The following is a 283,079-nucleotide window of genomic DNA, read 5'->3' on the forward strand; positions in this document are numbered from 1 at the left end:
GGAGGTAAGAAATGAAAAACAAGCAGCCTTGATGGTTATAGACCCTGAAAAGGCATTTGATAATGTTTCTTGGTCCTTTATGCATAAGGTTTTAGAAGAGATGAATTTCGGGGAAAGGTTCAGAAGACTGAGAAGTGCAAAATTTTGAAAGAGGCAAGGATGCCCCTTGTCACCATTATTGTTTATCTTGGTATTAGAGGTTCTGGTGAGAAATATAAGAGTAGAAGAAACCATCAGAAGAATAAAAGTAGGAAATAAAGCATATTAATTTAAAGCATTCGCGGATGACCTTGAATAAAAACAAGACTAAGCTTTTAGTGAAGAATGTTTCTGAACAAGATAAAAAGGAGATACAGCAGAAGAGATATGAATGCATAAAAAAGTTAAATATTTGGGAATATGGTTGACAGTCAAGAATATTAATACATTTAAAGATAATTATGAAAAAATATGGAAATAAATAAAAAGGAATTTATAAATTTGGGGAAGGGTAAGTTTGTCATTATTAGGTAGAATTTCAGTAATTAAGATGAACATATTGCCAAAAAAAGTTGGTTTTATTTCAGTCAGGCAGTGTGAGCTGTTTCAAATAATGGCAAAAAGACACCAGTAGATTTTTCTGGAGAGGGCGAAAACCAATAATTAAACATAAATTATTAATAGATGTTAAAGACAGAAGAGGTTTCTCTCTACTGGATTTAAGATTATATTATAAAGCATCATGCATTTGCTGAATCCGGGATCGTATAAATTTAACAAATGCTGATTTGTTTAAAAACCAGAAGTAGGTACTAGCTGTACCCGGCCACGCGTTGCTATGGCTCAGTCTGTTAAATGGGGGCGGAAGCAGAGAAGTTATCGATATTATGCCATCCAAGGGGCCTTGGCTGCGGGCGCCGTCACAGGGAAGCCGGCGGACAGCCTCCCATTGGCGCGGCAGCCAGAACCCCTTGAATGGCAGCACCATGTAGCCGCTTCTGCCGAACAGGCAGAGGCGGAGGCAAACCACAGCTGGCAGCATTCCTGGCCATCAGGCCGTCCCCTTCAGCGGCCTGCCACGCCTGGCCCTGCCCAGTGGAGCGCGAGTCCAGCGGTGTCAGCATCGGCCTTGGGGGTATATTAAGTATAGTGTATGTTCCTTTTTCATCCACCAGAGGGCGCTGTTTTTGGATAAAATCATGTTTTTACCTTTGACAGGTGTGACATCTATATAATATAGGTATATAAAAACACACGCGTATTCGAATGCAACGTTGTGTCAAAATTGCAAAACAATCGGTGAAGAACAGTGCACGGACAGCGCATGAAAACACCGTTTATTATGTGGGAGCCAAAGTCAGCTTGGCCCCATAGAGTCAGTGCCCCTGGTGATTGGGCATCTTGACCATGAGACTAATAGTTCCTTCCAATTTAAGCAAATGATAAAGTGCCGGCATATCCTGTTTTCCCAAAATCTTTCTTTGTGGATGGTAGATTTTTCTCCACTATAATGCAGTCCACTTTTTCTAATCCCAAGCCCGTTTTGTTGGATCATTGGTGAGTTTTTGAAAACAGGTTTTGCTCCACCCAACCACCTGCGCAGGGAGCCACACAGAGAGTTTGTGATCTACGGCAGACGCAATTCTTCCCCTTATCGTTGTGTAAATAATGGTGATTTAAGTTCTCTAATTCTGTCAAAGCTCAAGGGACTTCCCTGAATATCACATCTGAGACCATGAGCAGAAATTGCCAGAACTGGGAGTAACATGACGCAATTTCTTGCATCAAGCCTGAAAAAGGTCGGGGTATAAATATGTTGCACTCCACTGAGATCTTGGGTTGGGGGTTTCAAAGTAGCAGGGGTGCTGCCAGTGTGATACCACCCTCTTTGAATGAGAAGTCCTGGTGGGATTCCCATCTGTGTTAGCAAAGTCACAGATTGTAGCTTTGTTCAGTTTTCTGTACTTCTTTGCAGCAAACAGGCAAGAGGGAAGTGAGTGACAGTCTCAGGCATGCCCATGATAATACTACTGCTGTTCTACAATGTCTATGGACAGCTTAAGGGGAAATGTCCCTTGAATTTAGTGAGAGATCAGTATCACCCCTGGAACTATTATAGAGCAGGAGACCATCTCATCGGTGGGATTATACCCACACTAAATGGCTATTCCCACGCAAGCTCTTTCTCCCAGGTTCCTTTTATCAAGATAGATCCGTAAGTAAATTATGTGGGGATGAGTTTAATGGTAGTAAATCATAAATCTAATTATCATTGTTGTTTTGTCGTTTAGTCGTTTAGTCGTGTCCAACTCTTCATGACCCTATGGACCAGAGCACGCCAGGCACTCCTGTCTTGAACTGCCTCCCGCAGTTTGCTCAGACTCATGTTCGTAGCTTCGATAACATTGTCCAACCATCTCGTCCTCTGTCGTCCCCTTCTCCTTGTGCCCTCAATCTTTCCCAACATCAGGGTCTTTTCCAGGGAGTCTTCTCTTCTCATGAGGTGGCCAAAGTATTGGAGCCTCAGCTTCACGATCTGTCCTTCCAGGGAGCACTCAGGGCTGATTTCCTTCAGAATGGATAGGTTTGATCTTCTTGCAGTCCATGGGACTCTCAAGAGTCTCCTCCAGCAGCATAATTCAAAAGCATCAATTCTTCGGCGATCAGCCTTCTTGATGGTCCAGCTCTCACTTCCATACATCACTACTGGGAAAACCATAGCTTTAACTATACGGACCTTTGTTGGCAAGGTGATGTCTCTGCTTTTTAAGATGCTGTCTAGGTTTGTCATTGCTTTTCTCTCAAGAAGCAGGCGTCTTTTAATTTTGTGACTGCTGTCACCATCTGCAGTGATCAAACTTCTTTAAAAGAGATGGTGGGTCCTTTTTTGCATCGGTCCCTGCTAAATCCCAGTGTCTCCGTAAGTCTCTGTTTTGCAATGTGATTCTGGAATGGAGCAATATGTACCCTCCAGCTATTATTATTATTATTATTATTATTATTATTATTATTATTATTATTATTATTATTTTAAATATTCTCTATTGGTTTTAAGTTGCATTTTGGTTTTAGTGGATTTTCTTGTTGCACTGTTTACCGTGTGCACAGCTTGGAGATTTAAAGGAAAGGTAAGTGGCAGATCCCAGCTCCTGCCCACCTAGCTGTTCGAAAGCATGTCAAAGTAGATAAATAGGTACCACTCCGGCGGGAAGATAAATGGTGTTTCCGTGCGCTGCTCTGGTGTCGCCAGAAGCGGCTTAGTCATGCTGGCCACATGACCTGGAAAAACTGTCTGCAGACAAATGTCGGCTCCCTCGGCCAGTAAAGCGAGATGAGCTCTGCAACCCCAGAGTTGTCTGCGACTGGATTTAACTGTCAGGGGTCCTTTACCTTTTTAAAGTGGCAGATAAGTTCTCTGGAATAAACAAATACGTATCAGGATTATTTTTTCCTAGTGTGCTTTTAAGAACAATAAGTGAACTCATTCTTGTTTATAAGCAAATCAAACAGGGGAGTTAGTTTCCTTCTCTTTACCACCTCCAATACACACAAACACAGATGCACAATTGCCTCGGGTTGCAGCTGCTTAATAAGGAAAGGGGAGGTATCCTGCTACAGTCTACTCTGACTGGCAGCCACTCACCAGGGACTTCCATGGCAGAGGTAGTTTATGTCTCCTCCTTGATTCTTTTTAAGTGGAATTCCTGTCAACAAGACTTGGAACCCTCTGTATAGAGAGGGCATGTGTTCTGTCACTGAGCTTGCATTAACTACTGCAGTTTAAAAGTCAGCATTTTTTTATTATCATTAGCATTATTATTACTAATTGTTTTTTGCATAATCTTAGAAGGTTGTACATAACAAACACTGCCACTTCTGAATATACCACAACATTACTGGATAGACACATCTGCCTTGCCTTTGTGGTGAGGATTGTCCCAACATTTGAAGGTGGGTTAGCTACTAAAAGCCTGTATATCACTGAGCGTATCACTCTAAAACTAAGTTTGTATTGCTTGGAAATGCCCTTCATGTTGCACAATGTGGAACGTTACATGTGTTGTTAAATTGAGGGTGATGGTGCAAAATATATGCTACCTTGCAGAAGACTAGACATATTTTTACTCCACAATATTGCCTTCCTGCTCGCCATCGACGAGATCAACCAGAATCCCAGGCTCTTACCCAACATCACCCTCGGCTACAATATCTTTGAGAACTATTACAATACAAGGATCACATACGACATCATGGTAGAGCTGCTCTATACCAGTCAAGCAAGTATTCCAAACTTCAGGTGTGGGAGGAAGAATGAACTGCTGGCTGTCCTAGAAGGTGCTGATTCTGAAATTGCTGTCCATATTTCAAACATGTTGGGGATCTACAAAATCCCACAGGTGTGAAATGGGATGCACTTTAATTTCACTTTGCTTTGAATGGCCTTTTTCTCTGTCTGAGAGACAAAGCTACTGTTCTGTCAGTTTCAAGTTTTACTATTTGTCCTTTCAACAGCCTTCCTTCTTTCTAAATTCTTCTAGATTAGAGGGTGCGGAATTTCACTCCAATCCACAGAGATTGAATGCAACAGAGAGTATATTGACATAATGTTAGTATGACTAGGGTTTGGTCACCTAGTGTAGCCCAAGGCTGCAACTGAATCCAACTTACCTGGAGCTAATTCCCAAGAAATTCTATAAGACTTGCTTCTTAGCAGACCTGGTTAGGATTGTTCCTGGCACAATTTCACTATTAATAAATTACTGGATTACTGCAATGTGCTCTACGTGGGGCTACCTTTGAAGGTGACCCGGAAACTGCAACTAATCCAAAATGCGGCAACTAGACTGGTGACTTGGAATGGCCGCCGGAACCACATAACACCGGTCCTGAGAGATCTACACTGGCTCCCAGTACGTTTCCAAGCACAATTCAAAGTGTTGGTGTTGACCTTTAAAGCCCAAAACGGCCTTGGTCCTGTATACCTGAAGGAGCGTCTCCACCCACAGCATTCATCCCGGACACTGAGATCCAGTGCCGAGGGCCTTCTGGCAGTTCCCTCATTGCGAGAAGTGAGGTTACAGGGAACCAGACAGAGGGCCTTTTTGGTAGTGGCACCCAACCTGTGGAATGCCCTTCCATCAGATGTCAAGGAAATAAGCAGTTATCCTAATTTTAAAAGACATCTGAAGGCAGCCCTGTTTAGGGAAGCTTTTAATATTTAATGCTGTATTGTTTTAATATTCATTTGGGAGCCGCCCAGAGTGGCTGGGGAGACTCATCCAGATGGGTGTGGTATTAATAATAATAATAATAATAATAATAATAATAATAATAATAATAAATTATTATTATTATTATTATTATTATTATTATTATTATTATTATTATATACTTGATATGGACATTCTGTGATATGGAGATGAGAGATGCATACAAGGGGATTCAAAGGAAGCCAAGCAAAACACTTTTCTCTTCCATTCCCATGCAGGTCAGTTATGGGTTTGTCTCCCATGACCTCAGTGACAAAACTCGGTTCCCTTTTTCCTACCGGATGATCCCCAAAGATGATCACCAATACAGAGGGATTGTCAAGTTGCTCCTGCATTTCAGATGGACGTGGATTGGTCTCTTTGCTCCAGACAATGACAATGGAGAAAGGTTCCTGAGGTCCTTGACCCCTATGCTCACCTCGAATGGGATTTGTGTTGCCGTCTCATACAGAATCCCAGAAATGACTCAGTCTGAAGTGACAATTCCGGTTGATTCATTTCTCAAAAGGAGAGAAGTCAATGTATTTGTTCACTATGCAGAGACTCGTTCTTTCTTCAGTGGAATATTCTTTGTAAATCAAATACTCACATTGTGGCAAGTGTCCACTGAGGGCAAAGTCTGGATCACAACAGCTTTGTGGGATATCACCCCAACGTTGTCTCACTGGGAGTTACATTTCCAGCACCGCCACTGGTTTTTTTCCTTCTTAATTCAGACAGAGATTGCCCTAAAACATGACAATTTTAACTTCAGTCACATAGTTCATCACTTGCTGACAACATTTGATTGTTTCTTTTCAAAGCACTTGTTTTCTGCAAAAGAACGTCGGAGATGTGAACAAAAAGGGGAATTGCCCCTGGATGTCCTCAAGCAGAGTCTTTTCCCAGACAACTACAACATCTACAGCAGTGTGTATGTTGTGGCACATGCCTTACATGCTGCTTACTCATCCAGATCCAAGCAGGTGGCAATGATGGGTGGAGGAGATGGGCGGAGGCTTCAGAGGCTACAGCCATGGCAGGTATTCCCTTTGCCATCACAGATAGTACTAATGAAATGTGCAAAAGTGCTCTATCATTATTTAGAGCAGTCTTTGTGGAGATCCCACAACCACCCTTCACTTCTTCAATATTTATGCATTTTGGAAGGGTTTCTCACCTGTAAGGGGGAAGGCTTATAGGGAACAGCCTCCACTCATCAGATCGAGTTCCTCTCAGAGCAGTAAGTCCAGCAGTGGATCAGATTACAGGAGGTAGGAAGCAGATAGTGAGGGAAAAGGCTCCAGCAGCGTCAAAGAGCCTCCATTCCGAGTAGAGAGGGAGGCAGAGGGGCAGGAAATTAAGGGAAAGCAGTCAGGAGGACGGCCCTCCCAGCCCGACGCCTGAAGTGAGGCGATCAGCAACCCATAGGACTGTAAATAGAATGCACCATAATAAACACCTTAAGACAAGTAGGCGTGGTGTGTTGTTACTCAAGAGTAGCCGCAAAAACCTGTGACATCACCAATTAGGATTTGTTTGATTTTGCGGGTTGGAGATGACATTGCCAAAGACAATGCAACAACCTTTTCTTATATTTCTAACCCATGGTGGAGGAACTTCTGAGGCGGTCAAATTTAGCGTGTGTATGTGTAATAATAATACCTTTATTGTCAATGTACAACCTGTGTACAATGAAATTAACTGATCCTCCCCCACAAACAGTCAATCCCAGTGCACTCTGTGTGCTTGTCGCACAACACACCAACTCCTAAAGTCAGTTGCACTATTTCCTCGCAAGCTCGATGTTTACCAGCTCTCTGGTGAAGTCTGCTCCTCGGACCACATTGTGCAAACACACCCATACACATATTGTTCCAAATAGCACACACCCTTCTCAGGAGCTCAAAGCCGCAGCGTGTCAATGTGCCGTCATATTGATCGATTTTCCTGGAATTTGGACACAACGGTCCATGCCACTACCCGAGTGTTTTAACAACCTTGGATTCCTCACATCTCATACCTGCGCAGGTAAAAACCTGCTTTTCCACAAACTAAAACAGCACCCTCAAGTGGCGTTATTCCCACAGCTCCTCCTCCACCTCCTCCTCCCTCCCCATGGAGTCTAGCCCACACCCACAAACCCCACCCTCACCACGTGATCCTGTAAAACAGGGGGACTCTGAGACTCCGAGACCCTCCATTTGACAGACTAACGCACAGTAACGCATGCAGGGCCAGCTAGTTTCCAATAAAAGAACTTCACATTTTGCCCCATCCCCAAATGGGAAGCACTGAAGTAATGTTCTTTTTATCCATGTGTCGTTCTAGTTCCACTCATTTCTGAGGAACTTTGGATCTCACAATGCCTCCATGGATGGGAATGGGGAGTTGGCAGCCAACTTTGATATTTTTGCCAGGGTGGTGTGGCCCAACACTTCTGTGGCTTCTGTGAAAATTGGGAGCCTCAAGCAGCAAGCACCTCCAGACAAAAGGTTCAGCATTGACCAGGATGCCATTGTGTGGCTTGGGCAGCTCACTCAGGTGAGGAAAACCAAGGGTTAAGAATCCAAGTTCTTCAGTGCCTTCAGAACTCTAGATGGGTGTTATTTGCAGAAACCCCCGGTGAGCCCCTCACCCTACTGCAGTAAATATTAAGGCTCTTCTCATCCTAAGGCATTTCATAGAATCATAGTATTGTAGAGCTGGAAGGGATCTTAAGGGTCATCTAGTCCAACCCCCTGCAATGCAGGAATCTCAGCTAAAGCATCCATGACAGATGGCCATGAAATGTCTGCTTTAAAACTGCCAGGGAAATAGTCCACAGCCTCCCAAGGGAGACCAGAAAGTTCTTTCTGATGTTTCCTTGGAATCTCCTTCCTTGTAACTTGAAGGCATTGGTTCAGGTCCTACCCTCCGGAGCAGGAGAAAACAAGCTTGCTCCATCTTCCATGTGGCAGTGAAGCTTTGCATCCATCTCATCTGCTTAATTTGCCCCAGATGGGACTAGATGCTGATATCAGTTTAGAGCAGGCATCCCCAAACTTCAGCCCTCCAGATGTTTTGGACTACAATTCCCATCTTCCCCAAACCACTGGTCCTGTTAGCTACAGATCATGGGAGTTGTAGGCCAAAACATCAGGAGGGCCACAGTTTGGGGGTGCCTGGTTTAGAGAATGCATTTACAACATTTCAAGGATAGGTGGTTTCCCATTCTGAGAAAATAATGCTGGACCATAGGGGCCTCTAGTCTAACCTACAAGGACCCTTCTTCTGTGGGGGAGACGCTAGAGCAATTTTCTATTAAAACGAGGATTGTGTATTTTCTTTGCCTGTTACTCAGTTCTGTGGCTTATTCACCCACCCCTAACACTTTTAATTTGATATTCATTCATTTTATGGTTAGACACTTCCACATTCAAGGTGCAGCAAAAGCTGCTCTTCTGGATACGTCAAAGTGATTCAAGAAGGAAAGCCGCTTTGCTGCTATGCTTGTGCTCAATGTCCCAATGGGACCATCTCCACTCAGGAAGGTAAGGAATTCCAAGGAATGTCCCACCAACTAGAAGAAGCTGCCGCAAAAGGGTAGACAGAATGAAGCCGGGAGTCTGAAGAGCATGATTTGGGTGAAGAGCCACCCAATATATTATTGAAGAATCGAGACTAATACAGAGACCTGTATGATACATGGGGGGGGGGGGAACCATAGGACAATGAAGTCACTCTTTCTCATTGCAGATGCAGAGCATTGCCACAAATGTCCAGAAGATGAGCATCCGAGCAAGGACCAAGATCAATGTGTCCCCAAGATTATCACCTTCCTGTCCTATGATGAATATCTGGGGATCCTCTTGGTTTCCATTGCCCTGTTTTTGTCCTTAATCACAGGCCTTGTTTTAGGAATATTCATTAAATATCTTGACACTCCCATAGTCAAAGCCAACAACAGGGACCTTTCCTACATCCTCCTTGTCTCCCTCCTCCTTTCCTTTTTGTCCTCCTTTCTGTTTATAGGCCGGCCAAGGAAAGTGACCTGCCTTCTCAGGCAGACGGCCTTTGGCATGATCTTCTCAGTTGCTGTCTCTTCTTTGTTGGCAAAAACTATTACCGTTGTGCTGGCCTTCCTGGCCACTAAGCCAGGAAACAGGGTGAGGAGATGGCTGGGAAAGAGTCTGGCTAATTCCATTGTCATTTCCTGTTCCAGTATCCAAATTCTCATCTGTGTCATCTGGCTGGGTACCTCTCCTCCTTTCCCAGACTCTGACATGCACTCCCAGGCTGGAGAGATCATCCTGCAATGCAATGAAGGATCTGTTGCCATGTTCTACACTGTCCTTGGCTACATGGGCTTCCTGGCTGCCATCTGCTTCATGGTGGCTTTCCTAGCCAGGAAGCTTCCGGGATCCTTCAATGAAGCCAAGCTGATCACCTTCAGCATGCTGGTCTTCTGCAGTGTTTGGGTGTCCTTTGTGCCTACCTACCTGAGCACCAAGGGGAAGTATATGGTGGCTGTGCAGGTCTTCTCTATGTTGGCCTCCAGTGCTGGGCTTCTGGGCTGCATCTTCATCCCCAAATGCTACATTATCATATTCAGGCCTGATCTGAATACAAAGGAGCATCTCACAACAAAAACTCAAGGCAGCCCTTGACTCTTAAAATATTAATTTATAGTTGAATTGCAGTGAAGCAGTAATAGAACTGCAATACTTCTCATTTAAATGTAGCTTCAAACATGGTAAATCCTATTTATTTATTTATTTATTTATAGTATTTAATTTCATAAAATTTATGCTCCACTTCATTGTAGAAAAAACCTCAAAGTACCGGTAGTTTCCAAAAGGATAAAGCAATAAAATTATCATTTTAATTAAGAAATGGTAAAACCACAATAGAATAAACTAAAACAAATTAAAACTCTTACAAGCTTTATAAACATCTCAGTAAGGTACAGCTAAAGGGCCCCCTGACCATCAGGTCCAGTCGTGTCCGACTCTGGGGTTGCGGCGCTCACCTCGCTCTAAAGGCCGAGGGAGCCGGCGTTTGTCCACAGACAGCCACCGGGTCATGTGGCCAGCATGACAAAGCTGCTTCTGGTGAACCAGAGCAGCACACGGAAACGTCGTTTACCTTCCTGCTTGGAGGGGTACCTATTTATCTACTTGCACTTTAACGTGAACTGCTAGGTGGGCAGGAGCTGGGACCGAGCAACAGGAGCTCACCCCATCGCGGGGATTCGAACCGCCAACCTTCTGATCAGCAAGTCCTAGGCTCTGTGGTTTAACCCATAGCGCCACCTGGGTCCCCAAACATCACAGTAGGCCTGTCTAAATAAGAAGGTTGGTTAATCATAAAAAATTAATGCATAATAACTCCCCACTAGCCACAGACCTTTTGGACTTAATGTTTTAGAAGTGCTTGTTTATTGCAGTGTGATCCATCAAACTGGCCATTGGCAACTGCTGGTCTTTACTTCTTGGCTGCGGTTGCTTTTGTAAAGGGCAGGCACACCAAACTGGGACTAATGGGGGGGGGCTGTCATGCATTTCTGACATCACATGTGCAATGCCCTCCCCTCCCAGTCCGGCCAGGCTTGTCTTCCATGCCTCCCACCCCCATTCAGCCGCCAGCCCAGGCTAGAGAGGAGCCCTCAGGGCGCCTTCTTGCAGCTCAATTTTCTCACATGTTGCTTGGCTTGTCTGTGGAGGGGGAAGGCAGGAGGCAAGGAGCTGCACTTGTCGCTGTTCTTGGTGCTGAAAGAAAGAAGTAGCCAGCCCTTCCCAAGCCTCTTACATGTGAATCACAAAATACTCCCACTAGCAGCAGCTATTGCTCTGTCTCTCAACTCCCCTCCTAATTCACTTCTTATCAGACATTCAGCCTGGCCATCTGGGTGCCATGCAGGCCTGGTAGCACCTCTCTTTGGTTCAGAGACCATGAGGTTGGAAGGATTGGGCAAGAGGTAATCGTATGTAGAAAAATGCCTTGAAGTGCATACAAGAGGGCTAGCTTTTAGAGATATCCTCTGGGCCGCTCTCTCATAAAATGGAATCCTTTCCACACACTGTTTATCTTCTTTTCACTTAAAGAACCAGAGGAATTAAGACCCCCTTTGCAGGGTAACAATACGCAGGTGAGATAACCAGGTTTAGTGAGCAGGAAGAGTCGGAGGCGGAGGACAGTTCAGGCTCTGAGGCAGGAAGTGAGGTTGGAGAAGTGTGGAACTAGGAGACAAAGAGGTAAGCTGCTTCAAGCCATGGAGTCTCCCCCTCCTGATGTACCCAGGTACATGCCCTCAGGTATCAAGCCTATGTCTCAGGTACATATCTGCAAGGCCTGAGCCATATTTGTCACTTTTGCCTAAAAGCAGAAAGTTCATATTCTTTTAGAAATCATTTCTTTGTCTGTGTCCTTTGGTCCACTGGAGGAAGGATGCTGGAATTATGTTATGACAAGAGCATCCTTATTTGAGATTCCAACCACCTGGTTTTAGTCTGTGTTCTTCTCTAAGAAGAATATGTCCAAGGTTCCTAAAGGAACTGGCAAGCAGCCTGGAACTCTTGATAGGAAAGGCATTCTTGTGAAATCAGGCAGAGGGTCATGTGTGGATTCTAAGCAAGAGAATATATATCTAATAATCATTTTTCCTTTCTGTATTGTTTTCTTAGATATCAATGATATTGAATGTATTTGTAATGGAAATAAGGATGTTGGAATGTACCTGTCTTGGAAACCTAGCTCTTCCCTCTAATGGGACTAGACGTTGGCGTGAGTCCAAAAGAAAGGGAGGGGTTTGGTTTGGAGGAAGGCTGCTCAAGGATACTGGGCTAGAGGTTTCCAGCATCATGCAAACTGGGTGAAAGTTACATCCTTTGCAAACCACAAGGTCATCTTAACCCCAAGTTTTGCCCGGACATGCCTTTATAAGGAAAATGGGTACGCCATCCTTGTGAGGTAACTGGAGATGTACAATTTTTGTCAAAGGTGAGCTTTCCTAGAATGGGGTTGTCAATTCCTAGAATGAGGTTGGGTTTGCTCATATTTGGTGAATCGGAACTGGGCCTTGTCCGAAATGATTGGCTTCTCTTTGTTCTCTTATGGCAGAACAGAATTTAATTGGTTGTACTGTGTCGCAATGTATGGTCCAAGGTATAAAATGAATTGACGATCTATGTCCTGAGCCAGCATTTTGGGAAACCTATGCTGAGTCACTTTCTTGCATGCTGAGTCACTTTCTTGCAATAAAGTATTGTTTTACTTTCAAGTTTTCTTCACCTTTGCAGCAGCTTCACAGTTTTGAATCCCGAGTTCTGTTGTCAGGATACAACACTCCCACTGGCTGAACCCAGCTCTCCTTTCGCTTGGTCTCCAACAACATGCAGAGGAATGAAGAAGGCTGAACAAAAGGCGCAGTTTCAAACTGCTTGGGATAGACCCTGGAGAGGAGTAGCATTAGTGGGCATTGGGGTGGTGGGGGCCTTCAGTCCTTACAACTACCACATCAGGGCAAGAGCTGCAGAGAAGGGTTGCTGGGACCATTAGGCCAGACTGCTTCTGTTTCACTTGGAATAAAGAGTTAACTTTACTGACTTCTCTGTTGTTTTAATTGCAAAACTATAGGTCAATTTCATTATTAAATAACAATTATTTGCAAACATATTAGGCAATAGAATGAAATGAATATTGTTAGATATTGTTAGATATAATACATTATGAGTAAGCAGGATTTCTTCCAGGTCATGAGATGAAAGATAATATAAGGAACATAATTGATGTTATAGAGTATGTGGAGGTAATCAATGAAAAACAAGCCACCTTGATGTTTATTGACACTGAAAAGGCATTTGGTAATATTTCTTGGTCATTTATGCATAAGGTTTTAGAAGAGATTAATTTCAGGGAAAGATTCAGAAGAGGAATAGATGCAATTTATTCAAAGCAAGAAGTAGGATTACTTGTGAATAGTGTTATTACTATGTGCAAAATTTTGAAAGAGGCAAGACAAGCATGCCCCTTGTCACCATTGTTGTTTATCTTAGTATTAGAGGTTCTGGTGAGAAATATAAGAGTAGAAGAAACCACCAGAAGAATAAAAGTAGGAAATAAAGCATATAAATTTAAAGCATTCGCGGATGACCTTGTGATAACACATGAAGATCCTATAAACTCATTACCAAAAGAGTTTAATGTAGAGTATAATGAGATAAGAATCCAGTGACTGTCGTATTACAAAAGAATTTCAGAAATAGACTGGAAAGAGAAGTTGCTGAACTGCAACTTATTACCAAGCTTAAAACCATAGAGAAACCTGGTCTGAACAAAGACACTAGATTCTTATCTCATTATACATGATAAAGCAATGTTTAGCCCCATCTCACCCCTTGCCTTTTCCTAGAAGACCATTTGCAGTCATTAACAGTCGTCAACAGCTATCAGTCAGTGAATCACCCATTCCCACCACGCTTCTGAGTCATACCCCTCCCCACCCTCTGACTATACATAAGGGTCTGGTGACTTCTGTTTCAGTATATCTGAAGAAGCTTTCATGCACATGAAAGCTCATACCAATGACAAACTTAGTTGGTCTCTAAGGTGCTGCTGGAAGGAATTTTTTTATTAATAGATGTTAAAGATAGAAGATATTTCCCCCTACCGGATTTAAGATTATATTATAAAGCATCATGCATTTGCTGAATCTGGGATTGGATAAATTTAACAAATGCTGATTTGTTAGATTTGGAAGGTCATGATAATAGATTTGGTTGGCATGCATATCTGTGGTATCATAAGGCAAAAGTTCACAAAAGATTCTAAAATCATATAAAAAGAAACTCGATTCTTAAAGACTGGGAGAAAGACAAAGATCTGTTAGAACAGAAAAACCATGGTGGCGTTCCCCATTAGAAACAAGATCTTTGAAAACAGTGAACATGATGACAAACTGACCGACATATAGAGAGCTGTTAACAGAAACAGACTACCAATTAAAATTAAAAGATTTTGAAGAAGTTAGAGAAAAAGAAATAGACTGGTTCCAATATTTTCAATTAAATGAAACTTTAAAAAATGATAAAAAGAAATGATTTAGTTATCAAGTGTCAGGATTTCAGAGGGAAATAGTAGAAGGTAGGACAAAATTGCTGTCAAAAATGTACAATCTGCTCTTGGAGTGGGATGCCAAAGAGGAACGGGTCAAATGTGTTATGATAAAATGGGCGAAAGATGTGGGACATAATATACTAATGATGGATTGGGAAAGGCTTTGGAAGTCATATATGAAATTTACTGCATGTACTCTACTGAAAGAGAACTACATGAAAATGATGTATCGGTGGTATCTAACCCTAGTTAAATTAGCAAAAAAATGTATAGAAAAAGATCTAATGTGTTGGAAATGTAGAGAAACAGCAGATACATTTTATCATATGTGGTGGAAATGTAGGAAGGTTTTAAAAAAGGGAAATGATTTGTAATGAAATGAAAATAAAACCTTTGTTAAAAAACCATGAAATGAAAATAAAACCTTTCTTAAAAAACCATGAAATGAAAATAAAACCAGAATCCTTTTTATTAGGTATTGTATGAGCGGAGATTCCAAAAGACCAGAAAAAATTGTTTATGTATGCTATGACAGCCGCCCGGATACTGTTAGCCCAAAGATGGAAAGGGGAAGCAGTCCCAACCAAAGAAGATTGGCAAACCAAATTAATAGACTATGCTGAAAAGGCGAAATTAACTGGAAAGCTCAGAAATCAAGATGACAAGGAATTTTGAGAAGAATGGGAAATGTTTATTACTGTATGTATTTGCAAGAGTATTGTAAACCGATTAATACATTGGCAGGATTTTAAGAACACTTGTAATTTCAGAAATAGTACAGGAAATCTGAGGTAAAAAATAATTTGGAGTAGAAATGATATGCAGATGAAAAGGAACTTTAGTGAACCGGGGGTGGGGGGTGGGGAGTCATGGGATTCGGAGAATCAAATTTTATGGATTTAATTTTTTTGTGTGTATAAATTTCTTTGTGGTTGTTATTGTATTTGTTATTGTTTGCTTTATTTTTGCTATTTTTGTTGAAAATTTAATGAAAATATTGTTTAAAAAACGAAAGAAAAAACAGATGAAAAAGGAATTGGAGGGTGGGAGATACAAGGGGGAAACCAAGGTGTGCTGGGCTGGCCTCAATTTATTCCCCTTGGGCAGACCCAAGTGGTGCGCAATGGTTGGTTGGGCCTGCCCCTTGAGGAATCCTCGGATCCAGCCAGCCACTGGATCTCTGACGTGGGGCTGTGGCCAGACTGCAATGTCATCTGACCGTTTAAGGTAAGCAGACTTGTCCCTATTGAAATTATTATTATTTATTTGGACTTGGTTTTTCAATCTCATTTGATCATCCTAAATCCTAATTCTGTCCACCTCTGGCAGCATTAGTTACCCTTCCCAGTTTAGATTCATCTGCCAAAATGGATTATTATTATCTCAATTCGTTCATCCAAGTCATTCATAAACATGTTGAAATAAATAAATAAATAAAAATCTTGAAAAATATTTAAAAACTCTTCCCCAAAAAATTTCTTTAAAAAAATCAAGTCCTTTTTTAAAAAGTACTTTAAAAATCCTTTAAAAGAATCCTTCCCCAAAAAAATTAACAAAATTGTCCAGTAGCACCTTAGAGACCAATTAAGTTTGTTCTGGGTATGAGCTTTTGTGTGCCTGCACACTTCTTCAGATACTCTGAAACATAAGTCACCAGACCCTTATATATAGTGAGAGGGTGTAAAGGTAAAGGGACCCCTGACCATTATGTTCAGTCGTGACCGACTCTGGGGTTGCGCGCTCATCTCACATTATTGGCCGAGGGAGCCGGCATATAGCTTCCAGGTCATGTGGCCAGCATGACAAAGCCGCTTCTGGCAAACCAGAGCAGCACATGGAAATGCCATTTACCTTCCCGCTATAGTGGTTCCTATTCATCTACTTGCATTTTGATGTGCTTTCGAACTGCTAGGTTGGCAGGAGCTGGGACCAAGCAATGGGAGCTCACCCTGTCACAGGGATTCGAACCACCGACCTTCTGATCAGCAAGCCCTAGGCTCAGTGGTTTAGCCCACAGCGCCACCTGGGTCCCCCTAAGGTAAAGGTAAAGGGACCCCTGACCATTAGGTCCAGTCGTGACCGACTCTGGGGTTGTGTGCTCATCTCGCATTATTGGCCAAGGGAGCCGGCGTATAGCTTCCAGGTCATGTGGCCAGCATGACAAAGCCACTTCTGGCGAACCAGAGCAGCTTCTGGCAAACCAGAGGGGTATTTATCAGAAGGGTAGTGGGAATGTGTGATTTCCAAGATTGAGGGAGACCATCATGCATCACACGGGAGTGATGTCACATATGTGTGATGTCGTTTCGTCAGGAGGATGCCGAGCAGGAAGCCCAGCAGCTTTAATGCGTGCCGGCTCCTCTTGTCTCTGCTCCGGAAGAACCAGCCACTGAAGTCGAGCCACACTCAGCTTCCTCCACCCCCTCAACATTGTGGGGCCCTGCCCCCTGTCAACACATATTGTGGGAGCCAAAGTCAGCTTGGCCCCATAGAGTCAGTGCCCCTGGTGATTGGGCATCTTGACCATGAGACTAATAGTTCCTTCCCATTTAAGCAAACGATAAAGTGCCAGTATATCCTGTTTTCCCAAAATCTTTCTTTGTGGATGGTAGATTTTTCTCCACTGTAATGCAACCCACTTTTTCTAATCCCAAGCCCGTTTTATTGGCTCATTGGTGAGTTTTTGCAAACAGGTTTTGCCCCACCCAACCACCTGCGGAAGGAGCCACGCAGAGAGTTTGTGATCTACGGCAGACGCAATTCTTCCCCTTATCGTTGTGTGAATAATGGTGATTTAGTTCTCTAATTCTGTCAATGCTCAAGGGACTTCCCTGAATATCACACCTGAGACCATGAGCAGAAATTGCCAGAACTGGGAGTAACAGGATGCAATTTCTTGCATCAAGCCTGAAAAAGGTCGGGGTATAAATATGGTGCACTCCACTGAGATCTTGGGTTGGGGGTTTCAAAGTAGCAGGGATGCTGCCAGTGTGATATCACCCTCTTTGAATGAGAAGCCCTGGTGGGATTCCCATCTGTGTTAGCAAAGTCACAGACTGTAGCTTTGTTCAGTTTTCTGCAGTTCTTTGCAGGAAACAGGCAAGAAGGAAGTGAGTGACAGCCTCAGGCATGCCCGTGATAATACTGCTTCTGCTCTACAACGTCTATGGGCAGCTGAAGCGGAAATGTCCCTTGAATTTAGTGAGAGATCAGTATGATCCCTGGGACTATTATAGAGAAGGAGACCATCTCATCGGTGGGATTATACCCACACTAAGTGGAGCATCCCAGCCAGGCTCTTTCTCCCAGGTTCCATTTATCCACATATCTCCGTAAGTAAATTATGTGGGGATGAGTTTAATGGTAGTAAATCATAAATCTAATTCATTAAACCTCTTTAAAAGAGATGGTGGGTATTTTATTTTCATTTTTCGCATCGATCCCTGCTAAATCCCAGTCTCTTCATAAGTCTCTGTTTTGTAATGTGATTCCAACTATTTTTATGACAACAGATTAAAGCCTTTACCTGACCCTTAAGATTAGACTGTGATGCATGTCAACAACAGTGCTGCTTTATTGGTTTTAAGTTGCGTTTTTGTTCTAGTGGATTTTATTGTTGCATTGTACACCGTGTGCACAGCTTAGAGATTTAAAGGGAAGGTAAATGGCAGGTCCCAGCTCCTGCCAACCTAGCAGTTCGAAAGCACTTCAAAATGCAAGTAGATAAATAGGTACCATTCCGGTGGGAAGATAAATGGTGTTTCTGTGCGCTGCTCTGGTTTCGCTAGAAGCGGCTTAGTCATGCTGGCCACATGACCTGGAAAAACTGTCTGCAGACAAACGTCGGCTCCCTCGGCCAGTAGAGGGAGATGAGCGATGCAACCCCAGAGTCATCTGCAACTGGACTTCAATCAATCAATCAATCAATCAATCAATCAAGCTTTATTACGGTCGTATACCAGCTATTAAAATAAAAATGCTTTACAGAGCTATGGGGGTTGTCATTCGGGGTGGATATAAGAGTCTATAAGTTTGAAGCAGCTATGTTTCCAGAAGGCGGGTCCAGCTGGCCTTTCCCCTGGTGCTGCTCAAAGTTCTCAGTTTCGTGCCCGAGCGAAGGAACTACTTCCCACAGTCCAATCCCGCGTTTACTATTCCAATGGCTGTCTTGTTCGGGGGGGGGGGGGCAACTGGACTTAACTGTCAGGGGTCCTTTACCTTTTTAAAGTGGCAGATAAATTCTCTGGAATAAACAAATACATATCAGGATTATTTTTTCCTAACGTGCTTTTAAGCACAATAAGTGAACTCATTATTGTTTTTAACCAAATCAGACAGCGAAATAGGTTTCCTTCTGTTTGCCACCTCCAATACACACAAACACAAATGCACAACTGCCTCGGGTTGCAGCTGCTTAATAAGGAAAGGGGAGTTAAGCTGCTACAGTCTACTCTGACCGGCAGCCACTCACCGGGGTCTTCCATGGCAGAGGTAGTTTATGTCTCCTCCTTGATTCTTTTTAAGTGGGCTTGCATCAACTACTGCAGTTTAAAAGTCAGCATTTTTTAATTATCATTAGCATTATTATTGCATCATGAAATAGTATGAAAAATCTCCTCTCCCCCCAAGAATCTTAGACGGTTGTATAATCCTAGAAGGTGGCATGGCTGTGACTGTCATAACAAACACTGTCATTTCTGAATATACCACAACATTACTGGATAGACACGTCTGCCTTGCCTTTGTGGCGAGGATTGTCCGAACATTTGAAGGTGGGTTGGCTATTAAAAGCCTGCTTATCACCGAGCGTGAGTATCACTCTAAAACTAAATTTGTATTGGACTTCCGCTTGAGGCGTGACGGAAGATGGCTGAACACTCCATCACTCTGACTATCAAGGGCTAATTAGAGGGTGTTATGGGAGTGAAACAGCCTCCCAAAGTCTTTCCGGAGAAGGGAAGTTGCAGTCTCATCCGCAGATGCCCACTCAACCTGGTCCCAAATTCAGAAGGAAGGAGGGGCTGCGGGGGGGGGGCGCACTGGATAGAAAGCGCCTGAGATTGCCAATCTCCTGGACGCCATCTTCGCAGTGCATCAGGTTCCGTTACTGAAGATGAATAATTGGATTTAAGTTTTGGACATGCTTCGGACAAGGAGGGGGATTTAATATGCTAAATAGCCCAGCCACTGAGGAAAGACAATCAAGGAGATTACCAAAACATCAAAGACATTAAAGACAGTGGTATGTGAACGGAACCGATGGGGGGAGGGGGGCGAGACCTTCTTTATTACCATCCCTTAATATCTACTTAACAAAACCTCCCCAGAAGAACCGTTTTAACATCTATTAAAGCAAGCGAGAAGGAAAAGTTGGAATTTTTGGCATCCACTGATATAATATTGCTTTAAAAATATAAACTTTGTGGAAATGTTAATGGAAATACAATATACGGTAATTAAGACTGATTCGCGGTTTGCTTGGGATTAAAGGTTTCCCCAGTTTGTTAACAACAGACAGAAACAGTTATCTCTAACTACTGGATTTCAGATAAAACTTTGGACTCTTGGATGGATTCCCAGAAACTGTATCTTTATCAACATGACCCAGTGAAAAATTGGAAGTCCGTCATATTGGAAACCAACCGAGTTGCAGAAATGAAAAGTTATGTGGGGACCTTTAATATGCTTTAATATTTGCACCTCCAGTCTAATTTGGTAACCCCTCCCCCCAGAAAAACTATTTTGATGCAACAGGTTTGGAAAATAATCAAGCAGACATTTAGACTCATCGGTGTGAAGATGGCGTTAGACGGCAGGAACGTCTGCTTGTTATGAAAAGACCTTTGGAAAGACTTGGCAGAATACCAGCGTGTGATTAGATACTGTGAACTAATTGGGGAACCAAATTCCAAAAATTTGGTTCCCCAAAATCCACACAGAAGCATATTATTTTGCTTGTGGAAAAACTCAGAGTCTGTAAATGAATGAAGGATAACAATAGAAGGAATAAGAATTATGAGAAATATGAATTGCAGTATGATTATGATGTTGATCAGAGCTCTCCAGAGACTCGAAGCATGGGGAGTCCCACCAAACGTATAATTTGGAAGAATATTTGGACTATTTGATATGTATATGTATAATGTGGAATATTTGATGTGATCTGTTTGGATTGTTAAAATGGGAAAATTAATAAAAATGATTATTAAAAACAACAACTAAATTTGCATTGCTTGGAAATGCCCTTCATGTTGCAGAATGTGGAACGTTACATGTGTTGTTAAATTGAGGGTGATGGTGCAACATTTATCATACCTTGCAGAAGACAAGACATAATTTTACTCCACAATCTGGCCTTCCTGCTCGCCGTCCACGAGATCAACCAGAATCCCAGGCTCTTACCCAACATCACCCTCGGCTACAATATCTTTGAGAACTATTACAATACAAGAATCACATACGACGCCATGGTAGAGCTGCTCTATACCGGTCAAGCAAGTATTCCAAACTTCAGGTGTGGGAGGCAGAATGAACTGCTGGCTGTCCTAGAAGGTGCTGATTCTGAAATCGCTGTCCATATTTCAAACATGTTGGGGATCTACAAAATCCCACAGGTACTGTACTGTCAGTCTCAAGCTTTATTTGTCCTTTCAACAGCCTTTTAGATTACAGATTTCTAAATCCTTCTAGATTACAGGGTGTTGAATTTCGCTCCAATCCACACAGAATGAATGCAACAGAGAGTCTATTGACATAATGTTAGTATGACTAGGGTTTGGTCACCTAGTGTAGCCCAAGGCTGCAACAGAATCCAATTTACCTGGGGCTAATTCCCAAAAAATTCTATAAGACTTGCTTCTTAGCAAACCTGGTTAGGATTGTTCCTGGCACAATTTCACTATTAATAAAGATATATATATACTTGATATGGAAATTCTGTGATATGGAGATGAGAGATGCATACAAGGGGATTCAAAGAAAGCCAAGCAAGACACTTTTCTCTTCCATCCCCATGCAGGTGAGTTATGGATTTGTCTCCCATGACATCAATGACAAAACTCGGCTCCCTTTTTTCTACCGAATGCTACCCAAAGATGATCACCAATACACAGGGATTGTCAAGTTGCTCCTGCATTTCAGATGGACGTGGATCGGTCTCTTTGCTCCAGACAATGACAATGGAGAAAGGTTCCTGAGGTCCTTGACCCCTATGCTCACCTCAAATGGGATTTGTGTTGCCGTCTCATACAGAATCCCAGAAATGACTCAGTATGAAGTGAAAATTCAGGTTGATTCATTTCTCACATGGAAAAAAGTCAGTTTATTTGTTCATTATGCAGAGACTCGTTCTTTCTTCAGTGGAATATTCTTTGTAAATCAAATACTCACATTGTGGCTACAGTCCATTGAGGGCAAAGTCTGGATCACAACAGCTTTGTGGGACATCACCCCAATGTTGTCTGACTGGAAGTTACATTTCCAGCACCGCCACTGGGTTTTTTCCTTCTTAATTCAGACAGAGATTGCCCTAAAACATGACCATTTTGACTTCAGTCGCTTAGTTCCTTACTGGAGGGAAGTGTTTGATTGTTTCTTTTCAAAGCACATGTTGTCTGCAAAAGAACGTCGGAGATGTGAACAAAAAGGGGAATTGCCCCCGGATGTCCTCAAGCAGAGTCTTTCTCCAAACAACTACAACATCTACAGCAGTGTGTATGCTGTGGCACATGCCTTAAATGCTGCTTACTCATCCAGATCCAAGCAGGTGGCAATGATGGGTGGAGGAGACGGGCAGAGGCTACAGAGGCTACAGCCATGGCAGGTATTCCCTTTTCCATCACTGATTGCTCCACTGAAATATATGTATTATATGCATAAAGATACCAGTCTCCACTGTGCCTCCTTCCAAAACCTAGAACCTAGATCTTGAACTCCGGGAGCAGGTTCTCTCTCTCTCTCTCTCTCTCTCTCTCTGTGTGTGTGTGTGTGTGTTGTTGTTGTTGTTGTTTAGTCGTTTAGTCGTGTCCGACTCTTCGTGACCCCATGGACCATAGCATGCCAGGCACTCCTGTCTTGCACTGCCTCCCGCAGTTTGGTCAAACTCATGTTCGTAGCTTCGAGAACTGATTTCCTTAAGAATGGATAGGTTTGATCTTCTAGCAGTCCATGGGACTCTCAAGAGTCTCCTCCAGCACCATAATTCAAAAGCATCAATTCTTCGACGATCAGCCTTCTTTATGGTCCAGCTCTCACTTCCATACATCACTACTGGGAAAACCATAGCTTTAACTATACGGACCTTTGTTGGCAAGGTGATGTCTCTGCTTTTTAAGATGCTGTCTAGGTTTGTCATTGCTTTTCTCCCAAGAAGCAGGCGTCTTTTAATTTCCTGACTGCTGTCACCATCTGCAGTGATCAAGGAGCCCAAGAAAGTAAAATCTCTCACTGCCTCCATTTCTTCCCCTTCTATTTGCCAGGAGGTGATGGGACCAGTGGCCATGATCTTGGTTTTTTTGATGTTGAGCTTCAGACCATATTTTGCGCTCTCCTCTTTCACCCTCATTAAAAGGTTCTTTAATTCCTCCTCGCTTTCTGCCATCAAGGTTGTGTCATCTGCATATCTGAGGTTGTTGATATTTCTTCCGGCAATCTTAATTCCGGCTTGGGATTCATCTAGTCCGGCCTTTCGCATGATGAATTCTGCATATAAGTTAAATAAGCAGGGAGACAATATACAGCCTTGTCGTACTCCTTTCCCAATTTTGAACCAATCAGTTGTTCCATATCCAGTTCTAACTGTAGCTTCTTGTCCCACATAGAGATTTCTCAGGAGACAGATGAGGTGATCAGGCACTCCCATTTCTTTAAGAACTTGCCATAGTTTGCTGTGGTCGACACAGTCAAAGGCTTTTGCATAGTCAATGAAGAAGAAGTAGACGTTTTTCTGGAACTCTCTAGCTTTCTCCATAATCCAGCGCATGTTTGCTATTTGGTCTCTGGTTCCTCTGCCCTTTCGAAATCCAGCTTGCACTTCTGGGAGTTCTCGATCCACATACTGCTTAAGCCTGCCTTGTAGAATTTTAAGCATAACCTTGCTAGCATGTGAAATGAGCGCAATTGTGCGGTAGTTGGAGCATTCTTTGGCACTGCCCTTCTTTGGAATTGGGATGTAGACTGATCTTCTCCAATCCTCTGGCCATTGCTGAGTTTTCCAAACTTGCTGGCATATTGGGTGTAGCACCTTAACAGCATCATCTTTTAAAATTTTAAATAGTTCAGCTGGAATATCATCACTTCCACTGGCCTTGTTATTAGCAGTGCTTTCTAAGACCCATTTGACTTCACTCTCCAAGATGTCTGGCTCAAGGTCAGCAACCACACTACCTGGGGTGTACGAGACCTCCATATCTTTCTGGTATAATTCCTCTGTGTATTCCTGCCACCTCTTCTTGATGTCTTCTGCTTCTGTTAGGTCCTTACCACTTTTGTCCTTGATTATGGTAATCTTTGTACGAAATGTTCCTTTCATATCTCCAATTTTCTTGAACAGATCTCTGGTTTTCCCCATTCTATTGTTTTCCTCTATTTCTTTGCATTGCTCATTTAAGAAGACCCTCTTGTCTCTCCTTGCTGTTTTTTGGAAATCTGCATTCAGTTTCCTGTATCTTTCCCTATCTCCCTTGCATTTTGCTTGCCTCCTCTCCTCCGCTATTTGTAAGGCCTCGTTGGATAGCCATTTTGCTTTCTTGCATTTCCTTTTCCTTGGGATGGTTTTCGTTGCTGCCTCCTGTATAATGTTACGAGCCTCCATCCATAGTTCTTCAGGCACTCTGTCCACCAAATCTAAATCCTTAAACCTGTTCCTCACTTCCACTGTGTATTCATAAGGGATTTGATTCAGATTGTATCTTACTGGCCCAGTGGTTTTTCCTACTTTCTTCAGTTTAAGCTGGAATTTTGCTATAAGAAGCTGATGATCTGAGTTACAGTCAGCTCCAGGTCTTGTTTTTGCTGACTGTATAGAGCTTCTCCATCTTTGGCTGCAGAGAATATAATCAATCTGATTTCGATGCTGCCCATTTGGTGATATCCATGTGTAGAGTCGTCTCTTGTGTTGTTGGAAGAGAGTGTTTGTGATGACCAGCTTGTTCTCTTGACAGAACTCTATTAGCCTTTGCCCTGCTTCATTTTGAACTCCAAGGCCAAACTTGCCAGTTGTTCCTTTTATCTCTTGATTCCCTACTTTAGCATTCCAATCCCCTGTAATGAGAAGAACATCCTTCTTTGGTGTCATTTCTAGAAGGTGTTGTAGGTCTTCATAGAATTGGTCAATTTCACTTTCTTCAGCAGCGGTAGTTGGTGCATAAACTTGGATTACCGTGATGTTAAAAGGTCTGCCTTGGATTCGTATCGAGATCATTCTGTCATTTTTGAGATTGCATCCCATTACAGATTTTGCCACTCTTTTTTGACTATGAGGGCCACTCCATTTCTGCTACAGGATTCTTGCCCACAGTAGTAGATATGATAGTCACCCGAACTGAATTCGCCCATTCCCTTCCATTTTAGTTCACTGATGCCCAGGATGTCAATATTTATTCTTGTCATCTCATTTTTTACCACATCCAGCTTACCTCCACTCATGGTTCTTACATTCCAGGTTCCTATGCAATATTTTTCTTTACAGCATCGGACTTTCCTTTCGCTTCGAGGCATATCCGCAACTGAGCGTCCTTTCGGCTTTGGCCCAGCCGCTTCATCAGCTCTGAATCTACTTGTACTTGTCCTCCGCTCTTCCTCAGTAGCATGTTGGACGCCTTCCGACCTGAGGGGCTCATCTTCCAGCGTCATAACTTTTATATGCCTGTTGTCTTTGTCCATGGAGTTTTCTTGGCAGGGATACTGGAGTGGCTTGCCAGTTCCTTCTCCAGGTGGATCACGTTTAGTCAAAACTCTCCACTATGACCTGTCCATCTTGGGTGGCCCTGTATGGCATAGCTCATAGCTTCTCTGACTTATTCAAGCCCCTTCGCCATGACAAGGCATTGATCCATGAAGGGGTTACGTTTATATATATATAGATAATGTTTTGTTGCTCTGATTGTAACCAAATCTTGCACAACGGTTCCCGAGATCAAGCTTTTAGCACTGCATTCCAACCGCCCCTGGTTATTGCTGGTGTTGTCAGAGAAACAGAACTCTTCTGACTCTGGGGAGGCAGCCATGGAGGCTTTTCAGCACTGGATCACCAGTTATACCAATACTGCCTCGAAAGCTCCCTCCACTCTTCCTGCTGCTTGAATGGACAGCCCCTTCCCTTCCGCTCTCTTCTCTTTATCTCCCTTTTGCTTGCTTGCTTTTTGGGCTTAATGGGGAAAGCACCTGCTGGTTGGAAGGCACCTGAGCGATTCCCCCACTGTTACCCTGTGCTTCTTGCTTCATTTCCCAACTATTATTTTTTCATCATTTTTCCAAATTATTACAAATCTTGCCGAATTGTTTCCAATTAATACAATGTAATACAACGTAATTTAATTCCAAAACTGTCTTCCTGTTCTCCTTATAAGATATGTCTGTGATGATCCCCTGTTCCCATTCATAATTTTCTGCCACAAGATGACGGCACATTCACACGCTGCGGCTTTGAGCTCCTGAGAAGGGTGTGTGCTATTTGGAACTATATGTGTATGGATGTGTTTGCACAATGTGGTGCGAGGAGCAGACTACACCAACTCACGCAGAGAGCTGGTAAACATCGAGCTTGCAACTGACTTTAGGAGTTAGTGTGTTGTGTGACAAGCACACAGAGTGCACTGGGATTGACTGTTTGTGGTGGTGGTGGGGAGGATCAGTTAATTTCATTGTACACAAGTTGTACATTGACAATAAAGGTATTATTATTACATATACAAACACTAAATTTGGCAGCCTCAGAAGTTCCTCCACCATGGGGTAGAAAAATAAGAAAAGGTTGTTGCTTTTTCTATGGTAATGTCATCCGCAACCCGCAAAAAACAAACAAATCCTGATTGGTGATGTCACAGGTTTTTGCGGCTACTTTTGAGTAACGACGTTCCACGCCTACTTGTCTTAAGGTGTTTATTATGGTGCATTCTATTTACAGTGCAAAGTCTATGGAAAATATGTCTGCTTAGTCTGAATCAGAACCTCGCAATGGCTTCTTTCTCTTTCACGCCCAACATAACAGCTTGGGAACGCCAAAGCGCCTCCCCCTTGTACTACGGGGTGCTGTTCGGCTCACTTCAGGCATGGGGGGGGGGGCAGAGGGCCGTCCTCCTGACTGCTTTCCCTTCATTTCCTGCCCCTCTGCCTCCCTCTCCACTCGGAGTGGAGGCTCTTTGACGCTGCTGTAGCCTTTTCCCTCACTATCTGCTTCCTGCCTCCTGTAATCTGATCCGCTGCTGGACTTACTGCTCTGAGAGGAACTCGATCTGATGAGTGGAGGCTGTTCCCTATAAGCCTTCCCCCTTACAGGTGAGAAACCCTTCCAAAATCTTTGGGCATCTTTGTGTCTACTGTTCCTCAAGCTCCAGGACAATGACATAGGTACTATCCACCTAGCCAAGGGAAGTCTCAGGGGGTCCATTCCTGCCCCCAGATAGATCTCCTGATGCGAGGATTCCTGTCTGTGCTATGGCTACTCTGTTCTCTGTGTTGTCTGAATGAAGAAGGGAAATTTATCCCCAAATGGGCAGCACTGGAATAACCTTTATTTATTTTCTCTATGTCCCATTTTAGTTCCACCCTTTCCTAAGTAACTTTGAGTGTTACAATACTTCCATGGATGGCATGTATTTGGACAAGGATGGGGAACTGGCAGCCAGCCTTGATATTTTGACCTGGATTGTGTGGCCCAACACTTCAGTGGCTTTAGTGAAAATTGGGAGTCTAGAGCGGCAGGCATCCTCAGAAACCAGGTTCCACATTGACCGGGATGCCATTGTGCGGCTCGAGGGATTTACCCAGGTGAGGAAAGCCATGGATGGAGAATTTAAGAATGTTGATCACTCTGTAAGACCTATTACATGTTGCAATGTTTTTAAGCATATGCCAAATACCAATAAAATCCAAAAGGTTTCCTAATAGGAAGCTATTTGAATACAAGACATATATAAAAGGACATGTGTATGTGTTTATAAATAGGTACATGTAGGCTTGAGAACATAGCATGTCTATACAACATCCTGATCTTTTGTGAGACAGTGGTATATAAACATTTCATAAATAAAAGGAAATTCATGAGGGGAGGTGGAAAGCCATGCACTCAAGCGATTTGTTGGGTAATAAAAGAGAGGTAAAGGGTTGCCATATCTTGAAGAGAAAAGAAGAGGACAACCCCAGCAGCTGCTAGCCCAAGCCTGCAAAAGAGGCACCCAGGTGGGGGGTGCCTACACACCTCTTTCCCTGGCTTGGGCTGGCAGCGGCTGCAGCTCAAACCCATGCCCAGGCTTCCCAGGGCCAAGCAACTGCCAGCAACCGCCAGGCATGGGACTGAAACTGCCCTGCTCGCGCTGGTTGATGATCTTCTGGCGGGCTAGGGACAAAGGTGAGAGCTGTTTCCTGGTCCTGCTGGATCTCTCAGCAGCTTTTGACACCATCGACCATAACATCCTTCTGGACCGTCTAGAGGGCTTGGGAGCTGGGGGCACTGTCATACAGTGGTTCCGCTCCTTCCTCCTGGGCCGTGTCCAGAAAGTGGTGGTGGGGGATGAGTGTTCAGACCCCTGGGCTTTCACTTGTGGGGTGCCTCAGGGTTCCGTCCTCTCCCCCATGCTTTTTAACATCTATATGAAGCTGCTGGGAGAGATCATCAGGGGGTTTAGGTTGGGTGTTCATCAGTATGCGGATGATACCCAGCTCTACCTCTCTTTTTAATCAGAACCAGTGAAGGCAGTGAAGGTCCTGTGTGAGTGTCTGGAGGCGGTTGGAGGATGGATGGCGGTTAACAGATTGAGGTTGAATCCTGACAAGACATAAGTACTGTTTTGGGGGGACAGTGGGTGGGCGGGGGCGGGGGACTCCCTGGTCCTGAATGGGATAACTGTGCCCTTGAAGGACCAGGTGCACAGCCTGGGAGTCATTTTGGACTCACAGCTGTCCATTGAGGCACAGGTTAATTCTGTGTCCAGGGCAGCTGTCTACCAGCTCCATCTGGTATGCAGGATGAGACCCTACCTGCCTGCAGACTGTCTCGCCAGAGTGGTGCATGCTCTAGTTATCTCCTGCTTGGACTACTGCAATGCACTCTACGTGGGGCTACCTTTGAAGGTGACCCGGAAACTGCAATTAATCCAGAATGCGGCAGCTAGACTAGTGACTGGGAGCGGCCGCCGAGACCACATAACACCGGTCTTGAAAGACCTGCATTGGCTCCCAGTACGTTTCCGAGCACAATTCAAAGTGTTGGTGCTGACCTTTAAAGCCCTAAACGGCCTTGGTCCTATATACCTGAAGGAGCATCTCCACCCCCATCGTTCAGCCCAGACACTTAGATCCAGTGCCATGGGCCTTCTGGCGGTTCCCTCACTGCGAGAAGCAAAGCTACAGGGAACCAGGCAGAGGGCCTTTTTGGTAGTGGCGCCCACCCTGTGGAACACCCTCCCATCGGAGGTCATGGAGATAAACAACTACCTGACATTTAGAAAACACCTAAAGGCAGCCCTGTTTAGGGAAGTTTTTAATCTGTGATATTTTCATGTATTTTGGTATTTGTTGGAAGCCGCCCAGAGTGGCGGGGGAAACCCAGCCAGATGGGCGGGGTATAAATAAATAAAATAATAATAATAATAATAAGCCTGAGCAGAAACAGGACCCAAGCTCCTACTTGATCTTCACTGCGACAGCCTCGCTCTGATAAAGCATTTTTAACTCCAGAGCACAGTGCCCCACCCCCAATAATAATAATAATAATAATAATAATAATAATAATAATAATAATAATTTCTTATAAAAACCCCAAACCTGAACATTTCTTGTAAAATGCATACAGGGCCCCCAAAAGAGGAGATGTGTAGGGAAACTCAGACAGATGCTAACACTAGGTAATTAATTAGATATGACCAAAGGCTGAAATCAGTTAAGAAAATTTATTCACTAACTAAAAGTGGGAAACTAGTGAATGCAGCTTCTGAAGGACAACTGGCCATTCTGAGAATCGTGACGGGCACACCTAAGAAACTGAAGTCATTTGCTCGTGAAATAAGGCGATGCCTTTTCTATGTCTTTGACTCAGTTCGGTAGCTTTACTGATACACTTCTAACACTTTTCCTTCTCTTTATGGTTAGACCTTGCCACAGTCACAGTGCACCAAAAGCTGTCACCCAGGATACGTCAGAGTGATTCAGGAAGGAAAGCCATTGTGCTGCTATGCTTGTGCACCATGTGCGGAAGGCACATTCTCCACTCGGGAAGGTAAGGGATGCCAGGGAGAAAGGAAGCCCTTTCAGGGGAGCACAGACCTCACCTGGGATGTTTTCTGTATGTTTGTTTAATTTCCAGAAAGTGTGAGGTGTGATGCTTCCTTATTTCTGGAGATTAGAAAAACAAATGCTAGCTTCAGGATTAATTAGCTGGATCGATGATCTTGGGGGAGGAGGTGGGCATGAAAAGCAATGTGTGGCATGCATAGCTGCCAAGTCTCCCGTTTTCCCCGGGAAATCCCTGTTTTTCCAGCTGTTCCTAGCTGAAAAAACGGATTTTTTTGTTTGTTTTTCCTCGGTTTATTCTGGCGTGGCGGCCATTTTGGAACTGGGCGGAGCATGCTCAGCAGCAATTTTTGATGCTGCTCTGCCCAGTTCCAAAATGGCTGCAGTGCAACTTCTGGCACGGCGGCCATTTTGGAACTGGGCAAAGCAGCATCAAAAGTCACTTCTGAGCATGCTCCGCCCAGTTCCAAAATGGCGGCAGCGCTACTTCCGGTCTGCTATTTCTGACCCAGTCCCTTATTTCTCTGACAGCAACTTGGCAGGTATGGTGGCATGACAGTTGGTGGCATGTCCCACCAACCATAAAAGTCTGGACCAAAAGGTGCATCTTCAGTAGAAGTAAGCACAGGGAGGGTGAAAACCCAATGTGCACCTTGGAGTCTCATTTGCATAATTCGGAAAATTCTATGCTTTGGGTCTAAGCTGCCACCCAGAATGATGTTCCATGGAATCTTGAAGAATATAGATCAATATTATAGATGGAACACAGATACCATGATGGTGGTCACTCTTGCTCATTGCAGATGCAGACCATTGCAACAAATGTCCAGAAGATGAGCATCCGAGCAAGGACCAAGATCAATGTGTCCCCAAGATCATCACGTTCCTAGCCTATGAAGACACACTGGGGATCCTCTTGGTTTCAATTGCCCTCCTCTTATTTTTAATCACAAGCTTTGTCTTAGGAATCTTCATTAGATTCCTGGAAACTCCCATTGTCAAAGCCAACAATCGGGATCTCTCCTACATCCTCCTTGTCTCTCTCTTGCTCTCCTTTTTGTCCTCCTTCCTCTTCATTGGCTGGCCAAGGAAGCTGACCTGCCTTCTCCGACAAACAGCCTTCAGCATCATCTTCTCATTTGCTGTGTCTTCTCTACTGGCTAAAACCATCACTGTGGTGCTGGCCTTCTTGGCCACAAAACCAGGAAACAAAGTGAGGAGATGGCTGGGGAAGACTCTGGCCAACTCCATTGTCGTTTCCTGCTCCAGTGTCCAAGTTGTGATCTGCACCATCTGGCTGGCCATCTCTCCCCCTTTCCCGGAGTCTGACATGCAGTCTCAGCCTGGAGAGATCATCCTGCAATGCAACGAAGGGTCTATTGCCATGTTTTATGGTTCCCTCGGCTACATGGGCTTCCTGGCTGCCATCTGCTTCACGGTGGCTTTCCTAGCCAGGAATCTGCCTGGGGCCTTCAATGAAGCCAAGCTGATCACCTTCAGCATGCTGGTCTTCTGCAGTGTTTGGGTGTCCTTTGTTCCCACCTACCTGAGCACCAAGGGGAAGTACATGGTGGCTGTGCAGGTCTTCTGCATCTTGGCCTCCAGTGCTGGGCTTCTGGGCTGCATCTTCCTTCCCAAGTGCTACATTATCATATTGAGGCCTGATCTGAATACAAAGGAGCACCTGACAACAAAAACTAAAGACAGCACTTGACTCTAAAAATATTATTTTATAGCTGAACTGCAGTGCAGCAGTAATGGAACCACAGTACTTCTCATTTAAATGTAGCTTCACACATGATAAATAACACTTGTTGGAATTTATTGAATTTGATTATTTCATAAAATTTACATTCCACTTTGTTTGTAGAAAAAACCTCAAAGCAGTTTCCGAAACGATAAAGCAATAAAATTATCATTTTATTTAAAACCACAATGAAAACAAATTAAAACTCCCACAAGCTTTATAAACATCTGAGTAGGGCTTTCTAAATAAGAATGTCTTCAGTAGATGCCGAAAAGTCTACCATGAATGTGTCTGCCTGGTATCAATAAAAATCAATGCATAATAGCTCAGCACTAGTCACAGACCTTTTCTGCTTAATATCAAACTGGCCATTGACAGCTGCTGGTCTTTTCTCATTGGCTACGGTTGTTTCTGTGTAACAACAACAACAACAACAATTTATTATTTATACCCCACCCATCTGGCTGGGTTTCCCCTGCCACTCTGGGCGGCTTCCAACAGAAAAATAAAATACAGTAATCTATTAAACATTAAAAGCCTCCCTAAACAGGGCTGCCTTCAGATGTCTTCTAAAAGTCTGGTAGTTGTTTTTCTCTTTGACATCTGATGGGAGGGCATTCCACAGGGCGGGTGCCACTACTGAGAAGGCCCTCTGCCTGGTTCCCTGCAAATTGGTTTCTTGCAACGAGGGAACCGCCAGAAGGCCCTCGGTGCTGGACCTCAGTGTCTGGGCTGAACAATGGGGGTGGAGACGCTCCTTCAGGTATACTGGACCGAGGCCATTTAGGGCTTTAAAGGTCAGCACCAACACTTTGAATTGTGCTTGGAAACGTACTGGGAGCCAATGTAGATCTTTCAAGACCAGTGTTATGTGGTCTCGGCGGCCCCTCCCAGTCACCAATCTAGCTGCCGCATTCTGGATTAGTTGTAGTTTCCGGGTCACCTTCAAAAGTAGCCCCACGTAGAGCACATTGCAGTAGTCCAAGCAGGAGATAACTAGAGCATGAACCACTCTGGTGAGACAGTCTGCGGGCAGGTAGGGTCTCATCCTGCGTACCTGTGTAAGGCAGGCACCCTGAGTTGGCTGCCCATGGGGTTGCTCAAAGAAAGGTCTGGGGGCACTCTGGGACCACAGTTTTGAGGGGGCCCACGCTCTGATTTTTAAAAAGTATTCCAATATGCAAGTACCCAATGTATTTCATCCCATGAATATCAAATGCAACATGTGAAAACTTTGCAAAGAAACTTAGCCATGAATTCTGTTTTCCGGGGGCTAAAAACCAGACATTCATCAAGTATTCACTTACAGTACAATGCAGGCCAGTGCAGAGCCAGTCTAAGGCCCAGGTCTTGTTAGAAAAAAGTTATAAACTCAAATTAAAAAGCAGTTGGTCCAGTTACATATGGCACTCTTGTCTCCCGGCCAGGTGCACCTGGGTTCCGACCCACATTGCGGTGCCCAGTGTGTATGTGTTTGATGTCATGCCTGCCGTATGCATGATATCACACGGTGCAATGCAGCCCGACACGGCGCACGCAGCATGGTGTCAAACGGTGCACCTGGCCCCATCAGACCCTCCTGCGGCCTCTCTGGCGGGCATTTCAGAGGTTGTGACAGGCCTTGTTGGGGTTTTGGTGCACTGTGTGATATCTCATGCAGTTCCTACAGAGAATATTGGGGGAGGGTGAGTTTTCTCACAGCCCTTGTACTCAGAATCAGACATCATATTTAGTTCTCATTGTTGAGTGCTGTCAGACGTCAGAGGATCCCTGTGTGAGGTCCATAGCTGTCAAGTTCAGCATTGAAAAATAAGGGATCACAGACTCACCCAGCGGCATGGCACTGGAAGTCGTTTCTGCGCATGTCTGGACATGCGCAGAAGTGGCTTCCGGTGCCGGCTCTGCCCTGTTAGCAAAACCGCAGAAATCCTAACATGCCCATATCTGGGCACCGAAAATTGCATGTCTAGACATGCACAGAAGCAATTTTCTTTCGGTGCCCAGACATGGGCAGAGCCGCGCGGCACCAGAAATCGGTTCTGCGCATGCCCAGATTTTCTTTTGGTGCCCAGACATGGGCAGAGCCGGCACCTGAAGTCTCAGAGGCCAGCAGGTAGGGAGAGGAGCTGCTTCCTTGAATCTGGTAAATTTCCTTCAGAATTGATAGGTTTGATCTTCTTGTAGTCCATGGGACTCTCAAGAGTGACCTGAGTCATGCCACTCCCCAAAGAGAGGTGCTGCCAGGCCTGCATGGTGGAAAGCTCCCCTTCGGCACCCAACACTCAGCTCCCAGCAGGTCTTGCACACAGCAAGCACAAGAAAGGCCACCACAGAGCCTGCCTGCCTGGCTTCCCACTGGTCTGTCCATTCCCAACTAGCACCCCCTGGCCAGCTCCAGAGGCACCATTCGCCTGGGGAGCTTGTAGCTCAGGCTGCTGCAACAAACAATCATACAAGCCTTAGGGAGGCAGAGACATGAGAGAGAGCTTCATTGCTGAATGGGGATTTGAACCCTAGCCTCCCAGGTCCTATTCCATCACTCTAACCATAACTTCACATTGTGAAGACACAAAATCATATGTCATGCTGAAGGCACAATACACAGCTACAGTGGTTCCTCTGGTTGCGAACGGGATCCATTCTGGAGGCCCGTTCGCAACCTGAAATGGCTGCATCCTGAAACGCTGCATCTCCGCACGCACGCACGCAACGCAAATCGGCATTTCTGCGCATGCGCAAAGCGCGATTTAGCAGGTTACGGATGCGCCAAACCCGGAAGTAACCTATTCCTGGACTTCCAGGTTCGGCACGTCAGTAACCCGAAAAGACGCAACCTGCAGCAGACACAACATGAGGTATGACTGTATATGGAAATTCCCCAACCCATTGTGGTAAACCAGAATCATTTGCTGTAAGTGAGGGGGAAGAAATCCTGTTTTTCTATGTCAAGCCTCCTCTTGATCCTTTTTCCTGGGCCTGGGGGTAGGGAGGAGCGGGGCGAGATTTGCTATAAAAGAACTAAAATACTAACATAAGTAGGCAACAGGCCTCTGTCGGAGGTCATGCAAATACCCATGATAGTTCAGGTAAATCCTAAAAGGAAATATTGTTGTTGTTGTTGTTTAGTCATTTAGTCGTGTCCGACTCTTCGTGACCCCATGGACCAAGGAAACATTAAACTCCTATGAATGTCTTATTTCACCAAAGTTTGGCATGTTCATGTCAGAACTTCAGGTGTCAACTTTTTTTTACAAACATGTTTTTCTCCAGCGCCACACCTGCAGGTGTCACAGAAGTGATGCTTCTTCCCTTTATAATTATCCAAATAATAGTGATTTATTGGGGGGAGGCTGATACTTTTCACTAAAGCCCAAGGGATTTGTCCAAAGATCAACTTCGAGTCTGCTAAAAGATACACTGGAAATTAGAACAACATGAGGCGATGTCTTGCATCTGAGCCAGAAAGGACTGCCACACAAATATCTCCTGCGCCATCGAAAGCCTGGGCTGAGATTGAGGACAGGCCATAATAGCTCCAGCAGTATCAAGAAAGCTACTGAATTACCACAGTCACCACAACAAAAGCTTTGGCTTCTTCAAACGATTCTTCTAATTCTTCATAGGGGAGCGGTCATAAAGGAGGCAGCTCTTCCAGGAAGACCCAGGATGGCCCTGGTTCTGCTGCTGCTACTGCCTTATGCAGACTGTGCGATGCAAAAGACAAGGTGCCCTCTTACTTTGGAAAGGGATGGAATAGACTCAGCTAATTATTACAAGCCAGGAGACCACCTCATTAGCGGGGTCATCTCTGCCACAAATACTTTATTTCGAGCTCATGTCTTCAACAGCCCTCCCTCTACCAGCTTTCTTTGGTAAGTCGTTTTGTGGAGATGGAATTATGGGTCCTTTGCTTCCTATCATTTGGCCGTGAGTTCTGGAAGACATGCTCCCTTCCTTGCTATCTCCCTCACACCTGGCCAGGTGGTTGGGTGTTGAAGCTAAGGATGCTGAACAGACTCCTGGGTTGCAGTGTTGTTTGGCGGGGTTGTTGTGGGAGGGGTGTGTGTGTTGCTGTTGGTTTGTTTTTGTTTTTTTACATCTTGATTTTAGATATTGTGATTTATGCAGAAATGGTTCTGCTTGGTTGCAAATTTTTAATGTTTTCTTCATTGTTTTGTTATGTTGCAGCTATTCATATTTCACATTGTAAGCAGGGGTGCCAACTTGAATAAAATATTGGGGAGCAAGTAAGCCCCACCCTGCATTGTCACATGATGTGGCACAAGGGCATCATTTGAATAGCAATACCCATCAATGGGGGGCAGCTCCCTCAAATATTTTATTGGGGGAGGTGAAGGGACCTCAGTCCCTAGGAGTTGGCTCCTATGGTTGTAAGTACCTTAAGCATGGTTTGAATTACGGAAGGGTGGCATGCAAATAATGTGTGTGTGTGTGTGTGTGTGTGTGTGTGTGTGTGTGTGTGTGTGTGTGTGTGTGTAACATTTCCATGAGCTCCAAATGTCCCCGCTTACCAGGATTTCTCTCATTATCTAGTAAAGGTAAAGGGTAAAGGGACCCCTGACCATTAGGTCCAGTCGCAGACAACTCTGGGGTTGCGGCACTCATCTCGCTTTACTGGCCGAGGGAGCCGGTGTACAGCTTCCGGGTCATGTGACCAGCATGACTAAGCCACTTCTGGCGAACCAGAGCAGTGCACAGAAACACCGTTTACCTTCCCGCTTTTTATCTACTTGCACTTTGACATGCTTTCGAACTGCTAGGTTGGCAGGAGCTGGGGCCAAACGACGGGAGCTCACCCCGTCGCAGGGTTTCGAACCGCCGACCTTCTGATCAGCAAGCCCTAGGCTCAGTGGTTTAACCCACAGTGTCAACCATGTCCCATTATCTAGTACCTCCCTCTAAGAACATAAAAGCCCACTGAATCAGGCAAAATGCATCCTTTTCTCACTCCGATGCCTATGGGAATATTCCTGGAATATTAGGTTAGCAAGGGATATTAGTCATCATGTTCTACATTCACAGAGGCAGCATGCCTCTCAATGCCTGTAGCTGAGAATTGCAAGTGGGGAGATACTCTTGCGCTTGGGTCTTGCTTCTTGGCCCAAGTACAACATCCTCATTCAGCATCTTCTTGGCTGTTCTTAAGATTTTAAAGAAGGCAACTGTTTCTAGGTCACGGCCATATCACCCATTCTGATTCACTTGTAGGGAGGTCATGCAACATCCCATCGAGGAATTGTTATCCCACACTTTCCAGTATATTTTCTGTCACTTTCTTTACCCCCAAAAAATGTCTCTGGGCTTGGAGGGATTTTTTGTAATTGAGCCTAAATCCATCACATTAATGGTGCCACTGGAATTTGCTGGCGTGCCATTGGATTCCCACCCACAAGATAGCCACAGTCTGGAAGCAGCCATCATTAGCTTATCCACAGTCCTCTGCAGCTGGGGGAAGTGAGGTGTTTGCAGAGCAAACACGGGGCAATGAGCAGCCATCAAAGCAGAGTAATGTTCTGCCGGGGAGAAGAACATGAAAGGGGTCCTCAAAAAGAGGTAGTGAGGTTTGATGGGACAACTGGGGGAAGGGTGGATACTTTCAACTATTAGAAACGGGAGGTTGTGTTTAGCCTCTGTGTGTGTTTGCAGCTGAACTGCAGCTGCATGTGAATGTATGTGTGTTTTTGTGTGCATGAGTGTGCACTAGCTATGACTTCGCTTGATCTGCGCTATAGAGTACACTAGACTCCATTGCATGCGTTGTATATTATGGTGTTTCCTGCTCGGCAGGGGGTTGGACTGGATGGCCCTTGTGGTCTCTTCCAACTCTACGATTCTATGATTCTATGAGAACAAATGTAGGAGGCAATGGTCAGGAAAATAGGAAAAGTTACGAAAATAAAATGTTGGCAAAAGGGTGAACCATCAAGAGGGTGAGTTATCTGTAAAAGCTTGTAAAACAGCCACTTAAATCTGTTATATTCACTGAATGTTCAAGGATGATCTGATATGTACATTTTTGTAGGAAAGGAACCACAAAATACTGGCAGTTCTTGTCCTTTGCATTTGCCATCCAAGAGATCAATCGGAATCCCAAGCTCTTACCCAACATCACCCTGGGCTACAGCATCCATGAGAACTTTTTTGATGGAAGGGTGACCTATGATGCCTTGCTGGACCTGCTGTCTCCTGGGCAGGCAAATATTCCAAACTACAACTGTGGAAGACAGACTAATGCATTCACTGTTTTGGAAGGGGCTAACTCTCAAAACTCCATCTGGATTTCAAGCTTGCTGGGCACCTATAAAATCCCACAGGTAGGAATGGAGATAGGTGGGGGAATTTGCTGGCTGAGTCTAAATCCGGGGAATGCACAAATGGGTTGGATGTATATCCAAAGCGATGCTGGAAAGAGACAGTTTTTAAAATAAAATAAAAAAATATTTTTTATTTGTTTTTCAAATATACATCTTTATCTCATACAAACATTACATTGCAATAAATTCTAATACATTAAATATTCACAAAAGAAAGACCACAATATTAACATGTTGAAAATAAACTTTCATTCGAGTTCATTTTTAGTCTCTCCTTCAAGAAAAATTATAGGAAAAGAACTTTTTTATTTATGATCATTGACCTCCCTAATCCAACTCTCCCTTGGTTCACTATAAAGAACCAAAAAACAAAACAAACAAACAAACAACAACAAGAGACACTTTTTTAAACAGAGAATTGCCAGTGAATTGAAATAAATTTCACTGCTCTTGGAGGACAGAAACCTCTGTCTTTCCTCACACAGTCATCTCTACTCATATATATTTTTGCGCAGTTTCAAAACAAGACTATGAATGCTTCCACACAACATTTTATGGTGGGTGTGATGTTGCTCCTACTGTACATGTTTTTCAACATCCACATGGCATTTTCCTCATCAAAATGCCATCACACATTATTTTTCAATTTGAACCAGCTTTAGTGTTTCTGGAAAGAAAGAAAAAACATTAAGCAAAGAGCCAAGCTTGCTCCATTATCCATGTAACAACCCTTGAGATATTTGAAGATGTCTATCATATCTCCTCTCAGTCTCTTCTTTTCCAGACTTAACATATGCTGCTCCTTCAACCATTCCTCATAAGGCTTGGTCTCCAGACCCTTAGTCATCTTGGCCGCCCTCCTCTGCACATATTCCAGCTTGTCAACATCCTTCTTAATTTGTGGTGCCCAGAATTGGACACAATATTCCAGACACTATACTTCTGTTGGTGCAGCCTAGAATAGCATGAGCTTTTTTTGCTGCTGCATCATACTGTTGATTTGTGTTAAGCTTGTGGTCTACTAGGATCACAAGCTACCCCAGATCCTTTCCACATGTGCTATTAGTTCTCCTATCTACAAATTGGATGAGCACCTCATCAATTCCTTCATCCAAGTCATTTATAAAGATGTTGAACAACAACAGGCCCAGGACAAAACCCTGCAGCACCCTACTTGTCACTTTTTCGCAAGATGATGGGTTTGGTCAACAAACCAGCTACAAATTCACCTAACAGTTACCTCATTCAACCCACATTTTACCAGCCTCTTTACAAGAATATCACAAGGGGCTTTGTCAAAAGCCTTACTGAAATCAAGATAGACCATGTCCACAGCATTTTCCTGATCCACCCAGTTTGTAATTCCATTTAAATAAGAAATCAGATTGGTCTGGCATGACTTGTTTTTGAGAAACCCATGCCGGGTCTTAGTAACCACAGCATCCTTTTATAAATGCTCACAGACAGATTGTTGAATTATCTGTTCTAGGACTTTCCCTGGCATAGATGTCAAGCCTACTGGTTGGTAGTTACCGGTACCTCCTTTTTAAAGATGGGGACAACATTTGCCCACCTCTAGTCTGCAGGGACCTCACCTGTTCTCCAGGAATTCTCAAATATTATAGACAGAGGCTCTGAGATTACCATCTTCCAATATCTAAAGGATTGTCACATGGAAGATGGACATAGCTGCCAAGTTTTCCCTTTTCTCACGAGGAAGCCTATTCAGCATAAGGGAAAATCCCTTTAAAAAAGGGATAACTTGGCAGCTATGAAGATGGAGCAAGCTTGTTTTCTGCTGCTCCAGGTGGCAGGACCCGAACCAATGAGTTCAAGTTAGAAGAAGGGAGATTCCACCTGAACATTAGGAATAACTTTCTGAAAGTAGGAGCTGTTTGACAGTGGAATGGACTCCCTTGGAAAATGGTGGACTCTCCTTCTTTGGAGGTTTTTAAGATGAGGTTGGATGGCCATCTGTCAAGGATGCATGTTAAGATTCCTTCATTGCAGGGGTTGGACTAGATGACCTTCAAGATCCCATACAATACTACAATTCCATGTTTCTAATATTATTCCAGTGCTGGGGTTGGAAACATTTGGGCTTTGATTTGAACTCAGGTGAGTCACAAATTTTCCATTCCTTTGCAGGTCAGTTATGCTTTTGTCTCTAATGTTCTAAGTGATAAGAAGCAGTTTCCTTTTTTCTACCGGATGGTCCCCAAAGAAGAAGCCCAGTACCCAGGAATTGTCAAGCTGCTCCTTCACTTCAGATGGACATTGATTGGTCTCATTGCTCCAGACACTGACGATGGAGAGAGGTTCATGAAGACCTTGACACCTGTGCTCACCCGAAGTGATGTTTGTGTTGTTATCTCACTAAGCATACAAGGACTGAATACAAATACGATAGGGCTGAATATGTTTCCATTCTTCAAGTGGAGACAAGTCCATGTATTTGTTTACTATGCAGAGTTGACATATTTCTTAGATGGAATGCTAACCATACAAAATACTGTTGACAGAGAGATGAAATCCATTATTGGGAAAATCTGGATCACAACAGCTATGTGGGATGTCTCCATTGAGCTGATGTACAGTGGCTTATCTTTCCAACAAATCCATGGTATTTTTTCCTTCTTTATTGAGACAAATAAAAGGACCAAATATGATGACTTTGAGCCCATGTTCTTTGCTATCGAGCAGTTTTGGGACAAAGCTTTTAGTTGTTCCTATTTAAAAGGTGCATTGTCAGTGAAAGGCTGGAGAAGATGCAGAGAGAGAGAGAAAACAGAATTGCTGCTGCCCCGAGATGATCTGCAAAGAAGCCTTTCTCTGGACTGCCACAGAATCTACAATGCTGTCCATTCCATGGCACGTGCCTTACATGCTGCATATTCATCTAGATCTAAGCCAAGGGTGAGGGAGAGACTGGAAGCTCAAAGGCTACAACCATGGCAGGTATTTTCCATCACTTGTTGTTGTTGTTGTTTAGTCGTTTAGTCGTGTCCAACTCTTCGTGACCCCATGGACCAGAGCACGCCAGGCACTCCTGTCTTCCACTGCCTCCCGCAGTTTGGTCAAACTCACGTTCGTAGCTTCGAGAACACTGTCCAACCATCTCGTCCTCTGTCGTCCCCTTCTCCCTGTGCCCTCAGTCTTTCCCAACATCAGGGTCTTTTCCAGTGAGTCTTCTCTTCTCATGAGGTGGTCAAAGTATTGGAGCCTCAGCTTCACGATCTGTCCTTCGAGTGAGCACTCAGGGCTGATTTCCTTCAGAATGGATAGGTTTGATCTTCTTGCAGTCCATGGGACTCTCAAGAGTCTCCTCCAGCACCATAATTCAAAAGCATTAATCCTTCGGCGATCAGCCTTCTTGATGTTCCAGCTCTCACTTCCATACATCACTACTGGGAAAACCATAGCTTTAACTATACGGACCTTTGTAGGCAAGGTGATGTCTCTGCTTTTTAAGATGTTGTCTAGGTTTGTCATTGCTTTTCTCCCAAGAAGCAGGCGTCTTTTAATTTCGTGACTGCTGTCACCATTTGCAGTGATCGTGGAACCCAAGAAAGTAAAATTTCTCACTGCCTCCATTTCTTCCCCTTCTATTTGCCAGGAGGTGATGGGATCAGTGGCCATGATCTTAGTTTTTTCGATGTTGAGCTTCAGACCATATTGTGCGCTCTCCTCCACTTTCACCCTTTTCCATCATAGACATCTCTAATGAACATGGCCATTGACAGTAGAATTCTGGGATCATCATCTTGGAATTAGAGTCTGAAAAAGTCTGAGAATCCCTGGTTTAGGGCATAGAAAGCTCCTCATCGCCAGAGAATGTGGAGTGGAGTGGTAAGGTGAGAATTTGCAAACTCACTTCCTGATCCAATTTTTGCCTCATTACACTGGCCTCAGAGAACACAACCCTTCTGGTAACAAGTCCCAATCACATGTGTAGCTCCCTTTTACCTGGAATTCTTTTGGGCAGGGAAGATAACATTCCTCAGGCTCTCTCCAAGTCTTCCTTCCTTCTCCATACCAGGCAATATCCACCTGGCTATGTTCTGGCACCCCACTACCTCCACCAAGCACTCAACTTTGAGGGAAAGTGTGTGTTGTGAGTCCGTATTAGAAATTTGTTTTAGTTTGATTTAGGTGGCGCTGTGGGTTAAACCACAGAGTCTAGGGCTTGCTGATCAGAAGATCGGCGGTTCGAATCCCTGCAACGGGGTGAGCTCCCGTTGCTCGGTCCCAGCTCCTGCCCACCTAGCAGTTCGAAAGCACGTCAAAGTGCAAGTAGATAAATAGGGACCGCTCCGGCGGGAAGGTAAACGGCGTTTCCGTGCGCTGCTCTGGTTCGCCAGAAGTGGCTTAGTCATGCTGGCCACATGACGCGGAAGCTGTCTGCAGACAAATGCCGGCTCCCTCGGCCTATAGAGCGAGATTAGCACCGCAACCCCAGAGTCGGACACGACTGGACATGATGGTCAGGGGCCCCTTTACCTTTACCTTTTTACCTAATCCATACTTTCAGAAACAATTCAAGAAGGGAAGCACAGCCATCCTTTGAAATTCCCACTTTCATTAGCCAGACGGGCGGGGTATAAATAACAAAGTATTATTATTATTATTATTATTATTATTATTATTATTATTATTATTTCTGATCACTTCCGGAACGGCGCTCTGGAGATCGGGTGGGGATCTGCGCTCCTGCTATCTCGAGGCAGACCCAATGCTGGGGTAGGAAACAACGGGGAACTAGGCATAAGTTACCCCGACCTAAGGGGTGGATCCTGAGGGCAAGAGCCCAAGGCGGTGCGGAAAAAGGGTCTCTCTGAACACCCCTAAGCCTTAAAATGAAGGGGAAGCGGAGAACTCTGACACTAAAGGGCAAACAACTTCTCCCAGCAGTAACGCCCCAGAATCATAGGTCGAAAAATTCGTAAGTCGAAAAGCGCCATTGAAAACACGATTTCCCATAGGAATGCATTGGAAACGGAAAAATTCGTAAGTCAAAGCAGCACCATCTAAAAATTCATAAGTCAAAAAAACCCTATCTAAAACCACCACAGTTTCCGTTCGGATGTCGAGGAATTCGTAAGCGCGCAGCCATTTGCCCCATTCGTAAGTCAAAAAATTCGGTTGTTGAGTCGTTCATAAGTCGAGGTACCACTGTATCATACTGTGTATATACTAGCCAAACCCACATACAAAGAAGTGTCCATTAAAAGAAATGGGCACTAAGATGCTGATGAAGCTGAATGAAGGACATGGAGAACAGAATTCAAGATTGGAGAAAATGAGAGAACCATAATTGACTGAGCTATTTGAGTCTGCAGCTAGCCCCAAGTCAGAGCTGCTCCAAGCTTGAAATGGGCAGAAATGGATAGTCAGTGTCCTTTCCCATGTTCTAAATGCTGCTCTTTTCTCTACCATTCTAGCTCCACCCTTTCCTAGGAAATTCCCAGTTCTACAACTCTTCCATCGACTCTATGTATTTGGACGAGAACGGGGAGCTGGTAGCTGACCTGGACATTGTGAACTGGGTGGTGTTCCCCAATAAGTCCATCCTCAGAGTGAAGTTTGGGAGTATCGACAGACAGGGATTGCCAGACCTGAAGTGCACCATCGACCAGGATGCCATTGTGTGGCCTGAGTGGCTCAATCAGGTGCGGTGGGGCAATCATGTATTTCTTTTCATTGTATGTTCCTCAAGCTTTCATAAGTGTTCCTGTCAACTCCAGCACTGGACTGTTGTTCAAGGTCTCAGACAAAGGTCATTTCCCAGCTCTCCTACCTAGCAGGTACACCCAAGGTGGGCCCCTTGTGTATGGGGAGAAGGGGTATCACTGTTTTTGGGGGGAGGTACTTCCTTACATGTAAGAGTCTCACATATTTCAATAACTAGATATGGTGGTCAAGGATTCCGCAAACTCAAGGCTGGCAGGGACAGCGTACCCAGTCTCCAAGGAATGCATTATTATCGACTGTGGCTGCTGCCACGTGATCATTGGAGGCTAAATATGACGTCTCCTCAGAAGCCCCCTCTGGGAGAATTGGAGGTGCTGTTGGTTTCCTCCCACGCTTGCTCCTGATGTAGATCTTCACTCACCCCTTATTCCATGATGGAGAGGACCATAGCTGCCAAGTACCCCGTATTCCCCGGGAAACCCCCTGTTTTTCCTTACCATTTCCCGGCGGTCTCCCGTTTGAGCTCCCTTAAATCTGCTCCTGCCGACAGCCATTTTTCTGGTGCCGGTTTGCCCATCTATGGGCACCAGAAAATGGCCACCGCTGGCGCCGGAAATAGCTTCTACGCATGCCTGGCGGCCATCTTAGGGGTAGCCACATGGCGGCTGCCATCTTGGAGGTGGCCACATGGCCACCCCTAAGATGGCCATCGCCATGTGGCCACCCCCAAGATGGCCGCCGGACAACTTCCAGTGCAACTTCTGGTGCTGCTGCTGCTGCTAATCCCGTATTTTCTGCGGGAGACTTGGCAGGCATGGAGAGGACACACCTTCTTGCGGTTCACCTCAGGTGCCAAAATGTATTGGCCCAGCACTGCTCAAATGCCTGGTGTTTTTAAATGTGGGTGGGATTGACAATCCCCCCAAAATTTTGAGAATACAGTGGTACCTTGGGTTAAGAACTTAATTCGTTCTGGAGGTCCCTTTCTTAACCTGAAACTGTTCTTAACCTGAGGTACCACTTTAGCTAATGGGGCCTCCTGCTACCACCGCACCACCACCACACACTTTCTGTTCTCATCCTGAAGGAAAGTTCTTAACCCGAGGTAGTATTTCTGGGTTAGCGGAGTCTGTAACCTGAAGCGTCTGTAACCCGAGGTACCACTGTGTGTACTTCAAACCCAGGGCAGGGGCAGATGGTTGTTATATTCATATCAGGGATGGCTAGCCCATCATCTGTGTGCAGACCCTTTTAAAGCAAATGAAAAGGTTGCGTTTTTTATTGAATTTAATAATTTGTTTAAGAATAAACCATAAACAAGTATTTAAAAGAGTTCAAGGTAGTTGAAGGGAAATTCTTAGTTGCAAGAAACTGTCATGGAATTCTGCTCTTATTGATCCAGAGCAGAATTCCAGTGCATAGTTAGCAGAGCAAAAACTCAAACACATTGCAGGATTTCCCCCCAAAATAGACCAGAGGCAAGTGTATTTCATCTAGCAGAGCTTTACTGCTGCTGAAGGCAAATGAGCATAATGGTCACAAATCCAATACGTTCAGGATTGGCACTGTCCATAAGAAATCCAGCTGCACCAGACTTAACTTAAACTTACCGTAACTTATAGGGACACGGGTGGCACTATGGGTTAAACCACAGAGCCTAGGGCTTGCCGATCAAGCAAGTCGGCGGTTCGAATCCCCACGACAGGGTGAGCTCCTGTTGCTCGGTCCCAGCTCCTGCCAACCTAGCAGTTCGAAAGCACATCAAAGTGCAAGTAGATAAATAGGTACCGCTCCAGCGGGAAGGTAAACAGCATTTCCATGCACTGCTCTGGTTCACCAGAAGCGACTTTGTAATGCTGGCCACATGACCTGAAAGCTGTACGCCGGCTCCTGTGGCCAATAATGCGAGATGAGCACCGCAACCCCAGAGTCGGTCATGACTGGACCTAATGGTCAGGGGTCCCTTTACCTTTACAGTAACTTATAATAAGTCTAAAGCTAAATTTAATACTATACACAGAACACCACACCAGAAGGAAAAAGAGATGGAAAGAGAAAGTGAAACCCAGGCTCCTTCTGGCCCTACTTTTATAGTCAACGTGGCCATGACAGAAAGAGATAACAGAACCAGTTTAAGCCAGCTGTACTCAGCTTCTCTGAAGGAATAACCCAAACATCAGGAACCTTCTGATTGTTTCTTTCACCCAGAACCCTCTTGAATTAAAGAGGAAAGATCTCTACACATCAGATCAATACTTTCTGTACTAAGAAAGGCAAACTGACAGAAACATCTATTCCATGTGTAGGTAAACTGAGGCCCGGGGGCCGGATCTGGCCCAATCACCTTCTTAATCCTGCCTGCGGACGGTCCAGGAATCAGCATGTTTTTACATGAATAGAATGTGTCCTTTCATTTAAAATGCCTCTCTGGGTTATTTGTGGGGCATAGGAATTTGCCCTCCCCCCAAATATATATATATAGTCCAGCCCCCCACAAGGTCTGAGGGACAGTGGACTGGCCCCCTGCTGAAAAAGTTTGCTGATCCCTGATCCCACATCCCTGTAGCTGGGGTGTGCAACAGAGAAGACCCACAACATATTGTGGTTGTATCAGCCTTGCGGGATTCGATTTAACTGCAAGCTTCTCGTTAAACTTTTGTTGTTGTTTAGTCGTTTAGTCGTGTCCGACTCTTCGTGACCCCATGGACCATAGCACGCCAGGCACTCCTGTCTTGCACTGCCTCCCGCAGTTTGGTCAAACTCATGTTCGTAGCTTCGAGAACACTATCCAACCATCTTGTCCTCTGTCGTCCCCTTCTCCTAGTGCCCTCAATCTTTCCCAACATCAGGGTCTTTTCCAAGGATTCTTCTCTTCTCATGAGGTTAAACTTACTTTACTGTAAAAATGCATGGCTCAAGTTGAACCTGGGGCTAATGGTCCAGTTAGGCCCTTCCCAACCCTATGTCTTATTTACATAGTTACATTACCCTGAACACATTTTCATTGACCCGCCTTGTCTTTTTGCTTAGACTCTTCCTACTTCCAGGTGTGTGGGAAGTTGTGAGCCTGGATTTGTCAAAGTGATTCAGGAAGGAAAGCCAATCTGTTGCTATGACTGCATCCCCTGTGCAAAAGGGACGATCTCTACTCAGGAAGGTGGGTGACACCAGCAGAAAAGGGAAGCCCTTGGGGAAGAATCCAGTCAGGCATCTTCTAAAAGCATTTCGAGGCAGGATGGGCTAGTATGCTTCAAGTTGAATTCTTGATTTAGGCAGGAGGTGAAATGGATGACCCATGAGGTCACTTTTGACTGGGAGCTTTAGTGTTGGACTTCCTGTTTCCTAAGTTTCATATATTTCACTGGAATTTTGTATGTGAAATTGTGTTCATGATATTGTTTTAATATATACTTTCAAATATATACTCCTGGGAGCCAAAACACTGTGGGGCCCCAATCTTTTTTTGAGGGGGCCACCCCCCCAATGTTGCCCTCAATCCTCTGGAGAAGGTGGTGCCGCTATATACTTGTGCAGTCATACCTCAGGTTACAGACGCTTCAGGTTGCGTATTTTTGGGTTGCGCACCATGCCGAACCCAGAAGTACCAGAACGGGTTACTTCTGGGTTTCGGCACTCACCCATGTGCAGAAGCGCTAAATCACACTTTGCGCATGCGCAGAAGCGCAGAATTGCAACCCGTGTGTGCGCAGATGCGGGGTTGCGGGTTGCAAACGCTGCGGGTTGCAAATGTCCCTCCCGCACGGATCACATTCGCAACCCGAGCGTCCACTGTACAGTGGAACCTCGGTTCTCGAACGGCTTAGTTGACAAACAATTTGGCTCCCAAATGCCAAAACCCTGGAAGTAAGTGTTCCGGTTTTTTAATGTTTTTCGGAACGACAAGCAAGGTTCCACTGTATTTCTCTCGCACATTGTGTGTGTGTGTGTGTGTGTGTGTGTGTGTGTGTGTGTGAGAATTACGCTTCTTTGAAAAGTCTGATAGAAATACCTAAATCACTAAACGCCTCCCAGCCCCCCCTGCTCCTCAGGCTTAGTACATGTTGTCAACTCACAGCCAATGGCCTTTTCAGGCTCTTTGGTATAAATTCTCAATCCAGAAATGCATGTTTTACAGAAGTCTGTTATGGATCTATGGTAGATTATTAGGCCTCAGCATAGCTCCCTGATCCACTCCATAGCCTTAAAACATGCCCCCCAATTGGCCTGATAAGCTAGGGGCCAACCTGGGGAACCCACCCACCCCCACCTCAGATCCAATCTTGAATTAGTTCACAGATGGAGCTAACATTTATGAACTTTTTAGAATTAAAAAAAAACATTCTAATTAAAAACAGTATACGGATCATTGGAGGTGAGGAAGACACAGTTTGCCTCCTTCTGCCCTACCCAACCAAAAGCAGCAGGGTCTGTTTTGCAGGGTGCCCCTTCATATGTGACTTTTCTGCAGGGAATGAGCCCCTATACGCTATATCAGTGTTTCCCAACCTTGTGCCTCCAGATGTTTTGGGACTACAACTCTCATCATCCCTAGCTAGCAAGACCAGTGGTCAGGAATGATGGGAATTGTAGTCCGAAAACAGCTGGAGGGACAAGGTTGGGAAACACTGCGCTATATGATTGATGCATATGTTCAACAGCTGTTGAGAGGTATCATAGATCGGACCAATGTTGCTTTGCAAAGTGGCTTTCTCCACAGAAACAGCCAGATTACTCTGGGCCACCCAACCTGACCCACAGTGATATGTGACTGTCTCAACCCAACCTGAATGCCAACATAATCCCTTCAAATAGGGCAGATATGGCTCAAGGCCTTGGCTGAACCCACTGAAAAGCTCTATTAAACATTACTCTTCTTCCTTGCAGATGCAGAGTTTTGCACCAAGTGTCTAGAAGATCACCATCCCAACAAGGCACAGTATAAATGTGTACCCAAGATAATCATCTTCCTCGACTATGGAGAATATTTAGGGATCCTCCTAACTTCCCTTGCCCTCTTACTGTCCTTAACCACAGGGATTGTGCTAGGAATCTTCATCAAATACCTTGATACTCCCATAGTCAAAGCCAACAACAGGGACCTCTCCTACATCCTCCTTGTATCCCTCCTGCTTTCCTTTTTGTCCTCTTTCCTCTTCATAGGCCAGCCAAGGAAAATGACTTGCTTTCTCCGACAAACAGCCTTCAGCAGCATCTTCTCAGTCGCAGTCTCTTCTGTGTTGGCTAAAACCATCACTGTAGTGCTGGCCTTCCTGGCCACTAAGCCAGGGAACAGTATGAGGAGATGGCTGGGGAAACGTCTGGCCAACACTGTAGTCATTTCTTGTTCCACTGTCCAAGTTGCTATCTGCACCTTATGGCTGGGACTTTCTCCACCGTTCCCAGAGTCTGACCTGCACTCCCACGCTGGAGAGATTGTCTTGCAGTGCAATGAAGGATCCATTGCCCTGTTCTATAGTTCCCTCGGTTACATGGGTTTCTTGGCTGCCATCTGCTTTGTGGTGGCTTTCCTAGCTAGGAAGCTGCCTGGGGCTTTCAATGAAGCCAAGCTGATCACCTTCAGCATGCTGGTCTTCTGCAGTGTTTGGGTGTCCTTTGTGCCCACCTACCTGAGCACCAAGGGGAAATACATGGTAGCCGTGCAGGTCTTCTCTATGTTGGCCTCCAGTGCTGGGCTCCTGGGCTGTATCTTCCTTCCCAAGTGCTACATTATTCTACGCAGGCCTGATCTGAATACAAAGGAGCACCTCACAACGAAAACTAAAGAAGGCATCTGATATTTAACATACTTTTACATCAAAACTAAAATTAAAAAATCCTTCCAGTAGCACCTTAGAGACCAACTACGTTTGTCATAGGTATGAGCTTTCGTGTGCATGCACACTTCTTCAGGTACACTGAAACAGAAGTCACCAGACCCTTATGTATAGTCAGAGTGTGGGGAGGGGTATTACTCAGAAGCGTGGTGGGAATGGGTGATTGGCTGATAGGAATGGTAAACCTGTTGATGACACTGGATTCTTATCTCATTATACATGATGAAGCTTTCTTTAGCACCTCAGCCCTTGCTTTTTCCTGCAAGACCAATTGCAATTGTTAACAGTCGTTAACAGTCATCAACAAGTTTACCACTCTTATCAGCCAATCACCCATTCCCGCCACTCTTCTGAGTAATACCCCTCCCCATAGTTAAAGCTATGGTTTTCCCAGTAGTGATATATGGAAGTGAGAGCTGGACCATAAAGAAGGCAGATCGCTGAAGAATTGATACTTTTGAATTATGGTGCTGGAGGAGACTCTTGAGAGTCCCATGGACTGCAAGAAGATCAAACCTATCCATTCTTAAGGAAATCAGCCCTGAGTGCTCCCTGGAAGGACAGATCGTGAAGCTCAGGCTCCAATACTTTGGCCACCTCATGAGAAGAGAAGACTCCCTGGAAAAGACCCTGATGTTGGGAAAGATGGAGGGCACAAGGAGAAGGGGACGACAGAGGATGAGATGGTTGGACAGTGTTCTCGAAGCTACGAATATGAGTTTGACCAAGGTGCGGGAGGCAGTGGAAGACAGGAGTGCCTGACGTGCTCTGGTCCATGGGGTCACGAAGAGTCGGACACGACTAAACGACTAAACAACAACAAAGGTGCTACTGGAAGGATTTTTTTATTTTGTTTTGACTGCATCAGACCAACACGGCTACCTACCCGTAACTAATACTTTTACATTGTAACAAAAGTCAGGAAGCCCACCTACAGAAATGTTTCTTCCTTTCAAATAAATCCTGAATGATGAAAAATAATTCATAATGACTCCGCAATAGCCATGGGTCCTTTGGGGCATAATGTTTGAGATATACTGTGGTACCGCTGGCTCATTCCAGTATGTATCTGATCAACAAGACTAGTCTTTATGCAGTTTTCATCTGGGGTCACCCTGACTCATTTTGCACAGTTTTATTTTCTATTATCAATTTTCTTTTTTATTTCAGTCTGATACTTGGATTTGTTAGGGTACTTTATTTCCTATACTGATGGCTGTGCCATTTTTTAAAAAAAAGAATGTAATTTTCCGTTTTCATTGTGAAGATTGATTAGGAGTGCTAAAATAAATTCAGTAAAGGCACAGACCTCTTGGGTGTCAAGCAACCTCTCCACGATCCCATGTTCTCAACCCCAATTGAAACCCTCTGAGTTTCAGTACTATTGGTCTTAATATTTTAAGATTATAAACTTCTTTGGGTGCCTTGGATAAAAGGCAGTATAATAAGCAGAGAAATCATGTGCTGGAGAACAGAGTGCCATTCACTCACACATAATGAAAGTTAATAAATTGTTTCACAAAAAGTTATTAGTATTCTTATTTATTGAATTTATATACCATCCTATACTCTCAGGTCTCAGGGCGGTTCACAAAATAAAATCAGAATATAAAACCTCAAAATACATAATCAAAATAAAAACAACAACCAAAAGTTGTTTGTGCTGGTTTCCAAACTCCCTTTCCAGAGATCAAATATGGAGCGTGGTTTTCCAAATGTTTCCACACTGTTCCTAAAGTCTTCACGAACAGTCCTATTGATATGACTGATGTCTTTACTATGAGACAAGGCCATACACTTTTCAGTCATCCAATTTATCCCCACTGCCTCTTCCGTGTAGAATAGATCACTGTTACAATTGTTTAGTCTTCCTGTACCCAATATAACGTCATCATGGTTACATTGGGTGTCCAATTCATGCTAGCACTTAACATGCCAAATCCTAGCAAATGCACCACCGCTAACTGGATCCCTCGGGTTCAAAGATACACAGGAAATAAAGCATAACCAATGACAGACCCAGGTTCAACATTGTCACTGAAATGTGTCAATTGATGCAGGAAGTTTAATGGTATTACAACATTTGGAGGAAATAAAGCAGCTTGCAGAATGTTACAAATCATTACCGTGTTTTGCCTTGTTTTTTCTTTAAAAAAACAAATATTCTAAATTTGGGGGTCTTCTTATACACTTAATGTGAATGCACAGTGGGTTTAAAAAAAACCACCCTTACTTTCCCGCAGTTGCTGTGAAGAAGCTGCCGGAACCGCCAGAGCCACTGTCCCTAGCGGCACGGCAAGCACACCCTGCTCCTCGGCCCCAGTTGCACCCTCATGGACGGAGACAGTGGCAGCATGGGCATACTGCTGTACCCACCCCTGGGCTGCCCTGAGACGGAGGAGAAGGCACTCAACAGCAACGAGGACGACAATGAGCCAGGTTGAGGCGGGTGTGGATGCGGAGGCAGCAAGCTGGGCAGCAGTAAGAGCACCAGCAGTGGGCTTCCCTTGTTGGGTGGTGGCGGCAGTGCTGCAAGGCCATACAAGCAACTCAACAACTTTGGGTGATCTCTTTGGATTTTTTTAAAAGAAAAACGTGTTGTTTTTTTATACCTGAAGGATCGTCTCCATCCCCTTCATTCAGCCCCGACACTGAGGTTCAGCTCCAAGGGTCTTCTAGCCATAGCTGCCAAGTCTCCCGTTTTCCCCGGGAAATCCCCATTTTTCCAGCTGTTCCTAGCTGAAAAAACAGATTTTTTTGTTGTTTCCCGTTTATTCTGGCGCGGCGGCCATTTTGGAACTGGGCGGAGCATGCTCAGAAGCGACTTTTGATGTTGCTCTGCCCAGTTCCAAAATGGCGGCAGCGCTACTTCCGGTCTGCTATTTCCAGCCCAGTCCCTTATTTCTCTGACAGCAACTTGGCAGGTATGCTTCTAGCGGTTCCGTCAATGCAAGAAGTGAGGTTACAGGGAACCAGGCAGAGGGCCTATTCGGTAGTGGTGCCCACCCTGTTAATTATTATTACATGGGGGGCATCTTATATGCGAGAAAATATGGTACATTTAAAGAAAAGAAAGTGACATAAACCAATGAGATGTAACTTGCAAAAACTTATTCATGATATTCACACTGATTTAATAATGTATTCATGTTTTGAATGTGAAAGTTGAATGTGAAAGTTGTTTATATATAGTGCCAGGGCTTGTGGTTTTTGATGGCTACGATTCTTGGATGAGTCAAGAAGCAACTTTCACATTCAAAACATGAATACATTGTTAAATCAGTGTGACTATCATGAATAGGTTTTTGCAAGTTACATATCATTGGTTTGAATGTACCATATTTTCTTTAAATGTACCATACATATAGTGCCAGGCCTTGCGGTTTTTGATGGCTACGATTCTTGGATGAGTCAAGATGCAATGCAATATAGCCACCCAAGGACCCACCCATATGTATATGTATATATATTGCGATATATATTCTCTTTGTCATTCTGGTCACTTCTCAAAGAGGATTTGATGAAACCAGGAAACAATGGTAGAGAGTCCGAAGCATGTTTGTGGATGGAGCATGTTCACTGTGAAGAGAGGCTGATGTGCTTGTGGTCTTTGCATTAGTGCTAGGGGAATGGGGAATCTAGACGTTCACATAGAATTGTAGAGCTGGAAGGGACTTTGAGGGTCATCTAGTCCAGGCATCCCCAAACTTTGGCCCTCCAGATGTTTTGGACTACAATTCCCATCATCCCTGACCACTGGTCCTCTTAGCTAGGGAACATGGGAGCTGTAGGCCAAAAACTAGAAAAACTAGAAAAACTAGAAATCAACATCACATGTTGGAAATAAATGGATAAAAGGAAGGACGGATATCCTCACATTCTCGTTTTTTCTTCTTCTTACCTGCCCTTCACCATACGATACAGTGGTACCTCGACTTACAAATTTAATCCGTTCCGAACAGACCTTCATAAGTCGAAAAATTCGTAAGTCGAAGCCAATGGGGGGAAATTTTCTATCTAAATTTCCTATCTAAAATCCTATCTAAACCACATCCAAAATGTTGGGCGGAACTCCGTTCGTAACTCGAAACATTCGTAAGTCGAGGTACCACTGTACTAGGATTGGTTACAATGAGGGGGGGGAGAGAGAGAACTTATTCCTGGCAAAAAAAGAAAAGGATAAAGGCTATGTAAAAGTATGGCGTGCTCTCTGGTCCATGGGGTCACAAAGAGTCGGGCACGACTAAATGACTAAACAACAACAAAAAAGTATGCAAGTATCTACTGTAGAATAATAATAGGGAGCCTGAAGCCCACTAGAACTTATCACACTTAACAACACATGTTCGTAGCTTCGAGAACACTTAATGCCAAAAGAAATGGAGAAAACAAAGGTAACATTACTTATGTATGGAACAACAGCGGGTAGAGTATTAATAGCGAGAAATTGGAAGAATAAGGTAGTACCCAATATAACAGACTGGCAAGCCCTAATGATAGAATATATGCAATTGGCAAAAACAACTGGTAGAATAAAAGGTCAAACCAAACAAAAAGTCAATAAGGAATGGGAAATCTTTGAAGAGTATTTGAAAAAGAATAAATTAAAAGAAACCCCGTTGGCAGAAATAGACTGTACCTTGTAAAATAAATTATTAGACACTAGTTGGAATGAAAATAAACAACATATATATCACTGTGCAAAATATAAAGGAAATAACTTAAAAACCAGCAAGTTTAATTGGAAGCCTGTTCAGAATCTGCTGAAGAAAGTGTGAAGATGAAAGTAATAGAATAACGTGATTTTTAAGATTAGTGTGGGTTTATGTGTATGTTTTTGTGACGAGTCGTATGTTTGGGTGCGGGAATTATGTAGGTATGAGTTAGTCGTGTAGGTACCGGTATGTATGAATTAGTTAAGTGTTAGTATGGTGAGTTTTTATGTCCGTAAATGTGAAGTTGTGAAGTTGTTTGTTTCAATCTGTTTGCTTTGTTTTTTTGTTTTAAATAATAAAGATTTATTTTTTTAAAAAAAGAACTTATCACACCTGAATTAAGTTCACACCAACTGTTTCTGATTAACATTCTGTTTTAAGCAAAACCCATCCCTTTATATAGCCTGGAGAATCAGATGCCATCTTTAGGTTTTTGTTGTCAAGTGCTCCTTTGTGTTCAGATCAGGTCTCAGTATAATGATGTAGCACTTTGGGATGAAGATGCAGCCCAGAAGCCCAGCACTGGAGGCCAACATAGAGAAGACCTGCACAGCTACCATGTATTTCCCCTTTGTGCTCAGGTAAGTGGGCACAAAGGACACCCAAACACTGCAGAAGACCAGCATGCTGAAGGTGATCAGCTTGGCTTCATTGAAGGCACCAGGCAGCTTCCTGGCTAAGAAAGCCACCATGAAGCAGATAGCAGCCAGGAAGCCCATGTAGCTGAGGGCACCATAAAACATAGCCACAGAGCCTTCATTGCATTGCAGGATGATCTCTTTAGGCTGGGAGTGCATGTCAGAGTCAGGGAATGGGGGAGAGATACCCAGCCAGGTGGTGCAGATGAGAACTTGGACACTGGAACAGGAAATGACTACAGCGTTGGCCAGACTCTTCCCCAGCCATCTCCTCACCTGGTTTCCTGGCTTTGTGGCCATGAAGGCCAGCACCACAGTGGTGGTTTTAGCCAACAAAGAAGAGACAGCAACTGAGAAGATGATGCTGAACACCATTTGTCGGAGAAGGCAGGTCTCTTTCCTTGGCCGGCCAATGAATAGGAAGGAGGACAAAAAAGAGAGCAGGAGGGATACAAGGAGGATGTAGGAAAGGTCCCGGTTATTGGCTTTGACTATGGAAGTTTCTTTGTATTTAAGGAAGATTCCTAAAGCAATGCTTGTCATTAATAGCAGGAAGATAGCAATGGAAGCTAGAAGGCTCCCCAAAGTTTCTTCATAGGTCAGGAAGGCGATACTTTTGGGAACACATTGAATTTGACCCTTGTTTGGATGCTGATCTTCTGGACATTTGGTGCAAAGTTTTGCATCTAAGGAGGAAAAAGGAGTGCTTTAGCATCATTTAAATCCATAATCATCTATGTTCTATTACATTTTAGGGGGAAAGAGGTCAATATAAGGGAGTGCCAGGAAAAAAAGAATTTCATAAAAAGGAGTGGACAAAATTGGTTTGTTCATTTGCTTATTTAATATTTATGCTTATGCGGTTGCCTTCCTCCATAATGATAGAGGTGGTTTTCAAATGTTTATCAGTTTTATCACCAAAACAACCTTCCTTCCCACAGATGTGCTTCTAGAGCAGCTTTTGCTGAATTGATACTGTCCTGTTCCATGTGACATGGTTGTACTTTATATAAATAATATATTTGACCACTGAGGACAAGGTTTAAAGATGTCCTTTCCATGATAATTAATTTGTAGTCCACAAATTGCTTCCTTTTCATTATTTGTTTCAACCCCCTTCCTAGAATTAACGTACATGATTAAAAATAGAGAAGCCAAAAAAGGAGCCATATTCAAAAATGTCTTTTGACTCTTCACAGAAAGTGTCTCCAAGTGAGTGTTTCCTCATTTTATATTCTCCCAAGGGCTGTCCTTTCCTCTGGGGTCACCCACCTTCCTGAGTGGAGATGGTCCCTTCTGCACATGGGGCACAAGCATAGCAGCAAACAGGCTCTCCTTCTTGAACCACTTTGGCATATCCAGGTTGACAGCTTTTGGTACACCTGGAGCTAGGCACAGTCTAAATATAAAGAACATGCATCAAACAGAAAGGGTCAGGGCTATTTGTGTCTATGTAATTCATTTGTGGAGTTTGGAAAGGACCTTACAGGGTCCCTATTCCCACTGACCCTAGGCACTTTTCCAGGGAAGCATTTTGATGCAGGACAATATGGCAGGGAAACCTCTTTGGTGTGTTTCCTTTTGGTTCAGACAATTATATATGATTATTCTAAGCAAAAGTATATATTACTAGCTGTACCCGGCCACGCGTTGCTGTGGCTCAGAGAAAGAACAGAAGATATAGATATGTATCTATATAGATACAGATATAGATATTTTTAGGTGCACTTCCAGGCAGAGATAATTTGCAAGTGTCACATTACAGAATCAGCTTTGGCCGAGCAGGCAGAAGCGGAGGCGGACCACAGGGGCCAGAGTTTCCGGCCATGAGACCGGCCCCTCCAACTTTCCGGCCTTGCCTGGCCCTGCCCGGTGCAAGTCCATCATCATCATGGTGAGCCCTGCATGTGTTCCTTTTACGTCCAACAGAGGGCACTGTTTTTGGAATCGTATAATATTTACTATAGCGTGTTACTTTTTCGTCCAACAGGTGACACTGTTTTGCAACAGATGGCGCTGCTTTTCAGAAAAACATTCCCCCCCCCAAAAAAAACCATGTTTTTACCTGTCACAGGTGTGACACCCATATAATATCGATATATAAAAACACTCGCGTATTCGGATGCAACGTTGTGTCAAAATTTCAAAGCAATCAGTCAATAACTTTTAGAGATTAGTGCTTAGTAACAGAAACGACCATTTACATTTTTATTTATATAGATAAAAGCAAATGACAAACCCAAGAATGACAGTGGTAACAAAACAGCAAGAATAAAACATACGTGTGAAGGTAAAGGACCCATAGATGGTTAAGTCCATCATAACGTGAATATGGATTGGGGCACTCATCTCCGCTGTCAGGCCAAGGGAGCCAGCGTTCATCCTCAGACAGCTTTCCAGGTCACGTGGCCAGCATGACTAAACAGCTTCTGGTGCTATAGGACACTGTGATGAGTGCCAGAGTGCACAGAAACACCATTTACATTCCTGCTGCAACGGTACTTAATTTTCTACTTGCACTGGTATGCTTTTGAACTGCTAGGTTGGCAGCAGCTGGGACAGACTAACAGGAGAAGCACTTAAACATACCCAGGGCCATCTTAAGCTCATCGGGCGCCCTGGTGCAGGGATCCCTGCCCCCACCACTTTAAAAAAAACGCCGGGGACCGGCCTGCCATCACCTCTACGCTGTGTTTCATTGGTAGAGCTGCTGCCATGTGGCATCACCTCTACCAATGAAATGCAACGCCGGGGTGAGGGATGACCCCAGCACTGCAGAGCGGAACAGGGTCCTAATGCCCCTGCTCCGCTTGTTTACCTCTCTCCCCCCAGTGGTGTGGCTGGCGGGCGTCCAGGAGGAAGGAAAGGGAGGCCGCCACGCAGCTCCCCCACTTGCTGGGGCGCCCCTCAGCACCCCAGCGCCCTGGCGTCCCACGCCACTAGGGCCAATGGGCGAGCCGCGCCTGAACATACCACCACTTGAAGACTCCAACTTCAAAAACTGCCTCCTGAATTATGGTTACATCTTTTTCCAAAGTGGGAGATGAGCTTCTCAGGGCAGCCTCTTCCACTTAGCCCCTCTCTCTCCCATCCCTCTATAATTGCCACTGCTGCAGCTAATAATGCTAATTGCTTAAGGTGGCATCCCTGGAATCAATACTATGGCATTCGGTTTCCAGTCGACCCCTCCCCGCACCACAGTAAGCTGGCACCACGCTTGATAAGCGTCAAAGCACTCAGGCCAGGAGATGGCATCAATATTCCAGAGAGCAAGAGCTCTCCTTTCCAGTCTTTGATTCCTGAAGTCTGGACAGGAATCTCATTCACCCCCTGGGCTGACTTTTGAAAACTCTGCACTACACTGATTAGGGCTCACCCACACTTCCTTTTGTGCCACATTTCTAGTCAAAGGTCAATGTTTTAAAGCTCCATGTCAAAGCAGTCCTTCCTGCCTGCCTGCCTACCGCTTGGACTACTGCAATGCGCTCTCCGTGGGGCTACCTTTGAAGGTGACCCGGAAACTGCAATTTAACCAGAATGTGGCAGCTAGACTAGTGACTGGGAGTGGCTGTGGGACCACATAACACCGGTCCTGAGAGATCTACACTGGCTCCCAGTACGTTTCCGAGCACAATTCAAAGTGTTGGTACTGACCTTTAAAGCCCTAAACGGCCTCGGTCCTGTATACCTGAAGGAGCATCTCCACCCCCACCATTCAGCCTGGACACTGAGATCCAGCGCCGAGGGCCTTCTGGCGGTTCCCTCATTGCGAGAGGTGAGGTTGCAGGGAACCAGACAGAAGGCCTTCTCAATAGTGGCACCCGCTCTGTGGAATGCCCTCCCAGCAGATGTCAAGACAATAAGCAATTATTTTGCTTTTAGAAGACAACTTTAGGGAAGTTTTTAATGTTTGATGCTGTACTGTTTTTAATATTCGGTTGGAAGCCGAATTAGTTTTATTATTATGCCTGCCTGCCTGCCTGCCTGCCTGCCTGTCTCAGTGCTTTCCATGAGAAAACCCACTTTTTACCACTGAATCAAAGCAAATGGCAGTCAGGTTTTCCCCAGGAAAGTGCTGGGAGAAAAAACAAAAACAAAACCCTGCTCTGACACAGAATGGGATCTGTAAGTCAAATTGTGGCACAAATGGAAGTGTCAATGAGCCCTTACTCCCCAACAGGTGTGCATAGGACTGTAGCCAAAGTGCCCTTGGAATTATTCAGTAAGCTTACCTTCCAAGTCCCGGACTGCAGAATCGGGGACCGGCAGCCGTGTGACACCGAAAGTTGCGTCGATGTAACTTCCGGTGCCATTTTGCCCTTCTATGGGCACCAAAAATGGCCGCTGGCGGCTTCAAAAGTCGCTTCTACGCATGTCAGGAAGTGCGTCAGCGCAACTTCCGGTGTCGCTCTGCCCATCTATGGGCACCAAAAATGGCCGCCGCCAACACCGGAAGTCGTGTCTATGCACTTCCGGACATGCGTAGATGCGACTTTTGAAACCGGCGGCAGCCATTTTTTGTGCCCATAGAAGGGCAAATCAGGGGGGAAATGGCCACCGGCAGGAGAAAATAATGGAGAAAAACGGGAGACGAAGTGATACGGGGGACCACCGGGAAAAGGTAAGTAAAAACGGGGGGTTTCCCAGGGAAAACGGGGTACTTGGCAGCTATGTCTGTAAGTGATTAGACCATTACAGATGTCATGTGGGATAAACTATGTCATACCTTCTCAAACCACTTGGGCCACACAATGGCTTGTGAGTTGATTGTGAACTTCATGTCAGTGGATCCGTCTCTCCCTATACTCCCAACCGGCACTCTTACACGAGACCTATTGGGAAACATCACCCAGTTTTCAATGTCATAGTAGAATGGTATCTCCCCATTCTCATCCAATCTGAGGCTGCCCATGGAAGTATTCAAAAACTGGAGTCCTCTTAAGGAAGGGTGAAGCTGGAACGGGAGGAAAAAACACCAGCATTTACGAAATAGAAAAGTTGAACATCAGACCTCTACACTTTGTGCTCTAATCTCCTAGGAATTGGGATCTGTGCACATTTCATCATGAGCCTTTTGCAGCCATTCCATTTTCTTTATTAGAACATTTGTAGGCAACTCATTGTATAAAAAAACAAGGTTTCTGCAGAATCAGACTCTGGAGAAAAAGACAATTTAAAAAACTTCTTAAAAAATAAAAACAGCACAAATACCAAAGTTTTTAAGTAGAGGTGGTCCTAAAAATCAGTTCACAGCATAGATGCCAACTCCCTAGGGCCCTGGATGCCCAAGCACCTACAAAATTCCCCATGAAGGGGCCGGGCATCCACAAATTTTGGTGCCAGAGTGATGCATGCTGCATGACACCTACAGGCCCGGGCACCAAAGTTGGCACTCCACAGCTGCTCACTGTATCACATGGGAAGGTTATTTGTCAATAGGGTCCGCATAGGTCTGGTCACAGCAAAGAGCATATGAGTGACTATTCAGAGTAGTCCCCCTGCCTGGTAGAATTATCTGAAAGTAGGGGGAATTTGCACATACATACTCCCATGTGAATGAAACCTTGGATGCTAAAGTCTCTACATAGTGAAAGTCTGCAAATGATAATAATAATCAATAAAATAATAATAATAATAATAATAATAATACCCCGCCCTTCCCAGTCAAGACCGGGCTCAGGGCGGCTAACAGCAAGAATATCAAAGCAAGCATAAAAGAATCAATTCAATTAAAATGCACATTAAATACAATGTTAAAATTCATTTTTAAAATTAGGAATCTACAAGTGCAATCTCATTTAAATGTCTGTAGGATAATGTGAAGTCTCTCCTTTCCCTTCTAAGTGTAGCCGCTTTCAGTAGAACTTGCACATGCCACAAAGGAGGACATTGTCTTCCATTATCATTAAAGGTAAAGGTACCCCTGCCCTTTAGGTCCAGTCGTGAACAACTCTGCGGCTGCAGCGCTCATCTCGCGTTATTGGCCGAGGGAGCCGGCGTACAGCTTCCGGGTCATGTGGCCAGCATGACAAAGCCGCTTCTGGCGAACCAGAGCAGCGCATGGAAACGCTGTTTACCTTCCCGCCAGAGCAGTAGCTATTTATCTACTTGCTTTTAATGTTTAATAGATTACTGTGTTTTATTTTTCTGTTGGAAGCCACCCAGAGTGGCTGGGGAAACCCAGCCAGATGGGTGGGGTATAAATAAATTATTATTATTATTATTACCAGAATAGGCACAAAGGTTTACTTCCGCCACAAGACTCATGAGACTAATGAGATTTTCCGCCAAAATGAGCAAAAGGGGGAAAAAATCCTCAGCCCTAAATTTGATTCCAGTGGTGGGGAAATGAGTTGCAATTTGCAACAAGGAAAACCAAATACCTGCCATGGCTGTAGCCTTTGATGTTCCAGCCTATCTCCTCCACGCACCATCAGCATGAACTTTGATCTGGATGAATATGCAGCATTTAAGGCATGTGCCACAGCTTGGACACTGAAGTAAGTGATGTAGCTGTCTTGAGACAGGGCTCTCTCCAGCTCCTCTTCAGGCACCATCTCCAGTTTCTCATTCTCTGTGCATCTTGTCCGACCTTTTACAGCCAACGTGTGCTTTTTATATAAACAATGAAATGCTTTATCCCAAAACTGTCTAAGAAGTTTAGAAGATGGCTCATAGAGCTGGTATCTTTTCCTTAGTTGGGGCTTCATTATGAAGGACAAAGATCCATGGATGTACTGGAAACGATCAGGATCGCTATTCAAATTGATGTTAATGTCTTGAAGACCTGTTGAGATCCAGACCTTCCCCCCAATTTGTTCCTCAAGAAATTGTTGTATTACCATGAGCTCAATCCATGCCACTTGACTGCTTTTATAGTAAACAAATATTTTGACTTTGTCCCATATGATAAACGGTTCACTTGGGATGTCATATGGATCTAGGTTATGTTCCGGTATTCTTTTTAATAAGGCAATGCAAATTCCATTGTTGATCATCAGAGGTGTCAAGGCACTCAAGAACCTTTCTCCATTATCATTGTCTGAAACCAAGAGGCCAATCCATGTCCACCCAAAATTCAGGAGCAACTTAACAATCCCCCAATATTGACTTTCTCCCTTGGGGACCATTTGGTAGACAAATGGGACTTCAGTTTTCTTATCCAGTGTCTTAGTCATAAAGCCATAACTGAGCTAGTGAAGAAAGGAATAGATTAGTGATATGTTTGACTTCCAGGAAAAGGTATAGATACTGTATTTATTGTCTGTTATTACTAATTCTCTGTTCTTATCTGGGGGGGGGGGAGTGTTGGTTCGAGTTGATTGGAGTTTTAGTCTGAAATATTTGGAGAGTGCCAGGTTGGTGGATGCTGGAAGAAAGATAACTATCCAGTCTTTTACTATAGCTAAGGATTTTCTCACTTTTTGATTGACCCTTCTTTTCCCTTCCCTTCATACCTGAGGGATTTTGTAGATGCCCGACATGACTGAAATCATTTTTGAGATGACAGAATTGCCCCCTTCAAGAACAGACAGCAGGTTATTCCATTCTCCACAGTTATAGTTTGGAATATTGCTTTGCCCCCCTGCAAGTAGGTCTAGCATGGCATCAGAAGTAATCCTTTCATCAAGAAAGTTCTCAAAGAGGTTGTAGCCCAAGGAGATGTTTGCTAAGAACCTGGGATTCTGATTGATCTCCTGAACGGAGAACAAGAAGGACAAGATGTGCCAGTAGAGCCTAGGTATAAAACTGCAATGAAACATCAAATTAAAAATGTCAGAAACCTATTCACCATGTAAAGAAAACAAATGTTATTTCTAATCGATATCAATCTCAAAGTATCTCATCCCCAAACAATGATATGTATGTTTGTAGTTTGGGGTGAGACAAGACATATTTTATTTTAATTTTTATTTAATAAAGTTATATACCGCTCTTCATCTGATGGTCACTTTGTTACAAGGTGAAAATTTATTGGCCATTTAAAAATTAAAACTGAGAGATTGCAAATTCCATTGCAAAAAGAGAGGGGGGAAACAGAGGAACAGAGCCTTCAAAGTGGAAAATTGCTTTTATTATTATGAATTAAACAGACACTATTGGAGTGGTGTTGCAGAAGCATGACATCCAGCGGCATCTAATTACTTACCATGCAAGCCTCTTTGAGGGAGTCTGGGAAAAAACGTATGGGTCTTTTTCAGTCAATGAACTTGGAGATATTATCCCCGTAATTAGGAAGTCCCCGGGCTGGTAGTAATTGAGTGTTTGATTTTCTTCCCAGATCAGATTCAAGGGACAACTTTTCCCATGATTTTCGCCGTCTCCATGTGGCATTAGCAGGAGAAACAGGAGGGAAATCATTTTGCCTGTACTTGCTATACTTCCCTTGTGGCTGCTCCTCTCTCCTCCCCAGCTAGATAATCAGAAGTCAAAAACTCATGCAAGAGCAAACCTGCAGTGGCTTTTCTTGGAAAAAATATATATTTAATAAGAATAATATTGGAGAAAACTGGGTATTGAAACTTGTTTAACCTAAATCATATATCCCAGTTTCCAGCGGCCCTTTAAAGCACGCTTCACACAGGGTATACACAGTCAGAAGTTGACCTGGCCTAGAAAGCACCACCAAGAGCGTAGGGGATTATCTTCCTTATATGAAACCCCTTACTAGTTGTACGCTTGTAAAAGAATACAGAAGAAAATACAAACGGTTGGGTTTCTTTAACTGAAAAACAAACTGACTCAAGAGACTTTAAACTAAAGATAAATGCTTTCTCTCTTAGCAACTTTATCTACCCACATTCCAACCCTTCAATCCAATCCAAACCTCCCGCAATATTCCCATTAAACTACCCAAGAATTAAACAGTAAACTAGCATTATAAATAAGCAACTGTCATACTAAGATTCAACTAGGAATCTCTTAAACTGAGAGTCTCTCATACTAAGATTCAACTGGGAATCTCTTAAACTGAGAGTTAAATCACACTGAGAGATAGTTCTCCTAAAAGTGAGATCTACTGAGAGATAAATCAAACTGAAAGATACAGAAGGCTTTCTGGCAGAGCCTTATATACAAGGAACAGAGCCCACGCCTGTGAGCAATTAACAGAAATCACCGGCACCTGTTTCTCTTAAACAGACAGTATTTACATTAGACCGGCTCTAAAGTAACTTGACTATTCAAAAAATCCAACAACTTTCCCACTATGGCTACCATTCAGGGATGCCTCAATTGTTCACTCAGACTGTCTCTGGCATGCCAGCTATTCTGTGCATCAAATTTTCTTCCCAGGCACAGAGCTAGGAATATCCTCATGATACCCTTTGATTGTGATGTCTAGGCCACCTCCAGAAATATCTCTCGACCTTGGCAAGAATGAATAGCTATGATTTCAATAATTATAAGGACACAACTTGAGTGGCAGGTGCAGAGCTGAACAAAAACATGTTTACAAGAAACCACAGGTGAATTGCCACAGTTTGACACATACGTGTGTGTGCAAGTTTGGCCTCAACAGCATTAGGAAAGCTCTGCAGCCAGATCAGACAAAGTCCCATCTAGTCCAGCATCCCGTATATTGCAGTGGCTGATCAGACACCTTTGGGAAGTTCACAAGCAGGACATGGGGGCAATAGACCTTTGGTGGTCTTGTTCCCCAACAAATGGCATTCAGAAATGTGCAAACCTCTGATCCTCACAGGAACCCACCCACCATTAGTGTTGAGAATTCCATTCTTCCCGAGCTGCAGAAGTGTGGGATTGTTACATGTCACATATCTGTTTACATTCCAGCACTGGTTATTGGAGTCATAGAATCATAAAGTTAGAAGAGACCACAAGGGCCATCCAGTCCAACCCCCTGCCAAGCAGGAAACACCATCAAAGCATTCCTGACAGATGGCCATCCGCTTAAAGACCTCCAAAGAAGGAGATTCCTCCACACTCCTTGGCAGCAAATTTCACTGCCGAACAGCTCTTACTCTCAGGAAGTTAAATTAAAAAAATCCTTCAGTAGCACCTTAAAGACCAACTAAGTTTTTATTTTGGTATGAGCTTTCGTGTGCATGCACACTTCTTCAGATACAGTGAAATAGAAGTCCCCAGGCACTTATGTAGAGAAGGGGTGGGGAGGGGTGGGGATGGGGAGGGGAGGGGGGATCACTCAGAAGGGTGGTGGAAGTGGGTGATTGACTGACTGATAGCTGTTGATGACCGAAAACGACTGCAAATGGTTTTGCATGAAAAAGCAAGGGTTGAGATGGCTGAAGATCGCTTATCATGTATAATGAGATAAGAATCCGATATCTCTGTTCAAACCAGGTCAGGAAGTTCTTCCTAATGTTTAGGTGGAATCTTCTTTCTTGTAAGAAGAAGAGAGTCTTGTGAGAGGAAATTGAGACATGCTGTTTCCACTCCATATAGCTTTTGCTTTTGCAGTTCTCTCTCCGAGGAAGAAAGACAGAGAGAGAAGCCATGTTTTCTTTGTTCTATTGTTGTTGTTGTTGTTTAGTCGTTTAGTCGTGTCCGACTCTTCGTGACCCCATGGACCATAGCACGCCAGGCACTCCTGTCTTGCACTGCCTCCCATAGTTTGGTCAAACTCATGTTCGTAGCTTCGAGAACACTGTCTAACCATCTTGTCCTCTGTCGTCCCCTTCTCCTAGTGCCCTCAATCTTTCCCAACATCAGGGTCTTTTCCAAGGATTCTTCTCTTCTTATGAGGTGGCCAAAGTATTGGAGCCTCAGCTTCACGATCTGTCCTTCCAGGGAGCACTCAGGGCTGATTTCCTTAAGAATTGATAGGTTTGATCTTCTAGCAGTCCATGGGACTCTCAAGAGTCTCCTCCAGCACCATAATTCAAAAGCATCAATTCTTCGGCGATCAGCCTTCTTTATGGTCCAGCTCTCACTTCCATACATCACTACTGGGAAAACCATAGCTTTAACTATACGGACCTTTGTCGGCAAGGTGATGTCTCTGCTTTTTAAGATGCTGTCTAGGTTTGTCATTGCTTTTCTCCCAAGAAGCAGGCGTCTTTTAATTTCGTGACTGCTGTCACCATCTGCAGTGATCAAGGAGCCCAAGAAAGTAAAATCTCTCACTGCCTCCATTTCTTCCCCTTCTATTTGCCAGGAGGTGATGGGACCAGTGGCCATGATCTTGGTTTTTTTGATGTTGAGCTTCAGACCATATTTTGCGCTCTCCTCTTTCACCCTCATTAAAAGGTTCTTTAATTCCTCCTCACTTTCTGCCATCAAGGTTGTGTCATCTGCATATCTGAGGTTGTTGATATTTCTTCCGGCAATCTTAATTCCTGCTTGGGATTCATCTAGTCCAGCCTTTCGCATGATGAATTCTGCATATAAGTTAAATAAGCAGGGAGACAATATACAACCTTGTCGTACTCCTTTCCCAATTTTGAACCAATCAGTTGTTCCATATCCAGTTCTAACTGTAGCTTCTTGTCCCACATAGAGATTTCTCAGGAGACAGATGAGGAGATCAGGCACTCCCATTTCTTTAAGAACTTGCCATAGTTTGCTGTGGTCGACACAGTCAAAGGCTTTTGCATAGTCAATGAAGCAGAAGTAGACGTTTTTCTGGAACTCTCTAGCTTTCTCAATAATCCAGCGCATGTTTGCTATTTGGTCTCTGGTTCCTCTGCCCTTTCAAAATCCAGCTTGTACTTCTGGGAGTTCTCGGTCCACATACTGCCTAAGCCTGCCTTGTAGAATTTTAAGCATAACCTTGCTAGCGTGTGAAATGAGCGCAATTGTGCGGTAGTTGGAGCATTCTTTGGCACTGCCCTTCTTTGGAATTGGGATGTAGACTGATCTTCTCCAATCCTCTGGCTATTGCTGAGTTTTCCAAACTTGCTGGCATATTGGGTGTAGCACCTTAACAGCATCATCTTTTAAAATTTTAAATAGTTCAGCTGGAATATCATCACTTCCACTGGCTTTGTTATTAGCAGTGCTTTCTAAGGCAGTGCTTTGCTCTATTACATATGATTTATTTTGCAATAAATTAGGCTTAGATGTTACTCCTCAAGGCTGAGCTTCTGTATTGAACTCTGCTAACCATGTGCTCATGTCCCTGGATATGGACCACATCAGTGTGACAGGAGACCGGAATGATGAATCCCAGGTGACGCTGAGTTGCGGGGAGGCACCAGGCCTTGTGGTTATCACCCAACAATTAGATCATTAAGAATTATGAACTGCTTGTTTCATTGAGACTTATGGCCCATGGGGCTTACTCCCAGGCAAGTAAGTCCAGGTTCTCATTCAGTGCATTGTAGCCGTGTGTCCCATTGAACTTAAAGGGAATTCTGGCTAACGAGGCGAAGAAGAAGAAGAAGAAGAAGAAGAAGAAGAAGAAGAAGAAGAAGAAGAAGAAGAAGAAGAAGAAGAGGAGGAGGAGGAGGAGGAGGAGGAGGGGGAGGAGGAGGGGTAGTTTGGATTTGATATCCCACTTTATCACTACCCTAAGGAGTCTCAAAGTGGCTAACATTCTCCTTTTCCCTTCCTCCCCTTTCAGCTACAGTACTGAATGTGAATAACTGAATAAGCTACTGACCTTCCTTGAGCTCTAGAACTGTGTTGTACATAGTTGTTCTACTACGTGCCAGTACAATATTCTACTGCTGACCTCAGTTAACTGTCTGACATATTTTCTTCTACAAGCAATGTTGCGGCTTCAATTACGCAATCCACTGGCGGGCTGACTGCACAATCCACACACCCCAACGTTATAAATACATTTTCATCAGGCATTATTTATGTGAAGGAAGAGAAAATTACATTGAAGAAGCTACAGTCACATGACAAATATGTAGGTTTCATAACTGTTGTGCTGGACATCAAACATCAAAATGGCAGGGCTGTGGAGGTGGTCCTGAAAGCCTCTCTATCTGGTCCTCTGTAGGCCACATACCCCTCCCTAGCCATGCCCCTTACTGGTTCTGCTTTGTGACATTCTTGTGTGTTTTTGCATAGCTGCCTTAAACTTTTATATTGCTCCTTGCTTGTCTGGACAGATAGAGGATAGGCAGGGATGTGCATATGTATGTAGGAACTAGGCTGCAGCAGTGGGGTGCCACAGGGTTCTGTCTTGGGCCCAGTCTTACTCAACATCTTGATCAATGACTTGGATGATGGGCTTGAGGGCATCCTGAGCAAGTTTGCAGACGACACCAAATTGGGAGCGGTGGCTAATACCCCAGAGGACAGGATCACACTTCAAAATGACCTTAACAGGTTAGACAACTGGGCCAAAGCAAACAAGATGGATTTTAACAAGGAGAAATGTAAAGTACTACACTTGGGCAAAAAAATGAAAGCCACAAATACAGGATGGGTGACACCTGGCTTGAGAGCAGTACATGTGAAAAGGATCTAGGAGTCTTGGTAGACTACAAACTTGACATGAGTCAACAGTGTGATGCAGCAGCTAAAAAAGCCAATGCAATTCTGGGCTGCATCAATAGGAGTATAGCATCTAGATCAAGGGAAGTAATAGTACCACTGTATTCTGCTCTGGTCAGACCTCACCTGGAGTACTGTGTCCAGTTCTGGGCACCACAGTTCAAGAAGGATACTGACAAGCTGGAACGTGCCCAGAGGAGGGCAACCAACATGGTCAAAGGCCTGGAAACAATGCCTTATGAGGAACAGCTTAGGGAGCTGGGTATGTTTAGCCTGGAGAAGAGAAGGTTAAGGGGGGATATGATAGCCATGTTCAAATATATAAAAGGATGTCATATAGAGGAGGGTGAAAGGTTGTTTTCTGCTGCTCCAGAGAAGCGGACATGGAGCAATGGATTCAAACTACAAGAAAGAAGATTCCACCTAAACATTAGGAAGAACTTCCTGACAGTAAGAGCTGTTTGGCAGTGGAATTTGCTACCAAGGAGTTTGGTGGAGTCTCCTTCTTTGGAGGTCTTTAAGCGGAGGTCTTGTATTGACAGACATCTGTCAGGAATGCTTTGTGGGGGTTTTTGTAATATATTTATGAAGATTTTTTCAAACAATTAAAAAAACATTTAAAAAACATACAAAACACAAAAAACACCAAACAAAAAATACAAAAAATGTAAAAACAAAAATTCAAGCTTATAACCCTTGTTGCTAATCTATTGACTTCCTCATTCCTCCTCCTTCTGCGATTCTTTACATTTTTTCAGTAGTAAACTCTAAATCTTATATAATTCTAGTTATTACTTAATATTACCTTGTTTCTATATCTTTTACATCTTAACCTTTTATATTCTCTCCACATCTTTCTTCTTACTTACCGTAATTTATCATCAACTTCTAACAATACTTATTTTACACCATTGTATTATCTACAACCTCTATTTTGTCAGGAATGCTTTGATGGTTTTCCTGCTTGGCAGGGGGTTGGACTGGATGGCCCTTGTGGTCTCTTCCAACTCTATGATTCTATGAAAAGGGCAAAGGGGGGTATTCATTGTGCTTTCCACTTTTGCCTCTAGCAATACCCGCCATTGGCATATGCCCCCCTGAAGGTTTCCCAGAAGGGACTGTGGCCTGGTTTCATGAGCTCATAGTAACTACTCCATGTTGTGTGTGTCTGTGTGTTCACTTACATACTAAAAGAATATCTTGGCCCTGACACTTATGAAGGTACTTGGTTAGTTAAAGGCCATGCTGACCTTTTCCCCACACTGACCCATGTCAAAACCAGGGAACTACTTCTGTGAATTCTCATAAACATGTTTTCCTTCACCTCTGCACCTGCGTCTCAAGCCACATAGAAAATCTATGGTGCTGCCAAGGTGATGCTTCCTCTTGTATAATTATCCTTACTCTAACCAAAGCTCTAGGGGTTGAGCCAAAGATTGCCTATGAGACAAAGCAGCCCAGTATCAGAATCCAAGGCACATTGCATTGTGTCTGAAACCCTTGGTGTGTTAAATAGCCCCTATGCTGCTGAGAGTCTGTCTTGTCCATTCCCCAGTGCCACAAATGATCATGTTTGAGCACCCGAGGTCTAGACTTTGATTTTTGATATTTCTTTTCAGGTGCATTGGGATGAGAAGTTTTCTTTATTTCCGAATTTTGTCCCATCATATCCTAAGCTGTTTGGCTGGTAAGAAAAATAAGATACGTGCTCTGTATCACAAACAAAAAGCAACCAGTGTTCCTCACTGCAAGTCTCAACCCTTGTTAGGATTGTGCTTGTCTTTAGGAATCCTCAAATGGGCTATTTTAGGGTGTCAACACAAACATTTTTGTGGGGATCCATTAAGAAGGGGAGCTGGGTCATTCGAATTGTCAGATCACCCACATCCACAGAGGGAAACACCAACAGGAATCCTGCACTGCCCCTATTGCCAGAGTTCCAGAACATGCACTCAGAAAACTGTGTCTGCCTAATAGGTCACTTGGTGAAAACTTTATTGTTGTTGTTGTTGTTTCGGTGTGTAGTCATGTCCGACTCTTCGTGACCCCATGGACCAGAGCACGCCAGGCACTCCTGTCTTCCGCAGTTTGGTCAAACTCATGTTCGTAGCTTCGAGAACACTGTCAAACCATCTCGTCCTCTGTCGTCCCCTTCTCCTAGTGCCCTCAATCTTTCCCAACATCAAGGTCTTTTCCAGGGAGTCTTCTCTTCTCATGAGGTGGCCAAAGTATTGGAAACTTAAGACTTCATAAAAAATCACTGCAACCCCACTCCTCGCCAACATGACCTGAGTTGCTGTGCATAAGAGAAACCTGACGGACAAGCAGTGGCAAGAACAGGCCAGGGTGCCATGTCCAACCAAATCTGTGTTATGCATGCCAGGTCGATTCCCCATGATCAAGTCATATATGGCACTGGTCTTATTGGCCATTGACCTGGCAGTTAAAAGTTAATTTATTACTTTAAGTTGCCACTAGTTATGTTCTAAGACCAATTCAAGTTGCTGCTGATGACCACTGAAGCCTTATGCAACAGGAACACACCCTCACCATTCAGCCCGGACACTGCGATCCAGTGCCGAGGGCCTTCTGGCGGTTCCCTCATTGCGAGAAGTGAGGTTACAGGGAACCAGACAGAGGGCCTTCTCGGTAGTGGCACCTGCCCTGTGGAACGCCCTCCCAGCAGATGTCAAGGCAATAAGTAACTATTCTAGTTTTAGAAGACAGCTGAAGGTGGCCCTGTTTAGGAAAGTTTTTAATGTTTGATGCTGTACTGTTTTTAATATTCGGTTGGAAGCTGCCCAGAGTGGCCTCAGCTTCACGATCTGTCCTTCCAGTGAGCACTCGGGGCTGATTTCCTTCAGAATGGATCGGTTTGATCTTCTTGCAGTCCATGGGACTCTCAAGAGTCTCCTGCAGCACCATAGTGAAAAGTAGAAGTGGCAAATATGTCCTCTTTTTTTGCTCTTCAAAATATGGCAACCCAACCCTGAATGCAACTCACTGACCTGTACCCAAGTTAAGGGATGTATTGAGTAAAAGGCGAGGGGGTATTACCTCTGGTGGTGAACATGTTATGCTCCTACTGGGGTAGTTTGTCCACCTTTGGTCCCTACACTGCACTCAGGTCTCACCTGTGGCTCCTGGAAGTTGTCAGCATGAAACAGCAGTGCCACCCCAGGAAATGGCTTCAACTGGCTGGCTAAACCAGGTGAAGGTAGCTAATGGGTCTCAAACCCAGGCTCTGGTGGATTGAGTGGATGAGACCAATAGTGGGTCTGACGGTCAAGAAGGTGATTACTGTACATGCTGCAGAAGGAAAGGAAAGGTAAATGTGATTTGTCAGCCTGAGAAGCTAGCCACCTAGGAGAAGGGAAACTCTGACCACAAACATCTGCTGCCTTGCAGCCATACTCATTTGTGAGAAAGGCTTCGGGAGTAAACCTTGAGGAACAATCTGTAATCACTGCTTTGCAGCATTTCCACCCTTTTCATCCAGCCCGGACACTAAGATCCTGCTCCAATGGCCTTCTAGTAGTTCCCTCACTGCAAGATGTGAGGTTACAGGCAAACAGGCAGAGGGCCTTTTTGGTAGTGGCACCTGCCCTGTGGAATGCCCTCGCAGCAGAGGTCAGACAGATAAAGAGCTATATGATTTTTTAAAAGACATCTGAAGGCAGGCCTCTTCAGGGGAGTTTTTAGTGTGTAATGTTGAATTGTGTTTTATTTCAAGTTCAAAGTTTATTGTGGCTATAAGCCCATACATACCTGCCAAGTCTCTCGCGGCGAAATCCAGGATCGGCAGCCGCACAACACCAGAAGTTGCGTAGACGCAACTTCTGGTGTCGCTTTGCCCATCTATGGGCACCAGAAAATGGCCAGTGTCAGAAGTCATGTCTACGCATGTCCGGAAGTAGGCGCAACTTCCGGTGTCGCTTCGCCCATCTATGGGCACCGAAAATGGCCGGCACCGGAAGTTGCATCTACCGGCACTGGCCATTTTCGGTGCCCATAGATGGGCAAAGCGACACCAGAAGTTGCGCCTACTTCCGGACATGCATAGACACGACTTCCAGCGCCAGCCATTTTCTGGTGCCCATAGATGGGCAAAGCGACACCAGAAAAATGGCCGCTGACAGGAGCCAAAATAAGGGAGATTAACGGGAGAGGAGCTCAAACGGGAGACCAGCGGGAAAGGGTAAGAAAAAAGGGGGTTTCCTGGGAAATACAGGGTACTTGGCAGCTATGATCCCATATAAACATAAAAACATAGAACATAAATGTTTTATTTGTTTTTGGGAGCTGCCCAGAGTGGCTGAGGCATTATTATTATTATTATTATTATTATTATTATTATTATTATTCCAACAACAATCGGTACCCACCTCCCTGCTTTTGCTAGGTTCAAAGGGAGCTACCGTATAAGCATAAATATGCAATCTTGTTTGCACACACTGGCAGCCAAAACTCTTCTTCACATTCCAATAGGTGGGTGAGGAAACACTGCCCCTGCCCTTCTGCCCTTTTCCCAAGTCTTGAGGAAGTGCTTCTTGACTGGGGTCTACATGAAGCAGAGCTTCTCAATGTGGCTGAGAGTAAGACAGACAAGGGAGAAAGACCTGCACATCACTATAACAGAGTTGGTGACTTGCCACATGCCAGCACCTCTTCCAACATAAAACAATATGGAAGAGTTGGAAAGGGTTCAGAAAAGGGAAACGAGAGATGGAATGACTCCCCCATGAAGAAAGAGTAGAAGCTGCCATGATGGAAATTTATAAAACTATCCATGAAATGGAAAAAATGGGTGAAGCCGTTTTCTCCCTCTCTCGTGAAACTAGAACTTGTGTATGTCTAACGAAGCTGAAAGTTGGAAGGTTTGGGACTGATAAAAGGCAGTCCTTCGCACAGTGCATAGACACTCGGCGGGGTGGAGGTCAGTGAGTTCAACAGATATTCTTTTTGTTTGTTACTTTACTATGAACTTTGTTTTTTACTTTACTAGAAACCCAGCCAGATGGGTGGGGTAGAAATATTACTATTATTATTATTATTATTATTATTATTATTATTATTATTATTATTCTAGTTTCAGGTAGGTAGCCATGTTGGTTTGATGTAGTTGAAACAAAATTTAAAAAATTCCTTCCAGCAGCACCTTAGAGCGCATACCTATGACAAACTTAGTTGGTCTCTAAGGTGCTGCTGGAAGGAATTTTATTATTATTATTATTATTATGCATTGTAAACTGCCCTGTGTTTCTCTGAGAAAGGGCAGTACAGAAATTTACTGAGTGAATGAATCTCTCTCTCTCTCTCTCTCTCTCTCTCTATATATATATATATATATATATGTAAAAATCATGAAACTGCGTTCTACACTTTTCTCCGTAACCGCTTGACCGATCGTCCTGAAATTTTGACACAACTCTCCACTCTGACCTGTCCATCTTGGGTGGCCCTGCATGGCATAGCTCATAGCTTCTCTGAGTTATTCAAGCCCCTTCGCCACGACAAGGCATTGATCCATGAAGGGGATGCTATATGTCATAGAGTTGTTTATTTGTTTTTCCTGCTAGTAAATAAAAGGTCCTGTCTGAGTGGTATGTCAGTGGTGATCTGCTTGAGGCATGCACTGAATCCCAACTCCTACAGTACAAGAGATTTTTGGGGTTTTCACCATACCTGCCAAGTTCCTGCCTGAAAAATAAGGGATCGGACCGGAAGTAGCAGACCGGAAGTAGCGCTGTCGCCATTTTGGAACTGGGCGGAGCATGCTCAGAAGTGACTTTTGATGCTGCTCTGCCCAGTTCCAAAATGGCCACCACACCAGAAGTCACGCTGCAGCCATTTTGGAAGTGGGCAGAGCAGCATCAAAAGTCGCTTCTGAGCATGCTCCGCCCAGTTCCAAAATGGCCGCCGCACCAAAATAAACCGGGGGGAAACAAAAAAGTCCGTTTTTTCAGCTGGGAACAGCTGGGAAAACGGGGGTTTCTCAGGGAATACGGGTGACTTGGCAGCTATGGTTTTCACAAACCCTGTAGTCCTAAATTGTTCCCTAATTATATAAGTTAAACAGGACAATCAGCCTCTATAAATTTCAGATAGGCTAACTTTTGTCACAGAGCACCTGGTTGTTCTTTGATGATTATCTGACAAGATCAGAAAGATTCCCCACCAGAGATTCATAATGATGATGATGATGATCATAACTGTGAGACTGTGTTTTTTCCACAAATGTTTGGATGTGACCAGCTTCCTGCTCCATTGTCCTGCTCAGAATTTAAAGCCGCAGCTGGGAGCTTTTGCAAAGATGTTTTTCTCCAGCCCTGCACCTGTGCATGAAGAGTTCAGGATGCTGTGAAGGCAATGTGTCTTTCTTTCCCTTATAATTTTCAAAATCATAGTTATTATTTTCATCTTCTTCTCAACCAAACTCCAGGTGTTTGTCCAAAGATCACCTTTGAGTCCATTAAAATAAACCTCAAAATTGAGAGCAATAATTGCATCTGAGCTGGAAATGCCTTCTGCACCTCTGGGAGTTTGGGATGAGATTTAGGTAAGTTGGACTACGTGGGGTGTGAAGTCTTGGTTCGGCTCCATCAACATTAAGAATGCTACTGATCTTTGAAGAAAGCGTTTGGCTTCATCTAATGATTCTTTGAGAGGATTCTTTGTGATTCTCACAAGGGAAAGGGCTGTGTCCAGGAAGACACAGAATGGTACTGCTCATGTGGCTGCTGCTGTTGCTGCCTTTTGCAGATTGTGGGATGGAGATGAAATGCCCCTTAACTTTGGAGAGAGATTGGATAGACAGATTCAATTATTACAGGCCAGGAGACCACCTCATTGGTGGGGTCATCTCTGCCACAAGGGCTTTATTCAATCCACACATATTCAATGAGCCTCCCTCAACCAGCTTTTATCAGTAAGTCGTTTTATGGGCATGGGTTTGCTGCTGCTGCACTAGCCACCAATTTCGTGAGCCCCAAATACCAGGCTCTCTCCAGCTTCCCTCTACTCATTTGGTGGATGCTGCTACGACCCCATCAGCTGCCAGCCTTTTCAGAAACTGCTGCTAGTAAGGTCCCTTTTCAACTGTAAAGCAAAGTAGCATAGGACAATGACATAAATTTCATCTGCAGAACAAACACCCAATTCGTTTTTTCAGCCCGGCGAGACAGAGCCATGTGTCTAAATCCATTTCATCTTGGTTTTGCGAGTGGAAAAGTTCAGGGCACCCTAGCCTTTTTCTGCTCTCCCTCCCTACCCCATATGCAATCCTTCCATGTACTGCCTATGTAAGCAGTAAACTTTGCTCAATTCCAGCTTTCCTGTAGCAAAATAGGACCAGATTCACTATGAACCTCGGCTGCTGGTACATTTTCAAAGAAACACTTGTAAGTCACTTTTAGATTACATATTTATTGCACATGCATTCTGTTTTGTTTCCACGGAGCTTGAAGGGAAGGTATATGATACCTGCTGTTTATTGAGCATTCTTACTTATCTGTTTGCCTAATATGACATTGCATCAAGCAATTGTCTTCCTACACTTTGCAGTGCATTTTCCCTTCATCCTTTTTTACTTTTCTTGGAACCTGTTAGGCTCCTATCATAGGGATGAACTGGCCTCCAGCAAAGCAATAGTGAGGAGTAATCCCTTCCTTCTGGAGGCATCACTAGCTTGATATACATTTTTTAGCAACACACTTGTACTTGGTCAACTCTTTAGACATGTAAAAAAGGATGCTTAAGAGGCTGGGATAAGGGACCCAGGTGGCGCTGTGGGTTAAACCACTGAGCCTAGGGCTTGCTGATCAGAAGGTCAGCGGTTTGAATCCCTGTGACGGGGTGAGCTCCCGTTGCTCGGTCCCAGCTCCTGCCAACCTAGCAGTTCAAAAGCACGTCAAAATGCAAGTAGATAAATAGGAACCACTACAGTGGGAAGGTAAACGGCGTTTCTGTGTGCTGCTCTGGTTTGCCAGAAGCAGCTTTGTCATGCTGGCCACATGACCTGGAAGCTGTACGCCGACTCCCTCGGCCAATAATGCGAGATGAGCATGCAACCCCAGAGCCGGTCACGACTGGACCTAATGGTCAAGGGTCCCTTTACCTTTACCTTTTAAGAGGCTGGGATAGGATCACCAACTTAGCAAAGATACTGTTTTGACATCTGCAGGAGAACTTCCGGACAGTAAGAGCTGTTCGGCAGTGGAATTTGCTGCCAAGAAGTGTGGTGGAGTCTCCTTCTTTGGAGGTCTTTAAGCGGAGGCTTGACAGCCATATGTCAAGAATGCTTTGATGGTGTTTCCTGCTTAGCAGGGGGTTGGACTGGATGACCCTTGTGGTCTCTTCCAACTCTATGATTCTATGATTCTATCTATCTTCAGCACTGTCTTCTACTACAGTTTTCCTTCTTACAGAAAAGAAACACAGGTTGGAGGGACCAAAAGATACCTTACAAACCAACCAACCTCCTGTCCCTGCCATCTCATGACAATGCAAAACAAAAATATAAAATAATTAAAATAGGAAAACTAGAGAAATACTATCCTGAATGATCATCTGCATTAGCTTTGTTTTCCAATGGATAATGGCTATTGATTAGCAAAGGCTACCCGGCTACCCAAACATTAAGTGAGGATTGGCTGTCGTCAAGTTTACAGCTTCGTCTCTGGATCAGTAATATTCTTGAACTTGAATCCAGAAATTTATATTATCCGTAAAAGCTTGTTAAAAACGAAGGAAGGGAAAAGCCAGAGTAGAAACTTACCTGTTCATTGAATGTTGGATGCTTCTAATGTTGGAATATGTATCCTTTTGCAGGAAAGCATCCAGAAAATATTGGCAACTCCTGTCCTTCTTGTTTGCCATTCAAGATATCAACCAGAGCCCCAGGCTTTTACCCAACATCACTCTGGGGTACAGCATCCACGAGAACTTCTTTGATGGGAGGGTAACGTGTGAATCTTTGCTAGACCTGCTCTCCACTGGGCAGGCAAATGTTCCAAACTACAACTTTGGAGGACAGAATAATCTGCTTGCTGTTCTTGAAGGGGCTGACACTCAAAACTCCATCCAGATTTCGAACATGTTGGGCACCTATAAAATCCCTCAGGTAGGGATGGAGAGGGTGTGGCGTCTTCTGGCTGAGTGTGTGGTGTTGGCGTTAAATGATAACGGAGGCAGACACTTGTTTCTAAAACAGTATTGCAAAAGTAAATAAATTTATTTACCTACTTGTATTGCAAAAAATGATTTGAGAGAGCTTTCACTGCTCCTGGAGGACAGGCATACATCTTTCTTTTATCACATACTCATCGTTACTCAAATGGGATACTCAGAATTTGAAAACAACAGAAGGAAGCCTTCCACATACCAGTTTACTGTGGACTTAGAATCATAGAATCATAGAGTTGGAAGAGACCACAAGGGCCATCCAGTCCAACCCCCTGCCAAGCAGGAAACACCATCAAAGCATTCCTGACAGATGGCTGTCAAGCCTCTGCTTAAAGACCTCCAAAGAAGGATTCCTTGGCAGCAAATTCCACTGCCGAACAGCTCTTACTCTCAGGATTCCTCCTAATGTTTAGGTGGAATCTTCTTTCTTGTAGCTTGAATGTCTAGTAGTATAAAAGTATGTAAAGAATAAATAAGAATAGGGATTTGGGGAACATGGTTCTGCTGAAGAAAAGCCTAGGCAAAAGAATTTGTCTTTACAAGGTAAATATCGTGTTTCTCTGAAAATAAGCCATACCCCAAAAATAAGCCATAGTGATAGACATTTTAACCTTGTAGGTTAAACTGTACCATACTTAATTTTTTTAAAAAAGACATCCCCTGAAAATAAGCCACCGTGTTTTTTTGTTTGTTTTTTTGAGGAAAAATAAATATAAGACGGTGTCTTATTTTTGGAGAAACACTGTATTTGTCACTTGGGATAAGAAATCAACTTGGATCCGATATGTAACAAGCCAACAATCTTCCTTCTCTTCCCAGGTCACTTATGCTTTTGTCTCTCATGTTCTGAATGAGAAGAGGCAGTTTCCTTTTTTCTACCGGATGGTCCCCAAAGAAGAAGCCCTGTACCCAGGGATTGTCAAGCTGCTCCAGCACTTCCGATGGACCTTGATTGGCCTCCTTGCACCAGACACTGACAACGGAGTGAGGTTCATGACGACCTTGACGCCTGTGCTCATTGAGAGTGGGATTTGTGTTCCCATCTCACAAATCGTCCAAGGAGGACTGAATTTTGCAACGATAAATTTTCATTCGTTCTCTAAGTGGAAACAAGTTAATCTCTTTGTTTACTATGCAGACACTATTTATGTCTTAAATGGAATTTTATTTATAGAACTGATGTACAAGTTGATAAAACCTGTTGGGGGGAAAGTCTTGATCACAACAGCAATGTGGGACATCTCATTGGAGTTGATGTATGGAGGCTTATCTTTCCAACCTATCCATGGTATTTTTTCTTTCTTGATTGAGACAAACAAACAGACAAACTACGGTGATTTCCTGCCCCTATTGCTTGCTATCAATGAGTTTGTGGAGGAAGGTTTTAATTGTTCATATTTAAAGCATGCACTGACAGTGAAAGGCTGGACAAGATGCAGAGAGAGAGATAATCTGGATTTGCTGCCACAAGATGACTGGGGGGGAATCCTGTCTCTCGACAACCACAGGATTTACAACACGGTCCAAGCTGTGGCACACACCTTAAATGCTGCAGATTCATCAAGATCTAGGCAAAGAGTGGCAGGCAGTCTGAACATTCAAAAGCTACAGCCATGGCAGGTACTTCCTTTCCCATCACAGATATCTCTGCAAATTGACTGCAAAGTTCCAGAATCATTATATTTGAATTGTCTGAGTAAATCTGAAATGCTGTGGGGAGGTGAGATTTTGGAAACCCCTTTGTGAAGTGCCCTGAATTGGTCCCCCTTTATGCCCCCTTACACTGGCCTCTAAGGATGAGACCCCTCTGGTATCAATCCCAAACACCCTCTTTGTCTGCTGTGACTCATTTTAATTAAGACCCTTGCCTTTTACATATACAGTGGTACCTCAGGTTGCCGACCCGATCCGTTCCGGGGTGCCGTTCGCACCCCGAAAAGTCCGCAACCTGAGCAGCGCTTCTGCGCATGCGCAAAGTGCGCAGAACACTTCTGCGCATGCACGGGGTGAAACCCGGAAGTAGACACTTCTGGGTCTGCCGCATTTGTAACCTGAAAAAACGCAACCAGCGGGTGCAAAATGAGGTATGACTGTATGTTCCTTTGTGAATGGGATATCATATCCTCCGACATTTCTCTGAGGAAAATAGGGAGGCCCTAAATAATCATCATCATCATCATCTTACCGGGTTCTCCCAGCAGCTGTGAACAGTTTCCAACATATATGAAAACATAAGAAAACATTAAAAAAAATTTAAAAACCCTCCCCTATACTTGGGTGCCTTCAGATGTCTTCTAAAGGTTGTATAGTTGTATAATTACTTAGCTCCTTGGCTCAGGGGTTACATTAATCCATACTCTCCAACATTTCTCTGATGAAAATAAGTACGTTCTAATGGAAAGCAGGACAGCTTCTGTAAATCCGGGACTGTGCCTGGAAAACAGGGACACTTGGAGGGTCTAGGATATATCATTTACACAGGCTCTCCCTGAGCCTTCTACCCTCCTCACTGATGTGCTACTTGGGCACCTACCAAGCTCCACTAAGCTCCAGCCTTTCTCCTAAGGGACTGTGTGTTGCTGGAGCCTGAATCCAGCAAGTGTCTGGTTAGCTTAGGTTCTCATTATGTTAGTGTCTGAAATATATGGATATATGTAATATTTCATGTGTCTTTACATTGTTGACCCATTAATATGCATTGAACTAACCCATCCCTCCTTTCATGTATCAAAATTTGTTGTATTTGGTTTCATTATTTGTTGTTGTTTAGTCGTTTAGTTGTGTCCAACTCTTCGTGACCCCATGGACCATAGCACGCGAGGCACTCCTGTCTTGCACTGCCTCCCGCAGTTTGGTCAGACTCATGTTCATAGCTTCGAGAACACTGTCCAACCATCTCGTCCTCTGTCATCCCCTTCTCCTTGTGCCCGCCATCTTTCCCAACATCAGGGTCTTTTCCAGGGAGTCTTCTCTTCTCAAAGCAGATAATAGCTACGTGCAGGGAATATGTTTCGATCAAGGAGCACAATTTAATGTTGAAACAAGAATATCTGTCCCAACTACATAATGACATTACCGTAAGACTTGCTTGCCAGAAGTCCCATTAAGTTCAATGGGTTATATTCTCAGATAAGCCCCATTGGGTGAAAACAGTGAAAAAGACACACAGCTACTTGAGTCTGCACAGTGCTGTTCCGCATATTCTAAACATTGCCTTTTTCTTGGCTGTTCTAGCTCCACCATTTCCTGGGAAACGGTCAGTTTTACAATTCTTCCATGGAGGGAGTATATTTGGATGAGAATGGGGAATTGGCAGGCGATTTGGACATTTTGCATTGGGTGAGGTTTCCCAATAAGTCCATCCTGGGAGTCAAGTTTGGGAATATCAAGAGACAGGGATCCCCACTCCTACAGGTGACCATCGACCAGGATGTGATTATGTGGCCCAAATGGTTCAACCAGGTAGGTGAAATAATCTCTGTAATTTTATTGCATCTCCCATCTCATAAGCTTTTATAATGACGCCATGTTTTTTGTGGGGCTACCTTCAAAGGCTTATCAACATCAGAATGCCATATTTCTTAATTATCTAATGGTGGGTCCCTGTGAAACTCAATATAGGCCCCCGAATTTGGGGTGCAATTTTAAGGGGGCTGTTTAATTTAGTAACTAGATGAGGTGTCCCAAAGCTTCCACACACCCTTTCCTATTTATAAATATATCCCTCACAAAAGTGAGGCTTTTAGCAACCTCACTTTCTGAAATTCTCCTGCAAACACACATTGGATGAAACTGTTTCCTAGTGACTTCCAGGAAAGGGTGCAATAGGTTTGTGTTCAGGAATAAGATAGGACCTCATCTGAATGCTTCTGCAGCTTGCAAAGGTATTTAATCACCCCACCTCCACCAGTGAATAAGAGTACGTTGGCAAACAAAAAACAAAAAAACCCAATCCTTTCCCCTTTTCTACCTCAAACACAGGTTGTGGGGGAAGTGGAACCATTTCACTTTATAATATTTATTCTTATTAAGGGTGGCTAGCCCAATCCCCTTATCCAGACCTTTAGAAAGTTTCATGTGCCTCCCAAGAGCCCCCTCCTCCTTTTTTAAATAGCATTTATTGAAAAAGTCTTTATTGACTTCTCCAGTAGAACTACTGTTGTCATACTGCCCAAATGTTTTGTGATCCACGCTCAGCAAATAAAATTCCCTGGGTGAGTGATACAGTCTTTGTTTCATTGGGTTCAGTTCTCCCCATTTATCCATCACCTTGACATTTTTTGTTTGCTCACTTGTTTGCCTGTTTGCTTTTAGAAAACTCATCTTCACCATCATTTTGGCACAACTTCCTCTTAACTTGCATATTTTTATAGGCGATCCTAAAATCTATTGGAGGATTGATGATGTGTAATCCCATTTGGGTGCTCCCTCATTGAACAGCTGCATTTTGTACTAGCTGTGCAGTTTCCAAGCTGTCTTCAAAGGTACCCTGATTATAGGACAGCCAGACAGTTGTCAGCGCTTGGATAACAGAGACTGGACCTGCCAGGCCCAGAAAGAGCCATTGTTTCCCATTGATACCACCTGGGTCTCAAGCAACTATGCAGCATAGGTGCCATTTCACACCGAAGATTGTGGGTGCCCACAACAAAGGGCTTCAGCTTTGCCCATTGACTTTGTGGTGGCCCAGCCCCACAAATATATTATTGTGGGTGCTGAAGTGTCAGGAATGCGCCAGCTCCTAGTGGAACGTTACAGCTGGATGCAAAACAGAGAGGATTAGTTCTGACTCAGGCTAAACAGCGGTCAGTGCCCAGTGCTACTCCCCCTGCCCCTTGGAAGGCCGGTTGCCAAGGGAACGGCTGAGAGCATCAAAGCTCTCAGGAAGCTCAAACAGGCGGGAATAGACACATAGATAGTCTGTCAGAACAGGAAGAGGCTGAAGCTAATCCAATAAGTCTGAAGAGTTGGCGAATGGGAGGGCTGCCAGATAGGAAGCAAAACAAGAGAAACAAGGGGCGATGGTTCAATATATTCTGTAGACACTGGAAGGAGTCTTCAGAAGAGTCATCTTGAGTGATAATACCAGTGGCTGTGTTAGAGCCGTCCGGAGCTATCTGTTTGTTTTTGCAACATATCCTCCTTTTTAATTACCTATGCTTACTGTGTTATCAAGCTGGGAACCTGGACTCCTGACACGAAGCAGCCATGGCCCCCTGGAGTTGGCTCCAGTGCTAAGGAGTTGTAGTTTTTAGTAACAAGCTTCAAATTAAAATTGTGCCCTTTCCAACCCTGTGCCTCATTTCCATAGGAAAAAAAATAGACCTAACACATTTTCTTTGCCGCCCCTTGTTTTTATGTTCAGACCCTGCCTCCTTCCAGGTGTGTGGAAAGTTGCCGCCCTGGATTTGTCAAGATGGTTCAGGAAGGAAAGCCACTCTGCTGCTACGACTGCATTCCCTGCCCAGAAGGAACCATCTCCTCTCAAGATGGTGGGTGACTCCAGTGGCTTTTTTGGGGGGAAATTTAGAACTGGCTATAATCCGTGCACAGAGTGTGACCCTCTACAACACACCTGTGCATTTTCCACCTGTGTGTGTGCATACATGCTTTCTTATTTAGAGTCACATTCCATGACCTTTAGAAATCTACACAGAGTTGGAGAGAATCATCAGAACTGGGAAATTGATAGCACAGCTGCAGAAGACTGATGGTGTTTCCTGCTTGGAAGGGGGTTGGACTGGATGGCCCTTGTGGTCTCTTCCAACTCTATGATTCTATTATTCTATGACTGTTCATCATGAACTCCGACATGTGGCGTTATTTTCTTGCACAAATATTCCATATAGTTCTGCCCCTTCTAGAATGTCATATTGGATATTTTTGGATCAGGAGCCTATTTATAATATGGACATATTCTCAAGAAAGCTGTCTTTCTTGTTATATAATTAAATCTTTCATTTTAGAAACATTGGTGAATGCTATGTGGAGAGTGGCAGTGGAGTCCACAGAAACTCAAGTTGTGCTCTTCAACTTGGGAAACCTGAGTTCTGCCCAAAGTTTCATGAGTTTCATAACTGTTCCATACGTTAAATTGTTGTCACAATGATGATTTATGGTATTTCTTTGAAAATTGCTTGGAATGACAAGATAGAAATGCATCAATATATAAATACCTGCAAAGCAAGGAACAGGAATGACTAGAAGACTAGTCCATTTTCCTTCCCTGAAACCACATGACAGTGTTACTGTGACATTAAAGGAGGGCCTTCGGCCTAGCAGGTGCCTAGCAGGTGGAATGTTCTCCCTGTTGACTTCACAACTAATGCAAAACACACCTGTTGCCTGAGGTTTTACCTGACACGTGATATTCGTAATACTGTTTCCTGATCCCATTCATCACATATGATTGTATTGGATTTTATAATGCTTTCTAATAGTGTGAACCAGTTTGGAATTAATTTCTGAAAATGAAAAGCAATTTAGGAGGATATAAGATCAATAATCCTCTTGTTTTCGCAGATGCAGAGCATTGCGCCAAGTGTCCAGAGAATCAGCATCAAAACAAGGACAAAGATCAATGTGACCCTAAGGTTATCACCTTCCTGACTTATGAAGAAGACATGGGGATTGTCCTATCTTCCTTTGCTCTATTCTTATCAATAACCACAAGTTTTGTGTTAGGCATCTTCATTACATACAAGAAAACTCCCATTGTCAAAGCCAACAACAGAGATCTCTCGTACATCCTCCTTTTCTCACTCCTGCTATCATTTTTGTCTTCCTTCCTCTTCATTGGCCAGCCAAGGAAAGTGACCTGTCTTCTCCAGCAATCTGCCTTCAGCATCATCTTCTCAGTTGCCGTCTCTTCTGTGCTGGCAAAAACCATCACTGTGGTGCTGGCCTTCCTGGCTACAAAGCCAGGGAACAAGGTGAGGAGATGGCTGGGAAAATGTCTGGCCAACTCCATTGTCATTTCCTGTTCCAGTGTTCAAGTTCTCATCTGCAGCATCTGGTTGGGAATCTTTCCCCCATTCCCAGACTCTGACATGAAGTCCCAACCTGGGCAGATCATCCTGCAATGCAACGAAGGGTCTGTTGCCATGTTTTATGGCACCCTGGGCTACATGGGCTTCCTGTCTGCCATCTGCTTCATGGTGGCTTTCCTAGCCAGGAATCTTCCTGGGGCCTTCAATGAAGCCAAGCTGATCACCTTCAGCATGCTGGTCTTCTGCAGTGTGTGGGTGTCCTTTGTTCCCACCTACCTGAGCACCAAGGGGAAGTACATGGTGGCCGTGCAGATCTTCTCTATTTTGGCCTCCAGTGCTGGGCTTCTGGGCTGCATCTTCCTTCCCAAGTGCTACATTATTTTATTGAGGTCTGATCTGAATACAAAGGCATATATAACAACAACTAAATTAGAAATCTGATTATTCCAAGACTTTTTTCCAAAGGTGTCATTTCGTAAATTTAATGCCAAACCTCAGTGTTGTTGTTGCTGTTGTTTTACGTTAGACAAATATCCTCCATCTTTCCACTGTGTTCATACACTATTCTAGGGCCTTTCCCGGAATTCATGGTTATCCCGAGAAATAAGAGCTGAGTACCTTCAGCATACTGATGGCACCAGGTTCCAAAATTCTTCTTTTTTTACATAAATCTTTTATTAAATCTTTGTTTATGACAAACAAAATAAAAAAGATATATAAAAACAAAAATAGAAAAAGAAACAGAAACAGAAACAGAAAGAGAAATATGTACATGTTTAGGGGGAGAAGGGGAGAAGGAAAAAGAGTAAGAGAAGTAAAGCAAAATAATTTCTTGTTCTCTGCCCGCCAGTTACATAAAAATAATTATTCAAAACATTTGCTCCACAATAACATCCCACTACAAACCAGTATTTTTCAAACTTTAATCCCAAATACCACAATTTCATTTTCCTTTTCACACAAAAGGTCCAAAGGGGGTTTCCTTTAACAAATGTCAACAATAGTTTTTCTCTAATTAAATGTATCAACTTTGTCTCCAATGATTTTAGCAACCATGCCTCAATATTAAATAATGGTGATTCTTCCCCTCTTTGGACATATAAGTCTCTCCGCTGTGATCATATATTGAGACAATTTTCCATAATCCTTTTCTTATTATGTATCTATTGGTCCTCACCCAGAAAGGATATTCAATTTCCACTTCCTGTTGTATTTGGGTGGTGAAAAAACTACCATTCTGTATCCAAGCCTTTTTGTATAAATACTGGTCTCTGATCTGGGCCTAATGGCCCCCATTTGAATGAAGTGTCATGCATCACAAGAACCAAATGTCTTTACACTGTTAGCCTTCCTCGACTGTCTTTTATTGGTGTAAGATTCTTATTCTACATCACAATCTCCTTAATAAAGTGTTGCATGTATTCCTTGTGCAGTTTCTTTAAGTACAATTGGCTTTGAATCTGGTTCCTGAATACTTGGATATAGGCTACTAAGTAATCTATGAACTGGGGACTTGAAAAACAGGGAGTGGGCTGTTTTGCCCTTGTCTTTGCAAATTGCGTAATGGGACGCTGTGGATTAAACCACAGAGCCTAGGGCTTGCTGATCAGAAGGTCGGCGGTTCGAATCCCCACGACAGGGTGAGCTCCCGTTGCTCGGTCCCAGCTCCTGCCAACCTAGCAGTTCAAAAGCACATCAAAGTGCAGGTAGATAAATAGGTACTGCTCCGGCGGGAAGGTAAACGGCATTTCCGTGCACTGCTCTGGTTCGCCAGAAGTGGCTTAGTCATGCTGACCACATGACCCAGAAGGTGTATGCTGGCTCCCTCAGCCAATAAAGCGAGAGGAACGCTGCAACCTCAGAATCATCCGTGACTGGACCTAATGGTCAGGGGTCCCTTTACCTTTACCTTTGAAAATTGCAAGGATGTCAGGAAAATATCTGAAATTCTTCTTTCTCGGGACTCAAGGACTATAGAGGTGGTAGCAGTACTGCTGGGTAGAGTTGGCTTTTCTTGGGTTGTTTTATGACATCTGCAGGAAAAGGAAATTCTTCACATTGACAAACTTTTAATGCTGCTTAATTGGGACATAACAGATATCAGTTCTATTATACAACAAACCGCAAAATATTAAAGTGATACAGTGGTGTGGAAGAATTGAGCTTATATCCCACTCTCCAGGTCACACAGACACATACATTTATTATAGATATAATATGTTTTAATATTTTAATTATTTCATGGGATTTATATATCATGGTTGTAATAAAATCAAAGTGGGTTTCCAAAGAATAAAATAGTCGAATCAAATAGTTGAAACAGTTGAAACCAGCTATTTCACACATCCAAAAATTATTTAAATCAAGGACCAGCTAAAAACCAGATGAAAACAACACTGAGAAACAACATGTCAACATTCTGCATGTCTGGATGGGCAATTGAATAAGAGATACCATCTGGGTTGTCTCTTCACTGGGATAAATGTTTTTATCAGGCACAAAAAGAGTACACATTAAGAGCTGTTCAGCAGTGGAACAGATTCCCACAAGAGGTGGTAGACTCTCCGTCCATGGAGGTTTCCAAGCAAAGGTTGGAAGGTCATGGATGCATTGCAGGGGGTTGGACTAGATTACCCTCGGGTCCCTTCCAATTCTATGATTCTATGTTGAACACATTCTTACATTTCAATTATTTCCAAGTTCATATGTTGTTGTTTAGTCGTTTAGTTGTGTCCGACTCTTCGTGACCCCATGGATCTGAGCACGCCATTCACTCCTGTCTTCCACTGCCTCCTGCAGCTTGGTCAAACTCATGTTGGTAGCTTCAAGAACACTGTCCAAACATCTCGTCCTCTGTCGTCCCCTTCTCCTTGTGCCCTCAATCTTTCCCAACATCAGGGTCTTTTCCAGGGAGTCTTCTCTTCTCATGATGTGGCCAAAATATTGGAGCCTCAGCTTCAGGATCTGTCCTTCCAGTGAGCACTCAGGGCTGATTTCCTTAAGAATGGATAGGGTTGATCTTCTTGCAGTCCATGGGACTCTCAAGAGTCTCCTCCAGCACCATAATTCAAAAGCGTCAATTCTTTGGCGATCAGCCTTCTTTATGGTCCAGCTCTCACTTCCATACATCACTACTGGGAAAACCATAGCTTTAACTATATGGACCTTTGTAGGCAAGGTGATGTCTCTGATTTTTAAGATGCTGTCTAGGTTTGTCATTGCTTTTCTCCCAAGAAGCAGGTGTCTTTTAATTTCGTGACTGCTTCGAGAACACTGTCCAAACATCTCGTCCTCTGTCGTCCCCTTCTCCTTGTGCCCTCAATCTTTCCCAACATCAGGGTCTTTTCCAGGGAGTCTTCTCTTCTCATGATGTGGCCAAAATATTGGAGCCTCAGCTTCAGGATCTGTCCTTCCAGTGAGCACTCAGGGCTGATTTCCGTAAGAATGGATAGGGTTGATCTTCTTGCAGTCCATGGGACTCTCAAGAGTCTCCTCCAGCACCATAATTCAAAAGCGTCAATTCTTCGGCAATCAGCCTTCTTCATGGTCCAGCTCTCACTTCCATACATCTCTAGTTTAATTAATTCTGTGTTTTAATTTAAATGAATATTTCCAATTTATTTTATCTTTTGTCTGACTCTGGACGAGTATATGAGCTTTATTACTACTATGCTGAACATAAAGGCTTAAAACTGAATACTTTAAGACTCAGTTGCCATCTTTAAATATTCTTGTCAGGTAATCTTTTGTATTCAGATAAGGCCTCAATACAATAATATAGCATTTTGGCATGAAGATACAGCCCAGAAGCCCAGCACTGGAGGCCAAGATAGAGAAGATCTGCACAGCCACCATGTACTTCCCCTTGGTGCTCAGGTAGGTGGGAACAAAGGACACCCAAACACTGCAGAAAACCAGCATGCTGAAGGTGATCAGCTTGGCTTCATTGAAGGACCCAGGCAGTTTCCTGGCTAGGAAAGCTACCATGAAGCAGAGGGCAGACAGGAAGCCCATATAGCCAAGGGCACCATAAAACATGGCAGCAGACCCTTCATTACATTGCAGGATGATCTGCCCAGGTTGGGAGTTCATGTCAGAGTCTGGGAATGGGGGAGACGTTCCCAACCAGATAGCGCAGATGACAACTTGGACACTGGAACAGGAAATGACAATGGAGTTCGCCAGACTTTTCCCTAGCCATCTCCTCACCTTGTTCCCTGGCTTTGTGGCCAGGAAGGCCAGAACCACAGTGATGGTTTTAGCCAACACAGAAGAGACGGCAACTGAGAAGATGATGCTGAAGGCAGATTGCTGGAGAAGGCAGGTGGCTTTATTTGGCAGGCCAATGAAGAGTAAGGAGGACAAAAATGAAAGCAGGAGTGAGAGAAGGAGGATGTAGGAGAGGTCCCGGTTGTTAGCTTTCACTATAGGAGTTTCCTGGTATTTTATGAAGATCCCTAACACAAAGCCTATGGTTAAGGATAAGAAGAGGGCAAAGAAAGATAGGACGATCCCCATGTTTTCTTCATAAGTCAAGAAGGTGATAATCTTGGGGACACATTGATCTCGGGCCTTGTTTGGATGTTGATCATTTGGACATTTGACACAACGCTCTGCATCTGCAAAAAAACAAGACTAATAACAGCCTTATATCTAACAGGACAGTTTTTACTTTAAAGAAGGAAATCTTGGGGTGGGGCATGGAACATGATATCACAATTGAGAGGGTTCTTCTGCACGCCTCACAATACAGTGGTACCTCGCAAGACGAATGCCCTGCAAGACGAATTTTTCGCAAGACGAATGCATCTTGCGATCTGATGGTGACTCGCAAGATGAATTCGTTTTGCGAAAAATTTGTCTTGCAAATCGCAGTTTCCCATAGGAATGCATTAAAAATTAATTCATGCGTTCCTATGGGCAAAAAAAAGAAATTTCAATGCATTCCTATGGGAAACCGCGATTCGCAATACGAATTTTTCACAAAATGAATTGACTCACGGAACAAATTAAATTCATCTTGCGAGGAACCACTGTAACTCCATCAGGTGATTTACAGTGAGAAACATAGGCTTTTGTGAATTTATGCATTCATTCCTGCTCCTCGATGGACAGGCATTTATTGATTTATGTGTTTCTATCCTGCCTTTTCAAGCAGACTACAATATTAGCAAACAAATAAAATACTAATCTGTATAGAAGTGGCCTGCAACCCAAGCCCATGAGGCCATTTTAGAAATTGAGAAAACTCTTCAGGTAGGTTGTGGTTATCTAGTGTTAATCCTACTCAGAAGAGACCATGGAAATAGACATACGGTAAGTAACTTCAGACCTATGCCCTCTTCCTGAAGGGTGGACCTTTCCACTGAAGTCACCCACCTTCTTGAGTGGAGATGGTCCCTTCTGGGCAGGGAATGCAGTCATAGCAGCAAAGTGGCTTTCCTTCCTGAACCATCCTGAGGAACCCAGGGTGACATCTTTCCACACACCTGGAAGGCGGCAGCGGCTAGAAATAAAGACACAGAGAGCCAAGGGAAATGTGCTAGAGCTAATTTATCTATTGAAATAAGGTAAGACACAGGTTTGGGAGGGATTCAATGGGGCCTCTGCAACCATGGTTTACCTATAAGCTTGTAAGTGCGCAAAACCATAACAGCTACATTGCCACTTCAGGTCTGTTCAGTGCTGGGCAGCCAGATGGGATCACATGGCCCCAGTACTCCGAGAGATGCATTGGCTGCCTGTTTGGTATGGTGTTGGGACTTGTATGAAAAGTCCTTAAATGTTCAGGTCCCAATTACTTAAAGGAGATGTATAGGAGAAGCCTATGTGGTGTAGTGGTTAAGAGCAGTAGACTCGTAATCTGGGGAACCTGCACAATTTGATACTGAGCCACAAAGCTATCTCCTAACTCCATAAGAAAGATATATTTTCCTGCAGTGTAGTGTAGTGGTTAAGAGCGGTAGACTCATAATCTGGGGAACCGGGTTCATGTCTCCGCTCCTCCACATGCAGCTGCTGGGTGACCTTGGGCTAGTCACACTTCTTTGAAGTCTCTCAGCCCCACCCACCTCACAGAGTGTTTGTTGTGGGGGAGGAGGGGAAAGGAGATTGTTAGCCGCTTTGAGACTCCTTCGGGTAGTGATAAAGCGGGATATCAAATCCAAACTCTTCTTATAGTCCAAAAGACTAGCAGAACAATCTGCATGCTAACACACGGCAAGGCCTTGTCTGCTGTGGCATCCTGGATGTGTGACTTCTAAGGAAGGGCAAGCTAAAAGTATAATAAATAATAATATTGCTTCCCTGTTCATTCCTGTGTCCACATCATTTCTTCTGTTGATTCTCCTGGGTCCAATTTTATAATGCACACCTATCCGCTTATGTCAAAATATATGTGGTCAAGGGGAACACAGTAGAAACTACTATTTTCAAGTTTCCGATTCAATAGAATTTTTCATTACCTACTTTACACACACACACACACACACACACACACACACACACACACACACCCAAAAAACCAGATACCCTGCCCCAAGCCTCACTGTTAGATCTTGAATCATAGAATCATAGAATCATAGAATCATAGAGTTGGAAGAGACCACAAGGGCCATCCAGTCCAACCCCCTGCCAAGCAGGAAACACCATCAAAGCATTCCTGACAGATGGCTGTCAAGCCTCTGCTTAAAGACCTCCAAAGAAGGAGACTCCACCACACTCCTTGGCAGCAAATTCCACTGCCGAACAGCTCTTACTGTCAGGAAGTTCTTCCTAATGTTTAGGTGGAATTTTCTTTCTTGTAGTTTGAATCCGTTGCTCCGTGTCCGCTTCTCTGGAGCAGCAGAAAACAACCTTTCTCCCTCCTCTATATGACATCCTTTTATATATTTGAACATGGTTATCATATCACCCCTTAACCTTCTCTTCTCCAGGCTAAACATACCCAGCTCCCTAAGCCGTTCCTCATAAGGCATCGTTTCCAGGCCTTTGACCATTTTGGTTGCCCTCTTCTGGACACGTTCCAGCTTATCAGTATCCTTCTTGAACTGTGGTGCCCAGAACTGGACACAGTACTCCAGGTGAGGTCTGACCAGAGCAGAATACAGTGGTACTATTACTTCCCTTGATCTAGATGCTATACTCCTATTGATGCAGCCCAGAATTGCATTGGCTTTTTTAGCTGCTGCATCACACTGCTGACTCATGTCAAGTTTGTGGTCTACCAAGACTCCTAGATCCTTTTCACATGTACTGCTCTCAAGCCAGGTGTCTCCCATCCTGTATTTGTGCCTTTCATTTTTTTTGCCCAAGTGTAGTACTTTACATTTCTCTTTGTTAAAATTCATCTTGTTTGCTTTGGCCCAGTTGTCTAATCTGTTAAGGTCATTCTGAAGTGTGATCCTGTCCTCTGGGGTGTTAGCCACCCCTCCCAATTTGGTGTCATCTGCAAACTTGCTCAGGATGCCCTCAAGCCCATCATCCAAGTCATTGATAAAGATGTTGAACAGGACTGGGCCCAAGACAGAACCCTGTGGCACCCCACTAGTCACTACTCTCCAGGATGAGGAGGAGCCATTGATGAGCACCCTTTGGGTTCGGTCAGTAAGCCAGTTACAAATCCACTGAATGGTAGCATTGTCTAGCCCACATTTTACCAGCTTCTTTACAAGAATATCATGGGGCACCTTGTCAAAGGCCTTGCTGAAATCAAGATAGGCTACATCCACAACGTTCCCTTCATCTACCAGGCTTGTAATTCTGTCAAAAAATGAGATCAGATTAGTCTGACATGACTTATTTTTCAGGAACCCATGCTGACTTTTAGTGATCACAGAGTTTCTTTCTAGGTGCTCACAGACTGTTTGCTTAATGATCTGCTCTAGAATCTTTCCTGGTATTGATGTCAGGCTGACTGGGCGGTAATTGTTTGGGTCCTCTCTTTTCCCCTTTTTGGAAATAGGGACAACATTTGCCCTCCTCCAGTCTGCTGGAACTTCGCCTGTTCTCCAGGAATTTTCAAAGATTATTGCCAGTGGTTCTGAAATCACCTCTGCCAGTTCTTTTAATACTCTTGGATGTAGTTCATCTGGCCCTGGAGACTTGAATACATCTAAACTAGCCAAGTATTCTTGTACTACCTCCTTACTTATTCTGGGCTGTGTTTCCCCTGCTGAATCATCTGCTCCATATTCTTCAGGTCGGGCGTTGTTTTCTTTCTTGGAGAAGACTGAGGCAAAGAAGGCATTGAGGAGTTCTGCCCTTTCTCTGTCCCCTGTTTGCATTTCACCATCTTCTCCTCTGAGTGACCCCACTGTTTCCTTGTTTTTCCTTTTGCTACGGACATACCCATAAAAGCCCTTTTTGTTGCTTTTAACCTCTCTAGCGAGCCTGAGTTCATTCTGTGCTTTAGCTTTTCTGACTTTGTCTCTACACGTGCTGGCTATATGTTTGAATTCCTCTCTGGAGATTTCCCCCCTTTTCCATTTTTTGTACATATCCCTTTTAAATCTTAACTCAGTCAAAAGTTCTTTAGATAGCCAGCCTGGCTTCTTTAGGCACCTTCCATGTTTCCGTCTCATTGGTATTGCCTGAAGTTGTGCTTTTAATATCTCCCTTTTAACAAACTCCCAACCATCATGAACTCCCTTCCCTTTTAGTATTACTGTCCATGGGATTTCACCCAGCGTTTCCCTAAGTTTTCTGAAGTCGGCTTTCTTAAAGTCTAGAATTTGGACCTTAGTATGCTTGGTTGCTCCTTTCCGCTGGATAATAAACTCCAGAAGAGCATGGTCACTCCCACCTAATGATCCTGCCACTTCTACCCCACTAACCAAGTCATCACTATTGGTTAGGACCAGATCTAAAATGGCTGATCCTCTTGTTGCTTCTCCCACTTTCTGAACAATGAAGTTGTCTGCAAGGCCAGTGAGGAATCTGTTCGACCTTATGCTCTTGGCTGAGTTTGACATCCAACAAATATCAGGATAGTTGAAATCCCCCATTACTACTATCTCACTTCCTTTGGAATGCTTGGCCATCTGTTCCAGGAAGGCATCATCTGTGTCCTCAGTTTGGCTTGGGGATCTATAGTAAACTCCCACAATGAGATCACTGTTGTTTTTCTCTCCCTTAATATTGACCCAGATACTCTCAATTTGGCTTTGAAGTTTTAAATCCTGGATCTCTTCACAGGTATACATATCCCTAACATATAAAGCTACTCCTCCTCCTTTCCTGTTTGGTCTATTTCTCTTAAATAGATTGTATCCCTCTATTACTACATTCCAGTCATGAGACTCATCCCACCAGGTTTCAGTGATGCCTATTATGTCATATTTAGTTTGCTGTACCAAGAGCTCAAGTTCATCTTGTTTATTTCCCATGCTCTGTGCATTAGTATACAGACATTGAAGACCGTTGATCATTCCCCCATGTCTCTTATTTAAGGATATTTTTGTCCCACCACTAGGTCTGCATGCTGCTTGCTCCATTTGGTCCTTGACATTTGGATGATCATCTTCAGCATTTGAATGTTGAATGTTGAATGTTGGCATTGGAATGCCTTTGAAGAAAGCCCCCCCACACACACACACACACAAAACTTGGTACACTTATTAGACCTTGAGGGACAGGAAATACTGTGAAATGAAAGAGATGGTTTATCCCACCTTATTTTTCCATTTGAGCCATGCAATGACACTCTGGTCGATGGTGAACTGTACACCTGTGGATCCCTGTCTGCTGATACTCCCAAGCTTCAGTTTAGAAATGGACCTATTGATAGACTTCATCCAGTTCACAATGTCCAAGTCAGCTGCCAACTCTCCATTCTCATCCAAGTACACTCTGTCCATGGAAGAATTGTAGAACTGGGAGTTTCCCATGAAAGGGTGGAGCTAGAATGGCAAAGAGAACAGCAGCATTTTGAAGACAGGAACCCACCATGGCTACTCCATTTCGCTCATTTCTTGCTTGGTTCTCCTTTGACCAGCAGCTGATAGTTATGTGTCCTTAAAAAGTTGGCTACATTAATTCAAGGTAACATGCAGGTAAGAAAGACTAAGGCTGCCATCCTGTATATGCGTGTCAGGGAACATGTTTCACTGAACCTAAAATGAAGGTTCAGAAGGGAGCTGGGTATGTTTAGCCTGGGGGAGAGAAGGTTAAGGGGTGATATGATAGCCATGTTCAAACATATAAAAGGATGTCATATAGAGGAGGGAGAAAGGTTGTTTTCTGCTGCTCCAGAGAAGCGGACATGGAGCAATGGATTCAAGCTACAAGAAAGAAGATTCCACCTAAACATTAGGAAGAACTTCCTGACAGTAAGAGCTGTTCGGCAGTGGAATTTGCTGCCAAGGAGTGTGGTGGAGTCTCCTTCTTTGGAGGTCTTTAAGCGGAGGCTTGACAGCCATCTGTCAGGAATGCTTTGATGGTGTTTCCTGCTTGACAGGGGGTTGGACTGGATGGCCCTTGTGGTCTCTTCCAACTCTATGATTCCATGTTTTGCTAGACCTACGTAAGTAGTGAGGGAAAACATGTAATTTTATTACACAGCAAGAGACAACTGTCTTCCTTCCTTCAGCATCAATGTGGGCTGGCTGAGCTAACTGTTAGGTGTGATTGGAGCTGGTTGACTGACTGTAGCAAAAGAGAGGTCACTAATGGCTCATTGTCATCTTGAAAAAGGTGACAAGTGTCCATGTTGGAAAAGGGAATACCTGCCATGGCTGTAGCCTTTGAGCTTCCAGCTTCATCACCCTCTGTTGAGAATACGCAGCATTTAAGGCACGTGCCACAGTTTGGACAGTATTGTAAATCTTGTCGCTGTCTAGAGAGAGGATTCTTCGCAAAAAATCTTGTGGCAACATTTCCAGTTTCTTTCTCTCTCTACACCTGGTCCAGCCTTTCACTGACGATGCATGCCTTAAATAGAAACAATTATAATCTGCCTCCACAATCTTTTTCATAACAGGGAAAAGGTGAGGGGAAATATCATAGTTTCTCCATTCCTTTACCATAATAGGGAAGGAAAGAAAACCATGGATATGTTGGAAAGTTATGCTACTGTGCATTAAATCCAAAGTGAGTTCCCCCATAGCCGTTGTGATCAAGACTTTCCCTGCAAGAGGTTTTATTAACATGCCAAATACATATTGTATCATTTGTATTCCAATTAAGATATAATTTGTGTCCACATAGTAAACAAATACATGGACTTGTCTCCACTTGAAGAAGGAACGAAAACTGATCACTGCATCATTCTTATTCCCCAGTGGGATATTTTGTAAGATGGCAACACAAATCCCCCTCTCAATGAGAACAGGCATCAAGGTCTTCTTGAAACTCTCTCCATTGTCAGTTTCTGGCACAAGGAGACCGATGAAGGTCCATCGGAAGTGCCGGAGCAGCTTGACAATCCCTGGGTACAGGGCTTCTTCGTTGGGGACCATCCGGTAGAAAAAAGGAAACTGCCTCTTATCATTCACACCATGAGAGACAAAAGCACAGCTGACCTGGCAAGAAAAGAAAGATGGTTGGCTTGTTTTGGCTCAAAGCTCACATATTTCTTACCCCAGATAACAAACACTTCCAATGTAGAGATAAATCTTCCCAGGCCCAGAATACAGAAGCCTGCTTTTATCTGTATGGTTTCTTGAATTTCTGTTTTTATATGCTTTTATAGTACTTTCATCTTGCATTTTTTTATTTAATGACTATCTGCCCCTGCCACACGTTGCTGTGGCTTAGTCTGTGAAATGGGGCCTCGGAGTTTCCCTTCAGACCCCCCTGTAGGCCCTAAATGGGCCCTCAGAGTTTCCCTTCAGACCCCCCTGTAGGCCCTAAATGGGCCCTCAGAGTCCCTCTTCCGACTCCCCTGTAGGCCCTAAATGGGTCCTCAGAGTCCCCCTTCAGACCCCCTGTAGGCCCCACTGTGGTTTAGTCTGTGAAATGGGTCCTCAGAGTCCCCCTTCTGACTCCCCTGTAGGCCCTAAATGGGCCCTCAGAGTCCCCCTTCCAACTCCCCTGTAGGCCCTAAATGGTCCCTCAGAGTCCCCCTTCAGACCTGGTGAGCTGTCAGGAACGTGGGTCCCCCGAGCACACCGGGAGAGTCAGCCTCGGAAGTTAAGCTGAGTGAGGAAGCTGTCTGTCTGACTTCTGAGACAGCAGCCTGGGGGCCCTCCTCATTTCCAGGGAAGGAGCATTTAGTTCCCAGGAGGAGGAGGAGTTGCACCAGCCAAGACGTTGCCAGGCAATCATCAGATAAGACTTCTCGATCATCGGAGGGGGGCTGCATTGTTGGGATATCACCATTGGGAGGTCCAGCCGGCAGCCCCCTCTTCTCTTCAGTCCCGGTGATTCCCATGGAACACAACTCAGGGTCTCAGTGACCTGAGCACGCAATCAGCAGAGATGCCCACGCAGTTTCAGCGGAGATGATAAGGCAGCAGAGAGGCATTTTAAAGTGGTTTATTTACAACATGCATGAAGAGAGAGCCAAACGATGCTCTCTCTCTTCCATCAGTTCAAACAGTACAGTAAAAGTACAAATGGAAATGCCTAGACATGTGACATATATCAGCAGCAACATGCCTAAGCCTTAAGGTGGAACTGAATCTCCTGACATGCATTCAACCTGAGAGTCCGAAAACCTGGTTAGAAAAGGTTGGAGAACAAAGGAGGGGGAAGGAAGGTGGGGTTTTGGCATACCTCCTGTTAGGAGAGAGCGGAACAATGACTCAGACTGGAGCAACTAATCAGAACATGGCAGTCTGCCATGCTCTGAATGTGTTTCTTTCTTTGTTTTTAATAAACTTGTAACAAACTGACAGGAGAGTCTTCTCTGCTTTATCAGACTGCTCACCTACAGAGATCATTATATGCACCATTTGTAAAGTTATGAATGAGATCTCAGAAAATCCTTTTGTCCAGAACTCTTTTACTTTGGAGCAGTCCTGCCACGTATGCCACTAGGTTTCAATGTTTTGACAGACCCTCCAGCATAAGGGGGGATGCACCCCTTTGTGCAAAAGATATTAATTGTGGTGTGAAGTACCAGCCATGGAGAGTTTCCTGGTTTGAACCAAAGAATGCCTTGAAGCAGAGCTTACTCCAAATTTCTTCTTCCACATTGTAAGGCTCGTCAAGTACAGAGAGCACCAGTGGTTCTGAAGCAGCCAGACGGGGAGGAAGAGACTCGGAGGGGGAGAGAAATCAGAGTGAGGAACAATGGGAAAGCTTGGGGGGAGGAGTGGCACAAGAAGTAAGGAGAGTGCCACAATGCAGGTCAAGGGGGGGCGTTTTGGGGTGCCCCGACTACTTTGCAGGCATAGGAACAGACGTACGCCATTGCCTGATTCTGATTTGGGATGAGAGGTCATGTTTTAAGCTGTCTCTACACTGTAAATAATTAGCACAATAAACATCTTTAAAGACAAACTGGACTCAAGCGAAGTTACTCTAGAGTAGCCACAATGACCCTCTGACACACATGAACTCCTCTGTTGTGTCCCCTGTGTTCCTACTACTATTTGAATTCTCCATCTTTTCCCCTGACAAGAACTCAAGTTGGTTTCCAGATAAAATACGAACAGCTAAAAACATAGGGGAAATAAATAGGCAGAGAGGAAATGAATGTAGCAGGAACTTCAAAGCCAGTGAAGGGGTTTGTCTCCAAAGGAGTCTGCAGAACAACTATCATCAATGGGATATCATCTTGTTCCTTTTAATAAAGGCAGCATTGTGATGCTGCTACAAATTCTGGGGAAAGCTCCTTTGAGAAGCGATGATCATCCGAGAGAATCAAGATATGTGTCTGTCCACTGAGAGAAATCCCTCTTCTGTCTCACTTTGCACATCTCTTTTACCCCCTCTTTTAGTTCTCTGCAATGAGGCTCAGCCAAAAAATGCCATATATCCCTCTCCTTTCCTACCTGTGGAATTTTATAGATGCCCAATGTGCCTGAAAGCAAGATGGAGTTTTGAGAGTCAGCCATTTCCAGAACCGTCAGTAAATCATTCCGTCTTCCACATTTGTAGTTGGGAATATTTGCCTTCCCTGTAGACAGCAGGTCTAGCAAAGCATCATAGGTCACCTTTCCATCAAAAAAGTTCTCATGGACGCTGTAGCCCAGGGTGATGTTGGGTAAGAGCCTGGCGTTCCGGTTGAACTCTTGAATGGCAAGCAAGAAGGAGAGCACTTCCCAGAACTTTGTGTGTCCTTTCCTGCAAAAATATACAGATTGTGTCATCATCCTGCAGTGAAGTAGCAAATTTATCTGAGAGATTTTTTAAGACAAGCAGGTGATATAAAAACGTGGATTTTATTTCCAGAACTTTACTTGTGCTTACTCTGATTCAGAACTAAAGCCACGAGCTCAAAAGCTCACCTAATTATATCTCATTGGGAGAGGATAGCCTTTGTGAAGGAACTGCACAGCTAAAAATGAATAAACATATTATATTTATTTTGGTTTGGGACATTTGGGGTTAATTTGTTTTCTAGAACAAATTTTGGCTGGCAGTCTTCTTTGTTTTTTACTATGTTTATGGACCTACAGTCTATAATCAAATGTAGCTTGAAGGTATGATTGCGGGGAGAAGCAATAACTCCATCCCCACAAAATGTCTTACCATTTAAAGCTGGCAGAGGGAGTCCTCTTGAAGGTTTGTTCATGAAATGTAGCTTTTGTGGGAGAGATGATTCCACTAAGGAGGTGGTCTCCTGGCCTGTAATAATTGAATGGGTCTATCTGACTCCTCTCCAGAGTTAAGGAGCATTTTGCCTTCTGCATCTCACAGTCTGCATAAGGCAATAGCACCAGCAAAAGAAGAACAACAACAAGAAGAATCAGCATCATTCTGGGACTGCCTGGAACAGCCCTCTCTGTTGTGAATACTCCCATCAGTTTTTTAAATGAAGCCAAACCCTTCTTGTAAAGCTGATGAAGTCCAAGCAGGACTTCACATCTGAAGGTATAGAAGACAAGCTCATGACCACATATTCTGACTCGCCTGCCCTAAATCTCTTTCCAAGCTGTTGATAACGTTTATGTCCCTGTCCTTTCCGCCTTGAATGCACAATGTCACCTCATGTAGCTCTTGTTTTTGGTGTTTATTTTAATGGCATCAAATATGATCTTTGGGGGGGGGGGAATCCCAGGAGTTTTGGTGTGTAGAAAAGAGGAGGGTCACTATGATTTTGATAACCATAAGGGAGATAAGCATTGGCTCTGCAACATCCTGCACTCTTTACATGGCTCCATGCTCAGGTGCAGGGCTGGAGAAAAACATGTTTTGCAAAAGCCCTCAGATGTCACTCTAGACTCTAAGATGGCAAAGGGAAGTGGCAGCTGAACATATCTAAACTTTGTGGAAAAACATATTCACAAGAGTCAAGATCAGGCATCCCAAAACTTCGGCCCTCCAGATGTTTTGGACTACAATTCCCATCTTCCCCGACCACTGGTCCTGTTAGCTAGGGATCATGGGAGTTGTAGGCCAAAACATCTAGAGGGCCACAGTTTGGGGATGCCTGGTCAAGATCAGCATTTGCTTTTCAGGCAGTGGGGAGGAAACCCTGTTCTATAGGTCAGATCCCCCTCCTCTTTTGACCTGTATGGCTGTTATGGTCGATCTGTGTCGCCCCTACAACCCTTCACTTGACATTTCTTTTCAAGCAGTGCTCAAGAAAGAAATGCAGGTGATTCTTACTCAATATGTCTTCTGAGAAGACCTACCAAGGCTTGCATAACTTCACTCTCTTATTCTCACTCACGGAGAATAGCAGCTCTCTGCCATGTATACCTTGGTCAAGAAGCCAGTCCTGAAGCTCACCCAAGTTCTAGTTGGTGCCAGGAGTGCGCAGGGTCTCCTCATCCACCCTATAGTAAAGTGAGCAATGGTCCTGCTGTCTTTTTTTTATTATTATTAAAAGACTTTATTGAATTCTTCATTAAAAAACATACATAAAAAATGAAAGAAAAAGATGACAAAAGAAAAACATACATAAACACATACATAAATAATATAAATGATATGAATAACCTGATATAACTGAAAACTTAACACAACATAACATAACTGAGGTTAAAAGTGATGAAAATATTAAATCATAATATTAAATAATAATAAAATAAACAACAACTTAAAATAAGACAAACATTTAAGACGAGATTAATGACATACCCCCTTTTCCCACACACCCCTTCACCATTTGTGACTTCCAGCCTCTCCTATATGCAGATCTATATTACCTTGTTCAATTGCATGCTTATATTTTCACCCCTTCCTTTTGGTCTTTTTTGTGCCCTTCATACTTCTGCTAAAAGATTCGCTTTTTCTATCTTTTTCCTTAGATATAATTTGAGTGGTTCCCAGTCTTTTCCAACTTTATCTTCAGTTAACCCTTTCATTCTTCCAACGTTAATTGATAAATTTTGATAATTTGTTAATTTTATTAGCCAATCTTCCATTCTCGGTACTCTTTCACTTTTCCAATTTTTTGCAATTAAGAGTCTGCCAGCTACAGTAGCGTGCATTACTATGCATCTATCCTTTGCCTTAATTTCTTCCGTTAACATGCCTAACAGAAATATCTCAAGTTCTTTCCTGAATGAATATCTGACTATCTTTTTTAGTTCTTTGTACATTTCCTCCCAAAAGGCTTTGATCTTTCTGCAATGCCACCATATGTGTATAAAGGTTCCAGCTTCCTCTTTACACCTCCAGCAAATATTGTTATTCCCTTTGTACATTTTGGCCAGTCTTAGATACCACCTATATCGCATCTTATATACATTTTCTTTTAAATCAAAATTTGAAATATACTTTAAGTCTCGAATCCATAAATTTTCCCAACTTTCGATCAGAATATTTTTTCCCAAATCTTGGGCCCATTTTATCATAACTACTTAAGTAGTTAAGTAATGGTCCTGCTGTCAATGGGAGCAGCAAAGGGTAGCAAATGATGCTTGCAGGCCATCTTTGCCAAAGAAGAGTTTTCTGGGTCTTGCCCCTGACTCATCTAGTCCAGCATCCTGTTCTCACGTTGGCCAAGCAAACACATATGGGAACCCCACAGTCAGGGGTCTTAGCCAGCCCTAAAGAACTCACTACTTCAAGTCCTGGATTCAAGCTTTATATATATATATATATATATATTTTAAAAAATAATTTTTATTAGATTTTACAATAATTAACATACATAAATCCATCCATCATTGTCCCAACATAATTCTCTTCACAACACAAAAAAGAAAAGGTATCAAAAAAGACACTAAAAATAAAAACACAACACAACACCAAAAATTTAAAACCTTATCATTTTTCCTAAACATTATCCCATGGGCTTCCCCTTATTGATTTTCATTTGCCAAATCACCTTTTACAGTTTTCATTTTTCACAAACCATTCCAATCTCATTAAACTTATATTTATCTATTTAGCCATTTAATCAAATTATCTATTAATTTTTATATTTATTTATCTCCTTCCATTCCCTCCTTCCCCCCGCACCCCAGAACTCTCCCTGCCACCGAGAGTTTCCAGAATGCTGGAGAAAAGCAGGAGATGGTTATTTTCCAGCTGGATCCCCCCCCCTGCCCCCGTCCCCCCCACTCCGGAAGCCCCTCCTGCCACCAAGGGATCCCAGAATGGAGACGACTCACAGGGGCGGGTGAAACACCCAGCTATCCCTTCCGATTCAATTCTCTACAAGCTATACTAATATTCCCATTTCTAATTTTAAAAAAACACTTTAACCTTCACTATCATCTACTTTTCCTCCCTTGCCTGAATTTTTCTCCAAGAACTCTCATACTTTTATAAATTCCAAAACTGCTTCTTCTTCATGGAGCAATGGAAAATGATAATATAAGAGGCACCCATCCTGCCCTTGTCGTCCGAAGGTCTGGATTGCAGGACAAGATGAGGAAAGGCAGGAAATTATAGGAAGAGGAGTCAGTCCCTTCCCCACTCTCTTCCACTGTGGTGCCTGTGACAGCCCAGACCCCTCCTCTACCTCAATTGCAGTCCCAGTTTTAAAAAGTCCCCAATGCAATATGGTCTCCCCGGCCCTTCAGCCCACCCACCCGCCTTGGGTCTCCACTGAAGCACATTAGGAAATCCAATGGATCTGGCACTGAATGCAGAAAAGGGGAGAATCAGAAGTGTTCTGGTGTGGCTAGGAGGATGCAGCCATCCTATTGTCCAGACTGTGGCCAGGATTTGATACAGAATATGCCAGTATCCACAGCAACTGCATCAGTGGTTCATAATGTACCAGAATTGATGGTTAGCTCTCAGCAAGCCGAACCATTTGGAAGAGAAGACCAGGAGCAACTATGGTGTTGATGGTAGATTTGGATTGCAGCAGTCATCAACCACAGCCAGTATTATGATTTTTATTATTTATTAAATTTGTTAGCCGCTTTATCTTGCTCAGGACAACCCAAAACGACTTACAATCAAACAAAAGAGGAGAGGAAAGCCCACATAAATACATTAAAACCAAGAGGGAAAAGAAATACATTAAAACATCCCACTGACATCTAAAAGGCTGCAGATAGTTAAAAACAAGAGGCCTAGTTATAGAAGAAAGTTTTTGCCTGGGACGTAAATATATATAATGATGGCACCAGGGAAGCCTCCCTGAGGACAGCATTCCATAAATGGGGAGCCACTGCAGAAAAGACCCCTTCTCATGCTGCCAACCACCAGATCTCTCGCAGAGGGAGCACACAAAGAAGGGCCTCAGATGACGAACACAGTGTTTGGGTCAGTAATATGAGACATTGCAATGAAATTGAGAAGAGAACAGTTCACACAGGTGGGATAATTAATGACAAGTAACTCCTTGTCTCTGCTTTATAACTGGATGCAATTTTAGTTTGAGAGAACACTTTGTCCAACTGGAAATACACAAACAATCCCCACCTACCCCCCAGATCCCAGATCCCCAGCTGCTATTGGCAATTGGATGGTTAGGCAGGCGTAATGTATCTGGGTGATCAATTAGGTTCTGGGGACTTCTCTCACCTGCAGCTAGAGTTGCCAGACTCAATAGAGGACAGGACTTCTGTGCCTTTAATTGCCCTGCTCTGTTTTGAGTGTGGAAACCTTAAAGAGAAACCAGCAGACTCTTTGTTTAATTTCCAAGCAAAGGGTCTGCTGGTTTCTCTTTAAGGTTTCCAGGCTCAAAAGAGAGCAGGGCAATTAAAGGCACAGAAGTCCTGTCCTCTATTGAGTCTGGCAACCCTACCTGCAGCGACAACCCAGTTTCCCAAGATATCCTCTATCCTCCTGCACTGTGTCACTTGCAAAAGAGTGGCTGAATGAAATAAAAGCTCCTGGCGTTTTGTTTCACTGTTTGGTTTTTGTTGTCAGGTGCTCCTTTGTGTTCAGATCAGATCTCAGCACAATAATGTAGCACTTGGGGAGAAAGATGCAGCCCAGGAGCCCAGCACTGGAGGCCAAGATGGAGAAGACCTGGACGGCTACCATGTACTTCCCCTTGGTGCTCAGGTAGGTAGGAACAAAGGACACCCAAACACTGCAGAAGACCAGCATGCTGAAGGTGATCAACTTGGCTTCATTGAAGGCCCCAGGCAGCTTCCTGGCTAGGAAAGCCACCGTGAAGCAGATGGCAGACAGGAAGCCCATGTAGCCCAGGGCACCATAAAACATGGCAGCAGACCCTTCGTTGCATTGCAGGATGATCTGCCCAGGTTGGGACCTCATGTCTGAGTCTGGGAATGGGGGAGAGATTCCCAACCAGATGCTGCAGATGAGAACTTGGACACTGGAACAGGAAATGACAATGGAGTTGGCCAGACGTTTCCCCAGCCATCTCCTCACCTTGTTCCCTGGCTTTGTAGTCAGGAAGGCCAGCACCACAGTGATGGTTTTGGCCAACACAGAAGAGACGGCAACTGAGAAAATGATGCTGAAGGCTGTTTGTTGGAGAAAGCAGGTCACTTTCCTTGGCTGGCCAATGAACAGGAAGGAGGACAAAAAAGAAAGCAGGAGGGAGAAGAGGAGGATGAAAGAGAGGTCCCGGTTGTTGGCTTTGACTATCGGAGTTTCTAGGAATTTAAGGAAGATTCCTAACACACAGCCTGTGGTTATGGAAAAGAAGAAGGCAAAGGAAGCCAGGAGGATCCCCAAAGATTCTTCATAGGCCAGGAAAGCGATAACTTTGGGAACACATTGAACTTGACCCTTGTTTGGATGCTGTTCTTCTGGACATTTGGTGCAATGTTTTGCATCTGAGGGGGAGAAAAAGGGTGCCTTAGCATCATTTACATCCATTACGATCTTTGTTCTATTGCATTTTGAAAAAAATATGCTGGTCAGGAGGTAAGAATGTGTAATAAGGAATGAACAACATGGGCTTCTTAATTTACGTATTTACTGTTTACCCTTGTACCATTCCTTTTCCCTCAGGTGACAGAGGTGGCGCATAATTTTCCCCTCAAATTTTATTGCCAGAAATTCCTTGTGATGTAGATCAAGATGAAAGGCAGTGACTGTCCCCCAGAGATGCTTCTGGTGTCTTGATTGTTTGGCTTTTGCAAATGCTCGACACACCTCTTTACCTTGACCCTTGGCATTTATGGTGTTTTGTTTTGTGGGGCGGAAATGTTCTACTGAAGTTATACTGCCCTGTTCCACCTGAAACAGATTTATTTAATACTAGCTGGCCCAGCCACGCGTTGCTGTGGGTTTTCATGTTAAATGGACCCTTTTCTGTTAAATGGACCTTCAGAGTCTCCCTTTAGAGTCCTCTCACCTGCCCTGTCCCAATCCTGACACCCCTACTGTAAGTTTCAAAAATAAGGCTCCCCCCATGCGTGTTCCTGAAAATGTCCCCACCCTCCACTGCTTTGGCTGACTCAGGGTCCTACCTCCCCCCCCCATGGCTATGTGTTCTCCCCCTCCCTTTGTTATGCCTCATCCCTGTGATTCCCCCACCCTGTGAAAGGCCCATATTCTGTTTTTGCCTGTGGCCTACTGGGCAATGGTGAGGCCTACCCATTTTTGCCTGCTGGGCAATGCTGCGGCCTATTGAAAAAGCTAGGCCTTGTTGCTGCAAAAAGACTGTTTTCAGTTGGTTGCTGTGGAATTTTGTGATGTCATCTGGCTGCGCAGCTTTGGAGGCGGCAGGGTGCGATCTGCCTTTCTATTGGAGGCTGCTGGAGTTTTCAGGGCTTCTGGTGGTGACATCTAATTTGGGCGCCACTTTTTGTGTTTAATCATTCTTTTAGGTGTGAAAGGTGTGGTTTTCTGGAAAAAAATTTAATGCCAGATCCCTCCCTGGTGGGCATGGAACGTAGTGGCCAAATTTGTTACATTATGGTTCAGCAGTTACGGAGAAAGGCTGTGACCTCTGCGCGCGCAATGCCTATATTTTTATATATATAGATAAATTATATATCTGGCCACTGAGTTTTAAAACAGGAGAAGAAATGCCCTCTCTATGATCATCAGTTTGTAGCCCACAGTTCGCTTCCTTGAGGTCATTTGTTTCAACCTACTTCCTGTAATTTATGAAGGTGATTAAAAATAGAGAAGTCAAGAGAGGATCCGCATTCAAAAATATCTCCATCAGAAAATGCCTCTGAATTAATCACTGACCTCTTTCTAGTTCTCCCTTGGAGTCACCCACCTTCCCAAGTGGAGACGGTCCCTTCCACACATGGAGCACAACCATAGCAGCAAACTGCCTCTCCTTCTTGAACTACCTTGGCGTATCCCGGGCGACAGCTTTCGGTGCACCTGGAGCGAGGCCTGGTCTAATCATAAAGAGAAGATGCTGCATTAAAGGACAGTAACGGGAGTATTTGTGTCTACAGAGTTAGAATCATAGAATCATAGAGTTGGAAGAGACCACAAGGGCCATCCAGTCTAACCACCTGCCAAGCAGGAAACACAATCAAAGCATTCTTGACATATGCCTGTCAAGCCTCTGATTAAAGACCTCCAAAGAAGGAGACTCCACCACACTCCTTGGTAGCAAATTCCACTGCCGAACAGCTCTTACTGTCAGGAAGTTCTTTCTAATGTTTAGGTGGAATCTTCTTTCTTGTAGTTTGAATCCATTGCTCCGTGTCCGCTTCTCTGGAGCAGCAGAAAACAACCTTTCTCCCTCCTCTATATGACATCCTTTTATATATTTGAACATGGCTATCATATCACCCCTTAACCTTCTCTTCTACAGGCTAAACATACCCAGCTCCCTAAGCCGTTCCTCATAAGGCATCGTTTCCAGGCCTTTGACCATTTTGGCTGCCCTCTTCTGGACACGTTCCAGCTTGTCAGTATCCTTCACTTACAGAGTTTGGAAATGACCCAACAGGATCTCGTGTTCTTATCACATGCACATTTTTCAGGGAAGCACTTTTGATGCAGAATAACAGGTAGGGAAACCTCCTGGCTGTGTTTGCTTGCCTGTTCCAAAATTATATATCTGACCTTTCTATCACAACCTCCAAGTGTCCCGATTTTCCAGGGACAGTCCCAAAACTGTGAAAGCCATCCTGGCTTCTGATTTAATCCTGGAATGTCCTAATTGCCCCTGCCAGTGCCACCGCTGCCACTCTCGGGGAAGAGGATTAGTCGGTGCTTGTTCTGAGTGCCGGTGGCAGTGAGGGAGCATCCTGCTGCCTCTCCGTGGCCTTTCCATGGCCCCCTCTGCCAGCCTGCTGGAGAGCAGGCAAGGAGGAGGAGAGGCAGAGGGCAGAGATGCCCTGGAAAGGAAGGAAGGGGAAGTGGAGAGGAGCACAAATAGTCTAGATTAAAATTGTTGTTGTTGTTGTTAATTTATTTGTACCCCAGCCATTGTTGTTGTTGTTGCTGTTAATGTTGTTGCTATTGTTAATTTATTTGTACCCCACCCATCTGGCTGGGTGGCTCCCAACAGAGCTGGACCTCAGTGTCCGGGCTGGATGACAGGGGTGGAGACGCTCTTTCAGGTATACTGGGCTGAGGCCATTTAGGGCTTTAAAGGTCAGCACCAACACTTTGAATTGTGCTCGATAACATCCTGGGTTCTGAAGCTCAACATCAAAAAAACCAAGATCATGGCCACTGGTCCCATCACCTCCTGGCAAATAGAAGGGGAAGAAATGGAGGCAGTGAGAGATTTTACTTTCTTGGGCTTCTTGATCACTGCAGATGGTGACAGCAGTCGCGAAATTAAAAGACGCCTGCTTCTTGGGAGAAAAGCAAGGGCAAACCTAGACAGCATCTTAAAAAGCAGAGACATCACCTTGCCTACAAAGGCCCATATAGTTAAAGCTATGCTTTTCCCAGTAGTGATGTGTGGAAGTGAGAGCTGGACCATAAAGAAGGCTGATCGCTGAAGAATTGATGCTTTTGAATTATGGTGCTGGAGGAGACTCTTGAGAGTCCCATGGACTACAAGAAGATCAAACCTATCCATTCTTCAGGAAATCAGCCCTGAGTGCTCACTGGAAGGACAGATCCTGAAGCTGAGGCTCCAATACTTTGGCTGCCTCATGAGAAGAGAAGACTCCCTGGAAAAGACCCTGATGTTGGGAAAGATTGAGGGCACTAGGAGAAGGGGACAACAGAGGACGAGATGGTTGGACAGTGTTCTCAAAGCTACCAACATGAGTCTGACCAAACTGTGGGAGGCAATGAAAGACAGGAGTGCCTGGCGTGCTCTGGTCCATGGGGTCACGAAGAGCCGGACACGACTAAACGACTAAACAACAACAACAATGCCAGGATAAGTGTGCCACGGGTTACGGTTGAAGTTCCCTTGGAACTATTCAACAGGTTATTCGAGCTCAACACTTACCATGTAGCTTAAATTGTCTCCTACCTTGTTACTACCCTTGGGCCACACAATGGCTTCTGAATTAATTGTGAACTTGAAATAAGTAGATGTCTCTTTTTCTATACTCCCAACTTTCACTCTAAAACGAGACTTATTGGGAAGCATCACCCAGTTCTCAATATCATAGTTGCCCGGCAGCTCCCCATTCTCGTCCAGTCTGAGGCTGCCCATGGAAGTGTTCAAAAACTGCATTTCTCTTAAGAAAGGATGAAGCTGAAATGCATTTTAAATAAAAGCACACATTCTACTCATGTAAAAACACCAGGCAGGCACCACAAATAACCCAGAGATGCATTTATACATATGTAAACTGGGCATGTGGGTATGTTTCCACTTTTCACCAAAACCACTTGACCGATTGAGGTGAAATCTTGACACATCACATGCAAATGTCCGAAGGCTATAGGAAAGTTTGCTAAGACAGATGTCACACCTGGGTCATGTAAAAAACCCAAAAAAACCTGTTCCAGAAAGCACCACTCAGACAAAAATGCATGCTGGGAAAAGAATCAGGTTGCAAACCAGCGCCCTCTAGCAGCGACTACACTGGTACTGCACCTATAAAAACTTCCCTCTCAACACCACCTCAGCTCCAGTTTACATACTAGGCCGAAGCTCTTACAGATTAGGCCAAATGGAGGTACTGGGTGGGGGTTGGGGGAGGAGGGGACGGAATAGGTCAGAACACAGTGGGGCCAGTCACAGGGATGACCCGTGGGGGGGAGAGGGGGCGTGATACGTCATGGGTCGGGACAGGGTGGGGGGAATCACAGGGATAAGTCGGGGGTGGGGGAGGATGGGGCGGGATTCGTCATGGATTGGCACAGGGTGGGGGCAGTCACATGGATTAGCCACAGCAACGCGTGGCAGGGCCAACTAGTTTTAAATAAAATGACACATTCTACTCATGTAAAAACACGCTGATTCCCAGACCATCCACAGGCCAGATTGAGAAGGTGATTGGGTTGCATCCAGCCCCCGGGCCTTAGGCTGCCTGCCCATGAACTAGGTGGTAGGGGAGTGTTCTGTCATAACCAGAATAGGCAGAAAGGTTTCCCTCTACCATGAGTGTCACTAATTAGATTTTTCTTCAAAATGGGCAAAACAAAAGAATATCTCACTACCAAATCTGATTCCAGAGATGGGAAAACGGATTGCAATGGGCAACGAAGGAAACAACGAAGGAAAGGAAATACCTGCCATGGCTGCAGCCTTTGGCGTTCCATCCTGTCTCCTCCACCCACCATCAGCATGAACTTTGATCTGGCTGAATATGCAGCATTTAAGGCCTGAGCCACAGCTTGGATACTGAAGTAAGTGATGTTGCTGTCTTGAGACAGGGCTCTCTCCAGCTCCTCTTGGGGCAGCGTCTCCAGTTTCCCATTCTCTGTGCATCTTGTCCGACCTTTTACAGCCAACAAATGCTTTGAATAGAAACAATGGAATGCTTCACTCCAAAACTGTTTAAGAAGGACAGAATCTGGTTTATAGTATTGATATTCTTTCCTTATTGGGGGCTTCATGACAAAGGCGAAAGAGCCATGGATGTACTGGAAGAGATCAGGAGGAAGAGAAAAATTCAAATTAATGTCCTGAAAATTTGTTGAGATCCAGACTTTTGCCCCAATTCGTTCCTCCAGATTTCTTTGTAGTATCATGATGGTTAGCCATGCCAAGTGGGTGTTTTCATAGTAAACAATTACATTAACTTGTCTCCATTTGGCAAAGGGTTCACTCTGGATGAGCATGTCTGATGTATACTTTTCTGGTAGTCTTTTTAGTAAGGCAATGCAAATTTCATGGCTGATCATCAGAGGTGTCAAGGCACTCAAGAACCTTTCTCCGTTATCATTGTCTGAAACAAAGAGGCCAATCCACGTCCATCCGAAATAGAGGAGGAACTTGACAACCCCCCAGTACTGAGTTTCTTCCTTGGGGAGCATCTGGTAGAGAAACAGGAACTCTTTTTTATCATCAAGAAGTTGAGTAACCAAGCCAAAACTGATCTAGTGAGGAAAGGAAGAGATTGGCGTTTTGTATTGCTTCCAGGATAATGAACAGATTATCACAATAATACCACCACCAGACTTAACATGGACACTGGTACCAGAGCCTGCAATAAACCCAGATGCCAACTTTGCTGCCACATACACCTGGACAACACCATCACTGGCCCCAACAACATCCAACATACCACCTCAGGACTATTTAATTGCTCATCTCCTAACATTGTGTACGCCATCAAATGCTAACGGTGCCCTTCATCTCTCTATATTGGACAAACAGGCCAAAGCCTATGCCAAAGGATAAATGGACATAAATCTGACATCAGGAATCACAAGACAGAGAAACCAGTAGGAGAACACTTCAATCTCCCAGGACATTCTATACAAGATCCCAAAGTAGCTGTTTAATTACAGAAAAAATTCAGAAACAGACTGGAAAGAGAAGTTGCTGAATTGCAACTCATTACCAAGCTTAAAACCATGGAGAGACCTGGTATGAATAAGGACACTGGATTCTTATCTCATTATACATGATAAAGCTTTATTTAGCACCTCAGCCCTTGCTTTTTCCTGCAAGACCAATTGCAGTTGTTAACAGTCGTTAACAGTCATCAACAGGTTTACCACTCCTATCAGCCAATCACCCATTCCCACCACCCTTCTGAGTAATACCCCTCCCCACCCTCTGACTATACATAAGGGCCTGGCGACTTCTGTTTCAGTGTACCTGAAGAAGTGTGCATGTACACGAAAGCTCATACCTATGACAAACTTAGCTGGTCTCTAAGGTGCTACTGGAAGGATTTTTAAATTTTGCCTTTGACTGTGTCAGACCAACACGGCTACCTACCTGTAACTAGATTATTATTGTCATTGTAATACATAATTTGTCCAGGTTGGGCTGGCTGGAGTTGTAGGCTGAAAGATTTGGACGTGCAGAATAACAAAAGCATTCTGGGAGATGATATATAATGAGTTGGGGAGGTGTTTAAAATAACATTTGTGGAAAAAACAGAAGCTTTCTTACTAGGAATGTTAAATGCAGAGATACCAAAGGAGCAAAAATGATTATTTATGTATGAGACAACAGCAGCACAGATACTATTGGCCCAGAGATGGAAAGAAAATAAAGTCCCACGCAGAGACGAATGGTTGATGAAGATGATAGACTATGCCGATATGGTGAAAATGACCAGGAAAATCAGAAACCAGGAAGATAGAAACTTTAATAAGGAATGGAGGGGGGTATAAGTTACTTAAGAGAATACTGTAAACAACTAAAAACTTTGACAGTAAAGTATAGTGGTACCTCCATGAAAACCATGAAGGGGTAGAAGGACAAGTACTCTTATTGGGGGATAGGAGGCGGGCAGGCGTGGAGGACTCCCTGGTCCTGAATGGGGTAACTGTGCCCCTGAAGGACCAGGTGCGCAGCCTGGGGGTCATTTGGACTCACAGCTGTCCATGGAGGTGCAGGTCAATTCTGTGTCCAGGGCAGCTATTTACCAGCTCCATCTGGTACACAGGCTGAGACCCTACCTGCCCATGGACTTTCTCGCCAGATTGGTGTATGATATAGTTATCTCTCATTTGGACTACTGCAATGCACTCTACGTGGGGCTACCTTTGAAGGTGACCCGGAAACTACAACTAATCCAGAATGCGGCAGCTAGACTGGTGACTGGGAGCGGCCACCAAGACCACATAACACCGGTCTTGAAAGACCTACATTGGCTCCCGGTACATTTCCGAGCACAAAGTGTTGGTGCTGACCTTTAAAGCTGGCCTCGGTCCAGGATACCTGAAGGAGCGTCTCCACCCCCATCATTCTGCCCAAACACTGAAGTTCACTGCCAAGGGCCTTCTGGCAGTTCCGTCCCTGCGAGAAGCCAAGTTACAGGAACCAGGCGGAGGGCCTTCTCGGTAGTGGCACCCGCCCTTTGACACCAGATGTCAAAGAGAAAAACAACTACCAGAATTTTAGAAGACGTCTGAAGGCAGCCCTGTTTAGGGAAGCTTTTAATGTTTAACAGACTATTGTATTTTAATATTTTGTTGGAAGCCGCCCAGAGTGGCTAGCAAATATTGATTTGAATTCAAATATCTAGTGTAAAATGAATTTTAAAAATTATATTAAAAAAAAGAAGTCTGGAGGGCACCAGGTGGGTGAAGGTTGAAAGTAAGATCCCTGGATCCAGTCTTATGCTATAGCCTGTGCTTCCTTCCCCACCCCCCCAAGCCAGAACTCATCAGAGCTCAGCTCCAGCACCTCTCAGGTGGGTGCCATTGCCATTCTAAGAGAACAAGGGAGAAGTTCATGGTGAGCTCCAGCACCTCTTTTTCTAGAAGAATAGCACTGGCTATAGCTAAGCATTATCTAATTGGGGGGGGGGGGTCTGTCTCAACTTCACTGGAAAGAAAGTGGAATTTTCTGCAGCTGAACTTCTCCTCTGCCCCTCCAGGCCCCACCCTTCATACCTGTGGGATTTTGTAGACGCTTGACAAGGCTGAAATCTGTTTTGAGTTTACAGAATTGCCCCCTTCAAGAACAGCCAAAAGGTTATAATGTCTTCCACAGTGATAGTTGGGAATATTGCTTTCCCTGCCTCCAACCAGGTCTAGCATGGCATCAGAAGTGATCCTTGCATCAAAATAGTTATCATAGAGGTTGTAGCCCAGGGTGATGTTGGGTAAGAGCCTGGGATCGCTGTTGATCTCCTGGATGGTGAACAAGAAGGACAGGATGTTCCAGTAGAACCTTTTCGTCGCACTGTAATAAAAAGATACGTTAAAAAGTGTAAAGCTGCTATTTGCCAGTACATGAAAACAAAATGTCACATCCTTTCTTTTTTCAATCTAATGACTTTTCTGGGCAATATATAACTCTGAACAATGTGGGCACAAAAATGCCCCTTTGAGTGCTCAGTTTGTGTTCTAGAAAGGGGATAATGATGCAATCCCAAACCCACTTGCCTGGCAGGAAACCTTGTTCAATCATTCAATTATTCAATTATTTTTCATGGGTTGGATTGCACTGTAATTCAGTAAATATCACTTTCAGCCCAGCAAATTGTGGGCAGTTGAGTCCTTCAGTTTAAAAATAAAAAGATGATAAGAAGATAGATAAGATAAGATATCTTTATTGTCATTGTCCCCTTGTGGGAACAACGAAATTACTCGGTTGCTACATCCTCTCAGATAAAAATATCATGAGGCCAGAAGGACTTCTTTTGCTCTTTCTTTGATTATTATTATTATTATTATTATTATTATTATTTGTTATTTATACCCCGCCCATCTGGCTGGGTTTCCCCAGCCACTCTGGGCGGCTTCCAACAGAAATATTAGAATACACTAATTTATTAAAGATTAAAAGCTTCCCTAAACAGGGCTGCCTTCAGATGTCCTCTAAAAGTCTGGTAGTTATTTTTCTTTTTGACATCTGGTGGGAGGGCGTTCCACAGGGCGGGTGCCACTACCGAGAAGGCCCTCTGCCTGGTTCCCTGCAACTTGGCTTCTCGCAGCGAGGGAACCGCCAGAAGGCCCTCAGCACTGGACCTCAGTGTCCGGGCTGAACAATGGAGGTGGAGACGCTCCTTCAGGTATACTGGACCAAGTTTCCCTTGTGCAAGTGAAGTCAGCAGTAAGCAGAAAGTGGGTTGATACTCAGACCCAAATATATTCACCAGGTGCATTGCTCTTGCCTAAGCATGCAATGGGGGGGGGGGAATGTTCTCTCAAACTGACATTGCACCCAGCTATAATGGAGAGATCCACTGAAGGAGAAAACTTTACGCAACACACATAGTTAAGCTATGGAACTCACACCAACCTGGATGGCCTTAAAAGGGAATTAGACAAATTCATGGAGGAAAAGGGAACTTCTGCCCAAATTCTGCTTTCTGGTTGCTCACATCTGGTTGGCCATTATGAGAGCAGGATACTGGAATATATGGGCCCCCATTGGCTGATCCAGGACTTTATTTCAGACTGAGGATCATTTTTCTTAAAAAAACAACAACCCACATCCCCGCCTATACTTTGTAACTAACACATCAGTGAGAACTGGCTGAGCTCTCACACTCCCTTCCCCTCGCCAAATGTTCAGTTGTACAATGCATGCAGGTCTTCTTGCTATAGAATACATTCAATCCACACACACATACCGCCCAACATTTCTCCAATGAAAATAGGGGTGACTATTATTATTATTATTATTATTATTATTATTATTATTATTATATTTATATTTATATTTATAAAATGACTGGGTTGCCCCAGCTATTCTGGGCAGCTTTCAACCTATATAAAAACATGACAAAAGTTTAAAAACTTCCCTATACAGGGCTGCCTTCAGTTGTCTTCTAAAGGCTGTATAGTTACTTATCTCCTTGGCTCGGGGGTCGGATGATTCCATACCCTCTAGCATTTCTCCAATGAAAATTGGGACATCCTAAGGGAAAGTGGTGACAGCAGTCATGAAATTAAAAGACTCCTGCTTCTTGGGAGAAAAGCAATGACATACCTAGACAGCATCTTAAAAAGCAGAGACATCACCATGCCAACAAAGGTCCGTATAGTTAAAGCTATGGTTTTCCCAGTAGTGATGTATGGAAGTGAGAGCTGGACCATAAAGAAGGCTGATCGCCGAAGAATTGATGCTTTTGAATTATGGTGCTGGAGGAGACTCTTGAGAGTCCCATGGACTGCAAGAAGATCAAACCTCTCCATTCTGAAGGAAATCAGCCCTGAGTGCTCACTGGAAGGACAGATCCTGAAGCTGAGGCCACCTCATGAGAAGAGAAGACTCCCTGGAAAAGACCCTGATGTTGGGAAAGATTGAGGGCACTAGGAGAAGGGGACAACAGAGGACGAAATGGTTGGACAGTGTTCTCGAAGTTCCCAACTGTGGGAGGCAGTGGAAGACAGGAGTGCCTGGCGTGCTCTGGTCCATGGGGTCACAAAGAGTCGGACACGACTAAATGACACCAGAAGAAGAAGAAGAAGAAGAAGAAGAAGAAGAAGAAGAAGAAGAAGAAGAAGAAGAAGAAGAAGAAGAAGAAGAACATGGGGTCACAAGGAGGAGGAGGAGGAGGAGGAGGAGGAGGAGGAGGAGGAGGAGGAGGAGGAGGAAGAGGAGGAGGAGGAGGAGGAAAAGTGGGACACTCCTAGATCAAAACAGAAACTGAGACGTCTTCTGTAAATCCAGGACTTTCCCTGGAAAATAGGGACACTTGGAGGGTCTGCACACATTCGAGCAACCTTTGTTGTTGTTTAGTCGTTTAGTCGTGTCCGACTCTTCATGAATCAATGCCTTGTCGTGGCGAAGGGGCTTGAATAACTCAGAGAAGCTATGAGCTATGCCATGCAGGGCCACCCAAGATGGACAGGTCACAGTGGAGAGTTTTGACTAAACGTGATCCACCTGGAGCAGGAACTGGCAAGCCACTCCAGTATCCCTGCCAAGAAAACTCCATGGACAAAGACAACAGGCAACCTTTGTATTGGGTAGTAATGCTGGTGATAGCGGAGAAAGCTGAAATAGGGACTGTTTCCCTTATAAACAGGAACAACTGGAGCAGAGGGTGCAGAAACAAAGACACCCACCTGCGCCTACTGTACTAACTTACCGCTTAACCTCCATTAATGGGGGTTGGGAAAAGTTGCATGGACGTAGAAGAATTTTATTTGGAGATGTGTTTCCACCAATGAGGAAGTCTCCAGGCCGGTAGTAACTGCTTACATTATTTTGATCCCTGATCAGATTCAAGGGGCATTTTGTCTTCAGGTGCCCACAGATTCCATGAGGCATTAGCAGCAAAAGTAGAAACAGAAACACCAGGGAGATCATTCTGCCTTCTGCACCTTTCTTGTGAGCGCTCCTCTCTCCTCCTCAGCAAAAGCTATTGGAAGACCAAAGCTGCAGTGGCAATAAATTTATGCAAGCATTCCCCACCCACCCCCCTTTCACCTGCTCTAAATCTTGACTCAGTCTGTCTCTGATGCAAGAGATATTCCGGGTTCCAACTTTTTCCCTCCCAAGGCGCAGTGCAAATATTAACCTCAGGCTGCCTTTGCTCCTAATGTGTAGGAAACTTCCAGCAATGTCTCCCGAGCTTCAGAAATAATAATTACTATGACTGTAATAATTATAAAGGTAAGGCAACTCGTCCCTTCAATATCCTGGAGACTCTGTGTGGCTTGAGGAGCAGGTGTAGAGCTGGAGAAAAATATATTTGTGAGAAATCACAGGTGTGGCTTCAAAGTATGATGTAAGCCGGGGTGAGGGGGCGAGTTTGACCTGAACTTTGCTGACAGAAAACTGACAGCCCTGGTTGCAAAAGAGCAACAGCTCCCTTCTAGTGTTTATTCCACAGCAATTGACAGTCAGGAGCCTCTGATCCTAGGATTCTTCTTCAAAACCATCTAAGTTGGTAGCCATCACCATAAAAGTGATTCATCTTCTCAATACAATCACACCGCATGGGCTGAACACATCTTTTGACGGGATGTTTATTGTAGTACCTCTTTAAGAAACACTCAGTGTTCTTCTTAATAATTATCTACATATTCTATCACTTACTAACTTATCAATCTTATAATCTCTTATACTTATCTCATAATACAGTTCTATTCTTATTAAATCTTAAAACTCAATACAATAACACTTAACTAAATCTTAATATATAAGAATAACTCAACTAATACTCTTCCACAACCTCTTTATACTTCCAAATCTTTTAATAAAAACTACTAATCTTACAATTCTTTTCTAAATAAACTTTAAATTTCTTCCAATCTTCTTCCACCAATTCTTCCCTCTGGTCCCGGAGTCTCCCAGTCAGCTCGGACAGTTCCATAAATTCTATCAGCTTCATCTGCCAATCCTCCACCGTAGATACATCTTCAGTTTTCCAATTCTTTGCTAATACTATTCTAGCTGCTGTTGTGGCATACAGAAAAAACGTAATATCTTTCTTAGGTAATTCCTCTCTAATTATCCCAAGTGAAAAAAGCTTCTGGTTTCTTAACAAACGTGTTTTTCAACACTTTCTTCAATTCATTATAAATCTTATCCCAGAAGCTCTTTACTTGGGGGCAAGTCCACCACATATGGTAAAAGGTTCCTTCTACATTCTTACATTTCCAGCATTTATTGTCTTGTTTATGATAAATCTTAGCTAGTTTTACCGGTGTAAGATACCATCTATACATCATCTTCATCATATTTTCTTTCAACACATTACATGTGGTAAACTTCATATTCTTATTCCACAACCTTTCCCAATCTTCCATCATTATATTATGCCCAACATCTTTTGCCCAATCAATCATTACCAATTTTGTTTGTTTATCTTTGGTGAGCCACTCCGGCAATAGATTATACATCTGAAACACTTGTTGTTGTTGTTGTTGTTTTATCTAGATGGGTTTCCCCACTCTGGGTGGCATTTAAAAACATAGTAAAATGTCATTTAAAAAAAAAAACTTTCAGCAAGTAGAACTAATGAAGGAACCTTTACATTCTCTACACCACAGGTGTAACTGCAGCGGAGATTTAAAATAATAAATATAAAAAGGGCAGGAGGATATTCATGTACACTACCTCGAGCCTTTTGGAGGAAAGGTAGTGGATAAATGTAAAAACAAACAATCAAATAATAATAAACTGTGACAGGTCAATGTAAATAGGTGTGTCTTTATTCTTAGGCAAAAAAAAAAGTATGGTGAAGTTGCTGGACAGACACACCTCTGTGGGGAAGTCACTGCATCAAAGCTTTGTCCTACAGCACAAGGTTGTTTTGGTAATAAAAACTGAGGAAAACCACTATCTCCTCAGAAGAAAGGCAGGATACAAATGTAAATCTTCAATAAGCAATTGAACAAGCTTCCCCCTCCCCACATACTTTCCTTATTCAACTGTCTTACTCCTTGACCTCAACCACTTCAACATCTTTTTGAAAACCAAATAATACCCTGATACTCTTTTTCTCTTCCTTAGATGCAGAATGTTGCCCAGAAGATCAGCATCCAAGCAAAAAGAGAGATTGATGTGTCCCCAAGTTTATCACTTTCCTAGCTTTATAAAGAACATTTGGGTATCATCTTAGTTTCCACTGCCCTTTCTTTATCTTTAACAACAGGCATTGTGTTAGTAAAAGTAAAGGGTAAAGGGACCCCTGACCATTAGGTCCAGTTGTGACCGACTCTGGGGTTGCGGCGCTCATCTCGCATTATTGGCCAAGGGAGCCGGCGTACAGCTTCCAAGTCATGTGGCCAGCATGACAAAGCCGCTTCTGGTGAACCAGAGCAGCACATGGAAACGCCGTTTACCTTCCCGCTGTAGTGGTACCTATTTATCTACTTGCACTTTGAGGTGCTTTCGAACTGCTAGGTTGGCAGGAGCTAGGACCGAGCAACAGGAGCTCACCCCGTCACGGATTCAAACCGCCAACCTTCTGATCAGCAAGCCCTAGCCTCTATGGTTTAACCCACAGCGCCACCCATACAAGGAAACTCCCATAGTGAAAGCCAACAACCGGAACCTCTCCTACATCCTCCTCCTCTCCCTCCTGCTTTCTTTTTTGTCCTCCTTCCTGTTCATCGGCTGGCCAAGGAAAGGGACCTGCCTTCTCCAACAAACAGCCTTCAGCATCATATTTTCATTTGCTGTCTCTTCTGTGCTGGCCAAAGCCATCACTGTGAGGAGATGGCTGGGGTAGAGTCTGGCCAATTTCATTGTCATTGCCTGCTCCAGTGTCCAAGTTGTCATCTGTACTATCTGGCTGGGCATCGCTCCCCCATTCCCAGTCTCTGAAATGCACTTCCAGCCTGGAGAGATAACCTTGAAATGTAATGCAGGAACTGTTGCCGTGTTTTACATTGCCCTCGGATACATGGGCTTCCTGGCTGCCATCTCCTTCATGGTGGCTTTCCTGGCCAAGAAGCTACCTGGGTCCTTCAACAAAGCCAAGCTGATCACCTTCAGCATGCTGGTCTTCTGCAGTGTTTGGGTGTCTTTCGGCCCACCTACCTGAGCACCAAGGGGAAGTACATGGTAGCTGTGCAGGTTTTCTCTATCTTGGCCTCCAGTGCTGGGCTTCTGGACTGCTTCTTTGTTCCCAAGTGCTACATTATTGGACTTAGGCCTGATCTGAATACAAAGCAGCATCTGACAAGAGAAATTTAAGATGACATCTAAAGCTTGAAACATTCCAGGTTGACAATGAGTAGCACTGTGAACCTGTAGTCTTCAGATTATAGCTCCATATAGCTCTCTTTGTTTTGCATGAATTATGAATTATGAAAATGAATGTATAATAACTGTTTTGTCACTCCCTGATTCCCACTAGATACCTGATTAGCCACGTTGGCTTTTATGCTGCTAATCCTCATCTGAGGCAGATTATCCTTTTACGCTGTATGACTCAGGGAAATTGTAGCAAAAGCTTTCTTCCAGCAGATTAAGCTTTAGAATTTGACTTTGGCCCATTTTGACGCCTTTCCATGTGCTCTTTGGATGGGAGATGTTCACACACACTCTTTAACCAACATGCCAGATCTTGTTAATTGGGTGTGGAAATGGTTGAGCACATAGTACAACAGTATACTATTCATACTATGAAGGAATTCACTCCTTATATATTACACCCATCTGAACAAAATTCCTAGACAGATATGATAATTTTTATTCCTCCCTCCTTTTGTCAGACTTCACCCACGAGTGGCTAAATTACATGCATCATAATGGATAACTGGGAATTGAATGGTTAAATCTCTTTACAACCATACTAGCAATCAGTAATCTGTTCTAACTATAAATTGAATGTGAAGGTGTAACAATGCCCACCTATATCCTTGTCTTTTGCTCTGATTTTAATTCCTTATGTTCTTCTCCTGGCCTGAAAATTGCAAATTATATTGTAACTTAGTGGCTGATCTGTGATGGTAATAATAAAGATTGGTTAATACTTGTACGCAAGGAAGAATTCATTTTTCTGCAAATTATTGGTAGAACCTCATCTGCAGACCCAAGACACAGGAGATATGATCCAGGAATTTAAGAGTAGGGCAAGGGTAGCTAATGCCGCAGAAGACAGAATTGGGATTCAAGATGACCTTAACAGATTGGAGAACTAGGCCCAAACTAGCAAAATGAATTTCAATAGGGACAAATGTAAGGTTACAAATATAAGATGGGGGACACCTGGCTTGCCAGGTGTATGTGTAATAATAATAATAATAATAATAATAATAATAATAATTATTTATACCCCACCCATCTGGCTGGGTTTCCCCAGCCCCTCCGGGCGGCTTCCAACAGAAATATTAGAATATACTAATTTCTTAAAGATTAAAAGCTTCCCTAAACAGGGCTGCCTTCAGATGCCCTCTAAAAGTCTGGTAGTTATTTTTATTTTTATTTTGACATCTGGTGGGAGGGCGTTCCACAGGGTGGGTGCCACTACCGAGAAGGATCTAGTAAAAAGGATCTGTGTAAAAAGGATCTAGGAGTCTGGGCTACTGTGGGAAGCCGAATACCAAATTAGGTGGACCTTTGGTATCCTCCATCAGAATGTCCAGATTCCCATCATCAAAGTCCAGGCCAACTCCCCCCAGCCTTCAACTCATGTCAAATTTTGGATAAACATCTGTGCTTTCTTGCAGACATGTTTTTCTACACCTCTGCACCTGCTCCTCAAGCCAGTGTATTACAGAGGTGAACCTTATTCCCCTTATCATTATGAAATCATAGTGATCTATCCTCATTCTTGCCAAAGCTCAAGAGACATTTTGGGAAACTGTCTAAACATTAGAATCAAGATCAGTGTGATGTTACTTACTGTGCCTTGGAAATACGATATACAGAACATCTCCTGTGTCAGAGACACACTGAGTGAGAACGGACAGAAGGGATGTGGGATATGGGATATGGCTCTGAAGCCATAGCTGAACACCCTTATTGGTGGTGCAGCTTTGGTCTTGCAAGACGTTCTGTCTTCTTCTGATTAGCTGGTTCAGGAGGTGAGAGGATCCACTCACAAGAAACGTGTAGGAAGCAGAGCCAGAATGAGATCCCTGCTTCTGCTGCTGCTGTTGCTACTTCTTCTGCTAATGCCCCATGGAGTCTTTGGGGACCTAAGGACAAAATGCCCCTTGAATCTGATCAGGGAAGAAAATGAAGCACACAATTATTACCGGCCTGGAGACTTCCTCATCAGTGGGATCATATCTCCAAAATATTTCTCTGAACAGCATCCATACAATTTTTCCCAGCCTCCATTCGCCAGGTTTGATGTGTAAGTAATTATGTGCAGGTGGGTGTTATGCTTCTCTGCCTCCCATGTTTCCTGTTTACCAAGAAAATAGCCTGGAAAGGGGAAGCTGTAGCAATCCAGATATTGTTGGAGGATAATATCTTATTATCCTTGAACATTGGCCATGCTGCAGAGGCAGATTTAGGGGAATCATAGAATTATAGAGTTGGAAGATGCCACAAGGGTCATACAGTCCAGCCCCCTGCCAAGCAGGAAACACCATCCCTGACAGATGGCTGTCAAGCCTCCACTTAAAGACCTCCAAAGAAGGAGACTCCACCACACTCCTTGGCAGCAAATTCCAGTGCCGAACAGTTCTTACTTTCAGGAAGTTCTTCCTAATGTTCAGGTGGAATCTTCTTTCTTGTAGTTTCAATCCATTGCTCTGTGTCTGCTTCTCTGGAGCAGCAGAAAACAACCTTTCTCCCTCCTCTATATGACATCCTTTTATATATATGAACATGGCTATCATATCACCCCTTAACCTTCTCTTCTCCAGCTAAACATACCCAGCTCCCTAAGCCGTTCCTCATAAGAATTCACACATTTGTTTGGCCACTCTGGGAACAGGATTCTGGGCTGCACAGCTCCCTTGACCTTATCAAGGAAGCTCTTATTTTGTTCTTATTTTCTAAGGACAGACCTGGGACTAACAGATGAGAGAACAGTTCCCTCAGAATAAAAATGACTGGCAGGGTAGCTCCCCTTCTTCAGGTCTCTCCTTTATAGCTGGATGCAATGTTAGTTTGAAGAAATATTTTTTCCCCAACTAGGTTCTATACAAGAATTCCCAATCCCCAGGTCCAAAATAAGATACACAATCACAAGCTTAAGCAAATGCAATGCATCTAAGGACCTAGACTGGCTTTGGGCATCAACCCACATCCAGGGCCGGCGCGTCCATTTAGGCGAACTAGGCAGCTGCCTAGGGCATCAAAATGGAGGGAGCGCTGGCCAGCCTGCCTGACGCCGCCCCCGCCCCCACCCCCACCCCGGTGCTGCCTGGGGCCACCTCCACTGCACCTGTCACCTGTTGAGCGGCTCAGGTGCTCCAGAGGTGCGCGGGGAGCGCGAGCCTGGGGCCACCTCGCTGCGCCTCTCAGCTGTTTTTTATTTTATTTTATTTTCTACTTTTTTAATTTTTTCTATTTTTTATTTTTATTTTTCCTATTTTTTATTTTATCTTATTTTTATTTTTATTTTAATTTTTAATTAATGGGGGGGCGCTAGAAGGTTATCTTGCCTAGGGCACAAAAAACCCTAGCACCGGCCCTGCCCACATGCCTAAAACTTCCCCTCGCTGCTCTGCCCCTCAGCTAATTTCAGTCATACAAGGGAGACTGAAGGAAGGGGCACAAGAAGTCTTTCTAGCCTCCTGGTGGTTTGTTTCACTGAAGGGCTCGACTGCCAAGCTGACTTACAGCACAATGCTGACTATGTCTACTGAAAAGCAAGGGCTTGTCCACCTTTATCCAGTGCTATTTTTCCAAGAATTCACCAAGAATGCCTTTCTCTTCCTCTTAGAATGGCAGAGGTGAGAGGTGCCAGAAGTGAGTTCTAGCAAGTTCCTCCTGGAAAAAAGACCGCACTTCACCATCTACTTCCCCCCAGGAACGCCTACTGTTTACTGTTGGATCAGAACAAACATCAATTGGTGTTTGTTTGTTTGTTTGTTTGTTTGTTTTGCAGATTGACGTTCGTTGTGATTCAGCGGTAAACAGAGGGCTTTCCTGAGGAAAGCAGTGGGATAAACCATAAACAGCTCAAAGTAAAACACGGGTCAGCAGAAAATCTCTTAGACCCATGCTTTCTAGACAGGGGATAAACAGAAGTATGAATGAGTCCTAAGTCCAATTGATTGAATAGAGCTTCCTACCAAGTATATGGATTTGGGGTTGCAGCCTTATTCCCCTTCTAGAGTATGGACAAAGTTATCTGTTTTAACAAAGTGGAACTTATGAAACAGCCCTTTGAAACAACGAAGACCAAGGAATAAACTGCAGCCTCTGTATAAATTTCATGATTTAAAGTTATTAATTTTCTTTTTTCAAGACGTGTACTTTTCCTCTGCTGCAAGGAAGCATGAATTTCTCCATTTTTATTCTAAAGTGGTCCATGAGTTTTCATCTTACAAAAAGGATATGTCCCTCTCACACCAACATGAAGACAATTATTTTGGGGACAGCAATTACGAGATCCATGTTGCCTAAAAAGCCCCTTAGATGTGAAATTTTCTTTTCATTAAATGCTGATAAGCTGCTTGACAGTTTTTAATTGCTTTAATTTTTGCAGTCCATCATCTCGGTTTCACTGGCACATCTTGTCGTTCTTGTTCACCATCCAGGAGATAAACCACAACCCCCAGTTCTTACCCAACATCACCCTGGGCTACAATCTCTATGAGAACTATTTTGATGCAAGGATTACTTCTGATGCCATGCTAGACCTGGTTGCAAGTGGCGGGAGGAACATTCCCAACTATAATTGCAGGAATTGGAATAACCTTCTAGCTGTTCTGGAGGGGGCCAATTCTGTACTCTCAAAAGAGATTTCTGCCATGTCAGGCATCTACAAAATCCCACAGGTATGAAGGGAATGGGAAGAAAGAACATCAAAAAGTGAGAAAAGTATGGAAAAATTCAGGGCTCTTTTCCCCCCCAAAAAAAAAATCCAGCCTTCACCAACCTAGCATCATCCAGATTTTGTGGAATAACTCCAGTTAGTCACAGCCAGCAGAAATGTTGTTAGATATTAATCATTTCAGGTTAATAAATATCTTGTCCTTATCCTGGAAGCAAAACAAAACACCAATCTTTTCCTTTCCTTGCTAGATCAGTTATGGGTTGGTTCCTCAAGTTCTTGATGATAAAACTCAGTTCCCTTTTCTGTACCGAATGGTCCCCAAAGAAGAAAGTCAATACTTGGGTATTATCAAGTTGCTCCTGCATTTCAGATGGACATGGATTGGCCTCTTAGCTCCAGAGAATGATGACGCAGAAAGATTTATAAGTGGCTTGACACCTCCGATGATCAGCAATGGGATTTGCATTGCTCTATCAAAAAGAATTCCAGAAAAGAATCCGTATCGAATGTTCAGTTTGAATGAACCATTTGTCCTATGGAGACAACTGGGCGTATTTGTTTACTATGAAAATACTCGCATGGGGTGGGTTCCAATCATGGCACTACAAGAAGCACTTGGGGGACAAATTGGGCCAAAAATCTGGATCACAATAGGTTTAAAGGACATCAATGTGTTTTTATCTTATCCTCCTAATTTATTCCAGCACATCCATGGGTCTTTGTCCTTCATAATGAAGATGGGGGAAAGGACTAAGCGTGACTACTATAAGCCATCTTCCTATATTCTTCATCACTTCTGGCAGAAAGCATTTCATTGTTCATATTCGAAACATGTGATGTCTGTGAAAGGTTGGAGAAGATGCACAGAGAACAAGAAACTGGAGACGCTGCCCCAAGAGGAGCTGGAGAGAGCCCTGTCTCAAGACAGCTACATCACTTATTTCAATGTCCAAGCTGTGGCACATGCCTTAAATGCTGCCTATTCAGCTACATCAAAGTGGATGTTGGTGGCTGGTGGAGGAGACAGGTTGGAACATCAAAGGCTACAGCCATGGCAGGTATTTTCTCTCCCTTTCTGCAAATGGCACTACATTGACCCAAATGTGATATCAAATTTATGGTACAAATGAGACCCATTTCTGAGGCAAATCCAATTCTTGAGGCTCTTGGTAGAGGTAAAAAATAATAATTGCTCATTATGCTTATATGGGAACTCTTTTCCCAGTGTAATGCTTTCTCCACCATGCCCAAGGAAATTTATATTGCACGGACAGGCGGAGTGCCCCAAACCCTGGGCGGCCCCCGAGTGGAATAATGACTCAAGGCAACGTGCTATGGGATTAAAATTGGCCACATCTTTATTATGTTTCAGATGTAGGGAGACTTTGGCTCAGGCACTGGGTGTTTATCCCTCACAGTCCCCCGCTGGGGATCTGGAGAACATCAGGGTTATCCAGAGTGTGTGGGGGATGGGCTGGCTCTGGAGAACATATGTTCAAGCAGATACAAAAAATACAAAATATATCTAAATGCTAAATGTATTATATAAAGATCTAACCTTTCTTTTGTGTAATGAACTTACTGCGTAAAAAGATTTGTGATTTTATATAAAATGTGGTCTATAAATGGGTTTTTTAAGTTAGGAAGTAAGTAAGTAAGGTAAAGGTAAAGGGGCCCCTGACCATCAGGTCCAGTCATGTCTGACTCTGGGGTTGCGGCGCTCATCTCACTCTGTAGGCCGAGGGAGCCAGCATTTGTCCGCAGACAGCTTCCGGGTCATGTGGCCAGCATGACTAAGCTGCTTCTGGCGAACCAGAGCAGCGCACGGAAACGCTGTTTGCCTTCCCGCTGGAGCAGTCCCTATTTATCTACTTGCACTTTGATGTGCTTTCGAACTGCTAGGTGGGCAGGAGCTGGGACCGAGCAACGGGAGCTCACCCCGTTGCAGGGATTCGAACTGCCGACCTTCTGATCAGCAAGCCCTAGACTCTGTGGTTTAACCCACAGCGCCACCTGGGTACCGGTAAGTAAATAGAATGCCTGAAAAAGGCATGCAGTTTAGTTGAGCTATCAGAGGCAGATTTGGGGGCAATGTAACTGGTTCGCCCTGTGCTGGGCACTGAGCCAAGGAGTGTGCTATAGGCCATCACAACTAAACTGCACATGCAGAATGGAAGGTGAGAAGTGAGGGGCACCAAATTTTGGGCTTGCACAGGGTGCTACTGAAATTGGGAAGACCAAAGTCCACCCCTGGCCCCAATTCGTAACAGCTCAAAGTGAGCAATGCTGAGGTAGTCAGTATAGTTTTATATTTCCTTAATGCTGCTATATCCTTTCCATTTCAGCTCCACCTTTTTTTAAGAGAAATCCCATTTCTGAATACTTCAATGGGCAGGCTATATTTGGATGAGAATGGAGAGCTGCCAGGCAACTACAATATTGAGAACTGGATTATGTTCCCCAATAAGTCTCGTGTTAGAGGGAAAATTGGGAGCATAGAGAGGGGAGCCTCCCCTGACATAAAGTTTATCATTAATGCAGAAGCCATTGTCTGGCCCCAACAGTTTAACAAGGTATGAGACTCCTTATGTCACATGACAAATATTAAAATCCAATTAGTACTTAGTACTTTATATGGACGCGGGAGGGGACACGGGTGGCGCTGTGGTCTAAACCACTGAGCCTAGGGCTTGCCAATCAGAAAGTCGGCGGTTCAAATCCCTGCAACGGGGTGAGCTCCTGTTGCTCGGTCCCAGCTCCTGCCCACCTAGCAGTTTGAAAGCACGTCAAAGTGCAAGCAGATAAATAGGTACTGCTCCGGTGGGAAGGTAAACGGCGTTTCCATGTGCTGTTCTGGTTTGCCAGAAGCGGCTTAGTCATGCTGGCCACATGACCCGGGAAAACTGTCTGCAGACAAACGCCAGCTCCCTCAGCCAGTAAAGCGAGATGAGCGCCGCAACCCCACAGTCATTCGCGACTGGACTTAACTGTCAGGGGTCCTTTACCTTTTACTTTATATGGAACTTCAACTAAAATCCTTTTCAAAAATATTCCATTGAATAATGTGCTGTGCTGGGAACAGCTCTTCATATTTTGTGATGCACCAGAATCTCTTAAGTTTATTTAGAAACCGTGTTTATAGGTAAAGGTAAAGGGACCCCTGACCATGAGGTACAGTCATGGCTGACTCTGGGGTTGCGGCGCTCATCTCGTGTTATTGGCCGAAAGAGCCAGCCTACAACTTCCGGGTCATGTGGCCAGCATGACAAAGCCGCTTCTGGCAAACCAGAGCAGCACACGGAAACGCTGTTTACCTTCCTGCTTTAGTGGTACCTATTTATCTACTTGAACTTTGATGTGCTTTCAAACTGCTAGGTTGGCATGTTTATACTTGTCTTTAAATACTTTACACTTTGAACTGAACTATATGGGCAATGAATTTTCTTAACCATGCACTCTGAAAAAGGCTGACAACTGGAGAGCAAGCATACTCTGTTGTTCTGCTGGAATATGCTGCTCATACCTGCCAAGTTGCTGTCAGAGAAATAAGGGACCGGGCCGGAAATAGCAGACCAGAATAGCGCTGCCGCCATTTTGGAACTGGGTGGAGCATGCTCAGAAGTGACTTTTGATGCTGCTTTGCCCAGTTCCAAAATGGCCGCTGCGCCAGAAGTCGCACTGCAGCCATTTTGGAACTGGGCAGAGCAGCATCAAAAGTCACTTCTGAGCATGCTCGGCCCAGTTCCAAAATGGCTGCCGCACCAGAATAAACCAGGGGGAAACAAAAAAAATCTGTTTTTTTCAGCTAGGAACAGCTGGAAAAACGGGGATTTCCCGGGGAAAACGGGAGACTTAGCAGCTATGATGCTGCTGGAGGTGCAGGTAATCTGCTGACCACACTGGTTAAGGTGTGACATGATATCAGGAACAGGTTGTGGACCCAGTATAACAGGTTATGGGCCCAGTGGCTCACAAGTATAATGTAGACTTTACTTGGGTTCTGACCTCTGATGCCAAAAATTGTGTAGGGGGTAGTACTTGGGAAATCATATTCCAAATCTCTGCTCAGCCAAAACAAACCTCACTGGGTGACCTTGGGCTAGTTACAGTATCTCTGCATAGCATAGCACACAAGGTTGTTTTTAGGGGTGGATACAATACTTTTCTTTTTAGTTAATTGGGAGAAAGGTGGTGTTAATATTACTAGTAACAATAGTCACAGTATTAATACAGTGGTAGAAGGGATAAAGGCTCTTTACCACAATGTAGTGTTCTTTCCCAGGACCCAGAACTCTTAGGAAAAAATGTAAATAATAATAATTCAGGAGACATTTTTTAAGTTAGCCTTGTCAGGTGATGGTCTATTTAATCACTGCTCTTTATCAGTGTGTTTCATTGCTGCATTCTGTTTTAGCTATTATTCTGCCATTGTTTTTGCCTATTCTGTCCATTGCCTTGAGCATAAGTTTCTTTAGAAATGATAGGTATAAATGTTGAAACAAGCAAGCAGACACACCAAAGAGGTTTCCTTTCCATGCTGTTTTGCATCAAAAGTGCTTCCCTGGAAAAAAGGCTCATGGGCTCAGTGAGATCCCCTTCAGTACTCCTTAGGCACAGATGCTCCTAACACTTCACCCTTGATGAACCTTCTTCTCTGCATGGTTAGACTGTGCCTCTCTCCAGGTGTAGCAAAAGCTGTCTGCCGGGATATACCAAGGTGGTTCAAGAAGGACAACCACATTGCTGCTATACTTGTGCTCCATGTGCAGAAGGGATGATCTCCACTGAGGAAGGTGAGTGAAAGGATAGGAAATTCCTTAGGAGAATATAAATAGGGTGAAGAATCATTCAGAGAGACTTTCTGTGAAGATTCTAAAAACACGTCTGAGCATTTACAGTGGTACCTCTACTTACCGTGTTTCTCATATTTTAAGTTATCCCAAAAAAATAAGCCATGACAGGATTTCAAAGGGTTGGCGAAAAATAAGACATACCCCGAAAATAAGCACTATCGCAAAGCCCCGACCGAACGAGAGGCGAAGCCGCGGGACGCAGCAGGAGCCTCGGTGTCCCCTGTGTGAAGCCCTGGGACCCGGCAAGAGCCTCAGAGCGTGCACGCTAACCCCCGGGAGCCGCGGCAAAGCCCTGGGACCCGGCTGGAGCGTCAGCGCGCGCGCGCTAACCCCCGGGACCCGGCTGGATGGAGAACTGGAGCCGCGGCAGCTTGCAGGAGCTGCGGCGAAGCCCTGAGACCCGGCTGGCTGACGCTTCAGCGCGCGCACACTAACCCCCGGGACCCGGCTGGACGCACAGCTGAAGCCGCGGCAGCTTGCAGGAGCCGCGGCAAAGCCCTGGGACCTGGCTGGAGCTTCAGCGCGCGCACGCTAACCCCCGGGACCCGGCTGGACGCATAGGCTGTTTCTACTTACGAATGGAGCTCCATCTGCCATCTTGAATGCGGTTTAGATAGGATTTTTTCTACTTATGAATTTTTAGATAGGGTTGCTTCTACTTACGAATTTTTTCTCCCATTGCATTCCTATGGGATTCGACTTACAAATTTTTTTGACTTACAAATGTGCGTTTGGAACGCATTAAATTCGTAAGTAGAGGTACCACTGTATAAAGAATCTTGCCTCCCCTTCCCTAATAAACAGGTGCCATCTCCCCCATAAGAATCTTTGCCCCCCAAAAAGTAATTGAACAGATTGTTTGGTTACAGGTAGGTAGCCGTGTTGGTCTGATGTAGTCAAAACAAAATAAAAAAAATCCTTCCAGTAGCACCTTAGAGACCAACTAAGTTTGTCATAGGCATGAGGTTTCGTGTGCATGCACACTTCCTCAGATACAGTGGTACCTCTACTTACGAATTTAATGTGTTCCGAACACACATTTGTAAGTCAAAAAAAAATGTAAGTTGAATCCCATAGGAATGCATTGGGAGAAAAAAAATTGTAAGTCGAAGCAACCCTATCTAAAAATTCGTAAGTAGAAAAAATCCTATCTAAACCACATCCAAGATGGCGGACAGAGCTCCATTTGTAAGTAGAAAAATTCGTAAGTAGAGTTATTTGTAAGTAGAGGTACCACTGTACACTGAAACAGAAGTCACCAGACCCTTGAATATAGTGAGAGGGTGGGGAGGGGTATTACTCAGAAGGGTGGTGGGAATGGGTGGTTAGCTGATAGGAGTGGTAAACCTGTTGGTGACTGTTAACAACTGTTAATAACGGCAATTGGTCTTGCAGGAAAAAGCAAGGGGTGAGGTAGCTAAAGAAAGCTTTATCATGTATAATGAGATAAGAATCCAGTGTCCTTATTCAGACCAGGTTTCTCCATGGTTTTAAGCTTGGTAATGAGTTGCAATTCAGCAACTTCTCTTTCCAGTCTGTTTCTGATTTTTTCTGTAATAAGACAGCTACTTTGAGATCTTGTTTGGATGTATATGATGCTGAAGCCACTCTTTCCCCCTTCAGATGCAGACCATTGCACCAAATGCCCAGAAGATCAGCATCCAAACAAGGACAAAGATCAATGTGTCCCCAAGATTATCACCTTCCTGGCTTATAAAGAAAAATTGGGGATCATCTTAACTTCTGTTACCGTATTCTTGTCTTTAACAACAGGCATTGTGTTAGGAAGCCTCGTTAAATACAAGGAGACTCCCATAGTGAAAGCCAACAACCGGGACCTCTCCTATATACTCCTCTTCTCCCTTCTGCTTTCCTCTCTCTCCTCCTTCCTCTTTATTGGGAGGCCAAGGAAAGTGACTTGCCTTATCCGACAAACAACCTTCAGCATCATCTTCTCGGTTGCCGTCTCTTCTGTTTTGGCAAAAACCATCACTGTGGTTCTGGCCTTCCTGGCCACAAAGCCAGGGAACAAGGTGAGGAGATGGCTGGGGAAAAGTCTGGCCAACTCTATTGTCATTTCGTGTTCCAGTTTCCAAGTTCTCATCTGCACCATCTGGCTGGGTACCTCTCCTCCATTCCCTGACTCTGACATGCACTCCCAGGCTGGAGAGATCATCCTGCAATGCAACGAAGGATCTGTTGCCATGTTCTACACTGTCCTTGGCTACATGGGCTTCCTGGCAGCCATCTGCTTCACGGTGGCTTTCCTAGCCAGGAATCTGCCTGGGGCCTTCAATGAAGCCAAGCTGATCACCTTCAGCATGCTGGTCTTCTGCAGTGTTTGGGTGTCCTTTGTACCCACCTACCTGAGCACAAAGGGGAAATACATGGTAGCCGTGCAGGTCTTCTCTATGTTGGCCTCCAGTGCTGGGCTTCTGGGCTGCATCTTCCTCCCCAAGTGCTATATTATTGTACTCAGGCCTGATCTGAATACAAAGGAGCATCTGATGACAAAAAGTAAAGATGGCATCTAATTCTTAAAGTACAGTGGTACCTTGGTCATCAAACTGAATTTGAATTCCGGTTCAAATCCCGGAACCATTCAAAAATGAAGGTGCAGCTTCCGATTGGCTGCAGGAGCTTCCTGCACTCAATCGGAAGCTGCGGAAGCCACATCAGACGTTTGGCTTCCAAAAAAATGTTCACAAACTGGAACACTTACTTCCGGGTTTTCGGCGTTCGGGAGCTGATTTGTTCGGGAGCCAAGCCATTTGAGAACCAAGGTACCACTGTATTCTGTTTTGACAGTTGATGGTGAGCACAACAGTAATGCTAGCTATGTAGTTGTCTGTAGAATATACGGTAGCTCCTTGAAGTTCAATCTCTCTTCATTTTGCATAAATCATAAATAATGAAAATGAATGCAGAAGGACTCCAGCAACCCCACAGCTTTTAAGCTTAATGTTCAACATGCATGGTTTCATCATAGCCTGATTCCCACTTGATTCCACTGGTGGAATGCTCTCCCTAAGGTGACCTGCCTGGCGCCTTCGTTACATATCTTTAGGCATCTGGCAATAAAATTCCTCTTCATCTAGGCCTTTAGGTAATTAAACACTCTATTGTCTTTTAAACTGAGGAAGAAGAGGTATTGGGTGTTGTCGTTTTATTGCACGGTATGTTGTGTATTTTTGTTCCTTTTTTCCATGAGGTTTCTCCTATTTACATAAGATCTGCCAGAATTTCGAGAGGTTACATGACACTGCTTTGCAAGAATTTCCATCACTGAGGGCCTTGTGTTTCTGGCTGGGGGTGCGGGGAATGAAACCTGTTTAGGATCAGGGGCAATGGGCCAGGCTCATAGAGAGTTTACATCACACCTCCAAGGGCTTTTTTTTGCAGCCGGAAGGCGCTGGAACACAGTTCCAGCACCTCTCCCTGGCTGTGCCTCTGGCTCACAAGAAGACCCTCCCAGGAGTGCAAAGGGGACATCCTCTATGGGCTCTGCAGAGGGTCTTCTGCCGAGAGTGAGTGTGGTGTAGTGGTTAGGAGCAGTAGACTCGTAATCTGGTGAACCGGGTTCGAGTCCCCGCTGCTCCAAATGCAGCTGCCGGGTGACCTTGGGCTAGTCACACTTCTCTGAAGTCTCTCAGCCCCACCCACCTCACAGGGTGCCAGTTGTGGGGGAGGAAGGGAAAGGAGATTGTTAGCCGCTTTGAGACTCCTTAGGGTAGTGACAGAGACGAGATGGTTGGACAGTGTTCTCGAAGCTACGAACATGAGTTTGACCAAACTGCGGGAGGCAGTGCAAGACAGGAGTGCCTGGCGTGCTCTGGTCCATGGGGTCACGAAGAGTCGGACACGACTAAACGACAACAACAGGGTAGTGATAAAGCAGGATATCAAATCCAAACTCCTCCTCCTCTTCCTCCTCCTCCTCCTCCTCGTCTTCTCATGTGACAGAGGCATAATGGGGATTCGATGAGGCTCTTCAGCCTCCCTGCTAACAGCCTTCCAGGGCCTCAGCTCAGCATGCTGTCCTGCCTCTCTGGCAGGTGATATGCATGGAAAAAGCTTCCCTGTGCATCAGCTCTGCCCATCCACAGAGCTGCCCTGTCCCTCCGGCTTGTATGCACATGCGTAAGCCGGAGAGCCCTTAAATCAAAAGGGGTTTTCAGCACCCACATAAGATATTTTGTGTCTTTCGGTCTCCCTCCCCTGCAAACAAGTGGTTTTTTTCTGTGTTTGTGTGTGTGTGTGTGTGTGTGTGTGTGTGTGAGAGAGAGAGAGAGAGAGAGAGAGAGAGAGAGAGAGAGAGAATTTAAAAATTCCTTCCAGTAGCACTTTAGAGACCAACTGTTTGTCATTGGTATGAGGTTTTGTGTGCATGCACACCTCTTCAGGCACACGAAAGCTCGTACCAATGACAAACTTAGTTGCTCTCTAAGGCATTGGTTCCCAACAGGTGGTCCGGGGACCCCCAGGGGTCCGCGAGCTATGCCAGAGGGGTCCGCAAGATGCTATTAGAATAACAAATATATTAAATATATTTCGTATGATAACAGATTTTTTGTTTTGGCCGCTTCCTGCATGAGCAGAGTCTAGCGCAAAACTAGAATTAGATAGAGGCAGTAGTTCTGCTGTATGCCGTTAGGTGGCGCTTTACAAACACTACTGTTTTGCAAAGAGGCAGCGCACGCATTCTACTAACGCTCACCTCCCCAAGATGCTTTGCGCGCGTCGGCTTCATTTGTGCGCTACTGCGCAGGTACCCTGTCTTCTCCATTCCCCTCCCTCCTCCCTGGCGCGCGCTGCCTCTTTGCAAAACAGTAGTGTTTGTAAACAAAGCGTTGTTTTTCGCGGAAGCTACAGTTCGCATAGTTAAAAATGGACCATTGGTTAAAAAGTGGTTCGTTAAAACGACAAAGGCCTACAGATGAAGAGGAAGAACTGTAAAAAATGTATAAATATAAAATATAAAAAGACTCTTAATTTGGCTCTCATTTTTTAATTTTAGGATTAGGAATTAATGGGGGTCCTTGTCACAATAGCGGCTTGATGAGGGGTCCTCGAGAAAATTTTGTTGGGAACCCCTGCTCTAAGGTGCTACTGTTGCGAGAATTTTCCCCATCCACCGTTGCACAAGCGCAAACCCCCATCCACTGTTGCACAAGCGCAAACACACCCACGCACTTACACTCACATCCGCATGGTTCTTTACATGGCCCGCCATAAATAAGGGTTGGCCAAACACCTGTCCTTTACGAACCCCAGTTCCTATTGCTGTAATGGGTTGACCGGGTGTTTCATTCAAATGGGACTGCGTTATCACCAAGAGTTGTTACCAAACAGTGCCCCTAGTGGCAGCTAAGCTGGTACTACAGGAACACTGATCAAACCTTCATTGACTATAGGATTTTAATTACAGGTAGGTAGCCGTGTTGGTCTGAGTCGAAGCAAAATAAAAAAATTCCTTCAGTAGCACCTTAAAGACCAACTAAGTTTATATTTTGGTATGAGCTTTCGTGTGCATGCACACTTCTTCAGATACTCTAGAAACAGAAGTGTCAGACCCTATATATATATACAGAGGGTGGTGGGGGTGGGTGGGAATGGGAGATGGGCTGATGGGAGTGGTAAACCTGTAGATGGATGTTAATGGCTGCTGATGGCTGCAATTAGTCCTGGGCTGAGGTGCTACAGAAAGCTTGATCATGCATAATGAGATAAGAATCCGATGTCTCTATTCATCCCAGGTGCTTCCATGGTTTTAAGCTTGGTAATGATTTCCAATTCAGCAACTTCTCTTTCCAGTCTGTTCCTGAAATTTCTCTGTAATAAAACAGCTGCTTTGAGATCTTGTATAGAATGTCCTGGGAGATTGAAGTGTTCTCCTACTGGTTTTTCAGTCTTATGGTTCCTGATGTCAGATTTATGTCCATTTAGGATTTTAAACCGGTGATGCTCCCGCTCCATCCTCGCACCGGCGCCAGCGGCCCTACCACTGGCCGTTCTCAGCCTGATTATATTCCACCTTTCCACTGAAAGGTAACTACACGAACACACATTTAACAAAATGTATTACTCTGACCCTGACAATAATGCTTGAAGATAATGCTTTAATCCACCTAGAAGTTACAAGGAAAAGGTGGGACACACCTGGAACAAAGAAAGGAAATGCCTCATTACCAACTACAATCAGATTACCCAACTGCTTCAAAACAAAAGCAATGAATCCTGGCCCTTTCAATAGCTGCTTTGCAGGATCTGGCCCAAGGTCCATGGAAGGACACCATCTCATATTCAAGAGCATCAGCCAAAAACTTGAATCTTTTCCCACATTCCAAGCATATATATGGTTTATCCCATGTGAGTTCTTTTATGAGAAGTAAGACTAGATCCATGTACAAATCTCTTTCCACACTCCAAACATTTATATGGTTTCTCCCCTGTGTGAATTCTTTGATGTGAATTAAGGCTTGCGCTGTGAGTGAAGCTCTTTCCACACTCAAAACAAGGTATGTGCAGTTACTAAAGCTCTTTCCGCATGTCACACATTTATATGGTTTTTCCCCTGTATGGATTCGCTCATGCACAGTAAGGCTTGATCTTTGAGTGAAGCTCTTCCTACACTCAAAGCATTTATACGGCTTCTCCCCTGTGTGGATTCTCTTATGTGAAGTAAGGTTAGCACTGTGAGCAAAGCTCATTCCGCACTCCCAACATTTATATGGCTTCTCCCCTGTGTGGATTGTTCGATGAGATGTAAGGTTTGAGCTGTGACGGAAGGTTTTTCCACAGTCAAAACAGGTATACGGTTTCTCCCCTGTGTGGATTCTTTGATGTGAATTAAGGCTTGATCTGTGAGTGAAGCTCTTCCCACACTCAAAGCATTTATATGGCTTCTCTCCTGTATGGATTCTGCGATGGCAAACAAGGTATGTGCAGTTACTAAAGCTCTTTCCACATGTCACACATTTATATGGTTTTTTTCCTGTATGGATTCGCTCATGCACAGTAAGTTGTGAACTCTGACTGAAGCTCTTCCCACACTCAAAGCATTCATACGGCTTCTCACCAGTGTGAGTTCTCTTATGTGAACTAAGGTGTGAACTCTGACTGAAGCTCTTTCCACATTCCAAGCATTTATATGGTTTCTCCCCTGTGTGGGCTCTATGATGTGAAGCAAGGCTAGCACGGTGAGCAAAGCTCCTTCTGCACTGCAAACATTTATACGGTTTCTCCCCTGTGTGGATTCTCTTATGTGAAGTACGGTTAGCACTGTGAGCAAAGCTCATTCCGCACTCCCAACATTTATATGGCTTCTCCCCTGTGTGGGTTTTTTGATGCGATGTAAGGCTTGAGCTGTGACGGAAGGTCTTTCCACAGTCAAAACAGGTATACGGTTTCTCCTCAGAGTGGACTTTGTGATGTGTTTTAAGGTTTGAGTGGTGATTGAAACCCTTTCCACATTCTAAGCATTTGTATGATTCCTGTCCTGCGTGAATTCTTTCATGTGATCTTAGGCCTGAGCTATCACTGAAGCTCTTTCCACACACCAAGCATTTACACGGTTTCTCCTCTGTGTGGATTCTGTAGTGTGAGTTCAAGCTAGATTTACCTTTCAGTGTTTTGCTGCATAAAGGGCTCCGATTTGTTCTCTGTCCCTTGTGATGTTTTTTCTGAACGGGGTTTCGATGCACGTTATCAGTCTGCGTAAGGCGGCCTTTATTCCTCCCAATCTCTTCTCGGTTTTTCTCTTGTGGTCCAGTTTCTTGTTGATCTTGAAAGGTCTTTCCTTTGACTTCATGCTTGGTTCTTTCTGATGAGACCTGAGAACAATGACTGTCCTGTTCATCACCTGCTAAAGTTAAGGGAAGATGACAATTAAAAATATAATGCAAATCACAATCCTAGTGAGACTTTCTGGAACTTCTAACAACTTCTAACAACAACAACAACAACAACAACAACAACAACAACAACAACAACACCCTGCCCATCTGACTGGTATTCCGCAGCTTACAGCATATATAAAACATTGTAAAACATCAAACCCCTGATACAGGGCTGCCTTCAGATGTCTTTCAAAAGTTACGTAGTTCTTTATCTCCTTGACATCTAAAGGAAGGGCATTCCACAGGGACAGTTCGATTACCGAGAAGTAACTTCGTTTCTTGCTGTGAGGAAACCAGCAGAAGACCCTCAGAGCTGGACCTCAATGTCTGGGGTTGAGCAATGGGGATGGAGATGCTCCTTCGGGTCTACAGGGCCGAGGCCATTTACCGCTTTCAAGGTCAGCACCAACACTTTGAATTGTGCTCAGAAGCGTACTAGGAGCCAATGTAGATCCTTTAAGACCAGTGTTATATGTTCCTGGCAACTGCTCCCAGTCACCAGCTGAACTGCCGCATTCTGGATTAATTGTAGTTTCCGAGTCACCTTCAAAGGTAGCCCCAAGGAGAGCACAATGCAGTAGCCCAAGCAGGAAATACTCAGAGCATGTACCACAGTCTGTGTGCAGCAAGGGTCTCAGCCTGTGTACCAGATGGAGCTGGTAGACACCAGCCCCAAAATCCCGACTCTCCCCATGTCACCATTAAAAACGTTCCTTTCCTGGCTATATTTAATCTCTGCCAACTCAGAGCTCTGGCCCTGCAGCCTCCCTCGTTTTCTTGCAAGGGGAGCTTCCTCACTCCCAGCATCCCTGCATGTCCCCATCTCCATTCCCTGGAACTCACCAGATCTCTCTGAGGGTCCTGGGAGGAATAATTCAAAGGTTGTGGGAGACAGCCTGACCAGGTCAACCGTCCATCTTCCTCCTTCCATCCTTGCTTTGATTGAAGAACTCAGACGCTGCAGGTTCCTGGGAGGGAGGAAGAAGCAAAGGGAGCCTGAGAGCTGGTGAATGATAACCCAGCCTTGGTAGAAGAGGGGCACCTTCCTCCTGGACCCCACCATGCGAGGAAAGTGCAGTCATTCCTGAAAGAGGATCTTCTTCCCACCACCATTTAAAACTTCCCTTATTTTTATTGTTTTTAATATTTGGTTGGAAGCCGCCCAGAGTGACTGGGGAAACCCAGCTAGATGGGTGGGGTATAATAAATTATATTATTATTAATTATTATTATTATTATTATTATTATTATTATTGTCAGCTTAAAGCTGTGACAAAGCTGCCTCCCTGTTCCTTGTTGTCCTGCAACCCCCCCTTTAGGGGAAGGGGCTGTAGTTTGAGGGCAGAGCATCTCATCAGCAGCCAGAAATCCCAAGATTCAGTCCCCAGGCAGGGCTGAGACTCCATGGCCAGAAATCCCCAACAGCAATTGCCAGTCAGTGTCAAGAATAGTAGCCATGGTGGAGCAATGGTATGACTCTGTATAGGCAGCTGACTGTGCTTGAGACCCCCCCCCAGCTCTTCTGCAGCAGCTGCTGGTGGAGAGAAACGAAGGCCATTTTAGGGCCAATTGGTTTCCTCTTCCCATCCTTAAAGTCTTCACTCCTTCATCTCTCCTAACACCTTGGTACCTTCCTAGGGCTGGTCTGCTATACAGAGAGACTGTGCCCTCCTTGGATGCCTTCCTCCTGAACCCCACCAGACAGGGAAGGCATCAAAGAGGGGGGGGGGGAATAACCCATGCCAGAAGGGAGCCTTCTCCCTCTCCAAAAATCTCAATCTTATTCCCACCTTCCAAAGAATCTCCCTCCCTCCCAGCTTTTCAAATGCAGGAGGGTGTGACAAACCAAGGAGTCCTGTGTAATAATATGATTGCTGCCTTTAACCCTTGAAGAGCCAGTATCTCTCCCACCCCGACCCAAACTGTATGGTGCTAAGGATATTGCTGGTTCTGCCTATAGGGACCATAGCTGCCAAGTTTTCCCTTTTCTCATGAGGAAGCCTATTCAGCATAAGGGAATTTCCCTTTAAAAAAAGGGAGAACTTGGCAGCTATGATAGGGACCCAACAAAGCGCCGCCGCCCCCCCCTCCTTGCCAGAGTCCCTTGGAGTAATCTGACCACACCCAAAAGCAACACACGGCTAATAATGTATTACCAATAATTTGATCAAGCCATAATATTTACAAATCATAAACATCAACCTATGATACAGGCATAGTTATGCAAAAGTTCATAGGAAAGAAATAACAGGTGTATCCAATCGCTATCAGGGAACACCACAATGGAGGCAAGTTGCTTTTCAATAGTCAAAATCCAGCAATATTGCAGAGATAGGTGCTCCAAACATAGGAATAATGTATTTGAAGCGCTGTAGAATTCAGCAGCAAGCAGAACAGAACAGTTTTTGCAGGACAGGTGAATTGTTTCAAGGATAATTCTTCATCAGCTGACAGTGAAATTGAATACAGAACATTAAATTGTAAAACAGAAATTGAAAGGACCAACCTGCATATCAATAAAGATAAATAAATGAATGACAAATACATACCCAATAAATTGCCTTCTCAGGTAGAAAAAATGATTTTGGATCAGTTCTCACTAGCAAGTGTAGGAGCCTGTTCCTATAGCAGAACTCTATTGGAATTATAAAGGCTATCCACAGGTGTATCAAATCACAGGCAATTTCAGCAAATTTAAAGATACAGTATACAAAATCTAGCATAACAAACACAAACAAAAGCCGTGTGTAAAAATTCTTAAATCAAGCAGTTGAATTCTGATTCTGTATTCAAACACCCCACCCCACCCCGGCTGTAGGAATTTAAAAAAATATCAATCTAGTTTCTTGTTGATGTAATAATCTAACATAATCTTTCCTTGCCCCAAGTTTTCTCTGATTGACTCAAAGGACAGTGTACAGTAAGTTTGCATCTGAATGGTGGTGTTTTACACAAGTGCTCGACTAAGGGTGCCTCCATGACTTGATTCCTCATGCGGGATCGATGTTCCCCTATACAGAAACCGCCCACCCGTGTGGTCGATCCAATGTAAAGCAAATTGCAAGGGCATATTAGGTGTACAACGTCTTTGGTCTGACACACGCTGAAGTGACGGATGGTGAACCTAAAGTTAGAGTGTGCATCCTAGATCTCTTTCGTCTACAAAGCAAAAGGACAGGATACACATCTACCGTATTTATGATGATCCATTACATGCTGGAACTAATGGGAGGAAGTGTCAATGAAAGGTCAGAGTGGACCAGCAAAATGTGTGGGGTATAAGTAATAATAATAATAATAATAATACGTTGTTGTTGTTGTTGTTGTTTGTTGTTATACTGCTATAAACTGCTCCCTTTCCCTTATGGGATACCCAAGAACCCATATAGAGTCTTCTTTTTAGGTTCTCCTTCGGTAGGAGAAAATAAGAGGCTAACCAGAGAATATTGAGAAGCAAAGCAGCGAGTAAGCCTGATCTTTATTAAAGCTGTTGCAACAGGGTGCTCACACACAAACACACAGGAGGGAGGGGAGGGACCCTGTCCAAAAAGAGCTTTTAAACTCTCTGCCTTCCTTCCCTGCAAGTCAACTGTATATGTTTTTACTTCTTCAGCGTTTTTCCCCCCTGTAGAATATGAGGACTGTGCAATTTTGCAGTTAAGCGATCGTGATGGAGCAGGGATCCAGTTTTGTGTCTCTGCAGGGTCTGTGAAGCTTAAATGATATATTTGCACCTCCCGCTTCTTGCTGGCTTCTCTTCTCGCCTGTTACCTTTGCAACAACAACCCTGTGAGGTGGGTTAAGCTGCGACCAAAACTGCACATCCTTATAGGGTTTGTCTGTGCCCCCCCCCCTTTATCTTCTATGTAACCTTGCGAGGTGGACATGGCTTTTGGGGTGGTTTTTCCAGCACTATAGTTTTGAAATTGTAGAAAACAGCCTTGGAACGTCTGGGATGGGGTGCTTATTTTTCTTTACCAGGGATGAGAAAGAATTCTTTTGCATTCTGCTGTTAACATTTCAGGGCTATGAAATGTCCCACCTGAATATCAAGAGAGGCACTCTAACCACTATGCAAGAGCTGTCGTCCTTTAACCTTGGAGCGGACCCTCTGCAGAATGCAAATCCCCCCCGCCCTGAAAATGCAGGAAGAAAAAGAAGAGAGTGTTCCCTCCAAGGGACTCTCTGGCAAGGAGGGGGGCGCTTTGTGGGGTCCCGTAGGCTGAACCCGCAATGTTCCCAGCGCCATACAGTTCGGGTGGGGGTGGGAGAGACACTGGCTCTTCAAGGGTTAAAGGCAGCGATTATATTATGACGGAGGACTTCCTCCTCCGTTGGTCACATCCTCCTGCATTTAAAAAAGCTGCGAGGGAGGAGATTCTGCAGCGCAGAAAACTGTGCTTTTGCAAGGTAGGGAAAAGGGGTAGATTGTTTTTTTTTGGGGGGGGGGTCCCAGATCAGAGCAGCTGCTTTGCAGGAGAGAAGCCCTACTGGATAGGGCAGTTTTGCAAAGGGGCAGCGGCGGGAGGGAGCATGCGTGGGGTTGCACCCCCAATTCAGCCCCCTAAGAGCTGCGATGAGTGCAAGAGGCTTTAAGGGGTGCAGGGGGGGGGCAGGAGGAGAGCAAGGCAAGAAGACATGGCGGGGGAAGAGGCAGTTTTAGGGTGGGGCAGGATGAAACCCCCCAAAGGAAAAGGAGGCAGGATGACTCGGAAGAGGAGGAGGGAGGCATTGGTGTTTTGGAAAAATTAAGGGGAAAGAGGGCAGGATCAGCTGGAAACTCATTTCAACACTACAGTACAAGGCATGGAATATTTTTCCTTCTTCGATGCCTTTGGGGTTCAGGATGAAGGCACCCAAGAGGGCACAGTCTCTCTGTATAGCAGGGGTGGCCACCTCCCAAGAGACTCTGATCTACTCACAGAGTTAAAAACTAGGAGTGATCTACCCCCTTTTGGGGGGTTCAGGTCAAAGCTGTTGAGTTTTTTTTAAGGGAAGCCCTGTTTTGGGGGGTTTAGGTCAAACTTGGTGAGCTTCTTTTAGGAGGGAGGGAGGCCCATTTCTGTTTAGGGCTTCAGATCATAGTTCAGCTTTTTTTAGGGAGGTGGAAACTTTTGGGTGACCTTTTTTAGGGGTGCCAGTGATGTACCACAGACATCCAGTGATCTACTGGTAGATCACAATCTACCTGTTGGACGTGCCTGCTGTATAGTAATCAGCCTTAGGAAGGTATCACGTTGTTGGGAGATATGAAGGAGGGAAGACTTTAAGTATGGGAAGAGGAGAACCATTAGCTGTAAAATGAACTGATGCAGCAGAACTGGGGGCTCCAAGCTCAGTGAGCTGCCTACAAATAGCCTTGCTCCCCCTGAGCAAGGGGTTTTCAGGCGCAGAGTCTCATCCCTGCCTGGGGACTGAATCTTGGGATTTCTGGCTGCTGAGGAGATGCTCTGCCCTCGAACTAAAGCCCCTTCCCCTAAAGTGGGGTTGTAGGATGAGGAGGAACAGAGGAAGGCAGCCATGTCACAGCTCCAGGCTGGCAAAAAAAAGAAAGGGATGTTTTTAATGGTGGTGGGAAGAAGATCCTCTTTCAGGCACGACTCCACTTTCCTTGCATGGTGGGGTCCAGGAGGAAGGTGTCCCTCTTTTTCAAGGAAAGTGGGAGCTCCCCACCTAGGCTGGGTTATCATTCACCCGCAAAATGCCGGCAGGGGCTCTGAGGTTCCCTTTGCTTCTTCCTCCCTCCCAGGAACCTGCAGCTTCTGAGCTCCTCCAGAAGGATGGAAGAGGCTGATCCTGCAAACCTAGCGAGGATGGAAGGAGGAAGATGGACCGTTGACCTAGTCAGGCTGCCTCCTGCATCCCTCCCCACAACCTCTGACCGTTCTCTCCCAGGACCCTCAGAGAGATCTGGTGAGTTCCAGGGAATGGAGATGGGGACATGGAGGGATGTTGGCAGTGGGAAAGCAATCTGGCAAGAAAAGGGCCAGAGCTCTGGGCTGTGAGAGATAAAAGATACCACACTGTAGAGACCCTGTTTTTTATAATCTTTTAAATTGGGTTTGTTTGTTTTTTAGTGATTAAACTGTTTTTAACAGTTATAAGGGCGTTTTGCGGGATGTGCCTGGGAGGGCAGGAGCAGGGGGAGGCCCAATCTCAGTGGTTCTGGGTAGGCGGAGGTATGGTGTGTGAGGTGGGGCAGGCTGGGTAAGAGGCACACGGCTTAGGTAGTTATGTATCAGCCAGCCCTCGGGTCTGTGACTGCAGCTGTTGAACACCAGGTCGGCCCAGAATGAAATCTCGCTCGTCCATGATCTGAGTATGGATGAGGAGGCTGATCTGGCCTGTATCACTGAAACCTGGGTGGGTGAAGAGGGTGGAATTGGTCTCACCCAGCTGTACCCACTCAGTGCAGCATCAGACCAGGCTCAAGGGTTGGGGAGGATGAGTTGCTGTGGTCTGTAGAGATTCTCTATCTCCAGGCTCTCTATCCAGTTGGAGGAGCGGCACATCTAGAGAGTGTGTTCCTGGCATTGGGCAATCGGGACAGATTAGGGATTCTGCTGGTTTACCACCCGCCGCGCTACCCAGCAGTCTCCCTGCCTGAGCTGACAGAGCTGGTCTCAGAGGCAGTGTTAGGGACTCCCAGACTGCTAGTTCTGGGAAACTTCAACATCCATGCCAAAGCAGCTGGCTCTGGGGCGGCTCAGGACTTCATGGCTGCCATGCCAACCATGGGGCTGTCCCAACATGTCACTCCCACATGGCAAGCCACACTTTAGACCTTGTTTTCTCGATTGAGCAGGAAGAGGGTGATTTGATTACAGTAAGGAGTTGACATGGGCTTTTGATACAATCACGCCCGAGCGCCTTCTCCCACTTTATGGAGCCCCTTTGGCCCCCTAGTATACTCCAGAGCTTAGGGCGAGGAAACAAGCTGGGAGACGGCTTGAACGCAAGTGGATGAAAGATCTGAATGTATGCAACTGAACGCTGGTAAGGGCTCACTATTGAGTCCAGCTAGTGGCAGTGAAGGCAGCAAAGAAGGCATCCTCATCATGTCGTCCGGCAGAGCTTTTCTAGGTTGTATGTGGCCTTTTTGCAGGCTGGTCCAATGGAGGTGGTAGAACCAATGGTAGCTCGCTGTGACTTAGAATCATAGAGTTGGAAGGGACCACAAGGGCCATCCAGTCCAACCCCCTGCCAAGCAGGAAACACCATCAAAGCATTCTTGACAGATGCCTGTCAAGCCTCTGCTTAAAGACCTCCAAAGAAGGAGACTCCACCACACTCCTTGGTAGCAAATTCCACTGCCGAACAGCTCTTACTGTCAGGAAGTTCTTCCTAATGTTTAGGTGGAATCTTCTTTCTTGAAGTTTGAATCCATTGCTCCGTGTCCGCTTCTCTGGAGCAGCAGAAAACAATCTTTCTCCCTCCTCCATATGACATCCTTTCATATATTTGAACATGGCTATCATATCACCCCTTAACCTTCTCTTCTCCAGGCTAAACATACCCAGCTCCCTAAGGCATTGTTTCCAGGCCTTTGACCATTTTGGTTGCCCTCTTCTGGACACGTTCCAGCTTGTCAGTATCCTTGAACTGTGGTGCCCAGAACTGGACACAGTATTCCAGGTGAGGTCTTACCAGAGCAGAATACAGTGGTACTATTACTTGCCTCCCCTCCTTCTAGATGCTATACTCCTATTGATGCAGCCCAGAATTGCATTGGCTTTTTTAGCTGCTGCATCATCACACTGTTGACTCATGTCAAGTTTATGGTCTACCAAGACTCCTAGATCCTTTTCACATGTACTGCTCTCAAGCCAGGTGTCACCCATCCTGTATTTGTGCCTTTCATTTTTTTTGCCCAAGTGTAGTACTTTACGTTTCTCCTTGTTAAAATTCATCTTGTTTGCTTTGGCCCAGTTCTCTAATCTGTTAAGGTCATTTTGAAGTGAGATTCTGTCCTCTGGGGTATTAGCCCCCCCTCCCAATTTGGTGTCATCTGCAAACTTGCTCAGGGTGCCCTCAAGCCCATCATCCAAGTCATTGATAAAGATGTTGAATAAGACTGGGCCCAAGACAGAACCCTGTGGCACCCCACTAGTTTGCAAAGCATTTTGAGGATAAAATTGTTTGTATCCGCCAACACGTTGATTCTGCTGTTACAGCAGATGAATCTCATGGGGTGTCCAGAGCAAAGTCTTGTTCTGTTGTGTTGGATGAGTTTCAGTTGGTAAGGCTCAAGGATGTGGACAAGGTGATCGGATCAGTCAGGGCGACCATTTGCGCTCTAGACCCTTGCCCCTCTTGGCTGATGAAAACCAGCAGGGTTTAAAAAGCTGGCTGGGCCAGGGAGGTGATCAATGCCTCTTTACAAGAGGGGGGTGGCCCCTGCCTGTATGAAGGAGGCAGTGGTAAAACTACTCCTTAAGAAACATTCCCTGCATTCAGAAAACCTAACATATTACCGGCTAATCTCCCTTTCCTGGGCAAGGTTCTGGAGCGAGTGGTCGCAGACCAGATCCAGGTGCTTTTGGAAGAAACTGGTTTTCTGGATCTGTTTCAATCAAAGTTTATGCCAGGTTTTGGCACAGAAACTGCTTTGGTCGCCCTGTATGATGACCTCTGTCGAGAGAGAGACAAGGTGTTAATTCTTCTCAACCTCTCAGCGGCTTTTGATACCATCAACCATGGTATCCTTCTGGAGCGACTCTCCGAACTGGGGGGGGGGGGGTTGGCGGCACTGCTTTGCGGTGGTTCCTACTTGGATGGTCATTCCCAGAGGATGTTGCTTAGGGAATGCTTTTCAGCCCCGTGGAACTGTCAGTGTGGGGTTCCGCAGGGCTCAATCCTATCCCCTACGTTGTTGTTTTTTTTAAAAAAAGTTTTTTTTGCAGTTTTCCCTTCTTTATTGTTATGCTGCTCTCCTTCATGCTTTATTTACTATATTCTATTTTTTATAGGTAAACATCCATTTATCACTGAATTTCATTATTATGTATACGTTGTATTTTGTCTTTTGTCTTTTTCTTTTTTTTCTTTTTAATAGAAATTCTTTATTGATATCACAAAAAATCAAAGAGATACAAACCAATAAAACCAATAAAAACATGCACCAGGTATCGCATTGCATTATTGGCCCCGCTTTACCCCCTCCCTCACGCCCCTCCCTTGACCCCACCCCCCCGCACTTCTCATCCTGTTTTAAGCTTATCCCTGTGTTCCACATATTATTTACATACCATAATTCATTCAATTACAGAAAAATATACATATATCTACTGCACTAAAAGAGTTACATATTATATCGATCAATTATTCATGACAGAACCGTTAGACATCTGAGATAATGTTCAGTTTTTCCAGTTTACTCTTAATGTAATTAATAAAAGATTTCCGAATTTTAATGGTCTCCTCTGAATTCGTTCCTCTAATTTCTTCATAGTTTTTCGCTAAGTTATAATAGTTAAACAGTTTTATTTGCCATTCTTCTTTGCTTGGTGTTCCAGGGGTTTTCCAGTTTTTTGCGACTAATAACCTAGCAGCTGCTACCGCATAGCTGACTACGCACCTATCATTTGATTGGATGTCTTCTGGTATCATTCCCAGGAGGAACATTTCCGGACTTTTTCTAAAAGAGTATTTTAGCATTTTCTTTAATTCCTTGTATAGCATTTCCCAAAACTCTCTAATTACACTACAATTCCACCACATGTGGATAAATGATCCGACCTCCTTCTTACACCTCCAACATAGATTACTGGCCCCTGGGTATATTTTAGACATTTTAAGTGGGGTCAAATACCATCTGTTCTGCATCTTCAAGATGTTCTCCTTTAAATCATAATTGGGCTTAAAGTTTAAATCTTTTTTCCATAAATTTTCCCATTTCTGTACTGGGATAGGTTTCCCCAGGTCTTGACCCCACTTAATCATAAAATCCTTTGTCATCTCTTCTTCTGTCCTCCATTTTAAAATTATCTGATATAAATTTTTTATATATTTACTCTTATTCACCAATAATATCTCCTCCAATTTTGACATTTCCTTATCGAATCCCAATTTCCTATCAATTTGCAGTCTTTGATTTATTTCAAAATATTGCAACCAGGTGGTCAGGAGATGTTTTATTTCAGAATATTCTTTTAATTTTAGAATTCCCTCTTTTTCTTCCAATAAAGATCTATATGTGGGCCAATTACTATCCATATTAGTTCTTTTAACAGCGACTAATTCTAAAGGTGAGACCCACCATGGGGTCTTTGGTTCAAAAAACCTTTTATATTTCTGCCACACTGAGTACAGGGATTTCCTGATTATGTTGAACATAAAAATGTTCTTTTTTTTCTATTTTATCTTTCATCAGATAGTGGTGCCAGCCGAAAGCCAGCCCTTGGCCCTCCAAATCTAGAAGATCTGTGTTTTTGAGTTCCATCCACTCTTTGATCCATGCGATAGCAGCCACGTCGTGGTAGATTTCGAGATCTGGGAGTCCGAAGCCTCCCCTATCTCTGTGGTCTATCATAATTGTATATCTTACCCTCGGTCTCTTCCCCTCCCAAATAAATTTCACAATATCTTTTTTCCATTCGTCGAAGATTTTGTCTTTCCCTAAAATCGGTAAATTTTGAAATAGATAGTTCATTTTAGAAACGACACACATCTTAATTAGTGAAATTCGACCCATTAATGATAATTTCAATTTACTCCATTCTTCCATATTTGCCTTTATCTTTTTCCAGATTTCTCTATAATTTTCCTGTACCAAATCTATCCCTTTTATTGTTGTTTGGATACCCAAATATTTCAATCTTTTGTCAATTTTTAAACCTGTTTTTTCTTGAAGTTCCTGTTTTTCTTTAGTTTCCAAATTTTTCACCAACATTTTTGTTTTCTCATAATTTATTTTCAATCCTGCTAATTTGCCATATTCATTTATTTTACCTAATTGCTGAGGGTATGCTTTGGATTGGATCTTCGGTAGTTATGATTATATCATCTGCAAAAGCCTTTACTTTGAATTTTTTATTGCCAATTACTATTCCTTTAATGCTATCCTCTTCTCTTAAATTTTTTAATAAGATTTCCAATGTTAATATGAAAAGAATAGGTGACAAGGGGCAGCCTTGCCTGGTACCCCTTTCGATGTTTATTCTGTCAGTTAGTCTTCCATTTATTAATATCCTGGCTTCTTGGACTTTATAAATAGCTTTTATAGCTTCCTCCATTTGTTCTCCCAAATTCAAATTTTCTATTGTTTTTATCATAAATGTCCGAGAGACTCTATCGAAAGCCTTCTCCGCATCAATAGATAGGAGGGCTGCCCGCTTGTCTCTCCTATTTTCAAGGCATTCCAGAATATTTACAATGTTTCTGATGTTATCCTTTGCAGACCTTCCTTTTACAAATCCAACTTGATCCTTGTGTATTAATTCTTCCAGGATTTTATTTAATCTATCTGCCAAAAATTTTGTAAAGATTTTATAATCACAGTTTAAGAGTTTAACATCTACAACGTAGATTGAGAGCCAGCATGGTGTAGTGGTTAAGAGCGGTAGACTTGTAATCTGGGGAACCGGGTTCGCGTCTCCGCTCCTCCACATGCAGCTGCTGGGGGACCTTGGGCTAGTCACACTTCTCTGAAGTCTCTAAGCCCTGCCCACCTCACAGAGTGTTTGTTGTGGGGGAGGAAGGGAAAGGAGAATGGTAGCCACTTTGAGACTCCTTTGGGTAGTGATAAAGCGGGATATCAAATCCAAATTCTTCTCTTCTTCTTCTTCTTCTTCTTCTTCTTCTTCTTCTTCTTCTTCTTCTTCTTCTTCTTCTTCTTCTACATGAAACGGCTGGGTGGGTAACTTGGCCCCTGGTAGCATGTTGATTTTGCAGTCGTAAGGCCTGTGGGTCTTAAAGGAACTACATTGACTCCCAGTATGTTTCCAAGTGCAATTCAAACGGTTGGTGCTGGCCTTTAAAGCCCTAAACAGCTTGGTCCTGTAGACCCAAAGGAGCATCACCACCCCCATCGCTCAACCCCAGACCCTGAGGTCCAGCACCCAGGGTCTTCTGCTGGTTTCCTCACTGCAAGAAGGGAAGTTACAGAGAACCAGACAAAAGGCCTTCTAAGGAGTGGTGCTGTCCCTATGGAACACCCTCCCTTCAGGTGTCAAGGAGATAAAGAACAATATAACTTTTAGAAGGCATGTGAAGGCAGCCCTGTACCAGGATGTTTGTAATGTTTTATGTTTTAGGTAAAGGTAAAGGGACCCCTGACCATTAGGTCCAGTCATGACCGACTCTGGAGTTGCGCGCTCATCTCGCATTATTGGCCGAGGGAGCCGGTGTATAGCTTCCAGGTCATGTGGCCAGCATGACAAAGCCACTTCTGGCAAACCAGAGCAGCACATGGAAACGCCGTTTACCTTCCCGCTTTAGCGGTTCCTATTTATCTACTTGCACTTTGACGTGCTTTCGAACTGCTAGGTTGGCAGGAGCTGGGACCGAGCAACGTGAGCTCACCCCGTCACAGGGATTCGAACCGCTGACCTTCTGATCAGCAAGCCCTAGGCTCAGTGGTTTAACCTACAGTGCCACCTGGGTCCCTGTTTGATGTTTTACTATGTTATAAATATGCTGTAAGCCGCCCAGAGTGACCGCAGAAACCCAGCCAGATGTACGGGATATGAATATTATTAATCATCATTATCATCATCATCATATGTTAAAGAAAGTATCACTAGGATTGTAATTTGGATTACACTTTTAATTGTAATCTTCCCTTAATTTTAGCAGGTGATGAACAGGACAGTCCTCGTTCTTGGGGCTCATCAGAAAGAACCAAGCATGAAGTCAAAGGAAGGACCTTTCAAGATCAAGAGGAATCAGGATCACAGGTGAAAAGCCTGGAAGAAAATGGGAGGAATAAAGGCCTTTTGATGCAGACTGATAATGGCCATCAAATCCCCGTCCAGAAAAAAACTCACAAGAGGAAGAGCACAAATGATAGCACTTCATGTGGCAAAACATTCAAAAGTAAATGTAGCTTCAACTCACACTGCAGAATCCACACAGAGGAGAAACCGTGTAAATGCTTGGTGTGTGGAAACACCTTCATTGACAGCTCAGGTCTAAAATCCCATAAAAGAATTCATGCAAGACAGGAATCCTACGAATGCCTAGAATGTGGAAAGAGTTTCAGCCAGTACTCAAATCTTAGTCAGCATCAAAAAACCCACAGTGGGGAGAAACCATATACCTGTTTTGAGTGTGGAAAAAGCTTCATTTACAGATCAGGCCTCGTAGATCATGAAAAAAGTCACACAGGGGAGAAACCGTATACCTGTTTTGAGTGTGGAAAGACCTTCACGAACAGCTCAGGCCTTACATCCCATCAAAGAATCCACACAGGGGAGAAGCCGTATACCTGTTTTGACTGTGGAAAGACTTTCCATCACAGGGCAAGCCTTACATCGCATCAAAAAATCTACACAGGGGAGAAGCCGTATAAATGTTTGGAGTGCGGAATGAGCTTCGCTCACAGTGCTAACCTTACTTCACATAAGAGAATCCACACAGGGGAGAAGCCGTATAAATGTTTGCAGTGCAGAAGGAGCTTTGCTCACAGTGCTACCCTTGCTTCACATAAGAGAGCCCACACAGGGGAGAAACCATATAAATGCTTGGAATGTGGAAAGAGCTTCAGCCAGAGTTCACACCTTAGTTCACATAAGAGAACTCACACTGGTGAGAAGCCGTATAAGTGCTTTGAGTGTGGGAAGAGCTTCACTCAGAGATCACACCTTACTGTGCATGAGCGAATCCATACAGGGGAAAAACCATATAAATGTGTGACGTGTGGAAAGAGCTTTAGTAACCGCACATACCTTGTTAGCCATCGCAGAATCCATACAGGAGAGAAGCCATATAAGTGCTTTGAGTGTGGAAAGAGCTTCAAGCAGGATACAGGCCTTACAGCACATCAAAAAACTCACACAGGGGTGAAACCATATAAATGTTTTGAGTGTGGAAAGAGCTTTGTTCACAGCACAGGCCTTACATCGCATCTAAAAATTCACACAGGGGAGAAACCATATACCTGTTCTGAGTGTGGGAAAAGCTTTGCTCGTGGATATTACCTTACTTCACATAAGAGAATCCACACACGGGAGAAGCCATAAATGCTTGGAATGTGGAAAGAGCTTCTTACTGTGAATGAACCTATTCATAAAGGAAACAACCAGTTAATTGTTTGACATGTAGAAAGAGTTTCTGTACTAGCACATAATTTACTTACCATCACAGGATCCAAAAGCCTGAAGATCAAGTTGGAGTGACAACTTGGCAACAGACCCACACTACAAATATGAAAGGGAGGGGAAGGGAATACCTATCTTAAATGAAACGAGATCCCGAGAGCTGTGCCTTTTCCTTGAGATCTCCCCATCAATAACCTGTGGCACCAAGGCTACAGCACCTCTCCCACCCATTCCTTGGTCCATCGTCCAGGGAAGCATGAGAAGCATAGAGGGGGTCCTTTGAGGACATGGCGAACTGGCAACCACTGAAAACCATTATATACTGTTTGGGGCCAGTGTATTCCAGTGGAAAGTGGAGGGGTATTTGGGCTGAGTGAATAATAATAATAATAATAATAATAATAATAATAATAATAATATAGATTTCCCAGCCACTCTGGGTGGCTCCCAACAGAATATTAATAATTATTAATATATTATTAATATTAATAATTATTATTGTAAGCCGATATTATTACTTCCCTAATACCTTTATGCCTCTGTAACATTGTTTGTTTCCTATAAGTACCTTCTGTTTCTCATTTTTGTTTATCTTTAGTAAACTAGTTGGTAGTTAAAAGGATGTAACCCTAGTAAAAATCGTTATATTATTAGGTTCCCGCGTGTATATGCGGTAGCTTCTATGGAATAAAGTGTGCTTGAAACACAAGATTAGTGTGCTGATCTTTACATTAAGCATGAGGATGTGAGAATATTTACTCATAACTTCCAGAACATGTTATTTAATAATAATAATAATAATAATAATAATAATAATAATAATAATAATAAAGCTAAGAATTGGCACCAGGGTCAAAATAGGTCATCACAGGGAAATAAACCATAGTAAGAAGTTCATTGTGGCCCCCATCTTTACAGCGTCTCTCCCAGCCTTGAGCAAAACTCAGACTGCTGTTTGAATTGCCTCTATGCTCAATCAAAAAACTTATTTTAGCCCTCCAAGGCCATTGCGTAAGCGTCTTCAGCCAGCTCTTGCTACAGCAAGGAAATGACAACCAGAAGGAGCCAGGAGAAGTAATGTCAGGATTTGAGTTGGTCATGCATGGCAACCGTGGGGCGATCTCAGTACATCACGGTCTCATCCTGGTTTTTGACACAAAGCAGACTGGTAATATTGTGTTGCTTTGGGATGGGGGTCCATTGTGGGTGTTTTCTTCTAGACGGTTCATTTGCTGGTGAGGTTTGCACAGAATGTGGCTACTCCACTCTTCAAGGGTTTGTTTTCCCCCTTTTATTCCCCACTCCCAGTTCATATAGACACTCTTTAGAATAGGGTTGTGAATAAACTAGGACAGAGAGCTGGCTGCACCTGTGGTTTTATGCTGCACCATTTTAATCAATGTGCACCCCTTTCCAACGTGTGTTTGGAGGCCACGTGATGGTAGACACACAGAGAAAAGAACAGATCTGTTAGGCCACATTCACAGCACATATCCAAAGCCCCATGGAAGCACCTAAGAGTTCCAGGGGCTTGTTTTGCTGGTTAAGGGTGCTGACAGTTGTTAGGAGACCTCTAGGCCCCTCCCAACTGGTTGTGGCAATAAACTATTACATGGGGTGTACAGTTCGACACACAACTTTTTTCAGGGATTACATTTTGGTGATAGTGTGTAGAATCATAGAGTTGGAAGAGACCACAAGGGCCATCCAGTCCACTCCTTGGCAGCAAATTCCACTGTCGAACAGCTCTTACTGTCAGGAAGTTCTTCCTAATGTTTAGGTGGAAGCTTCTTTCTTGTAGTTTGAATCCATTGCTCCGTATCCGCTTCTCTGGAGCAGCAGAAAACAACCTTTCTCCCTCCTCTATATGACATCCTTTTATATATTTGAACATGGCTATCATATCACCCCTTAACCTTCTCTTCCCCAGGCTAAACATACCCAGCTCCCCAAGCCGTTCCTCATAAGGCATCGTTTCCAGGCCTTTGACCATTTTGGTTGCCCTCTTCTGGACACGTTCCAGCTTGTCAGTATCCTTCTTGAACTGTGGTGCCCAGAACTGGACACAGTACTCCAGGTGAGGTCTGACCAGAGCAGAATACAGTGGTACTATTACTTCCCTTGATCTAGATGCTATACTCCTATTGATGCAGCCCAGAATTGCATTGGCTTTTTTAGCTGCTGCATCACACTGTTGACTCATGTCAAGTTTGTGGTCTACCAAGACTCTTAGATCCTTTTCACATATAATGCTATCAAGCCAGGTGTCACCCATCCTGTATTTGTGCCTTTCAAGATGATTTTGGATTTGATATCCTGCTTTATAACTACCCTAAGGAGTCTCAAAGCTGCTAAGAATCTCCTTCCCCCTCCTCCCCTACAACAAACGCTCTGTGAGGGCCGTGAGTCAGACATTTCAGAGTAGGGTGACTAGCCCAAGGTCACCCAGCAGCTGCGTGTGGAAGAGTGGAGACGCGAAGCACTGGCTCTGTAAAGCCAACATCACTGTTTTGGGGGGACAGGGGGCTGGCTGGTGTGGAGGACTCCCTGGTCCTGAAAGGGAGGCATTGATGTTTTGGAAAAATAAGGCTAGATTAGTTGGAAACTCATTTCAACGCTACAGTAGCACGGCATGGGTTATTTTTTTCTTCAGTGCCTTCCCTGTCTGGTGGGGTTCAGAAGGAAGGCATCCAAGGAGGGCACAGTCTCTCTGTATAGGAGACCAGACTTAGGAAGTAACCTAGGTGTTGGGAGGGATAAAGGAGGGAAGTTTTTAAGGATGGGAAGAGGCTGCCTTTGCTTATTCCTTCCTCCCAGAAGAAGAAGAGTTTGGATTTGATATCCCGCTTTATCACTACCCAAAGGAGTCTCAAAGCGGCTAACATTCCCCTTTCCCCTCCTCCCCCACAACAAGGACTCTGTGAGGTGGGGGGGGGCTGAGAGACTTCAAAGAAGTGTGACTAGCCCAAGGTCACCCAGCAGCTGCATGTGGAGGAACAGAGACGCGAACCCGGTTCCCCAGATTACAAGTCTACCGCTCTTAACCACTACACCACACTGGCTCTCAGGAACCTGCAGCTTCTGAGTGGGGATGGAAGGAGGAAGATGGACAGTCGACTTGGTCAGGCTGTCTCCTGCAACCTTCAAATGTTCCAGCTGCATGTTAATGGAAGTCCTTAAGTTTACGGTTTAAGATTTGGCAAGCCTCTCCAAACAAAATGTTTAAAGAGATACAAGCGTGGGTGGTTTGATGTACTGTGTACTTTGACATTCAAAAGAACATTTAAAGCTGTGTGTGGTTTGAAAGGAGTGAAGGTGGGAAGAACCTTGTTGTTTTGACGGATGTCGTTGGGAAACTAGAGCTTATCCCCGCCCACTGAAAAAAAGCGTGTGGAGGTGTTGACAACCTATTTTTAAGAGGAAGGACACTGGCTGAACCAGGCATGGCCAAACGTGGCCCTCAATATGTTTTGGGACTACAACTCCCATCATCCTTAGCTAACACCATCAGGGGTGATCCAGGGGGCCAAGTTTGGCCATGCCTGGGCTAAACAGTAAAATGCTTACCTTCCAAGTCCTGGACTGCAGAATCCGGGACCGGCAGCCGGTCAAAGCTCAGCAGATGCAGAAGATGAGGAGGGGACACCACTAAGAAAGCTGTATCTCTCTCTCTAAGGGTCACAGTTGATCTCTACCAGGAGCCTCACAAACTAGATTTCTCTCAGAAATGGGCCATTTCTGCTCCCCCTCGCCCTCTTCAGCTACTGGCATTCAGAGACATCCCGTCAGTCATATTATCCATCACATCTGTGCTTGGATTTGAAGAAACATTTCCAATTTATATACTTATTTCCTTCCAATCCAGTTCAGCCGCCTCCCTCCCAAGATCTTCCTTCTGAAACCTCTCCTACTCTCAGCCACCCTTTCACTGGCTGTCCCATTTACTCTTTCCACCTCCTGCTGCTGGCTCTCCAATGGGACCCTATTTTGGACAGAGGTCAGTTGGCAACTGCGCTCCAGGCTCTGGTCATTTCCAGGCTGGGTTACTGCAATGTCTTCTATTTGGAACTTCCCTGAAAGACGACTCAGAAACGTTCATGGGTCCAGATTACTGGCTGGGGTTCCATCTCCCTCTTATATAAATCCTGAGACCTTGTTAAACCACGTGGACCACAGAACAACTTCTGGGTAAATGGTGAATGTCATATCAGCAGATTCCTTGAGACCACGAGGCCTTCCTTCAGATACACTTGCCTGCCCTCCTTACTCTCTCCCCATATTCACACACAGGTACACAGGGATTGTTTATTGTGAATTTATTCCTTTATTCATTAACATCTATAGTATCTGTATTTTTGTACTTTTTATTATTCTGCACCCTCGTGACAGCAGGTGTATGATTTCTCCCATGTGAATTCTTGTATGGATTCCATTAAATTTAGCAACATCGGTGCCCTAATTAAAGTACTTTCCTCATAGAATCATAGAATTGGAAGAGACCACAAGGGCCATCCAGTCCAACCCCCTGCGAAGCAGGAAACACCATCAAAGCATTCTTGACAGATGCCTGTCAAGCCTCTGCTTAAAGACCTCCAAAGAAGGAGACTCCACCACACTCCTTGGTAGCAAATTCCACTGCCGAACAGCTCTTACTGTCAGGAAGTTCTTCCTAATGTTTAGGTGGAATGTAATTTGAATCCATTGCTCCATGTCCGCTTCTCTGGAGCAGCAGAAAACAATATTTCTCCCTCCTCTATATGACATCCTTTCATATATTTGAACATGGCTATCATATCACCCCTTAACCTTCTCTTCTCCAGGCTAAACATACCCAGCTCCCTAAGTTGTTCCTCATAAGGCATCGTTTCCAGGCCTTTGACCATTTTGGTTGCCCTCTTCTGGACACGTTCCAGCTTGTCAGTATCCTTCTTGAACTGTGGTGCCCAGAACTGGACACAGTACTCCAGGTGAGGTCTGACCAGAGCAGAATACAGTGGTACTATTACTTCCCTAGATCTAGATGCTATACTCCTATTGATGCAGCCCAGAATTGCATTGGCTTTTTTTAGCTGCTGCATCACACTGCTGCCTCATGTCAAGTTTGTGGTCTACCAAGACTCCTAGATCCTTTTCACATGTACTGCTCTCAAGCCAGGTGTCACCCATCCTGTATTTGTGCCTTTCATTTTTTTTGCCCAAGTGCAGTACCTTCATTACAAGCATCTAAATATTTTTCTCCTCTTGATTCACTTATGCAAAATGAGTTGTGAAATCTGACCAAATTTGATTCCACATTCCAAGTATACATATCGTTTATCCCATGTGAGTTCTTTTATGAGAAGCGTAGATCCATGTGCAAATCTCTTTCCACACTCAAAGCACTTATATGGTTTCTCCCCTGTGTGAATTCTTTGATGAGATGTAAGGCTTGTGCTGTGATTGAAGCTCTTTCCACACTCAAAGCACTTGTATGGCTTCTCTCCTGTATGGATTCTGCGATGGCAAACAAGGTATGTGCAGTTACTAAAGCTCTTTCCACATGTCACACATTTATATGGTTTTTTCCCTGTATGGATTCGCTCATGCACAGTAAGGTGTGAACTCTGACTGAAGCTCTTCCCACACTCAAAGCATTTATATGGTTTCTCCCCTGTGTGGGTTCTCTTATGTGAACTAAGGTGAGAACTCTGACTGAAGCTCTTTCCACATTCCAAGCATTTATATGGTTTCTCCCCTGTGTGGGTTCTCTTATGTGAAGTAAGGCTAACACTGTGAGCGAAGCTCATTCCACACTCTGAACATTTATATGATTTCTCTCCGGTGTGAATTCTTAGATGAGATGTAAGGCTCAAGCTGTGAGCAAAGCTCATTCCGCACTCCAAACATTTATATGGCTTCTCCCCTGTGTGGATTTTTTGATGGGATGTAAGGCTTGACCTGTGGCGGAAGGTCTTTCCACAGTCAAAACAGGTATACGGCTTCTCCCCTGTGTGGATTCTTTGATGGGATGTAAGGCCTGAGCTGTTAGTGAAGGTCTTTCCACACTCAAAACAGGCATATGGTTTCTCCTGAGAGTGGACTTTGTGATGTGTTTTAAGGTTTGAGTGGTGATTGAAACTCTTTCCACATTGTAAGCATTTGTATGATTCCTGTCCGGCGTGAATTCTTTCATGTGATTTTAGGCCTGAGCTGTCACTGAAGCTCTTTCCACACACCAAGCATTTACATGGTTTCTCCTCTGTGCAGATTCTGCAGTGTGCGTTGAAGCTAGATTTACTTTCCGATGAGACCAGAGTACGATGACTGTCCTGTTCATCACCTGCTGAAGTTAAGGGGAAATCACAATTAAAAATGTAAGGCAAATCACAATCCTAGTGAGACATTCTGTAACAAATGATGATGATGATTTTATTAGTTATTCCCCACCCATCTGGCTGGGTTTCCCCAGCCACACAGGGCAGCTTACAGCATATATAAAGGTAAAGGAAAAGGAAAAGGACCCCTGGATGGTTAAGTCCAGTCAAAGGTGACTATGGGGTTGTGGTGCTCATCTCACTTTCAGGCTGAGGGAACCACTGTTTGTCCACAGACAGCTTTCTGCGTCATGTGGCCAGCATGACTAAACCGCTTTTGGCTCAGCAGAACCCCATGACAAAACCAGAGTGCATGGAAACACTGTTTACCTTCCCGCCATAGTGGTACCTATTTATCTACTTGCACTGGCGCGTTTTCGAACTGCTAGGTTGGCAGGAGCTGGGACAGGCTCAGCGGTTTAGACCACAGCACCACCCATGTCCCCTATATATATAAAACAAGGTAAAGCATATATAAAACATTACACATTAAAACTGTCTTCTAAAAGTTACATAGTTCTTTATCTCCTTTGAAGGGAGGGCACAACCACTGGGAAGGCCGTCTGCCTGGTTCCCTGTAACTTCGCTTCTGGCAATGATGGAACCAGCAGAAGTCCCTCACAGCTGTATCTCAATGTCTGGGGTTGAGCAATGGGGGCGGAAACACCACTTCAGGTATACTAGGCCAAGGCCATTTAGGGTTTTAAAGGTCAGCACCAACTCTTTGAATTGTGCTCGGAAAAATACTGGGAGTCAACGTAGATCCTTTAGGACCGGTGTTATATGGTCTCGGTGGCCACTCCCAGTCACCAGTCTAGTTGCCACATTCTGGATAAACTGTAGTTTCTGAGTGACCTTCAAAGGTAGACCCACCTAGAGCGCATTGCAGTAGTCCAAGAAGGAGATAACTAGAGCATACACCACTCTGGGGAGACAGTCTATGGGAGGTAGGGTCTCAGCCTGCATCCCAGATGGAGCTGGTGCACCTGGTTCTTCAAGGGCACAGATATCCCATTCAGGACCAGGGAGTCTCCACACCAAAATGCCCCCTGCCCCACAAAAGCAGTACTTCTCTCTTGTCAGGATTCAACCTCAATCCATTAGCCACCATCAGCTGACCTGCACTGACAGACAGTCTCAGGTGCCAAAGAACAATCAGCGCTGCACTTTCAGGCTCCTGATAATATCCTTTGCAGTCACATCCTCACCCGTCCCACCCCTGAGGCCACATATGTAGGGCAGCAGGACAGGGTTTGAAAAAGATGGCTATATGGGCTAGAGAGGGACTGCTGCCATGACCCACAAGTCTCTCACTGCTGACCTGGCAGCTTGGCTGCTGCAAACCGAAAAAATCTGCCCATTCAGTCCCTCATCTGGTAATCGCTGCAGCTACCAGCGAGTGTCAGAATCAGGACCCAACACAACGTTATACTATGGAACTGGCTGAAAATGAATTTTCTTCACACCACCATTCATGGGCGTAGCCAAGGGGGGAGGCAGCCCCCCAGACCAAGAAAAACATTAGAAATACTTAACTGACCAATTATGCCGGTTCTGCCCCCCTAACAAAAGTCCTGCCCCCCCCCCAAGAAAAATCCTACACCCATTCCAGCATTGAAAAAAATTCCTTTCCTTTTCTACCTTTTATCTTTCACACCCCAGAACTCTGGCCTTGCAACCTTCCTCATTTTCTTGCCAGGGGGGGGCTTCCTCACCCCCAACATCTCCCCAGGTCCCCCTCTCCATTCCCTGCAACTCACCAGATCCCACTGAGGATCCTGGGAGGGAACATTCGAATGTTGTGGGAGACAGCCTGACCAGGTCAACCGTCCATCTTCCCCCTTCCATCCTCGCTAGGTCTGCAGGAGAATAACAACAACAACAACAACAATTTTTGTATCCCGCCCTCTCTGGCCGAGGCCAGACCCAGAGTGGCTAACATCATTAAAAAAATGATATGCATAAAAACAGACATCAATTAATTAAAATACCGTACATCTTAAAATTAATTCAGACAAGTTAAAATCTAAGCAGGGGGCAATTATCAGGTTGGAATTGGGAGTGGTTAATACTTGCCAGGACCAGGGCCGGCTCATCGTAGACCCCTGGTGGCTCAGGGCACCATGGCGCCGGCCTGCCAGGAGGGCGCCGCGAGCTGCGCCCGCCCGCCCACTGGCCGGCCAGTCCGCCGGTCCACTGCGCAGCTGCGCGCGGCGCCCACCTGCCAACCGCGCTGGGAAATGGGGCGGGAGGGCGCCGGAGAGATTGCGCTGTGTCTGCCCACCCGCCCGCCGCGCAGCAGCGCCGCGCCCACCCGCCCACCACGTCGGGAAATGGAGAGATCCGGCGCACCATGGCGACAGGGGCGCTTAAGACGGTGCTGGCCAGGACCAACTGTTTCCACTAATCATACAAGGACCTGTGAGCGGCTTGGGGGCCTCCTTGGGGCTTGTTTTACACAAAGGAAAGTAAGTCAAACGGCCTCCTGCCCAAAGGCCTGGCGGAACAGCTCCGTCTTGCAGGCCCTGCGGAAAGATGTCAAATCCCGCAGGGCTCTGGTCTCTTTTGCGAGAGCGTTCCACCAGGCTGGGGCCATGGCCGAAAAGGCCCTGGCTCTAGTCAAGGCCAGTCTAATTTCCCTGGGGCCCGGGATCTTCAAGGTGTTGTTGTCAGCAGGAAGAGGGTCAAAGAGGGTCAGCCTCTTTCATCCTTCCTGAGGAGCTCAGAAGCCTAAACAAGCTGCAGGTTCCTTGGGAGGGAGAAGTAATTCCTCTGCCCTAGATATTCCCCTGCCCCTGCAGAAGCCCAAATGGGGCATATATATAAAATTTCTATCCCACAATCTGGTTGGCTTCTCACAGCCACCCTGTGCGGCTAACAGCATATATGAAAACTCAACAAAACATCAAACATAAAAACAGAATATCCTATACAGGCAACAAAGAAACCAACAATAATAACAATTAGAATAACAATAACAACAGTAATAAACGGTTATTAAAATAACCACTAACGCCAAATAAACATTTAGCCAACACCAACTCGATGAAAACAAAACAGAACAGGATTTAGAGAATGACTTTGAAAGTGAGACTAAGGAACAAGAAATAGAAGACTTTATCAAAACTGACTTTACTAAAACTGACTGGGACTGTAAAAAACAAGTTCTGGATGTTGCACAACAAGGAACTGGAAAAAAAGAAGATGAAAGCAAGGAGCAACAATGTGAAAAGAAGATTCAAGAAATGGAGGAACCTGGAGGGACTGAAATTTTGAGATGTGTGTTGGTGGAAAGGGAAATGCAGAAGGAGGGGGGTTAGAGGCCTGGACTTGGAAAGGGGAAAGATGTGGTGTGGGGTAAAAACTTTTTAGTTAGAGACTTTTGGTAGCTGAACAACGGTTTCTGAAATCTTGGCCTGTAAAAGGAAATGTTGATCCAACCGGGGGAAGGGCATCAGGGGAGGGGAAGGAGAGTGTTTTAAAGTATAAAGTTAAGCTTTTGATTTAGGAAATGAATATATATGAAAATTGAGTTTTTCTGGAGGGAGAAAGAAGAATGATCTAGGAAAAAATTTAAGATTTGCATTAAATATTTTCTGTTTAGATAGGCATCTAGGCAGAGAGCCATCTTCTCCCTCTCTGCACTTGGGAACACCTGGTGGCAGGGGGTGTCCTGAGGGGAGGGGAGGGGAGGGGAATGGAAGGAAACCCAGATGCAAAAATGGATATCCTTTGAAGTGCTGCGCCTTGCGGGTTCCTCTGGTGGCAGGAGAGGACTGGCAGAGGTGCAGCATGAAGAAGGAGGAGGATTGAGTGAATATTATAAGGGTAAGATCTTGAATTAGAATACGAAAATTGCTACAATTTGATATAGAAATTAAGAAAACCAGGAAGAAGAGAATCGAGGAAGTCACAAATACAATATTAAGAAAGTAGGATTTAGAATATGTTATTGTTTTATTGTTTGTTGGTTGGTTGTGTTGAAGGAGAAGCAGGGAGTAAACCAAACCTCAGTGCTCCTCCGTCCCCGTCCCTTCAGTGGCAGGGGAGGGACTGGGGGGGGGAGGAGAGGGGGGAGGTCAAACCTAGCCTTAAAATGGACCCCTTTGACTCTCCACCTCCGCTGGTGTTGCTGGTGGCAGAAGTGGGCCTGTGGGGGGGAGGGGATGAAGGGACAGAATTTATATTGTATTTTTTGTTTGTCTTGTCTATATAAAACCAATAAAAATTATTAAAAAAGGAAAAAGGAAAAAGAAAACAAAACAGAGGAACCAAAACTAGAACTGTTTTAAACATTATAAAGCATTTTTGCCATTTTCCCCAACCCAAGAGATGCTCCAGCAATGTCCTAGTGGCCTCCCAGGAGCCTCTTTTGGCTGTTGAAGGTGAATCTGTGCTCCACCCCCTAGGCCAGGTGGAAATGGGCCTTGCAGCAGAGCGCAGGTCTTCCTTCCAGCCTTCAGGGCATGGCAGGCATAACAGTGACCTGAAAGTAGATCATAAGGAGGCTGTGGAAGCCTCCTTACGTGTAGAGCTCCCACTCACAGTTTCCATGGTAAAAGTGGGGTGTCTTCCTTCTGAACCCCACCAGAGAAGAAAGGAGTTCTGCTTGAAAAGGAATCTTCTTCACATCACCATTAAAAACATTTCCTTTTCTGTCTACCTTTTATCTCTGCCAACCCGGAGCTCTTGCCCTGTAACCTTCCTCCTTTTCTTGCCAGGGGAGTTTCCTCACCCCCAACATCTCCCCACGTCCCCATCTCCATTCCCTGGAACTCACCTGATCTCTCTGAGGGTCCTGGGAGAGAACAGTCAGAGGTTGTGGGAGACAGCCTGACCAGGTCAACCGTCCATCTTCCTCCTTCCATCCTCGCTCGGTTTCCGGGAGCAGCCTCTTTTATCCTTGCTGAGGAGCTCAGAAAGCATTTTCCTGGGACGGAAAAAGAAGCAAAGGGAGCCTTAGAAGCCCTGCAGGGATTCTCCTGCCCTAGATATTCTCTTGCCCCTGGAGAAGCTCAAATGGGACATCCCCTCTGCAAAGATCCCCAACAGGTTTTAAACATGTTTTTGTGATTCCAAATTAATCTGTCTCTTTCTCTATCTTTTCTTAAGGTGGGCATGGTACGCTCAGAAGTGACCTGAAAGTAGATCCCTTTGAACTCAGTGGAGCTTACCTATGAGTAAATCAGCAATGGACGGCTGTGCATATTCTCCCTCTTCTGACACCCAGAAACACATTGGTCCTCTTCCCCTCCCTTCTTCCAGTCAAGACCTTCTTGCCTTTTCTTCCCCGTGTCTTTTCTGCTCACTTGGGGGAGGGGTTCCCTCCCCCCCCATCCATACACTTCTCCTCCTCCCCCCCCCCCAAACCCCCTGTAACTCATCTGACCTCCCCCAGCCTCAGGTGGTGCTGGAGGTGGAGAGCCGCAGCTCAGGTCATTTCTAGAATCACAGATGCTGAAGGGGGTGATGACTGCATTTTGAAGTTTGGGAGCGGCCTGTTGTGCCCTGCCGCAATGTCGCACATTGATGGGCCTAAATGGTACCTGTGCAAACTTAGAAAAGGACCCGGCAAAAGGTTGAAGTCTAAAGCAGGGCGCAGACTCACATTCCAAACTGTTTCTAGCCACCCTTGCCCCAATTGTTTCAAGAACCCCTTGCATCCTGTATCACCCCTTTGCCCATCTGCCTAGTATCTAAATAGCCTCGGAATGTAAAGTCTTGACAGGAGCCTTGTCAAATGTAAACATCTCTGGAAGTGTAAAAGGTAGACATCCCTGGCACATGGATCCTCTTATCAGAAGGAATGATTCATTAGCTGTTGGGGCTGGCGGAGGCACCCAAGAGCACCGGTACCAGCCAGAGATACGGGTTCGACAGTAATTGACATGTATAGATGATTTGTGAATGAGGATGTCCAGATCACCAGGTCCCTATATTCCTGTTTACGTTGCCCCTTGACCCTCCATTTGAATCTATGTTTTAGAAGAAATTCCAGAGGAGGGGGGAAAGAGTCAGAAAAGGTATAAAAACTACGTTTGGAAACCATTTCTTCCTGGGCGCAACTAGGGACCCGGCAAACAGCCCCAAAAAGGCTGCAATGCCACCTCTTTGAAACTATTTTGCAGAACTCAGAGGTTTAGACAAGCTGCAGGTTCCTCGGAGGGAGGCAGAAGCAAAGGGAGCCTGAAGGGATTTTCCTTGTTTCCACTCTCTATCCCTCCATGCCCCCATCTTCATTCCCTGGAACTCACCAGATCTCTCTGAGGGTCCTGGGAGAGAACAGTCAGAGGTGGCGGGAGACAGCTTGACCAGGTCAACTGTCCATCTTCCTCCTTCCATCCTCTCTAGGTTTGCAGGACCAGCCTCTGTCAACCTCCCCTAGGAGCTCAGAAGTTGCAGGTTCTTGGGAGGGAAGAAGAAGCAAATGGGGCCTCAGAAGCCCTGCAGGTATTTTTCCGCCCAATGTATGTTGTTGGTGAATGATAAGCCTGCCTAGGTGTGAAGCTCCCGCTTGCATTAAAGAGAAGTGCCCCCCTCCTAAACCCCACCATGCGAGGACAGTGGAGTCAAGCCGGAAAGAGGATCTTCCTCCCACCACCATTAAAAATATCCCTTTCCTTTCCTCTCTGCCAGCCTGGAGCTGTGACAGGGCTGCCTCCCTCCATTCCTCCCCCCCCCCCAAAAAAAACCCACATTAGGGGAAGGGGCTGTAGCTCAAGGGACAGAGCATCTCCTAAGCAGGCAGAAATGCCCCAGATTCAAGCCCCAGCGGCATCCCCCGTGGCCTAATCCTGCCCTCTCTACCTAGCATCGACCCCTTTCTCTCCAAAACATCCATGCCTCCCTCCTCCTCCTCCTCCTCCGAGCCATCCTGCCTCCTTTCCTTTGGGGGGGGGTTTCCTACTCCACCCCACAACTGCCTCTCTCACCCCTTCTTGCCTTGCTCTCCTCCTGGTGCGTCCCTGCAGCCCTCGGGGCCCTTTGCTCTTTCAGGGCTCAATTGTGGGGTGCAACCCCATGCATGCTCCTCTCCCGGAGGGCTTCTCTCCTGCAAAGCAGCTGCTCTGACACGGGAGACCCCACCACCCCCCCAAAAAAACACCCCCATTTTCCTACCTTGCAGAATGTAGTCTTCCGCTCTGCCGAATCTCCTCCCTCGCACGTGTGACAAAGGGAGGAGGAAGTGACACTCTCTCCCTCCCCCAGGAAATCCTCTGTCGTAATATCAGCGCAGCCTTTAACCCTCGAAGAGCCAGTATTTCTCCCAAACCCCCCCTCCACCACCCCCACCCAGACTGTAAGGTGCTGGGGAAACTGCGGGTTCTGCTTCAGGGTAGCCCATTAAATAGGGTTGCTACCTTTGTTATGGCAAAACTCAGGTTGCGGGCTATTCCTCCCCCCCCCATCTGTTGCTGTACTTATTTCAAAGCAATTCATTACAATCTATTACAGCCTAACAGGATCCCCCCCCCGGAATTTCTCTCTCTCTCTCTTATCATTCGAGTGTTCCCTCCAAGGGACTCTGGCGCTTTGTGGGGTCCCGTAGGCAGAATCCGCAATGTCCCCAGCACCATACAGTTCGGGGGAGGGTGGGAGAGACACTGGCTCTTCAAGGGTTAAGGACAGCGATTATATTATGCCAGAGGACTTCCTGGGGGAGGGGGAAAGTGTCACTTCCTCCTCCGTTGGTCACATTTGAAAAGCTGCGAGGGAGGAGATTCTGCAGCGCAGAAGAATGTGCCTTTTGCAAGGTAGGGAAAAGAGGGAGATACTTTGGGGGGAGGGGAGCGGGCTCCCATCTCAGAGCAGTTGCTTTGCAGGAGAGAAGTCCTACTGGAGAGGGCAGTTTTGCAAAGGGGCAGCGGTGGGAGGGAGCATGCGTGGGGCTGCACCCCTAATTCAGCCCCGAAAGAGCTGCGATGAGTGCAAGAGGCTTTAAGGGGTGCAGGGGGGCCAGGAGGAGAGCAAGGCAAGAAGGCATGGCGGGGGAAGAGGCAGTTTTAGGGTGGGGCAGGATGAAACCCCCCAAAGGAAAGGAGGCAGGATGACTCGGAAAAGGAGGAGGAGGGAGGCATTGGTGTTTTGGAAAAATAAGGGTAGAGAGGGCAGGATCAGCTGGAAACTCGTTTCAACACTACAATACACGACATGGATTATTTTTTCTTCTTCGATGCCTTTGGGGTTCAGGAGGAAGGCACCCAAGAGGGCACAGTCTCTCTCTATCAAGGTGTTGGGAGATATGGAGGAGGGAAGACTTTAAGGATGGGAAGAGGAGAACCATTAGCTGTAAAATGAACTTATTTAGCAGAACTGGGAGCTCCAAAAGCAGTGAGCTGCCTACAAATAGCCTTGCTCCCCCTTAGCAAGGGGTTTTCAGGCGCAGAGTCTCAGCCCTGCCTTAGAATTGAATGTTGGGATTTCTGGCTACTGAGAAGATGCTCTGCCCTACAGCCCTTCCCCTAAAGTGAGGTTGCAGGACCAGGAGGAACAGAGGGAGGCAGCCCTGTCACAGCTCCAGGCTGGCAAAAAAGGAAAAGGGATGTTTTTAATGGTGGTGGGAAGAAGATCCTCTTACAGGCATGACTCCACTTTCCTAGCATGGTGGGGTCCGGGAGGAAGGTGCCCCTCTTTTACCAAGGAAAGTGGGAGATCCACACCTAGGCTGGGTTATCATTCACCAGCAAATTGTCTTGTGCAGGAAAATGCCGGAAGGGGCTCTGAGGCTCCCTTTGCTTCTTCCTCCCTCCCAGGAACCTGCAGCTTCAGAAAGGATGGAAGAGGCTGATCCTGCAAACCTAGCGAGGATGGAAGGAGGAAGATGGACGGTTGACCTAGTCAGGCTGCCGCCTGCATCCCTCCCCACAACCTCTGACCGTTCTCTCCCAGGACCCTCAGAGAGATCTGGTGAGTTCCAGGGAATGGAGATGGGGACATGGAGGGATGTTGGCAGTGGGAAAGCAATCTGGCAAGAAAAGGGCCAGAGCTCTGGGCTGTGAGAGATAAAAGATACCACACTGTAGAGACCCTGTTTTTTATAATCTTTTAAATTGGGTTTGTTTGTTTGTTTGTTTGTTAGTGATTAAACTGTTTTAACAGTTATAAGGGCATTTTGTGGGATGTGCCTGCGGGGGAGCAGGGGGAGGCCCAATTTCAGTGGTTCTGGGTAGGCGGAGGTATGGTGTGTGAGGAGGGGCAGGCTGGGTAAGAGTCACACGGCACAGGGAGTTATATATCAGCCAGCCCTCGGGTCTGCAACTGCGGCAGTTGAACACCAGGTCGGCCCAGAATAAAATCTCCCTCGTCCATGATCTGATTGTGGATGAAAAGGCTGATCTGGCATGTATCACTGAAACCTGGGTGGGTGAAGAGGGTGGAGTTGGTCTCACCCAGCTGTGCCCACTCAGTGCAGCATCAGGCCAGACTCAAGGGTTGGGGAGGGGGAGTTGCTGTGGTCTATAGAGATTCTCTATCTCCAGGCTCTCTGTTCAGTTTTCAGCGAATGCCATTGATCTCTTTCCCCAAGCAATCACAAGGTTGTGCTTGGACAACCACAACATGCCCAGCACTACCGGGTACATGGGTAATCTTGTGATGTGGAAAGCAATTGTCTCTCAGTATCCTGCTAACTCTAAGCCTACAGGCATCGTGGCTCCTGCGATGCGTCCGGACAACAAAGGCCACTCATCTATGGTTTTCACTTCAAGCGGGGTTCTAGCTTCTGCGTGGCTAACCCCAACCTCTTCACTAAGTTCACATCTATAAAGTCAGTCGATGCTCCAGAGTTTATGAGCGTGCACACTTGCTCACTGTTCGCACCGAGGAGTCGTAGCATGGCCCACACAGTGATTCCTGGAATGACTGGTCCTGGCGGAGGCCTGACCCAATCTTAAACAACTCCTCACCCACAATACCACCACCACCAGACTTAACATGGACACCGATACCAGAGCTTGCAATAAACCCAGATGCCAACTTTGCTGCCACATACACCCGGACAACACCATCACTGGCCCCAACAACATAAAACATACCATCTCAGGACTATTTAATTGCTCATCTTCTAACATTGTGTATGCCATCAAATGCCAACAGTGCCCTTCAGCTCTCTATATTGGACAGACAGGCCAAACCCTACGCCAAAGGATAAATGGACATAAATCTGACATCAGGAATCACAAGACAGAGAAAACAGCAGGAAAATATTTCAGTCTCCCAGGACATTCTGTACAAGATCTCAAAGTAGCTGTTTTATTACAGAAAAACTTCAGAAACAGACTGGAAAGAGAAGTTGCTGAATTGCAACTCATTACCAAGCTTAAAACCATGCAGAGACCTGGTCTGAATAAGGACACTGGATTCTTATCTCATTACACATGATCAAGCTTTCTTTAGCACCTCAACCCTTGCTTTTTCCTGCAAGACCAATTGCAGTTGTTAACAGTCGTTAACAGTCATCAACAGGTTTACCCCTCCTATCAGCCAATCACCCATTCCCACCACCCTTCTGAGTAATACCCCTCCCCACCCTCTGACTATACATAAGGGTCTGGTGACTTCTGTTTCAGTGTATCTGAAGAAGTGTGCATGCACACGAAAGCTCATACCAATGACAAACTTAGTTGGTCTCTAAGGTGCTACTGGAAGTAATTTTTTATTATGGTATTTGCCAGTTCCCGAGAGTGTTGGTGGGGCTCCGGCTCCTTATCAGCTAGCATTCCTAAAGGCGAGGGAATTGACGCTGGGCTATGCCCTTTTTGCCTGGCAGTTAGCCCTCTCTCTCCCTGGCTACCCCCTTCACTAGGAGCTGTCTGGACTGGCTCATTCATGACAGGTATGCAGGCTGAAACCCTGCCTGCACACAGACTGTGGTACATGCTCTGCTTATCTCCTGCTTGGACTACAGCAATGCTTTGACTCCCAGTATGTTTCCAAGCACAATTCAAACTGTTGGTGCTGACCTATAAAGCCCTAAACGGCATGGCCCTGTAGACCCAAAGGAGCATCACCACCCCCATCGCTCAACCCCAGACACTGAGGTCCAGCTCCCAGGGTCTTCTGCTGGTTCCCTCACTGCGAGAAGGGAAGTTACAGGGGACCAGACAAGAGGCCTTCTAAGGAGCGGCGCTGTCCCTATGGAACGCCCTCCCTTCAGGTGTCAAGGAGATAAAGAACAATATAACTTTTAGAAGACATCTGAAGGCAGCTCTGTACCAGGACGTTTGTAATTTTTGATGTTTTACAATGTTATAAATATGCTGTAAGCTGCCCAGTGACTGCAGAAACCCAGCCAGGTGTGTGGGATATGAATATTATTATTATTATTATTATTATTATTATTATTATTATTAATGTTACAGAAAGTATCACTAGGATTGTAATTTGGATTACACTTTTAATTGTAATCTTCCCTTAATTTTAGCAGGTGATGAACAGGACAGTCATCGTTCTTGGGGCTCATCAGAAAGAACCAAGCATGAAGTCAAAGGAAGGACCTTTCAAGATCAAGAGGAAACAAGATCACAGGTGAAAAGCCTAGAAGAAAATGGGAGAAATACAGGCCTTCTAAAGCAGACTGATAATGGCCATCAAATCCCTGTCCAGAAAAAACATCACAAGGGGAAGGGCACAAATGATAGCCCTTCATGTGGCAAACCATTCAAATCTAGCTTCAACTCACACTGCAGAATCCACACAGAGGAAACACCGTGTAAATGCTTGGTGTGTGGAGAGAACTTCAGTGACAGCTCAGGCCTAAAATCACATAAAAGAATTCATGCAAGACAGGAATCCTACGAATGCCTTGAATGTGGAAAGAGTTTCAGTGACTACTCATACCTTAGTCAGCATAAGGAAATCCACAGCACGGGGAAACCATATACCTGTTTTGAGTGTGGAAAAAGCTTCATTTCCAGACCAGGCCTTGTACATCATCAAAAAAATCACACAGGGGAGAAACCATATACCTGTTTTGACTGTGGAAAGGCCTATACTAAGAGCTCAAACCTTGTATATCATCAAAAAATTCACACAGGGGAGAAGCCGTATAAATGTTGGGAGTGCGGAATGAGCTTCGCTCACAGCTCGAGCCTTACATCTCATCAAAGAATTCACACAGGAGAGAAATCATATAAATGTTCGGAGTGTGGAAGGAGATTTGCTCACCGTGCTAACCTTACTTCACATAAGAGAACCCACACAGGGGAGAAACCATATAAATGCTTGGAATGTGGAAAGAGCTTCAGCCAGAGTCCACACCTTACTTCACATAAGAGAACTCACACTGGTGAGAAGCCGTATAAGTGTTTTGAGTGTGGGAAGAGCTTCACTCAGAGATCACACCTTACTGTGCATGAGCGAATCCATACAGGGGAAAAACCATATAAATGTGTGACGTGTGGAAAGAGCTTTAGTACCCGCACATACCTTGTTAGCCATCGCAGAATCCATACAGGGGAGAAGCCATATAAGTGCTTTGAGTGCGGAAAGAGCTTCAGCCAGGGTACAGGCCTTACATCACATCAAAAAACTCACACAGGGGAGAAACCGTATACCTGTTTTGAGTGTGGAAAAAGCTTCACTTGCAGCACACACCTTACAGCGCATCTAAAAATTCACACAGGGGAGAAACTATATACCTGTTCTGAGTGTGGAAAAAGCTTTGCTCATGGACTTCACCTTACTTCACATAAGAGAATCCACACACGGGAGAAGCCATAAATGCTTGCAATGTGGAAAGTGCTTCTTACTGTGCATGAACTTATTCATAAAGGAAACAACCAGTTAATTGTTTGACATGTGGAAAGAGTTTCTGTACTAGCACATAACTTACTATACCGTATATTCCAGCGTATAAGACGACTGGGCTTATAAGACGACCCCCAACTTTTCCAGTTAAAATATGGGATATACTCACTGTATAAGAAATACGACCCCCAACTTTTGAGAAGATTTTCCTGGGTTAAAAACTAGTCTGATACGCAGGAATATACAGGATCCATTTAAGTGCTTTGTGTGTGGGGAAGCCTTCAGCCTTAGTACACATCAAAAAAATCACGGGGAGATACCATAATGAAATAATATCAAGTTAGAAGTGCTTATATTTCTTGCTGGTATTCAAGGAATTCAGAAAAGATTAACCCACATGCATGACCAACACCCACTACTTAGAGGTGGAACGCCCTCCCATCAGATGTCAAGGAAATAAACAACTACCGTATATTCCGGCGTATAAGACGACCCCAACTTTTCCAGTTAAAATAGAGGGTTTGGGATATACTCGCCGTATAAAATATGACCCGGTGTATAAGACGACCCCCGACTTTTGAGAAGATTTTCCTGGGTTAAAAAGTAGTCTTATACGCAGGAATATACAGTACCTGACTTTTAGAAGACATCTGAAGGCAACCCTGTTCAGGGAAGTTTTTAATGTTTGATGTTTTCTTGCACTTTTAATCCTGTTGGGTATAAATATTATTATTATTATTATTATTATTAGGGTCTTTTTCTGGAATTAGGAGGTGTGTCTGTTCTGACTACTGTATTTGTTTACCCTTAATCCTATGCCCCAAGGGTAATAAAGAAAAAATACGGACACCTTAATCTAATGAGTTAAAGGATCCCTTTTGATGCCAAAAGCCTGAAGATCGAGTTGGCGTGACAACTTGGCAACAGACCCACACTACAAGTAAGAAAGGGAGGGGAAGGGAATACCTATCTTAAATGAAACGAGATCCCAAGAGCTGTGCCTTTTGCTTGAGATCTCCCCATCAATAACCTGCGGCACCAAGGCTACAGCACCTCTCCCACCCATTCCTTGGTCCATCGTCCAGGGAAGCATAAAGCTGGTCCTTGAGATGCATGAAAAGCATAGAGGGGGTCCTTTGAGGACATGGCGAACTGGCAACCACTGAAAGCCATTATATACTGTTTGGGGCCAGTGTATTCCAATGGAGAGTGGAGGGGTATTTGGGCTGAGTGATTAATAAAAATTATTTATTTATAGCCCACCCATTTGGCTAGATTTCCACAGCCACTCTGGGTGGCTCCCAACAGGATGTTAATTATTGATAGATTATTAATAATTATTAATATTTTATTAATATTAATAATTATAAATGTAAGCCAATATTATTACTTCCCTAATACCTTTATGCCTCTGTAACATTTTTTTCCTTTAAGTACCTTCTGTTGCTCATTTTTGTTTACCTTTTGTAAACTAGTTGGTAGTTAAAAGGCTGTAACCCTAGTAAAAATCGTTATGTTATTCGGTTCCTGAGTGTATATGCGGTAGCTTCTATACAATAAAGTTTGCTTGAAACACAAGATTACTGTGCTGATCTTTACATTAAGCATGAGGATGTGAGAATATTTACTCAACTTCCAGAACACTTTTAATAATAATTAATTAATAATTAATAATTAATTAATAATGTTTGTTCCAACGAACCTTTCTCCACAGCCGCTTAACCGATCGTCCTTAAATTTGCCCACAAGATCGGGAGTGCATGTGAGTGTCTCTATCCACTTACATTGTCCATACACACACCTAGGACAGGTTGAAACCTGGATTTGTATACAAAAAATTGCCCCCTCCAGTGGACATCCAACAAACAACATCCAACATACTGCCAAAATCCCGCCCACTGCCCATCCACCCCACCAAACAAAATCAAACATACACCCCAAATTCCGCCCACTGGCAAAATAACGGCCACTCTCCACCCACCCCACCAGCCTGGGACACGGCCCACCCCAGAGAACAGACCTCTGCCAGGGACCAGCCCACCCCAACAGTAGCCCGCTCCCCAATGACCCCCACCCGCCACGGAAGTAACTACCCCAGAGATTCCCCCACTCCCCAGAGAGCCCCCCCCCATAGCCTTCACCATACTACCCAATCCACAATCCGTGCCCTCTGCTCATATCTCGCCCGATTCTCGCCCCATCATAATGCAGCGGACAGGAGACTTGTCTCTTTGAATCAGACCATATATGATGAGACCTACTGTATATTCATCCATTCTACCCATGTAAAAACACACTGATTCCTGGACCATCCGCGGGCTGGATTTAGAAGGCGATTGGGCCGGATCCGGCCCCTGGGCCTTAGTTTGCCTACCCATGGTTTAAAGCAGGCATCTGCAACATTTTCCGGCCATGGGCCGGAGCATTCACACGGACTATCAACCATGGGCCGGACATGTGCCGCACATGCGCAGATGCAATGTCCAGCGTCTGCGCAGGCGCCATTTCCATGCCGCTCAGCGAGTCTCCACGCTGTGCTGTGCTGGCCAGTTTCACGCAGCGCGCGGGGACTTACCAAGCAGGCAGCTCGGTTCACGGGTGGCCTGTGGGCCAGATAAACGGCCTTCATGGGCCGGACGTTGCTGACCTATGGTTTAAAGCACATATATTTTCATTTAAATCATAGTAACAGCTTCTAAATTTGCATCAGTGCTCATAAATTTGTACTAGATGATAATTTCCATCCTGCCCTGTTTTCATTGTAACTAGAGCCTTTCTCTGTTCCTCTACAGCACGGGTGTCAAACACAAGGCCCGGGGGCCAAATCCGGCCTGCCAGACCTCGTCATGTGGCCCGCCGAGCGCCCCAGCCAGCGGGACCCAGCAGCGGGACCTTGCTGCTGAAGCGCCGCGCTGACAAAGCGCCGACAAACAGCTGGGGCTGGGGGGGGGTAGAAAGGCGGCCGGAGCAGCGCTGCACGGAGAGTCCCGAGCCTCTGCGACGCAGCAGTGCTCTGTAGCACTTTGAATCCTCCTCCTGCCACGGCTCGGCGCCTGGAAACGGCTGTTGGTGCTGGTGCTGCTGCTGAAGCACAGACAAAGCACCCAGCAGCGCCGCGTGGAGGAGGAGGAGGATTCAAAGTGCTACAGAACACTGCTGCGTCCCAGAGGCTCGGGACTCTCCGCACGGCGCTGCCAGGCACCGACCCGGCAAGACTCCTCCTCCTCCTCCTCTTGCCTCACCTCCTCCTCCTCCTGCCGCGGCTCAGCCTCACGAACGTGCAACTCTGAGGCTTTACGCACTTCTCCTAAAATGGACACCCACTGCCTCACGCTGCACGGGAAATGCTTTTTGCCCCTGGGTCCCTTCGCGCTCTTTTCTGGCGCTGAATCAAGGCAGCGACCCCCCCCCTTCCCTTCCCTTCCTTCCTTCCTCTCTCTCGTTCTTATTCTTTCTTTCCCTCTCCTTCCTTCCTTCTTCATCTGTGTCTTCTCTCCCTCTTTCTTTTTCTTTCCGTCTTTATTCCTTCTTTCCTACTCTTCTTTCTCTCACCTCTTTCCTTCCTCTCTCTCCTGCTCCCTCTTTTCTTCCTTCCTTCCTTCCTTCCTTCTGTCCTTCCCATCTTTCTTCCTCTCCCTCATTCTTATTCTTTCTTTCCCTCTACTTCCTTCCTTATTTCTCCCTTTCTGTCTTCTCTCCCTCTTTCTTTTTCTTTCCTTCTTTATTCCCTTCCTTATTTCCTATTCTTCTTTCTCTCCCCTCTTTTCTTCCTCCCTCCCTCCCCTCCCTCTCCCTCTCCTCAGAAACATAGGATGCTGCTTTATACTTCTGGCCCTTAAACCCTGGAACCAGGAGAGCAGCTCCAGTGAGTCAACCTCAGCCAGTCCCTTTGGTGAAGGGTGGTAGCTCACTGGCAGAACATCTGTCCTGCATGCGGAAGGACCCCAGCATCTCCGGGTACTAGTAGCTCTGCAAAGGTCCTGCATGAAACCCTAGCGCAGTGTTTCTCAACCACTGTTCCGCGGCACACTAGTGTGCCGCGAGATGTTGCCTGGTGTGCCGTGGGAGAATTACTTTATATATAGTCAATATAGGCACAGAGTTAATTTTTTAAACATTTTCTAATGGTGGTGTGCCTCGTGATTTTTTTCATGAAACAAGTGTGCCTTTGCCCAAAAAAGGTTGAGAAACACTGCCCTAGCGAGCCTCCACCACCCAGTGCAGTTACCAAAAATCATTTTTCAATAAATTGTACAATTGTACATTTGAATATCTACTTGCCATTATTCTGACTGTTTCTGCTTTCAGAGCTAGTTATTATTTACATTATTTATTACAAAAAACAGTAATAATTGAATTCAGTGACAATAATTTATGATAATAAAGAGTGGACACATAGTCCTACAGATACAACCGGCCCTTTGAGGGTGACCAAACTGCTGATGTGGCCCCCGATGAATTAGAGTTTGACACCCCTGCTCTACAGCTTGGCTTCCACTTAAACCTACATTGCTTATCTCACTGTCAGCCAAGGCAAAAACAAACATGATCAATTATCAGATTAATTCTGTAATTTAAAGGAACATTCCAAAGGGGGAAAAAAGTCAAAAAAGGCAAAAATAGCATAATTTTTACATAACTTTTTAATAAATAGGATTTTATTAAGGCTTTTCATAATACAATAAAATAAAAAACTAATCTAGACAAAAGAGAATAGCTATCAAATAGTTGCCAGCACTCTGCCAACAGAGATAATTATGTGGTAATTTATGATAGTATCACACTCTCCCTTTGAAGATAGATTAAACAGGATTAATCTCACTTGCTCTGAAGGAGCAGTTCATCGCACAGAGACAAGGAGCTTTCTTCCAGATGTGTAGGAGAATCTTGACAGAGGAACTGCTATTGGGCCCAAACACCGCATACTAACTCTTAAGGTGAGCCCTTCTAATTAAAGTGCTATCCTCATTAAAAACATCAAATTTCTTTCCTCTTGATTCACTTATGCAAAGTGAGTTGTGAAATCTGACCAAATCTTTTCCCACATTCCAAACATATATATGGTTTATTCCAAGTGAGTTCTTTTATGAGAAGCAAGTTTAGATCCATGTGCAAATCTCTTTCCACACTCAAAGCACTTATATGGTTTCTCCCCTGTGTGAATTCTTTGATGAGATGTAAGGCTTGTGCTGTTAGTGAAGTTCTTTCCACACTCAAAACAAGAATACGGCTTTTCCCCTCTGTGAATTCTCAGATGTACACTAAGGCTTGAACTCTGGCCAAAGCTCTTTCCACACTCAAAACATGCATATGGTTTTTCACCTCTGTGGATTTTTTGATGTATACGAAGGCTTGTACCCTGGCTGAAGCTCTTTCCACACTCTAAGCACTTGTATGGCTTCTCCCCTGTATGGATTCTGCGATGGAGTACAAGGTATGTGCAGTTACTAAAGCTCTTTCCACACGTCACACACTTATATGGTTTTTCCCCTGTATGGATTCGCTCATGCACAGTAAGGTGTGAACTCTGACTGAAGCTCTTCCCACACTCAAAGCATTTATACGGCTTCTCACCACTGTGAGTTCTCTTATGTGAACTAAGGTGTGAACTCTGGCTGAAGCTCTTTCCACATTCCAAGCATTTATATGGTTTCTCCCCTGTGTGGGTTCTCTTATGTGAAGTAAGGTTAGCACGGTGAGCAAATCTCCTTCCACACTCAGAACATTTATAAGATTTCTCCCCAGTGTGAATTCTTTGATGAGATGTAAGGCTTGAGCTGTGCGCGAAGCTCATTCCACACTCCAAACATTTATACTGTTTCTCCCCTGTGTGGATTTTTTGATGAGTTTGAAGACCTGAGCTGTAACGGAAGCTCTTTCCACAGTCAAAACAGGTATACGGTTTCTCCCCTGTGTGAATTTTTTGATGTCGTGTAAGGTTTCTGTTGCAACTGAATCTCTTTCCACACTCAAAACAGGTATACGGTTTCTCCTCAGAGTGGACTTTGTGATGTCTTTTAAGGTTTGAGTGGTGATTGAAACCCTTTCCACATTGTAAGCATTTGTATGATTCCTGTCCAGCATGAATTCTTTCATGTGATTTTAGGCCTGAGCTGTCACTGAAGCTCTTTCCACACACCAAGCTAGATTTACTTTCTGATGAGACCAGAGTACGATGACTGTCCTGTTCATCACCTGCTAAAGTTAAGGGGAAATCACAATTAAAAATGTAATACAAATCACAATCTTAGTGAGACATTCTGTAACAAATGATGATGAAGATTTTATTATTTATACCTCACCCATCTGGCTGGGTTTCCTTTTGCACTCCCAATTTATATATGCTGTAAGCTACCCACACGGGGTAGCTTACAGCATATATAAAGGTAAAGGTAAAGGACCCCTGGATAGTCAAAGGTGACTATGGGGATGTGGCGCTCGTCTCACTTTCAGGCCGAGGGAACCAGTGTTTGTCCACAGACAGCTTTCTGCGTCATGTGGCCAGCTGGACTAAACCGCTTCTGGCGCAGCAGAACACCGTGACAGAAACCAGAGCGCACAGAAACACTGTTTACCTTCCCACCATAGCACTACCTATTTATCTACTTGCACTGGCACATTTTATTTTATTTTATTTTCATTTAGAAACAAGAAAAAGTCTAACAATCATATACATAGACAAAAAGAAAACAAGTAATATATGACTCTACACAAACATATATTCAGAAATTGAAGGAAGGAAGGAAGGAAGAAAGAAAGAAAGAAAGATGGAGCTGGTAGACAGCTGCCCTGGACACAGAATTGACCAGCGCCTCCAAAATGACTCCCAGGCTGTGCACCTGGTTCTTCCAAGGGCACAGATACCCCGTTCAGGACCAGGGAGTCACCACAGGGAGTCAGGATTCAACCTCAATCCATATGTATGGCAGCAGGCTTCATGGGCTAGAGAGGGACTGCTGCCATGACCCACAAGTCTCTCACTGCTGACCTGGCAACTTGGCTACTGCAAACCGAAAAAACCTGCCCATTCAGTCCCTCATCTGCCAATCGCTGCAGCTACCAGCGAGTGTCAGAATCAGGACACAACACAACGTTATACTATCGAAATCGCTGAAAAAGAATTTTCTTCACACTACCATTCATGGGCGTAGCCGAGGGGGGAGGCAGCCCCCCAGACCAAGTAAAACATTAGAGATACTTAACTGACCAATTACGCCGGTTCTGCCCCCCTAACAAAAGTCCTGCCCCCCCAAGAAAAATCCTGCACCCATTCCAACATAAAAACATTCCTTTCCTTTTCTACCTTTTATCTTTCACACCCCAGAACTCTTGCCCTGCAACCTTCCTTGTTTTCTTGCCAGGGGGGCTTCCTCACCCCCAACATCTCCCCAGGTCCCCCTCTCCATTCCCTGCAACTCACCAGATCCCACTGAGGATCCTGGGAGGGAACATTCAAAGGTTGTGGGAGACAGCCTGACCAGGTCAACCGTCCATCTTCCCCCTTCCATCCTCGCTAGGTCTGCAGGAGAATAATAATAACAATAAAAACAACAACAACAATAATTTTTGTATCCCGCCTGCATAAAAACAGACATCAATTAATTAAAATACCGTACATCTTAAAATTAATTCAGACAAGTTAAAATCTAAGCAGGGGGCAATTGTCAGGTTGGAATTGAGAGTGGTTAATACTTGCCAGGACCAACTGTTTCCACTGATCATACAAGTACCTAAAATAAAAAAATTCCTTCAGTAGCACCTTAAAGACCAACTAAGTTTTTATTTTGGTATGAGCTTTCGTGTGCATGCACACATCTTCAGATATATCTTCAGATATCTGAAGAAGTGTGCATGCACACGAAGGCTCATACCAAAATAAAAACTTAGTTGGTCTTTAAGGTGCTACTGAAGGAATTTTTTTATTTTACTTCTGACTTAGACCAACACGGCTACCTACCTGTAACCATACAAAGACCTGTGAGCGGCTTGGGGGCCTCCTTGGGGCTTGTTTTACACAAAGGAAAGTAAGTCAAACGGCATCCTGCCCAAAGGCCTGGCGGAACAGCTCCGTCTTGCAGGCCCTGCGGAAAGATGTCAAATCCCGCAGGGCTCTGGTCTCTTGTGGGAGAGCATTCCACCAGGCTGGGGCCATGGCCGAAAAGGCCCTGGCTCTAGTCAAGGCCAGTCTAATTTCCCTGGGGCCCGGGATCTTCAAGGTGTTGTTGTTAGCAGAAAGAGGGTGAAAGAGGATCAGCTTCTGTCATCCTTCCTGAGGAGCTCAGAAGCCTAAACAAGCTGTGGCTTCCTTGTCATGGAGGGAGAAGTAAAAGGAGCCTCAGAGAAGCTGCAGGGATTCCTCTGGCCTAGATATTCTCCTGCCCCTGCAGAAGCCCAAATGGGGCATATATATAAAATTTATATCCCACATTCTGGTTGGCTTCTCACAGCCACCCTGTGCGGCTAACAGCATATATGAAAACACAACAAAACATCAAACTTAAAAAACAGAATACGTATCCTATACAGGCTACAAAGAAACCAACACAATAACAGCAGCAGCAGTAATAAACCATTTAGTTATACCCAAATTAAAATAACCACTAAAGCCAAATAAAACATTTCCTTTTCTGTCTACCTTTTATCTCTGCCAACCCGGAGCTCTTGCCCTGTAACCTTCCTCCTTTTCTTGCCAGGGGAGTTTCCTCACCACCAACATCTCCCCACGTCCCCATCTCCATTCCCTGGAACTCACCCGATCTCTCTGAGGGTCCTGGGAGAGAACAGTCAGAGGTTGTGGGAGACAGCCTGACCAGGTCAACCGTCCATCTTCCTCCTTCCATCCTCGCTCGGTTTCCGGAAGCAGCCTCTTTTATCCTTGCTGAGGAGCTCAGAAAGCATTTTCCTGGGATGGAAAAAGAAGCAAAGGGAGTCTCAGAGGCCCTGCAGGGATTCTCCTGCCCTAGATATTCTCTTGCCCCTGGAGAAGCTCAAATGGGGCATCCCCTCTGCAAAGATCCCCAACATGTTTTTGTGATTCCAAATTAATCTGTCTCTTTCTCTATCTTTTCTTAAGGTGGGCATAGTACGCTCAGGAGTGACCTGAAAGTAGATCCCATTGAACTCAGTGGAGCTTACTTATGAGTAAATCTGCAATGGACTGCTGTGCATATTCTCCCTCTTCTGACACCCGGAAACACATTGGTCCTCTTCCCCTCCCTTCCTCCAGTCAATACCTTCTTACCTTTTCTTACCCCTGTGTCTTTTCTGCTCAATTGGGGGAGGGGTTCCCTCCCCACATCCATTCATTTCTCCTCCTTCCTCCCCCAAACCCCCTGTAACTCATCTGACCTCCCCAAGCCACAGGTGGTGCTGGAGGTGGGGAGCGCCAGCCTCAGGTCATTTCTAGGATCACAGATCCCGCCTCTTTGAAACTATTTTGCAGAACTCTGAGGTTTAGACAAGCTGCAGGTTCCTCAGAGGGAGGCAGAAGCAAAGGGAGCCTGAAGGGATTTTCCTTGTTTCCACTCTCTATCCCTCCATGCCCCCATCTCCACTGCCTGGAACTCACCAGATCTCTCTGAGGGTCCTGGGAGAGAACAGTCAGAGGTAGCGGGAGACAGCTTGACCAGGTCAACCGTCCATCTTCCTCCTTCCATCCTCTCTAGGTTTGCAGGACCACCCTCAGTCAACCTACCCGAGGAGCTCAGAAGTTGCAGGTTCCTGGGTGGGAGGGACGAAGAAGCAAAGGGGGCCTCAGAGGCCCTGCAGGTATTTTTCCGCCCAAGGTATGTTGTTGGCGAATGATAAGCCTGCCTAGGTGTGGAGCTCCCGCTTGTATTAAAGAGAAGTGCCCCCCTCCTAAGTGCCCCCACCATGCCAGGAAAGTGGATCTGAAAGAGACTCTTCCTCCCACCACCATTAAAAATATCCCTTTCCTTTCCTCTCTGCCAGCCTGGAGCTGTGACAGGGCTGCCTCCCTCTATTCCTCCTCCTCCCCCAACCCCACATTAGGGGAAGGGGCTGTAGCTCAAGGGACAGAGCATCTCCTCAGCAGGCAGAAAGCCCCCTCACTACCCAGCATCGACCGCTCTTTCTCCAAAATATCCATGCCTCCCTCCTCCTCCTCCTCCGAGCCATCCTGCCTCCTTTCCTTTGGGGGGGGGGGGTTTCCTACTCCACCCCACAACTGCCCCTCCCTTCTTGCCTTGCTCTCCTCCTGGAGCGTCCCTGCAGCCCTCGGGGCCCTTTGCTCTTTCGGGGCTCAATTGTGGGTTGCAACACCATGCATGCTCCTCTCCCGGAGGGCTTCTCTCCTGCAAAGCAGCTGCTCTGACACGGAAGCCCCCCACCTCCCCAAAACACCCCCCTTTTCCTACCTTGCAAAATGCAGTCTTCCGCTCTCCCGAATCTCCTCCCTCGCACGTGTGACAAAGGGAGGAGGGAAGTGACACTCTCTCCCTCCCCCAGGAAATCCTCTGTAGTAATATCAGCGCAGGGACACTGGCAAGGAGGGGGGCGCTTTGTGGGGTCCCGTAGGCAGAACCCGCAATGTCCCCAGCACCATACAGTTCGGGGGGTGGGGTGGGAGAGACACTGGCTCTTCAAGGGTTAAAGGCAGAGATTATATTACGACAGAGGACTTCCTGGGGGAGGGGGGAAGCGTCACTTCCTCCTCCGTTGGTCACATTTGAAAAGCTGCGAGGGAGGAGATTCTGCCTTTTGCAAGGTAGGGAAAAGAGGGAGATTTTTTTTTCGGGGGGGGGGTGCTCCCATCTCAGAGCAGCTCCTTTGCAGGAGAGGGCAGTTTTGCAAAGGGAGGGAGGGAGCATCCGTGGGGCTGCACCCCCAATTCAACCCCGAAAGAGCTGCGATGAGTGCAAAAGGCTTTAAGGGGTGCAGGGGCGCCCTAGGAAGAGAGCAAGGCAAGAAGACAAGGCGGGGAAAGAGGCAGTTTTAGGGTGGGGCAGGATGAAACCCCCCAAAGGAAAGGAGGCAGGATGACTCGGAAGAGGAGGAGGGAGGCATTGGTGTTTTGGAAAAATAAGGGTAAAGAGGGCAGGATCAGCTGGAAACTCATTTCAACACTACAGTACACGGCATGGATCATTTTTTTCTTCATGCCTTTGGGGTTCAGGAGGAAGGCACCCAAGAGGGCACAGTCTCTCTGTATAGTAATCAGCCTTAGGAAGGTATCATGTTGTTGGGAGATATGAAGGAGGGAAGAATTTAAGGATGGGAAGAGGAGAACCATTAGCTGTAAAATGAACTTATGCAGCAGAACTGGGGGCTCCAAGAGCAGTGAGCTGCCTTCAAATAGCCTTGCTCCCCCTGAGCAAGGGGTTTTCAGGCGCAGAGTCTCAGCCCTGCCTGGGGACTGAATCTTGGGATTTCTGGCTGCTGAGGAGATGCTCTGCCCTCGAACTACAGCCCCGTCCCCTAAAGTGGCGTTGCAGGACAAGGAGGAACAGAGGGAGGCAGCCGTGTCACAGCCCCAGGCTGGCAAAAAGGGAAAGGGATGTTTTTAACGGAGGTGGGAAGAAGATCCTCTTTCAGGCATGACTCTACTTTCCTCGCCTGGTGGGGTCCAGGAGGAAGGTGCCCCTCTTTTTCAAGGAAAGTGGGAGCTCCACACCTAGGCTGGGTTATCATTCACCAGCAAAATGCCGGCAGGGGCTCTGAGGTTCCCTTTGCTTCTTCCTCCCTCCCAGGAACCTACAGCTTCTGAGCTCTTCAGAAAGGATGGAAGAGGCTGATCCTGCAAACCGAGCGAGCATGGAAGGAGGAAGATGGACCGTTGACCTAGTCAGGCTGCCTCCTGCATCCCTCCCCACAACTTCTGACCGTTCTCTTCCAGGACCCTCAGAGAGATCTGGTGAGTTCCAGGAAATGGAGATGGGGACATGGAGGGATGTTGGCAGTGGGAAAGCAATCTGGCAAGAAAAGGGCCAGAGCTCTGGGCTGTGAGAGATAAAAGATACCACACTGCTGAGAACCTGTTTTGCTTATGCTTTCAAATTGGGTTTGTTTGTTTTTTAGTGATTAAACTGCTTTTAACTGTTTTAATAATAATAATAATTTATTATTTATACCCCGCCATCTGGCCGGGTTCCCCCAGCCACTCTGGGCGGCTTCCAACAAAACATTAAAATACAGAAATCAAACATTAAAAGCTTCCCTAAACAGGGCTGCCTTGAGATGCCTTCTAAAGGTCTGGTAATTGTTGTTCTTTTTGACCTCTGGTGGGAGGGCATTCCACAGGGTGGGTGCCACTACCGAGAAGGCCCTCAGCCTGGTTCCCTGTAACTTGGCTTCTCGTAGCGAGGGAACCGCCAGAAGGCCCTCGGTGCTGGACCTCAGTGTCCGGGCAGAACGATGGGGGTGGAGACGCTCCTTCAGGTGTACTGGACCAAGGCCGTTTAGGGCTTTAAAGGTCAACACCAACACTTTGAATTGTGCTCGGAAACGTACTGGGAGCCAATGTAGGTTTTCAGGACCGGTGTTATGTGGTCTCGGCGGCCGCTCGGTCACCAGTCTAGCTGCCGCATTCTGGGTTAGTTGTAGTTTCCGGGTCACAGTTACCCCATTCAGGACTAGGGAGTCCTCCACGCCTGCCCGCCTCCTATCCCCCAAGAACAGTACTTCTGTCTTGTCGGGATTCAACCTCAATCTGTTAGCCGCCATCCATCCTCCAACCGCCTCCAGGCACTCACACAGGACCTTCACCGCCTTCACTAGTTCTGATTTGAAAGAGAGGTAGAGCTGGGTATCATCCGCATACTGATGAACACCCAGCCCAAACTCCCTGATGATCTCTCCCAGCGGCTGCATGTAGATGTTAAAAAGCATAGGGGAGAGGACAGAACCCTGAGGCACCCCACAAGTGAGAGTGTTTTTATAAGGGCGTTTTGTGGGATGTGCCTGGGAGAGGAATAGCAGGGGAAGGCCCAATTTCATTGGTTCTAGGTAGGCGGAGGTATGGTGTGGGAGGAGGGGCAGGCTGGGTAAGAGGCACACGGCACAGGTGGTTATATATCAGCCAGCCCTCGGGTCTGCAACTGCGCTGTTGAACACCAGGTTGGCCCAGAATAAATCTCCCTCATCCATTATCTGAGTATGGATGAGGAGGCTGATCTGGCCTGTATCACTGAAACCTGGGTGGGTGAAGAGGGTGGAGTTGGTCTCACCCAGCTGTGCCCACTCAGTGCAGCATCAGGCCAGGCTCAAGGGTTGGGGAGGGGGAGTTGCTGTGGTCTATAGAGGTTCTCTATCTCCAGGCTCTCTGTTCAGTTGGAGGAGCGGCACATCTAGAGACTGTGTTCCTGGCATTGGGCAATCGGGACAGATCAGGGATTCTGCTGGTTTACCGCCCGCCTCGCTGCCCAGCAGTCTCTCTGCCTGAACTGACAGAGCTGGTTCCAGTCCTACTTGGATGGTCATTCCCAGAGGATGTTGCCTAGGGAATGCTTTTCAGCCCCGTGGAACCGTCAGTGTAGGGTTCCACAGGGATCAGTCCTATCCCCTACGTTGTTTATCATCTACAACGTAGATTGAGAGCCAGCGTGGTGTAGTGGTTAAGAGCGGTAGACTTGTAATCTGGGGAACCGGGTTCGCGTCTCCGCTCCTCCACATGCAGCTGCTGGGGGACCTTGGGCTAGTCACACTTCTCTGAAGTCTCTTAGCCCCACCCACCTCACAGAGTGTTTGTTGTGGGGGAGGAGGGGGAAGGAGAATGGTAGCTGCTTTGAGACTCCTTTGGGTAGTGATAAAGCGGGATATCAAATCCAAACTCTTCTTCTTCTTCTTCTACATGAAACGGCTGGGTGGGTAACTGGGCCCCTGGTAGCAAGTCGATTTTGCAGTCGTAAGGCCTGTGGGTCTTAAAGGAACTACCTTGACTCCCAGTATGTTTCCAAGTGCAATTCAAACGGTTGGTGCTGACCTTTAAAGCCCTAAACGGCATGGCCCTGTAGACCCAAAGGAGCATCACCACCCCCATCGCTCAACCCCAGACACTGAGGTCCAGCTCCCAGGGTCTTCTGCTGGTTCCCTCACTGCGAGAAGGGAAGTTACAGGGAACCAGACAAAAGGCCTTCTCAGGAGCGACGCTGTCCCTATGGAACGCCCTCCCTTCAGGTGTCAAGGAGATAAAGAACAACATAACCTTTAGAAGACAGAAGGCAGCCCTGTACCAGGACGTTTGTAATTTTTGATGTTTTACAATGTTATAAATATGCTGTAAGCCGCCCAGAGTGACTGCAGAAACCCAGCCAGATGTGTGGGATATGAATATTATTATTATTAATCATCATCATCATCATCATGTTACAGAAAGTAACATTTTGTATAAAAGAAGAGGAAATAGAATAAAACCCTCGAGTGCATGAGGGAAAAGGTTAAGAGGAGCAATAGGGGGGAGGCTCGGTTTACCCCAGACCATCCCTGTTAGTTCTTGCAATAAGTGAGAGGAAGAATAAATAAGACGGAAACAAGGGTCTTTCGTCGCAGCAGCCCTGTACCAGGACATTTGTAATGTTTGATGTTTTACGATGTTATAAATATGCTGTAAGCCGCCCAGAGTGACTGCAGAAACCAGCCAGATGTACGGGATATGAATATTATTTATCATCATTATCATCATCATATGCTACAGAAAGTATCACTAGGATTGTAATTGGGATTACACTTTTAATTGTAATCTTCCCTTAATTTTAGCAGGTGATGAACAGGACAGTCCTCGTTCTTGGGGCTCATCAGAAAGAACCAAGCATGAAGTCAAAGGAAGGACCTTTCAAGATCAAGAGGAATCAGGATCACAGGTGAAAAGCCTAGAAGAAAATGGGAGAAATACAGGCCTTCTAAAGCAGACTGATAATTGCCATCAAATCCCCATCCAGAAAAAACATCACAAGGGGAAGAGCACAAATGATAGCCCTTCATGTGGTAAACCATTCAAATCTAGCTTCAACTCACACTGCAGAATCCACACAGAGGAAACACCATGTAAATGCTTGGTGTGTGGAGAGAACTTCAGTGACAGCTCAGGTCTAAAATCACATAAAAGAATTCATGCAAGACAGGAATCCTACAAATGCCTAGAATGTGGAAAGAGTTTCAGTGACTACTCATACCTTAGTCAGCATCAGGAAATCCACAGCGGGGTGGACCCATATACCTGTTTTGAGTGTGGAAGAAGCTTCATTTCCAGATCAGGCCTTGTATATCATCAAAAAAGTCACACAGGGGAGAAACCATATACCTGTTTTGACTGTGGAAAGAGCTTCACTTACAGATCAGTCCTTGTATATCATCAAAAAAGTCACACAAGGGGGAAACCATATACCTGTTTTGACTGTGGAAAGAGCTTCCATCAAAACCAAGGTCTTCTTGTTCATCAAAAAATCCACACAGGGGAGAAGCCGTATAAATGTTTAGAGTGCGGAATGAGCTTCTCTGAAGGCTCAAAACTTAAATCTCATCAAAGAATGCACACAGGAGAAAAACCTTATAAATGTTCAGAGTGTGGAAGAAACTTTGCTCACAGTGCTAGCCTTACTTCACATAAGAGAACCCACACAGGGGAAAAACCATATAAATGCTTGGAATGTGGAAAGAGCTTCAGTCAGAGTTCTCACCTTAGTTCACATAAGAAAACTCACACTGGTGAGAAGCCATATGAATGTTTGGAGTGTGGAAAGAGATTCAGTCAGAGTTCACACCTTACTGTGCATATGCGATTCCATACAGGAGAAAAACCATATAAGTGTGTGACGTGTGGAAAGAGTTTCTGTACTAACACAGAACTTACTTACCATCGCAGGATCCATACAGGGGAGAAGCCATATAAGTGCTTTGAGTGTGGTAAAACCTTCAGCCAGAGTTCAAGCCTTAGTACGCATCGAAAAATTCACAGTGGGGAGAAACTGCATGCATGTTTTGAGTGTGGGAAGAGCTTCACTACGAACATCAAGCTTTTAAATCATCAAAAAACTCACACAGGGGAGAAACCGTATACCTGTTTTGAGTGTGGAAAAAGCTTCACTCGCAGCACAAGCCTTACATCGCATCTAAAAATTCACACAGGGGAGAAACCGTATACCTGTTTTGAGTGTGGAAAAAGCTTTGCTCGCAGCACAAGCCTTACATCGCATCTAAAAATTCACACAGGGGAGAAACCGTATACCTGTTCTGAATGTGGAAAAAGCTTTGCTCATGGATATCACCTTACTTCACATAAGAGAATCCACACACGGGAGAAGCCATAAATGCTTGGAATGTGGAAAGAGCTACTTACTGTGCATGAACTTATTCATAAAGGAAACAACCAGTTAATTGTTTGACATGTGGAAAGAGTTTCTGTACTAGCACATAACTTACTTACCATCACAGGATCCAAATAAGTGCCTTGTGTGTGGGAACCCCCCCCCCCAGAAGCAAAAAATAAGCTTAAAAATAAGCGAGGCAAAAGCGGCTCCCCGTCCTCCTCCCCGCTCCCTCCCTGGCTGTCTTTTCGGCAAAGCCTCTCAAAGGGGAGGAGTTGTGACCGGGAGCCGGTTCCCTGTGTTGGCAAGGGGGCTATCGGCTCCTGGCCTAACCGTCCCAGCTGCCACACCCTGCCTACTGCACCCAGCCAATAGGACTGGCTCTGGGGCGGGGTTTACCCTGTTTCTCATATTTTAAGACATACCCATAAAATAAGCCATAGCAGGATTTTTAAGCATTCAAGGAATATAAGCCATACCCCGAAAATAAGACATAGTGATAGGCGCAGCAGCAATGCCGGCCGCGGCAGGAGGAGGAAAAAAAATAAGACATCCCTTGAAAATAAGCCATAGTGTGTATTTTTGAGAAAAAAATAAATATAAGACATGTCTTATAATATGAGAAACACGGTAGTTGCAGTGAAACAGCCGCGGCAGCCCTGAGTCATCCTTCCTTATTGCCTCCAGTCCTCCTTCGCTCAGCTGACTACCTTGAGCTTTGAGCCGGCAGCACCTCGCTGCTCGCCCCTTTCGGCTTTTCCTGGCTTGTCCATGGCTTGTCCACAGAAGCGGAATAGGTTCCTTCTCCCTGGGAGTGGTAACGTTCGGGGATCAGGGCTTGTACCTGTGGGGGGGGGGTCTTGTTTCAGAGGTTTTTTTCTTTGCTGATTACTTCCTAGTTGTCTTTGTGGGAGTGGGGCTTTCCCCCCCCATCTTCGGCCAGTGAAGGTCAGCCTAGCTCCTTGAGGCAAGTAGTTAGCTTTATTGTGACTTTATCTTGTCCTCTTGCCCAGCCACCTAAATTGTTCTTAATAGTTATCATTGTCTGAGCCTGCAGCATCAATTGCCCATTGTTCTCGTCGCCTAGCAACCAGTGTTTCAGAGGGATTTCTCATGGAATCTGTGAGTGTGGTTGGGAGAGCCCTTATACAGTTCTTACGAGCCTTTTAAAGACCAGAAACTTCTGCACTGTAGCCAATGCCAATTAAACTGCTTTTTATCGTATCTTAAGTTCTATCTTAAATGGTGTGACTCACCCTGGGGACTGTTCCAGGAGTTTTAAAACTGCACAGGCTACTGGCTAGTCAAAGCTACTCCTTTAACAGAGCATGCAGTAGAGAACACTTTCTCTCCCACATTCCTTATGCACTAAGCAAAAAAAAAAGGGGGGGGACAATAAAATTAGGTCCCTTTTCACTAGATCACCATAAATTCAAACCTTGAGGAAAAAGAAAAGAAAAAAGACACAAGGTGCAAAATTGGTTATGAGGGAGAGAAAGGGACTCGGCTGCACCAAGAGTCAGGCCTTTGTGATCTTGGTGTGTGTGTGATGATTTCAGACCTAATTCGTGCATTCTGCTAACACAAAAGTTCTTGCAGCTCCTACCGTGTTTCCCCCTTTTTAAGCCGTAGTCATAATATAAGCCAGGGCAGGATTTTTAAACTTTGTAAAATTTAAGACATACCCCGAAAATAAGCCATAGGTCTACCTGCAGGGTCGGCGCCCAGCAGCGCCGCGCAGAGTGCTGGATCGAGGAGCCTGTCTGCAGGGTCAGCGTCCAGCAGCGCCGTGCTGGATTGAGGAGGTGGTGTTCCGTGTGGCACTGCTGGGCGCCAACCCTGCAGGCCACTTCCTCAATCCGGTGCTCAGCGCAGCGCTGATCGGCGCCGACCCGGCAGGCCGCCGGATCCACTCTGCTGTAAAAAGCACAATAGCAATGGCGGCGGCAGCAGGAGCAATTAAAGGAAAGCTGAAGAACCCGAGTGAAAACGAGGAAGAAAGTATTTAGACGAACTGGATGAAAAGAGAGCAAAAGCGGCCGCCGCCCACGCCATTTCCCCGCTTTGATTTTTTTCAAGGTGATCAAACGAAGCAATGCGGGAGCCTGATTGGCCTTGGATCGAGGCAGACCGCAGGGAAACCGCAGGGGGGGGGAGCCGGGAAGCGGCACTCAGCGTCCGGCTGCAACTCTGCACCTACAGAAGCGAGGTTTCTGCAAGGCATCCAACATGGAAGGGCGAGTAGGGAGGCTGGAGGAGATGGGGGCGAGGATCGTGGCCCTGGTGCAGAGCGCACGTCGCCGGCACGCTGGGTCCTTTCCCTTTGGTGAGTGCCGGCCGGCGGCTCCCGGGCCCAAGGTTCTGCCCAGCGCCGGGGCTCCTGAGAAGCCTTGCGAGGGAGGAAAGGAGATGAAGCCGAAGCCACTTCCCCCGCCTCCTCCTCCCCCGCCTCCTCCTCCTCCTCCCCCGCCTCCTCCTCCTCCCCCTTTGCCATCGCTGCCTCTTCTCCTCGCTGCAGCGTCTCCCGCTCCCGGGTCCCGCACACTGAAGTGCGGGCGGATGGAGGTTCACTCTGCACAGGATTGGGCTGCCCTATTGCCTTTAACCCTCTTGCGGGGCTGGAGGGAGGAAGCAATGCACAAAAGGAGGCGCAGGCGTTTGATCCAACTGTGCGCTTTGGTTTGGGGATCTGCCGTTTGGGTCAGTTAACTTTCGTCCCCTCGCTCGCGCACAGTGCCATCCTGCGCATTCAGTGGCGCACTTTACCCCCAGGGGAAATGTGTGTGGCGGCAGCAGCAGCAGGATCACAGCCGAAAGCTGGTCCCTGGCTGTCAGAGCCCCGCTGAACTCCACGGGGCTTTCTTCTGAGTTAGGAGCCATAGGATCGCGCTGCAAGTGGCTGGGACTCTGCAGCCTCCTCTGTTGTGCATTTAGAAGGAAACGCAGCAGCAGAAGCGGCACGTCTTTATTTTTGGGGGCCATCTGATCCGGGCGTTTTTTTTTTTTAAATAAATCGAATAAATGTAGATTGCTGTACCATAGTTAATAAAAAATAAGACATCCCCTGAAAATAAGCCATAGTGTGTTTTTTTTAGGAAAAATAAATATAAGATGGTGTCTTAAAAAGGGGGAAACACGGTAAGTGATCTTTCAAGGCAGAAGGAACACACTCAGTTTTTTTCCACCTTCTCACCTGCCTTCATTAAGACATACCCTTTTTTGTTGTTGTTGTCGTTTAGTCGTGTCCGACTCTTCGTGACCCCATGGACCAGAGCACGCCAGGCACTCCTGTCCTCCACTGCCTCCCGCAGTTTGGTCAAACTCATGTTCGTAGCTTCGAGAACACTGTCCAACCACCTCGTCCTCTGTCGTCCCCTTCTCCTAGTGCCCTCAATCTTTTCCAACATCAGGGTCTTTTCCAGAGAGTCTTCTCTTAAGTATTGGAGCCTCAGCTTCACGGTCTGTCCTTCCAGTGAGCACTCAGGGCTGATTTCCTTCAGAATGGATAGGTTTGATCTTCTTGCAGTCCATGGGACTTTCAAGAGTCTCCTCCAGCACCAGAATTCAAAAGCATAAATTCTTCGGAGATCAGCCTTCTTTAGGGTCCAGCCATACCCTTTACAATCCCAATTGAACAGCAGGGGACATTATGAGCTAACTGAGAAGTGTCCCCCCCTTGTTAACATGTGTTTCTCCCCTCCATCACTGAGCACCAGAGTGCTGCATGTAGATCATCATTTCATCAAATTTGTACAGCAAAAAGGGTTGTTGTTTTTGAACGCTTTAAGAATAAATAAACAAAGCCCTGGGAAACTGAAGTAAGAAGATAGAGAAATTGGATAACAAATCCCCCTCCCCCAGAATGTATCTAAACTGCACCTCGTGACTACATAAACATCAGTATCAAGAAATTTCCCAAATGGGTTTGGGGAGCTGTGAATTCTGAAGCAAACTTAAGACATGTTTATCAATTCAAAGGTATGGATATAGATCACTCAAAACCACAAAAGGGGGGGGGGTGTATCCTGCAACTAAAACAACTCTGATGTAGATTTATTTTGTTATAAAAATGCACACACCATGGTTTTGTTTCTGTTGGTTATTTCACATTTGCCTTTCCTTGTTATTTGTATGCATGAAGACAACCCTCAATACCAACTTTTCAGATGGAAATAATATGTATCTGTCTTCTGCACACCTTTGCTGAGTATTTTAATAATAGTATCCTTCAGATTATAACAGGCGGTAAACTTTAAATCCACTCTCCACAGCCTTTCCCACTGCTCCATGAGGACATTGTATCCAAAATCTTGGGCCCATTTCACCATTAATGATTTGGTTTGCTCTTCTATGAGATCCCACTCCAGCAACAGGTCATATACACGTGAAATGTGTTTTCCATCTTTATTTAGCAATGCTTTTTCAAATTTGGATTTTTCTTTAGCAATTCCCAATTTTTTATCTTCATTAAATCTCTGTTTAATTTGGAAAAATTGAAGCCAATCCGAGAGGTATTTTTTAATTTCATCATATTCTTTTAATTTTAATTCATTTTGCTTAATTTCCAATAAATCATGGTAGGTGGCTATCTTTTCATCCATATTTAGTTTTTTAACTTATTATATTTATCGGTGATGTCCATAGGGGGATCTTTGTTTCTAAAATTCCTTTATATTTTGACCAAATTGTATACAAATATTTTCTTATTAGATGGTTTAAGAAACCCCTATGGACTTTAACCTTCTCATGTAGCAGATAGGAATGCCATCCAAAACGGTTTTCCACTCCTTCCAGGTTTAGAAGTTCTGGATTCTCCAAAGTTATCCATTCTTTTACCCACACCAATCCAGCTGCTGTGTGGTATAACTCCAGGTTAGGGAGTGCGAAACCTCTTCTTTCTTTTTTATCCGTAAGAAGCTGGTATTTAATACATGGTCTTTTACTATTCCATATAAATTTAGTTATATCTTTTCGCCATTCGGCAAAGCATTTCATTCCCCCCAATATTGGTAATACTTGAAACAAGTACATTAGCTTTGGAAGTATATTCATTTTTACCACTGATATTCTGCCCCATAGTGATAGGTGTAATTTACTCCACTGCTCCATATCTTTTTTTATTTCGTTCCAAGCTTTTTTGTAGTTATCTTCATATAGGTTTAGGCTCTTTGCTGTTATCCAAACCCCTAAATACTTTACCTCCCTTCTTATTTATGAAGGAAAACATCTGAAGGAAAACATCTTAAAAATGATGTACAGGTGGTACCAAACACCAGAAAAATTAGCCAAAATGCACAAGAATCAATCAGATAGGTGCTGGAGGTGTGGTGCAGAAATAGGAACACAAATACATATGTGGTGGAAATGTCCAAAGATGTGTAAATCTTGGCGTGAGATTTATGAAGAACTAAAGAAAATGATAAAAACCACATTTAAAAAGAAACCAGAAGTGTTCCTCCTAAACATAATTCCAGAGGACATTAAAAGTGCCAACAGAACGCTGCTAATGTATGGAATAGTATCGGCAAGAGTACTAGTCGCGAGAAACTGGAAAAGCTGTAACACACCCAGCATACCTGAGTGGCAACTTTTAATGAAAGAATATGCACAGCTAGCAAAATTTACGGGAAGAATTAGAGGGCAGACAAAACAGAAAATAAAAAAGGAATGGATGATTTTTGATGATTATATAGTGAATAACTAGAGATCCAAAATCTAATCGGCAGAATACAACTGAACCCAATACAAATTAAAGAATAGATGATGTAAATAGGTTAAGAATTGTGTGATATAATAAGGTCAAAGTTTACAAACTACAGAGAGGTAAACTGGAAGTCAAAATGAAAGAGGTGTAATTGATGTGCATTTAAAGATTTTCTTTGTTTTTGTCCAATATTTCATGTGTTGGTTTTTGTGTGTGTGTGTTTTGTGTGTTCTTCCCCCCCCCCCTTGCATTCTTTTTTTTCTGTAAAAGAAATATGTGGATGAAGAACGTTTGTGTTTGTAATTATAACAGAACCATTCACAGAGTTGGAAGGGAACCACCAGGGTCATCTAGTCCAACCCCCTCCAATGCAGGAATCTTTTGCACAACATGGGGCTTGGAACCACAACCCTGAGATTAAGAGTGTAAGCGTGGTGTCGGCTCCCTTAAAAAAGGTCAACAACTCTGGGGAACCTTTCATAAAAAGGTCAACAACCTTGGGGTTCCCCCCCCCCTTAAAAAAGGTCAACAAGTCTGGGAAAGGGCAGGCGCCGGAGGGATCATCGGATATGCTTAAGATGGCCCTGGGTGCCAATGCGGGGAGGGCGCTGCAAGAAGGGGGCTCCATCGCCACCTAGGTGGAAAATTCACCACTGCATCGGGCCAACGGGGAACTGACTTGGAGCAGCCATCCTCCTGAACCATGGCTCCCCCCCCCCCCCGCATTTTGAGCCTGGGTACGCCCATGGGCGAATGTCCTCCTGCTTTGCACTCTTTATAAAGATTTGAAGAGTGAGGTTATCACTCCTATTCGATTGTCCATTCCAGGTTGCCCAGCCACTGTCACAGTGTCCTTTCTCTCAGCAGACCAAGATGAGCTGGTGACAGCAAAGGTTGCAAGGTTTTTAGCTGGGGCAATTAGAATAAGATCCACGATTTGACTATTGATTCAAAACCCCAAACTGTATTTTATATAATTGACTTTTTTATCTTTATTCTTTGTATATCGTACTGTTGGTTTTATTGCCATGGCCGGTGGCTGATGCAAATAAAGATTCATTCATGAAGCTGAACACTTCCGTAGTCAAACATTTTGGATCCCAAATGATGAAAACGCAGAATTAAGTGTTGCAGTTTTCAAACAATTTTCGGAAGCCAAACGTCCAGCGGGGAGACAAGCGGCTTCCGATTGCAAGACCCAATTGGAAGCCGCACCTTGGAAGTCAAATGTTTTGGAAGTAAAATGTCCTTCCGGAACGGATTGCATTCGACTTCCGAGGTACCACTGTAATTAAACAAAATTTTAGCAATTTGGAAATAATTTGTATAATCAGAGCAAGTGAGGTTAATCCTGTTTAATCTCTCTATCTTCAAAGGGAGAGTGTGATACTACCATAAATTACCGCATAATTATTTCTGTACTGTCTAGTGCAAATTTATGAGCACAGATGCAAATTTAGAAGCCATTACTATGATTTAAATAAAAATATATTTAGCTTCCGTTAAACCATGGGTAGGCAAACTAAGGCCCAGAGGCCGGATCTGGCCCAATCACCTTCTAAATCCGGCCCGCGGATGGTCCAGGAATCTGCATGTTTTTACATGAGTAGAATGTGTGTTTTATTTAAAATGCATCTCTGGGTTATTTGTGGGGCATAGGAATTTGTTCATTTTTTCCTCAAAATATAGTCGTCCCCCCACAAGGTCTTAGGGACAGTGGACTGACCCCTGCTGAAAAAGTTTGCTGACCCCTGTGTAAACAGTTGAAGAAAGTTTTCTTTCAACTAGCTTTTCAAGCCAGATGGAAATTTATCTAATTTAGATGTTCTTTTTCCCTATTCTATTTTATACCATATGTGGCTGCTTTGCATTATTTTTTTAAAAAAAACGTTATCTTGTTTCACCATATTGTAAATTGCCCTGTGGTGATATATTCAGGTTGAAATATAAATAAAGGAATGGATGAATATACAGTAGGTCTCATCATAATGCAGCGGACAGGAGACTCGTCTCTTTGAATCAGACTGTGATCCAGTTGCTCATTGTTGATGGGCAACTTCACAGCCCAGCAGACGCAGAAGATGAGGAGGGGACACCACTAAGAAAGCTGTATCTCTCTCTCTAAGGGTCACAGTTGATCTCTACCAGGAGCCTCACAAACTAGATTTCTCTCAGAAATGGGCCATTTCTGCTCCCCCTCGCCCTCTTCAGCTACTGGCATTCAGAGACATCCTGTCAGTCATATTATCCATCACATCTGTGCTTGGATTTGAAGAAACATTTCCAATTTATATACTTATTTCCTTCCAATCCAGTTCAGCCGCCTCCCTCCCAAGATCTTCCTTCCAAAACCTCTCCTTCTCTCAGCCACCCTTTCACTGGCTGTCCCATTTACTCTTTCCACCTCCTGCTGCTGGCTCTCCAACGGGACCCTATTTTGGACAGAGGTCACTTGGCAACTGCGCTCCAGGCTCTGGTCATTTCCAGGCTGGGTTACTGCAATGTCTTCTATTTGGAACTTCCCTGAAAGACGACTCAGGAACGTTCATGGGTCCAGATTACTGGCTGGGGTTCCATCTCCCTCTGATATAAATCCTGAGACCTTGTTAAACCACGTGGACCACAGAACAACTTCTGGGTAAATGGTGAATGTCATATCAGCAGATTCCTTGAGACCACGAGGCCTTCCTTCAGATACACTTGCCTGCCCTCCTTCCTCTCTCCCCATATTCACACACAGGAACACAGGGATTGTTTATTGTGAATTTATTCCTTTATCCATTAACGTCTATAGTATCTGTATTTTTGTACTTTTTATTATTCTGCACCCTCGTGATAGCAGGTGTATGATTTCTCCCATGTGAATTCTTGTATGAATTCCATGACGTTTAGCAACATCGGTGCCCTAATTAAAGTGCTTTCCTCATTACTAGCATCTAAATATTTTTCTCCTCTTGATTCACTTATGCAAAATGAGTTGTGAAATCTGACCAAATATATTCCACATTCCAAGTATACATACAGTTTATCCCATGTGAGTTCTTTTATGAGAAGTAAGTGTAGATCCATGTGCAAATCTCTTTCCACACTCAAAGCACTTATATGGTTTCTCCCCTGTGTGAATTCTTTGATGAGATGTAAGGCTTGAGCTGTGAATGAAGCTCTTCCCACACTCAAAACATGCATACTGCTTGTCCCCTCTGTGAGTTTTTTGATGAGATGCAAGGGTTGCGCTTTGAGTGAAGCTCTTTCCACACTCAAAACATTCATACGGTTTTTCACCTCTGTGGATTTTTTGATGTATACTAAGGCTTGTACCCTGGCTGAAGCTCTTTCCACATTCAAAGCACTTATATGGCTTCTCTCCTGTATGGATTCTGCGATGGCAAACAAGGTATGTGCAGTTACTAAAGCTCTTTCCACATGTCACACATTTATATGGTTTTTTTCCTGTGTGGATTCGCTCATGCACAGTTAGGTGTGAACTCTGAGTGAAGCTCTTCCCACACTCAAAGCATTTATACGGCTTCTCACCACTGTGAGTTCTCTTATGTGAACTAAGGTGTGAACTCTGGCTGAAGCTCTTTCCACAATCCAAGCATTTATATGGTTTCTCCCCTGTGTGGGTTCTCTTATGTGAAGTAAGGCTAGCACTGTGAGCAAAGCTCCTTCCACACTCTGAACATTTATATGATTTCTCTCCGGTGTGAATTCTTAGATGAGATGTAAGGCTCAAGCTGTGAGCAAAGCTCATTCCGCACTCCAAACATTTATATGGCTTCTCCCCTGTGTGGATTTTTTGATGGCATGTAAGGCTTGAGCTGTGACGGAAGGTCTTTCCACAGTCAAAACAGGTATACGGTTTCTCCTCTGTGTGAATTTTATGATGTTGTGTAAGGTTTCTGTTGCAACTGAATCTCTTCCCACACTCAAAACAGGCATACGGTTTCTCCTCAGAGTGGACTTTGTGATGTCTTTTAAGGTTTGAGTGGTGATTGAAACCCTTTCCACATTGTAAGCATTTGTATGATTCCTGTCCGGCGTGAATTCTTTCATGTGATTTTAGGCCTGAGCTGTCACTGAAGCTCTTTCCACACACCAAGCATTTACATGGTTTCTCCTCTGTGTGGATTATGCAGTGTGAGTTGAAGCTAGATTTACTTTCTGATGAGACCAGAGTACGATGACTGTCCTGTTCATCACCTGCTTAAGTTAAGGGAAAATCACAATTAAAAATGTAATGCAAATCACAATCCTAGTGAGACTTTCTGTAACAAATGATCATGATTTTATTAGTTATTTCCCACCCATCTGGCTGGGTTTCCCCAGCCACAAGGGGCAGCTTACAGCATTTATGAAGGTAAAGGTAAAGGACCCCTGGATGGTTACGTCCAGTCAAAGGTGACTATGGGGTTGCGGTGCTCATCTCGCTTTCAGGATGAGGGAACCACTGTTTGTCCACAGACAGCTTTATGTACTCGCACTGGTGCGTTTTCGAACTGCTAGGTTGGCAGGAGCTGGGAGAGATTTGAACTGCTGCCCTTCCGATCAGCAAGCCCTAGAGGCTCTTAACCTAAAACTGTTCTTAACTTGAGACACCACACTTTAGCTAACAGGGCCTCCCACTGCCGCCACCACACAATTTCCCTTCTCATCCTGAAGCAAAATTCTTAACCCGAGGTACTATTTCTGGGTTAGTGGAGTCTGTAGCCTGAAGCATCTGTAACCAAAACTGTCTTCTAACAGTTACATAGTTCTTTATCTCCTTTGAAGGGAGGGCGTTCCACAGGGAGGGCGCAACCACTGAGAAGGCCGTCTGCCTGGTTCCCTGTAACTTCGCTTCTGGCAATGATGGAACCAGCAGAAGTCCCTCACAGTTGTATCTTGTTAGGGCTTTAAACCTAAGACGCTGGCAAATTAGCAAGGTCATGTGATTTAAGTTGTTAAGTTGTTAAGATGCCCAGTATATATAGAGCGTTTGCCTGTGGGGTGTGGAGCAGTTATGTCTGAAAGCTCTGGAGGTGTTTCTGTTATCTGTCTGCAATAAAACTATCTTCGAAAGTTGGGCTTCTGTGGGTCGTTTCTGCTGCAAAGCTACAAAGTTTTACCGCAACAAGAATCCAGCCGCTGTGCTTGATTAATGCTCTGCAATGAGAACTGTTTCTGGTCTGCACAGCACAAGCGTTTTACTGGACCAGTACAGAAGTCCCTCACAGCTGTATCTCAATGTCTGGAGTTGAGCAATGGGGGCGGAAACGCCCCTTCAGGTATACTGGGCCAAGACCATTTAGGGCTTCAAAGGTCAGCACCAACGCTTTGAATTGTGCTCGGGGGGAAACTGGGGGTCAACGTAGATCCTTTAGGACCGGTGTTATATGGTCTTGGTGGTCACTCCCAGTCACCAGTCTAAAAGCTGCATTCTGGATTATTTGTAGTTTCCGGGTCACCTTCAAAGGTAGCTCCATGTAAAGCGCATGTCAGTAGTCCAAGCGGGAGATAACTAGAGCATGCACCACTCTGGAGAGATAGTCTATGGGCAGGTGCGGTCTCAGCCTGTGTCCCAGATGGAGATGGTAGACAGCCGCCCTGGACACACAATTGACCTGTGCCCCTATGGACAACTGTGGGTCCAAAATGACTCCCAGGCTGTGCACCTGGTTCTTCAAGGGCACAGATACCCCACACAGGACACGGTTTGAGGAAAATGTTTTCGTGGGCTAGAGAGGGACTGCAGCCATGACCCACGAGTCTCTCACTGCTGTCCTGGCAGCTTGGCTACTGCAAACCGAAAAAATCTGCCCATTCAGTCCCTCATCTGGCAATCGCTGCAGCAACCAGTGACTGTCAGAATCAGGACCCAACACGATGTTATACTATCGAAATCGCTGCATTCATGGGTGTAGCCAAGGAGGGGTGGGGACAGCCCCCAGACCAAGTAAAACATTAGAAATACGTATCTGACCAGTTACGCCGGTTCTCCGCTGTAACAAATGTCCTGCCCCCCCCCCCGAAAAATCCTGCACCCATTCCAGCATTGAAAAACATTCCTTTCCTTTTCTACCTTTTATCTCTCACGGCTCAGAACTCTGGCCCTGCAACCTTCCTCATTTCCTTGCCCGGGGGGGGGGGGGCTTCCTCACCCCCAACATCTCCCCAGGTCCCCATCTCCATTCCCTGCAACTCACCAGATCCCACTGAGGATCCTGGGAGGGAACATTCAAAGGTTGTGGGAGACAGCCTGACCAGGTCAACCGTCCATCTTCCCCCTTCCATCCTCACTAGCTCTGCAGGAGAATAACAACAACAACAACAACAACAACAACAACAACAACAACAACAACAACAACAACTTTTGTAGCCCGCCGTCTCTGGCCGAGGCCAGACCCAGAGTAGCTAACATCATTAAAAAAAACACAAGATGCATAAAAACAGACATCAATTAATTAAAATACATCTTAAAATTAATTCAGACAAGTTAAAATCTAAGCAGGTGGCAATTATCAGGTTGGAATTGAGAGTGGTGAATAATTGCCAGGACCAACAGTTTCCACTGATCATACAAGGACTTGTGAGCGTGTTAGGGGCCTCCTTTGGGCTTGTTTTACACAAAGGAAAGTAAGTCAAACGGCATCCTGGCCAAAGGCCTGGCGGAACAGTTCTGTCTTGCAGGCCCTGCGGGAAGATGTCAAATCCCACAGGGCTCTGGTCTCTTGTGGGAGAGTGTTCCACCGGGCTGGGGCCATGGCCGAAAGAGCTCCCACTCACAGTTTCCATGGTAAAAGTGGGGTGTCTTCCTCCTGAACCCCACCAGAGAAGAAAGGAGTCCTGCCTGAAACTGAATCTTCTTCACATCACCATTAAAAACATTTCCTTTCTTTCAACTTTTTATCTCTGCCAACCCGGAGCTCTTGCCCTGCAGCCTTCCTCCTTTTCTTGCCAGGGGAGTTTCCTCACCCCCAACATCTCCCCAGGTCCCCATCTCCATTCCCTGGAACTCACCAGATCTCTCTGAGGGTCCTGGGAGAGAACAGTCAGAGGTTGTGGGAGACAGCCTGACCAGGTCAACCGTCCACCTTCCTCCTTCCGTCCTCGCCAGGTTTGCAGGATCAGCCTCTTTCATCCTTCCTGAGGAGCTCAGACAGAAAAAAGACACAAAGGGAGCGTCAGAGGCCCTGCAGGGATTCTCCTGCCCCTGGAGAAGCGCATATGGAACATCACCTCTGCAACAATCCCCAACAGGTTTTAAATATGTTTTTGTGATTCCAAATTAATCTGTCTCTTTATCTTTTCTTAAGGTGGGCATGGTACCAGGGCCGGCCCTACAGCCAGGCTGGGTGGCGCAGGGCACCACGGCACCAGCCCACCAGGAGGGCGCCGCGAGCTGCGCCTGCCCGCTGGCCGGCCGGTTCGCCGCGCCTGTGGCAGCCGCGCTGCGCAATACGCCCACCCGCCCACCGCGCTGGGAAACGGGGCGGGAGGGCGCCGGAGAGATCCAGCGCACCACGGTGCCAGGGGCGCTTAAGACGGCCCTGCATGCTACGCTCAGGAGTGACCTGAAAGTAGATCCCATTGAACTCCGTGGAGCTTACTTATGAGTAAATCTGCAAAGGACTGCTGTGCATGTTCTCCTTTTGACACCCAGAAACCCATTGGTCCTCTTCCCCTGCCTTCTTCCAGTCAAGACCTTTGTAACAGATTAGCCCCAGGATGGAAGATTTATTACACCCTGGATTAGAAAGTTAATGTACTTCCAGCTTAACTGACAGTGCATCTTTAGGAGGCAGGACGGGTGCCAGTTTAAAAAGGAGGCAATAACCATTTTGGCAGTTGAAAGAGGGGGAGTGTGGTGACAAAGTGGGAAGAAGAAGGTTGTGGGGCCAGGATTGTGGTGGTTTAGGTTAGGTTTAGGAGAACTTGAAGTTAAAGTCTGACAGAGTTAATGTATATCTGTAACTAAGCTTGTAAACCTATGCATCGTTAAGAAAAGAAAAACCTATGTTCTCAAGAAAATAAAATTCATCTTCTTTTTGTGCCAAATAGTATCATCTTGGTTATTCCAGCAGCATATTAAAACTCACAGAGGTGGAGACTCAGAAAAGGGCAAAACCTCCCTAAGGAAAAGGGGATAGTTTGTGTCCTAGAGTCACACAGGAAGTGAAAACCTAGAGTGCCACAAGTTTGCCAGGGTGATATGGCAGACTGATACAGTGGGGATCTGAGTTGAGGGAGTCCCTGTTCTGTAGGCAAGAGGTTGTTCATTCAAATAGCCCTGAGTGTTTGTGAGATCAGGCCATGAAAGCTGGAATTAGACTCTCTTTACTGAGAAGCCCAGAATTGAGAGGTTTATTTTAAGGCGTAAGGAATTGAGTGGGGATTGCTTTACCCCTGTACCCTTTCGTCTCATAATCTATTGGCAACGTCGGCGAGGGGGCTCATCGCAACCTTCTTGCCTTTTCTTCCCCATGTCTTTTCTGCGCACTTGGGTGGGGGGATTCCCTCCCCCCTAATCCATCCATTTCTCCTTCCCACCCCCAACCGCCTGGAACTCATCTGACCTCCCCCAGCCTCAGGTGGTGCTGGAGGTGGGGAGCCCCAACTCAGGTCATTTCTAGGATCATAGATCCCGCCTCTTTGAAACTATTTTGCAGAACTCAGAAGTTTAGACAAGCTAAAGGTTCCTCAGAAGGAGGCAGAAGCAAAGGGAGCCTGAAGGGATTTTCCTTGTTTCCACTCTCTGTCCCTCCATGCCCCCATCTCCACTGCCTGGAACTCACCAGATCTCTCTGAGGGTCCTGGGAGAGAACAGTCAGAGGTTGTGGGAAACAGCCTAACCAGGTCAACTGTCCATCTTCCTCCTTCCATCCTCGCTAGGTTTGCAGGATCAGCCTCTTTCAACCTCCCCAAGGAGCTCAGAAGCTGCAAGTTCCTGGGAGGGAGGAAGAAGGATAGGGAGCCTCAGAGCCCCTGCTGGCATTTTCCTGCCAAAGACAATTTGCTGGTGAATGATAACCCAGCCTTGGTGTGGAGCTCCCACTTACAATTTTCTTGGTAAAAGAGAACCTCCCCCCTCCTGAACCCCACCATGCGAGGACAGTGGAGTCAAGCAGGAATGAGGATCTTCCTCCCACCGCCCTTAAAAATATCCCCTTCCTTTCCTCTCTGCCATCCTGGAGCTGTGACAGGGCTGCCTCCCTCCATCCCTCCTCCTCCCCCAACCCCACATTAGGGGAAGGGGCTGTAGCTCAAGGGACAGAGCATCTCCTCAGCAGGCAGACAGCGCCCGATCCAAGCTCCAGGGAACACCCACACTGGCCTAATCCTGCCCTCCCTACCCAGAATTGACCCCTTTCTCCAAAACATCCATGCCTCCCTCCTCCTCCTCCGAGCCATCCTGCCTCCTTTCCTTGGGGGGGGGGTTCCTACTCCACCCCACAACTGCCTCTCCCGCCCCCCGCCTTGCCTTCTTGCCTTGCTCTCCTCCTGGGACGCCCCTGCACCGCTCGAGGCCCTTTGCTCTCCCCACAGCTCTTTCGGGACTGAATTGGGGGGTGCAGCCCCACGCATGCTCCCTTCCACCGCTGCCCCTTTGCAAAACTGCCCTCTCCAGGGGGCTTCTCTCCTGCAAAGCAGCTGCTCCGACACGGGAGCCCCCTCCTACCTTACCAAAGGCGCAGTCTTCCGCTCTGTCGAATCTCCTCCCTCACAGCTTTTCAAATGTGACCAACGGAGGAGGAAGTGACGATTTCCCTCTCCCCCATGAAGTCCTCTCTAGTAATATAATCGCTGCCTTTAACCCTTGAAGTGCCAGTATCTCACCCACCCCCAACCCAAACTCATAAGGTGGTGGTTTCTGGGAAAATACAGGGCGGTTGGGGGTGACCCCCCCAAAAAAAAATTGTTACTGAAGTTATTTCAAAGTAGTCCACTGCAATCTAGTGCAGCCTAACAGGACGCCGCCCCGCCCCCCGATTTCCTCCCTCCTCTCTCTCTCTCTCTCTCTCTCTCTCTCTCATCGTTCCAACAATTTCCTCCATCGCTTCTCCAACAATTTCATTTCTCAGAACGTGGAAGGAGCAACAAGGGGATCATCTATCTTTGGCCTGATCCTGACCAATTCTTCTTTTAAAAAATTACAGTATGATGATGTACCGGTTAGTACTGAACTCTTGAGAAATTATTCAGGATGCATACAAAACATTCCTATATTATCTAAATAATAATAATAATAATAAATACATACACACATAATTTTTTTGTTTACATGCCGCCTATCTGCCTGGGTTCCTCCAGCCACTCTAGGTGGCGCCCAATCCACTCTTTTGGTGGGAGGAAGACAAATGGAGCACTTGTTCAGCGTTCTCTTATACAGTAATGTCAATGGCACCTACCTGAGAGGACAGGAGCCGTGACTGAGTTCCCACGAATTCTAGCTGGAAAAAAAGCCCTGGTTCAGCCACATGTGTTGAGCCACTGGGACCCTGAGACAGCCCCATGGTTGTCAAGAAGGCCATGAAGTCCCACAATGACAGGCCTATTTGAGGCAGCCTCAGCATGGATGCCACCCCAAACACCATCACGAGAGGGTTCTCCACCACCACCACATCCCTCAGCTCAGTGAGGGAAGCTGAAGGGCAGCTTGGTGATCTCAACCCAATCTCTGCTCTCTGGCCAAAACACCACAGACAATTCCTCAGACCAAGAGGCAGTGCAGATTGTCCTGGTATATACTGTATCCATATTTTGGCAGACAGCAAGAGAGAATTGCTTCCTTGGCGAAGGAGATACAGTCATACCTCGACATCCGAAGGCTTCGACTTCCGAAGAATTCGACTTCCGAAGTCGAAGCCTCCGGAAGTCCGCCCGGCGCGCGCAGTCGGCGCATGCTCAGAAGTGTGAAATCTCGCTTCGTGCATGCACCATAGCAGCGCTTAGACAACCGAAAACCTCGACTTACGAAGACAACCGCGGATTTGCACAGCCATCAAGGGGCTCCCTTAAAGCACCAACCATCTGACTGGTGTAGAAATCATTTGACTGAATGGAGAAGTATTAAATGTCCAAAATAAACAGCAGTGGTCCCAATCCACCCCTGCAAAGCTGCTGACTTCAACGCAGCTCCTCTTTCCATGTTGTCCTCGTTCCATGTTGCTTATCCTTCTGTCTGAGCTCTGAAGAGAGCAGCTATTTTCTTTGAAACCCCCAGTCCTTCCTTCAACCTCCTCCCCCTGTCCCCAAATATGCACAGGCACACAATGATTGCTTATTGTAGAAATTCCTTTATTTCTTTAGCTATTAGTGTCTACTGTATTTCAAAATCAAAATTTTAACACACACACACCCTTTTAAGTAACTTTTCTTCACTCTGAGATGAACACCAAATCCAGTTCTCAAAATGGAGCCATGCATTGTTTTAATTCTTCCCTGGCCTAAAAACCAGAGGCATCCGATTATATGAACAGAAGTAGGTTAAAATTTCCAAAATGAAAACTGGATTTCCGCCTTCCTTCCTGTGATAATCCATTAGTGTTTGATATATTTTAACGCTCTGCATAGACAGCTGCCGACTGAGTTGATCTACATTAGTTGGCACTAACTGTGCATGTAATGAACTCCAGGCATGCGGCCTCCTACTCCTACCAAAGTTTATCCTGAAGATTTGTATGCTTGAAATATCCCTGGCTAAGTTGGAAGGAGTGGTTCTAAGAGTTTATTTATGGACCCCTCTGTTGAGCAAAGAAAACAACTGAAGTTTTGAGAAGCCCTTAACGTTTTAGAAGATCAGAGTTAGACTGGTTGAATCTGCAAAGCGGGAAATTCTATGGATTCCGTGATCCCCTTAATAATACAAGAGTAATTCCTACTCCTTTGTCATCCATCTACAAAGTGCAAGGAGAATGTGGGACACCGCTGGAACAAAGAAAGGGAATGCACAATCACTATAAACATTTCTAAACTACCCGGCTATTACAAAACAAATCAATAAATCCTGACCTTCTTTACTTAATGAACTAGTTCACTGGAAACGACTAAGGGTCTTTGAGAAGGAGCCATCTTGTCTCCTGGAGCACCAGCCAAAAGCCTGCTGGAGTTGACAAGCAGCACATGAATGTTAGGGCCTGTCCATGTTCTTTTTCCAGATTAGATACTTTCATACAGAGTTTGAAAATATTAGTCCTTCCTTTCGTCTACTGTATATTCAAAGCTGTTCCTTACAGTCAACATCCTCCAGTTCATTTCTGTGACTCGCTCAGCTTCTTGAATTCCTCTTTTTAAAAAAGAACAGAACGACTCACAGGATTTGAAATGCTGTCACAATGGCCTGAGGAGGCTTCTGAGATGCACTACAGACACCCAAGAACGAGAGAAACAGTTCTTGAGCTTTGCTGCTGGCTAGGACACACCCTCTTATATTTTCAGAGAAAAAATGTGAATACTTTTAACTTGGTGTGAGTTTGTTGTGGCTTCTTGCTTCTATGAATTCTTGAATGGTTATAAACCAAATTTTCCACTATATTGCAAGCATCTTTATGGTTTCTTTCCCGCGTGCATTTTATGATGAGAACGAAGGTTAGAGCTGCAAGTAAAGGTCTTTCCACATTCAGAACAAGAATACGGCTTTTCCCCTCTGTGAATTCTCAGATGTGCGCTAAGGCTTGAACTCTGGCCAAAGCTCTTTCCACACTCAAAACATGCATACGGTTTTTCACCTCTGTGGATTTTTTGATGTATACGAAGGCTAATACCCTGGCTGAAGCTCTTTCCACACTCAAAGCACTTATATGGCTTCTCCCCTGTATGGATCCTGCGATGGCAAATAAGTTCTGTGTTAGTACAGAAACCCTTTCCACACGTCACACACTTATATGGTTTTTCCCCTGTATGGTATCGCAAATGCACAGTAAGGTGTGAACTCTGACTGAAGCTCTTTCCACACTCTGAGCATTTATATGGCTTCTCACCGGTATGAGTTCTCCGATGTGAACTAAGGTGTGCACTCTGACGGAAACTCTTTCCACATTCCAAGCATTTATATGGTTTCTCCCCTGTGTGGGTTCTCTTGTGTAAAGTAAGGCTAATTAGATGGGCAAAGTTTCTTCCGCACTCCAAACAGCTATATGATTTCTCTCCGGTGTGAATTTTTTGATGAGATGTAAGGCTCGAGCTGTGAGGGAAGCTCATTCCGCACTCCAAACATTTATACGGCTTCTCCCCTGTGTGGATTTTTTGATGAGACGTAAGGCTTGCGCTGTGAGCGAAGCTCATTCCGCACTCACAACATTTATACAGCTTCTCCCCTGTGTGTATTTTTTGATGCGACGTAAGGCTTGCGCTGAGACGGAAGGTCTTTCCACAGTCAAAACAGGTATACGGTTTCTCCCCTGTGTGAATATTTTGATGTTCTGTAAGGTTTCTGTTGCGACTGAATCTCTTCCCACACTCAAAACAGGTATACGGTTTTCCCCCTGTGTGAATTTTTTGATGTTTTCTAAGGTATTTGTTGCAACTAAATCTCTTCCCACACTCAAAACAGGTATACGGTTTCTCCTCAGAGTGGACTTTGTGATGTCTTTTAAGGTATGAGTGGCGATTGAAACCCTTTCCACATTGTAAGCATTTGTATGATTCCTGTCCGGCGTGAATTCTTTCATGTGATTTTAGGTCTGAGCTGTCACTGAAGCTCTTTCCACACACCAAGCATTTACACGGTTTCTCCTCTGCGTGGATTCTGCAGTGTGAGTTCAAGCTAGATTTACGTTCTGATGAGACCAGAGTACGATGACTGTCCTGTTCATCACCTGCTGAAGTTAAGGGAAAATCACAATTAAAAATGTAAGGCAAATCACAATCCTAGTGAGACATTCTGTAACAAATGATGATAAAGATTTTATTATTTATACCTCACCCATCTGGCTGCGTTTCCCCAGCCACACGGGGCAGCTTACAGCATTTATGAAGGTAAAGGTGCCCTGGATGGTTAAGTCCAAGGAAAGGTGACTATGGGGATGTGGCGCTCGTCTCACTTTCAGGCCAAGGGAGCCGGCGTTGCCCACAGACAGCTTTCTGGGTCATGTGGCCAGCAGGACTGAATTGCTTCTGGCGCAACAGAACACCGTGACAGAAACCAGAGCGCACAGAAACACTGTTTACCTTCCCGCCATAGCTGTACCTATTTATCCTGTTCAGGACCAGGGAGTCACCACAGGGAGTCAGGATTCAACCTCAATCCATTAGCCACCATCAGCTGACCTGCACTGACAGACAGTCTCAGGTGCCAAGGAGCAATCAGCACTACACTTTCAGGCTCCTGATAATATCCTTTGCAGTCACATCCTCAGGAGAATAATAATACAGTGGTACCTCTACTTACGAATTTAATGCGTTCCGAACCCACATTCGTAAGTCGAAAAAAATCGACTTACCTATAGGAATGCATTGGGAGAAAAAAAAGTCAAATCCTATAGGAATGCATTGGGAGAAAAAATTCATAAGTAGAAGCAACCCTATCTAAAAATTTGTAAGTAGAAAACCTCATCCAAGATGGCGGACGGAGCTCCATTTGTAAGTAGAAACATTCGTAAGTAGAGGTACCACTGTAATAATAACAATAAAAACAACAACAGCAACAACAACAACAACAACAACAACAACAACAATATTTTTTGTATCCCACCCTCTCTGGCCGAGGCCGGACGCGGAGTGGCTAACATCATTAAAAAAACACAATATGCATAAAAAGAGACATAAATTAATTAATGCCCTCCACCCCCTGGAACTCATCTGACCTCCCCCAGCCTCAGGTGGTGCTGGAGGTGGGGCGCCCCAGCTCAGGTCATTTCTAGGATCACAGATCCCACCTCTTTGAAACTATTTTGCAGAACTCAGAAGTTTAGACAAGCTGCAGGTTCCTCGGAGGGAGGCAGAAGCAAAGGGAGCCTGAAGGGATTTTCCTTGTTTCCACTCTCTATCCCTCCATGCCCCCATCTCCATTGCCCAGAACTCACCAGATCTCTCTGAGGGTCCTGGGAGAGAACAGTCAGAGGTGGCGGAAGACAGCCTGACCAGGTCAACCGTCCATCTTCCTTCTTCCATCCTCGCTAGGTTTGCAGGACCAGCCTCTGTCAATCTACCCGAGGAGCTCAGAAGCTGCAGGTTCCTGGGAGGGAGGGAGGAAGAAGCAAAGGGAGCCTCAGAGGCCCTGCAGGTATTTTTCCGCCCAAGGTATTTTGTTGGTGAATGAAAAGCCTGCCTAGGTGTGGAGTTCCCACTTGCATTAAAGAGAAGCGCCCCCCTCCTGAACCCCACCATGCCAGGAAAGTGGATCTGAAAGAGGATCTTCCTCCCACCACCATTAAAAACATCCCTTTCCTTTCCTCTCTGCCAGCCTGGAGCTGTGACAGGGCTGCCTCCCTCCATTCCTCCTCCTCCTCCCCCAACCCCACATTAGGGGAAGGGGCTGTAGCTCAAGGGACAGAGCATCTCCTCAGCAGGCAGAAAGTCCCCCCTCCTCCAAGCCCCAAGGGCACCCCCATTGGCCTAATTCTGCCCTCTTTACCGAGCATTGACTTCTCTTTCTCCAAAACATCCATGCCTCTTCCCCGAGCCATCCTGCCTCCTTTCCTTTGGGGAGGGGTTTCCTACTGCACCCCACAACTGCTTCTCCCCCCCCCCCCGCTGGCTTGCCTTCTTGCCTTGCTCTCTCTCCTCCTGGGCCGCCCTTGCACGACTCGGGGCCCTTTGCTCTTTCGGGGCTCAGCTGTGGGGTGCAACCCCATGCATGCTCCTATCCCGGGGGGCTTCTCTCCTGCAAAGCAGCTGCTCTGACACGGGAGCCCCCCCACCCCCTTAAAAACACCCCCATTTTCCTACCTTGCAGAATGTAGTCTTTCGCTCTGCCGAATCTCCTCCCTCGCACGTGTGACAAAGGGAGGAGGAAGTGACACTCTCTCCCTCCCCCAGGAAATCCTCTGTCGTAATATCAGCGCAGCCTTTAACCCTCGAAGAGCCAGTATTTCTCCCAAACCCCCACCCACCCCACCCCCACCCACCCAAACTGTAAGGTGCTGGGGACACTGCGGATTCTGCTTCAGGGGACCCCATTAAATAGGGTTGATACCTTTGTTCTGGCAAAATTACAGGGCGGTTGGGAGTGTTTTCTCCCCCCCCATCTGTTGCTGAAGTTATTTCAAAGCAATCCATTACAATCTGTTGCAACCTAACCGGATGCCCCGCCCCCGGAATTTCTCTCTCTCTCTCTCTCTCTCTCTCTCTCTCTCTCTCTCTCTCTCTCTCTCTCTCTCTCTCGTTATACGAGTGTTCCCTCCAAGGGACTCTGTCAAGGAGGGGGGCGCTTTGTGGGGTCCCGTAGGCAGAACCCGCAATGTTCCCAGCACCATACAGTTCGGGGGGTGGGGTGGGAGAGACACTGGCTCTTCAAGGGTTAAAGGCAGCGATTATATTATGACGGAGGACTTCCTCCTCCGTTGGTCACATCCTCCTGCATTTAAAAAGCTGCGAGGGAGGAGATTCTGCAGCGCAGAAAACTGTGCTTTTGCAAGGTAGGGAAAAGGGGTAAAAAAAAGGGGGGGGTGCCAGATCAGAGCAGCTGATTTGCAGGAGAGAAGCCCTACTGGAGAAGGCAGTTTTGCAAAGAGGCAGCGGCGGGAGGGAGCATGCGTTCGGCTGCCCCCCCCCCAATTCAGGGGGGGGCAGGAGGAGAGCAAGGCAAGAAGACAAGGCGGGGAAAGAGGCAGTTTTACGGTGGGGCAGGATGAACCCCCCCCAAAGGAAAGGGGGCAGGATGACTCGGAAGAGGAGGAGGGAGGCATTGGTGTTTTGGAAAAATTAAGGGGAAAGAGGGCAGGATCAGCTGGAAACTCGTTTCAACACTACAGTACACGGCATGGGTTATTTTTTCTTCTTCGATGCCTTTGGGGTTCAGGATGAAGGCACCCAAGAGGGCACAGTCTCTCTGTATCAAGGTGTTGGGAGAGATGAAGGAGGGTAGACTTTAAGGATGGGAAGAGGAGAACCATTAGCTGTATAATGAACGCATGCAGCAGAACTGGGGGCTCCAAGCTCAGTGAGCTGCCTACAAATAGCCTTGTTCCCCCTTAGCAAGGGGTTTTCAGGCACAGAGTCTCATCCCTGCCTTAGGATTGAATCTTGGGATTTCTGTCTGCTGAGGAGATGCTCTGCCCCCGAACTACAGCCCCTTCCCCTAAAGTGGGGATGCAGGACAAGGAGGAACAGAGGGAGGCAGCCGAGTCGCAGCTCCAGGCTGGCAAAAAGGGAAAGGGATGTTTTTAATGGTGGTGGGAAGAAGATCCTCTTTCAGGCACGACTCCACTTTCCTCGCATGGTGGGGTCCAGGAGGAAGGTGCCCCTCTTTTTCATGGAAAGTGGGAGCTCCACACCTAGGCTGGGTTATCATTCACCAGCAAAATGCCGGCAGGGGCTCTGAGGCTCCCTTTGCTTCTTCGTCCCTCCCAGGAACCTGCAGCTTCTGAGCTCTTCAGAAAGGATGGAAGAGGCTGATCCTGCAAACCTAGCAAGGATGGAAGGAGGAAGATGGACGGTGGACCTAGTCAGGCTGCCTCCCACAACTTCTGACCGTTCTCTCCCAGGACCCTCAGAGAGATCTGGTGAGTTCCAGGGAATGGAGATGGGGACATGGAGGGATGTTGGCAGTGGGAAAGCAATCTGGCAAGAAAAGGGCCAGAGCTCTGGGCTGTGAGAGATAAAAGATACCACACTGCTGAGAGCCTGTTTTGCTTATGCTTATAAATTGGGTTTGTTTGTTTTTTGTTTTTTAGTGATTAAACTGTTTTTAAGTGTTATAAGGGCGTTTTGTGGGGTGTGCCTGGGAGGGGAGAAGCAGGGGGAGGCCCATTTCAGTGGTTATGGATAGGGGGAGGTATGGTGTGGGAGGAGGGGCAGGCTGGGTAAGAGGCACACGGCACAGGCAGTTATATATCAGCCAGCCTTCGGGTCTGCAACTGCGGCTGTTGAACACCAGGTCGGCCCAGAATAAAATCTCCCTCGTCCATGATCTGAGTATGGATGAGGAGGCTGATCTGGCCTGTATCACTGAAACCTGGGTGCGTGAAGAGGGTGGAGTTGGTCTCACCCAGCTGTGCCCACTCAGTGCAGCATCAGGCCAGACTCAAGGGTTGGGGAGGGGGAGTTGCTGTGGTCTATACAGGTTCTCTATCTCCAGGCTCTCTGTTCAGTTTTCAGCAAATGTCATCGATCTCTTTCCCCAAGCAATCACAATGTTGCACTTGGACAACCACGACATGCCCAGCACTACCGGGTACATGGGTAATCTCGTGATGTGGAAAGCAATTGTCTCTCTGTATCCCAGTAACTCTAAGCCTACAGGCATCGTGGCTCCTGCGATGCGTCCGGACAACAAGGGCCACTCATCTATGGTTTTCAATTCAAGCGGGGTTCTAGCTTCTGCATGGCTAACCCCAACCTCTACATTAAGTTCACATCTATAAAGTCAGTCGATGCTCCAGAGTCTATGAGCACGCACACTTGCTCGCTGTTCCCACCCAGGAGTCGTAGCATGGCCCACACAGTGATTCCTGGAATGACTGGTCCTGGCGGAGGCCTGACCCAATCTTAAACAACTCCTCACCCACAATAATACCACCACCAGACTTAACATGGACACTGGTACCAGAGCCTGCAATAAACCCAGATGCCAACTTTGCTGCCTCATACACCCGGACAACACCATCACTGGCCCCAACAACATAAAACATACCATCTCAGGACTATTTAATTGCTCATCTTCTAATATTGTGTATGCCATCAAATGCCACCGGTGCCCTTCAGCTCTCTATATTGGACAAACAGGCCAAACCCTATGCCAAAGGATAAATGGACATAAATCTGACATCAGGAATCACAAGACAGAGAAACCAGGAGGAGAACACTTCAATCTCCCAGGACATTCTATACAAGATCTCAAAGTAGCTGTTTTATTACAAAAAAATTCAGAAACAGACTGGAAAGAGAAGTTGCTGAATTGCAACTCATTACCAAGCTTAAAACCATGCAGAGACCTGGTCTGAATAAGAACACTGGATTCTTATTACACATGATCAAGCTTTCTTTAGCACCTCAGCCCTTGCTTTTTCCTGCAAGACCAATTGCAGTTGTTAACAGTCGTTAACAGTCATCAACAGGTTTACCACTCCTATGGAAGTGGTAATGGAAAGCCTGGACTTTGAAGTCATCTTATTTTACTTGTTATTTTGTATTACATTTACTGTTTTTAATTAGGTTTTTATAATTTTGGATTATGCGGAATGCTTTATCGGAGTGGATGTAGCAACCGAATAATTTCGTTGTTCCCGCAAGGGGACAATGACAATAAAGATATCTTATCTTATCTTATCAGCCAATCACCCATTCCCACTACCCTTCTGAGTAATACCCCTCCCCACCCTCTGACTATACATAAGGGTCTGGTGACTTCTGTTTCAGTGTATCTGAAGAAGTGTGCATGCACACGAAAGCTCATACTAATGACAAACTTAGTTGGTCTCTAAGGTGCTACTGGAAGGAATTTTTTATTATGGTATTTGCCAGTTCTCAAGAGTGTTGGCAGGGCTCTGGCTCCTTATCAGCTGGCATTCCTAAAGGTGAGGGAATTGACGCTGGGCTATGCCCTTCTTGTCTGGCAGTCAGCCCTCTCCCTGGCTACTCCCTTCACTAGGAGCTGTCTGGGCTGACTCATTCATGACAGGTACACAGGCTGAAACCCTGCCTGCACACAGATTGTGGTACATGCTCTGCTTATCTCCCGCTTGGACTACAGCAATGCTTTGACTCCCAGTATGTTTCCAAGCGCAATTCAAACTGTTGGTGCTGACCTTTAAAGCCCTAAACGATCTCCACGCCTCAGCGCCAGGGCGCCCGACCTGCTCAAGACTGCCCTGCTTGGACTACTGCATTGTGCTCTCCTTGGGGCTACCTTTGAAGGTGACTCGGAAACTACAATTAATCCAGAATGTGGCAGCTCAGCTGGTGACTGGGAGCAGTTGCCAGGACCATATAACACTGGCCTTATAGGATATAAGGCTCCTAGTACGTTTCTGAGCACAATTCAAAGTGTTGGTGCTGACCTTTAAAGCGGTAAATGGCCTCGGCCCTGTAGACCCGAAGGAGCATCTCCACCCCCATTGCTCAACCCCAGACACTGAGGTCCAGCTCCCAGGGTCTTCTGCTGGTTTCCTCACTGCAAGAAGGGAAGTTACAGGGAACCAGACAAAAGGCCTTCTCAGGAGCGGCGCTGTCCCTATGGAACGCCCTCCCTTCAGGTGTCAAGGAGATAAAGAACAACATAACCTTTAGAAGACATCTGGAGGCAGCTCTGTACCAGGACGTTTGTAATTTTTGATGTTTTACAATGTTATAAATATGCTGTAAGCTGCCCAGAGTAACTGCAGAAACCCAGCCAGATGTGTGGGATATGAATATTATTATTATTATTATTATTATTATTATTATTAATCATCATCATCATGTTACAGAAAGTATCACTAGGATTGTAATTTGGATTACACTTTTAATTGTAATCTTCCCTTATTTTTGGCAGGTGATGAACAGGATAGTCCTCGTTCTTGGGGCTCATCAGAAAGAACCAAGCATGAAGTCAAAGGAAGGACCTTCCAAGATCAAGAGGAAACAAGATCACAGGTGAAAAGCCTGGAAGAAAATGGGAGGAATAAAGGCTTTTTGATGCAGACTGATAATGGCCATCAAATCCCCATCCAGAAAAAGCATCACAAGGGGAAGAGCACAAATGAAAGCCCTTCATGTGGCAAACCATTCAAATCTAGCTTCAACTCACCCTGCAGAATCCACACAGAGGAGAAACCGTGTAAATGCTTGGTGTGTGGAGAGAACTTCAGTGACAGCTCAGGTCTAAAATCACATAAAAGAATTCATGCAAGACAGGAATCCTACGAATGCCTAGAATGTGGAAAGAGTTTCAGCCACTACTCAAATCTTAGTCAGCATCAGGAAGTCCACAGCGAGAAGAAATCACTTAGCTGCTCTGAGTGTGGAAAAAGCTTCATTTCCAGATCAGGCCTTAAATCACATCAAAAAAGTCACGGAGGGGAGAAACCATATACCTGTCTTGAGTGTGGGAAAAGCTTCATTTACAGATCAGGCCTTGTAGATCATGAAAAAAGTCACACAGGAGAGAAACCATATACTTGTTTTGAGTGTGGAAAAAGCTTCATTTCCAGATCAGGCCTTGTATATCATCAAAAAAGTCACACAGGGGAGAAACCGTATACCTGTTTTGACTGTGGAAAAAGCTTCACTTACAGATCAGGCCTTGTATATCATCAAAAAAGTCACACAGGGGAGAAACCGTATACCTGTTTTGACTGTGGAAAGAGCTTCCATCAAAACCAAGGTCTTCTTGTTCATCAAAAAATCCACACAGGGGAGAAGCCGTATAAATGTTTGGAGTGCGGAATGAGCTTCGCTCACAGCTCGAGCCTTACATCTCATCAAAGAATTCACACAGGAGAGAAATCATATAAATGTTCGGAGTGTGGAAGGAGATTTGCTCACCGTGCTAACCTTACTTCACATAAGAGAACCCACACAGGGGAGAAACCATATAAATGCTTGGAATGTGGAAAGAGCTTCAGCCAGAGTCCACACCTTACTTCACATAAGAGAACTCACACTGGTGAGAAGCCGTATAAGTGCTTTGAGTGTGGGAAGAGCTTCAGTCAGAGTTCACACCTTACTGTGCATGAGCGAATCCATACAGGGGAAAAACCATATAAATGTGTGACGTGTGGAAAGAGCTTTAGTAACCGCACATACCTTGTTAGCCATCGCAGAATCCATACAGGAGAGAAGCCATATAAGTGCTTTGAGTGTGGAAAGAGCTTCAAACAGGATACAGGCCTTACAGCACATCAAAAAACTCACGCAGGGGTGCAACCATATAAATGTTTTGAGTGTGGAAAGAGCTTTGTTCACAGCACAGGCCTTACATCGCATCTAAAAATTCACACAGGGGAGAAACCATATACCTGTTCTGAGTGTGGAAAAAGCTTTGCTCATGGATATCACCTTACTTCACATAAGAAAATCCACACACAGGAGAAGCCGTAAATGCTTGAAATGTGGAAAGAGCTTCTTACTGTGCATGAACTTATTCAGAAAGGAAACAACCAGTTAATTGTTTGACATGTGGAAAGAGTTTGACATGTGGAAATAATAATTTTTTTATTATTATTATCATCATCATTATCATTATTAGGGTATTTTCCTGGAATTAGGAGGTGTGTCTGTTCTGACTACTGTACTGTATTTGTTTACCCTTAATCCTATGCACCAAGGGTAATAAAGAAAAAATACCGACACCTTAATCTAATGAGTTAAAGGATCCCTTTTGATGCCAAAAAGCCCGAAGATCGAGTGGCAACAGACCCACACTACAAGTAAGGGAGGAGAAGGGAATACCAATCTTAAATGAAACGAGATCCCGAGAGCTGTGCCTTTTGCTTGAGATCTCCCCATCAATAACCTGAGGCACCAAGGCTACAGCACCTCTCCCACCCATTCCTTGGTCCATCGTCCAGGGAAGCATAAAGCTGGTGAGATCCATAGAGGGGGTCATTTGAGGACATGGCGAGCTGGCAACCACTGAAAGCCATTATATACTGTTTGGGGCCAGTGTATTCCAATGGAGAGTGGAGGGGTATTTGGGCTGAGTGATTAATAATAATAATAATTTATTTATACCCCACCCATTTGGCTAGATTTCCCCAGCCACTCTGGGTGGCTCCCAACAGGATATTAATTATTGATATATTATTAATAATTATTAATATTTTATTAATATTTATAAATGTAAGCCGATATTATTACTTCCCTAATACCTTTATGCCTCTGTAACATTTTTTTCCTTTAAGTACCTTTTGTTGCTCATTTTTGTTTACCTTTTGTAAAATAGTTGGTAGTTAAAAGAATGTAACCCTAGTAAAAATCGTTATGCTATTCGGTTCCTGAGTGTATATGCGGTAGCTTCTATGCAATAAAGTTTGCTTGAAGATTACTGTGCCGATCTTTACATTAAGCATGAGGATGTGAGAATATTTACTCAACTTCCAGAACACTTTTAAGGATAATAATCTATATATACCAGAGATTCCCCCACTCCCCAGAGAGCCCTCCCATAGGTCTTGGCCTTCACCATACTACCCAATCCACAATCCGTGCCCTCCGCTCATATCTCGCCCGATCCACGATCTCCGCCCTCCGCAGATTTCCCCACCGACAGGAAACAGCCCAGTGGGGCCTACAGAGGAATCTGAAGGGGGACTCTGAGGGCCCATTTCACAGACTAAGCCAAAGTAGGGCCTACAGGGGAGTCTGAAGGGGGACTCTGAGGGCCCATTTCACAGACTGACCCACAGTGGGGCCTAGAGGGGAGTCTGAATGGGGACTTTGAGGGCCCATTTAAGAGACTAAGCCAAAGTGGGGCCTACAGGGGAGTCTGAAGGGGGACTCTGAGGGCCCATTTCACAGACAAAGCCAAAGTGGGGCCTACAGGGGAGTCTGAAGGGAGACTCTGAGGGCCCATTTAGGGCCTACAGGGGGGTCTGAAGGGAGACTCTGAGGGCCCATTTCACAGACTAACCCACAGCAACGCGTGTCAGGGCCAGCTAGTAGTAGTAGTAGTAATAATAATAATAATAATAATAATAATAATAATAATAATAAAGCTAAGAATTAGCACCAGGGTCAAAATAGGTCATCACAGGGATCTCTTTTTATATCAAATTATGCCAACTGTCCCAATGCTATGATCCATAGAAATAAACAATAGTAAGAAGTTCATCGTGGCACCCATCTTTACAGCAGCTCTCTCCCAGCCTGAAGCAAAACTCAGACCGCTATTTGAGTTGCCTCTAGGCTCATTCAAAAAACTTATTTTAGCCCTCCAAAGCCATTGCGGAAGCGTCTTCAGCTAGCTCTTGCTACAGCAAGGAAACGACAACTGGAAGGAGCCAGCAGAAGTAATGTCAGGATTTGAGTTGGTCGTGCATGGCAACCGTGGGGCGCTCTCAGTACATCACAGTCTCATCCTGGTTTTTGATACGAAGCAGATTGGTAATGTTGTACTGCTTGGGGGCTGGGGGTCCATTGTGGGTATTTTCTCGTAGACGGTCCATTTCCTGGTGGCGTTTGCACTGAATGTGGCTAGAGGAGAACCATTGGCTGTAAAATGTCATTGATTTCTCACCACCAGCAACTGCTGCAGCATAGCTGGGGGTTCCAAGCATACAGAGAGCTGCCTATACAGAGTCATACCATTGCTCCACCTGGGCTACTATTTTGTTTGTTTTTGTTTTTGTTTATTTATTTATTTTTTATAATATATATTTATTGGTTTTATAAAACAAAACATACAACACAGAAAAACACACAATTTACACCACACAACAAAATACAAACACTACAGAGAAACAAAAGATATCAAATCAATCTTTTAACATAAATCTATATCGACTTCCTCCATTCCCTCCCAACTGCATTTCTTTATATTACTTCCAATCTTTTTCTTTTAAAAAATTTCTTAACCTATTAATACTCTTAATATTCTTAATGACTTATCAATAATAGAAATCTCTTGTACTTATCTCAAAATACAATTCTATTCTAATAAATCTTAACATTCAATGCAATAATAACACTTAACTAAATCTTAATACACAAAAAATTAACTATCACTCTTCTACAGCCTCCTTTTACTTCCAACCGTTTTGCTAAAAACTACTGATCTTGCAATTCTTTTCTAAATAAACTTTAAATTTCTTCCAATCTTCTTCCACCGATTCTTCCCCCTGATCCCGGAGTCTCCCAGTCAGCTCGGACAGTTCCATTAATTCTATCAGCTTCATCTGCCAATCGTCCACCATGAGTATATCTTCAGTTTTCCAATTACTTGCTAATACAATTCTAGCTGCTGTTGTGGCATACAGAAAAAATGTACCGTAATATCTTTCTTGGGTATTTCCTCTCTAATTATCCCAAGTGAAAAAAGCTTCTGGTTTCTTAACAAACATGTTTTTCAACACTTTCTTCAATTCATTATAAATCTTATCCCAGAAGCTCTTTACTTGGGGGCATGTCCACCACATATGGTAAAAGGCTCCTTCTACATTCTTACATTTCCAACATTTGTTGTCTTGTTTATGGTAAATCTTAGCTAGCTTTACCAGTGTAAGATGGTATCTATACATCATCTTCATCATATTTTCTTTCACAGACTAAGCCAGGCATCCCCAAACTTCAGCACTCCAGATGTTTTGCACTACAATTCCCAACATCCCTGACCACTGGTCCTGTTAGCTAGGGATCATGGGAGTTGTAGGCCAAAACATCTGGAGGGCCGCAGTTTGGGGATGCCTGTTGCGACGAACCCGGGCGTTGCCACCAATTATTGCGACAATCCCGGCGTTGTCACTAAACTTGCGATGATCCCACCTAACATGTGCGGATCCCACCAATGCAATGTGCCTCCCTTTTTACCAGCTAGCAGAGTGTTGAAGGAAATTGATTATTTCACAAAGAACCCACTAATCCTTCTTCCTCCCAAATAAACTGCCTGTTTAGGTTTGGGGTCTGCTAATAATCGAAGTACAGTTCCAGTTCTCCCAATAACGTGGCTCAGTATCCCTTTTAACTCCCGGCAAGTGTATCAGGAACCACCTTGTGCTCACAGTCAGGATTCCCTTTTACCTAAGGTTCACCTCAGCTGCCTGTTGCTACTTTGTGGCACCTTCTTCCTGGCACTTGTCTTCCCTGGGCTTGACCTTGAGGTTTTAAACTATTTTCCTGCTCCTCAGGTTTAGTCTAACCTCCTCTCTACAGTCACCACCCTTTTGAGTTAGGATACTTCACTGGAATAACAAGGCACATTCGTTTTTAACGTAACATTTAAGAAAGCTTTATTAAACTAGAGGACATGTAAAATGCGTAATGGTTTCATGTGTATAAGCTCTTAGATCATATTCTTAGTTTCATATAAGACTGGCTAGATAATATAATTCTAGTAAACTCCTCAGAACACTCTAAGATCCACTAATACTACCCACACGCTCACGCTCCCGAAAACCCCTCTCAACTCTATCAACTGAAATAACTGCTCCCCATTCGCTTTAAACTCGTGGCAGGAATATCAGGAATGTGCCATTTTGCAGTTAAGCGATTGTGATGGAGTAGGGTGGGCTTGGCACCAGTTTTGTGTCTCTGCAGGGTCTGTGAAGCTGAAATGATACATTTGCACCTCCCGCTTCTTGCTGGTTTCTCTTCTCGCCTGTTACCTTTGCAACAACAACCCTGTACTGTGGTCCACGTGGTTTAACAAGGTCTCAGGATTTATATCAGAGGGAGATGGAACCCCAGCCAGTAATCTGGACACATGGAAGTTTCTGAGTCATCTTTCAGGGAAGTTCCAAATAGAAGACATTGCAGTAACGCAGCCTGGAAGTTCCCAGAGCCTGGAGCGCAGTTGCCAAGTGACCTCTGTCCAAAATAGGGTCCCGTTGGAGAGCCAGCAGGAGGTGGAAAGAGTAAATGGGACAGCCAGTGAAAGGGTGGCTGAGAGAAGGATAATTTCCATCCTGCCCTGTTTTCATTGTAACTAGAGCCTTTCTCTGTTCCTCTACAGCTTGGCTTCCACTTAAACCTACATTGCTTATCTCACTGTCAGCCAAGGCAAAAACAAACATGATCAATTATCAGATTAATTCTGTAATTTAAAGGAACATTCCAAAGGAAGAAAAAAGTCAAAAAAAGGCAGAAAATAGCATAATTTTTACATAACTTTTTAATAAATAGGATTTTATTAAGGCTTTTCATAATACAATAAAAAACTAATCTAGACAAAAGAGAATAGCTGACTATCAAACAGTTGCCAGCACTCTGTCAACAGAGATAATTATGCGGTAATTTATGATAGTATCACACTCTCTCTTTGAAGCTAGATTAAACAGGATTAATCTCACTTGCTCTGAAGGAGCAGTTCATCGCACAGAGACAATGAGGTTTTTTCCAGATGTGTAGGAGAATCTTGGACAGAGGAACTGCTATTGGGCCCAAACACCGCATACTAGCTCTTAAGGTGAGCCCTTCTAATTAAAGTGCTATCCTCATTAAAAACATCTAAATGTTTCTTTCATCTTGATTCACTTATACAAAATGAGTTGTGAAATCTGACCAAATCTTTTCCCACATTCCAAACATATATATGGTTTATTCCAAGTGAGTTCTTTTATGATAAGGCTAAATCCCTGTGCAAATCTCTTTCCACACTCCAAACATTTATACGGTTTCACCCGTGTGAATTCTTTGATGAGAATTAAGGCTTGTGCTGTTAGTGAAGTTCATTCCACACTCAAAACAAGTATATGGTTTCTCCCCTGTGTGAATTCTTTGATGATATGTAAGGTTTGAGTTGTGATTGAAGCTCTTTCCACACTCAAGACATGCATACTGCTTGTCCCCTCTGTGAGTTTTTTGATGAGATGTAAGGCTTGTACCCTGGCTGAAACTCTTTCCACACTCAAAGCACTTATATGGCTTCTCTCCTGTATGGATTCTGCGATGGCAAACAAGGTATGTGCAGTTACTAAAGCTCTTTCCACATGTCACACATTTATATGGTTTTTTTCCTGTATGGATTCGCTCATGCACAGTAAGGTGTGAACTCTGACTGAAGCTCTTCCCACACTCAAAGCATTTATACGGCTTCTCACCAGTGTGAGTTCTCTTATGTGAAGTAAGGTGTGGACTCTGGCTGAAGCTCTTTCCACATTCCAAGCATTTATATGGTTTCTCCCCTGTGTGGGTTCTCTTATGTGAAGTAAGGTTAGCACGGTGAGCAAATCTCCTTCCGCACTCCGAACATTTATATGATTTCTCTCCTGTGTGAATTCTTTGATGAGATGTAAGGCTCGAGCTGTGAGCGAAGCTCATTCCGCACTCCAAACATTTATACTGTTTCTCCCCTGTGTGAATTCTGCGATGAATTAGAAGACCTGTGCTGCAACGGAAACTCTTTCCACAGTCAAAACAGGTATACGGTTTCTCCCCTGTGTGAATTCGTTGATGCGATTTAAGGCTTGAGTGGTGATTGAAACTCTTTCCACACTCAAAACAGGTATACGGTTTCTCCTCAGAGTGGACTTTGTGATGTCTTTTAAGGTTTGAGTGGCCATTGAAACCCTTTCCACATTGTAAGCATTTGTATGATTCCTGTCCGGCGTGAATTCTTTCATGTGATCTTAGGCCTGAGCTGTCACTGAAGTTTTTTCCACACACCAAGCATTTACTTGGTTTCTCCTCTGCGTGGATTCTGCAGTGTGAGTTCAAGCTAGATTAACTGTCAATGTTTTGGCACATAACGAGCTATCATTTGTTCTCTTCCCCTTCTGGAATGGGATTCGATGGCCGTTATCAGTCTGCATAAGAAGACCATTATTCCTCCCAATCTCTTCTTGGTTTTTCTCTTGTGGTCCAGTTTCTTGTTGATCTTGAACGGTCTTTCCTTTGACATTATGTTTCGTTCTTTCTGATGAGTCCCAAGAACGATGACTGTTGTGTTCTTCACCTGCTAAAGTTAAGGGAAAATCACAATTAAAAATGTAATGTAAATCACAATCCTAGTGAGACTTTCTGTAACATATGATGATGATGATTTTATTATTTATTCTCCAACCATCTGGCTGGGTTTGCCCAGCCACACGGGGTAGTTTACAGCATATATAAAGGTCAAGGTCAAGGACCCCTGGGTGGTTAAGTCCAGTCAAAGGTGACTATGGGGTTGTGGTGCTCATCTCACTTTCAGGCCGAGGGAACCAGTGTTTGCGCAGACAACTTTCTGCGTCATGTGGCCAGCAGGACTAAACCACTTCTTGCGCAGCAAAACACTGTGACAGATACCAGAGCGCACAGAGACACTGTTTACCTTCCCGCCATAGCGGTACCTATTTATCTACTCACATTGGCACATAAAAAAGTCTATCAATCATATACATATGCAAAAAGAAAACAAGTAATATATGACTCTAAACAAACATATATTCAGAAATTGAAGGAAGAAGGAAAGAAGGAAAGAATATTATATGGCGGCTTCCAACAGAAAAATGAAATAAAATAATTGATTAAACATTAAAAGCCTCTCTAAACAGGGCTGCCTTCAGATGTCTTCTAAAAATCTGCTAGCAGTTTTTCTCTTTGACATCTGATGGGAGGGCGTTCCACAGGGTGGAAGGAAGGAAGGAAGGAAGGAAGGAAGGAAGGAAGGAAGGAAGGAAGGAAGGAAGGAAGGAAAGAAAGAAAGAAAGAAAGAAAGAAAGAAAGAAAGAAAGAAAGAAAGAAAGATGGAGCTGGTAGACAGCTGCCCAAGACACAGAATTGACCAGCGCCTCCATGGACAACTGTGGGTCCAAAATGACTCCCAGGCTGTGCACCTGGTTCTTCAAGGGCACAGTTATCCCATTCAGCACCAGGGAGTCTCCACACCAAAATGCCCCCTACCCCCCAAAAGCAGTACTTCTGTCTTGTCAGGATTCAACCTCAATCCATTAGCCACCATCAGCTGACCTGCACTGACAGACAGTCTCAAGTGCCAAGGAACAATCAGCGCTGCACTTTCAGGCTCCTGATAATATCCTTTGCAGTCACATCCTCACCCGTCCCACCCCTGAGGCCACATATATAGGGTAGCAGGACACGGTTTGAGGAAAATGGTTTTCTGGGCTAGAGAGGGACTGCTGCCATGACCCACAAGTCTCTCACTGCTGACCTGGCAGCTTGGCTACTGCAAACCGAAAAAACCTGCCCATTCAGTCCCTCATCTGGCAATCACTTCAACTACTAACCAGTGTCAGAATCAGGACCCAACATGACATTATACTATGGAAGTCACTGCATTCATGGGTGTAGCCGGGGGGGGGGGGCAGCCCCCAGACCAAGTAAAACATTAGAAATACTTATCTGTCCAATTACGCCGGTTCTGCCCCCCTAACAGAAGTCCTGCCCCCCCCCCCAAGAAAAATCCTGCACCCATTCCAGCAGTGAAAAACATTCCTTTCCTTTTCTACCTTTTATCTTTCACAACCCAGAACTCTTGCCCTGCAACCTTCCTCGTTTTCTTGCCAGGGGGGCTTCCTCACCCCCAACATCTCCCCAGGTCCCCATCTCCATTCCCTGCAACTCACCAGATCCCACTGAGGATCCTGGGAGGGAACATTCAAAGGTTGTGGGAGGCAGCCTGACCAGGTCAACCGTCCATCTTCCCCCTTCCATCCTCGCTAGGTCTGCAGGAGAATAATAATGAGAATAATAATAATAACAATAAGAACAACAACAACAACTTTTGTAGCCCGCCCTCTCCGGCCGAGGCCAGACCCAGAGTGGCTAACATCATTAAGAAAACACAAGATGCATAAAAACAGACATCACTAAATTAAAATACATCTTAAAATTAATTCAGACAAGTTAAAATCTAAGCAGGTGGCAATTATCAGGTTGGAAGTGAGATTGGTTAATACTTGCCAGGACCAACTGTTTCCACTGATCATACAAGGACCTGTGAGCGGGTTGGGGGCCTCCTTCGGGCTTGTTTTACACAAAGGAAAGTAAGTCAAACGGCATCCTGGACAAAGGCCTTGCGGAACAGTTCCGTCTTGCAGGCCCTGCGGTAACATGTCAAATCCTGGTGGGAGAGCGTTCCACCAGGCTGGGGCCATGGCCGAAAAGGCCCTGGCTCTAGTCAAGGCCAGTCTAATTTCCCTGGGGCCCAGGATCTTCAAGGTGTTGTTGTTAGCAGAAAGAGGGTGAAAGAGGATCAGCCTCTTTCATCCTTCCGGAGGAGCTCAGAAGCCTAAACAAGCTGGAGCCTCAGAGAAGCTGCAGGGCTTCCTCTGCCCTAGATATTCTCCTGCCCCTGCAGAAGCCCAAATGGGACATATATATAAAATTTATATCCCACAATCTGGTTGGGTTCCCACAGCCACCCTGTGCGGCTAACAGCATATATGAAAACACAACAAAACATCAAACATAACAACAGAATATCCTATACAGGCAACAAAGGAACCAACAATAACAATAACAGTTAGAATAACAATAACAGCAGTAATAAACGGTTTACAGTTATACCAAATTAAATTAACCACTAACGCCAAATAAACAAATCACAGCGGACTTTGCTACCAAACTCTGCCAATTTGTCCTTACCCACAACCACTTCAAATTTGGTGATGACCTGTTCCTCCAGATCAGCGGCACAGCCATGGGCACCCGCATGGCCCCACAGTATGCCAACATCTTCATGGCAGATTTAGAACAGATTTAGGAGTTTCCTAAACTCCTACCCACTCAAACCTCTCTTGTACCTACGATACATTGACAATATTTTTTATTAACTGGACACATGGTCAACAGACCCTGGACACCTTCCACCAGACATTCAATGAATTTCACCCCACCATCAACCTAACAATGAACCAATCTATGCAAGAAACACACTTTTTGGACACTACTATAAAAATACAGGATGGGCGTATAGGCACCACCCTATACGGAAAACCAACTGACCAACAAACATATCTACATGCTTCTAGCTACCATCCCAAACATACCAAACAATCCATCATATACAGCCAGGCCCTACGTTACGGCCGCATCTGTTCCAACTCTACAGAGACTCTCACCTAAGAGATCTACAGCAAACCTTTTTAGAACTAAAATATCCACCTGATGAAGTTAAACAACAGATCAACAGAGCCAGACTGATACCCAGAGAGAACTTGCTGCAAGACAGACCCCCCCCAAAAAATAACAGAACACTGCATACAGCCAGCCACCCCATCTTAAACAACTCCTCACCCACAATAATACCACCACCAGACTTAACATGGACACTGGTACCAGAGCCTGCAATAAACCCAGATGCCAACTTTGCTGCCACATACACCCGGACAACACCATTACTGGCCCCAACAACATAAAACATACCATCTCAGGACTATTCAATTGCTCATCTTCTAACATTGTGTATGCCATCAAATGCCAACGGTGCCCTTCAGCTCTCTATATTGGACAAACAGGCCAAACCCTACGCCAAAGGATAAATGGACATAAATCTGACATCAGAAATCACAAGACAGAGAAACCAGTAGGAGAACACTTCAGTCTCCCAGGACAATCTATACAAGATCTCAAAGTAGCTGTCTTATTACAGAAAAATGTCAGAAACAGACTGGAAAGAGAAGTTGCTGAATTGCAACTCATTACCAAGCTTAAAACCATGGAGAGACCTGGTCTGAATAAGGACACTGGATTCTTATCTCATTATACATGATAAAGCTTTCTTTAGCACCTCACCCCTTGCTTTTTCCTGCAGGACCAATTCATCAACAGGTTTACCATTCCTATCAGCCAATCACCCAATACCCCCACCCCCTGACTATACATAAGGGACTGGTGACTTCTGTTTCAATGTATCAGAAGAAGTGTGCATGCACACGAAAGCTCATACCAATGACAAACTTAGTTGGTCTCTAAGGTGCTACTGGAAGGATTTTGTTTATTTTTACGCCAGACCAACACGGCTACCTACCTGTGCCAAATAAACATTTAACCAACACCAACTCGATGAAAACAAAGCAGAGGAACCAAAACTAGAACTGTTTTAAACATTATAAAGCATTTTTGCCATTTGCCCCAACCTAAGAGATGCTCGAGCAATGTCCCAGGGGCCTCCCAGGAGCCTCTTTTGGCTGTTGAAGGGGAGTCTGGGCTCCACCCTCTAGGCCAGGTGGAAATGGGCCTTGCAGCAGAGCGCAGGTCTTCCTTCCAGCCTTCAGGGCATGGCAGGCATAGCAGTGACCCGAAAATGGATCATACGGAGGCTGTGGAAGCCTCCTTATGTGTAGAGTTCCCACTCACAGTTTCCATGGTAAAAGTGGGGTGTCTTCCTCCTGAACCCCACCAGAGAAGAAAGGAGTCCTGCCTGAAAATGAATCTTCTTCACATCACCATTAAAAACATTTCCTTTTCTGTCTACCTTTTATCTCTGCCAACCCGGAGCTCTTGCCCTGCAGCCTTCCTCGTTGTCTTGCCAGGGGAGTTTCCTCACCCCCAACATCTCCCCAGGTCCCCATCACCATTCCCTGGAACTCACCAGATCTCTCTGAGGGTCCTGGGAGAGAACAGTCAGAGGTGGCGGGAGACAGCCTGACCAGGTTAACCGTCCATCTTCCTCCTTCTATCCTCTCTAGGTTTGCAGGACCAGCCTCTGTCAACCTACCCAGGAGATCAGAAGCTGCAGGTTCTGGGGAGGGAGGAAGAAGCAAAGGGAGCCTCAGAGGCCCTGCAGGTATTTTCCGACCAAGGTATATTGTTGGTGAATGATAAGCCTGCCTAGGTGTGAAGCTCCCGCTTGCATTAAAGAGAAGTGCCCCCCTCCTAAACCCCACCATGCGAGGACAGTGGAGTCAAGCCGGAAAGAGGATCTTCTTCCCACCACCATTAAAAACATCCCTTTCATTTCCTCTCTGCCAGCCTGGAGCTGTGACAGGGCTGCCTCTCTCCATTCCTCCTCCTCCCCCAACCCCACATTAGGGGAAGGGGCTGTAGCTCAAGGGACAGAGCATCTGCTCAGCAGGCAGAAAGCCCCCAATCCAAGCCTACACTTGGGCAAAAAAAATGAAAGGCACAAATACAGGATGGGAGACACCTGGCTTGAGAGCAGTACATGTGAAAAGGATCTAGGAGTCTACCAAAAAATCCATTGTATACAGCCAGGCCCTACGTTAGGGACGCATCTGTTCCAACTCTACAGACAGAGACTCTCACCTAAGACTCTCATCTACAGCAAGACTCTCATCTACAGCAAACCTTTTAAGAACTAAAATATCCACCCGATGAAGTTAAACAACAGATCAACAGAGCCAGACTGATACCTAGAGAGAACTTTCTGCAAGACAGACCCAAAAAAGAAAATAACAGAACACCACTAGTTATCACATACAGCTCCCAAGCTAAAACAGTACAGCGCATCATCAGAAATCTACAACCTCTCCTAGACAATGACAGCTCTCTTTCTCAAGCTCTGGGAGGAAGACCTTTCATTGCATACAGCCAGCCACCCCATCTTAAACAACTCCTCACCCACAATAATACCACCACCAGACTTAACATGGACACTGGTACCAGAGCCTGCAATAAACCCAGATGCCAACTTTGCTGCCACATACACCCGGACAACACCATTACTGGCCCCAACAACATAAAACATACCATCTCAGGACTATTCAATTGCTCATCTTCTAACATTGTGTATGCCATCAAATGCCAACGGTGCCCTTCAGCTCTCTATATTGGACAAACAGGCCAAACCCTATGCCAAAGGATAAATGGACATAAATCTGACATCAGGAATCACAAGACAGAGAAACCAGTAGGAGAACACTTCAGTCTCCCAGGACATTCTATACAAGATCTCAAAGCAGCTGTTTTATTTTCAGAAACATCTGGAAAGAGAAGTTGCTGAATTGCAACTCATTACCAGGCTTAAAACCATGGAGACCTGGTCTGGATAAGGACACTGGATTCTTATCTCATTATACATGATAAAGCTTTCTTTAGCACCTCACCCCTTGCTTTTTCCTGCAGGACCAATTCATCAACAGGTTTACCATTCCTATCAGCCAATCACCCAATACCCCCACCCCCTGACTATACATAAGGGTCTGGTGACTTCTGTTTCAGTGTATCTGAAGAAGTGTGCAGGCACACAAAAGCTCATACTATGACAAACTTAGTTGGTCTCTAAGGTGCTACTGGAAGGATTTTGTTTATTTTTGTTTTGACTACACCAGACCAACACGGCTACCTACCTGTGCCAAATAAACATTTAACCAACACCAACTCAATGAAAACAAAACAGAGGAACCAAAACTAGAACTGCTTTAAACATTATAAAACATTTTTGCCATTTTCCCCAACCCGAGTGTCCCAGTGGCCCCCCAGGAGCCTCTTCTGGCTGTTGAAGGGGAGTCTGGGCTCCACCCCCTAGGCCAGGTGGAAATGGGCCTTGCAGCAGAGCGCAGGTCTTCCTTCCAGCCTTCAGGGCATGGCAGGCATAGCAGTGACCTGAAAGTAGATCATAAAGAGGCTGTGGAGGCCTCCTTATGTGTAGAGCTCCCACTCACAGTTTCCATTGTAAAAGTGGGGTGTCTTCCTCCTGAACCCCACCAGAGAAGAAAGGAGTCCTGCCTGAAAATGAGTCTTCTTCACATCACCATTAAAAACATTTCCTTTTCTGTCTACCTTTTATCTCTGCCAACCCGGAGCTCTTGCCCTGCAGCCTTCCTCCTTTTCTTGCCAGGGGAGTTTCCTCACCCCCAACATCTCCCCACGTCCCCATCTCCATTCCCTGGAACTCACCAGATCTCTCTGAGGGTCCTGGGAGAGAACAGTCAGAGGTTGTGGGAGACAGCCTGACCAGGTCAACCGTCCATCTTCCTCCTTCCATCCTCGCCAGGCTTGCAGGACCAGCCTCTTTCATCCTTCATGAGGAGCTCAGAAGCTGCAGGTTTCTGAGAGGGAGGTAGAAGCAAAGGGAGCCTCAGAGGTGTGAAGCTCCCACTTTCAGTAAAAGAGGTATTTTCCGCCCAAGATACTTTGTTGGTGAATGATAAGCCTGCCTAGGTGTGGAGCTCCCACTTGCAGTTTTCTTGGTAAAAGAGAAGTGCCCCCCTCCTGAACCCCACCATGCGAGGACAGTGGAGTCAAGCCGGAAAGAGGATCTTCCTCCCACCCTCCCACCATTAAAAACATCCCTTTCCTTTCCTCTCTGCCAGCCTGGAGCTGTGACAGGGCTGCCCCCCTCCATTACTCCTCCTCCCCCAACCCCACATTAGGGAAGGGGCTGTAGCTCAAGGGACAGAGCATCTCCTCAGCAGGCAGAAAGCCCCCCTCCAAGCCCCAAGGGCACCCTCATTCGCCTAATCCTGCCCTCTCTACCCAGAATTGACCCCTCTTTCTCCAAAACATCCCTCCTCCTCCTCTTCCCCAAGCCATCCTGCCTCCTTTCCTTTGGGGGGGGGGGTTTCCTGCTCCACCCCACAACTGCTTCTCCCCCCCCCCCGCCGCCTTGCCTTCTTGCCTTGCTCTCCTCCTGGGGCTTCCCTGCAGCCCTCGGGGCCCTTTGCTCTTTCGGGGCTCAATTGTGGGGTGCAACCCCATGCATGCTCCTCTTCCAGAGGGCTTCTCTCCTGGAAAGCAGCTGCTCTGACACGGGAGCCCCCCGCCCCGCAAAAAAACACACACCCCCGCAAAAAACCACCCCTTTTCCTACCTTGCAAAATGCAGTCTTCCGCTCTGCCGAATCTCCTCCCTCGCACGTTTGACAAAGGGAGGAGGAAGTGACACTCTCTCCCTCCCCCAGGAAATCCTCTGTCGTAATATCAGCGCAGCCTTTAACCCTTGAAGAGCCAGTATTGCTCCCAACCCCCCTCTCAGGGGACTCCATTAAATAGGGTTGCTACCTTTGTTCTGGCAAAATACAGGGAGGTTGGGGGTGTTTCCTCCCCCCCCATCTGAAGTTACAGTATTTCAAAGCAATCCATTACAATCTGTTGCACCCTAAAAGGACCCCCCCCTCCGGGATTTGTCTCATCATTCGAACAATTTCCTCCATCGCTTCTCCAACAATTTCGTTTTCCAGCAGGTGGAAGGAGCAACAAGGCGATCATCTTTATTGGGCCTGAATCTCCTCACCAATTTTTTTTTTAAAAAAAGCATTATTAAATGGAGCACCACTAGCACTGAACACCAGAGACATAATAATGTAAAAAGTATTATTGGGCATGAAATCACATTAGATTATTTGAAGCCAGGTAGTCTGATGTTCGCCTATAAAAACAGACCCGGCACCTTTGATGCAGAAACATTTAGGATTCCACCTGACGTTTGGGTCATTTAGTAAAGAGGATTTCACAAGACACAGAAAATGTGGAACTAGAAAGGGCTTGGCTGACTTTCAGGTTCAAGGTAAGTTTCTAAACTACAAAGGGGAAATAGGAGGAGGGAAACCTTTCCCAGTGGAGTAGCCATATTCAGCCCAAACATCAGCAGAAAATTGTCCACCCATCACAATACTCACAAATAGCCCCCCCCCCCAATCCATCAATTAAGTATCACCAATAATAATTTATTTACATGCCTCCTGACTAGGTTCCCCCAGCCACTCTAGGTGGCTTCCAATCCACACTTTCTTTTTGGGATGGAGAGGAGGACTAATTGAGGATATGTTCAGCCCAGTACTATTTTTCCAGAACAAGAGATGCTGGAACTCACCGCGAACGCCTTCTCTTCTAATGGCAATGGCACCTACCTGAGAAGGGCCGGAACGGAGTTCCTGTGAGTTCTGGCTGAAAAAAGCCGTTTCAGCCACATGCGTTGGGCCACTGGGACCCTGAGACAGCCCCATGGTTGTCGAGAAGGCCATGAAGTCCCACACAGGCCTATTTGAGGCAGCCTCAGCATGGATGCCGCCCCAAACACCATCACGAGAGGGTTCTCCACCACCACCACATCCCACAGCTCAGTGACAAAGAACATTTACAGCAGAACTTTCCCTTCGGTTGACAGAAGCAACTCCTTGGATCCCTGCTTGGAGTGTAGAATGACTTACCCCAACCTTTAGGTAAAACATGCTATAAAGGCTGTCAATTTAGTGTGCTTCCTAACAAGGTTGGATTTGTGAAAGTTTTGTTTAGGGGTCAGCAAACCTTTTCAGCAGGGGGCCGGTCCACCATCCCTCAGACCATGGGTAGCAACTGTGGGCTCCACTTTTCTCAGTAACCGCTTGACCGATCGCCCTGAAATTTGGACACAACGATCCATGCCACTTCCCGAGTGTTTGCAGAACCTCGGATGCCTCACATCTCATACCTGCACAGGTACAAACCTGCTTTTCCACAAACTAAAACAGCGCCCTCAAGTGGCGTTATTCCCTCAGCTCCTCCTCCTATACCACCTCCCTCCCCATGGAGTCCACGCCACACCCACAAACAGGGTGGGGGGATTCACAGGGGTAAAACAGGGGGACTCTGGGGCTTGGGGGGATCTGAAGGGGGGCTATTACCCTCCATTTCACAGACCACCGCAATTTGTGCAAGGCCAGCTAGTTTTAAATAAAAGCACACATTCTACACATGTAAAAACGTGCTGATTCCTGGACCATCTGCGGGCTGGATTTAGAAGGTGATTGGACCGGATCCGGCCCACAGGCCTTCGTTTGCCTACCCATGGTTTAAGGCTTAGTAATATATGCACTTTCTCGGTAGCTCTTGGGCTGATTATCTTTATTTTCTCGTCTAATAGGTCTCTTAAATTTCGTTCTTACAATTCATTCTGTTCTATTAAAAACAGTATCTCAGCTCTTGCTGAGTTTCTATCATGTCTATGCTTGGATATAAAAGAAATGTTTATAATAATAATAATAATAATAATAATAATAATAATAATAATAATAATAATAATAATTTTATTTATACCCCGCCCTTCCCAGTCAAGACCGAGCTCAGGGCGGCTAACAAGAATATCAAAGCAAGCATAAAAAACCATTCAATTAAAATGCAGATTAAATACAATGTTAAGATTCGATTTTAAAATTAGGAATCTACAAGTGCAACCTCATTTAAATATCTGTAGGATAAAGCCTTAGGGGAAGGTAACACTGGGGCCAGACTGAGTTAGTCCAAAGGCTAAGCGGAACAGCTCCGTCTTGCAGGCCCTACAAAAAGATGACAAATTCCCGCTGGGCCCTAGTTTCCTGAGAGAGAGCATTCCACCAGGTCGGGGCTAGTACTAAGAAGGCCCTGGTCCTGGTCGAGGCCAGCCTAACCATGTTGTGACTCGGGATCTCCAGTATGTTATTATTTGTGGACCTTAATGTCACCTGCGGGGCATACCGGGAGAGGCGGTCCCGTAGGTACGAGGGTCCTAAGCCAATTTTATTTACTGCTTTCCAATCCAGATCAGCCCCTGGCCTCTCAAGATCTTCCCTCCCAAACTTTGGAGGGGCTCCTCTCCACTCCCACTGGTTGCCCCCCATGGCCTTTCCTCACCTCTGCAGATTTTCCAGCTATGCCCCCTTTTGGACAGAAGTCACTTGGCAACTGCACTCCAAACTCTGGTAATTTCCGGGCTGGATAATCGCAATATATTCTTTATGGGGCTTCCCTTAGAGATGACTCAGAAAGTTCCATGGGTCCAGATTACAAACTGGGGTTCCATCTCCCTCTGATATAAATCCTGAGACCTTGTTAAACCACGTGGACCACAGAACAGCTTCTGGGTTAGTGGTGCATGTGGCATCAGCAGATTCCTTGAGACCACGAGGCCTTCCTTCAGATACACTTGCCTGCCCTCCTTCCTCTCTCCCCATATACACACACAGGAACACAGGGATTGTTTATTGTGAATTTATTCCTTTATCCATTAACGTCTATAGTATCTGCATTTTTGTACTTTTTATCATTCTGCATATAAATATTCAACATTCAAGAAATAAGTTTTTTTAAAAAATATATATCCAATTTTATTCACTTTCTCCCTAAAATGAAGCTGTTCATTGCTTTAATTCTTCCCATTTCCATTAGAGCTTTTAGGAATGGCATGATGAATTTGTATGTCAAGAAGAACAAAATGAAAACACTAATGGGAACTTGATTTCCCCCTTCCTTTTTTAAAAAAACAATCCAATATGGTTAGGAATATAGCATTTTAACTCATTCTATAAAGGTAGGGAAACAGAAGCTGATGGTGTTAATCTGAATTAGTTGCCCTTACTTCTGCTTGTAACTAACAAAGAGTTGGAATTAACTCAAGGAATGTTGCCTCCTTCTCCAAGCATTTATATGGTTTATCCCATGTGAGTTCTTTTATGAGAAGTAAGCGTAGATCCACGTGCAAATCTCTTTCCACACTCAAGGCACTTATATGGTTTCTCTCCTGTGTGAATTCTTTTATGATAATGAAGGCTTGAGCTGTGATTGAAGCTCTTTCCACACTCAAAACATGCATACTGCTTGTCCCCTCTGTGAGTTTTTTGATGAGATGCAAGGGTTGAGCTTCGAGTGAAACTCTTTCCACACTCAAAACATGCATACGGTTTTTCACCTCTGTGGATTTTTTGATGTATACGAAGGCTTGTACCCTGGGTGAAGTTCTTTCCACACTCAAAGCACTTATATGGCTTCTCTCCTGTATGGATTCTGCGATGGCAAACAAGGTATGTGTGGTTACTAAAGCTCTTTCCACACGTCACACATTTATATGGTTTTTCCCCTGTATGGATTCGCTCATGCACAGTAAGGTGTGAACTCTGACTGAAGCTCTTCCCACACTCAAAGCATTTATATGGCTTCTCACCAGTGTGAGTTCTCTTATGTGAACTAAGGTGTGAACTGTGGCTGAAGCTCTTTCCACATTCCAAGCATTTATATGGTTTCTCCCCTGTGTGGGTTCTCTTATGTGAAGTAAGGGTAGCACTTTGAGCGAAGCTCATTCCACACTCCAAACATTTATATGATTTCTCTCCTGTGTGAATTCTTTGATGAGTTTGAAGACCTGAGCTGTAACGGAAACTCTTTCCACAGTCAAAACAGGTATACGGTTTCTCCCCTGTGTGAATTTTTTGATGTTGTGTAAGGTTTCTGTTGCATCTGAATCTCTTCCCACACTCAAAACATGCATACTGCTTGTCCCCTCTGTGAGTTTTTTGATGAGATGCAAGGGATGAGCTTTGTGTGAAGCTCTTTCCACACTCAAAACATGCATACGGTTTTTCACCTCTGTGGATTTTTTGATGTATACGAAGGCTTGTACCCTGGTGGAAGCCCATTCCACACTCAAAGCACTTATATGGCCTCTCTCCTGTATGGATTCTGCGATGGCAAACAAGGTATGTGTGGTTACTAAAGCTCTTTCCACACGTCACACATTTATATGGTTTTTCCCCTGTATGGATTCGCTCATGCACAGTAAGGTGTGAACTCTGACTGAAGCCCTTCCCACACTCAAAGCATTTATACGGCTTCTCACCAGTGTGAGTTCTCTTATGTGAAGTAAGGTGTGGACTCTGACTGAAGCTCTTTCCACATTCCAAGCATTTATATGGTTTCTCCCCTGTGTGGGTTCTCTTATGTGAAGTAAGGTTAGCACGGTGAGCAAATCTCCTTCCACACTCAGAACATTTATAAGATTTCTCCCCAGTGTGAATTCTTTGATGAGATGTAAGGCTTGAGCTGTGAGCAAAGCTCATTCCGCACTCCAAACATTTATACTGTTTCTCCCCTGTGTGAATTCTTTGATGAGTTTGAAGACCTGAGCTGTAACGGAAACTCTTTCCACAGTCAAAACAGGTATACGGTTTCTCCCCTGTGTGAATTTTTTGATGTTGTGTAAGGTTTCTGTTGTGACTGAATCTCTTCCCACACTCAAAGCAGGTAAACGGTTTCTCCTCAGAGTGGACTTTGTGATGTCTTTTAAGGTTTGAGTGGTGATTGAAACCCTTTCCACATTGTAAGCATTTGTATGATTCCTGTCCGGCGTGAATTCTTTCATGTGATTTTAGGCCTGAGCTGTCACTGAAGCTCTTTCCACACACCAAACATTTACACGGTTTCTCCTCTGTGTGGATTCTGCAGTGTGAGTTCAAGCTAGATTTACTTTCTGATGAAACCAGAGTACGATGACTGTCCTGTTCATCACCTGCTAAAGTTAAGGGAAAATCACAATTAAAAATGTAATGCGAATCACAATCCTAGTGAGACTTTCTGTAACATATGATGATGATGATTTTATTAGTTATTCCCCAGCCACAAGGGGCAGCTTACAGCATTTATGAAGGTAACAGACCCCTGGATGGTTAAGTCCAGTCAAAGGTGACTATGGGGTTGTGTTGCTCATCTCACTTTCAGGACGAGGTAACCAATGTTTGTCCACAGACAGCTTTCTGCGTCATGTGGCCAGCTGGACTAAACCGCTTCTGGCACAGCAGAACACCGTGACAGAAACCAGAGCGCACAGAAACACTGTTTACCTTCCCGCCATATTAATCTACTCACACTGGCACATTTTATTTTTATTATTTTTATTTAGAAACAAGACAAAGTCCAGCTATCATATATACATATGCAAAAAGAAAGCAAGTAATATATGACTCTACACAAACATATGTTGAGAAATTGAATGAAGAAAGAAAGAAGGAAAGAAGGAAATAATAATAATAAGAAAATAATAACAATAACAACAACAACAACAATAATAATAATAATAATTTATTTATACCCCACCCGTCTGGCTAGGTTTCCCCAGCCACTCTGGCCGGCTTCCAACAGAAAAATGAAATAAAATAATTGATTAAACATTAAAAGCCTCTCTAAACAGGGCTGCCTTCAGGTGTCTTCTAAAAATCTGCTAGCTGTTTTTCTCTTTGACATCTGATGGGAGGGCGTTCCACAGGGTGGGTGGAAGGAAGGAAGGAAGGAAGGAAGGAAAGAAGGAAAGAAGGAAAGAAGGAAAGAAGGAAAGAAGGAAAGAAGGAAAGATGGAGCTGGTAGACAGCTGCCCAAGACACAGAATGGACCAGCGCCTCCATGGACAACTGTGAGTCCAAAATGACTCCCAGGCTGTGCACTTGAATGCGGCCTAGAATGCGGCCGCTAGACTGGTGACTGGGAGCGGCCGCCGAGACCACATAACACCGGTCCTGAAAGACCTACATTGGCTCCCAGTACGTTTCCGAGCACAATTCAAAGTGTTGGTGTTGACCTTTAAAGCCCTAAACGGCCTCGGTCCGGTATACCTGAAGGAGCGTCTCCACCCCCATCGTTCTGCCCGGACACTGAGGTCCAGCGCCGAGGGCCTTCTGGCGGTTCCCTCACTACGAGAAGCCAAGTTACAGGGAACCAGGCAGAGGGCCTTCTCGGTAGTGGCACCCACCCTGTGGAATGCCCTCCCACTAGAGGTCAAAGAGAAGAACAATTACCAGACCTTTAGAAGGCATCTCAAGGCAGCCCTGTTTAGGGAAGCTTTTAATGTTTGATGGATTTCTGTATTTTAATGTTTGATGGATTTCTGTATTTTAGAATTTCTGTTTTGTTGGAAGCCGCCCAGAGTGGCTGGGGGAACCCGGCCAGATGGCCGGGGTATAAATAATAAATTATTATTATTATTACTTGGTTCTTCAAGGGCACAGTTATCCCATTCAGGACCAGGGAGTCTCCACACCAAAATGCCCCCTACCCCCCAAAAGCAGTACTTCTGTCTTGTCAGGATTCAACCTCAATCCATTAGCCACCATCAGCTGACCTGCACTGACAGACAGTCTCAAGTGCCAAGGAACAATCAGCGCTGCACTTTCAGGCTCCTGATAATATCCTTTGCAGTCACATCCTCACCCGTCCCACCCCTGAGGCCACATATGTAGGGCAGCAGGACAGGGTTTGAAAAAGATGGCTATATGGGCTAGAGAGGGACTGCAGCCATGACCCACAAGTCTCTCACTGCTGACCTGGCAGCTTGGCTGCTGCAAACCGAAAAAATCTGCCCATTCAGTCCCTCATCTGGCAATCGGTGCAGCTACCAGCCAGTGTCAGAATGAGGACCCAACACGACATTATACTATGGAAGTTGCTGTATTCATTGGTGTAGCCAAGGAGGGGGGGGCAACCCCCAGACCAAGTAAAACATTAGAAATACTTATCTGACCAATTACGCCGGTTCTGCCCCCCTAACAGAAGTCCTGCCCCCCAAGAAAAATCCTGCTCCCATTCCAGCAGTGAAAAACATTCCTTTCCTTTTCTACCTTTTATCTTTCACACCCCAGAACTCTGGCCCTGCAACCTTCCTCGCTTTCTTGCCCGGGGGGGGGGGGGGCTTCCTCACCCCCAACATCTCCCCAGGTCCCCCTCTCCATTCCCTGCAACTCACCAGATCCCACTGAGGATCCTGGGAGGGAACATTCGAAGGTTGTGGGAGACAGCCTGACCAGGTCAACCGTCCATCTTCCCCCTTCCATCCTCGCTAGCCCTGCAGGAGAATAATAATGAGAATAATAATAATAACAATAAGAACAACAACAACAACTTTTGTAGCCCGCCCTCTCCGGCCAAGGCCAGACCCAGAGTGGCTAACATCATTAAGAAAATACAAGATGCATAAAAACAGACATCACTAAATTAAAATACATCTTAAAATTAATTTAGACAAGTTAAAATCTAAGCAGGTGGCAATTATCAGGTTGGAATTGAGATTGGTTAATACTTGCCAGGACCAACTGTTTCCACTGATCATACAGGACCTGTGAGCGGGTTGGGGGCCACCTTTGGGCTTGTTTTACCGCCTCCTTGGGGCTTGTTTTACACAAAGGAAAGTAAGTCGAACGGCATCCTGCCCAAAAGTTCCGTCTTGCAGGCCCTGCGGTAACATGTCAAATCCCACAGAGCCCTGGTCTCTTGTGGGAGAGCGTTCCACCAGGCTGGGGCAATGGCCGAAAAGGCCCTGGCTCTAGTCAAGGCCAGTCTAATTTCCCTGGGGCCCGGGTGTGGGAATACCACATTGAAAACAAAGACAAAGGACCAAAGATTCAACCAGCAAATCTCTTGGAGGGAAAGTGCCACTCTCTTCCCCTTCGCCAGATCTTTTTATTACAATATCAAAAGTTACAAAAATTCAAATCATCCAATAGAATTCATCCTAAGTTCTAAAACCCCTCCCAGGTTTCCTCCCACCTTGAATCTGATACTGTTGGGAGAATCTGGAACTAACACTAAGATGCTAAAAAGACTTCCTGGACTTCAAAGAAACTACATCTAAAGAAAGGAAAGAGGGGCCCAGGAATTCCTGCATAGATTAACAGTGTCTTGTCAGAAAACAGGTTTGTCAGCTTTTCAAAGGCTAACAGGAAGGAAGGAAGATTAACAGATGCCCTTTTACCCAGATCTATTGAGCCAAATGTTTTACAGCCAGGCATGAAACAAATGGCAACACAGCCCTGTTTCTTGCAACCCAGACTGAAACGTGTTTTAAAGGTGGAAAGAGATGGAGTCAGTAATCATCCCAGAAACCTATGTCCAAGACCAGGATTTTCATAATTCAGGCAGCAGAGGTATATCAAGGGAGCCACCAAGCTCAGACATCCTCTACAGGCACACATAATTATGAGTACCTGATTCCCTTCCATAGATCACTAGAAAGTCACCACTACACCCGGGATCTTCAAGGTGTTGTTGTTAGCAGAAAGAGGGTGAAAGAGGATCAGCCTCTTTCATCCTTCCGGAGGAGCTCAGAAGCCTAAACAAGCTGGAGCCTCAGAGAAGCTGCAGGGCTTCCTCTGCCCTAGATATTCTCCTGCCCCTGCAGAAGCCCAAATGGGACATATATATAAAATTTATATCCCACAATCTGGTTGGGTTCCCACAGCCACCCTGTGCGGCTAACAGCATATATGAAAACACAACAAAACATCAAACATAACAACAGAATATCCTATACAGGCAACAAAGGAACCAACAATAACAATAACAGTTAGAATAACAATAACAGCAGTAATAAACGGTTTACAGTTATACCAAATTAAATTAACCACTAACGCCAAATAAACAAATCACAGCGGACTTTGCTACCAAACTCTGCCAATTTGTCCTTACCCACAACCACTTCAAATTTGGTGATGACCTGTTCCTCCAGATCAGCGGCACAGCCATGGGCACCCGCATGGCCCCACAGTATGCCAACATCTTCATGGCAGATTTAGAACAGATTTAGGAGTTTCCTAAACTCCTACCCACTCAAACCTCTCTTGTACCTACGATACATTGACAATATTTTTTATTAACTGGACACATGGTCAACAGACCCTGGACACCTTCCACCAGACATTCAATGAATTTCACCCCACCATCAACCTAACAATGAACCAATCTATGCAAGAAACACACTTTTTGGACACTACTATAAAAATACAGGATGGGCGTATAGGCACCACCCTATACGGAAAACCAACTGACCAACAAACATATCTACATGCTTCTAGCTACCATCCCAAACATACCAAACAATCCATCATATACAGCCAGGCCCTACGTTACGGCCGCATCTGTTCCAACTCTACAGAGACTCTCACCTAAGAGATCTACAGCAAACCTTTTTAGAACTAAAATATCCACCTGATGAAGTTAAACAACAGATCAACAGAGCCAGACTGATACCCAGAGAGAACTTGCTGCAAGACAGACCCCCCCAAAAAAATAACAGAACACTGCATACAGCCAGCCACCCCATCTTAAACAACTCCTCACCCACAATAATACCACCACCAGACTTAACATGGACACTGGTACCAGAGCCTGCAATAAACCCAGATGCCAACTTTGCTGCCACATACACCCGGACAACACCATTACTGGCCCCAACAACATAAAACATACCATCTCAGGACTATTCAATTGCTCATCTTCTAACATTGTGTATGCCATCAAATGCCAACGGTGCCCTTCAGCTCTCTATATTGGACAAACAGGCCAAACCCTACGCCAAAGGATAAATGGACATAAATCTGACATCAGAAATCACAAGACAGAGAAACCAGTAGGAGAACACTTCAGTCTCCCAGGACAATCTATACAAGATCTCAAAGTAGCTGTCTTATTACAGAAAAATGTCAGAAACAGACTGGAAAGAGAAGTTGCTGAATTGCAACTCATTACCAAGCTTAAAACCATGGAGAGACCTGGTCTGAATAAGGACACTGGATTCTTATCTCATTATACATGATAAAGCTTTCTTTAGCACCTCACCCCTTGCTTTTTCCTGCAGGACCAATTCATCAACAGGTTTACCATTCCTATCAGCCAATCACCCAATACCCCCACCCCCTGACTATACATAAGGGACTGGTGACTTCTGTTTCAATGTATCAGAAGAAGTGTGCATGCACACGAAAGCTCATACCAATGACAAACTTAGTTGGTCTCTAAGGTGCTACTGGAAGGATTTTGTTTATTTTTACGCCAGACCAACACGGCTACCTACCTGTGCCAAATAAACATTTAACCAACACCAACTCGATGAAAACAAAGCAGAGGAACCAAAACTAGAACTGTTTTAAACATTATAAAGCATTTTTGCCATTTGCCCCAACCTAAGAGATGCTCGAGCAATGTCCCAGGGGCCTCCCAGGAGCCTCTTTTGGCTGTTGAAGGGGAGTCTGGGCTCCACCCTCTAGGCCAGGTGGAAATGGGCCTTGCAGCAGAGCGCAGGTCTTCCTTCCAGCCTTCAGGGCATGGCAGGCATAGCAGTGACCCGAAAATGGATCATACGGAGGCTGTGGAAGCCTCCTTATGAGTAGAGTTCCCACTCACAGTTTCCATGGTAAAAGTGGGGTGTCTTCCTCCTGAACCCCACCAGAGAAGAAAGGAGTCCTGCCTGAAAATGAATCTTCTTCACATCACCATTAAAAACATTTCCTTTTCTGTCTACCTTTTATCTCTGCCAACCCGGAGCTCTTGCCCTGCAGCCTTCCTCGTTGTCTTGCCAGGGGAGTTTCCTCACCCCCAACATCTCCCCAGGTCCCCATCACCATTCCCTGGAACTCACCAGATCTCTCTGAGGGTCCTGGGAGAGAACAGTCAGAGGTGGCGGGAGACAGCCTGACCAGGTTAACCGTCCATCTTCCTCCTTCTATCCTCTCTAGGTTTGCAGGACCAGCCTCTGTCAACCTACCCAGGAGATCAGAAGCTGCAGGTTCTGGGGAGGGAGGAAGAAGCAAAGGGAGCCTCAGAGGCCCTGCAGGTATTTTCCGACCAAGGTATATTGTTGGTGAATGATAAGCCTGCCTAGGTGTGAAGCTCCCGCTTGCATTAAAGAGAAGTGCCCCCCTCCTAAACCCCACCATGCGAGGACAGTGGAGTCAAGCTGGAAAGAGGATCTTCTTCCCACCACCATTAAAAACATCCCTTTCATTTCCTCTCTGCCAGCCTGGAGCTGTGACAGGGCTGCCTCTCTCCATTCCTCCTCCTCCCCCAACCCCACATTAGGGGAAGGGGCTGTAGCTCAAGGGACAGAGCATCTGCTCAGCAGGCAGAAAGCCCCCAATCCAAGCCTACACTTGGGCAAAAAAAATGAAAGGCACAAATACAGGATGGGAGACACCTGGCTTGAGAGCAGTACATGTGAAAAGGATCTAGGAGTCTTGGTAGACCACAAACTTGACATGAGTCAGCAGTGTGATGCAGCAGCCAAAAAAGCCAATGCAATTCTGGGCTGCATCAATAGGAGTATAGCATCTAGATCAAGGGAAGTAATAGTACCACTGTATTCTGCTCTGGTCAGACCTCACCTGGAGTACTGTGTCCAGTTCTGGGCACCACAGTTCAAGAAGGATACTGACAAGCTGGAACGTGTCCAGAAGAGGGCAACCAAAATGGTCAAAGGCCTGGAAACGATGCCTTATGAGGAACGGCTTAGGGAGCTGGGTATGTTTAGCCTGGAGAAGAGAAGGTTAAGGGGTGATATGATAGTCAAGTTCAAATATATAAAAGGATGTCATATAGAGGAGGGAGAAAGGTTGTTTTCTGCTGCTCCAGAGAAGCGGACACGGAGCAACGGATTCAAACTACAAGAAAGAAGATTCCACCTAAACATTAGGAAGAACTTCCTGACAGTTAAGAGCTGTTCAGCAGTGGAATTTGCTACCAAGGAGTGTGGTGGAGTCTCCTTCTTTGGAGGTCTTTAAGCAGAGGCTTGACAGCCATCTGTCAGGAATGCTTTGATGGTGTTTCCTGCTTGGCAGGGGGTTGGACTGGATGGCCCTTGTGGTCTCTTCCAACTCTATGATTCTATGATTCTAAGCCCCAGGGGACACCCCCATTGGCCTAATCCTGCCCTCTCTACCCAGCATTGACCCCTCTTTCTCCAAAACATCCATGCCTCCCTCCTCCTCCCCTTCCCCGAGCCATCCTGCCTCCTTTCCTTTGGGGGGGGGGGTTTCCTACTCCACCCCACAAGTGCCTCTCCCCCCCCTTGCCTTCTTGCCTTGCTCTCATCCTGGGGCGTCCGTGCAGCCCTCGGGGCCCTTTGCTCTTTCGGGGTTCAATTGTGGGGTGCAACCCCATGCATGCTCCTCTCCCGGAGGGCGTCTCTCCTGCAAAGCAGCTGCTCTGACACGGGAGCCCCCCACCCCCCAAAAAACCACCCCCTTTTCCTACCTTGCAGAATGCAGTCTTCCGCTCTGCCGAATCTCCTCCCTCGCACGTGTGACAAAGGGAGGAGGAAGTGACACTTTTTTCCTCCCCCAGGAAGTCATATGTCGTAATATCAGCGCAGCATTTAACCCTCGAAGAGCCAGTATTTCTCCCAACCCAGTATTTCTCTCAGGGGACCCCATTAAATAGGGTTGCTACATTTGTTCTGGCAAAATACAGGGCGGTTGGGGGTGTTTCCTCCCCCCCATCTGTTGCTGAAGTTATTTCAAAGCAGCCCATTACAATCTATTACAGCCTAACAGGACGCCCCCCCCCCGGAATTTCTTTTCTTTCTCTCTCTCTCTTTCTCTCTCTCTCTCTTATCATTCGAGTGTTCCCTCCAAGGGACTCTGGCAAGGAGGGGGGCGCTTTGTGGGGTCCCGTAGGCAGAATCCGCAATGTCCCCAGCACCATACAGTTCGGGTGGGGGTGGGGCTGGGAGAGATACTGGCTCTTCAAGGGTTAAAGGCAGAGACTATATTATGACAGAGGACTTCCTGGGGGAGGGGGAAAGTATCACTTCCTCCTCCGTTGGTCACCTTTGAAAAGCTACGAGGGAGGAGATTCTGCAGGCCTGAAAACTGTGCCTTTTGCAAGGTAGGGAAAAGAGGGAGATTTTTTTTCGGGGGGGGGGGGTGCTCCCATCTCAGAGCAGCTCCTTTGCAGGAGGGCAGTTTTGCAAAGGGAGGGAGGGAGCATCCGTGGGGCTGCACCCCCAATTCAGCCCCGAAAGAGCTGCGATGAGTGCAAAAGGTTTTAAGGGGTGCAGGAGGAGAGCACGGCAAGAAGACAAGGCGGGGGAAGAGGCAGTTTTAGGGTGGGGCAGGATGAACCCCCCCCCCAAACATACCGGTAGCTGCCAAGTTATCCCTTTTTTTAAGGGAAATTCCCTTATGCTGAATAGGCTTCCTCACGAGAAAAGGGAAAACTTGGCAGCTATGCCCAAAGGAAGGGAGGCAGGATGACTCGGAAGAGGAGGAGGGAGGCATTGGTTTTTGGAAAAATAAGGGTAGAGTGGGCAGGATCAGCTGGAAACTCGTTTCAACACTACAGTACAGGGCATGGATATTTTTTCCTTCGATGCCTTTGCGGTTTAGGATGAAGGCACCCAAGAGGGCACACACAGTCTCTCTGTATAGTAATCAGCCTTCGGAAGGTACCAAGGTGTTCGGAGAGATGAAGGAGGGAAGAATTTAAGTTTGGGAAGAGGAGAACCATTAGCTGTAAAATGAACTTATGCAGCAGAACTGGGGGCTCCAAGCTCAGTGAGCTGTCTACAAATAGCCTTAATAAAAATAAAAAATCCTTCCAGTAGCACCTTAGAGACCAACTAAGTTTGTCATAGGTATGAGCTTTCGTGTGCATGCACACTTCTTCAGATACACTGAGACGGAAGTAACCAGACCCTTCTGTATAGTCAGAGGGGGGGGGATGGGAATGGGTGATGGGCTGATAGGAGTGGTAAACCTGTTGATGACTGTTAACAACTGTTAACGACTGCAATTGGTCTTGCAGGAAAAAGCAAGGGCCAGGTGCTAAAGAAAGCTTGATCATGTATAATGAGATAAGAATCCTATGTCTCTGTTCATACATTCATCAACAGGTTTACCACTCCTATCAGCCAATCACCCATTCCCACCACCCTTCTGTGTAATACACCTCCTCACCCTCTCTATATATATAAGGGTCTGGTGACTTCTGTTTCAGTTTATTTGAAGAAGTGTGCATGCACACGAAAGCTCATACCTATGACAAACTTAGTTGGTCTCTAAGGTGATACTGGAAGGATTTTTTATTTTTATTTTGACTGCATCAGACCAACACGGCTCCCTACCTGTAACTAGTACAAATAGCCTTGTTCCTCCTGAGCAATGGGTTTTCAAGCACAGAGTCTCAGCCCTGCCTGGGGACTGAATCTTGGGATTTCTGGCTGCTGAGGAGATGCTCTGCCCTCGAACTACAGCCCCTTACCCAAAAGTGAGGTTGCAGGAGGAGGAGGAACAGAGGGAGGCAGCCGTGTCACAGTTCCAGGCTGGGGAAAAAGGAAAGGGATGTTTTTAATGGTGGTGAGAAGCAGATCCTCTTTCAGGCATGACTCCACTTTCCTCGCATGGTGGGGTCCAGGAGGAAGGTGCCCCTCTTTTACCAAGGAAAGCGGGAGCTCCACACCTAGGCTGGGTTATCATTCACCAGCAAATTGTCTTGGGCAGGAGAATCCCTCCCAGGAACCTGCAGCTTCTGAGCTCTTCAGAAAGGATGGAAGAGGCTGATCCTGCAAACCTAGCGAGGATGGAAGGAGGAAGATGGACGGTTGACCTAGTCAGGCTGCCTCCTGCATCCCTCCCCACAACTTCTGACCGTTCTCTCCCAGGACCCTCAGAGAGATCTGGTGAGTTCCAGGCAATGGAGATGGGGACATGGAGGGATGTTGGCAGTGGGAAAGCAATCTGACAAGAAAAGGGCCAGAGCTCTGGGCTGTGAGAGATAAAAGATACCACACTGCTGAGAACCTGTTTTGCTTATGCTTTCAAATTGGGTTTGTTTGTTTTTTAGTGATTAAACTGTTTTTAACAGTTATAAGGGCGTTTTGCGGGATGTGCCTGGGAGGGCAGGAGCAGGGGAAGGCCCAATTTCAGTGGTTCTGGGTAGGCGGAGGTATGGTGTGTGAGGAGAGGCAGGCTGGGTAAGAGGCACACGGCTCAGGTAGTTATATATCAGCCAGCCTTCGGGTCTGCAACTGCGGCTGTTGAACACCAGGTCGGCCCAGAATAAAATCTCCCTCGTCCATGATCTGATTGTGGATGATGAGGCTGATCTGGCCTGTATCACTGAAACCTGGGTGGGTGAAGAGGGTGGAGTTGGTCTCACTCAGCTGTGCCCACTCAGTGCAGCATCAGGCCAGACTCAAGGGTTGGGGAGGGGGAGTTGCTGTGGTCTATAGAGGTTCTCTATCTCCAGGCTCTCTGTTCAGTTTTCAGCTAATGTCATCAATCTCTTTCCCCAAGCAATCACAATGTTGCACTTGGACAACCACGACATGCCCAGCACTACCGGGTACATGGGTAATCTCGTGATGTGGAAAGCAATTGTCTCTCGGTATCCCGGTAACTCTAAGCCTACAGGCATCGCGGCTCTCCTGCGATGCGTCCGGACAACAAGGGCCACTCATCTATGGTTTTCACTTCAAGCAGGGTTCTAGCTTCTGCGTGGCTAACCCCAACCTCTTCACTAAGTTCACATCTATAAAATCAGTCAATGCTCCAGAGTCTATGAGCACGCACACTTGCTCTCTGTTCCCACCCAGGAGTCGTAGCATGGCCCACACAGTGATTCCTGGAATGACTGGTTGTGGTGGAGGCCCGTCTATGGCTTTTTCTCCCAACCTGTGGCTTCCTGAATGGGCCAGGGCAGGTTGTTTCCCTGCGGTGCTTCCTTGAACCCTTGTCTCGGTTCTACACTCGACCCTGTTGCTTCCTGGCTGCACACTGCCACGCCATGTGAGTTGCAGAGGCACAGACAAAACACAAGCGCTCCTTTCAACGTCTCTCCCTCTCCGCTGGCAAAACTCCAGGAAAACACCCCCTCTGGGGGCACCCAATTGCACCGGTTCTTCCCCCTCCTGGTGCGCTTGGGCCTGTCGGAGCGCTTCCCGACTGGTGCATCTGCTCTGGAGCTACCTGGTCCTGCCAGCCTTTGACGTACCCTGTCCCCCTCCTGCAGTCTCAGACCTAGTTGTAGGGCTGCTTGGCCGACCCCTTCGAGTGCGGCCTGAGGAGACCTTCTAGCCAATTCATCCAGAACCCGTTGGTTCAATCCCACCAGGGACCTTCCTTTCCATCCCAACTGCTGGACGTACATCTGGAAACGTCCCCAGTACTCTGCCACTGTCCCTCTGCCTTGTTTGAGGCTCAGGAGCTCCTGCGACAGTTGCTCCTCTTGCACGGGATTCAAATAAATGCTGTCCATCACTTTCTTGAAAGCTGTAAGAACTGTGAGCACCCCGTCATTGCTCATCATGAATGGGGTCACCCAACGTCTAGCTCCGCCAGGCTACTCTTTCCTGATCATTTTGGAAATCAGCCCCCCTGAGGTTCAAGAAATACAAGCAGGCTATTCTGAATGTGGCATAATCTGAAGGCTTCCCTGTAAACCGCGGGGGGAGGGCACTATGCTCTTGGACGTCTGTCTCCTACATACATCCATTAGCTGCCTGCCCTGTTCAGTCGTCACTCTCTCCAATCTGCTCAGCCGTACCTTCAACTCCTGATTTTCCTTCCACGTGGCTTGATAAGGATCAAGTGGGGCTTGCACTCCTGCTTCTGCTCCTCCTATTGTCCTTCCTTTATCGGCTCTTTCCTCTGCCAACAAACACGAAGAACTTCAGAGAAGGGTCATTCAGTCAGGAGTCTTGCCTCTGGCTTGATCACACAGTGAGCGTAGTCAATTAAGAAGCTTGATTTAGTGTTAGCACAAACAGATAGCTACGGACGGCATAACACAGCAGCCGCCGTCATGAATGACGATGACCCTTCTTAAGGCCCCTTCCGCTTTCTAAAACGGAAAGTCAACTTATGAAGCTAATGTCCTTTCTGCTTCCTAGCTGGCAACCCCCCCCCCCCATACACCGCCTCCTGGAGAGATTGGATCAGCTCCAACCTCTTCCAAGTCACTATCTCTGCCTCTGTTCCTGCCCGAGGAACTGCTTCGTTCTTTCTTCATGGTATTTTCCAGTTCTCGAGAGTGTTTTGCGGGGGCTCCGGATCCTTATCAGCTGGCATTCCTAAAGGCGAGGGAATTGACGCTGGGCTATGCCCTTCTTGCCTGGCAGTTAGCCCTCTCTCTCCCTGGCTACTCCCTTCACTAGGAGCTGTCTGGGCTGGCTCATTCATGACAGGTACGCAGGCTGAAACCCTGCCTGCACACAGACTGTGGTACATGCTCTGCTTATCTCCCACTTGGACTACTGCAATGCTTTGACTCCCAGTATGTTTCCAAGCGCAACTCAAAGTGTTGGTGCTGGCCTTTACAGATGGTCCAGGAATCAGCATATTTTTACATGAGTAGAATGTGTCCTTTTATTTAAAATGCATCTCTGGGTTATTTGTGGGACATAGGAATCTGTTCTTTTTTTTTTTTTTCAAAATATAGTCCGGCCCTCCACAAGGTCTGAGGGACAGTGGACCAGCCCCCTGCTGAAAATGTTTGCTGACCCCTGCCCTAAACGGCTTGGCCCTGTAGACCCAAAGGAGCATCACCACCCCCATCGCTCAACCCCAGACACCGAGGTCCAGCTCCCAGGGTCTCCTGCTTGTTCCCTCACTGCGCAAAGGAAAGTTACAGGGAACCAGACAAAAGGCCTTCTCAGGAGTGGTGCTGTCCCTATGAAATGCCCTCCCTTCAGGTGTCAAGGAGATAAAGAACATAATTTTTAGAAGACATCTGAAGGCAGCTGTGACGTTTTTACGCTGTTTGTCATAGCTTTATCAACCCGACCCATCAAGGGTTAACTCGGACTCCTTGTCGACTGACTGGACATTCCAGGAGGGGAGGGGAATGGTTGAATGTTTAAAGAGAAGGGACAGCCGTTTGGTCAGTTGAGAGGGTGCTGGGGAGCAGGAATGTGAGGGTGCTTGTAAAGAAGATCTAGGAGAGTAGGTTTAGGTTAGGTAGTCGTTAGGTATTTTAGTACAGTGGAACCTCGGTTTATGAACACCTCGGCTTACGATTTTTCGGTTTATGAACGCCGCGGACCCATCTGGAACGGATTAATTCACTTTCCATTACTTTCCATGGGAAAGTTTGTTTCAGTTTATGAACGCTTCAGTTTATGAACAGACTTCCGGAACCAATTGTGTTCATAGACCGAGGTACCACTGTACATGAGTAACAAGGTTATTACCATTGAAACTAAGCTTGTACAACAAGAATACCTTAAAGCAACCCTTACATTCTTGAGAAATAAAATTTCCAGTGTTTGTTGTTGTTGTTTAGTCATTTAGTCGTGTCCGACTCTTCGTGACCCCATGGACCAGAGCACGCCAGGCACACCTGTCTTCCACTGCCTCCCGCAGTTTGGTCAAACTTATGTTCGTAGCTTCGAGAACACTTAAAGTGCCAATCAGAAAATCGTCTGTGTTATTTTCCAGCCGAGGTACATGAAACTTATTCATGAGGACACCCATTAAAAAGACATCATTTCCTTCAAGAGTGGAACTGTTGGTTTGTATCTTTGAGGTGCACCAAGAGGGCAAGCCAGGCAGACAGACCTAGAGTGTCATAAAGTTACCCCAGGGAAGGGGCAAGCTTTTACAGAAAGGGATTCTTAGAGGCAAAACTCCCTATACTGTGGACACAAGGGATAGCCTCAGGTACAGCCCTGAACTTTAAAAGGTACCTGGCCACGGTTGTGCTGGAAGAGGACTCTCTTTTGTATAAAAGAAGAGGAAATAGAATAAAACCCTCGAGTGCATGAGGGAATACAGAAAGGCTAAGGGGAGCAATAGGGGGGAGGCTCGGTTTATCCCAGACCATCCCTGTTGGTTCTTGCAATAAGTGAGAGGTAGAATAAATAAGATGAAAACAAGGGTCTTTCGTCGCAGCAGCCCTGTACCAGGACGTTTGTGATGTTTTATGTTTTACTCTGTTATAAATATGCTGTAAGCCACCCAGAGTGACTGCAGAAACCAAGCCAGATGTGTGGGATATGAATATTGTTGTTGTTGTTGTCATCGTCGTCGTCATAATCATCATCATACCTTATCACTAGATTTGTAATTTGGATTACACTTTTAATTGTAATCTTCCCTTAATTTTAGCAGGTGATGAACAGGACAGTCCTCGTTCTTGGGGCTCATCAGAAAGAACCAAGCATGAAGTCAAAGGAAGGACCTTTCAAGATCAAGAGGAAACAGGATCACAGGTGAAAAGCCTAGAAGAAAATGGGAGAAATATAGGCCTTCTAACACAGACTGATAATGTTCATCCAATCCCCGTCCAGAAAAAACATCACAAGGGGAAGAGCACAAATGATAGCCCTTCATGTGACAAACCATTCAAATCTAGCTTGAACTCACCCTGCAGAATCCACACAGAGGAAACACCATGTAAATGCTTGGTGTGTGGAGAGAACTTCAGTGACAGCTCAGGCCTAAAATCACATAAAAGAATTCATGCAAGACAGGAATCCTACGAATGCCTAGAATGTGGAAAGAGTTTCAGTGACTACTCATACCTTAGTCAGCATCAGGAAATCCACAGCAGGGTGGACCCATATACCTGTTTTGAGTGTGGAAAAAGCTTCATTTCCAGATCAGGCCTTGTATATCATGAAAAATGTCACACAGGAGAGAAACCATATACCTGTTTTGACTGTGGAAAGGCCTATACTAAGAGCTCAGACCTTGTGTATCACCAAAAAATTCACACAGGGGAGAAACCGTATACCTGTTTTGACTGTGGAAAGAGCTTCCGTCAAAACCAAGGTCTTCTTGTTCATCAAAAAATCCACACAGGGGAGAAGCCGTATAAATGTTTGGAGTGCGGAATGAGCTTCGCTCACAGCTCGAGCCTTACATCTCATCAAAGGATTCACACAGGAGAGAAATCATATAAATGTTCAGAGTGCGGAAGAAGCTTTGCTCACAGTGCTAGCCTTACTTCACATAAGAGAACCCACACAGGGGAGAAACCTTATAAATGCTTGGATTGTGGAAAGAGTTTCAGTCAGAGTTCACACCTTAGTTCACATAAGAAAACTCACACTGGTGAGAAGCCATATGAATGTTTGGAGTGTGGAAAGAGATTCAGTCAGAGTTCACACCTTACTGTGCATGTGCGATTCCATACAGGAGAAAAACCATATAAGTGTGTGACGTGTGGAAAGAGTTTCTGTACTAACACAGAGCTTATCTGCCATCGCAGGATCCATACAGGGGAGAAGCCATATAAGTGCTTTGAGTGTGGTAAAACCTTCAGCCAGAGTTCAAGCCTTAGTATGCATCGAAAAATTCACAGTGGGGAGAAACTGCATGCATGTTTTGAGTGTGGGAAGAGCTTCACTACGAACGTCAAGCTTTTAAATCATCAAAAAACTCACACAGGGGAGAAACCGTATACCTGTTTTGAGTGTGGAAAAAGCTTCACTTGCAGCACACACCTTACATCGCATCTAAAAATTCACACAGGGGAAAAACCATATACCTGTTCTGAGTGTGGAAAAAGCTTTGCTCATGGACATCACCTTACTTCACATAAGAGAATCCACACACTGGAGAAGCCATAAATGCTTGGAATGTGGAAAGAGCTTCTTACTGTGCATGAACTTATTCATAAAGGAAACAACCAGTTAATTGTTTGACATGTGGAAATAGTTTCTGTACTAGCACATAACTTGCTTACCATCACAGGATCCATATAAGTGCTTTGTGTGTGGGAAAACCTTCAGCCTTAGTACCGTGTTTCTCATATTATAAGACATGTCTTATATTTATTTTTTCCTCAAAAACACACACTATGGCTTATTTTCAAGGGATGTCTTATTTTTTTCCTCCTCCTCCTGCCGCGGCCAGCATTGCTGCTGCGCCTATCACTATGTCTTATTTTCGGGGTATGGCTTATATTCCTTGAATGCTTAAAAATCCTGCTATGGCTTATTTTATGGGTATGTCTTAAAATATGAGAAACAGGGTACACATCAAAAAATTCACAGTGGGGAGAAACTGCATGCATGTTTTGAATGTGGAAGGAGGTTTACTTGCAACTTACATCTTCTTGCTCATCAGAAAATCCACAGAGGAGAAAAACCATACAAATGGTTGGAGTGTGGGAAAAGGTTTAGGTGGTGGACACATTTTACTTATCTTCAAAAATATATATATACAGGGGGGAAATCACATAAATATTGGGATTGTGAAAAGACACTTTATATTCCATCAAACTTGTATATAATGGAGATACCATAATGAAATAATATCAAGTTAGAAGTGCCCATATTTCTTGCTGGTCTTCAAGGAATTCAGAAAAGATTAACCCACATGCATGACCAACACCCACTACTTAGAGGTGGAACGCCCTCCCATCAGATGTCAAGGAAATAAACAACTACCTGACTTTTAGAAGACATCTGAAGGCAACCCTGTTCAGGGAAGTTTTTAATGTTTGATGTTTTCTTGCACTTTTAATTTAATTGTATTATTATGATTATGATTATTATTAGGGTCTTTTTCTGTAAGGTGTGTCTGTTCTGACTACTGTATTTGTTTACCCTTAATCCTATGCCCCAAGGGTAATAAAGAAAAATATTGGACACCTTAATCTAATGAGTTAAAGGATCCCTTTTGATGCCAAAAGCCTGAATATCGAGTTGGCGCGACAACTTGGCAACAGACCCACACTACAAGTATGAAAGGGAGGGGAAGGGAATATCTATCTTAAATGAAACGAGATCCCGAGAGCTGTGCCTTTTGCTTGAGAACTCCCCATCAATAACCTGTGGCATCAAGGCTACAGCACCTCTCCCACCCATTCCTTGGTCCATCGTCCAGGGAAGCATAAGTAAGCTGTTCGACAGTGGAATTTGCTGCCAAGAAGTGTGGTGGAGTCTCCTTCTTTGGAGGTCTTTAAGCAGAGGCTTGACAGCCATATGTCAAGAATGCTTTGATGGTGTTTCCTACTTGGCAGGGGGTTGGACTGGATGGCCCTTGTGGTCTCTTCCAACTCTATGATTCTATAAAGCCGGTTCCTTGAGATCCATGAAAAGCATAGAGGGCTCCTTTGATTTGGGCTGAGTGATTAATAATAATAATAATATATTTATACCCCACCCATCTGGCTAGATTTCCCCAGCCACTCTGGGTGGCTCCCAACAGAATATTAATAATTATTAATATATATTAATATATTATTATTATTAATTATAGATGTAAGCCAATATTATTACTTCCCTAATACCTTTATGCCGCTGTAACATTTTTTTCCCTTTAAGTACCTTCTGTTGCTCATTTTTGTTTCCTTTTGTAAACTAGTTGGTAGTTAAAAGGATGTAACCCTAGTAAAAATCGTTATCCTATTCGGTTCCCTAATGTATATGCGGTAGCTTCTATGCAATAAAGTTTGCTTGAAACACAATATTACTGTGCTGATCTTTACATTAAGCATGAGGATGTAAGAATAATAGTAATAATAATAATAATAATAATAATAATAATAAAGCTAAGAACTAGCACCAGGTTCAAAATAGGTCATCACAGGGATCTCTTTTTTTATCAGATTATGCTGTCCAAATGCCATGATCCATAGTAAGAAGTTGATTGTGGCACCCATCTTTACAGCATCTCTCTCCCAGCCTGAAGCAAAACTCAGACCGCTGTTTGAATTGCCTCTTTGTTGTTGTTTAGTCGTTTAGTCGTGTCCGACTCTTCATGACCCCATGGACCATAGCACGCCAGGCACTCCTGTCTTGCACTGCCTCCCGCAGTTTGGTCAGACTCATGTTCGTAGCTTCGAGAACACTGTCCAACCATCTCGTCCTCTGTCGTCCCCTTCTCCTTGTGCCCTCCATCTTTCCCAACATCAGGGTCTTTTCCAAGGATTCTTCTCTTCTCATGAGGTGGCCAAAGTATTGGAGCCTCAGCTTCACGGTCTGTCCTTCCAGTGAGCACTCAGGGCTGGTTTCCTTCAGAATGGATAGGTTTGATCTTCTTGCAGTCCATGGGACTCTCAAGAGTCTCCTCCAGCACCATAATTCAAAAGCATCAATTCTTCGGCGATCAGCCTTCTTTATGGTCCAGCTCTCACTTCCATACATCACTACTGGGAAAACCATAGCTTTAACTATACGGACCTTTGTCGGCAAGGTGATGTCTCTGCTTTTTAAGATGCTGTCTAGGTTTGTCATTGCTTTTCTCCCAAGAAGCAGGCATCTTTTAATTTCGTGACTGCTGTCACCATCAGCAGTGATCAAGGAGCCCAAGAAAGTAAAATCACTCACTGCCTCCATTTCTTCCCCTTCTATTTGCAAGGAGGTGATGGGACCAGGGGCCATGATCTTGGTTTTTTTGATGTTGAGCTTCAGACCATATTTTGCGCTCTCCTCTTTCACCCTCATTAAAAGGTTCTTTAATTCCTCCTCACTTTCTGCCATCAAGGTTGTGTCATCTGCATATCTGAGGTTGTTGATATTTCTTCCGGCAATCTTATTTCCGGTTTGGGATTCATCTAGTCCAGCCTTTCGCATGATGAATTCTGCATATAAGTTAAATAAGCAGGGAGACAATATACAACCTTGTCGTACTCCTTTCCCAATTTTGAACCAATCAGTTGTTCTATATCCAGTTCTAACTGTAGCTTCTTGTCCCACATAGAGATTTCTCAGGAGACAGATGAGGTGATCAGGCACTCCCATTTCGTTAAGAACTTGCCATAGTTTGCTGTGGCCGACACAGTCAAAGGCTTTTGCATAGTCAATGAAGCAGAAGTAGACGTTTTTCTGGAACTCTTTAGCTTTCTCCATAATCCAGCGCATGTTTGCTATTTGGTCTCTGGTTCCTCTGCCCCTTCGAAATCCAGCTTGCACTTCTGGGAGTTCTCGGTCCACATACTGCCTAAGCCTGCTTTGCAGAATTTTAATTCACACCTTGCTAGCGTGTGAAATGAGGGCAATTGTGCGGTAGTTGGCGCATTCTTTGGCACTGTCCTTCTTTGGGATTGGGATGTAGACTGATCTTCTTCAATCCTCTGGCCATTGCTGAGTTTTCCAAACTTGCTGGCATATTGGGTGTAGCACCTTAACAGCATCATCTTTTAAAATTTTAAATAGTTCAGCTGGAATATCATCACTTCCACTGGCCTTGTTATTAGCAGTGCTTTCTAAGGCCCATTTGACTTCACTCTCCAGGATGTCTGGCTCATGGTCAGCAACCACACTACCTGGGGTGTACGAGACCTCCATATCTTTCTGGTATAATTCCACAGGGAGGGCACAACCACTGGGAAGGCCATCTGCCTGGTTCCCTGTAACTTCGCTTCTGGCAATGACGGAACCAGCAGAAGACTCTCACTGCTGTATCACAATATCTGGGGTTGAGCAATGGGGGCGGAAACGCCCCTTCAGGTATAGTGGGCCAAGGCCATTTAGGGCTTTAAAGGTCAGCACCAGCGCTTTGAATTGTGCTCCGAAACAAACTGGGAGTCAATGTAGATCCTTTAGGACCGGTGTTATATGGTCTCGGTGGCCACTCCCAGTCACCAGTCTAAAAGCTGCATTCCGGATTATTTGTAGTTTCCGGGTCACCTTCAAAGGTAGCCCCACGTAAAACGCATGTCAGTAGTCCAAGCGGGAGATAACTTCCCGCCATAGCGGTACCTATTTATCTACTCACACTGGCACATTTTATTTTTATTATAACAATCATATACATATACAAAAAGACAAGACTCCACACAAACTTATATTGAAGGAAGGAAGGAAGGAAGGAAGGAAGGAAGGAAGGAAGGAAGGAAGGAAGATGGAGCTGGTAGACAGCTGGCCTGGACACAGAATTGACCAGCGCCTCCATGGCCAACTGTGAGTCCAAAATGACTCCCAGGCTGTGCACCTGGTTCTTCAAGGGCACAGATACCCCGTTCAGGACCAGGGAGTCACCATACCAATCCGTCCCCTGTCCCCCAAAAGCAGTACTTCTGTCTTGTCAGGATTCAACCTCAATCCATTAGCCACCATCAGCTGACCTGCACTGACAGTCTCAAGTGCCAAGGAACAATCAGCGCTGCACTTTCAGGCTCCTGATAATATCCTTTGCAGTCACATCCTCACCCGTCCCACCCCTGAGGCCACATATGTAGGGCAGCAGGACACGGTTTGAGGGAAATGGCTTCATGAGATAGAGAGGTGCTGCTGCCACGACCCACGAGTCTCTCACTGCTGACCTGGCAACTTGGCTGCTGCAAACCGAAAAAACCTGCCCATTCAGTCCCTCATTTGGGAATCGCTGCAGCTACTAGCCATTGTCAGAATCAGGACCCAACACGACATTATACTATGGAAGTCGCTGCATTCATGGGTGTAGCCAGGGGGGGGGGGGACAGCCCCCAGACCAAGTAAAACATTAGAAATACTTATCTGACCAATTACGCTAGTTCTGCCCCGTAACAAAAGTCCTGCCTCCCCAAGTCTTGCCCCCCAAGAAAAATCCTACACCCATTGAAAAGCATTCCTTTTCTACCTTTTATCTCTCACAGCCCAGAACGCTTGCCCTGCAACCTTCCTCGTTTTCTTGCCCGGGGGGGGGGGGGGCCTTCCTCACCCCCAACATCTCCCCAGGTCCCCCTCTCCATTCCCTGCAACTCACCAGATCCCACTGAGGATCCTGGGAGGGAACATTCGAAGGTTGTGGGAGACAGCCTGACCAGGTCAACCGTCCATCGTCCCCCTTCCATCCTCGCTAGGTCTGCAGGAGAATAATAATAATAATAATAATAATAATAATAAAACAATTATTATTATTATTATTATTATTATTATAATTTTTGTAGCCCGCCCTCTCCAGCCGAGGCCAGACCCAGAGTGGCCAAATAAATCTAAGCAGGTGGCAGTTATCAGGTTGGAATTGAGAGTGGTTAATAATTGCCAGGACCAACTGTTTCCACTGATCATACAAGGACCTGTGAGCGGGTTGGTGGCAGGTTCCTTGGAGGGGAGGGAGAACTAAAAGTAGCCTCAGAATAACATCAGGGATTCCTCTGCCCTAGATATTCTCCTGCCCCTGCAGAAGCCCAAATGGGGTATATAGTATATTTTATATCCCGCAATCTGGTTGGCTTCTCACAGCCACCCTGTGCGGCTTAGCATATATGAAAACACAACTAAACATTAAACATAAAAAACAGAATATCCTATACAGGCTACAAAGAAACCAACAACAATAACAGCAGCAATAATAAACAGTTTCTGGGGTTGCGGCGCTCATCTCGCTCTATATGCCGAGGGAGCCGCCGTTTGTCCGCAGATAGCTTCCGGGTCATGTGGCTAGCATGACAAAGCTGCTTCTGGCGAACCAGAGCAGCGCAAGGAAACGCCGTTTACCTTCCCGCTGGAGCGGTCCCTATTTACATACTTGCACTTTGATGTGCTTTCGAACTGCTAGGTGGGCAGGAGCTGGGACCGAGCAACAGGCGCTCACCCCGTTGCAGGGATTCGAACCGCCAACCTTCTGATCAGCAAGCCCTAGACTCTGCGCCACCTGGGTCCCCTAATAAATTAAAATAACCACTAACCCCAAATAAACATTTAACCAACACCAACTTGACGAAAACAAAACAGAGGAACCAAAACTAGAACTGCTTTAAACATTATAAAACATTTTTGCCATTTTCCCCAACCCAAGAGATGTTCCAGCAAAGTCCCAGTGGCCTCCCAGGAACCTCTTTTGGCTGTTGAAGGGAAGCCTGGGCTCCACCCGCTAGGGCAGGTGGAAATGGGCCTTGCAGCAGAGCGCAGGTCTTCCTTCCAGCCTTCAGGGCATGGCAGGCATAGCAGTGACCTGAAAATGGATCATAAGAAGGCTGTGGAAGCCTCCTTATGTGTAGAGCTCCCACTCAGCTTCCATGGTAAAAGTGGGGTGTCTTCCTTCTGAACCCCACCAGAAAAGAAAGGAGTTCTGCTTGAAAATGAATCTTCTTCACATCACCATTAAAAACATTTCCTTTTCTGTCTACCTTTTATCTCTGCCAACCCGGAGCTCTTGCCCTGCAGCCTTCCTCGTTTTCTTGCCAGGGGAGTTTCCTCACCCCCAACATCTCCCCAGGTCCTCATCTCCATTCCCTGGAACTCACCAGATCTCTCTGAGGGTCCTGGGAGAGAACACTCAGAGGTTGTGGGAGACAGCCTGACCAGGTCAACCGTCCATCTTCCTCCTTCCATCCTCTCTAGGTTTGCAGGACCAGCCTCTTTCAACCTCCCCGAGGAGCTCAGAAGCTGCAGGTTCCTGGGAGGAAGGTAGAAGCAAAGGGAGCCTCAGAAGCCCTGCAGGCATTTTCATTATAGGCATTTCATTGGCCTAATCCTGCCCTCCCTACCCAGCATTGACCCCTCTTTCTCCTGCCTCCTTTCCTTTGCGGGGATTCCTACTCCACCCCACAACTGCCCCTCTCCCCTTCCTGCCTTGCTCTCCTCCTGGGACGCCACTGCACCGCTCGAGGCCCTTTGCTCTCCCCACAGCTCTTTCGGGACTGAAATGGGGGTGCAGCCCCACACATGCTCCCTCCCACCGCTGCCCCTTTGCAAAACTGCCCTCTCCAGGGAGGCTTCTTTCCTGCAAAGCAGCTGCTCTGACACGGGAACCCCCTCCCTCCCTCCAAAAAAGTCTCCCCCTTTTTCCTACCTTACCAAAGGCACAGTCTTCCGCTCTGTCGAATCTCCTCCCTCGCAGCTTTTCAAATGTGACCAACGGAGGAGGAAGTGACGCTTCCCCTCTCCCCCAGGAAGTCCTCTGTCGTAATATAATCGCTGCCTTTAACCCTTGAAGAGCCAGTATCTCACCCACCCCCAACCCAAACTTATAAGGTGGTGGGTTGATTGCAGATTCTGCTTCACGGGACCCCATAAAGAAGGGTTGCAACCTTTTTCTCTGGGAAAATACAGGGCGGTTGGGGGTGATTCCCCCCCAAAAAAAATCTGTTGCTGAAGTTATTTCAAAGCAGTCCATTAAAATGTAGTGCAGCCTAACTGGACGCCCCCCTCCCCCGGGATCTCTCTCTCTCTCTCTCATCGTTCCAACAATTTCCTCCATCGCTTCTCCAACAATTTCATTTCCCAGAAGGTGGAAGGAGAAACAAGGGGGTCATCTATCTCATACATACCGGTACATACATACATAAATTTATTGTTTACATGCCGCCTATCTGACTGGGTTCCTCCAGCCACTCTAGGTGGCTTCCAATACAGTGGTGCCTCGCTAGGCGAAATTAATTCGTTCCACGGGTCTTTTCTTATAGCGAAAAATTCGTGTAGCGAATCCCATAGGAATGCACTGAATTTTTTTTTTTACTTTTTTTGCCCATAGGAATGCATTAATTGAATTTCAATGCATTCCTATGGGAAACCGCAATTCGCAAGACGAATTTTTCGTAAAACGTAAAACACCATCACGAGACGGTTCTCCACCACCACCACATCCCTCAGCTCAGTGAGGGAAGCTGAAGTGCAGCTTGGTGCCCTCAACCCAATCTCTGCTCTTTGGTCAAAACACCACAGACAATCCCTCAGACCAAGAGGCAGTGCAGATTGTCCTGGTAAGGCAGATGGAAGAGATTTACTGTATCCATATTGTGGCAGACAGCAAGAGAGAATCCAAATTGCTTCCTTGGTGAAGGAGATACAGTGATACCTCGACATCCGAAGGCTTCGACTTCCGAAGAATTTGACTTCCAAAGTTGACGTCTCCGGAGGTCCACCCGGCACACGCATTCTGGGCCTGCACAGAGCAGCACGCGCAGTCGGCGCATGCGCAGAAGTGCGAAATCGCCCTTCGTGCATGCGCCATAGCGGCGCTTCGACAACCGAAAACCCCAACTTACGAGGAGAACCGCGGATTTGCACAGCCATCAAAGGGCTCCCTTAAAGCACCAACCATCTGACTGGTGTAGAAATCATTTGACTGAATGGAGATTAAATGTCCAAAATAAACAGCAGTGGTCCCAATCCACCCCTGCAAAGCTGCCTCTTTCCATGTTGTCCATGTTGTCCTCATCCCATGTTGCTTATCCTTCTGTCTGAGCTCTGAAGGGAGCAGCTATTTTCTTTGAGACCCCCTCAGTCCTTCCTTCCACCTCCTCCCCCTGGCCCCAAATATGCACAGGCACACAATGATTGCTTATTGTAGAAATTTCTTTATTTCTTTAGCTATTAGTGTCTACTGTATTTCAAAATCAAAATTTTAACACACACACCCTTTAAGTAACTTTTTAAAACTCTGGGATGAACACCAAATCCAGTTCTCAAAATGGAGCCATGCATTGTTTTAATTCTTCCCTGGCCTAAAAACTAGAGGCATCCGATTATATGACCAGAAGTAGGTTAAAATTTCCAAAATGAAAACACTCATTGAACTGGATTTCCGCCTTCCTTCCTGTGGTAATAAATTAGTGTTTGATATATTTTAACGCATTGCAGAGAGTAGACAGCTGCCGATTGAATTGATCTACATTAGTTGGCACTAATTGTGCATGTAATGAACTCGAGGCATGCGGCCTCCTACTCCTACCAGAGTTTATCCTGAATATTTGTATGCTTCAAAGAACCCTGGCTAAATTGGAAGGGGTGGTTCTACTGGTAAGATTTTATTTATGGACCCCTCTGTTGAGCAAAGAAAACAACTAAAGTTTTGAGAAGCCCTTAACGTTTTAGAAGATCAGAGTTAGACTGGTTGAATCTGCAAAGCGGGGAACTCTATGGATTCCGTATAGGGTGGACAGACTCAATAGTGGACAGGACTTCTGTGCCTTTAATTGCCCTGCTCTTTTGAGTCTGGAAACCTTAAAGAGAAACCAGCAGACCCTTTGCTTGGAAATTAAACAAAGGGTCTGCTGGTTTCTCTTTAACGTTTCCAGACTCAAGAGAGCAGGGCAATGAAAGGCACAGAAGTCCTGTCCACTATTGAGTCTGGCAACCCTAATTCCGTGATTCCCTTAATAATACAGGAGTAATTCCTACTCCTTTGTCATCCATCTACAAGGTGCAAGGAGAACGTGGGACACCGCTGGAACAAAGAAAGGGAATGCACAATCACTATCAACATTTCTAAACTACCCGGCTATTACAAAACAAATCAATAAATCCTGGCCCTCTTTACTTAATGAACTAGTTCACTGGAAACGACCAAGGGTCTTTGAGAAGGAGCCATCTTGTCTCCAGGAGCACCAGCCCAAACCCTGCTGGAGTTGACAAGCAGCACATGAATGTTTGGGCCTGTCCATGTTCTTTTTCCAGATTAGATACTTTCATACAGAGTTTGAAAATATTAGTCCTTCCTTTCGTCTACTGTATATTCAAAGCTGTTCCTTACAGTCAACATCCTCCAGTTCTTTTCTGTGACTCGCTCAGCTTCTTGAATTCCTCTTTTGAGAAAAGAACAGAAGGACTCACAGGATTTGAAATGCTGTCACAATGGCCTGAGGGGGCTTCTGAGATGCACTACAGACACCCAAGAACGAGAGAAACAGATCTTGAGCTTTGCTGCTGGCTAGAACAGACACAGCCTCTTATATTTTCAGAGAAAAATGTGAATACTTTTAACTTGGTGTGAGTTTGTTGTGGCTTCTTGCTTCTATGAATTCTTTGAATGGTTATAAACCAAATTTTCTACTATATTGCAAGCATCTTTAGGGTTTCTTTCCCACGTGTGTTTTATGATGAGAACGAAGAGCTGAGCTGCAAGTAAAGGTCTTTCCACATTCAAAACAAGAATACGGCTTTTCCCCTCTGTGAATTCTCATATGTACGCTAAGGCTTGAACTCTGGCCAAAGCTCTTTCCACACTCAAAACATGCATACGGTTTTTCACCTCTGTGGATTTTTTGATGTATACGAAGGCTAATACCCTGGCTGAAGCTCTTTCCACACTCAAAGCACTTATATGGCTTCTCCCCTGTATGGATCCTGCGATGGCAAATAAGTTCTGTGTGAGTACAGAAACCCTTTCCACACGTCACACACTTATATGGTTTTTCCCCTGTATGGTATCGCAAATGCACAGTAAGGTGTGAACTCTGACTGAAGCTCTTTCCACACTCTGAGCATTTATATGGCTTCTCACCGGTATGAGTTCTCCGATGTGAACTAAGGTGTGCACTCTGACGGAAACTCTTTCCACATTCCAAGCATTTATATGGTTTCTCCCCTGTGTGGGTTCTCTTGTGTAAAGTAAGGCTAATTAGATGGGCAAAGTTTCTTCCGCACTCCAAACAGCTATATGATTTCTCCCCGGTGTGAATTTTTTGATGAGATGTAAGGCTCGAGCTGTGAGCGAAGCTCATTCCGCAATCCAAACATTTATATGGCTTCTCTCCTGTGTGGATTTTTTGATGAGTTTGAAGACCTGTGCTGCAACGGAAACTCTTTCCGCAGTCAAAACAGGAATACGGTTTCTCCCCTGTGTGACTTTTTTGATGATATACAAGGCCTGAGCTGTTAGTATAGGCCTTTCCACACTCTAGACAAGCACATGACTTCTTCTCTGTGTGAATGTTTTGATGCACTTTAAGGTGTGAGCAGTGACGGAAGCCTTTTCCACACTCCAAGAATTTAGATGGTTTTTCCGGCTTGTGAATTCCACAATGTTTCCTGAGGGCGCTGCTACTATTAAAGCCCTTTCCACACTCCGAGCATATAAACGGTTTTTCTCCTGTGTGGATTCGCTCGTATACAGTAAGTTGTGAACACTCAGGGAAAGTCTTTCCACACTCCAAGCCTTTGTGTGCTTTCTCCTCCGTGTGGATTGTGCAATGTGAGTTGAGGCTAGCTTTGCTTCTGAAAGCTTTGCCACACAATGGGCACTGATTTGTTTTCTCTCCCTGGTGGTGTTTTGCATGGGCAGGGATTTTAGGGCTGTCATCAGGCTGCGCAAGAATGCCTTCATCTCGCTTGGTTATGTCTGATGAGACCCGGGAACAACTGTCCTGTCCACCACCTGCTGAAACTAAGAGAAGATCCCAATTAAGAGCATAATCCCCATTACGGTCCAGTATACCTGAAGGAGCATCTCCACCCCCATCGTTCTGCCCGGACACTGAGGTCTAGTGCCGAGGGCCTTCTGGCAGTTACCTCATTGCAAGAAGCCAAGTTGCGGGGAACCAGGCAGAGAACCGCCTCGGTAGTGGCACCCGCCCTGTGGAACGCCCTCCCACCAGATGTCAAAGAGGAAAACAACTACCAGACTTTTAGAAGGCATCTGAAGGCAGCCCTGTTTAGGGAGGCTTTTAATGTTCAAAAGATTACTGTGTTTTATTTTTCTGTTGGAAGCAGAGCAGCCCAGAGTGGCTGGGGAAACCCAGCCAGAGAGGTGGGATATAAATAATAAATTATTATTATTATTATTATTATTATTATTATTATTATTATTATTTATTACAATCCCAGCCAGACTTGGAAGCCCCTCTCAACTGGTTGCTGAAAACGCAACAGTGCTCCTTGCTGAGGAGTCTTTTCCAGGCATCCCCAAACTTCGGCCCTCCAGATGTTTTGGACTACAATTCCCATCATCCCTGACCACTGGTCCTGTTAGCTAGGGATCATGGGAGCTGTAGGCCAAAACATCTGGAGGGCCGCAGCTTGGGGATGCCTGGTCTTTTCAGTCCCCCATTTGCCAAAGGAGAACAAAGCGAAGGGATGGTTTTTAATCATGGCTAACTCTCCCCGGTGTCATCTTTCTGTCTCCCTGTTTCTAATAAATACAGTATGATATTATTTCCAGAATGCCCATTAATTCTGAGATGATTGTGGGCCTTTGATGTGCTGCATCTAGTGGGGGTGGGACTGATTCAACATCCCATATAAGCTCTTACAAAGAAAGCAAGCTAGGAGGAGGAGAGAGATGCTGTGAAAATGCACCCAAATTCTCACCCCATGGGTCAAACCAATCCTGGATGAATCATAAAATCACAGAGTTGGAAGGGACCATGAGGGTCATCTAGTCCAACCCCCTACAATGCAGGAATCTTTTGCCCAAGGTGAGGCTACCAACTAGGCTGTGGAAGCCTCCTTATGTGTAGAGCTCCCGCTCACAGTTTCCATGCTAAAAGAGGGCTGTCTTCCTCCTGAAGCCCACCAGAGAAGAAAGAAGGAGTCATGCCTGAAAACGAATCCTCGACACAACACCATTAAAAAGACTCCTTTCTTTCTACCTTGCGGCCCTTCCTTGTTTTATTGCCAGAGGAGCTTCCTCACTCCCAACATCTCCCCAGGTCCCACATCTCCATTCCCTGGAACTCACCAGATGTCTCTGAAGGTCCTGGGAGAGAACACTCAGAGGTGGCGGGAGACAGCCTGACCAGGTCAACCGTCCATCCTCCTCCTTCCATCCTCACTCGGTTTGTGGGATCAGTTTCTTTTATCCTTGCTGAGGAGCTCAGGAAGCATTTTCCTGGGACGGGAAAAGAAGCAAAGGGAGCCTCAGAGGACCTGCAGGGATTCTCCTGCCCTAGATATTCCCCTGCCCCTGAAGAAGCCCAAATGAGGCAACAGTCCCCAACAGAACCTTCTTTGCACCACCAATAAAAAAAATCCTTTCCTTTCTTTCTACCATTTATCTCTGCTAGCCTGGAGCTCTGGCCCTGTACCCTTCCTCGTTTTCTTCCCGAGGAGCTTCCTCACTACCAACATCCCTCCAGGTCCCCCTCTCCATTCCCTGCCACTCACCCGATCTCACTGAGGGTCCTGGGAGGGAAAGCTTGGAGGTCGTTGGGAGGAATGCAGGAGACAGCCTGACCAGGTCTACCATCCATCTTCCTCCTTCCATCCTCGCTACCTTTGCAGGATCAGCCTCTTCCATCCTTCCGGAGGAGCTCAGAAGCTGCAGTTTTCTGGGAGGGAGGTAGAAGCAAAGGGAGCCTCAGAGGCCCTGCAGGCATTTTCCTGCCCAAAATGTTTTGTCGCTGAATGATAAGCCTGCCTAGGCGTGGAGCTCCCACTTGTCGTTTCCATGATAAAAGAGGAGCACTCCCCTCCTGAACCTCACCATGGGAGGACAGTGGAGTTATGCCTGAAAGAGGATCTTCTTCCCACCACCATTAAAAACAGCATAGAATCATAGTTGGAAGAGACCACAAGGGCCATCCAGTCCAACCCCCTGCCGAGCAGGAAACACCATCAAGCATTCTTGACATATGGCTGTCAAGCCTCTGCTTAAAGACCTCCAAAGAAGGAGACTCCACCACACTCCTTGGTAGCAAATTCCACTGCCAAACAGCTCTTACTGTCAGGAAGTTCTTCCTAATGTCTAGGTGGAAGCTTCTTTCTTGTAGCTTGTATCCATTGCTCCATGTCCGCTTCTCTGGAGCAGCAGAAAACAACCTTTCACCCTCTTCTATATGACATCATTTTATATATTTGAACATGGCTATCATATCACCCCTTAACCTTCTCTTCTCCAGGCTAAACATACCCAGCTCCCTAAGCCGTTCCTCATAAGGCATCGTTTCCAGGCCTTTGACCATTTTGGTTGCCCTCTTCTGGACACGTTCCAGCTTGTCAGTATCCTTCTTGAACTGTGGTGCCCAGAACTGGACACAGTATTCCAGGTGAGGTCTGACCAGAGCGGAAAACAGTGGAACTATTACTTCCCTTGATCTATTGATGCAGCCCAGAATTGCATTGGCTTTTTTAGCTGCTGCATCACACTGTTGACTCATGACAAGTTTGTGGTCTACCAAGACTCCTAGATCCTTTTCACAAGTACTGCTCTCAAGCCAGGTGTCACCCATCCTGTATTTCTGCCTTTTATTTTTTCTGCCCAAGTGTAGTACTTCACATTTCTCCTTGTTAAAATTCATCTTGTTTGCTTTGGCCCAGTTGTCTAATCTGTCAAGGTCATTTTGAAGTGTGATCCTGTCCTCTGGGGTATTAGCCACCCCTCCCAATTTGGTGTCATCTGCAAACTTGCTCAGGATGCCCTCAAGCCCATCATCCAAGTCATTGATCAAGATGTTGAATAAGACTGGGCCCAAGACAGAACCCTGTGGCACCCCACTAGTCACTACTCTCCAGGATGAGGAGGAGCCATTGATGAGCACCATAGAATCATAGAATCATAGAATCATAGAGTTGGAAGAGACCACAAGGGCCATCCAGTCCAACCCCCTGCCAAGCAGGAAACACCATCAAAGCATTCCTGACAGATGGCTGTCAAGCCTCTGCTTAAAGACCTCCAAAGAAGGAGACTCCACCACACTCCTTGGCAGCAAATTCCACTGCCGAACAGCTCTTACTGTCAGGAAGTTCTTCCTAATGTTTAGGTGGAATTTTCTTTCTTGTAGTTTGAATCCATTGCTCCGTGTCCGCTTCTCTGGAGCAGCAGAAAACAACCTTTCTCCCTCCTTTATATGACATCCTTTTATATATTTGAACATGGTTATCATATCACCCCTTAACCTTCTCTTCTCCAGGCTAAACATACCCAGCTCCCTAAGCCGTTCCTCATAAGGCATCGTTTCCAGGCCTTTGACCATTTTGGTTGCCCTCTTCTGGACACGTTCCAGCTTATCAGTATCCTTCTTGAACTGTGGTGCCCAGAACTGGACACAATACTCCAGGTGAGGTCTGACCAGAGCAGAATACAGTGGTACTATTACTTCCCTTGATCTAGATGCTATACTCCTATTGATGCAGCCCAGAATTGCATTGGCTTTTTTAGCTGCTGCATCACACTGCTGACTCATGTCAAGTTTGTGGTCAACCAAAACTCCTAGATCCTTTTCACATGTACTGCTCTCAAGCCAGGTGTCTCCCATCCTGTATCTGTGCCTTTCATTTTTTTTGCCCAAGTGTAGTACTTTACATTTCTCCTTGTTAAAATTCATCTTGTTTGCTTTGACCCAGTTGTCTAATCTGTTAAGGTCATTCTGAAGTGTGATCCTGTCCTCTGGGGTGTTAGCCACCCCTCCCAACTTGGTGTCATCTGCAAACTTGCTCAGGATTCCCTCAAGCCCATCATCCAAGTCATTGATAAAGATGTTGAACAAGACTGGGCCCAAGACAGAACCCTGTGGCACCCCACTAGTCACTACTCTCCAGGATGAGGAGGAGCCATTGATGAGCACCCTTTGGGTTCGGTCAGTAAGCCAGCTACAAATCCACTGAATGGTAGCATTGTCTAGCCCACATTTTACCAGCTTCTTTACAAGAATATCATGGGGCACCTTGTCAAAGGCCTTGCTGAAATCAAGATAGGCTACATCCACAGCGTTCCCTTCATCTACCAGGCTTGTAATTCTGTCAAAAAATGAGATCAGATTAGTCTGACATGACTTATTTTTCAGGAACCCATGCTGACTTTTAGTGATCACAGAGTTTCTTTCTAGGTGCTCACAGACTGTTTGCTTAATGATCTGCTCTAGAATCTTTCCTGGTATTGATGTCAGGCTGACTGGGCGGTAATTGTTTGGGTCCTCTCTTTTCCCCTTTTTGAAAATAGGGACAACATTTGCCCTCCTCCAGTCTGCTGGAACTTCGCCTGTTCTCCAGGAATTTTCAAAGATTATTGCCAGTGGTTCTGAAATCACCTCTGCCAGTTCTTTTAATACTCTTGGATGTAGTTCATCTGGCCCTGGAGACTTGAATACATCTAAACTAGCCAAGTATTCTTGTACTACCTCCTTACTTATTCTGGGCTGTGTTTCCCCTGCTGAATCATCTGCTCCATATTCTTCAGGTCGGGCGTTGTTTTCTTTCTTGGAGAAGACTGAGGCAAAGAAGGCATTGAGGAGTTCTGCCCTTTCTCTGTCCCCTGTTTGCATTTCACCATCTTCTCCTCTGAGTGACCCCACTGTTTCCTTGTTTTTCCTTTTGCTACGGACATACCCATAAAAGCCCTTTTTGTTGCTTTTAACCTCTCTGGCGAGCCTGAGTTCATTCTGTGCTTTAGCTTTTCTGACTTTGTCTCTACACGTGCTGGCTATATGTTTGAATTCCTCTCTGGAGATTTCCCCCCTTTTCCATTTTTTGTACATATCCCTTTTAAATCTTAACTCAGTCAAAAGTTCTTTAGATAGCCAGCCTGGCTTCTTTAGGCACCTTCCATGTTTCCGTCTCATTGGTATTGCCTGAAGTTGTGCTTTTAATATCTCCCTTTTAACAAACTCCCAACCATCATGAACTCCCTTCCCTTTTAGTATTACTGTCCATGGGATTTCACCCAGCGTTTCCCTAAGTTTTCTGAAGTCGGCTTTTTTAAAGTCTAGAATTTGGACCTTAGTATGCTTGGTTGCTCCTTTCCGCTGGATAATAAACTCCAGAAGAGCATGGTCACTCCCACCTAATGATCCTGCCACTTCTACCCCACTAACCAAGTCATCACTATTGGTTAGGACCAGATCTAAAATGGCTGATCCTCTTGTTGCTTCTCCCACTTTCTGGACAATGAAGTTGTCTGCAAGGCCAGTGAGGAATCTGTTCGACCTTATGCTCTTGGCTGAGTTTGACATCCAACAAATATCAGGATAGTTGAAATCCCCCATTACTACTATCTCACTTCCTTTGGAATGCTTGGCCATCTGTTCCAGGAAGGCATCATCTGTGTCCTCAGTTTGGCTTGGGGATCTATAGTAAACTCCCACAATGAGGTCACTGTTGTTTTTCTCTCCCTTAATTTTGACCCAGATACTCTCAATTTGGCTTTGAAGTTTTAAATCCTGGATCTCTTCACAGGTATACATATCCCTAACATATAAAGCTACTCCTCCTCCTTTCCTGTTTGGTCTATTTCTCTTAAATAGATTGTATCCCTCTATTACTACATTCCAGTCATGAGACTCATCCCACCAGGTTTCAGTGATGCCTATTATGTCATATTTAGTTTGCTGTACCAAGAGCTCAAGTTCATCTTGTTTATTTCCCATGCTCTGTGCATTAGTATACAGACATTGAAGACCGTTGATCATTCCCCCATGTCTCTTATTTAAGGATATTTTCGTCCCACCACTAGGTCTGCATGCTGCTTGCTCCATTTGGTCCTTGACATTTGGATGATCATCTTCAGCATTTGATAGACTCCTACCTTCAGGACCACTGTCTCCCTCCCCCACATAAGTCAGTTTAAAGCCCTCCTGATGAGGTTTTTGAGTTTTGTGGCAAAAACATTCCTCCCAACTTTTGTGAGGTGCAGTCCATCACTTGCCAGAAGTCCATCTTCAAGAAACTGCAGACCGTGATCTAGGAATCCAAACCGTTCCTGTTTGCACCATTTGCGAAGCCAGTTGTTCACTTCCCCTATTTTTCCCTCTCTCCCTGGGCCATGTCGTTCAACTGGGAGGACAGAAGAGATGACAATTTGTGCATCTAATTGCTTCAACTTCCTGCCCAGAGCCTCATAATCATTTTTGATCTTCTGTAAGCTATGGCTTGCAGTGTCATTGGTTCCCACATGCACCAAAAGGAAGGGGTATTTGTCGGTGGGTTTTATGATTCCTTGCAGCCGTTCTGTTACATCTTTGATCTTGGCCCCAGGTAGACAGCACACCTCTCGAGACATCTTGTCAGGCCCACAGATCACTGCTTCTGTACCCCTCAGTAGGGAATCCCCAATCACCACTACACGCCTCTTCATAGGCTTGGTTGGGATACTTCTATGTGCTGTCCCTTCCAAGGTTACCTGCATATTTCCAGAGGACTGACTTGGTTGCTCGTCTTCATATTCCTCATCAACTGTGATGAGGGAGAGATCCTCAGGTGGAGTCTGTTCCTCGTCTTCCATGAGCACTTCAAAACGGTTGTGTAATTCTAAGCACTCAGAGCGATCCCTGGGCCTTCTACTTCTATGAGTCACGTTCCTCCATACATCTGGCTGCTGTGTTGGGGAACTGACCTCCTCCTCAGGGAGATCCCCTGTCTCCTCCTTGGTGCAGACAGTGTGCTCTGCTGCATCCAAGAAAAGCTCCAGCTCTTTAATTCTCTGGAGCGTAGATACACGCCCCTGAAGCTGCTGCACCTTCTCTTCCAGAAGGGCTGACTGACCTTTGGGTTTGGTCAGTCAGCCAGTTACAAATCCACTGAATGGTAGCATTGTCTAGACCGCATTTTACCAGCTTCTTTACAAGAAAGAAGCTTTCATTTTTTTACCCCTCTGCCATCCTGGAGCTGTAACATAGCTGCCTCCCTTCCATTCCTCCTCCTCTCTTTCCCCTCACTGTTCAGGGTTTCAGCGCTGATGTGTGGCTCAGTCGGCGTATATAGCATCCGACTCTTAATCTCAGGGTCATGGGGTTTGAGCCCCATGTTGGGCCAAACTTTCCTGCATTGCAAGGGGTTGAACTAGATGACCCTCAAGGTCCCTTCCAACTAGGCAATTCTATGATGCTACCTGCAGACCCCAGGAGGTGAGCACGCAGAGCACAGGCTCCACCAGTCCTTTTCTGATGCGAGCTGTTGTTGTTGTTTAGTCGTGTCCGACTCTTCGTGACCCCATGGACCAGACCACGCCAGGCACTCCGGTCTTCCACTGCCTCCCGCAGCTTGGTCAAACTCATGCTCGTAGCTTCGACAACACTGTCCAACCATCTTGTCCTTATGCGAGCTAGCAGGGACCAAATACTGGGTGGTCTCCAGCCCTTCCTACACAGCACAGACCCCCCCTCCTTTTCCAAACAGCACCTGCCTTCCTCCTCCTCCCAGAGCCATCCTGCCTCTCTCCCTTAGCTGCGCATCCTTCCCCGCCATACCTCCCAAATCCGCTTCTTCTCCTGCCTCGCCTTGCTCCTCCTTTCCTGGGGAGCCGGCTGCACAACCATCCATTTGCAACTTTCTTTGAGCTGAATTTGAGGTGGTCCCCTGCATCTCCCCCCTCCTCCTTTCTGGAACTGCCCCTTTCCTAACCTTGGGGGTGTGTGGAAAGCAGCATCTCCTGCGCGCAGCACAATCGCCTCCCGCGCAGCTTTTCAAATGGGGATTCTCTCTCTCGTTCCCGCGCGCGCACGCTTCTGCCCCTCCCCGGAAGTCCTCCCCTCTAACTGGGCCGGGGTGGGGAACCTGGGGGGATTTCCAAAATGCAAACGTTTCTTACTTGCTTGCTCTCAGGCTTTTGGAGAAAAGAAAACGTCACAGAGATATTTATGGGAAGTGGAGAGAAGGAGCCTTGGGTGCGCAGGGGACGGAAAGGTGCAACAAAATGGGAGTGGGAGATGGGGGAGGGGGCGGAGAGAAGGAGGATTTGCATTTGTGGGGAGGGGCGGTTGACGTCAAGGAGGGAAGAGTCCGCCCCCCCCTTCAGCTGTCTGAGCATTGCTGAAGCGCTTTCCACGCTCCAAACATTTATATGGCTTTTCACCGATATGAGTTCTCCGATGTGAGCGGAGAGCGGAAGCTCTCTCCACATTCCAAGCATTTACATGGGTTCTCTTGCGTAAAGTAAGGCTAATTCCATGGGCAAAGCTCCTTACACACTCCAAACATCTATATGATTTCTCTCCTGTGTGGATTTTTTTTTTTTGATGCGAGGTAAGGCTTGAGCCACAGATGGCTCCTTTACACAGACCCTTGGTCGTTTCTAGCGCGCTAGGATTCATGGCATTGCTTATAAATTTGTTTTAAAATGTTTTTAGTAATTGTGCATTCCCTTTCTTTTTTTCCAGCGGTGTCCCACGTTCTCCTTGCAACTTGTAGATGGATGACAAAGGAGTAGGACTTTGTTGTTGTTTAGTCATTTAGTGATGTCCGACTCTTCATGACCCCATGGACCAGAGCACGCCAGGCACTCCTGTGTTCCACTAAGTGTGCATGCACATAGGTATGCTATGACAAACTTAGTTGGTCTCTAAGTGCTACTGGAAGGATTTTTTTATTTTGTTTTGCCTCCCGCAGTTTGGTCAAACTCATGTTGGTAGCTTCGAGAGCACTGTCCAACCATCTCGTCCTCTGTCGTCCCCTTCTCCTAGTGCCCTCAATCTTTCCCAACATCAGGGTCTTTTCCAGGGAGTCCTCATGAGGTGGCCAAAGTATTGGAGCCTCAGCTTCAGGATCTGTCCTTCCAGTGAGCACTCAGGGCTGATTTCCTTCAGAATGGATAGGTTTGATCTTCTTGCAGTCCATGGGGCTCTCAAGAGTCTCCTCCAGCACCATAATTCAAAAGCATCAATTCTTCGGCGATCAGCCTTCTTTATAGTCCAGCTCTCGCTTCCATACATCACTACTGGGAAAACCATAGCTTTAACTATATGGACCTTTGTCGGCAAGGTGATGTCTCTGCTTACTTCTGCATTATTACGGAGATCACGGAATCCATGCAGTTCCCTGCTTTTAGTTTGCACAACAGAGGGATCCCTAAATAAGCTCTGCAGTCTTAGAGGGTACTTCCAAGGGAGGGGCAGAAACGAGAAAGAGCCCTTCTCCAATTGAAAAACTGGGAAGAATGTGATTGTGCTGCGTGCATGAGATGCTATCCCCCCCAAGGTTAGGAAAAGAGGAGGGGAAGGAAAGAGACGGTTCCAGAAAGGTTTTTTTGGGGGGGATGCATGGGACCACCCCCCCAAAAAAAAGATAGACAGAAGCTGATGGTGTTAATCTGAATTAGTTGGCTTGACTTCTGCTTGTAACCAACAATATGTGGGAATTAACTCAAGGCATGTTGCTTCCTCCTCCTCCAGGGATTTTAAAGCAATGAACACTATTATTCCTGAGTATGCATGTGTGTTTGCGCATGTGCCTTTATAGGTTTGTCTGATTATAGTCCAGCTTTCCACTCAAAGGTAACTTCACCAACACACACGTAACAAAATGTATTACTCTGACCCCCATAATAATGCTCGAAGATAATGCATTAATCCATCTACAAGTTACAAGAAAAGGTTGGACACACCTGAAGCAAAGAAATGAAATGCTTCATTACCAACTACAATCAAATTACCCAACGGCTACAAAACAAAAGCAATGAATCCTGGCCCTCTTTCAATAACTGCTTTGCAGGATCTGGCCCAAGGTCCATGAAAGGGCACCATCTCATCTTCAAGAGCACAAGCCAGAAACTTGCAGGAGTTCACAAGCAGCACATGATGTTCAGGCCTTTCCCTGCTTTTTCCACACAACATGCTTCCATAGATAAGAGTGTGACCATATTAGGCCGTCCTTTTGTCTGTTTTCAAAGACTGCCAGCCCTTTTCAAAAGGTCCTGTGTTTTCCCTCCTCCACTCTGCAGTCCCAAACCAAAAAAATCACAAATACATCACCCTAGTCCTCACAGTCGACACTTCGAGCTCATTATAGGTCCAGCCAAGACCCCATTTCTGTGCCCTTCTCAGCTCTTAATATTCCTCTTTGAGAAAAAACCCGAATGACAGGATTTTAAATGTTGCCACAATCGCCTTCGAGGGCTAAAAGAAGTTTCTCTAATGAGCCCAGATGGCGCCGTACTGACGCACAATGAAGAAATAGGTCTGAGTTTGCTGCTGACACTTATACCTTTATATCATGTTTTAGCTAAAGATTGCAGTAAGTCATTCTACACTCCAAGCAGGGATCCAAGGAATTGCTTCTGTCAACTGAAGGGAAAGTTCTGCTGTAAATGTTCTTTGTCACTGAGCTGAGGGATGTGGTGGTGGTGGTGAACCCTCTCGTGGTGGTGTTTGGGGTGGCATCCATGCTGAGGCTGCCTCCAATAGGCCTGTGTGACACTTCATGGCCTTCTCGACAATGCATGTGGCTGAAACAGGGCTTTTTTTAGCCGGAACTCATAGTAACTCCGTTCCGGCCCTTCTCAGGTAGGTGCCATTGCCATTAGAAGAGAACAAGAGAGGCGTTTGCAGTGAGTTCCGGCACCTCTTGTTCTGGAAAAATAGTACTGGGCTGAACATATCCTCAATTTGTCCTCCTCTCCATCCCAAAAAGAAAGTGCGGATTGGAAGCCACCTAAGAGTGGCTGGGGGAACCTAGTCAGATAGGAGGCATGTAAATAAATTATTATTATTGGTGATACTTCATTGATGGATGTGGGGGGGGGGCTCTTTGTGAGTATTGTGATGGGTGGACAATTTTCTGATGTTTGGGTTGAATATGTCTACTCCACTGGGAAAGGTTTCCCTCCTCCTATTTCCCCTTTGTAGTTTAGAAACTTACCTTGAACGTGAAAGTCAGCCAAGCCCTTTCTAGTTCCACATTTTCTGTGTCTTGTGAAATCCTCTTTGCTAAATGACCCAAACGGCAGATGGAATCCTAAATGTTTCTGCATCAAAGGTGCCGGGGTTGTTTTCATAAGCGAACATCAGACTCCCTGGCTTCAACCTCTACCTTTGTGATACATCTAATGTGATTTCATGCCCAATAATATTTTTGACTTTTTTACATGTTCACCAAACGTGGTAATATATCCCTTCATGTTCCTTTCATTTCCAATGCATTTGGAATTATTATTTTTTTATAAATTCTGAATAATTTCTCAGGAGTTCAGTGCTAATGGTGCTCCATTTAATAATGATTTTTTTAAAACGAAAAATTGTGAGGAGATTCAGGCCCAACATAGATGGTTGCCTTGTTGCTCCTTGCACCTGCTGGAAAACGAAATTGTTGGGAGGGGCAATGGAGCAAATTGTTGGAATGATAAGAGAGAGAGAGAGAGAGAGAGAGAGAGAGAGAGAGAGAGAGAGAGAGAGAGAGAGAAAGAAATCCCGGAGGGGGGGGCGTCCTGTTAGGCTGCAACAGATTGTAATGGATTGCTTTGAAATAACTTCAGCAACAGATTAAGGGGGGGGGGAGGAAATACCCCCAACCGCCCTGTATTTTGCCGGAACAAAGGTAGCAACCCTATTTAACGGGGTCCCCTGAAGCAGAATCCGCAGTGTCCCCAGCACCGAGGCTCCTTTTGCTTCTTCCTCCCTCCCAGGAACCTGCATCTCTCCCCACCACCTCCAAGCATTCCCTCCCAGGACCCTCAGAGGGATGGTGGGAGTGAGGAAGTTCCCCTGGAGGGAGGTTGCAGGACCAGAGCTCCAGGCTGGCAAATATTATAAATAGACAGGAAAGGAAAGGAAATGTGTGTTTGTTTGTTTTCATCAATTCTTTATTGTTTTAATAGTTTAAAATACCACATACATACATACATACATACATACATACATACATACATACATACATTATACAATATTTACACCTTTCACAAATTATATATATATATATATATATATATATATATATATATATATATATACAAGGCAATACAATACAAAGAATCAGAAAAAAGAAAATAAAGAAAAAACGAAACTAGAAATTTATAAGAAAAAAGGAATACAAGAAAACAAGAAAAAATAAATAAAAACTGCAACAATGAAAAACCAAACTTCCGATTATTCTCTCTGTAGTCTATATATATTTTCGTTATTTTATCGCACAGTTGTGACTATTTACTTGCCTTTTCATTCCTTTTTTTCACATTCTTTATTTCTTTAAATTTATACCAGGTTCAGCCTAGATCTGCCACTAGGATTTCCGATATACCATTACTCCTTAAATACTCTTTGAACATCCTCCATTCCTTATATATATTTTGTTTCATTTGTCCTCTTGTTCTTCCCATTGTTTTGGCTAACTGCAGGTACTCTAACATCAAGATCTGCCAATCCATTATGCTGGGTAAGCTTTTACTCTTCCACTTTCTAGCAACCAAAACTCTTGCTGCAACTATCCCATACATTAGTGTTCTATCTATCTATCTATCTATCTATCTATCTATCTATCTATCTAATCTCTTCTGGTATTATGTTTAATAAGAATATTTCTGGTCTTTTTCTAAACGTACATTTTAACAATTTTAAAGTTCTTCATAGATTGTATTCCAGTATATGCTTATTGCAGGACAATTCCACCACATATGTATAAAAGACCCCTTTTCTTTGTTGCACCTCCAGCACTCAGAAGATTTGTTCTTATACATCTTGGCAAGTTTCCATTTGGGCACAAATGAAATTCTGGGCGTCACAAGCATCCACGTTAACAGTTCCTGGGAGCCGAACCCTTTCAGCTGATCATGCCACAGATTTTGTAAACAAATCTGTGCTAAAATTGGGATGGGATTATTTGAGTATTTTTGGCAATTTATTCACAAACCATTTCCCACTATTTAAATACCTCTGGGCAGTCCCACCATAAACTTTCACTACATTCTCAGAAGTGGGAAACATTATTATTATTATTATTATTATTATTATTATTATTATTATTATTATTACCTTGATGGGACTCAAGGCAGTTTACAGATAATAAGAACCACTAAAAATAGGGGGGGATATATATTTTTTAAATCAACACTGATAGTGTGTGTACATCTAGCACATCCATTAAAACCAAACTAATAATTACAATAAAAGCAGTATGGTGGCAGCCCTTTCATTAAAACAGCAGTTCCCAAAGGCCTGCTGGAAAGTCTTCGCCTGCCTGCAGAAGGACAAGAAGGAGGGAGTCTGTCTAACTTTTCCAGGGAGTTCCAAAGTCTGGGAGCAACCACTGAGAAGGCCCTCTGATGTGTCCCTATCAAGGATGCCTGTGAGGTTGGTGGGACCGAGAGAAGAGCCTCCCGTGAAGACCTCAGAACCTGGGCAGTTTCAAATGAGGGAACACATTCAGATAGCTTGGACGTAAGTCATATACAGTTCATGAACAGCACTTGTGCCCCAAACAAACTGGTACTCCTGGTGGAGCTGTTGTAACAAGGGAGTCGTATGTTCCCCAGGCTATAACCAGCCCCAGCTGACAATCTGGCTGCTGATCTTTGAGTCAGCTGAAGTTTTGGAGCACTTTTCAAAGGCAGCGCCCATTCCAGTCATTGAACCTGGATGTAATAATAATAATAATAATAATAATAATAATAATTGTACCCTGCCCATCCAGATGGGTTTCCCCAGCCACTCTGGGCGGCTTCCAACAAAGATTAAAATACAGTACATTAAAATGTCACACATTAAAAGCTTCCCTAAACAGAGCTGCCTTCAGATGTCTTCTAAAATTCTGGTAGTTGTTTTTCTCTTTTACATCTGGTGGGAGGGTGTTCCACAGGGTGGGTGCCACTACCGAGAAGGCCCTCTGCCTGGTTCCCTGTAGCTTCACTTCTCGCAGTGAGGGAACTGCCAGAAGGCCCTCGGCGCTGGACCTCAGTGTCCGGGCAGAACGATGGGGGTGGAGACGCTCCTTCAGGTAGACTGGGCCGAGGCCGTTTAGGGCTTTAAAGGTCTAAAGGATATGTCACTGCAGCCAAATCAGTCCTCTCATAACGCAGAAATTAGCCATATTCTTTACATGTATGGGGTTTCTTTCCTCCAAGGGTTCTCAGATGTTGAGGAAGGCTGGTGCTCACATGGCTTTTTCCACACTTTGTACCTTTCCGTAACTTCGCCACTGTGTGTTTTAGTGTTTAGGAAGTCTTCCAAGGTCCACACCCCATGCAGTTTTACAGGTTTTCACCTGTGTGGGTTTTTTGATGTCCCCAAAGGTTTGCTTTGTCCCCGAAGTTTTTCCCACACCATGTTTTCTCTCCTGTATGTATTCTTTGATGTCTAGCAAGCCGACTGTTTGCACTGAAGTTCTTTCCACACACCGTGCATTTAAATGGTTTCTCCCCTGTGTGCATTCTCTGATGTAAAGTAAGAGCACTGCTGTCAATAAAGCACTTTCCACACTCCATACATTTATATGGCTTCTCTCCTGTGTGTGTTTTTTGATGTCTGCTAAGGTTACTACTCAGACTGAAGCTTTTCCCACACACCGTGCATTTGAAGGGTCTCTCCCCTGTGTGGGTCCTTTGATGTAAAGTGAGGCCACTGCTGTCATTGAAACACTTCCCACAGCTGACACATTTGTACGGCTTCTCCCCTGTGTGTGTCCTCTGATGTGTCGTCAGGCTACTGCTCTGACTAAAGCTCTTCCCACACTCCACGCACTTAAACGGTTTATCCTGTGTGTGCATTCTCTGATGTGAAGTAAAGCTACTACGGACGCTGAAGCTTTTCCCACACTCAACGCATGTATATGGTTTCTCCCCCGTGTGGATTCTCTGATGTAAAGTAAGGCTGCTGCTGCTACGGAAGCACTTTCCACACTCGGCACACTGACATGGCTTTTCGCCCGTGTGTGTTCTTTGATGTAACGTAAGGTTGCCGCTCTGACTGAAGCTCTTCCCGCACTCCTTGCATTTAAACGGTTTCTCCCCTCTGTGGATTCTCTGATGTTTAGTAAGGCTACTGATTTCAATGAAGCTCTTTCCACACTCGGCACACTTAAATGGCTTCTCTTCTGTGTGTGTTCTTTGGTGTAAAAGGAGGCTACTCCTCACACAAAAGCTCTTTCCACAATTCATGCAAGGGTATGGTTTCTCCTCAGCGTGGGTGGCTTGGTGTCGAGTGAGGCTACTGCTGTCACTGAAGCACTTCCCGCACTCCATACATTTATACGGCTTCTCTCCTGTATGTGTGTTTTGATGTCTAGTAAGATTGCTTCTCAGATTGAAGCTCTTCCCACACTCGATGCATGTATATGGTTTCTCTCCTGTGTGGACCCTGCAATGTATATTTAAGTTCGATTGATGTCTAAATGTTTTCCCACACACCAAGCATGCTTTCCTGCCGTTTCTTTTGTGATCTTCCTGTTGGCTCAGGGGTTCCTGGACAGCAGCACTCTGGGAAGCAGGCACCTCCTTCCCCCTATCCTCTGAGTGGTTTCCCTCATCCCTTCTTGGTCCTCTTTCACTTCCAAGCATCTTTTTTCCTGATTCATGCTCAGCTTTTTCCAGTGACACCAAATATTTTGCCATACACTTCTCACTGCTCAATCCATCATTTCCTGGGGGGTGAGAGAAAAGGTAGAAACATGAGATATTATCACAGTTGACCCCAATTTGCTGCCTCTCTGATTTTAGTATTCCCAAGAAATGTGGAAGCTTTGTCCTCCTAGCCAAGGATTCCCTGCACCAGCTAACAGTGGACCTCCTGGATATCAGCTTTGGGAAAACAAGTGGAGCATCAGTTACCTACTGGAGATTCAGAAGAAGGCGGCAGGCCTTCTGGCCTTGGGGCAGAGATGGGCACTTTTCAAACACTTTAAAAGCCCTCAAGAACATTTGGAGCAGGCATCCCCAAACTTCGGCCCTCCAGATGTTTTGGACTACAATTCCCATCATCCCTGACCACTGGTCCTGTTAGCTAGGGATCATGGGAGTTGTATGCCAAAACATCTGGAGGGCCGCAGTTTGGGGATGCCTGATTTGGAGGCTTCCACATACCAGGTCAAATTGATTCTTCGTCAAACCTCCGCGTGGACGCATTCAACTAGCAGGTGGATCTCCCATGATCTCAGGGCATTCCCACCAGCTGCTAGCTTTCCCCCATGGAGATGCCAGAGGTTGAAGATAGGATCCTCTGTGCGGAACCAGTTCCTCTTCCTGATCTGTGTTCCTTCTCTAAACATACGTGGGGCAACCTTTGAAGGTGACCCGGAAACTACAACTAATGCAGAATGTGGCAGCTAGACTGGTGAATGGGAGCAGCTGCCGAGACCACATAACACCGGTCCTGAAAGGCCTACATTGGCTCCCAGTATGTTCCCGAGCACAAATCAAAGTGTTGGTGCTGACCTGTAAAGCCCAAACGTCCTCATCCTAGTACATCTGACTCCACCCCCATCATTCAGCCCAGACACAGAGATCCAGCGCCGAGGGCCTTCTGGCGGTTCCCTCACTGCAAGAAGTGAAGCTAAAGAGAACCAGACAGAGGGCCTTCTCAGTAGTGGCACCTGCCCTGTGGAACGCCCTCCCACCAGATGTCAAGGAAATAAACTGTTTGACTTTTAGAAGACATCTGAAGGCAGCCCTGTTTAGGGAAGTGTTTAATGTTTGATGTTTTATTGCTTTTTTATTAATATTCGGTTGGGAGCTGCCCAGAGTGGCTGGGGAAACCCAGCCTGATGGGCAGGGTATAAATACAGTGGTACCTCCGGATGCAAACGGGATCCATTCCGGAGCCCTGTTCGCATCCAGAGCAGTATGCAACCCGCGTCAGCACTTCTGCGCACACATGGGTTGCGATTCAGCGCTTCTGTGCATGCCGTCATTCGACGCTTCTGTGCATGCGCGAACCTCCGAACCTGGAAGTAACCCGTTCTGTTACTTCCGGGTTCGGTGCATTCGTAACCCATGTTGTACGCAACCCACAGCATTCGTATCCAGAGGTATGACTATAATAAATTATTATTATTATTATTATTATTATTATTATTATTATTATGGGAATATGCCCCAAACGTATTTTAATCAAGGAATGGGGGGGGGGGACGTGTCCTTACCTAGAGAGGACAGAGTCCCATAATTCTCCTCCATGACCTTTGGTCTGGATCCAGCAGGGTGAAATGCACAGCCACCTCTTTGAACGTTTATCCAGACCCTGGAGAAAGAGAAAGAGAATATACGGAATTTTTCTTCTCCCTCTCTCCCAACACATCCATGAAGCTGAATGTTGGAAGATTTAAGAAAAGGAAATGAAGGATTCATTTTAGGGGGAGCAGGCTTTATGTTAGGGGGGCATAACCGAGTTATCTGTGATGCAATTGGTCAGTTAGTTAAGTATTTTTATTTATTTACTTACTGTAATTTAGGGGGAGCTGTTGCTGCCCCCTGGCTAAGCCCATGTGTGCTCTCTAAAAACAGTACAGGCCACATGTCAATCCTTACATCTTACTTTTAGAAGACACCTGAAGGCAGCTCTGCTTAGGGAAGTTTTTAATGTTTGATGTTTTATTGCTTTTTTATTAATATTTGTTGGGAGCCGCCCAGAATGGCTGCGGAAACCCAGCCTGATGGGCAGGGTATAAATAAATTATTATTATTTATGCCCCCCACTCCCAAATGCTGCTTCCTCTTCAACAATGCATCTGGTCCCCCTACCCAAGCTGAACACAGGTGAAACTTGGAAAATTATAATATCGTCGAAAAGTGAATTTATTTCAGTAATGCAACTTAAAAGGTGAAATCAATATATGAGATAGATGCATGACATGCAAAGCAAGATATGTCAAGCCTTTATTTGTTGAAATTGTAATTATTTGTCGTTAGGTTAGGCGGCTCAATTATAAATGGAATGTAATTAATGAAATGTAACAGCGATGTTACAACCAATTGTTGTAACTATTCTATTACTATTGCCAATGGAGTGGGGGGGGCCTTTCCTCCTTCCCCCTAACCCCCATGCCACGCCACCCCCATGCATTGCACCTCTTGTCCGCTGCGCGCTCCAGCTTCCCTCTCTCCAAGACTCGTCCACTCCCATGGAATATGGAGGGGCTTCCAACAGCGCCCCCCCCACTCCCCTTGCGATGGCAGCTTCCTGCCTCTCTAGGAAACCACAGCTCGGTTCATCTGTCTAGTGGGGGAGGACTGAGCGACAGGGAGCTGCCTGCACCCCCCCCCCGCTTCCTCTTGCTGCTACTCCTTTGATGTTGTGCTGGAGGCTGCAGAAAGCAACGCGGGTGGGGGGGACGGGACACATCTGGCCAGGCTTTCCCCATCCTGCGCTGAGATTCCTGAACTGCAGGGGGGTTGGACTAGATGGCCCTTGGTACCCCTTCCAACTCTGCAATTCTACGGTCATGCGACGTTTCCAGCTCTCTTCCTTCTCGGGAGATTTGGGGGGGCCTGCAAAAGGACACCCCAGCTGTAGCGCTTAAAAACAGCACAGGGGGAGCAAAACTCACGATGCCTAAGCTGATCTCTCTGCAGGGGATTGGGGATCCAAAGATGATCTTGCAAACGCTGCGCCACTTTGAAGATCCCTGGGAGACACCTGACTTGAGAGCAGTACATGTGAAAAGGATCTAGGAGTCTTGGTAGACCACAAACGTGGCATGAGTCAACAGTGTGATGCAGCAGCTAAAAAAGTCAATGCAATTCTGGGCTGCATCTATAGTATAGCATCTAGATCAAGGGAAGTAATAGTACCACTGTATTCAGCTCTGGTCAGACCTCACCTGGAGTACTGTGTCCAGTTCTGGGCACCACAGTTCAAGAAGGATACTGACAAGCTGGAACGTGTCCCGAAGAGGGCAACCAAAATGGTCAAAGATGCCTTATGAGGAACGGCTTAGGGAGCTGGGTATGTTTAGCCTGGAGAAGAGAAGGTTAAGGGGTGATATGATAGCCATGTTCAAAATATATAAAAGGATGTCATATAGAGGAGGGTGGAAGGTTGTTTCCTGCTGCTCCAGAGAAGCAGACACGGAGCAGTGGGTTCAAACTATAAGAAAGAAGATTCCACCTAAACATTAGGAAGAACTTCCTGACAGTAAGAGCTGTTCGGCAGTGGAATTTGCTACCAAGGAGTGTGGTGGAGTCTCCTTCTTTGGAGGTCTTTAAGCAGAGGCTTGACAGGCATCTGTCAAGAATGCTTTGATGGTGTTTCCTGCTCGGCAGGGGGTTGGACTGGATGGCCCTTGTGGTCTCTTCCAACTATGATCCTATGATTCTATGATCCCCTATGGTGCTTTGCACAGGGGCATTTCCAGCTCGCTCGCTCTCTCCCCTCAAGCTCCCTGGAGCAGCTGCAGCGCTAAAATACAACACCGCGATGTGGGGGGTGGAGAAATCCTCAGCGAGCCTCATGGACGAACCGAGCCCCAGATAAACGCGAAAGGGGGTGTCTTCTCTTCCCCACATTAAATGGGGGAAGTTGCAAGCAGCGGTAGGCAAAAGGGAGGGAGCCCCCCAGGCAGCCCTCCCCTGGGCGAATGACCCGGGCTTTGCTTCCCGGAGAAGCAGGAAATTGCCATCCAAAGGCAGCGCTGGGGGCGTTGCAGAAGCGCTCTTGGGAAACGTGCGCGCAGAGGAACGGCTGCAAAGCGCCGAGGTGCGATTTTTGTGGGGTAGTGAAAGGGGGAGGGAACCCAGGGAGGATTTGTTTGAGGGGTAATGAAGGAGAAACACTCCCACGCGGAGCACTTTTCCTCGGGAAATGCACGGGGTGGGGTCGTGGATTATCCGTGCTGCGCGCTTGCGTCGTGTGGCCCAAAGTGCTGCCAATGCAAGCACTTTTAAAGCACTTTTAAAGCCCTTTTAAAGCCTCCCCCCCAGCTCTGAAAAGAAAGGCGCCGCCTTCTGATGGGAGGGGGAAACATGATGCAGCCCGGACAGGAGAAACCCGCTATGGGGTAAACAGCCTTGCTGGGGTGGGGGTGGGGGACCTTTGCGCCCCCAGAGCTTTGAATGTCCGAGATCATCAGAAAACCTGATGGGTTTAAATAGTTTAAAACTGAGGTCTTGGCTTCCAGGATGGTTTCAAAGAGCAATGCAATGGGTTTACTTTGGATCCCTGGGTATTTTGTTCTCAGAAAAAAACCTCGGCCTGTTGTGTTTCTAGGAAAGACATTCTCAAAGCAGACTTGATGTCTTCGCTGGAAAGAGAAGAACCAATTCGCCCGGCCTCTGGGGAAGGTGAGAGATTGGCAGGTACGGTACGGTACAGATTTTTGAACCGTCAAGGGAAAAGGCTATACTGTACTCATAGCTGCCAAGTTCTCCCTTTTTTTAAGGGAAATTCCCTTATGCTGAATAGCTTACTCGCGAGAAAAGGGAAAACTTGGCAGCTATGACTGTACTTTCAATGGGAAAATTCACTTCGGGTTAAGTACGCTTCAGGTTAAGTACAGACTTCCGGAACCAATTGTGTACTTAAACCGAGGTACCACTGTACAGTAATGGGAAGAGCACAAAGTAGCAAACTTGGGTAGTGTTAATCTTGAGCCACCCCCTCCCTTTGGAGAAAACCCAGAGTTCAGTGTTAGAATGTAGTCTTTGGATGTAGAAATCCGAAGGTTCAATCCTGTCTTTGTGATCACTAGAGTCCCCATGTGAAACCCTGCAGAGCAGTGGTTTTCAATCACTGTGCTGTGGCACCCTGGGGTGCCTTGAATGATGCTCAGGGGTGCCCTGGGCAACACTGGCCTCTGTCCCTCTTTCCTTCCCTCCCTCCTCGGATACCCTCTTGCCTCTCTGCCTCCCAAAGGCTTGCACAGCTGTTTGTGGCAGCAGCCCTGACTCCAAGCTCCCCAGGTGAATGGTCTCTCTGGGGCTGGCCAGAGGGTGCTTCCCAGGTCCCTGTGGGGGAGTGTGAGGAGGCAGTGCGAGGAGGTGGGGCAGCTCAGAGACCAGGCCACAACAGCAGCTGCCCAGAGGTCTCCCGAGGAGAAGAGGCTGAGGGAACACTCCACAAGGGAAAGTGTTCGAAAAGGGGTGAGAGGCTGCCAGCTCTGCAGGCAAGGGGTGACATAACTGAGCTCCTGATCCCCACAGGGGTGCTGCAGAAAGATTGCATTTGGTTGAGGGAGCCATGGGCCCCAAAAGGTTGAAAACCTCTGCTGCAGAGAGATTTGAAGGCAAAGGAACAGACAGATCTGTGCCTGCTGATGTAAAGTGGGACATTGACCAGGACGGAGTTTATATTGTCCTCCTGGAGGACAGCATATTCAGAAGGTAAACCCAGCTTTTGGTGTCTGCAAATAACATAAAATAATGAACCCATATACACACAGTTTGAAATCCTTTGTTTTCTGCTGGAATTTTTTTTAAAAAAATGTTTTATTCTTCTCAAACTTCACCCCAGATGATGGGCGGAATAATGGGAATTCTAAGGAGACATCTATGCTATCGTCAGAAACTCCTACAGCTGAAGAAGGAAAAGAGATGGTTGCAGGTGAAAGTGAACCTAAAAAGCATGGAGAAGAGAAATCCTCACCTTCTCTGGAGGTTAATGTCCATGAACCCCAAATCCTGCAGGAAGACGGACAAGGAAACAGCCAGAA

At 45.3% G+C, this 283,079-nt stretch overlaps 18 protein-coding genes across 40 annotated transcripts in view; 9 read left to right on the forward strand and 9 right to left on the reverse strand.

Annotated features, from left to right (window-relative positions):
• The first annotated feature begins 817 nt into the window (after positions 1–817).
• LOC118080176 (vomeronasal type-2 receptor 26-like) lies at positions 818–9,877 on the forward strand. The gene is made up of 7 exons (XM_088662542.1): positions 818–1,114; positions 3,088–3,107; positions 4,085–4,376; positions 5,468–5,821; positions 7,560–7,772; positions 8,635–8,761; positions 8,967–9,877. Exons 1-7 carry the CDS (start codon positions 818–820, stop codon positions 9,875–9,877), a joined length of 2,214 nt encoding a protein of 737 aa, XP_088518668.1.
• Positions 9,878–20,688: 10,811 nt separating this feature from the next.
• On the forward strand, positions 20,689–31,485 carry LOC118080177 (vomeronasal type-2 receptor 26-like). Its single transcript, XM_088663999.1, has 5 exons — positions 20,689–20,938; positions 21,343–22,146; positions 27,084–27,311; positions 29,631–29,757; positions 30,575–31,485. The coding sequence occupies exons 1-5, from the start codon at positions 20,792–20,794 to the stop codon at positions 31,483–31,485; spliced, it is 2,217 nt and encodes a 738-aa protein (XP_088520125.1). The 5' UTR covers positions 20,689–20,791.
• A 3,699-nt stretch (positions 31,486–35,184) lies between these two features.
• On the forward strand, positions 35,185–49,339 carry LOC118080178 (vomeronasal type-2 receptor 26-like). The gene is made up of 6 exons (XM_088662543.1): positions 35,185–35,390; positions 37,562–37,853; positions 40,002–40,811; positions 43,295–43,522; positions 46,575–46,701; positions 48,429–49,339. Exons 1-6 carry the CDS (start codon positions 35,185–35,187, stop codon positions 49,337–49,339), a joined length of 2,574 nt encoding a protein of 857 aa, XP_088518669.1.
• Positions 49,340–54,518: 5,179 nt separating this feature from the next.
• Positions 54,519–67,111, reverse strand: LOC118080180 (vomeronasal type-2 receptor 26-like). Its single transcript, XM_088663898.1, has 7 exons — positions 67,081–67,111; positions 62,881–63,076; positions 62,189–62,480; positions 61,115–61,924; positions 59,458–59,685; positions 56,004–56,130; positions 54,519–55,417 (listed from the first exon to the last, which is right to left on the reverse strand). Exons 2-7 carry the CDS (start codon positions 63,063–63,065, stop codon positions 54,519–54,521), a joined length of 2,541 nt encoding a protein of 846 aa, XP_088520024.1. The 5' UTR covers positions 63,066–63,076; positions 67,081–67,111.
• An 8,412-nt stretch (positions 67,112–75,523) lies between these two features.
• On the forward strand, positions 75,524–84,775 carry LOC118080181 (vomeronasal type-2 receptor 26-like). The gene is made up of 6 exons (XM_088662544.1): positions 75,524–75,540; positions 76,992–77,283; positions 78,165–78,965; positions 80,580–80,807; positions 82,711–82,837; positions 83,868–84,775. Exons 1-6 carry the CDS (start codon positions 75,524–75,526, stop codon positions 84,773–84,775), a joined length of 2,373 nt encoding a protein of 790 aa, XP_088518670.1.
• Positions 84,776–87,389: 2,614 nt separating this feature from the next.
• On the reverse strand, positions 87,390–96,951 carry LOC118080182 (vomeronasal type-2 receptor 26-like). Its single transcript, XM_088663781.1, has 5 exons — positions 96,405–96,951; positions 95,059–95,853; positions 94,006–94,233; positions 89,714–89,840; positions 87,390–88,953 (listed from the first exon to the last, which is right to left on the reverse strand). Exons 1-5 carry the CDS (start codon positions 96,702–96,704, stop codon positions 88,043–88,045), a joined length of 2,361 nt encoding a protein of 786 aa, XP_088519907.1. The 5' UTR covers positions 96,705–96,951; the 3' UTR covers positions 87,390–88,042.
• Positions 96,952–103,699: 6,748 nt separating this feature from the next.
• LOC148687189 (vomeronasal type-2 receptor 26-like) lies at positions 103,700–116,057 on the reverse strand. The gene is made up of 6 exons (XM_088662545.1): positions 115,837–116,057; positions 112,685–112,976; positions 109,397–110,206; positions 108,186–108,413; positions 106,005–106,131; positions 103,700–104,604 (listed from the first exon to the last, which is right to left on the reverse strand). Exons 1-6 carry the CDS (start codon positions 116,055–116,057, stop codon positions 103,700–103,702), a joined length of 2,583 nt encoding a protein of 860 aa, XP_088518671.1.
• A 5,219-nt stretch (positions 116,058–121,276) lies between these two features.
• On the forward strand, positions 121,277–131,494 carry LOC148687190 (vomeronasal type-2 receptor 26-like). Of its 2 annotated transcripts, none has more exons than XM_088663751.1 (6): positions 121,277–121,506; positions 123,817–124,108; positions 124,356–125,165; positions 126,453–126,680; positions 128,774–128,900; positions 130,584–131,494. In XM_088663751.1, exons 1-6 carry the CDS (start codon positions 121,277–121,279, stop codon positions 131,492–131,494), a joined length of 2,598 nt encoding a protein of 865 aa, XP_088519877.1. The 2 variants fall into 2 exon arrangements, with proteins under 2 accessions (XP_088519877.1, XP_088519878.1); XM_088663752.1 differs by having other exon boundaries at positions 121,361–121,497.
• A 3,646-nt stretch (positions 131,495–135,140) lies between these two features.
• On the reverse strand, positions 135,141–180,559 carry LOC118081302 (uncharacterized). The gene is given in 11 exon segments (XM_088662546.1): positions 135,141–136,824; positions 137,702–137,826; positions 156,367–157,438; positions 159,230–159,328; positions 162,250–162,399; positions 164,589–164,695; positions 175,219–175,287; positions 175,289–176,414; positions 177,637–177,735; positions 178,969–179,118; positions 179,785–180,559. Coding segments are annotated over 11 exon segments (4,965 nt in total). The 5' UTR covers positions 180,092–180,559; the 3' UTR covers positions 135,141–135,163.
• On the forward strand, positions 165,071–171,794 carry LOC148687191 (uncharacterized). Of its 3 annotated transcripts, none has more exons than XM_088664112.1 (3): positions 165,071–165,223; positions 166,223–166,376; positions 168,892–171,794. In XM_088664112.1, the coding sequence occupies exons 2-3, from the start codon at positions 166,244–166,246 to the stop codon at positions 170,187–170,189; spliced, it is 1,431 nt and encodes a 476-aa protein (XP_088520238.1). In that variant the 5' UTR covers positions 165,071–165,223; positions 166,223–166,243; the 3' UTR covers positions 170,190–171,794. The 3 variants fall into 3 exon arrangements, with proteins under 3 accessions (XP_088520238.1, XP_088520239.1, XP_088520240.1); XM_088664113.1 differs by having other exon boundaries at positions 168,895–171,794; XM_088664114.1 differs by lacking the exon at positions 166,223–166,376 and having other exon boundaries at positions 165,193–165,223.
• A 34-nt stretch (positions 180,560–180,593) lies between the features above and the next one.
• Positions 180,594–215,283, forward strand: LOC118081229 (uncharacterized). The gene is given in 8 exon segments (XM_088662547.1): positions 180,594–180,942; positions 181,925–182,088; positions 184,929–186,470; positions 186,473–186,510; positions 208,461–208,735; positions 209,670–209,821; positions 212,791–214,333; positions 214,335–215,283. Coding segments are annotated over 7 exon segments (3,753 nt in total). The 5' UTR covers positions 180,594–180,942; positions 181,925–181,955; the 3' UTR covers positions 214,405–215,283.
• LOC118081408 (uncharacterized) lies at positions 194,931–201,897 on the reverse strand. 14 transcript variants are annotated; one of them, XM_060269249.2, is made up of 5 exons: positions 201,843–201,897; positions 200,954–201,105; positions 199,179–199,304; positions 198,365–198,463; positions 194,931–196,382 (listed from the first exon to the last, which is right to left on the reverse strand). In XM_060269249.2, the coding sequence occupies exons 2-5, from the start codon at positions 201,039–201,041 to the stop codon at positions 195,205–195,207; spliced, it is 1,491 nt and encodes a 496-aa protein (XP_060125232.2). In that variant the 5' UTR covers positions 201,042–201,105; positions 201,843–201,897; the 3' UTR covers positions 194,931–195,204. The 14 variants fall into 14 exon arrangements, with proteins under 14 accessions (XP_060125232.2, XP_060125227.2, XP_088520117.1 ...); XM_060269244.2 differs by having other exon boundaries at positions 194,931–196,385; XM_088663991.1 differs by having other exon boundaries at positions 199,179–199,312.
• LOC118084270 (uncharacterized) lies at positions 203,436–208,592 on the reverse strand. 2 transcript variants are annotated; one of them, XM_088664126.1, is made up of 3 exons: positions 208,047–208,592; positions 207,182–207,333; positions 203,436–205,978 (listed from the first exon to the last, which is right to left on the reverse strand). In XM_088664126.1, exons 2-3 carry the CDS (start codon positions 207,267–207,269, stop codon positions 204,705–204,707), a joined length of 1,362 nt encoding a protein of 453 aa, XP_088520252.1. In that variant the 5' UTR covers positions 207,270–207,333; positions 208,047–208,592; the 3' UTR covers positions 203,436–204,704. The 2 variants fall into 2 exon arrangements, with proteins under 2 accessions (XP_088520252.1, XP_088520253.1); XM_088664127.1 differs by having other exon boundaries at positions 203,436–205,975; positions 208,047–208,547.
• Positions 215,284–219,045: 3,762 nt separating the features above from the next.
• On the reverse strand, positions 219,046–240,068 carry LOC118081438 (uncharacterized). The gene is given in 7 exon segments (XM_060269114.2): positions 219,046–220,615; positions 225,427–225,576; positions 227,761–227,835; positions 232,124–232,182; positions 232,184–234,032; positions 236,253–236,351; positions 239,919–240,068. Coding segments are annotated over 6 exon segments (3,279 nt in total). The 5' UTR covers positions 236,341–236,351; positions 239,919–240,068; the 3' UTR covers positions 219,046–219,557.
• Positions 240,069–242,017: 1,949 nt separating this feature from the next.
• LOC118081259 (uncharacterized) lies at positions 242,018–250,010 on the forward strand. 4 transcript variants are annotated; one of them, XM_088664035.1, is made up of 4 exons: positions 242,123–242,161; positions 243,775–243,953; positions 247,556–247,715; positions 248,380–250,010. In XM_088664035.1, the coding sequence occupies exons 3-4, from the start codon at positions 247,649–247,651 to the stop codon at positions 249,843–249,845; spliced, it is 1,533 nt and encodes a 510-aa protein (XP_088520161.1). In that variant the 5' UTR covers positions 242,123–242,161; positions 243,775–243,953; positions 247,556–247,648; the 3' UTR covers positions 249,846–250,010. The 4 variants fall into 4 exon arrangements, with proteins under 4 accessions (XP_060125180.1, XP_088520160.1, XP_088520161.1 ...); XM_060269197.2 differs by lacking the exon at positions 247,556–247,715 and having other exon boundaries at positions 242,018–242,161; XM_088664034.1 differs by lacking the exon at positions 247,556–247,715 and having other exon boundaries at positions 242,018–242,161; positions 248,383–250,010.
• A 9,185-nt stretch (positions 250,011–259,195) lies between these two features.
• Positions 259,196–262,636, reverse strand: LOC132591798 (uncharacterized). Its single transcript, XM_060272232.2, has 2 exons — positions 262,549–262,636; positions 259,196–261,255 (listed from the first exon to the last, which is right to left on the reverse strand). Exons 1-2 carry the CDS (start codon positions 262,634–262,636, stop codon positions 259,940–259,942), a joined length of 1,404 nt encoding a protein of 467 aa, XP_060128215.2. The 3' UTR covers positions 259,196–259,939.
• Positions 262,637–273,313: 10,677 nt separating this feature from the next.
• Positions 273,314–279,628, reverse strand: LOC118081300 (uncharacterized). Of its 2 annotated transcripts, XM_035107755.3 has the most exons (3): positions 279,502–279,628; positions 278,577–278,674; positions 273,314–277,079 (listed from the first exon to the last, which is right to left on the reverse strand). In XM_035107755.3, exons 2-3 carry the CDS (start codon positions 278,608–278,610, stop codon positions 275,692–275,694), a joined length of 1,422 nt encoding a protein of 473 aa, XP_034963646.1. In that variant the 5' UTR covers positions 278,611–278,674; positions 279,502–279,628; the 3' UTR covers positions 273,314–275,691. The 2 variants fall into 2 exon arrangements, with proteins under 2 accessions (XP_034963646.1, XP_088520230.1); XM_088664104.1 differs by lacking the exon at positions 278,577–278,674 and having other exon boundaries at positions 279,502–279,595.
• Positions 279,629–279,778: 150 nt separating this feature from the next.
• Positions 279,779–283,079, forward strand: part of LOC118080187 (uncharacterized) — a 6,451-nt gene continuing 3,150 nt past the window's right edge. Inside the window, exons 1-3 of one of the 2 annotated variants that reach the window (XM_088664143.1) lie at positions 279,779–281,128; positions 281,639–281,712; positions 282,881–283,079. The exon at positions 282,881–283,079 is cut by the window's right edge and continues 3,150 nt beyond it. In XM_088664143.1, coding sequence (XP_088520269.1) covers positions 281,010–281,128; positions 281,639–281,712; positions 282,881–283,079 — 392 coding nt within the window. In that variant the 5' untranslated portion in view covers positions 279,779–281,009. Of the gene's footprint in view, positions 281,129–281,638; positions 281,728–282,880 lie in introns of both variants that reach the window. The other variant, XM_060269285.2, reaches the window with a different exon arrangement.

This window comes from Zootoca vivipara, chromosome 2, assembly GCF_965207765.1.
Source record: "Zootoca vivipara chromosome 2, rZooViv2.hap1.1, whole genome shotgun sequence".
Taxonomy (NCBI): domain Eukaryota; kingdom Metazoa; phylum Chordata; class Lepidosauria; order Squamata; family Lacertidae; genus Zootoca; species Zootoca vivipara.

Bases quoted from the DNA above. Each gene is read 5' to 3' on its own strand.
- LOC118080176 (XM_088662542.1), top strand. From the start codon at position 818: ATGGCTCAGTCTGTTAAATGGGGGCGGAAGCAGAGAAGTTATCGATAT. The intron at 4,377-5,467 runs GTGTGAAATGGG...ATTCCCATGCAG, and splicing joins GGATCTACAAAATCCCACAG to GTCAGTTATGGGTTTGTCTC. The intron at 5,822-7,559 runs GTAAATCAAATA...GTGTCGTTCTAG, and splicing joins TCTTCAGTGGAATATTCTTT to TTCCACTCATTTCTGAGGAA.
- LOC118080177 (XM_088663999.1), top strand. From the start codon at position 20,792: ATGGTAGAGCTGCTCTATACCGGTCAAGCAAGTATTCCAAACTTCAGG. The intron at 22,147-27,083 runs GTATTCCCTTTT...GTCCCATTTTAG, and splicing joins AGAGGCTACAGCCATGGCAG to TTCCACCCTTTCCTAAGTAA. The intron at 29,758-30,574 runs GTAAGGGATGCC...TGCTCATTGCAG, and splicing joins CACATTCTCCACTCGGGAAG to ATGCAGACCATTGCAACAAA.
- LOC118080178 (XM_088662543.1), top strand. From the start codon at position 35,185: ATGGCCCTGGTTCTGCTGCTGCTACTGCCTTATGCAGACTGTGCGATG. The intron at 35,391-37,561 runs GTAAGTCGTTTT...ACATTTTTGTAG, and splicing joins CCCTCTACCAGCTTTCTTTG to GAAAGGAACCACAAAATACT. The intron at 40,812-43,294 runs GTATTTTCCATC...CTACCATTCTAG, and splicing joins AAAGGCTACAACCATGGCAG to CTCCACCCTTTCCTAGGAAA.
- LOC118080180 (XM_088663898.1), bottom strand. From the start codon at position 63,065: ATGCCACATGGAGACGGCGAAAATCATGGGAAAAGTTGTCCCTTGAAT. The intron at 59,686-61,114 runs GTATTTGGTTTT...CTCCCGTTCCAG, and splicing joins AAAGGCTACAGCCATGGCAG to CTTCACCCTTCCTTAAGAGG. The intron at 56,131-59,457 runs GTATGACATAGT...CTTTATATTTAG, and splicing joins GGCCCAAGTGGTTTGAGAAG to ACTGTGCCTAGCTCCAGGTG.
- LOC118080181 (XM_088662544.1), top strand. The intron at 78,966-80,579 runs GTACTTCCTTTC...TGGCTGTTCTAG, and splicing joins AAAAGCTACAGCCATGGCAG to CTCCACCATTTCCTGGGAAA. The intron at 80,808-82,710 runs GTAGGTGAAATA...TTTTATGTTCAG, and splicing joins GGCCCAAATGGTTCAACCAG to ACCCTGCCTCCTTCCAGGTG.
- LOC118080182 (XM_088663781.1), bottom strand. From the start codon at position 96,704: ATGGGAATCACCGGGACTGAAGAGAAGAGGGGGCTGCCGGCTGGACCT. The intron at 95,854-96,404 runs GTCTGAAGGGGG...TTTTCTTGCCAG, and splicing joins CGTTCCTGACAGCTCACCAG to GTCAGCTGTGCTTTTGTCTC. The intron at 89,841-94,005 runs GTGGGATAAACC...CTTTATTTCTAG, and splicing joins GGCTCAAATGGAAAAATAAG to CCGCTGCCGCCTTCCAGGTG.
- LOC148687189 (XM_088662545.1), bottom strand. From the start codon at position 116,057: ATGATCTCCCTGGTGTTTCTGTTTCTACTTTTGCTGCTAATGCCTCAT. The intron at 108,414-109,396 runs GTATTTCCTTTC...AATGCATTTCAG, and splicing joins AAAGGCTGCAGCCATGGCAG to CTTCATCCTTTCTTAAGAGA. The intron at 106,132-108,185 runs GTAGGAGACAAT...CTTTATGATTAG, and splicing joins GGCCCAAGGGTAGTAACAAG to ACCAGGCCTCGCTCCAGGTG.
- LOC148687190 (XM_088663751.1), top strand. From the start codon at position 121,277: ATGAGATCCCTGCTTCTGCTGCTGCTGTTGCTACTTCTTCTGCTAATG. The intron at 121,507-123,816 runs GTAAGTAATTAT...TAATTTTTGCAG, and splicing joins CCATTCGCCAGGTTTGATGT to TCCATCATCTCGGTTTCACT. The intron at 128,901-130,583 runs GTGAGTGAAAGG...TTCCCCCTTCAG, and splicing joins GATGATCTCCACTGAGGAAG to ATGCAGACCATTGCACCAAA.
- LOC148687191 (XM_088664112.1), top strand. From the start codon at position 166,244: ATGGAAGAGGCTGATCCTGCAAACCTAGCGAGGATGGAAGGAGGAAGA. The intron at 166,377-168,891 runs GTGAGTTCCAGG...CCTTAATTTTAG, and splicing joins AGGACCCTCAGAGAGATCTG to CAGGTGATGAACAGGACAGT.
- LOC118081408 (XM_088663982.1), bottom strand. From the start codon at position 201,743: ATGCGTGGGGCTGCACCCCCCAATTCAGTCCCGAAAGAGCTGTGGGGA. The intron at 201,106-201,639 runs GCAAGGCGGGGG...CCTCCCTCCCAG, and splicing joins GAGGAGAGCAAGGCAAGAAG to GAACTTGCAGCTTCTGAGCT. The intron at 199,305-200,953 runs GTGAGTTCCAGG...TGAGCTCCTCAG, and splicing joins AGGACCCTCAGAGAGATCTG to GAAGGATGAAAGAGGCTGAT.
- LOC118084270 (XM_088664126.1), bottom strand. From the start codon at position 207,269: ATGGAAGAAGGAAGATGGACGGTTGACCTGGTCAGGCTGTCTTCCGCC. The intron at 205,979-207,181 runs GTGAGTTCTGGG...CCTTAACTTCAG, and splicing joins AGGACCCTCAGAGAGATCTG to CAGGTGATGAACAGGACAGT.
- LOC118081259 (XM_060269197.2), top strand. From the start codon at position 243,821: ATGGAAGAGGCTGATCCTGCAAACCTAGCGAGGATGGAAGGAGGAAGA. The intron at 243,954-248,379 runs GTGAGTTCCAGG...CCTTAATTTTAG, and splicing joins AGGACCCTCAGAGAGATCTG to CAGGTGATGAACAGGACAGT.
- LOC132591798 (XM_060272232.2), bottom strand. From the start codon at position 262,636: ATGGAAGGAGGAGGATGGACGGTTGACCTGGTCAGGCTGTCTCCCGCC. The intron at 261,256-262,548 runs GTGAGTTCCAGG...ATCTTCTCTTAG, and splicing joins AGGACCTTCAGAGACATCTG to TTTCAGCAGGTGGTGGACAG.
- LOC118081300 (XM_088664104.1), bottom strand. From the start codon at position 279,556: ATGGGAGTGGACGAGTCTTGGAGAGAGGGAAGCTGGAGCGCGCAGCGG. The intron at 277,080-279,501 runs GTGCAATGCATG...CTCACCCCCCAG, and splicing joins GAGCGCGCAGCGGACAAGAG to GAAATGATGGATTGAGCAGT.